Source organism: Glandiceps talaboti, chromosome 18 (genome assembly GCF_964340395.1).
Source record: "Glandiceps talaboti chromosome 18, keGlaTala1.1, whole genome shotgun sequence".
In the NCBI taxonomy this organism is placed as follows: domain Eukaryota; kingdom Metazoa; phylum Hemichordata; class Enteropneusta; family Spengelidae; genus Glandiceps; species Glandiceps talaboti.
In genome coordinates, this window is record NC_135566.1 from 2,514,255 (window position 1) to 2,802,612 (window position 288,358).

Genomic DNA, 288,358 nt, shown 5'->3' on the forward strand with positions numbered 1-288,358 from the left:
AAACAATGTCGCACAGAAATGTAGTCAAAATTATTGATAATTATAAGAACAGTTTTTGCCTCCAGTGGCACCTTACTGTCGTAAAACCTCCAGGCCCATTTGCGGCAACACCGTAAAACACAAACCCCGTTTTCAAGTTGCAGGGGCGGAAAGATGCTCTGGGAATCTCAACTACCCACAGGAATAATATGTGAAAGGTCCGCGATATTTCACTAGTGCGACTAAATCCTAAATTTTAGTTTAAGTTTGAATCTCGCGGTCCTACAAACCAGTGTTATTCTATCACATACTACTATTGCCTGCAATATGGCCATATAGTAATTACGTTAATACTACATATAGTATATCCGATCTCTAATTCATACCATGGGTTACGAGTGTCTGTGGAACTACCCTTTGTTGTGCTACGTACGCTGTTCTGTACTTGATAAAATTTGGCAATCGGTTGACAGGCAGAATTGAACTGAATATTATAATTTCTTTTTAACTTTAATAGCTTGAAAGTTAACGGAGGCATATAGCTTATATACCTTTGCAGGTAAACTAAGAGATTGAATTTTTTGTGACTTTTCCCACAAATGTCACCGAATCGATATACTTGTGTGTTCTTTCACGGCCTTCATAGAAACCAGTTTACGAGTACGATGACTGTATTCGGTCAGTCAAGTAACTCCGTTTTAATCCGTACACAGCTATAACGTACAAAATTTACACTTTTACGAAGCACGGCTCTTGAAATAGTCCACTTTAATATGCTGGTTTAAAGTTTATGAAGTAACAATGATAATCGGGCTTGTCTTTTAATCATCAATAAAATCATGAAGTGAATTCGACTTGTTTTATCAGATATTTGAATCAGACGAAAACATGACTTGTCGTTTACTGTCTTAATCCTTGTATTTAAACCCGACTCGTCAACCTCCTCTCCAGAGAAACCCTGACAAATCACGGGTTGCTTAGAGGGTCTCATTGGAAATCCCTAAGTGAGTTATAAACATAGTGGTTGTAGGCTACGGGATTTTAATATCGAGTTATATTTTGCCGCAAACAAAATCCATGTTCAGATTTTTAGTTGTGTTCTGTGTATGAAAGGACCGTCCATATTTATTTGTTTACAAAAAATCTATCAAATTATGCGATTTACCAAACATAACTACTCCTGTATCTAATTCTGCTACAAAAACACACGTAAAGTAAAAATATCTTAAATTTGACACATGGAATATCATCTTGTAATTATGGCAATATTTCTAACTGTGGTTGATTTGGAGATGGTCATTTGATGTCCTATTTTTGAAACTATCCTAGGGGGTCTTTTCTTTGCGATGAAATGAACAACCCACTTTCAATTCAGTGGATCTCATCTTTGTTTGGAAATTCAGCAAATGAGACCAAATTGGTCAGGCCCTTAGGGAGATAGACATCCATGTATTACAGTCTGTTGGTGTACTATTACAAACTTGATGTATGTGTTTTCAGGCTCTGTTTTTTGTCTGCTACGAGTACTCTAGCTACGTCATCTTCTTATCTCTGAGCTAAGATACTAATTGTGTTTGTTTCTCCTTCAGTAGTTTCTTTCAATGATATGTCAAATATGACATCCCAACCTAAAAGTCACATGCTGTACTAGTCAATGTTATTATCAGTTGTACTGCAGTTGTTAACCACATCGCCTTTATGCGACAACAATAGTACGTAATATTTTGGTTTAAAGAAAATAAAAATACACCGGTTTGGACAGAATAATGATTGGGAGAAAGTTGGAACATTGGACATCCATATTAGGCCTAATAAAAAATTGCATGGTTCCGATTACACTCAATTTTAGAATAGATGGGGTAGGTAGATTTTTTATTTTATTTTATTATATTTTTGTGTGTGAGTGTCTAGTTCAGGTTTTCCATTGTTTTCCAAATGGTCACTGTGTTGTTTATTTCTTCCTATCAGATGTACAGCCATTACAGATTGGAAGAATAGTTTATATATTGTCTTTTTAAATTGATGTCAGTTTCCGCTTCCACTATTTCTCGTGAGACTTCACAATTTTTGTGATCTTATTTTTTTTCTTGAATACGTAAAAAAGGGTTAGGGTCGGCAGTGAAAAGCTAGGTGGGGTCAGGTAACTGGAACCAAACAATATTTTGTTGAAGCCTTAATGTTCATTTAAAAATTAAACAATAATAACAAATAATGTAGATGATAACAATATTATATAACATTAACTTTTCAATTGTACATGATATTTCGGAAAGCTATCTTTGAATGTTGCAATGAATGTTCAGATTTCAAAAAATCTTTTCGTTCTACTTATAAGATGGTGCAAAATATTTCTGTTTCCAAGTGATGTAATTTCAAACTTTTATTTGTAAATTCAAATTGGGTATTGACAAAACATTCTGTGGTTGAATAAGTTGGTTCAAAATGAAGGAATGATACAATGTAATCTTTAGGACTCCAATAATAAAACAGTACTTATCAAGAGTCTGGGACTGAATTATGGGCCTTTTAAACATAAGCCATGACCATGGGATTAAAACATGGGAGTTTAACCAAAACTGATTTAAATCTAAATGGAAGTTTTACAAGCAACTTGATCACGCTTAGGTTTTTAAGTGCATTTCGGTTTGGTGCTAATCTCTACTCATAAAATAAATATGCCATTGTGGTACAATTGATGTTAGGAATGATGGAATATCTAGGAACAATAGAAATGGAAGATATGTGTTTAATATAATTTGCATAGCAATTAATTGATGGAAGACAGTGGGAATATTAAGAGTACACATTTAGGATTACAATTGGGATGGTATTAGAAATGAAATAGTGACATCTCTACCGGAGTTTTATGATTACTAAAGTAGAAAAACTTGTTCACACTAATCAGGTGGAAAATAATAATGATGAAATGGAAAAGTGGAGGAGTGAAATATGCTTTGAGTATGACAGCTTGGTAAATGAATCTTTATTTGGTGAATTCTCCATAGATGGGGGATAAATTAATCGCCGACAGTTAGTGAGAAGTGATGTATTTTTTGTGACATATTCACAATTTGCCATAGTAGTTAGTTTGCGAGTCCGTACAACAATGTGTAAGTGTTTGTGATAAAAATTGACTAATTTAGTTTATTACAGTTTGTTCAGTACATATTTACATTTACTATCATATCATAAAAGATTGAGACAATATCATCAGATACACATCATCTGTCATTGTTTTCAATATCTCTTTATTTGTTAAAATATGTAATTTATTATCTGTTTCTAACTTTTTTCTCGTTTTCATACCATGATGACATCATTGATGTCTGCAGGGAAAAGTTACCTGAAGAAAATGAACAACGCACAGAATTCAATTATTATGCAAAACAGTTTGACCTCAGGTCAATTACTGTTTCCCGGCAACAACTTGACCCTGTGTATTAGCAAGCCACTTTGGTTGATGTCAGAATGAATAAATAGGAAATTGATTGTAAAATATATAGCGTCAACTTGTTTCCTCTATTTTACTTCTCCTGGTTGTTTCATCTACGTCTTTCCTATCCAATCAAAATGATAACACAGACGTCACGCAGATTTGATTTTGTCACTGTCATCCTTCATTCTCTGAACAAAATCTGAAAACAAACAAATACAGAAAAGATGTTATAACTGTGAAACACAAACATAATGTGCACAATTTCAAAAAAGAATTGTATGTCATTTTGTACATTTCACTACTATTACTGTAAACAACTCACACACTATTTTCTATGATTTTGTGACTTTAATACATGTACTGTTGATATTTTATTTCTTCAAATTTGTGATTTTTATCAACATGATAAGTGAAACATTCTACTCTGACCCCATTTTAAATGATTGGAGATGTTCAACTAATAACAGAATGGTATTTATATCAAGTTTAAGCACATATGACTACAAGAAATATAGCAAACAGTACAAGATGTTTGACAAATACAAGTTGTCAGTAAAAAGCAAGTTGTAAGCTTAAAAAGTGTTTCCATTGATATTGAATTTTGGTGAAAATGAGACACAATGGGAAACCAAAGACAAGAGCAAAGCTACAAGTAAGTATTCTTCTCCATGTTATATTGGTACACTATTTTGATTTACAAACTGTAACCATCAACTTAAACTGTAGAGGCACGTGGACTCGGGACTCTGTCTTACATAATCGTAAAACTAAGGGACTAACATAGAATGTTGGCTATTCACTGTCAATGATACAAAGTTAATTTATGTTAGGGGGCTTAATCCTATTCCTATCCCTTACCCAAACTCCCTAGCTTTACCACAAATACAAATCTATTGTACTGTCAGTCCACTGTTCTACATTTTTGCTGATAAAGTAAAACCGACATAGTGAGTGACGAAGTCTTGTTAGATTATTTTGACTGATGGTGTGGTAAACGAACAAGCTGTCAACATATCAGGACTTTTTGGATGAGTTTTCACCAATCAAAAACAGTTATGTGTCAACCAACCAAAATCTAATATATTAGCCAATCAAAATCTCATTTACATGATGAAACTCTATCTTATCAGCTTGAAGGCTTGAATACACATTTCTTTCTCCAAGTTTCTGGTAATATATCTTTGTGGCCTGCTTTGACATTGAACATTGTGTAATGTGATGAAATGTTAAAAAATGTAATGCAATGAAATATCAATAAATTAAATATAAAATAATCTTATTTGATGACGCCCAAATGGTTGTATTTATTTTTCTTTTTTTCATTTGTCGAATTACCTATTTAGCTGATTATGGTCCTGTGTACTCTAGCTTGATGTCCATGTGTAAGCAGTCATTTACTTGTTTGTTAACACAATGTAAATTTATATATAAATAGGACATCCGTAGGTAGAAAAAGGTTTTGTACCAAGTACTATGTAGAATTTTCCCGCAACTTTTATTTTTGTACTTGTCACTATATCGATCGTGCTCTAGACTAATATTTGTTACCTAACCCTGGGTATGGTGAGGGGGGAGAGGGAAGGGGGTGTATAGTAGTGGAGGAGTACTGTTGATGTGGTATGGTGAGGGGGGAGGGGGAAGGGGGTGTATAGTAGTGGAGGAGTACTGTTGATGGGGTATGGTGAGGGGGGAGGGGGAAGGGGGTGTATAGTAGTGGAGGAGTACTGTTGATGGGGTATGGTGAGGGGGAAGGGGGTGTATAGTAGTGGAGGAGTTCTGTTGATGGGGTATGGTGAGGGAGAGGGGGGAAGGGGGTGTATAGTAGTGGAGGAGTACTGTTGATGGGGTATGGTGAGGGGGAAGGGGTGTATAGTAGTGGAGGAGTTCTGTTGATGGGGTATGGTGAGGGGGGAGGGGGGAAGGGGGTGTATAGTAGTGGAGGAGTACTGTTGATGGGGTATGGTGAGGGGGGAGGGGGAAGGGGGTGTATAGTAGTGGAGGAGTACTGTTGATGGGGATGAGGAAGCAAATAAGTAAGATGGCAATGTTCTACTAATTGTTGCACAACATTTTTTTCACTATTAAAACAGGAATTTTTTTCTCCAGAAGTTTCAATTATAAAAAGTCAAGAATTTACTATTGGAAACATGGCAACACAGTATCCAACCACAGTAACTACATGGCTACAGAGTATCCAACCACGGTAACTACATGGCTACAGAGTATCCAACCACGGTAACTACATGGCAACACAGTATCCAACCACGGTAACTACAGACGATTGCTAAACAGACGATATGTTAGCCTTCTCATATTAACCACATGTAGTGACTTTATGACTACACGGCCATACACCTTGATTCAAACAAAGAAGCCATCACACATCAAATAAATCAGCTTTCCCAGACAGTTTCCACCAAGTTTGTAGCACAGCAGGGACACCCTCTCAGCATTCAGCACCCGATCTACCCGACAGTAAAACGACCATCAAAAGGTCAGGGAGAAAATTAGCAAAGAAAATGAGAAAATGTGTGAATTGTGAGATTTGTGTATTAAAGTTAGTAAGGAGGTCGTGACACGACAGATAAAAACGTTAGTCACCAAGCGGGAAAACTGTTAACCGGTTTATTTTCAGATAATAAAATCTGCTGTTTTCGCGACCTCTCTGACCCTAATATAGCGAATGAAATCAAAGCTATGCTGACACAGATTATCTAAAAATGCAAGCGTTTTGCTAATGATTGTCAATCTAGTGCATAACATTTACTCTAATTATTGCAAAACTGGCAGGACAATTTGTAGGAGGCACTACCTGAATTTCAAAATATAACTTGATTTTATACGTTGTCTAGGGAATGGTTTTGAAACCTAGAATGTAAACGACATTTTTATTGGTATCGTTATTATCATTGGTAGAATAATTCAAACATTGGTAGATTTCAAATCACTGCAGCTCTCTGATGGTGATATACTGTAAACCTGCATATTTTCACAACTAGAAAATTTTGCGATTTTACAGTCTTCATGTAGTTCACAAAGATTAATTTTCACTAATAACCATACTGGTACATTGCATTATGCAGAAATATATATTTTCGCTACTAATTATTTTCGCGTTTTTGTTTTGGAGCGAAATTAGCGAAAATAAATCTTACGCGAACATTTCCAGGTTTACAGTATGGGCTGTGATAGAGCAGTGGAGAGGATGCACTTAATAGAATAGTTTTAGAAGAACCAGGTTTATAAATGGTAAATTTAACTAGGTTAAAAGAAACACAAAACCGGCAAAAATTTATCCATAAATCATTAAAATGTCAAATTTATATATAATTCAGTGTGGAAAATAGACTTTTGGACTTTACCACAAAATGGCTGAATTTACAAACGGCTAAAAGAAACATAATATGGCCAGCAAAAACATGACCAAAAATCACTAAAATGTCCAATTTATCTAGAATTCAATGACGTTTAGACTTTGCCACAAAATGGTAGAATTTACAAATTCTTCACCTCATAATACCCAGAAACTAACTTTTTCAGTCGTTTTTCAGATATTTTTATGCTTGGTAATTTTTTTGGATGTCAATGTAGAAATGATCAGTTTGCTTTCAAAACTGGACAAGATTTGTTGTATTTCATATCATGTAAATTTGAATATTTCAAATCAACCCATATTTCATAATATAAGATTTAGTAAATCTGTCTTTAGAGACATCTTTCAGACTTGTAGCCTTCTTGGAAAGAATACATGAAACATTCAACTGGCCTTTTCCAAATCAATGTATATTGTACAAGTTTGTTATGCCGCTAGGAGCTATAATTTTTCATTGCCACATTAAAACAAAATCTCTTTCAAAAAAAATAAAATATCTGCCAATAAAATTGTCCAATATCTGACATGTTTATGACCTCACAAGTAACCGACATATAATTTTTATTACCACTGAAAAGTTGTTGAAATGTAGTTCACCCATGGGTGATTACCTGCACAGCTCCAAATTTAGCCATGAAAGTTCTCTTTCTCTCTCCTTTTTTTGAGTAATAACATGAATTATTGAACTGAATATGCAAAAATAATCTCAACAGTTGCAAAGAAATACAGTATATATATAACAAATTAACAAAATTTCTTTGTCAGGTCATAATTTTAGTCATCAGATTTTGTTAACCAGTCCACCAAATTTCAAATTTAGTGAACGATAAATTTCATAATTTTATTTTGTTTCACATAAAAAATGTGATTTTCTTTGACTGCTTTGAATTTGCTGGAAAATAATTGTTAGAAATTAAAGATTTTTATGACAGCATTTTGAATTTTATCATAGCTTTTCATTTTTGTCTGAGGTAATACACACAGAATACAAATTGAATTTATGAAGATAAAATATTATGTTAATGAGTACAGATCAAAAGAATACATAACAACCACTAGACTACATCTGTGAATTTAATTTAAAACTTTTGCATGCAAAATTACTACCAAACCAGAGTCACTATTGAGTTTCAATTTGGCAGCACGATGTTCTTTTCATATCACACGTTATATTACTGTAGTTTTTATTTATATTTTACATCTCGGATGTATTAGTACGCCTGTGCTACTTTTTAAACCGAGTATAAATAAAATAAAATAATATTAAATAATATAAACTGATTTGTGTTCACAGTGAGATAAAATGTATCATTTTATATGCTTGCACAATCTCAGTATCTGTATTTTTTTAAATGAAATTTGCACCAAAAAACTGTGCAATGTAAAAAACACAGTGCCATCGAATTGAATTTCTAGAGTCACTCTGGTTTGGTAGTACTTTAGTATAAATACAATTCCTCAAATAATTTCTGATTAACTAAGCAAATATTTCCTGGTTGACATTGGTTATGATGTATTTCATACATACGTATTTATACTGATGATCGAAGTATAAAAACCAAAAGATCTTCAAAGTAAAAAATATTAAGCACAGATATTCAATTTTTGAATTTAATAAAACAAGATATATTACAACTAAATATCGAGTTCTTTCAACAATAATATAAATCATGACTTTTTTCCAAATATCAAATTATTTAAATTTCAGATTGCATTGAAATATGGTGAAATTTCTATTGTATGCACAGCATTTTGTACAGAATATAACAATACACATGGATTGAGAATTTATCATGATGGAACAAAAACAGAAAAAAATAAACAAATAAAATAAATAAATGCAGAAATAAATAATTCAGAAGTGTATTGAATCTGTAGCTGAATAGAAAACTGCAGGAAATTGCATAAAAAAGATCTTGTATAGCAAATTTACCCTTTGAATAGTTTGAACTTTTATCTTTGTTAAGACTGGGAAGTTAGTTTATTATTCATTATGTGGAGGAAATCACCAACAATTGCTCTTCATATTTCAGACCTAATGTACGCTAAAGTGCTCAATATAATTCCGATCTTATTGCCAGTACAGTGTGTATTAAATCTCAACCAGGCCGTATTTCTGCCATGCTAAGACTCGCTTTTAAGCTGCATGGCATAAACGTGAATTGGAGAGTGCTTTATCGCCGAATTTAATAATTCACGACAGCTAAGCATGAGATGGAGAGATAAAGCTGAAAGGCCATTATTTATGTGTTAAATACAGTTACTAGAGCACATATGTTTCCCCCAGCTGTGTGAAAACACTACGATAACGAAAAACAATTACTATCGTCACAGATTTTCCATTGCTGTTTTGAGACACAAAATATGCAACTCAAAATCATATTTGGAAAATTCTGATTTATAGACTTGTTTGAACTTTTGTACCAGATTATTTGTATCTGACTTTACTTTTTATTTGTATCTGAGTGAAGTAAACTAAGGTTTTGTATAAAAAAAAGTGTGATAGAAATTGGTATGTGTTGTCACGTTACTCTTTTACAAGAAAACCATTATCGTTAAAATGGTAAACTATGGCATGGTTAGAATAAACTATTGCCTGAATTTACTTACGTTACTGGTTAGAACAAACATGAAAAGACTCACATGCACTGCTTTCTACTCTAGTCGATTTGTAATATTTGGTAAGATGACAAAACTGGGGGAACTTTTACTGCTATTTTGACATTACATCTATGATAATGAAGTATTGCTCTATATTTTATCTTTAACACATAATAATACAAGATAAAAAAAATCACCAAAGTTTATTTTAGGTGATATTTTTTGTAAATTTAAGACTTGTTACATTGTAGTGTCAGTCAAGGTTACAAACTTCTAGCACCAACGTGGTGACATAAATTTTTTTCATTCTTGTATTCACTCAAAACATGTAACATGTAGTACACCTCGAACGATATTGATGCGATGTCACCAAAATTTTTTTTTACTCATTGAGTACCAATTTTCATTTGTAACTATGAAACTAGAGTCCATGATGTCACCTAAAATTGTTCTCATTGTATATAAAATGTAAATATTTTACTCTATATTATGAGTTGTTGTCGTTTTCTATTTCAACAAATGGCTAATACTGTTCTTTCAATGCCTCAATTCTATGAGCAAAATTACATAAGATATTTATACTCCCTTAGAAAGCACAAATTTTCATGATTAATTCTAGAAGTTTATTTAACTAGAAGATGGATACAGAATGCTGGGGTGGGGTGGGTGGGGGTGGGGTGGGGTGGGGGTGGGGTGGGGTGGGGTGGGGGTGGGGGTAAGGGTAAACTGTTGAGTATCCATCAAACATATAAAAATGGTAAAAGGTCAATAACTACTTAGACAACACTAATCAAGTATTGTTGTCATGCCAATACAATCCTATAAAGAAGATTACAAAATCAGAGACTTTTTGGTGGCATGAATGTTGACTAGGAGACGAGAACCTGTTAATACACTACTATGTTTTCATATTACCAACTCCTGATTTAAGAGTAGGTTTGTTTCATTTCATTCATACATGCATAGTTCACACTTCTCGCAAGGCCCCCAAACTTGTTACAGACACGTACACAAGATTACATTATTGAATCAACTGTATAAGCTACTTAGACTTAGGGTCAGAACTCTGTCAGTATGTACTGTACTAATGACTTCATGTGTCAGTTTGTAGAATTAAGTAAATAAATTTGCATATGGAACAAACCAAGCAAAATAATTTGCATATGGCACAAATCAAGTAAATAAATTTGCATATGTAACATTCAAGTAAATAAATCTGCATATGCTACAAATCAAGTAGACAACTTTACATATGGCACAAATCAAGTAAACAACTTTACATATGGCACAAATCAAGTAAATAAATTTGCATATGAACAAAACAAGTAAATAAATTTGCATATGGAACAAAACAAATATTTGAATATGAACAAAGAAAGGAAATAAATTTGCATATGGAACAAATATCAAGAAAGTAAATTTGCATATGGAACTTAAAAATCTAGTATATTTGTACATGACACACATTCAAGTAATTACATTTGCATATAGAATATTAATGAGAGAAATCATGATGGTACAGACTACATATCTCCATGGCATAACTATGATGGGTGACCTCAATAAACAGTGAGACAAATATGGATAGACATCTATCCATTGTAATACTGTCCTTGATGAAAACACAGCGATCTACGGAAACACTTGACATGACTTGTGAAATATTCTAAAAAGAGAAACATGCATAATACCAATATAAAACCTACAACTGCCTTCACTAAAAGTCAAAGTATCAATTCACAACAAAGCTTTAATTCTCCTTTCGGATTTTTACAAAATCAATAAAAAATCATTACGACTCAATGTTCCTTGGAAAGCCACAAAAACGGACGTTAAAAGCAAGCCTGCACCACCCTGACTGTAATGGATGTTTTTAATAGCATAATAGGACCAGCTTTCGTTGAAACTGAAAGAAAGTGATGTAGAAATCAATTGCTGGGCTGCATTAAAGCTGTAAATGTAGTTTTAAGACCTCTTTTTTGTGCACCATAATTCATCTTACTGTTTCTGGCTGGCATCACCCTTGGGCCCTGATCCCAATTACACTCGTCTCTCTTTGGAGAATCTGTCTGAGGGATGAACACTGAACCTTGTTTATAGCACAACTGAGAGTAGCTTTATTTTAGGCTCCAACTCTCCTCTCTCATCTCTTCTTTGCCTTCCCTTTTACTTCTCTGGTCTATCCATCTTGTCTAAACAGCTTTGCATCATTTCACTTGGGCTGTCATTGTTTATTCCATGTCAGTCAGTCCGTCCATCCACTGGACTGTCTTGTCTGTCCATATCTTTCTGTCTGTTTGTCCTCCTGTCTGTCTGTGTCTGTCTGTCTGTCTATATCGCTTCTTGTCTGTCTGCACAGCTGTCATTGTCTATTCCTTGTCTGTCCATCCATCTATCTTCCATCTGTCTGTGTATACTGGTATTGTTCAGTTTGACTGTCCACCTATCTGTTGTATTGTGTATTCCTTGTCTATCTATCCATCTGTCCATTCGTCAGTCTGTCCGTCTGTCCACCCATCCATCAATCTATCTGCCTGTCCATCTGTCTACCGGTATTGTCCTATCTAACTGTTCATCTGGCTGTCCAATACAAATATCTTCTTGTCTGTCTATTCATCCATTTGTTGTTATATATTCCTTGTTCATCAATTCATCCATCCATCCACTTACTTGTCCATCTCTGTTTAGCATTTTCATGACGGACTCTTTGTTCCTCTGTATCTCTACATCTCTTCCTGTCTATCTACCAATCCATTTGTTATTGTTTATTCCCTGTCTGTCTGTCGGTCTGTCTGTCTGTCTGTCTGTCTGACTGACTGACTGACTGACTGACTGACTGTCTGTCTGTCTGTCTGTCCTTTGTCCATCTGTTTGTTGGTCTGCATGTCTACTCTGTATCTTTCTGACTCTCTTCTATCCATCCTTTCTGTGTCTGTATTTTCTACCCATATTTTTTGTTTCTATATCTGTCTCTTTTCTATCCATGCTTTGTACTTAATTCTCTTTTTCTATATACATTTAAATCAAACTCTTTGTCTGTCTGTCTGTCTGTCTGTCTGTCTGTCTGTCTGTTGGTCTGTCTGTGTGTCTGTTGGTCTGTATGTATGTATGTATGTATGTATGTATGTATGTATGTATGTATGTATGTATGTATGTATGTATGTCTGTCTGTCTGTCTGTCTGTCTCTCTGTCTGTCTGTATGTATGTATGTATGTATGTATGTATGTATGTATGTATGTATGTATGTATGTATGTATGTATGTATGTATGTATGTATGTATGTCTGTTTGTCTGTTTGTCTGTCTGTCTGTCTGTCTTTTCGTAACCCTTCCATTCTGTCTATTTTCATTGCGATTTACAACTGATGGTACCACCAGTGAGATGTCTATTTTTAAGATGGTGAGTTACAAAATACCACTATTAAGGTATCTATATGTAAGTTTAAATATCACAAGTAAGGTCTTTATATGTTAGTTACAAAATATCACAAGTAAGGTCGCTAAAACACTAAACTATACAAACTAAACTGATCATTTTCTGTTGAACATGATAACATTACATATTTTGATCTATGGTTTCTACTTTAAGTAATAATCTTGTGTATCAATGTGTTTGGAAATATAATTCAGCTGAAATGCTAGTGTGTAGAGTTGTCATGGTAACCATTAAATGGCCATGTGATGGTGGCTCAATCTGATGGTAGAAGTCTGATGTATAAATTCTGAAATATGCTTTAAAAAAAATATTGGTTGTAAGTGTTGTTATGACAACAGTAAAATCACCTCATGATGCCCATGTAATTTTTTATTCTTCATCTGGATTTGTAAGGCATAGTAAATAGTGTGTTAATATTACAGTCAGGATGTGTCGACAGGTCCCCTGATGCCCATCTCACAATCGTGAATTTCACTACAAGTCAGAAACGTGTTCATTGGTATTCTACAGATGGTAGTTTTGTTGAAATCGGTGGCCGACACAAAATGATAATTAACGCTCCAGCTTTGCTCATAAAACTTTGTTGTTGCAGGCTACTCAAATTTATTTCTGGAGGCAGACTGTAAAATTCACAAAGTCTGTCGTAAGTTTTCATTCAAAATATGAATACCTTCTATAATTTTCTACTCATTTCTGGTTATATAATTTTACGATCTCAGCAGTAATTTCATAAAATATTATTCTGGTAGACAAGAACGTTGACCTTACTATAATGTTGCTGGTTCATGTGGGTAATATTCTGGTGTTATCATTATTATTCATATGACTGTGGTTGAGTATTAAATGAAGTTATTTAGTGTTACACATTTACAACAATTTGTTGTTGCTGTCATATTAATAACAAAAAAATGATTAAAATAGTTCTTTTGATTAAATTTGCAATTTGTCAAAATTTTCAATCTCAAGCAGCAAAGTATTTTTAATCAAAGTTCTTCATCTATTCATTGTACTTGACACAGAAATCCCTCTCACCTACAAAATTACTAGGTATAAATTTTAACACAATTTGTGATGTTTGCTTTCGGCATTTACTCTAAACTGTTACATCAAACTGAACAAAAATTTTGAATAAAAAGAAAATTACCGACTGACTTTTGACATTTTTGCAGTGTAACCTTTCACCTTTGACCCCTATCACCACCTTGTCGACACGTCAGTTTGTCACTGTCAGTTTGTGTGTAATTAGGAAATTTGAAGGAGAAATGAAGACAGGAAAAATAATAACTATTGGCATGCCGGGGTAATTGACTTCAGACCTCGGCTGCTGCTAAATTGGCAATTTTCATTTAAATTGGTGCTATTTTGACCCTTAGAATTGCTTTCCCTGTTTTGGTTGGGAAATATAATGAAGGTATGCAATTAAAATGTCATTTATTACAACAATAATACTGTCAATTTTTTTCTCCAACAATTGTTGAGTGTTTAGAGTTGATTCCTATTAAAAGTACGACACTAGAGGGACTCTTACACTTACTATGTGTCCTGCATTTATTTCTATGTTCAAAGATTCAGAAGTTTTATACAAAGTTACATCACAAATGTGAAATAACACTAACACTCAGTAAACTCAAACTTTGGCATAACAATTTCAACCAAAAACATGGGTTTCTTTTCTGTAACTTTGAAGTGACGCTATACATGTATACTCAAACTTTGGCATAACAATTTCAACCCAAAAACGTGGGTTTCTTTTCTGTAACTTTGAAGTGACGCTATACATGTATACTCAAACTTTGGCATAACAATTTCAACCCAAAAACGTGGGTTTCTTTTCTGTAACTTTGAAGTGACGCTATACATGTATACTCAAACTTTGGCATAACAATTTCAACCCAAAAACGTGGGTTTCTTGCCTGTAACTTTTAAGTGACACTTTATGCTCAAACTTTGGCATAACAATTCCAACCATGAATGTGGGTTTCTAGTCTGTAACTTTGAAGTAACCCTATACGCTCAAACTTTGGCATAAAAATTTCAAATACACGTTTTTTTTCCCTGTAACTTTGAAGTGACCCTTACACTTAGTATGTGTTGTGCATTTATTTCTACATTCATAGTTGACTACAACTCTAAATTAAACATGCATTATCACTTACAGCTCTGAACACACTTTAGTGACAAAATTTTGAACAAAAATATGTTTCTCTGCAACTTTCAAAAAAGTCTTATCCCGAATTTAGATAATTTTCAAAGAAAAAGCCATTATCTTTTCATTGATAATAAAATTTCAATTAAAAAGGTCCTAATAAAGGACAGAAGAAACATTCCTAATGCTTGACTTTTGTATTGTCTGATGATGCAGAAATGAATCCAGCCAAGAGATTTTTGTGTACTTACAGCTAAAACTGGGAAAATTCACCAGAAGACTGTACATAACATATACATTACAGCTAAAACAGGGAGTGTTTACAGAAGACTGTACATAACATATGCATTTACAGCTAAAACAGGGAGTGTTCATCAGAGTTTAGATAGTTGATCAACTTTGACTGGAAATGTTTATGTTATATATAGTCTTTCGGCAAACACTGCCAGTTTTAGCTGTATTCACAAAAAACCTTACTAGCATTCTTTTCTAACACTATAAAACTAGAGTGTTCTTACTAAACATGTGACAAAAGTGTAATTTCATCGGTGCCTTTCATGAATATTTTACATTAGATCTTTTCCTCCACTTCCCCTGATTCAATTTTACACAGGAAGTTCAAAGCTGTCACTCTAGTACAAATTTTAACCTTTCTTTTGCATTCTGTGTCCCATTACATTCAAGTTCATTCTTATCTTTATTAAACATACATGGATCTGTGAATCTGACTGGAAGCAGATCATAAAATAATATCTTTTAGCAATATGGTTTGTATGTCAGCTTATTTTGTTTGGTAGGTCTACTGCGACTTGTTTTCTAGGTATTTGGCAGAGTTTCATCGCATCGCAATGTGCATGATTCTTTTATTCATTTTGTAATTTTACTTTTAAATGTCTCTACTCACTCTGATGAAATATTAAAGAGGTGCAATACTCTAACTGTGTCGTTTTCCTCCACCATAATTGCATTTTAGGAGAAATCTTCCCCAGGTCAAACTCAGTAAATGGAATGATATGAGGCAAGATAGTACAGTTAAATGGTCTCAGACGGTCAACGCTCAGCTGTTCATCGTTGACTCAACTGATAAGAGACAGAGAAAAGCTATATTGTCTATGGTTACTGCTGCATTGTGTCTTTATCTGGTTTTTTGGCTAATAGCGGCAAATAAAAAACACACTATGCATATCACTGAGAATCAGCATTTTGGAAAGACGATTAGGAATCATGATCATTGATGTTTAATGGTGCTGCTTGATGTCGCAGCATTTTAACCGACATCAAGGACGACGGCCCTACATACAGAAATATCAGTGGAAATCTACGATAACATTACATAGAAATCTGTGACCATGCTGAAATGGAATAGAATGATTGCACACATTAGGGGGTTTATCACAGTTGTAATACTGCTGTTAATGTCATATTGCTAAACTAGTCTGTTCCTTTATCTAACACATCACTCTCCAAATCTTGATGTAAACCTTCCAAAAGTAGCATTTGGTGTCTTTTTTTGACAAATGTCGCCCATTTACAGTCTAACACATAATGTGGAACTTCAAGATAAGTTGCTTGAATCCATGCCAGTGAAACCACACACAAACATCGTATATCTTGTATCCAACTATCACTGTCACTAAACTGTCTTTTTAATCTCTTTCATGAACATTAAAGCAAATTTCCCTTCAGACTCACATTAGTTTCAGTAAGATAAAAATAATCGTGAAACAGATATTCATAAAAATTACGCAGTTTCAATGCTAAAGATACTTTTTTTGGTAAATTGTATTGAAATCAGTAAAAGATAGGGTTAACTATTTATTTAATAAACTAACTTTTCTTTTCCAAGTTTGTAAATTACTATGATCATCACTTTGTGCACAATTTGGCAACCGGCCATCTTGGTTTAAAATCTGGAAAACTTCATTCTCGCAAACCAGACCTGTTATTTCTTCTGCCATACTGCGAAATAAGGAACTCTGGCATCTTAAGATGGACGGACGGGTATTTCAAATTAGTAATAAATATTCATGAGTATTGATGTAGTGACGACCCTTATGTTCTGGAGTGCAAGCATGTTCACCGACGTGTGTATCTAACACTGATCGGTGACTAATTATTACTTACACTCAGACTTCTACCTGACCAGTCATTCTGAACGAATGTCAATGTGACTAATTTGTCTGTTTATAGGGATATTCTCTTGAAGCAGTGGTATATTCTGACCATATCAAGTGAGTCCAACAGGCAGACATAGCGTGAACAGCAAACGTTGACAGATGCATGCACTGAGTAAATGTGAGCGGGCGATTCAAAAGGCCCTTGTAAAACTTACAACTAACTAGTCTCATTTAAAACCATTAGGATAACCAATATATGACGGTGCTAAAGAGTATTAAGTAAGAGCGGGGAAAGATTCGTTGAAAATTTACATTAACGGCTGAGAAACAGGTACTGTACAGAGTATTAGTAGTACAGGTGCCCTGAATGCAGTCCCAGTGTTCTGAAATCCCAAAAGAACACTGTGCTAAAAGATCACACTTATAAAGCATTCAGCCCAGAGTGTGAAGGTATAAATCGTAAAGATACTGTTCCTTGTAAAATCAAGAGTATGGTAAACAACACTTCAATATCGTACAGGTTGTGAATGGAATTATGTTTATCTCGAGTGAACTCGCAAGAATCAGAAAATCTTGGCTTGTTGTAACCTATTTGTACTAACTTGATTCACGATCGTACCTGACGCCAAGTTTGATGGTACAGCAAATCTATGCTCTCACAAACCCTATTTGACACTTTGAAGCAAGATTTATAGGTCGTTATTTTCTGTTCATACAGGTATCACTCCAATCTTGTCCAACGGATGACAAAAATCAAATTTCAGCAACCAGAACCCAACTTGGCCAAGTCAGTTTTCAGTGTACGTACTAGTATCTTGTCAAGGCATTGTATATCACATGGTATGCTTGAGGCAATCTGATTGGTTGTAGTGTTGATGTACAAAGCCACAGGGATAAATACCTAGATTGTATATGAATGCTGCCACGGCCTTTCTGGACGGTGTGTTTTGGACAGTGTCATAAAAGAGGCCATGGTTTGTGATGATGGAAAAAATTTGACAGAATGTAGGCTGTTATCTGACAGCTAAAAGATTGTAGGAAAGGAAAGAGTTTCCTGTCAGATTTTGCTTGATTTCATTTGTGAAAATTCTGTACACACTGAGGTACAATGCTTGAAAAGATTACATCCTTTTCTACTAGCTTCTGTGGAAAAATTCTTGTCTCAAATAAAATTTGAGCAAACTTCAAAGTTAATACGTTTTACACCACAAATACCACTAAATGTGTTACTATTTTTTCATCTTGGTTCTCAGTAGTCAATGTCAAAATCATTAAAACTGAAGTATGAACTTGTTGGTTATAACATCTATTCCTGTTTGAATGGAATCTGCCATTTTTGATTTTTGTTAAATTTCTGATGCCAAAAACTGTCTTCTATTACTTTTCTAAGATTCAAAATAACTGACCTTGAAATTTGGCATTTTTCAAGAGCGTCCTTTTTCTGGTGACACAACTTGGGATTAAGTAAATCATTGCTGAGTTGTATCTTGGTAATTACACTTTTAGTCAAATTTCAAGTAAACACAGTGTCTTCCAGATTATCCTAATTTTTCCTTTGGTTTTGACATGATTGCAATAAAAGAAGCTTATTCCCATTTTAATACACCCTATTCCCAGTGTTGTCATGGTAATGTAGAAGTCTGGAAGGAAAATATCAACTTTTCTTCAAAACTTGAAAATCATCTCTTAATCTACAGTATTCATTTTTTAGTAATGACAAAGGTCAAACATCACCTTGTGTTTTGACAGTCTCACAAACGACTCAAGACAGTTTTCTTCTTCTTAAAAAACTAAATGTATAACTATCAAAAAATGTGCGAACACCTCTGTCAGGAGCTGACGGTATGATTGCAATAAAATCATCAATTTTTGATAAAGTTAATACCCACAATACTATCATCTAACATTATGAGCTGACAAAACAAAAAATAAAACTGTTTTCAAGATAATACAAAATTGATACATACTTCAGGCCAGATCATGAATATTCATAGCATTTTAATTTTAGAGGATCTTAAGGATGGTCTCACAATATCACAGAAACTGAGGAAGCAAAATTAACTCTTTTAGAGGAAGGAGGGGTTTTTGATTCATTTTGAATGCTGAATGTCATTTTTGCGTAATGGTCATTGGAGAATTGATCCCAATCATTTGATCATTAAGACGTACATGAATGACAATAACATTAAGGGACCCAACATCTTCACTTGTACTAAGGAATACTTTAGCAACAACAAAATGGATTTAAAAAAAGGAATTCATTTGGGGATTTTTTTGGCACGTACACATCATTCCTGTCATTCCAACTATGCTGAAATGAAATTTCATAAATGAAATGGCCTAAAATCCAATCATGTGTAGATTTTACTCTGCCACTCTCAGTTTTCCCCACCACACCTGGCATTTTGTTAATGGGCAGAATCACATAATATATCATCAATGACCAACAACAAAATTGTTTTGGAGAAAGGGTGGGATTTTGACTTTGAAATTTTGGTTTCCTGAGATTACACGACATTTTGAGATGGTCCCTTTATACATCATACCCTGCTAGGTGTCACTTTGTGTCTTTCCATTATAGTCAGTCAGTACATTTTGTACGTATTTGTTAACACACTCTAACAGATTGTCTGCAGATACATTTATTCATGAAAAATGCTTTAAGGGGATACAGCTCAAGAACTTTTTGTTCTGTTCTTAGGAACGATGGCACAATGTCACACAAGCTAAATAAGGGAACTTTGTTTGTTGGAGGGGGGGGGTCTGGGGTTGGTAACACAATTGAAAAGAAATGGACACTGCGGCTACAAATAACTCATAACAAAAAAGTGTTATGATATGCAAAGAATGGCTTGATTTTGATAGTTGACCTTGTTTGTCAAAGTCAAAGTCAAAGTCAAAGTCAAAGTCAATCGTTACAGTCTTAAAAGAAACTTCAAAGCTTGCACCTGATATTGGAAAGACACTCAAATGGTGTCTATGTATTATAGTTTTTTTTACCTAATAATGCAATAAATATTGAATTGCAAAAATAAATATGGCTGTCATTGTGTCAAATTTGCAAAGTGACAAGCATATGTACCAAATGATATCTCACTGTTGTGCTAGGTTTGAATGAATTCAGATATTGAATGTTAGGGAAATGATGTATTATGAATACATGCCCGCACAGATGGATGGACAGACGGACGGACGGACGAACGGACGGGCGGACGGACGGATGGAGGGACAGACGGAGCCCACTGTAATAGTCCCCTTCTTTGGTGTTTTATTAACAATATAGAATAATGTTATATTAATTGAGACTTGTCTAATTATCATTAGTAACCATGACATCTAGAATTGTTAGTTAAACAAACCAAAAGATAATATAATGTTTAGGTACAACCAGAAATTGTCATTGCTGTCTAGATCATTGAGAAAATGGCAAACTATGCATAAATCTGTCAAAGATGTTTGGATATCTGATACACTTTCCAAGGTTCAAATTAACATAAATAATGACATCAGATAAGTTTTATTGAAGGCGATACAATGACATGTGTTTAGCAAGTTTCATTTCCTAAAAATACTGTAGCTCAAATTGTGGTGATGACTTTTATTGATGACATCTATTCTACCACTGTATCCTTATATTATGTCTTTTCACAAATATGCAACTTACGGAAAAAAACAGTGTTTGCACTTGCTTGTTTGTGGTAAGCAGGAATGAAACAAGGTTTATGCAAAGACATACAATGTAATTAGTGTTAGTAACTTGTCAAAGTATAAACACCACAGTAGCCCAGATCCCATGACTCTGTTTACTGATAGAACACTACAAGTTATAACATTGAACAGGAGTGCAAATGATAATGAGAAGAAGCCGATGATCATGCAGTATAGGGTTTGTTATTATTATGTTTACTAGAAACTTTCATAAAAATCACACTGTGCGATCATGTGATTTCTAGTACAAAGAATGATTGGGTAAAGCCTTCATTTGCATATAATTTGCATACAGGTTTGCAACGATGTGTCAGTACTGCACTGCAGTGCAAATACCACTAGTATGCACCAATGTAAGTATAATCACTGGTACATACATAATAATCTCTATTGTGCATTAGCGGTTTTGATTTTCTCCTAAATATGCTTTAATATTATGTATATGTTATTTACACACAGACTTTAAGCTGAAAATAGGGATTCAGTTACATACTGTATCACTTGTGCTAATAAAGATTGAGGTATGCTTCAATGATAAGAACACTTTTGTTGTTTTTTAAATAAAACTAAAACAATGAAAATATCATGATAGTGGCCATTATATGATCTAAAAAAAGTACAAGTAGTTCTCTAAATATTATGTTCATTGCGTTTCAGCAAGTGTGTTGATTAGGTAAATACAATCTACACCATATTCAAATTTCATATGGCTAGAAAACTCCTTAAAAACTCTTTGTGAATGCCAACGAGGCACTATAACTTTAAACTAAACACTGTTATGGGAGTTAATAACATGCAAGTATGTCTGCCGTACCTTATTGCATTAATCTGTAAAGTTAATTTCTAATTTAATAATTCAGTTCTGAAACTGTCAATATTTGTACTGATTTCAACAGGTCCCTAAGGACAATAGATATATCACACATTATTGTACTAATATTTCTCTTTTGTTTGGTCCGTTGATAATCTCTAGCACCTGAGCAGTAATGTAATGAGGAAAACAATATTTTGATCAAACGACATTTCTGTTATCGGCTCTACACACACACACATACACGTCTGCTTGAGGTTCTCTCTTCACAAGTGTTTGAAATTATTGTCAGCATTGTGGGAGCAATAATGGTTTTCTTTATGATGCACACAGGGTTCAGGAATAATTTGTACTAAGACTTCATGACTGCTTGGAAACCAAGACAGCCCAGCGGAGGGGAGAATATGTCTCAGAGAAAGCCTGACATCCATTTCATATTAATTACAAACATGGTGGTATCCTGGGAGACAGGCTGTCGTTTGGATGCAAATGAAGTCGTCGGTTTCTTCATCCCGTATCCAGGTGTGGGCTTTGCATGATATATCTGTCATTTGTGAAGAAATGACAGCCTTACTCACATAATTGATGTTGATTTAAGCTGGTAATGACTATCCGTACAACAAGTGACGCCCTTGGAGGACTTTTGTCTTAACAGTGATAAATGAAACCTCCTGACGTGGACCCTGGGGACCCATCAATTTCCCTCGTAGCTGTCATAAAATTCGGAATTCATTTTTCACTTTTGGATGATTTCTTTTCTCTTCTTTTCTCTCTGCTTACTATGTAGGACGTTGAAAGCATTAATCATGTCATGATAAGTGGGTGAATCAAAACACCATGGCTAAATTCAACTTGGCAGACTAATTACTGTATTAACAATTAGCATTTTCTAACTCAACACTCAAGCTTGTCATTGCTGAGGACATAAAGTTCACTATGACAACCACTGTAGAATTATGCTTAAATTATGATGGCTAGATGTGTTTATTATTGCTGTAGGTGTGTGTCTGCCTGTCTTTGTGTGCCTGTCTGTGTGTGTGCATGTATGTGTGTGTATGTGTACTTGAGTTATGATTGCTAGAGATGTAAACTGCTGTTGTATTATGTTTGTAGGTGTGTTAGGTGTATGTCTGCCTGTCTGTGTCTGTATTGTACTTAAATTACAATGTCTAGAGATGTTTATAAGGACTGTTGTGGTATGTATGTATGTATGTATGTATGTATGTATGTATGTATGTATGTATGTATGTATGTATGTATGTATGTATGTATGTATGTCTTAGTGTGCATGTGTGTGTATGTGTGTGTGTGTTTGTGTGTGTGTGTGTGTGTGTGTGTTTGTGTGTGTGTGTGTGTGTGTGTGTGTGTGTGTGTGTTTGTGTACATGCATGTGTACATTTGTATGTGTAGTTTTAAAAGTGTATTATTTGTGTGCATGTGAGTGATATTTTCCAATCTGTCATCAGTCCATGCATGAAATACACTGCTGTCAAATAGTTCAAGTCAATGCATATCAGAACGTCTTATTACCTGTTTTACCTGTAAACCTGTTACAAGGTTACCAACCTGGTCATGCCTCGACGTGCTAAAAAATGACTTTTATTGCTGATTTGTTATGATAACGGTCATATCTTATTATGCGTTTCGAACCTGTTACGAGGTTGCTGACCCGGTCACGCATCATGACCAAAAAATTACTATTACGCAGAGCTGATTTGCAGAGATAACTGGTCAAATCTTATTTTACATTCGTATTTTATGTTTATTCCCTGTGGACAAATAAAACAATATTATCGAAATATAGTTATAACTGCTTGTGTAACACAATGGATGCCTTTCTTGTTATGAATATTTTATCAAGTTGGTTTTAGTAGTTACCAGAGCAACAGATTCTGCTCGTACGTTACTGTTGTTCTACTTATTTTATCACAATGCGATATGTTTCTGTTTTGACATAAAATATAAATTCAGTTTGCTTTTTTACAGCAATGAGAACCAAAATGAATGCAATTCATCGACCAGCTTTGGGTTTGCAACCCACAGCTGACCAGGTGAGAAGTGTTAATGTTAAAATCATCACATGCAGTATTCTGTGTCTAGAACTCTTGTACACATTATTGCATTTAACAGCTTATGCACTATACATTATATTGGGAAGTCCCGAGGTGGATTTTTAGTTCCTGTCAGTGTTTTGAATAATATTGTTTTCCTGCAACTTTTTTTGTTGTTACAAATATCAAATTTGTTTTGATAATATGCCAGAGTTTTCTGCCAAAAATATTGAAATAAATTCTTGTTTCTCGGTCACCTTTTGACAAAAATCAACTTTGTTTTAGATAGGATATTGAAATAAACCTTACTTTTGATAATACATCAAAGATTTCCCACCAAAAATATTGAAATAAATTACTCTTTTCTATCACTTTTTTTTTTTTTTTTTTTTTTTTTTTAGCAAATATCAAGTTATATTTTGACAGGACTCATAGAAATAAGAATTAGTGATGAATAAGTATTTGTATTAATGTAAAATTTATGCATATTTCAACAGATTTAATCTTGAATTGACAGATGGGTGTTGTCATGAGGTGGGGAAACACTCAATGTAGGTCAGATGGTAGTCTTGCTGCTAGACGTTCAGGCTTTCTTTCGATACTATAAGCGAACGAAGTTCGCAGTGAGGGCTTGCCCGAACAGTCTAGCAAATGTCATTTTCAGACCAGACATTCCATTGAGATTAGTTGGTTGGGCCATGTATGCATATGTATACTTTAATATATTCAATCTCTGCATGCAGGTGTTGACAAACACATTTATGTCATTACTATGTCTTATCAGTTTATGGTAATTATGTTTGATGAGTGTGTAGACGTTGTCATTCACACATTTTAGTTAATGCATTGGTGGTTATTTTTACAAGCCCCTCCTTAAGATGAATATGCATGAAATATTAGCTATTGTCCTCTATTTGTGCTTGTCGCTAATACGGTTCTCTGATTGGCAGTTATTTATATCCTGATGACATTTGCTAGACCTTGGATGTTCCATCCTCGATAGTGATGTTCGGGCGTGTGTCGTATTCTATCGGAAGAACATCCGAGGTCTAGCAGATAGACTAGTCAGATGGGTGTTGTCATGAGGTGGGGAAACACTCATTCTAGGTCAGATGGATGTTGTCATGAGGTGGGGAAACACTCGTAGGTCAGATGGGTGTTGTCATGAGGTGGGGAAACACTCATTCTAGGTCAGATGGATGTTGTCATGAGGTGAGGAAACACTCATTCTAGGTCAGATGGATGTTGTCATGAGGTGGGGAAACACTCATTCTAGGTCAGATGGGTGTTGTCATGAGGTGGGGAAACACTCATTCTAGGTCAGATGGATGTTGTCATGAGGTGGGGAAACATTCATTCTAGGTCAGATGTTACTAAAGTCACTTTCAAATAAAACAACATTTCAGAAAACTTCAGAAAACTTCCATTATTTGAGATGTTATCGACAAGTTTATTAGTTACTAATATAAATTTAAAGCCATGCATGGGTACATTATAAACACATCGTCTCAATTTCACCGTTTGCCGTGTAATGTCATTTCTGTTTGACTATAAAATTTCATGTATGGAAACTTTGTTTTTTTAAGTAAGAAAATCATAATGCTTGACTATTTAAATTTCACTTATTCCATGATTAGTCATGCTCTAACAAGGAGAACTCATGTAAGTTGAGAAATCGATGTTGAACTATCACATAAGAGTCCAAAATCATAGCTATCCCAATCTTTTCATTAGCGCGAGATTTCTCTTCTATGAAATTCCTGAAAAAACAGCTGAATCTGTGGAATATGTGTCAAATTGTACATTTTGGACTAGACAGGAAATATGCATGCCACAAACAGACGCCACTTTCCTCCAGTGTGCACTCAAACAGAAAGCATTCATCTATTCATTGTTTTCAACTCCAACAAGTCAGGCAGAAGTGAATCTACCATTAAACATGTCTCATTTACTGCCAATATCTGTCAGCCCTTTTGTTTTTCTTTTTGATAGCAAAATTAAAATGGCAATCCACTATAATTTAGGAGGGCGATTATTGCGTTTAACGCATGGCTGCACAAATGGCTCAGTTAAATCCAACATTGTCCATTTTTTATTTTAAATAAAATAAACTCCTCAGGTTTAATTTCGCTAGAATTATGTCAATGTTATATGGAAAATTTTTCACAAAGCTTCAGCACAAATATTTTCAAGCCAAAAATATTTCACAACATTCATGTTGAAATTTCAAAGCCGTAATTTGCTGACAAATTTCAGTTATATGCTCTTTTCCATTTGATGATATTATTTATTTTTAGCTAAAAATGGCTGTAATTTTTGCCTATATTATGGGATATCAGAAATGCTGCAAGGAAAAATAACTGAACATTTCTAGTTACTGAAAGTAGTCACCATAAATAGTGGTAACAACAACAGACAGGCCTCAAATTTCAAAGAATTGTTACAATTCAAATATATATAAATATATATATTAAAATAGATCATTTTTGAACCCATTTGTTACATTAAAATATAGACACTGTAATTTTCCATTATTTTTTTTCATTTTCCTGACTGTTGAAAGACTTCTTCTAAAAGAAATAGATAACAATTCTGAAAGACCAGGTAAAAATTTCAAATAATATTTTGTGCAAAATCTTCCTCTTTTTTCTCCTTTCACATAAATTTTCTTGTTTTATTTTAGACCAAAAATGAATATAGCATGAATATACTTTTCGAATAATTGTACATTTTGCTCTAAATTTAGAAGAAACTGTTAGAAAATGTACAAATTTGCATTTCTAAAACCTGTAAAAGTAGTTAATTCTGATGTTGACAGCTTGAAGTAGGGTTATTAATAAAACTAAGAGTGACAGTTTGGCCAGTTTGATGTCATAGTGAATTTGTAATATTGAGAAATCCCATCTTTGTTGATGGCAAATTTAATGTGTGTTGACTTTTGTAAGAAATGATGAGTTCCTAAGCAGTGGTTAGTATTTATTGATGTGGAAATATCTACCAGGTGGTGTGGGATAAAATGGCTACCATCAAACCCATTAAAAGAGGCTGACTGATTCTCACATGACAGAACTTTTTATTTGCTGTCATTTTGGAGAAAAAGTGTGCTGTAATCCTTTAAGTCAATGAACTAACAAAGAATCATTTCGACAAATGAGTGCAAAGTCTTCCATCAGAACAAAAGAAGCAAGGATGGTTTATATTTGACTTGTTTCCAAATAGGCATTAAAATGAGTATGCAAATTTAGATGAATGTGTGAAAAGCATGGATTATGCTACATTTCACACACTTTTGCTCATAAATTTTTATGAAATTTCAAAAAAAAATTCATCGTTTGGCTATGACATGTACATTAGAAGGTTCAGATGACTGACTGATAATCATAACAAAATGTTCGACTCTACAGCACCAAACTTTAGATCGTCGTTTATTTTTTATACACATAAATTTTAGTTTAAAATTATTTTTTTCTGAATCAACATATAAATAATATAGACAACATACTATTAGAGTGTTGAGGAATACGATCAAAATTCAAAATTTGGAGAACAATTTTTTGTTATGGGGAAAGTGAGGGTTTTTTTAAATACAAAAATTAGCATATGCAAATAAATTGCATGTATTTACAGATATAATCAAGCGGTCAAAGGCTATAAAATCCTTGTGTCAAACAATGGTCTGAAAACCAATTCATCAAAATAAATTTACAGAAACTACTACAAATGGTAATGTGATACTTTAGTATAGCAGAAATGAGGTAGATTTAGAGAGAGAAAATTAGGCAATAATTTTATCTCACTGTAAAGAAATAAACATAATTCAGATTAGAGAAACAAAATGTAATATTTTATGTGTGAGTATACTATCAGTGTCTGTAGTTTGTTTACGGAACTCAGGTTGTTGGAAACATAAAAAATACTATCCTAGCTATTTGATTCCCTGAACCTACCGGAACAGAACAAACGACACAAAACAATGGAAATAGAGTGAAATAAAGACATCTAGCTGCTTTCACCACACCAGATTTTAATCAGATTGGTTCAAACCCAGACTACAGTGGTAAGAGGCATACGAGCTAACTGCTCGGCCACCAACAACCCTAAATTCTGAGAAGTGTTGCATTAATATTACCACTAGCAAGTACAGCTATCTGTATAGAATCTGTTATATGTATGGCGTGAAGGGATTACCTTCACTGAGAGAGAGAGCGAGAACAAAGTTAATTATCGGTTCTAAAAATTGACTTCATTTTAATGCAAATTACAAAACAATACTGTCATCGACATTGAGAAGATCTAGACCATAATACCTCTATGTACTCAACTCTAATCAAACGTTAATTTGTATTTAACACTGACAAGCTGTATCACCAAATGACAACTTGTCAATTTTAGAAAACACAATAATTACTCGTTTTTTCCCCCCACTTTGGATATTTAGAGTACTATAATTATCATTTTAATTTATATTCAAAGAGACATTAAATGAAGGTTTTAAGGCTGAATTACGTCCAATGAATATATTAATATAGATTTCATGTTATTGTTATTTTTAGAAGATCATTTCTGTTAGTATTAAATCTCATTTGAATGTAATTAACAAGAGACGAAAAATGTTGTCAATTTCTCGTCAAAATTACTCATCAAATATATTATATTTTTAATCCTTCTATCACTATTTTTAATCATTTTTAGTTTTTTCCCCCAGAAGCAGTTTCTCACTTTGTGGTATTTTGTGGATTTTTGATACCTTACTGTGAGTGAGTAATTAAGTCTCAGTACCTGTATATATGTTAACGATTTTTATTCATTTTCATTTAACTGAAAAAAATACACCAAACTTTATCACAAGATGATTCTATGTTCCTTATTAGAGAGATGACTTGTCTGGTTAACCTGGTGTATTTAGTCTGTAAGCAATGACATTCATACCAAGCTATCAACTACCACTCACTTTAGGGTACTGTGTACACTAGATTGATGCCCCTATGTAAAAAGTTGTAAAAGTACCAATTATTAGTTTGTTAAATTTGAAGGACACTGATATGGTTTGATTACTAGACAAATATACACACTACTACAGTAAGAAGTCCAGCAATATAAATGTCTAAATATCATGGCAATCGGTTCAGCGGTTTTTGACTTTAAGTTGTTTACACACACACACACACACACACACACACACACACACACACACACACACACACACACACACACACACACACACACACACACACACACAGACAGAGAGAGAGAGAGAGACACACACACACACACACAGACAGACAGACAGACAGACAGACGCCGAGTGATGCCTGTAGCACTACTGAACCTCCAGTTCAGTTGTGCTAAAAATCAAAAAGTTTATAGTTTACAACTACTGAGATGTTAATTACATTAATTAGAAGAGTTAATTACAAAAGTGAGGATACAACCAATTCTTGATTCAATGTATTTTACTTTTCCTGCATGACTTTACAATTTGCAGTGGTTTATTAAATATACCAATAAAGCTATGTTTTAATATTAGTTATAAGAAAGATATCATTTCCATACTTCAAAATGAGAGTTGTACAACAGTTGCAAAACGATTAAAAAAGAACTGAACATCTGATGACTCTTTTTGTCTATATATCCAGCCAGGCTTAATAAGCTGAACGTTACCCTAGTAGGTAGACAACCAATAAATGTATAGTGTGAAAGTATAGACTTCAAAATACTACTAGTAATAGTACTGTACTTAGTCTTGTCATCACTGTTCAAGGTCTCAAATCAACACAAACAACAATTTGTACACTTGTTTACTCCATTGTTTAAGTACAATATGTTCAGATATGGACCAAGAATTATTATTTTAAAATTTTAAAATAAACTTTCAATGTATGTATTGCATTATTGCTATTTTATACTCTAATATTATAATTTATCTCTTTACTTTTCAAATACTTTATTGCGTTATTTTCTATAATAGACTATATCTCTTTATTTTCTATTTACATTGTTTCTATCATTTACTGCATTATTAAACCTACATTATTTGCTGTGTGCTATTTCTTTTTTTTATCTAATTCAGTGCATTATTTTTCAATTTTTGTCAATCAAATGATTTATATCAATATTTTCACTCTAAAAATAAACTCTGAATATATAGAATATTTTTTATATGCTGGGCAATCATTTCATGATAAATTTAGCTTTGAAATAGTTTGTTATAGTGAGGTCAAAGGTCATGGAAATAGTAAGTTACTGCTAGGTCAAAGGTCACTTTCAGCTGTAGTAATTATTTGTAATAAAGTACCAAACCTTGCAGACTATCATGTTACAACTATGTCACAAAACTAAAATTGAAATTCTGTATGTAATAAATCAAAATATACTGCTATAATCTACATTCAGTACACAGTATTATTTTACCAAAAATTTACAAATTGTTGTGTTTTTCATAAAATATTAGTACTCTGTAAAACACAACAACAGGTATTGAAAAGTTACTCACAGCATAATATTGGTTGGCAAATCTAGTGAAATGATCGGGAAATTCAAGAAGATTTTACCTACTTACTTTCCCTCACACAAAAAACAACTGAATTGGTCCTTAAATTGTTAAATGATTATATGGTCTGAGAGATAAATCTTATTATCACAAAATCAGTTTGTAAGAAACCTGTGAGGAACCTCAAGTTTTTGAATATTTGGTGTAGTGAAATTTACACAGGTAAAGTAACATATTGTCTATATACACGTGTATATGCCAAATATTTGTATCATTTTTAGCTGGGCAACTTCCATGGAAACAGACAAACTAGTGACACAGCATGTATTGATAATTTAGTAACAATTACACATGGTTGATCTACATTATACACAGTACATATGTGGACATTTAACCCCTTACTGAACTTGATCAAAAACAATAAAACAGTGTCAGATAGTATCAATGGGAATACTGTATATATAGTCTTCACTGTGTAGATGTAGAATGAACACTGCCCTCTAGAGAGACAATAACTGTAGGACTGGGAAACAGCCAATCACAGTACCCACATTGTTTGTAACTGAGAGTAAAGTTTGAGAGTAACCCGGCATGTTAAAGTACAAGTTTCTGATGTATTTTCTGAAACTTAAGGGAAATTTGCCTTTATGTTATTTACTTTCAATTTTTTTTTTATTAGAATGGCATTGGATACTGGTTTGAATGTTAAAGGTTTATTTCAAAGTCCAGTTATAGTGTTGTGTTTGCAACTAGAGTTCCTATATAACAGGGGACATGACTATACAAAACCAATCTTCATGGTTCTATATTGAATATTTACAGGGAAAGGTTACATGGCAAAGACCTGTGTGAATATACCAACCATACAACCTATACTGTGTCTGCAAGACTGAACATTTTGATTTGTAAAAGTTGATACACAATATACTGCATAGGTAGTATATTGTATTGTTCTATTATGTGAACTCTATCTTTCGAGTCGATAGTTTTTTCTTCAGCATGCCTATCTTATTTCTGAAAATCTTGTCTAAAATCATCACCTCACTATAAGCACATTCTCAGTGACTTTTGACTCTTGGAATATACTAAAGATGATTTTTGTTGTAACATGCACTATGTAAAGTCAGTGATTTTGTTCCGGACCTATTTTACTTAGGAATCAACCTTCACTGATCCCAATGTATCGACCAATAGAAATCCTCTTAGCTCATTCCCAATGTATCGACAAATAGAAATCCTCTTAGCTCATTTCCTACAATTTTCTACTTCATGACAGGGGTAAGTTGAACAATGGCTTATATTGGCGTTATCAAATCTCCAACATACTGACTACTAACATTGTAGATTTGCAACACTGTTGCATATCAATTTATTTTATGGGCCCCTGAATCACAACCTTAATACTGTGATACTGTCAACAGTCAAACTGACCAATGGTTAACTTCTAAGTCGGTTAGAGTTTGAGAAGTTCATGGATAAATTGGCTCTGCTTCTCCCCCCCTCCCCCAACTACTCCATAAAGATCTCTTTTATCGAACTCTAACCTATACTGTCAAGGGTTCCTCACCAAAGTTATGGTATGATTCATATATTGGGGAAGTATCTAATTTTACCAGCTTTCCCCTCTACTCTGTTTATGCCAAAGTTTCCTAAACAGTAAAGAGTACCATACACACACAATGTGACAATAAAATATTGATAACATATGCATTTGTTTAAACTTGTCACAAAGATAGACTTGGGAGAATACAAACTTGTCACAAAGCTAAGATGACTTGGTTACAAACTTGTCGCAAAGATAAGACTACCGGTTTACAAACTTGTCACAAAGATAAGACTACCGGTTTACAAACTTGTCACAAAGATAAGACTACCGGGTTACAAACTTGTCACAAAGACAAGATTACAAGGTTACTAACTTATCATAAAGATAAGATTAATATGTAATGTGTACGGATTGAGTAGCCATTCCTTGCCTACAGTCATTCTGACAGCCCTAATCTGTACTGATGTAATCACAAGTTATATCGTCATCCAAGTGAAGCAAAAACACATCAATATTGAGATGATAACATCTCTATAATTACTGTACATTGTCAAGACTTGACCTTGATCATTTCTACATTTATGATGAAGTCTTTCTTTCAAAGGATTAACTTTCCGATTCTAAATCATCCAAAGCGAACATCTTTGTTATTAATTTGACTTTGGAACTGTCTGAAAACAGAGCCTTTCACTGAATTTAATAGTAGTTTATATTACACTAAAATGTAGGCCTATAAAAAAATTGTTTCGGTTATCCGACCCCACCTAGTTTTTCACTGCTGATCCTAAACATTTTTTAACGTATTCAAGAAAAAATAATAGAATCGTGAAAACTGTGAAGTCTCACGAGAAATAGTGGATATGGAAACAGACATCAACTTAAAAAGACAAAAGACAATATATAAAACTGTTCTTCCAATCTGTAAATGGCTGTGCATCTGATAGGAAGAAACCAATAACACAGAGATGATATGGAAAACAACGGAAAACATAACTACCTGAACTAAATACTCACACATGAAAAAAAATTTCAAAAAAAAAATAAAATAAAATAAAAAATCTACCTACCCCACCTATTCTAAAATTTAGTGTAATCGGAACGACACAATCTTTTTTAGGCCTAACAAATTCAAAAGAAATATTATAAGCAGTTTTTTTTCATGTCTTAGGAGCTTTCTTGACTATCTTAGTTTATTCAACATTAAGAAATGCTTATAAGTGTATGATACAATGTCTACCTAGCCATTCATAGTGTCATCTCTCAGTGTTTGATACAATGACTACCTGGCCATTCATAGTGTCGTCTCTCTGTGTTTGATACAATGTCTACCTGGCCATTCATAGTGTCTCTCTCAGTGTTTGATACAATGTCTACCTGGCCATTCATAGTGTCGTCTCTCTCTGTGTTTGATACAATGTCTACCTGGCCATTCATAGTGTCGTCTCTCAGTGTTTGATACAATGTCTACCTGGCCATTCATAGTGTCATCTCTCTGTATTTGATACAATGTCTACCTGGCCATTCATAGTGTTGTCTCTCAGTGTTTGATACAATGACTACCTGGCCATTCATAGTGTCATCTCTCTGTGTTTGATACAATGTCTACATCGCCATTCATAGTGTTGTCTCTCAGTGTTTGATACAATGACTACCTGGCCATTCATAGTGTCATCTCTCTGTGTTTGATACAATGTCTACATCGCCATTCATAGTGTCATCTCTCTGTGTTTGATACAATGTCTACATCGCCATTCATAGTGTTGTCTCTCAGTGTTTGATACAATGACTACCTGGCCATTCATAGTGTTGTCTCTCAGTGTTTGATACAATGACTACCTGGCCATTCATAGTATCGTCTCTCTGTGTTTGATACAATGTCTACCTGGCCATTCAGTGTCATCTCTCTGTGTTTGATACAATGTCTACCTGGCCATTCATAGTGTCGTCTCTCTCTGTGTTTGATACAATGTCTACCTGGCCATTCATAGTGTCGTCTCTCTCAGTGTTTGATACAATGTCTACCTGGCCATTCATAGTGTCATCTCTCTGTGTTTGATACAATGTCTACCTGGCCATTCATAGTGTCATCTCTCTCTGTGTTTGATACAATGTCTACCTGGCCATTCATAGTGTCATCTCTCTCTGTGTTTGATACAATGTCTACCTGGCCATTCATAGTGTCATCTCTCTGTGTTTGATACAATGTCTACCTGGCCATTCATAGTGTCGTCTCTCAGTGTTTGATACAATGTCTACCTGGCCATTCATAGTGTTGTCTCTCAGTGTTTGATACAATGTCTACCTGGCCATTCATAGTATTGTCTCTCTCTGTGTTTGATACAATGTCTACCTGGCCATTCATAGTATCGTCTCTCAGTGTTTGATACAATGTCTACCTGGCCATTCATAGTGTCATCTCTCTGTGTTTGATACAATGTCTACCTGGCCATTCACAGTGTCATCTCTCTGTGTTTGATACAATGTCTACCTGGCCATTCACAGTGTCATCTCTCTGTGTTTGATACAATGTCTACCTGGCCATTCACAGTGTCATCTCTCTGTGTTTGATACAATGTCTACCTGGCCATTCACAGTGTCATCTCTCTGTGTTTGATACAATGTCTACCTGGCCATTCATAGTGTTATCTCTCTGTGTTTGATACAATGTCTACCTGGCCATTCATAGTATCGTCTCTCAGTGTTTGATACAATGTCTACCTGGCCATTCATAGTGTCATCTCTCTGTGTTTGATACAATGTCTACCTGGCCATTCACAGTGTCATCTCTCTGTGTTTGATACAATGTCTACCTGGCCATTCACAGTGTCATCTCTCTGTGTTTGATACAATGTCTACCTGGCCATTCACAGTGTCATCTCTCTGTGTTTGATACAATGTCTACCTGGCCATTCATAGTGTCATCTCTCTGTGTTTGATACAATGTCTACCTGGCCATTCACAGTGTCATCTCTCTGTGTTTGATACAATGTCTACCTGGCCATTCATAGTGTTATCTCTCAGTGTTTGATACAATGTCTACCTGGCCATTCATAGTGTTGTCTCTCAGTGTTTGATACAATGTCTACCTGGCCATTCATAGTGTTGTCTCTCAGTGTTTGATACAATGTCTACCTAGCCATTCATAGTATCATCTCTCAGTGTTTGATACAATGTCTACCTGGCCATTCATAGTGTCATCTCTCAGTGTTTGATACAATGTCTACCTGGCCATTCATAGTGTCGTCTCTCTGTATTTGATACAATGTCTACCTGGCCATTCATAGTGTCATCTCTCTGTGTTTGATACAATGTCTACCTGGCCATTCATAGTGTCATCTCTCAGTGTTTGATACAATGTCTACCTGGCCATTCACAGTGTCATCTCTCAGTGTTTGATACAATGTCTACCTGGCCATTCACAGTGTTGTCTCTCAGTGTTTGATACAATGACTACCTGGCCATTCATAGTGTCATCTCTCAGTGTTTGATACAATGTCTACCTGGCCATTCATAGTGTCATCTCTCTGTATTTGATACAATGTCTACCTGGCCATTCATAGTGTCATCTCTCAGTGTTTGATACAATGTCTACCTGGCCATTCATAGTGTCATCTCTCTGTGTGTTTGATACAATGTCTACCTGGCCATTCATAGTGTCATCTCTCTGTATTTGATACAATGTCTACCTGGCCATTCATAGTGTCGTCTCTCAGTGTTTGATACAATGACTACCTGGCCATTCATAGTGTCGTCTCTCTGTATTTGATACAATGTCTACCTGGCCATTCATAGTGTCGTCTCTCAGTGTTTGATACAATGTCTACCTGGCCATTCATAGTGTCGTCTCTCAGTGTTTGATACAATGACTACCTGGCCATTCATAGTGTCGTCTCTCTGTATTTGATACAATGTCTACCTGGCCATTCATAGTGTCGTCTCTCAGTGTTTGATACAATGTCTACCTGGCCATTCAAAGTGTCGTCTCTCTGTATTTGATACAATGTCTACCTGGCCATTCATAGTGTCGTCTCTCTGTATTTGATAAAATGTCTACCTGGCCATTCATAGTGTCATCTCTCTGTATTTGATACAATGTCTACCTGGCCATTCATAGTGTCGTCTCTCTGTATTTGATACAATGTCTACCTGGCCATTCATAGTGTCGTCTCTCTGTATTTGATACAATGTCTACCTGGCCATTCATAGTGTCGTCTCTCTGTGTTTGATACAATGTCTACCTGGCCATTCACAGTGTCATCTCTCTGTGTTTGATACAATGTCTACCTGGCCATTCATAGTGTCATCTCTCTGTGTGTTTGATACAATGTCTACCTGGCCATTCAAAGTGTCGTCTCTCTGTATTTGATACAATGTCTACCTGGCCATTCATAGTGTCGTCTCTCTGTGTTTGATACAATGACTACCTGGCCATTCATAGTGTCATCTCTCTGTGTGTTTGATACAATGTCTACCTGGCCATTCATAGTGTCGTCTCTCTGTGTTTGATACAATGACTACCTGGCCATTCATAGTGTCATCTCTCTGTGTTTGATACAATGACTACCTGGCCATTCATAGTGTCATCTCTCAGTGTTTGATACAATGTCTACCTGGCCATTCATAGTGTCGTCTCTCTGTGTTTGATACAATGTCTACCTGGCCATTCATAGTGTTGTCTCTCAGTGTTTGATACAATGTCTACCTGGCCATTCACAGTGTCGTCTCTCTGTGTTTGATACAATGTCTACCTGGCCATTCACAGTGTCGTCTCTCAGTGTTTGATACAATGTCTACCTGGCCATTCACAGTGTCATCTCTCTGTGTTTGATACAATGTCTACCTGGCCATTCATAGTGTCGTCTCTCTGTATTTGATACAATGTCTACCTGGCCATTCATAGCGTCATCTCTCTGTGTTTGATACAATGTCTACCTGGCCATTCATAGTGTCGTCTCTCTGTATTTGATACAATGTCTACCTGGCCATTCATAGTGTCATCTCTCTGTGTTTGATACAATGTCTACCTGGCCATTCATAGTGTCGTCTCTCTGTATTTGATACAATGTCTACCTGGCCATTCATAGTGTCATCTCTCTGTGTGTTTGATACAATGTCTACCTGGCCATTCATAGTGTCGTCTCTCTGTATTTGATACAATGTCTACCTGGCCATTCATAGTGTCATCTCTCTGTGTTTGATACAATGTCTACCTGGCCATTCATAGTGTCGTCTCTCTGTATTTGATACAATGTCTACCTGGCCATTCATAGTGTCATCTCTCAGTGTTTGATACAATGACTACCTGGCCATTCAAAGTGTCGTCTCTCTGTGTTTGATACAATGTCTACCTGGCCATTCATAGTGTCGTCTCTCTGTGTTTGATACAATGTCTACCTGGCCATTCATAGTGTCGTCTCTCTGTATTTGATACAATGTCTACCTGGCCATTCATAGTGTTGTCTCTCTGTGTTTGATACAATGACTACCTGGCCATTCATAGTGTCAACTCTCTGCTGTAGCAGTGATCTCATTTGTTTTATAATTTTATTCTTTCCTGCCAAAACCTGTTTTTTTTTTTCATTTTAACAATGTTCACTATTTTCTAGGGGATTTGAATTGACTTGAAGTATTGTAAATGTTGATTTCCGGGGGGGGGGGGGGGGGGGGGGGATGGGCAAATCATATGAAAATGTGTTGCTAAGGTGTAGAGTATTATAGTGGTATGTATAACCAAAACAATTTTGTTGTCAAATCCATGTGGTGTCAGAGAGTTTGATAGCAACCTCAGTGAAATTATAGTCATTTCATTTCAGCAATGAATAAACTGTAAGCTATTAAAGAAGGTATCTTATAAAATAACTTTTGAAGTAAAAAAATATTGTCTATGAGTTTGATGACAGGTTGGCATTTATACTGTTGTCAAAAATTCAATTTTCAGGTACCAAGACAAAAAGCATTGATGTTAATGTACAAGGTATAGAATTAGATAAAAAGAGAATTTAAGTCTAATCGTAGACTCCTATACAATAGATTATGTATGAGTGGTGATAATGACTTGAGATTGTACAAGTTTTATATGTTGTTATATTCAGTTAAAAACCTTAGCTTTGGTGTATTGAAACGCTGCTACAACTAAGTGAAAATTCAGCACCTTACATTAAATTGCTATGAAAGTAGCTACAAAATGCCTCTGGCACGAGAAGTTCCCAATTCACAAGACTATGAATGAGAATGAGCTCTCTCTGGCAGCGATTCCCTGGGACGACACGGCCGCTGGCAAAAATTGGTTAATTCAGTTTCTGGAGATTGCCTCGGTGGCGCGGCAGATGTTAGCATTCTGAACACAATCTGTTCAGTTGTGATTTCTGAAGGCACAAGCACTCATGGAAAACAACCATAGGAATGAGTGCAGGAGATTTAGAATAGATACGACCTGCAAAATGTAGTCTGCAACTTGTTATCAATGAAATCAAGTATTCATGACACAGATTTTGAAATTTTTTGAAATTTTTTCATAAAATAATTGTCTATCCTCTATTCCTGATGTAAAATCTGCATGTGAAATATGTTACACACAAGAGATGAGACCAAAAATTATGAAATATTTTGAAAAAGTACAATAACCCAAAAAGTTGTCATAAAAAATCGTAGGATAGATTTTAACAGATACAAATATGTCATTTCTCTCCGTACCCATTAACTAAGCACTTTACTATCAAATATTTCCAGAATTTTTGTTGTTGTTGTAATTTTCCCCATTTCAAATAATCTCAGAATAATTTTAGACAGCAACTTGCAAGAATCATTGCAAGAATCATTTTTTATGAATAAGTATCAAAATGAAGTGATCCCTTATAAAATACTAGAAATTCTACTACAACTGAAATTGTAATCATTACGCAACAAAGCATTTCAATTTTTCACCATTCTACAATGGCTTTTACAAAAATAATCATTCACTATAACAACAAAAGCTAAATTTCCTCACCAAAGAAAGCGCATTTCCAGATGACAAAAATGAATTTTCTCACCCATCTGACAAGATACTCTACTCTGAAACAAATCATTGAAACTGAACAGAAAGAGAAGAAAACATTACCAAAAGGACTTTCTGAAAGTGTATCTTTTGGTCAAAAAACTAGCTAGTTACCATGCTAACTACAACGTTGTAAACTGATACCTTAATATTTTCATTCTGATATCAAAATTGTAGTGCTATTGAAGCAGATATAAATAGCCTAGTACGATTAGCTTGAAATGTGTAATGCCAATTTTGCATTTCAATTACCCCAATGCTGTTTTCTTTACAAATATGTGCTTTAAAGGGTTGTCACACTCTCAGTACTTTAAGCTAGGGTTTGATACAAGTGTGACCCCAATGTCAAGAAAAAGATTTTTTCAATCAGAATCCTTGAGACGGTTTTTGGAATTTTTGCATGTAAATTGGAATCTCAGATTTTGCCTGAGATTGTATAGAAATTAGAGATGGGGATTTAGCGCCATAGCAAGTGACGCATTTTGTGTTTTAGAATGCCAAGCAGGTTTTGTAAGACCCTATGTCTCACATCATGGAAATAAAAGCGTTTTGTGTGATATTAAAAAAAACACAACAAAGTCATTCCCTATTTGTATGATAATTCTGTACCTGCTTTTGTTGCTTCTAATCTTATAGATGACACCGCTTTGCCATGATTTCAACAGAGAGACAGCTGAGAAAAAAAAATCATTTGCATTTGAGAATTCCCAGCAGACTTGAACAGTCATGTTAGCCTGAGGCTTAACTATTCAGAGGAAGGTACTATATTTACATATTTATTACAATGTAAATTTCTGATTTCTGCCCAAAACGAGACATCATTCCCCAATCATCCTTGTAATACTCTTTTAAAGACATTGAATCAGTTTGAACCAAGTACAAACAGAACTTTTGGCCTCCTGAATCTTCATTCCTTGTCTATGCCAATACAAATAACACTAGGGACGTAGGACGGCAGATGCTGACTGCTGCTACTGCTGCCGTGGAAACAAGTCACGTTGGAAATTCTATTACCCTAATTCATATTTAAATGCAATACAACAGGGAGAAAATTGAAGTAATATAATAAGAATAGTAGAAAGTGAGGGAAGTATAAATTGTCAACACTGCCCATGGGGAGGGATGAGTCAAAATTCCGTTATGTCAGAACTGCAAGTCATTCATAGCAGGATTCCTACCAGTGAAAAATATCACTATTGTTCCAGTTATAACACAAACATGACCATGACTTTTTGGTGAACTTCCTATGATTACTTTCACTTCTTGACTGAAATATTTGAATTTATTGAGTCACACGATGGTAAAAGTGGTTATTTATGATCGCTATGCCACAACCACCAATCTTGCGATGCTATGCAATGTATCTGCTACAGTTGGGGAACCCTAGTTAAACAGAGGCTAGAGAGGAAATCTGGTAACACTTGCATAGATTTTCACACCATGACCCATATTTTGGGTTGAGAACCCTGGTAATGTGACTGGGAAAGTCAGATACAAGTTATCTACTTACCACCCTCAGTAAAGACAATGCCATGCATGTGAACATTTTTTAGATAAAATTGATGGCAAGATGGGTAAGAGAACGACAGTGATAGTCTCTGATATCAGACTCACTATCTTATCGTACCAATGTAGACTCTACACTATTATAACACAGGAGTTCAAATACTCTTCTCTTGTCTCTACTGAGTCATTCAACTTCTAAGCCTGTAATCACTTTCACTATAACAAACCCTATCTCCATACCGACATTGCTCCCATTTCACCTTTCATTTCATTTCATCCCATTCTCAGCTTTTCCTTCCCTCTCTACAAAAGAGAACTGGGTTAGAATCTTTTTATTCAGGCTTTGCCTCAGAAATCTCTATGCTAGAATTGGAATTTAACATTCCCCCCTAAAATGTCTACTTTTGGTATTGTAGCCTTTAAAAAGGTTTCTAGTTCTACACTCATCTCTTTGGTATATTACCCTGTACAGTAATGTGGTTCTACACTCATCATCATTATCATTATTGTCACACAATAATCGTGATCATCTTCACTGTTGTTGTCATCATTGTAGTCGTCGTCGTTGTCATTATCATCATCATCATCATCATCATCATCCTCATCATCACCACCACCACCACCACCAATTGTCATCATTGTAGTCGTCATTGTCATCATCATCATCATCATCATCATCATCATCATCATCATCATCATCATCATCATCATCATTATCATCATCATCATTATCATCATTATCATCATCATCATCATCATCATTATCATCATCATCATCATCATCATCATCATCATTATCATCATCATCATCATCATCATCACTTAGGTTTGTGACTTGTGATTGTTTATTTCATAATTTAGTACAAAACTAACCATAACCATCACAAATACAATTCTTTCAACTTTCTTTTATCATGAATAATTAACCATGCAACATAAAAACATATTAACACCAAAATGACTGAGTACTTTATATAGTACACTACTGAGCAATCATTTCTAGCATATCTCCATCCTTGATTTCACTGGGGGATAATCGTAGATGAGGAAATTTCTATTACCAGTGTTGTATATATATCTATACTACTGTTGACAAATTATTGTCCCTATAAATCACTAAACTCAATCCATTTTAATCTGAATTTGAGTCAGCACAAAAAAAAATACTACAATAAGTCATGTTAAGAGTGATATTTTATATCAAACGGCTATAAATATTTGGTAAAATACTTGCTATGAATACATAATTACTAGGATACATTTCTACACATACTTTCTGAATGACTTCTATTCTAACTTCATCACTTTACAATACACAAATCTCCATGGGCCAATAATTTTTAATGACAAATACTATTTTTCAGTCCAACATTCTTCCTTTGATACATTGGATTTTTATTGTCAGTCCAATATTCTTCCTTTGGTACCTTGAACATTTATTTTTAGCCCAACATTCTGCCTTTAATACCTTATTTTCAGTCCAGCCTAGTGCCTACTGCCTTTGATAACTTGGACATTTATTTTCAGCCCAACATTCTGCCTTTGATACCTTATTTTCAATCTAACTTAGTGCCTACTGCCTTTGATAACTTGGACATTTATTTTCAGCCCAACATTCTGCCTTTGATACCTTATTTTCAATCTAACTTAGTGCCTACTGCCTTTGATATCTCGGACATTTATTTTCAGCCCAACATTCTGCCTTTGATACCTTATTTTCAATCTAACCTAGTGCCTACTGCCTTTGATAACTTGGACATTTATTTTCAGCCCAACATTCTGCCTTTGATACCTTATTTTCAATCTAACCTAGTGCCTACTGCCTTTGATAACTTGGACATTTATTTTCAGCCCAACGTTCTGCCTTTGATACCTTATTTTCAATTTAACCTAGTGCCTACTGCCTTTGATAACCTGGACATTTATTTTCAGCCCAACATTCTGCCTTTGATACCTTATTTTCAATCTAACTTAGTGCCTACTGCCTTTGATAACTTGAACATTTATTTTCAGCCCAACGTTCTGCCTTTAATACCTTATTTTCAATCTAACTTAGTGCCTACTGCTGTTGATAACTTGGACAGTTATTTTCAGCCCAACATTCTGCCTTTGATACCTTATTTTCAGTCTAACCTAGTGCCTACTGCCTTTGATAACTTGGACATTTATTTTCAGCCCAACATTCTGCCTTTAATACCTTATTTTCAGTCTAACCTACTGTCTACTGCCTTTGATAACTTGGACAGTTATTTTCAGCCCAACATTCTGCCTTTAAGGCCTTGGGTATTAATTTTTAGTCCAAATTTTCAAAAGTACAAGTGATAAAAGTTGAGTCTGTTTTCTCTCATTTGCATAATGATCTCCTTATTTGCATGTGATCTACTTTACCCAATCACACTGCACATAACATACATAATTATTTCAGAAAATACACATTTCTAATCATGTAGATAAACATACAGTTTTGGTGAAAAAAAAAGTTGCTTTGACTTGCTTACCCACACGGTAGCTTTAACTTGATAATATATGAACAGTGTATCATGTTATGGAATTACAATAATTTTGTCAGGAAGTTTGCCTACGGTAAAAATCACCGTACTATATCTTTCTTACAAATTGGTTCTTACTGAGGATAGCTGTAGGCAGTTAAGATGGACCAAGTTAAAGCTAACCGTGTGGTAGAATTTTATGATGGCGAACATTGAAGTAGACCGATCCATTTTCCATAGGGTAGGTTGCATGACTGATAATGTTGATGTTGAAATACATTGATGATCTGCACACCTGCAGCAATGCTTGTCAATCAAAAGTTTGTACGGTGACATTGTGTAAGTTTGGGTTTCAGAAGTAGCATATACATTCATTTACATGCATTTGAATACGATGTTTAGTTGAACGTTGTGTTTATATTCTAGATGCAGTGCAAGCAGGAGATTTGTGGTAAGTATAGAGTTGTGTTCCTTGGTTACAAACTACCACAAATGGAGTTCACAGTATGAGTCTAGTTGAATTAGACATCAAAGCCTTACATACAATCATGGTACAATGTGTTTATATACCTGTACCAGTGTTTCATATACACACAGGTATACAGTCATGCATTTCATAGAGTGAACTAGTATAGTAGTACTGGTATTTCATATATACTGATATCACCTTGTTTTTTTAAAGGTGGTAAGTTGGTAAAAATCTACTTGAGTTTCCTAGGTACCTCCACCAAAATGACAGTGTACCTTTTTGATAGGAAAATTCCACCGAAAACATGGCTTCATTATGATGTTCCATAGAGTCACCTGTAATACTATATTCTTTCATAATTAACCCAAATATCATGTACATAGTAAATTAATATCACAAAGTTCCTGATTCAGGTATCTGCTGAATTTATTGTACAAAATATAGAAAAAAGACAGAGAATTCAAGAAAGAAAGACAAGCAAAAGCAAAATGAAAAGAAGCTGTTAAGACAGTAACTGCCAATGACAACTAATGGAAATGTCGACTGAAGAATTACAGTACACATTCTTTGCTCTTTCTTGTGATTATTTTCAAAGTGTGTTAATCATTCTCTGAAATTCTCGGTAAAAATGCCAAGTGATGTACATATGTCTAGACCTGATGAATTATCCTCCCTATATGCATCGCAAAGTGCAGCTCCACCAAGCTGTGTGTCGTCCCAGGAGTATTCTAGTAAATCGCTATATGCACCAACTCAGTGATCTGAACTGACAAACCAGATTTAGCAGAGGTGGAGAGGTCACAGCATGGCTTTCCCTTCTAGTTCCTGTCAGAGATTTATCAACTTGTGGCTGGCTATATCCATCGTGATGTATGGCACCAGTTTTGGATCGTGTCACCATGTCAACATCAATCACTGGACTTTTCACTATATGACCTCTGAACTATGACATTTGACCTCTTATTTTAATACTGTCATCATTTTATTGGATCAATGTCCTAGTATTGGATTTGTTATTTTCACAGAATCAAATGAATTAATTAAGCATGATCAAAAAATAAATGAATTTGACACTTTTTGCTAACATACATGAGGTTTCAGGTGTAAAATTACTAAATATGGTAATTAATACAAAAGAAAGATTAGTATGAGACTGCTATGATTTAACCAGACACTGTTTGTAGCTGGATTTTAACAGTTGTTCAATACTGCTAGTTTCTGGTACACTTTCACAAGGGTCCATGTCTGATATGTTGGTTTTTCTACTGAGACAAAACTTCATGTACTGACAGTAACGGTAACGATCTTGAGTATTATGATATCAATCAGCTGTTTAATGTACCTGGTGTTTTATACATGGAACACAACTGTACCATATATTGCTAGTGTATTCACTGGTAGTTCACTCTAACATGTACTGTTTGCCATTATCTATGTGGCATGTAAACCCAGGTGTTTGGTATCCAATGTGAAGCACCTGCTGGTGATCAACATCATCAATGGATGGCACTAGCTGGCGTGTGGCATAAACTGTGTGACATCACTGGCATTTGACATGAACTGTGTGGTATCACTGGTGTTTGGTTTGAATCATGTGATTAGGTGACTTATATTTGACACCAGCTACAATCAACATCACCTATCCCTGACAGTAGCAAAATGGTATCAACTGCATCACATGCAAGAGCTGAACTCTACAGCTGGTCTCACCCATTCTCTATATTTTAACTATATAGAGTAACTTGTGTTTAGTAAATATTCATACATCAATGGTACTGGTCTGGGATTATTCACATTTTACGGTATGTTCGTAAAATAAAGAATTCAATTACGCAAAATAAAATATGAAAAAAGTGACTTTTAGATCTTAGAATCTGAATTCAATTCCTCTAGATAGCTACCAAGAATCCCCAATAAATCTACTTAAAGGGGCACGATTCAATCCCACGTTCTTGCATTAACGTTATCTTATCATCTTATTTATAAAACCACAATCCAAAGAAATCAAACAGGATAAATACTTTTGTTGCGGAACAACTTTTCAAACAGCTTTTCTCTTAAAATTAAACAACTATTTTTCACTCCAAAAGTCGAATCCTAATTAGACATCTGTCTTTAAATAAATTCACTATTAATACTGATTTTCATGTCATTTTCTTTCACATCAGGCTAGATCATATTTGTTTTTACAAACTAACCATGTCTGTGATTTCCTGTCACCAATGTAGAATCATTAATAGCTTGATTTCTATTCATACATTTGACATCAATTTTGGCCAAAGCTATGATGTGTCAATTTCCTGTCATTCTGTCTAGATTGAGTCTAAACTACGGCTAACATTTCCCCAAACATAGTAGGTAATAGGAGGACTAAAATGAGATAATAGTTTCATCTCTCTGTGTCGCCGTCTTACTTTTGTGTGTCAATCATGACTCCACTTTTCATGCCCTAAATGCCTGAAATTGATCTTCTTGTATATTTCCTGATGGGAAATTATAAACGAAATGTCCCTAATTTCCATCAACAGTCAATCTTTGTAGGCAATAGTGAGGCACTGAAAATATCGTCAGCGATGAAATGTACCACATATGGTCAATTTCACTGAAATCAATGAGTACAAAATTGCAAATTAGCCCCTATTAGCTACCAATGATGGAAATACAAGAGGAAGAGTCCAACTGTAAGATTGAGTTGTCAAGTTTAGTTTTGACTTTTCTATGGGTACTTGGTATTTTCACACTGTTTCAATTTACACATAGATGTATTGGACACAGTGGGAGACTTTTCACATGAAATGAGTTGGAATTGACTGTGTACTAACATTCAACACCTTTTGGACTACTGTATTAAGTTGAATGAATAGATTATAGTATGCTGAATAGTATATCCTATCTCAACATGTACATGTAAGTTAAACAACAACAGTTGACTTTTTCTCTATTTTTCTCTCTTCACATTATTTGAAGAACTTTTTATTCTGTCATGGTGTAATGTAGGTGCCCTATACATTTCTACAAAGTTTGTATTCTTCAGACAAAGTATACTGCAAAAATGTACATGTAGTTTTTAAAATAACTTTTGCATATTTTCATATAAACTTTTTTTTTACATTCGAGATAGATTTTGCATTTAATGACAGCACGAAACATACATAATCTATGGACAATATGCAATTGATAATATTTGGATCAATAGCAATATTGCACACCAGAGTAACAACAGCTCCAAGGGAGTGCAACAAAATAGGGAGACATCATAACATATAAACACACAATGCAACACAACACGACATGGCATGGCATGACACGATACAACATGACATGACACAACACGACACTACACGGTGAGACACAACACGCCTTGTCACGACATGGCACGACACAACACGGCATGACACTACACTATACAACACAACACAACATGGTACAGCATGGCACAACACAACACAGTATAGCATGGCACAACACAACATGGTACAACATGGTACAACATGGTACAGCATGGCACAACACAACACGGTACTGCGTGGCACAACACAACACAGTACAGCATGACACTACACAACACAACACAACACAGTACAGCATGACACTACACAACACAACACAACACAGTACAGCATGACACTACACAACACAACACATACACAACACAGCATGACACAACACATGCAACCTAAGAAGACAAGACAGACCAGTGCAATGGATAATACAATTAAGTTCAATTTAAAGATTCAACTATGGTTATAATATCTTTTCATATACATTTTCAAAGTTCTAAATATCTTTTTACTGAACATAGACTGTATCTCTACTTCAACATTACAAGTGATCAAAATTCAAACATTGCCATCACATATTAAAGTGCATCAACAACTCCTTATTGTCGTCACCCCAAACAAACTGCCAGATCAGTGCTACTAAGCAACGCCATAACAACATTTCATCACAAAAAAATGGCTACGGCTAATGAGTCAATTTCAGACAGATTTTGTCAATTCGTGTTGCTAGGCGGCCGACATCTATCCAAACAAAGCAAATCTCTACCCTGCAGAGATAAATAGAATCTATCTGGTTGTTCATTTCAGCAACCAAATACACATGCTCCATTCCATACATTTTTGGTCCGTCAAAGTCCTTAACGGAACAAATTGAATTCGCCCTCTTAATTTGTCAACTATTAGACTGCAAAGCTGAGAGAAATAGAGCTCTGTGTTGTAAGCCGCTGGAGTGGTTAGCGAAGAGTGGGGGGTTCCATTGTGTACGGAAACTACATTAGGACCCTATGATTAGGCTGTGCAGCACTGAATATACGACACAAGAAATTGGATTACACATGTCTATTTCACAACATCATGCCTGGTTGAAGACGAAAATTGACCACCCTAGCACCTTAACAGGAAAACAAATCAGATTAGATTCACATAACCTTTGTCAGTTGATAGCATTTTTAACTCCATCAAAGCAAAAGTATAGCCACTCAGCCATGTTCTCCGGCAAACATGAAATACACACTCTCTCAGGGCAAAAAACATTGTCGTTTTGTCAATATTAATTTTGACACCTCCACTGGTTTGGAAAAATGAGAATTTCACATAAAAAAGAGTCTCAGTATATATATGAAGACCAAAACTGTTTTACTCATAACTTTATCCAAATTAGAATCATGAATGATACTATTTCTATCAACAGTTTTAAAAAAAAAAAAAACCTGCTACAATTACAAGTTTGGAATTAAAAATTGATTCAATGAATTCACATGAGAATCACAACTCATGGTCAATTAGTTTATTTATTTATTTTAATTTTTTTTTTGGGGGGGGGGGTACAGGAAAAAAACAAGTGTGCAAAGATCCAGTTGTTTAATCTCTACTACAAATATTAAAGAAATATGACATTTTCATGACAAAGAAAAAGTGCAAAGATGTAAATTACTTAATTACATTTCTATTTTTATAGCAGTCTTTTTGTTCTATCTCAACAATACACATTGAGAGTTGGGACCAGGTTGGCATTTCTATTACAATAGAGATACCGTGTTGTGCAAGTCTTAAATGTCATTTCATTCAAGCTGTGACGTTTGACAGCAAATATACCATTCATCATCTGACTTTCATATTGGTAAATAGAGAATCAGGGGAGTTGTATGCAGTTATAAATTTGAAAAATTTTGACTGCTGCAAAAGTCAAGGTTTCTACATAAATGTTCTCTAAACCTAATGTTACGACCAAGTGTGCAGTGGTTTCTAATTTTACAGAAAAATCCAGTCTTTTTAGAGACAAGTTCAGTTTTTTTTCAAAGATATTCTATTACTAAAGAGATATAAATTCTTGCATAAGGGACATTTGGGTATCTAAATTTGTTGAAAACATGTTAGCCACTACAAGATCTCTCACATGCGAGTTTGAAAATCAAATGTATCATGTTCAGTATTATTTAATGTAAGAAAATGTTCAGTACACATTGTTGTTAAAATCATTGCCAAATACAGATATCAGGTTTTGTTGACTTTCAGTGCAGTTGAGTTTCTTTTCACAGTAGTGGGACTGTCTTTATATGAATGTATGGGAAGCTATCAGAACTTGCTATCACTTGGAGGTCCAGAATAGAGGAAAAGATCTCCTTATCCTCATAAAAAATGTCACTTTGTAAAAGGGTTAAAATTGCTTAGAAGTACAGATATACCATTTTTACTTCTGGTTATACCTCTGAAATAATATAGATAACAAAATCATCATTTCTATGTATGTCAAAAGACCCCCAAAAACTATCTGATGCCTTCATTTTTGCTCAGCATCATAAAACCGTATGTGGAAAAGTACCATTATAGTTGACTAGCTTTGGATACCAACAACTAACCAAATTAAGAGTCAACCAGATAGACGTATCAGTGTCTCCTTTGTCCATGGAGTATATGCAATGTAAGCAGCCCTTAGCAGTCTTAGTAATTATATTACTGTACACAGCTAATATGATTTGACTATCTCTCAAATTACATTTTTGGCTTTTACATACCACTGTTGCATGAACAATTACATTGTCTCTATCTTTTACACATATTTTAAAGCCCCCCCCCCCCCCAAAAAAAAAAAAAAAAAAAAAAGGTGGTGAACTTTATTCATTTTTGAAGGCTTTGTTGAAGTCTACGATCTGAAAAGTTTTTAAAATGAAAAAAAAAATTATACAAAATGTTTAATTTCATAAATACTTGTACAAGGACATACCAGTGATCCTGATAAGAGATCATTTATAACATCACGAAAAAGTGTAAGGTTGATGAAAATTTTTGAAACTAGGTCAAAATATTAGATCCCAATTTATCACAGTTGATTTTTTGTTTTTAGAACTACAGAGTGTGATTCTCTGCATGTTTGATGTATGTTGCAGCAATTTTTGAGAAAATTTTTCAAAAATGTGAAATTTGTGGAGAGAAGCGTAAGAATAGAATTCAAAGGTCAGGACACTGAACATGTTGTTGTGGTGACAGGCAAGAGAGTCAGACGGTGAAAGCAGCAGATGTTGATATTTGAATAGAATTGTGAGTGGACATCATCAATGTTGTATTATCACTCACTCACATGTTTGTACAAATGTGTCCATTTCAAAGCCCAGGTAAACCTAGATATCTATACGTCTCCTCCACAGATGTTACAAGGCCACAGCCGTCACCTCACTATTTACAAAGTCTTTTAATTCATTTATCAGTGAGCTGTGTCTTAATTCAGCTGGTCTTCATGTTTTATGACGTCCAACGACGGAAATATAATTTTTTACACTTTTATAGTTGTATGTCTAAGTAATTTAAGACTCTCGAGTGACATAGGAAGTAAGCTATTATCAAATTAACAGAAAACCTTAATAAAAGTATAGTTTCAAGTTGTATGTTCGAAATTTTGGAATGTTGATCATCTGACAGTAAGTTTTTAGCCCTAGTCTTTCATCACATTTCTCTTTCCAGTAGAACTTTTCCAGGACTTTCCCCAACCTTCAAGGCATGTTTGAAATTCTACAACTTCAAGGAGTATATGATCCGTGCCTATTAGGGTCTCCATAACAACCAAATTTAGCAATAAATAATTAAGAATTCTCAAACATTTCACTTATTTTAATTCTGTTTTTTATATAAGTAACACTTGTAACTAGACTAGAACCATTTTCTGTTTTCAATTTACTGCATAACTGTATGGGTAAACCATGACCACAGTATCTACAGGCTATCTATTCTTGTACACAACATTAATTTGTCCATATTCACACTGGTATATTTTACTGTTGCATCACAAACACTGATGGCTCAAATGTCGGTCGTCAAGGCTCAAACATTGGTTGTCAAGGCTCAAATGTTGGTTGTCAAGGCTCAAACATTGGTTGTCAAGGCTCAAATGTTGGTTGTCTAGGCTCAAATGTTGGTTGTCAAGGTTCAAATGTTGGTTGTCAAGGCTCAAATGTTGGTTGTCAAGTCTCAAATGTTGGTTGTCAAGTCTCAAATGTTGGTTGTTAAGGCTCAAATGTTGGTTGTCAAGGCTCAAATGTTGGTTGTCAAGGCTCAAATGTTGGTTGTCAAGGCTCAAATGTTGGTTGTCAAGTCCTCAACAGTCATTCATCTCTAAATAAATTCATGATCTGTTTCTGGAAAACAAACTCAAAGGAACTAAATTCTCTCTAAACTAAAACACAAAGTTTCTTTCATCATACAAAGCTTCTGATGCAGTAAAAATAGTAAAAAAAAAGCATAAATTATACAAATCACTGTGAAAGAACAGAACATCAAAAAAGGAAGACTACAGTTACTTTGTTTAATGGAAATCAGACTAATGACTATCATTCTATTTAAAACAGTTTTATCATTCTTGGTATTTGTGCTAAAAAGTAATTCTAAATAAAGTTAATACAATCTAAATGAATTCAAAAAGTACAGTTAAACTGGGTTTCTCATAAAAACTGTAGTACGAGGCATAGAAAATGTACATAGATTTACCCGTGTAACAGGGTTCAAAACTTTCACAAAAAACACGGCTTATTGCAAAAGTCAAATTACAGACTGCCACCCCATTTATAACAATTCTATCACAATTACTATTCCCTAATTATCGGACTATAGTGTTCCACAAAAATGGTACAATCACCCTCAATTATAGAGGACAGCGTTTAACCAGGCCACATGAAAATCCACACATGGCCTTCAGATAAAAGGGGCAAGAATTGGCACTCACCCTTGTATTATCGGATGTTACCTACTCATTACAAACAATAGAAATACACTTGCCGCTAATTGTATTCAACTTCCCAAACCCTTGTAATTAGGTTTTGAATGCTCCCTTTTGGGACTTGCCTTCTAGTCAACAATAATCAAATTTAGTAGGATAGTGTGTGGATTATGCATTTGCTCTATTATAACACATTGCAAGTACACGTAAATGGTTTCCGATCTTTTAGTTTGGCTCGTAAACTTGGCATACAAAGACACATACTACCAATATGTCTATTGAATACAAGGAGACAGTTAGACTGGCTTGTTTCTAGGAGTCACATATGAGGAAACGTCTGTCAATGTCGGTCAAAACTTTGCTAGTTTTTTTTTTTGAAAGGCTAATCATAAAAGCCAGGAAAAGTAACTCTTTTTCTCTTTGAGTCAGCGCCAGTAAATTTTAGTGGTTTTTATTGAACCAGACATAAAGACTAGACTAATTAATATTTTGCAGTTCAATAAATTGACATTGAATTAAGAGAACTATGATTTTACAAGTTATATATAGTGAATAAAAACACTCATTTTTGTCTGGTGGACAAATACTCACATTGCCAAAGTTACATTTCAAAAGTTGAATTTTGAAAACTTCCTTACGTTCAAAAAGTAAATAATTTTCAACATGACAAATGAAACTATTCAGCAAATGTTAAAAATAAATGGAACCGATTGACATCTTAAATAACCCAATTAAAAACCAATCAATATCATTTGATGTTTCCTTGACAATAAATTTATTATTATACTATAACAATCTGAATGACTTAGAAATTACTATTAAGGTCAGAAGGAAACTTTGAACAAGTCCTGAGTTTCAGCAATGAACATACTTTTCACCCAGACACATGCTTTTCGGGTCATCATCTTGATGTTGTGAATTCTTTTCTAATCCTGTCGTAGAGGGCATAAATTTTTTTATTATTTGGGATTGCAGATAAAGAGAGAGTTGGTTGGGTCATGAGAAATATATCAATATTAAAGTAAGGTTGCCTTAAAACAGACTGCATATATTGTTTGGTTGTCTCTATGTCAGTATAAACTATTGTCTATTGCATATCATATATATGTCATGGCCGTCTGCTTTAAGGCCAAAAAAAACCCAAACCAGTTTGGTTCCGAAAACCAAACCAAACCTATTTTTATTTTTACTGATGAACCTAAACTTTTTTTTTAGGTAATTTGGAAAATCGAAAAAATTTGCAATGTTATATGAGAAATAGTGAGATTTGAAGACATAATCACCTCATGTGATCAAAACAACATGGTGGAATACAGTGTACTACATGATGTCTTCTGTGTATCGCACAGATAGTGTGATTATATCAATGATTTCAAAAACTAAAATCTTTCATACTTACCCTATTTTGAAATTGGGCACTATTGGAACCACATCATTTTTTTCTATTTTATGTCAAGTTAATGTACAAGATACAGTATGTTTTACATGTAGTACAGTATTATATGTCATCTATTTTGGGTCTGTCAATGTCACTTCTTTCCATATATCCATTATCAATTTCACTTTTTTTTCTTCATCCGTCACTTCTTTCCCTACGTCCTGTCAGTGTCACTTCTTTCCCTTCATCCGTCAATTCTTTCCCTACGTCCTGTCAGTGTCACTTCTTTCCCTATCCCTATATCTGTCACTTCTTTCCCTTCATCCATCACTTCTTTCCCTACGTCCTGTCACTGTCACTTCTTTCCCCGTCCCCATACCTGTCACTTCTTTCCAAACATCCAAAAAATTCCTAGGTCTGGCATCGATTCCAAATCACTAATTCTTGACAGTAGCTGAATATGAAGCGTAACTGACTACTATGTCAATTTCACTTAAACAAAGTGTTTGGCTTGAAAATAATATATGACACAGATGGGACTGAGGGAATTCTCAACTCTGATGTACAGTTGTTGCCTACAAACAGAGCTCTTAAAACTAGAACTGTCACCAGGGAGTGAAACTAAGCCCCAGTGACATGGGCTGGCTTATTGAGAAAAAAGGGGCGAGATGAAATAAAACAGGCAAACTGTAGGCACCTTTTATTCCAAATCCCCAAAGTTTAATGTGATTGTCTTCTTTCTACTTGCCTTCTGTGGACTTTATATTTGACATCAGTATGTCCCTTTTTTCTTTTCTTTTTTTAAAATTCTCATTTCTGTACATGGTACCTCATCCTTTATGATGTCATTTATGGTTGCCTACGCAACAGGCACCACACTCACATCTAAAAATCATTGGATTTCTTTTTTTGCAAAAATTTTCAAATGTGATTTTTCTCTAAAAGTAGTTGAATTTTCCCTCATCATTTTATTTGCGTTCCTAAGTAATAAGGATTTTGTATGATGACACAAAACTAACTTTTTCAAAAAATTAAACAGGTTTTCCATGCCTTTGTGCCAGGGGTCTAGAAATGATACTAAAATGTATAGAATACTGAAAAGATCTCTACAATATTTCTGTTCCTCTGTTTCTAAGCTTCTATAAACTTGGCACAAACAGCGAAAAAATGATGTCAATATATTAGAAATGTATGAGTGGTGAAATTTTAACCAATTCACACAACATACTTTAAAGCTGAGAGCTTTTGATCCAAACAGTCAGTCTTGTTCACTCATCATATCAGAAACATCGGTTAATATTCACCATAGAAAAATTGTAATTTCTAAAACTGTTTTTGATTTTTCAAAAAACAATACTGGATGCTGAAATGGTTAAGAATTATGTAAATGTCAATGAAAGTACCATTGATTATTTCCACAGCTCATAATGTAAGGTATATATTATAAAACTAAAACCCTCTTCATCTTAAAATACTTAGAAATTTGTCCTAAAAGTACCGCTAATTCTTTTTACAGTTTATGTAAAAAGGTGTCCTTTATCAGTGAATGTTTTAAACTTGGCCGATAGGCATTCAGTAAAAGTGTTGTTAAGTGGCAAAAAGGCACATAAAAAATTCATCTCTGACTGCGTGAGTTTCAAGTTAATACAAAGGACCTGACGGAAGAGATTGCAATTTTGGCTCACAGCACTTCTCAGATTGTTAGACTGCCTATACATATGGTCTTGGCCCTACGTCTCAACAGACGTGCTAAACAATAGAAGACGTAAGTATGAAAGGAGTGTTGCACGGGTAAGGTTGTCAACATTTAATGATGTACTTTCAGAGAATAGCTCTCTCAATAAACGGGAAAGTACGGTTCATCTAGGGATATGGAAGGGTTCCTTCTTGCATAATTAATGTCACCATTTTAGAATTTACAAATCAGAGTCCAACTGTATCTATATTTGGCTGGTGTACTGTTACACATTGGAAATAGAGTCGAATGGTATGGTAATTAGCTTTTCAAGAAAACAATACATGAAGTGATGTGTCACAAAATTACTTTCAAGAACTTCTGAGTGTTTTTGTCAAATACAAGATGTATTGTGCTATAGAAGTTTGACATCTTGCAGTACTTTAATTGCACAATTGATTCAAAGAAGTAGAGTTCAATTGATAATGTGAAGTTTTTGCACAAAAATGTAGCTTATCCTAGGGGAGGAGAACTCAGTGAACTGTACTGACATGACTTTGACAGCATGTTTAAGAAAAAACACAAGAAAAGACATGCTGTATATGTTATGACTGTACACATTAAAGGACTTGAAATGAATACTTTGAGGAAAGTTGTCATGTTGTTTGGAAAGGAGTCAAGTGTGACTCACTTCTCACTTTTTGTCGCAACGCTTGCATCTGCTGGAACTAACCTGGTTTAATTAAGTTTCATAACACATGATGAGCGAGTGCCATAAAATGTCATTAAAAGCCATGATCATACGATAAAAGGTTATTTTGTTGAGCGCAGTAAATGCCTAGCTCACGCTTTAGGAGGAAGAGCCAGTGTTTTGTAGCATTCTCTAGTGATTAGTAAACTTGTCTCTGATGGCCGCGTCAGTTGGACATTTCGGCAGACAGTGGGATCAAAATCCATCGTCTCCAAAAACCTTTAAGCCTCATTAAAATTTAAAACGCTTCCTCGGCTAGGCATATGCGGCTGCTTTTGCTTTCAAGGGGGATTTTATCTGACTGAATATAGATGCATCGACTAATCTTTTCAAAGTGGAAAGAAAATGATGGAAAAGTAGCAACAGGAAAAAGCAGGTGATCCATTCATACCCAAGCCATCGGGTTTCACTTGTGCTGTTTTGTTGAGTGTCACGCTGTTTACAATTTTTCAGGAAATCCTATGAAATATTTTATGAAACTGACATTTTTAAGTACAGCAATGTTCCCTTTCACAGAACAATTGCTAATGGCTCCTCTATTCACTGTTATACTCACAAACAATGACTTTCTTGTACTATAAAATTTTTTGGGAATATATGCACAAAATCAAATTTTAAAGACCCATCTTTATTGGTACAATGGAAGACTTCCTGGCGCATGGTATTCAGACATGGTTGGATAGACAGAGAGAGCTGCTAACACAAGTCAGCTGTCTCTGTGAATGTATACACAAGGGTGGGAAAACACCTGACATCAACAAAAAAACTGAACCGACTCGTACAAAAGTATCTAGCAACCTTTCGATGATAATGACTGAGTTATTACTTCCATTCCTAATAAAGTCATACTGCTAACAGACTTTAAATTTTCATTTTCTAGTCTTTGTCTCGGACTCAATTTTTATTTCCTTTTTTGTCTGAAAATTTCAAATTTCTCTTGAAAATAATTTTCCACTAATAAATAATATTTGACACACACGATTGCCGACAGCCATCTGACAATCAGTAAGGATCAGACGAAATCAACATTAAACCTTGAATTTCTTTGATGTACGCTTTTCCAACGAAGGTCACACCATAAATGTGTTAATGACGATTTTAAAGTTGTGACGTCTTAATATTATTTTGCAAACACATTGACAACAATGTACTTTTATACTGAAAAATATTTAAGGTAGCAGTTTAAGTCAACAAAAAGATAAACACAGAATGTTTGAAACACTAAAACCTGTATATATTTCTTATACTTTGGCAAGTATGAGGACTTTAATAGGCACTTTGATAGATTAATCTCGAAATACCAGCTATATTAATTTGAAACTTTTTTTTTGGATTGAAGACATTTTTTTTATTGTAAGAAGTTTTTGACCAGTATACAAGCACTTTCTATCCAATGGTAACTAACAATTTTTTCAGTTTTCCTAGAACAATTTGGTCAGGTTCAGCAAAAGTTTTTGGATTTATTATAAGTGAAATGATTGAATGTAATATCTTCTACTTTTATATATGAAATTGAAATCAGGCACTGAGTCAGATTCCTCAAGTCATAAAAACCTTGAATGTGATTTCTACGCTTCTCTACTCATTTTACTATGTTTATCATATTCTGTACACTTGTATTGGACCAGGTGTGAGTTCATGAACTGCTTGATACATAGAGTTGTCTGTCTAATTAAAACTAATGTAAGTTGAGTTAAAATATACAATACAATATATTTTATTCTCCGAAATTGTTACTATAGTTTTTAAAGTGTATTAAAATGTGTGCATGGTCATGATAGTCGAAACACTTCCAGTGTAACGTAATTTAACAATAGTAACAAAGTGTATCACTTATTAAAAACATACATATCCAGTGTAACTTATTAATAAAACAGACACAAATAATACTAGATTTTGGAAGACTTCTGAAGTAATGGTGATAATAGTATAATATATGACAATAGAAACTGTTTATAAATGCAAACGTGATCTGAATATTTTCCAATTTCTTTTGACTCTGTGAGATATTTGAATGAATTTACTTTCAACTCTTCATCTGTCAAATGTCTATGCCATGATTTTTATTTACAAACTGGTTATGATTTGATAGATGTTTTCTTTCATGTGCTGCATTAGATATGCTACATAAGAATTTTAATGTACTTCTATAAACCCTGTTGTAACAGTAAGCTCCTAAAAACGTCCTAAATCTTTATTTTTCTACATAAAAAACATAAAATTATACAGTGCCTCTATAGTTAATTTTCAAGCAATTTCGGCATTATATTCAGAACTAAATTTTATGATTAAAATTGTGAAATAATAATACAATCATACAAAAAACACAAAAAAATCCTGTTTTCGAAACCTGTATCTAACGACTGAAATTGAAATTTTTAGTTGTTTTCAGAATTGTACATTTCATGGACAAAATTCTAAAATATAACTAAAACTTGTCGCAATATTTATCTTAGAAATCTAAATTACAGGAGAACAGAAATGAAATGTTGACATCTCTAAAAATCCTAGTGCCTTTATGTGATCATAACTTTCAAAGCAAAAAAAAATTGAACGCGAGGTTCCATTATTTTGGAAACATATGTACAAGCGTAGAAACTGTGCAGTATTAAAATTCATACAATAAATTATCCATGGACACATTTTGCATGAAATTGACACTTGGTGACTGTCACAATGAAATAAATATGATCAATCAAAATAAAAAATGCCATCCCAACTTTCTTTGTGCGCGGGATAATCCCCGTGAAACATACGAGTCTGAGTGAAAGGGACAAACAATAGAAAGGCGTCATTTGGGGCATAATGAAGTGTGAAATAAGCATGACTACTTGAAAAATTACCAAATGTCAACAGAGAAATGGACAGAAATTTATCATAAAAATTGACAGTGTTGGTTTATGGCGATCAGTATGGTAAGATGGGAGATCTCTAGAATACTAATAAGGGTTGGTTCTCAAAAACAGGGTTTGCAACTTGTGTGGTCATCAGACATCCAGTTTACAGTTTGTTGGATTAAGTTAATAACTTATCTCATAACCACCATGGTATCTATATTTCTACAATGTGAAATACCTTTGATGTTCAATCAATCTTTTATGACGCTACACATACTACCAGAAAGTGTGGTATGGTACAAATTTTGATAAAAAGTATATAATCAACTTGCTGCATGGAGCTACTGGAGAGTCAGAAAATATCAGTGTTTTTTTTAAAAAAATAAAGGAAGATCAAGATAATTGTGTTTCATTATCATTTTTAAGATTGTTTCTTTTCATGATTTTGTGAAAAAGAAGAAATATTACAATTAAAATTCTGGAACAATATAATTCTTTCAGATTTGTGCGCCTTACATGAAAATAATGAGTGAAACTCATCATCTTCATTTCAAAGTTACCTTGGGTTACTTTTTCTTCCTATTTCTATATCCAAATAATAAGCAAAGCCAATAGAATTGACATTGAACTTGGTCTCAAATGCAAATAACAATGTACATTGATCCTTCTGTTGCATCACTACAATCACGTGAGCCATGTTATGGTCTTAAATTTACACAAAATCAAATCACTGATCAGTCTTTTGGTTGAAACTTTGCAATCATGTGTACAAGGAATGTTGATGATCTGATGAATGGTTGCAAGACATCAGTCTCAAACATTAATTTGACATTTTTTTATAGTCATTGTCTGATAAACTGACATATTTTCTTTGACTTGGTAAGTTGGAGTGCAGTTGTCCAGGAAGTACAAGACATTGAGAAACACACAAAAAGACTATATTACTGGATTGTGAATTGATAATCTGGACATATTGTGACTATGCCTTCAAGAAATTTGTATAAAACATGATGACTTATAGTTTGACAGGGCATTGCTTATCAACTAATGTTGTAGCTGACTGACTTTGATTATCTTACATTCATTTGTGATTCCATTGATTTCTATCTGACGTGATTGTACAACTGGAAGTGATTCCGGATGTGCCATCTCTACGTTGGCTTTGCTTACAAATATTACACAGATGTACTTCAGTTTTGTTATCTACCCTTTGGGAAGTAAGAGAGAGGTAAACTCTGGTAAAGTTTAATTAGTGTTAGCACTCACAGTAAAATATCAACCGAACTAAATTGTAAAGTTTATCTACTTACTGCTATTATCTATATTTTCTTTTCTTGGAAATATTTTTAATGTACCTCATTTTCATTCTGAGGTCATGAGGTCATGAGGTCATGAGTCAAAGGTCATTATCAATCATATGCAATTTAGTCTGGAGGGGAAAGGAAAGGGGGGGGGGGGGACTTTGCTACTATTGTGGCCAATATGACTTTCCAAAATTATAATTTTCTGATAGCTGTTAAAGTCCTTAAACAATGCTGTGTATCATAAAAGTCACCAATTTGACTTTTAAGGCCAACAAAAAGAAAAGAATTGTTTCTGGTCGGTGACAACGTGAATTTTTTTTATTCTCAGCAAATTAAACCTGTCACTCAGTCTACTATTTATGGCAGTTACTGTTATTTTTATTTAGTACATCAGAGCAAGTATGGGGCAGATATCATTTGCTAGTTCATGACTGGCTCTGCAGTTGTCTTCACTAAAGTAGGGAGGGTTATTTTTGTGTTTCCCCACAGATATGCAGACTGCATTGGCTGGACAAACATACACAAAAAAATGATGCGCGTGCTGACTGGAAACAATTTTTTTTTTTTTGCCTAATAGTGAGAATGACAGATGTCAAAGGTAATGAAATATCTGTATGTGATAGCTTTATTCAATGCAATACAAATCTATAATTAACAAATTCACCAAATGATATAAAATGGGAATTATTTACTTATGGTGTACTATATCTGTCATTGACGTCATATTTTTCATTTTTTTTCTTTTGCTTTATTCCGATCCCGAAGTAACCTGTTATGTGTGGTTGAAATGCTGGCAAATAAAGTTGTTATCAAATACTAGATTATGACTAGGACTGGTCTCTACATTGAACTCATAACTGTACGATGTAAATTTATATATGGTTTGGGGCAAGTAGGAACAGTCTGTCACTATATGAAACTAAACTAGTGACAGAATTACCAAACATTAGTGGCTATTTGGGCTTTCAATTTACAGCTGTTCCTGAATCTATGGAATAAGATGTACTAACATTACCGTATCTACTGATATGTTGAGGCGACACGTCCAAGTTGCCAATGACCTAGGCAGGAAATCCTCCAAGCTGAAAATCTAACATTAACAGGATGCCCCGTCTCCAACAACCGACAAATCAAACTCATGAATATTCATGAGTTAAAATACAAGAAGCGATGCGTGTACTCAGATTGTACGGAATGATGATGCGTGGTGGTATTAGAGTACCCAACCGACTTGTCCCTTACTATCCCCCATCCATCAACTGTCAATGTCGTTTAGCTCGCCTATCTTACAAGCTTTGTATTTAAGATGCATATCGGTAGCCATTTTATTAGCCTTCATTAAGACAGTGCAAGGCTAATAGCCCAGAAAGATAAAGCTGTGAATGGGGCCTACTCTTAATGTCCTGTATGTTCGAGAAAGTGGAAAGAATGCAGAGAGTACGATATAATTGGATGAATTGTGTTGAGTTGTGTTCAGATTGTTGCAAACATGTTGTCTGTTGTTATTGGCTGTGTTGTCATTGTGTTGTGAGTCATGTAAAAACTATCATCACATTAGAGGCTTAGCTGTCCTCATCCACTGGCTGGCCATGTTTCCACTGTCTATCACTACATTAGACTTGCTATTTCACTTCCTACAATGTTATTCTGGTTGACTAATCAAGTCAAACTATCAAAAGTTACTTTGGAGACTGATACAACCCAAAACAGCAGAAGTTTCAAGACCTTATCTACTGTTTCAAAATACCCAATAATAAAGTTTCTACACCTCTCAACTATTTGATAATTTTGAGAGACTCACAAACATGCCATGACTTGAGTTGGACAACCCACAACGGGTTGTCAAGACAACACCATATAACACGGATCTCAGAACTCCCAATAATCCTACAGTCAATTCCACAGTAGAAGAAAGAGATTTAGGAATCTCAACTATAGGAGCTTCAAAATACTCCAATATTATAGGTTTTGAGACACCCCCCCCCCCACCACACACACACACCTCCCATACTTCAGAAAACATTTATAATTATAGTGCCAGAATCCACAACATGTGGGGGAGGGAGGGATGGAATAGACTGAATAGACTCTTCAGTAATATGGATCTCAAAGCCCTCAGTAATCAGGATATCAACTATACTACTTATTAGTCTGGATAATATTAACAGTGGTTTCATAACTCCGGACTGTTTGGGTTCTGAGTAACAATTGTTTTGCAACCGTAATAACTTGGATTTCAGTCGCCAAACTTATCAAGAACCATCAGAGACTCAGTTTGAGAACCAAGGCAGCACAGATGTATAATATGAAGGTCTTTATTAAATGTCAAATGAAATTCTACGATTTTCTAGGAGTTTTTTATCAGTTTTCCCAGAGTATTCTTATCAAATATGGTTATTTTCCAGGAACTGACCCACAAAATATGTCACAAATACATGAAATACACGTCACAAAACATTTATTTTTTGACGATCATTACTTAATTTTCCAAGCGTTTTTGGGAGTCAATCACATTTTTCCAGTTTTGAAATTCTAGGATTTTCCAAGAGTACATAAACCATGTGTTCTACTTTGTGTCCATACAAAGATATGAACAAATGAATGAAAGTACACGGTCACACGGTATCAAAGTTTTCTATCAACAGAAACAAAAATAAAGTTGGAACAGTTCATTGTAATGTTGACTGTTCTACTGATTCATAAATATGTCACTATGTATGACAGATTGTTTGATTTCTTCGATAACTTGTAAAAATATGACACAATTTATACCAATGATGGCATTTGAATTAATGTTTTATCAGAAGACCTTCAAAAAAGACATGATTACAATCATATGGTGATGACAAACTATTATTCAAAATATGATAAAAGTCGTAAAAAAAATCACGTGACTAAAAATCAATGTAGTGATCTTGTACATTTCGTTCTTTGTGATATGGATTGAATGATATATGATATATACAGATATGGTGACAATTGCATGGTGTAATGTGCAATGAATGTATTCATACCGTAAAAGTATCTATTGGCAAATAATGAAATCTTTACCATTTGAATACTTAACTGTTGCTAGGACATTGCTAGGCAAACATTGTTACCATGACAACAAGTAAAATTCGGATATTGTAGATGAAGTATGAGATATGCGATCTATAAGCGTAACTTTCACAATTTTTCAAAAGTTTGTTTCACAATGTTTTTTGTCGGTAAAACTGCCGACAGTCCATTCATGTTTTATGGAAGGAGATTACAAAATTTGATTCGAGAAATCATATGAAATTATGTATGACGGGAAAAAGGTATGTGAATATATGTCATGTGTGTTCATGTCGTAAGGTACCATCAATTAAATTCTTTGTTTGCGGTCTGCAGGCAGGTAGGTTCATTTGGTAAATTTAGAACAAAAATAATTTCTTTTTGCTCAAAATTTCTGCGGAAGGCAGTGTTTTATACTATTGTAAATAGAAAGACCATTCATCGAATACCTTCAGAATAACTACATATATCTCTACATAGTTATATTTCACCAGTGCAGTTGATTTAGGTACAAATAGAAAATGAATCAAGTGAATTTTACTAGACGCGCTAGCATTGTGGTTTTTGGTGTGTTTGGTTTTTTATCCTGTCTGCCTGGTAGGGGAAATTTATGGACGGCAAACAAAGTATTGAACTGATGAAGCATAACATGTTACTATTACTATTGCAATGATGGATGCAAAATTAATGGTAAAATTCAAGAATTCGGTAATTCATGAATTTAGAAAAACCTGCTATCAACCTGAAAGTAGGTAATCTCATGCAGACAGCTATCCTTTGTCCTGACTCCACACAGACTACATTGATCACAAGAATCACATTTTGTTGACATAATCTCTGCAAGAATACACCGAGAGGAAATGACACAACATCTTGCACAGGAAAGGTGTTCAAAGAAGATCATCACCGAGAAAGCCTACACTGTCTTTTAAACAAATGTGGAATTATTAACGAGGAGCTTCAAAGCATCTGACATCAACTGCTCTGCTAGAATACTAGAATCACTTTACACAGTACCGAGAAACAGGCATAGTTTGCATATTTGATACAAACAGTCTGTTTACAGCCGAGAATTTATACATATTTCATTTTCCAGTGCCTAAGCAAATAATGTATACATACTAGAATGTAAGTGAAGGTGGCTAGTACAGAAGTCAAAGACAATGGTCATGTAGATTGATTACAAATCACCCTCTGGTTACCAAACACCATCATAAAACCCCAATCAACTCAATTGCCTGTATCTACATAATTGCATATTAATTATTCATGTCCCGCCTGATACAATTGACAAATGGTAACCCTTTGCAAAATCTCAGCAATTGTGTATTGTTAAGTGAAAATAAAAGAAAACGTTTGACGTGTTAGACACAAAGTAAAGTTTCACCTCTGTTGGACTTGCAGCTACTCAGATTGTATTGGTGCTTAGAATTGCTCTTGTTTGGTGGATTCTATCCCCAGGGGTTTTCCAATAAATACAATGTTTTTGGTACTGTTACTGTGTGATTAGCCTTAAACTGAACCCAATTCGGGCAAAAATCTATCATTTTGCATTTAAAGACTACTGTCAAGTTATCAACTCTAGTCATGTAAAATGTATAATTTTGCTTTCCGATAGTTAGTGACGAGAACTGCATAATTTATCATTTTTCTCATACTGAATCGGCTAAATTTGAGAATTATTCCTCTTAGCTACATTTAAAAATTGAAATTTCATCACCTCTGTACTCCTAAACCTCATTTTTAATGATAATCACAATGCTAAGATTCAATGCAAGTCAAGTTTCTTAAAAGTGGGTAAGTATATATTATTATGGAGAAATTTCAGACCATGACCTCTGAAAACTTGAACTGGGGTGGTAAATAGGTAAAATCTACCTGAGATTCTATAACTCTCCATATGTAACTTAAAAACCTCTCTATAAAGACAAAGCATCTAATAAAGTGTTTAATGATCTCTCAACAAAGGTCTCCACAGTTTCTTTGTCGGTAATCATGCAGAATTCTGAAACTTTATACACAACACAACACAACACAACACAACACAACACAACACAACACAACACAACGCAACGCAACACAACACAACACACAACACAACACAACACAGCACAGCACAAAACTGTACAGCACAGCACAGCACAGCAAACAGCACAATGCAACATAACGCAACACAACACAACACAACACAGCACAATACACCACACACACATTTCTCATATGCATACACACATGTCCATTCTAACCAAAACGAATTAATCACAGTGCCAAATACTTCTATACAACTATCACATCTCACAACCACCGCACTGTATAATTCTGATACATAAACTTTTGTTCTTACGACTAGAAGCACCTATCACATTTTAATGCAGGTGAACTTTGATACAACTCTATTAAGTCAGTGTAGTTGCCAAAGGATAATCAAGGTGAAATGGAATAGATTCTCTTTCTATGCGACAGGAAATGTACACCATGTATATTTCAGGAGATCGGTAAGCGGAAAACTTGGTGATAAATAATGGAAGTTACGGAATCAGAGTACAGACAGTACTACCGCAAGGACTCCCTTATTTCAAGATGGTTTGGAAGGATAAAACATACTGAACACAAACTTGTAGTCTTGACAGGACTATCACTACAGATTGAGAAGAATTTGTGTTGCTGTGTTTTTCTTATTCACAGAATGATTTGGATGTAAAACAGGTTACACGGGAAAGAAATGGTGTTGATATCTAAATCTGAGATACTCATTGTACACTCAAATCAAATTCTTGTTGCTTTTATTCTGTTATTTAACGGATGGTTTGTACAATAAACAGTCTAAAATGAAAGCATCACTGCTGATATCTACCTCTAAGACAATTATTACAAACTGAAATGAAATTGACACAGAGCTACTAAAACGACCCGGGGAACGCTCATAAATGTTGAAATGAACGTTGTGTCATTTGTACCTTGGCCTGTAACACGAGATAAAACATGATGCAGAAATTGATGATAAGCAGCGAAATAGGCGATCAGATGTGAGAAAAGTGTACTCTAGGTGGATTACGATATTTCTGCTTGGGTGGGCACATCATTGGCAACATAGCCCTTATCTACAACTACACAGTCATTTGTATTACTGCAAGAGATTTCACAAGAATTGAGTATGACATGAACACTAGACTTTGAGCACCTTTTCAGCTATTTATGCAGTTAACTATACGCATGGAGTAATTGAACAATCGTTCTCAAGAATTCACCGAAATGTACACACAGTAAAACTATCCACCTGCATCATATTCTGTGTATATTTCCCAGCGAAATGAACCCCTGTTTAATTTCATGCATGGATGTCCACATCCTTGGCATTTCATTACATACTACAAAGCTATTTACTAACTAAATTTGCTGACCCTGTTAAGGAAGCAGACGGGGAAAACAAAATAATCCTTCTAAATGATGTTAGATTTAGCGCTGATATCATCTAAGGGTCATTTATCTGACATTATTGCACACTTTGCCCACAACCAATGCTCAACACTGTTGCCAACATGCAATAAAATAACCTTGGCTTTCGGAATATAAATTATGACTCTCGCCATCAAAATTTATGTTCACCAATAAAGAATAATAAATAGGGTGTGTGACAATGAATAGGGTGAAATTACTACCAGCAGCATTGCTGAATGTCCCCTTTGAGACTGTGTGATACGTCATCAATGATTCTTTCAAAATCACCCATTAATCATACCTTTCCTGGCATTTTATGACTCGATCTTTCAAATTCTATGGTGCTTTGATATACTGCCCTCTAGTGGTCATGCTCCTGATGTCTTCAAATTTACAATAAAGCAGTAAATATGACAAGCGCCCTCATTGTATGACATCAATATGTCAATCATTCACATCATGCTCAAGTCACATTACTGATCCTATTAATACTGCCCTCAATGACTACGGTACCACACCTTTTGTTTTTTTTGTCAGGAAAGTTTTTGTATCAACTGCACAATTCCTAAAACGGTTAATATCTGTCTCACCAATAATGCCTCCCTTTCTGCATCGTGGGAGACACTTTGCAAAACATAGCTTTTATCTTAGACATACAAAGACCTGAAAATCAGTATGGAGATATAAATACACTTGCTAAAGTTACTTATTGGAAGTAATTAAGTATATTTCCATAACTTACTTTTCTGTTAGCTTTCATTCTTCTCACTGGCTTTCAGTAAATCATCCATGATGGTAGATTTCTTAAATTTCTTAGCTGGTCCACCTGAAAAACAAATATGGCTGACTTTACACAAAACAATCCACAGAGACAATAATACACAACAGCAGGTCTTACTTTGCCACAGAATATCAAATACAATATATATATATATATATATCCAGTATCATGGTAGTCAGGGTGATTGCTTCCATGTACGTCTTTTCACGATCCTCACCTGCTGAAACCATTTGTTAAAGTTCACTTCGCCTATATTCCTTCCAAGCTATCAAGTAATTTGACTTAAAAATGTAAGCCCATAAAACAGAGATCGTGGGTTGTACCTATTATATTTTAGACAATACAAACATACATAGAATGGCAAATTATTCAAAAGTTTGTTGAGGGGAGGATTCTATGACTTCAGCAAACAACTAATAGTAAGCTACATCTAGGAATACTGGATCTCTGGAGTGACATGGTAGGGTATACATACCATCATGGAAGTGAGCGGCTGTCTTTTTCCGGAGTGCCTCTATGCTATCATCATCCGTGTCAGCCCATTCCAATACAAGTCTTCTTCCATACAAATGAGTACTGTGACAAAGTGCATTGAAGGCTCTCTGTTGAAATGAACAAATTACAGTTATCAACCAAAAGATTCCTATATATATCTCTTAACAAATTCCATACCATGCAATTTTACAAATAGAAATGTTTGTTTAGCTAGATTTTTAACACTACTATATTTTATTTTAGGATTGCCAGATCTCTGTGGTAATATTCACTTGGTTTTGGAAACCAGCATCTTGTGACTGCAAGGAGATAAGTTTTGATAAACATCTCTATAACTCCTGGTAAATGGAAATGGATGAATCCCTCCTTCAACATGTTAAGATGGAAAGGTCTTCTAAAGTCCTAATGAGATAGTTCTCCAAGTCAAACTGTCTCGTTTTTCTACATATATTAAACTGAAGTTTATATATATAATAAATATATTCTACTCATTGTACAACAGCTTCCTGTGATGAGTAATGTTTTTACTTTGGTTGTTCACTGATAAAAGTTAACTTCATCATAACTGTCACAAAGTTTGGAACATTTGTGAGAAGTTTGAAATCTGTTTATTTTATTTCTTACCATAGCATCTAGTTTTGTAATGAAATCTGATTGGTTTATTTCCTACCTTAACATCTAGTTTTGTAATGAAATCTGATTGGTTTATTTCTTACCTTAGCATCTGGTTTTGTAATGAAATCCACAAATCCAAAACCTCTATGCGTACCAGTACCAGCTGCTTTCTTAGGAAGACGTATTGATTTAATTTCACCAAATACACTGTGACAAGATAAGATCAAAAATATCAACATACTGAACACAACGATATAGGTTATACTAGTATTCACTTACAATATCTATGACATCATGTTTTGAGTTTGAAGTGTAACTCTAACATGTGAACAAAACTGTTGCCATGATCAGTGAGTTTTACACAGTGAATTGATTATTTTACATCATCACTTCGTAATACACTATAACAGAACCCCCATGATGCATAAGTGCCAATGTGGCATACTCTACTGCTGTATTTCAGTAAGACAAACTGCACCAGAAAACATTGCAAGGATAAGTGCAGTAAGACAATTTGCACCAGAAAACATTGCAAGGATAAGTGCAGTAAGACAATTTGCACCAGAAAACATTGCAAGGACAAGTGCAGTAAGACAAATTGCAGCAGAAAACATTGCAAGTACAAGTGCAGTAAGACAACCTGCAGCAGAAAACATTGCAAGGACAAGTGCAGTAAGACAAACTGCAGCAGAAAACAATGCAAGGACAAGTGCAGTATGACAAACTGCAGCAGAAAAGATTGCAAGGACAAGTGCAGTAAGACAAACTGCAGCAGAAAACAATGCAAGGACAAGTACAGTAAGACAAACTGCAGCAGAAAAGATTGCAAGGACAAGTGCAGTAAGACAAATTGCAGCAGAAAACATTGCAAGGACAAATGCAGTAAGACAAACTGCAGCAGAAAACATTGCAAGCACAAATGCAGTAAGACAACTGCAGCAGAAAACATTGCAAGGACAAGTGCAGTAAGACAAATTGCAGCAGAAAACATTGCAAGCACAAGTGCAAATATCCCATGGGCACTCAAGTATCACAGGGTTCTCTTATGTTTATGAAAACAACAAAGTTTGTGAAAACAAAAAAAACACATAACTACATGTTCACACACACACACACACACACACACACACACACACACACACACACGTAGAGCAGGAAATTTGGGAGTGTCTGGGGGTTTAACTAACTGTTGATAGAAAGAATAAATTCCTATATTGATCTCAACATTGTATTTGAAGATTATTATTTACCTGAAAAGTTCACGTATTTCTTTCTTTGTAGCTTCAAATGGTAAATTTCTTACAAGTATCTTGGTTGTCTTCTGTTTCTTGGTAACTTGTTTCTTCTTTGCACTCTTTGGTTTTACTCTGAAAAACGGTACAAATTACAAATGATATCACATATACACATAGTAAGGTATACAAACAGTATCTAGAACTGAATTCTCTGTATAGCATCGTCAACTATTTTTTACTTGTAAAATTTCATAACATTTTGAAAATTTCATAAATTGATTTGGTGTGGTATAAATGTTATTGCCAGTGCATTGCTAAATTTTAATTAGTTAAATACAGTCATTTATCAAATTATGCATATCTGACAAGTTCAGGTTACAATCACTGGAAAGTTTTGGATCTAATGATAGTATCTTGTTTATTTCCTGTATTTTGTTGTCTATTGACAGACATATGTTATATCAGGTTTGACTGCAGTAACTATACGTTATTTTCACAATATCAACCAAATATGCCAAATGTCATTTCTGTCAAAAAGTCTTCAATCACACCATGGAATATAGAATAAATAAGTACAAGTCTTTGGCTAAAATATGTAATTTGATGTTATTCCCCACTATTTTTCTTTGTTCACCCAAGGAAAATATGAGTGACCTAAGGGACCTTTGTCACTACAAGTCACTAGCCTCGTAGTGACAACCCTTAGGTCATGAGTATTTTCATGTTGAATGAAAAAAAATATTGGAGAACAACATAGTTATACCAGTGCCAATAATACCAAAAGAAAAATTGTGGAAAGTAATGGCAATTTTGAATGTTTGAATTTTATTTCAAATACAGCAGAACCAGTGATGTAGACACGCGTTGTCATGATGTAGAATGACCAGGGTATATATTCCATATTTTATGTCCAAATCGGCTAGTGCATGGTATAATTGTTTTTGTACTTATTTGGCACAGATGTGTATACACCATTACTCTTTAGATCTGTAAGAACTGTCTTTACTAGTACATAGGTTCCTGATTATTAGTATTTGTGTACATGTATTCATATCCATAGTGTATAATCATACATGATCATTTACATGTAAGTGACATCACTTGTCATCAAAACTATGGAAAAGTACAGAAATATGACAAATTTGACACTGATGTGTAACAATAATATGGAATCCACAGACTTACTGTACAGTAGCTCTGTTACTAAGTTTATGGAATCGTTAGATTTACTGTACAGTAGCTCTGTTACTAAGTTTATGGAATCGTTAGATTTACTGTACAGTAGCTCTGTTACTAAGTTTATGGAATCGTTAGACTTACTGTACAGTAGCTCTGTTACTAAGTTTATGGAATCGTTAGATTTACTGTACAGTAGCTCTGTTACTAAGTTTATGGAATCGTTAGACTTACTGTACAGTAGCTCTGTTACTAAGTTTATGGAATCCACAGACTTACTGTACAGTAGCTCTGTTACTAAGTTTATGGAATCCACAGACTTACTGTACAGTAGCTCTGTTACTAAGTTTATGGAATCCACAGACTTACTGTACAGTAGCTCTGTTACTAAGTTTATGGAATCGTTAGATTTACTGTACAGTAGCTCTGTTACTAAGTTTATGGAATCGTTAGACTTACTGTACAGTAGCTCTGTTACTAAGTTTATGGAATCGTTAGATTTACTGTACAGTAGCTCTGTTACTAAGTTTATGGAATCGTTAGACTTACTGTACAGTAGCTCTGTTACTAAGTTTATGGAATCGTTAGACTTACTGTACAGTAGCTCTGTTACTAAGTTTATGGAATCCACAGACTTACTGTACAGTAGCTCTGTTACTAAGTTTATGGAATCCACAGACTTACTGTACAGTAGCTCTGTTACTAAGTTTATGGAATCGTTAGACTTACTGTACAGTAGCTCTGTTACTAAGTTTATGGAATCCACAGACTTACTGTACAGTAGCTCTGTTACTAAGTTTATGGAATCGTTAGACTTACTGTACAGTAGCTCTATTACTAAGTTTCAGTTCTAATTGGTGTTCATCCACAGTACAATGCTGTAATTCTTTCATAGCTTTTTGTGCATCTTCTCTTCTTCTGTATTCCACAAATCCATACCCCATAGATAAATACTGACCTGTAGAGAGTAGATAAATAGATAAATACTGACTTGCACAGTGTCGATAAATAGAAAAATACTGACCTAAATATTAAACATGTATATGGTCAAGTTAACTTATGAAATATGGCAATATATATATATGATATATATGATGGCAATATTGATGTATCATGATTCTCTCCATTGCAGGCATTGGAGAGATATTCCCTACTGATTTTTTGTCATCACTTTTTATGCTTGTTTATGTGGGACAGTCAGACTCAAGCCTGATTCAAACAATAAATAAATCATTTGACTGATCTATGCTGTATAAATTACTAGAGGTCCAATTCCTATGAACTCATACCATTGCCCCCCCCCCCCCTCCTCCCCCCAACCCTTCTGATTGCTTAGCATGAAGAATATATATAAATATAGTGTAAATATAAGTAGGTAAAACATATACCTGAGTTTCCTATAAATTTTACTTGGCTTCCAAAAAACAAACATCTAGTGCAAGGTATAGTAATGTATGCAAGTTGTTCTATGTTTCCCTTCTGTTAGTGGAGTTCCCCACTAAGATTATGGTACATGGTTTAAACATCAAAACAAAATTTATGAGATTTTCCATCTCTGTTTCTATCTCTGGCACGTTGATTTTGACAAGAAGCCTTACCAGTGTTCTCAAGTCATAGTCAAATCACAGTGATGGCTTCATTGGGTAGGTATTTACTGACAATGAATGGTAGAACTGTTGTCAGATCTAAATGCAAGCATAGTTAATACTACATTCCATCCTAGGTCTTACCTGGCTGTTTGATATCTTTTTTCTTTGAAATAGATACATTCCGAAGTGGTCCACAAATTGAAAATTTCTGAAAGTAGAACAGGAAGTGTTAAAACTCAGAATGAACATGTATTCAGACATCTGCATGCACACAATATATACTTTTGGTCTACTTTGTCAGTATGAAAAATTACATTGCCACTCCTACCACATCCCAAACATACATTCCTCCCACATACACCCATCCACACACACATGCATACATGCACCAATAACCACGCACACATTCACACACACACACACACACACACACACACACACACACACACACACACACACACACACACACACACAGGCACGTATGCACGTATGCACGCATGCACATACATACATACATACATACATACATACATACATACATACATACATACATACATACATACATACATACATACATACATACATACATACATACATACATACATACATACATACATACATACAGACATGCATACAGACATGGACACACACACACACACTGACACACACACACAGACATGGACACAGACACACACAGACACACACACACACCTACTATATAATATGATATGAATGCTATCACCTCTTTCAGTGTATCTTCTCTAGTTTCAAAGTTGATATTTTTGACAAATAACGTACAACCTTCTTCTGGTTCATCATCTGACTCATCAGATATTTCCATATCACTTTCTTTGGCTTTGGTCTCCTTCAAAATTTTATAGCAATAGATAACACAGAGTGATGTTAATGTGGATTGACAAATGCTGACATACTAACTCACAGATGTACAGAAAGACAGTCAGACAAACAGACAGACAAACAGACAGACAGACAGATGGATGAACACATGGACACAGACAGACAGACAGATGGATGGATGGATGGATGAACACATGGACACACAGACAGACAGACATACAGACAGACAGACAGACAGACAGATGGATGGATGAACACATGGACACACACACAGACATACAGACAAACAGACAGACAGACAGATGGATGAACACATGGACACAGACAGACAGACAGATGGATGGATGGATGGATGAACACATGGACACACAGACAGACAGACATACAGACAGACAGACAGACAGACAGATGGATGGATGAACACATGGACACACAGACAGACAGACAGACAGAGGGATGGATGAACACATGGACACACACACAGACAGACAGACAAACATACAGACATACAGACATATGGAAAGGACTTCAATCAGACTTATGGACAGACATGTGTAGACAGACTATGAGCACCTTCCCAGGACAAACAAGACATCGAAACATTGATTTTAGTAATTTACATCTCATATGTTCATTATACAACAAAAACCTATATACTTCAATGTATAGAGAGATGTATTTGATTGTGCTAGTGAGTAAACCTCTGAAGGTAAAACTGTCACCCAAGAGTTTGCCATTGTATGATTTTTCTAAACTGGTCTCTATTATGAGAGATGTAAGTAAGAAAACATTAGAAATGATACAATAGATAATGCCAGTAACTTCCAGATGACATATTTTATTTTCTGTAAATTATAACTTTTACCTGTGTCTGTTCTTCATCCTCTCCTTCTTGTTCTTGGTCTGGTTTCTTCTTCCGTTCTACAGCAGCAGTAGTAAAGACACCAACTGGTGCCCACTCCAGATACAATGGAACATGCTGAAACTAGACAATCACACATCTCGTATCATAGTCTCTACTTTGTCACTTTGATTCTAAACTTTAAAATATAGTTGTTGACATCAGTCCACAAATTTCACTAACCCAAACCTCCACATATTTCACTAGAAATTCTTATTTTGTACTACAAATTCGACAATACATCATGAAATACTCTCCTCTGGGTATGCTCACGATTGGCTCACTTTCTGAGTGGCAAGCTGGCATCACTTTGTTCTACAAATTCAACAATATCTATTATGAAATACTCACCTTTGTGTATGCTAATTTTCTGAATGCCAACTTCGCTTCATTTTGCTCTAAGAATTCAACAATAGCTGTAGCACCAGCTGATGGAAGTAAAACTCTTCCTAACTGACCAAATTTGGAGAAAACTTTTCGAAGCTCTTCTGGCTTTGTACTGGCTGGTAAGTTTTTCACCAAAATTACTGTGTTACTTCTTTGGGCTGCAGCCTACAAAAAATATGTAAATATTACAAATATATAGAAAAAACAAAACAGAGAAGTATATAAAATAGTTGAAAAAACACAAACAGACAGTGCCAGAAATAATCAGATAGGATAAATATGTTTCATTGTTGAGAATTTATTTTTCAAAGTGTGTTGATATCTATCAAGAATTTAAGAGCAACATCCGACATTTGAAGTGATATGTTTATCATAAAACAGAAATTCAATTTAAAATCTACAAAGTAGAATACTGATTTTTGGTTATTTTGTTTGAAAACTAAAATAGTGCCTGGAATGGCTTTTTTTGGTGCACAAACAATGCACTAGCCCAGTAATTTGCAAAAATACCAGGTACTTTGGGAGCTCCTTGAAGGATGTGAATGGAACAATTTTCTAGTTGTTGAAAATATCTAGTAGGTTTTAATAAATAAAAGCATGTATGTAGATCAATTCGAGTGAATACTGGCTTTAAAGAACAGTATGTATAACTTACCTGACTGAATGCATCTAAACTGACGTGATTGTCCACCAGGAATTGTCTTGTCTCTGATACAATCTGTGTTTCTCCTAAAGCCATCCTGACGGCAAGGCTGTTTGCTGTCTCCTGTAACATACAATCTTACTATTTATAATTTTATCACTAAATGTCTGCAATAATGGTCATCCTTGTCTGCCATGTTAAGATAAGGAGTTGTCTCAGATTTCAAAACTAGCTATAATATGGAATGACTTATTTTTGGTTTCAAATTTTTTGTAATGAAGGATATAATTCAATAAATTAAACACTGACCTTTGTATACATGTACATTGCAGTGTTCATTGGAACTTGGTAATCACAGTGTGTCTTGTCTAGTATTATGAAATTGGATACAGGTATGCAAATGAGTTGTAAGAAGCTACCCACTTACCGTGTCTAAAACTTCACTCTTAGAAGTGTTGTATTTTTCAGCCATTGCATCAGCTACAGCGTTAGCACCAATAAATAAAGTGTTCCAATTGTGAGAACTGCAGAATCAAATAAAAATAAATAAAAGACAATTTATTAGAAAATTGAGTTAGAATCTTATTAAATTACTTAAGTTATATAATGACTTATGATGACTATGAAAGATAAGAACTGGGTTCAAGAGGATCAAAATATTTTTAAAAGTTCAGACAACATCAGAGGACGAGTTCTTACACGTAAATGGGTAAAAAGAAACTGAAGAAATAAAAGTCTGAAATCTTATATTTTTTGTATCTCTTGCTGATAAAGTCAACATCACTATTCTGTTTTAGAAAAGGACAAAAGGTATCATTTTCAACAAGAGTATGACATTTTCTCTCAGCATCTAAAATTTTTAATTTGTTACTATTTACTCTCATGACACTACTAGAAGTAAACGTACAGTTGAAACCAGAACTAGTCTTTGGAAAGTGACAAGTTTTGTGAAGGATGTTGCCATGACAACACAAGATATTAGAATGCCAGTACCTTCCACTCAATGCCTTGTCTTTAGCCTTCTTCTGTTTCTTGTAAGACGTTTCATCACCAGCTACAGTTTCCTCACTCTTCTTCTCTTTGGATGGTAAGATATGTAACATTCTCCCCTACACAGACAAACCATGTCATGTGGTCAGATGGTATGATTCTTAAGATGTTATTCTAAATGCTCACTTTCTCAACTCTTTTCAACTCTAAGTATTACAATTTATATTTATAAATATCAGTGAGTACTTGGATCGGTGCTGCAGGCAATATTGAACCATTATTGCTAATATCTATGCAAGTGAGTGCAAGAGTATTCTATGTACACAAAATCATGTGAATGCACTACTGCTTTTCTAACTAAAATTTTGCTGTTTTGAGTAATCATAATTCTCTGATGATAGCAGGACCCAACAACATGCCATTGTAGTTTACTTGGGGTAAATTTACACTTATGCTTTCACTCGTTTTCTACTGTTCTTTCTTACACTATGCTCATGGTATAGTATGGCTGCACAAATACATGCAAATACATGCAAATACTGCGCACTGGCACTAACAGATCATGGGTTTTATTACATGCTGTAACTATAACTGTTAAAGGCCTACCTGAAATACAGATCCATCTAACTCAGTGTATGCCGTAACTGTTAAAGGCCTACCTGAAATACAGATCCATCTAACTCAGTGTATGCTGTAACTGCATGTTCTGGCATCATGAAAGTGACAAACGCAAATCCCTTAGTCTTCTTTGTGAGTGAATCGATTGGAATGTAGACTTCAGTTAATGGACCTAAAATGAAATAACATTACTATAAATATCATTTCTATTTGAGAAATAATCTGTATTTCCTTGTGAGCCCTGTCAATAGTTCATTTTACATTGCACACTTCTTACTGATGTGTAGTGTAGTGGGTTGGGGTGGGAGTAGGGATTTAGATCAAATGAAACCATTTCAAGAATTGTTAAAAAACTGACAGTATGTTACATGTAAAGAAAAAGGGTTGAAACTCTTTCTTCACATCTCCACTTTTTCAGACATTAAGAAATCTAACATTACCATATTTGTTGAACAGCTGATCCAAGTCTTCTTCTGTACATACATAGGCTAGATTCCTGACAAATAATCTGCCACTCTAGGAAAGAAAATAACATCATTGTCAATGAAAAAAATATTTTGTTATATCTTAATGTTTTCAGAGGGAAAGGTTAGAAATAGAATTCTGAAGTTGGATAAATTGCTCATTGTGAAATAGCACCTCACATGTCCAGAGGTAATAGAATTCTGCAACCCCCCCCTCTCCCCCACCCCAGAACCCATTGAATATACAACTGTACATTAGAGATAGATCCCTCTCTTGTATATCAATGCCCACTGTAATTAGAATCTAGTGTGGTGAATTCAATCTCACACAAAAATAGAAACCAATTATAAAACACCACAATAGAATCAAGAAAAGTAATAGAATCCAGTGTAAGGAAAAGAACCCCATATGAATAATAGAAACGCATATGCCGACAGAACCAACCAAGATAAGTGAGAACTTGTATGGCAAAATATAGAGATGATGTATGGCAAAATATAGAGATGATGTATGGCAAAATATAGAGATGATGTATGGCAAAATATAGAGATGATGTATGGCAAAATATAGAAATGATGTAAGGCAAAATATAGATGTATGGCAAAATGTAGAGATGATGTAAGGGAAAATATAGAGATGATGTATGGCAAAATATAGAGATGATGTATGGCAAAATATAGAGATGATGTATGGCAAAATATAGAGATGTATGGCAAAATATAGAGATGATGTATGGCAAAACATAGAGATGATGTATGGCAAAACATAGAGATGATGTATGGCAAAATATAGAGATGATGTATGGCAAAACATAGAGATGATGTATGGCAAAATATAGAGATGATGTATGGCAAAATATAGAGATGATGTATGGCAAAATATAGAGATGATGTATGACAAAATATAGAAATGATGTATGGCAAAATATAGAGATGATGTATGGCAAAATACAGGGATGATGTACGGCAAAATATCTGAAAACCGTGTGATAATAGTATGGCCATCTGATATCAACATATACAATTTGTCAAAGTAAAAAGTTGAAGGGATGATGAAAAAAAACATATTATACCAAGTACAAACCAAATTATTTTCTTTGAACAGAAAATATGGATTATATACCCTAGTTGTTCTGCATAGTGACTACATCACTGGTCATGCAGTGTTCATACACAAGTCAAAATTTTCCAAATGGATATTATTTTTCACGATTTTTCATAATTTATGCTTGAGGTATAATTATATAATAGTTATTTCCCAATATTTTTCTTCATGTAGCAGGAAATTACTTGTAACCTATTTTGGTTTCTTACTTCCCGTCCGGTGACTCAGAGTGACAAGGTCCCTTAGGTCACTCATATTTTCCTTGACTGAACAAAGGAAACTGTTTGGGGTTAATAATATAATCATATTTTAAATCCTTTGATTATTCAAGATGCAGTGCATCAAGTCGATCATTATTTACCTCTCCTATAAGTTCATCTTCATTTTCTTCTGCTAGCTGTATGTAGGGATAAGACAAAAGATAGAAGTGAACATTTCCAAGTTTAGTACTTCAAAAGCCTTGTCTTGACAAAAAAAAGTGACATTTTTGCTTGAGGTCATAAATTCAGTGTTTATTGAAAACTGTAGGTAGACTAGACAGCAGCAATAAATTCCTCTGACATTCGATAGATAATTTGTTTGATTTATTGTGTTGACTTATCATAAACTGTTTTACATTTTGTTTCTAACCTCAAACATTATCTGAAATGTGAAGTCTACAAGATATGATACGTACTTTATGTCACACATCAGCAAATTCAACTATTAGGAATACATTACAAACATACTATACACATCAATACGACACCCTTCTGGATACTTTTTTTTTTTTTTTTTTTTACAATATTCTGTGATAAGGGGCAAATGATTAATTGTTTACCTTCTTCATCCAAGGCCTATCATCTCCTGTCTTCATTTTACTAGCATCGACGCCCGTTGCCGTCTTGTCTCGTATCAATTCTATGCATCGCCCCTCTGTGCGCAGCCGAAAAAAAAGAGAACGCTGACTTGGGAGACTTTATCGGCCAAGTGATTGCAACAGATACAGTATCAAGATTGCTTATCTGTCTTTGTGTTGGCCTTGGGAGTCTGATGATGATATGCAAATATGCACAGTAGCTTGAGGCTAGGACTAGAATTCATTTGTAATCTATATCATGGCTGGCTTCATAATCACTAATTACTGTTATCTGTCTGTCTACAGGTCCCTGTGGGTTTTCAACCCTTGGTGTCTATTTTATACTGTCTGTGCTTTGACAGCTGTACATCCTCCAAGCCAATTTCTCAAGATTTACTTAATTGTCAAATTCGATTATTTTTGCCTAAAAATAGCCCATAACTTGCCAACCGGGTATTTTTTATTCTTTTTAAAGCTTCTCTCTCAAATCTAATGCTGAATTATTTTTGATGAGGATGAGATGTTTTGAAAAACCTCATTTTATTTTTCCTGATCTATATTTTCATTCCATTTGCTATTCATAAGGACACACTTGTCATACATATTTCAATTCTCTTTTAAATTTGAATAATTCTATTAAGCTTACTCATAAAATCCTTATGTCTCTTCATTGCTTCTTTCAAATCTTCCTCTGAGATGAATTCTACAAATGCTGAGCCTGGTTACAATAAAAATATAAATCACAGTATTATTTACATTCATACGGTACTCAATTTATTATAGAGGTATAGTTCATATCATGTGGGATAGAGGTCATATCATACAGGATAAGAGTAATATCATACGATGAAAGGGTCATATCAAACGGGATAAGTGTCATATTGTATGGTGAAAGGGTAATATCATTTGTGGTGTCATATCATATGGGGTAGAGGTCATATCGTATGGTGAAAGGGTAATATCATTTGTGGTGTCATATCATATGAGGTAGAGGTCATATCGTATAGTGAAAGGGTAATATCATTTGTGGTGTCATATCATATGGGGTAGAGGTCATATCGTATGGTGAAAGGGTCATATCATTTGTGGTGTCATATCATATGGGGTAGAGGTCATATCGTATGGTGAAAGGGTCATATCATTTGTGGTGTCATATCATATGGGGTAGAGGTCATATCGTATGGTGAAAGGGTCATATCATTTGTGGTGTCATATCATATGAGGTAGAGGTCAGATCGTATGGGATAAGGGTCATAACATATGGAGTATAGCATTATATCATATGGGGATGGGCCATGTTTTTGTGGTAGGGGTCATATGTTATGGGTAGAGGTCAGATCATATGGGAGAGTCACGTCATAGTCATATTCTATAGGGTAGGGTATAATGCGTACTACGAGTCATCTTAGCATATTTCACATACGAGTGTTTTAATGGCTTTAGTACATTATATCTATCACTTTTATACTGTACAGAGTAAAATTGTGTATTTTACAGTCCATCACACTCACCCAACTTCTTTCCATGTTTATTCTTTGGTATTCTTACAGCAGTCAGTTCTATAGGGGCCATAAATTCACGAACATCTTTCTGTGTGGAGTATAAAATGAAGAACCATCAAGATGTTTGGTGACACATGTCAAGAAGGACTATTCTACTACTACCCTGACAGCCTTTATAAGTGCATATGATTAAAGCATTCACATTCCACCCTCTATCCTACCAGGTCCCCAATTACACAGTTGTGTGGATTGAGGCAAAGTCGTGCTTCAAATGTTGCCCAAGGACTTTAGCCACTCAGAAACAAATGGCAGCAATGGGGTTCGAACCTGCAACCTGCAGATTCCAAGCCGGCCACTCTAACCATTCACCCATCATGACTCCAAGATCATGCAATGTCATGGACAAATTCTTGACCACACCACAAGTGTCATCACATATAGGTAGCTTTCCAAAAACTTTGAACAGGGAGTACATGGAAAACAAACCAAGCCTGTAAGGTATGCTGTGATGGAGTGCCCTCACACATCGGTCAACCCCTCTCACTGTCTGACAGAGCAGGATGGTGAGGGCAGAGTGACGTAATGTATCTTACAGTATAAAACAAACCCTACTGTAGTGAAAGTCAACAAATTCCAATATCTATATCATATATTCTTATTTTTTGCAAAAATATTCACAAAACATGTTCTTACATTTAGTATGACTGAATAAAAGTACAATTAATTCCTAAGAGTGCAAGAGATCTCTTTACTTGAGCACAAACATGTTATGAGCAAATTCAAATAACTGGATGTCCTGTGGTAGAATGTAACCTTGTTCAACTACTAGCTAACCCTTTAGTTTGTTTTGTGTTGTACAAGTAGGATATTTTATTTGGTAGATTACACTGAAAGACCGTCTTTTTTGTATTTAAAAGATTTTTTATTGGAGTAAAAAAAATTCAGGTTTTTACAGTATCTGGATAACTGAAAGACTGTCTTACCTTTTGTGCACTAAATGGTATTCCTTTCATTTTAACAACAAATTCTCCTTTTGTAAATGTCTTCCTGTCATTGTCTTCACTCTTGTTTTTCTGTGGAAAGCAAGACATGTTTGCATCAAATACTGTCACATTATGTCTTGAAATATCACATACTTCAAAATCCCAACTCATTTTTGGTCAATATACACAAATAGATGATTTTGAAACATGAATTCTTCTACTCAGCTACAATGAATATCCCACAATAATTCTTTCATTCTGCCTCACATCACACATTGTTCTACATATCATTATCAATTTTACTTATTTCGTAATCGTCATAGTAATCATCACTTTTCATTTTAATCCCATAATTAAATATTCTACACTTTTTTTTTCATGTACACATCAATTCATAAGTGAAACACATCCATAGCTTGAGTTGACCAGGTGCCGAAATACACACTGCCCTCTACAGGTAAATGTTGTACATACTTTCTTTTTCTTTTTCTTCTGTTTCTTTGCTTCTTCTTTCTTAGGTGAATCAATTTGTTCATCTTCTCCAGACTCGGAATCATCTTCTAATTTTGATTTTACAACTTTTGACTTCAAGTACTAAAAGAAAGAGATTAAAAACATTTCTATAGAACATCAAAAAGATAACAAAGACAAGCGTTCTGTCATAATTTTCATCACATTTCAAAAATTCAAAATACTCAAAACATTTCTAGATATTTTTAAGTTTATTTTTAAATGTTTAACCAACATATTTGAACTACCATTTGAAGACATTTATAAATGAATAGAATGGTTTCCATTTAGCTTTTTGCCTAAATTCTTAAAAGATTTTGGACAGACAGTGCAGTCAAATACATAGTATTTCCAATGGTGCTTATTCATATTCTGTTTTTATACATTATGTTTTACAAGGTAACAATATCATGTGAAAACTTGATCATCTTCCTATCTATGTGATACTTTACAATTTAAACTTTTAAATTTTGCATACTGGAATCAAAATTGGGCTAAATAAATGAATCTAGCAATTATATAACAAACAAGTTATCACAGACTCACATCCATGTCAGTCATAGCTGATTTATGAGCAGCTTTAGGGGCTGTATCTTCTACCTCTGTATTTTTGGTTTCTTGGTCTTCTTTACTGACATCTACAGATATAGAGAGAACAACTTACATTACACTCAAAATATAAAAACTTAAATAAAGTGAATTGTTTTCTTGGGTCAGGGCAAGCTTGTAAACCAATCGATCAAAATGGCAACTGACAATCTGCAGTAAAAGTAAATATATAGGAAAAAACAACATTGAATGTATGATTAATATTCTGACATGGTCTTTCATATTTGCAATCTGGAACTGTATGTCTAAAGCAAAGCCTGGAATCTACAACAAAATCACATGGTTATATGCATTAGCAAACACTACTTGTATAAAATCCTTCTGGGAAGACAGTGTCCATTCAGATGTGACATGATATGTTGACACATTTACATACTTTTACATACGATGATACCATGCACATATTTACATTATTTATTTTATGTATGACCAGTGCGGACAAAATTGAGATTTATTGAGAAATACCCAATACAAGATATCATCTTCATCAATTATCAAATTATTATAAAACTAAAGACAATTTTCAACAATCACCAAAAATCTCTTCTTCCTCTTCAGAATCATCTTCTCCATCATCTTCAAATTTGATTTCCTTGCTTTTTGTCTTCTTCTTTTGTACAATGGCTGTTTTTACAGTGTCTTCTTTCACAGAGGCATCATTACTCCATGCTTGTACTAAGTTTCTCTTTTTATGTGTGTCTAGAAACTCCTGAAATTCTGGATCATCTTCAAGCTGACAAAAGAAGACATCAAAACTGACAATAAATTTGTGAAAGAGGTGTGTAAAATACATTTATGCTGCTCTAACTATAACTGGAATATTATTTGTATTTGTATGATTTCCTATATTGACGATAATGCTTGATGTCCTGAATAGCCCAAAGCACAGGTAGACTTGAGTGTGTACAGCTGTACACATTTCATACAATGGCATATGATATATATGTTGAAATTTTGGATCCATATCCACAGAGTGCGTCTAATTGTTGGCATATGATGAATGTTATACATCATAAAACTGTTCTTATCAAACCATGGTATGTAATACAATACAAGTCTCTGCTGTTCTAGCATGCTGTGTCAAGTTTCTTTACCTGTTTGTAACAGGTTCCGTTCATCCACAGCAATGTCGGCAGTTGTATTTGTGTGTATCCATTTTGGTGATGTGATTGCAGTCTGCAGTATTGTATTGGAACCCAACTCAAGTGAGACATTTTCTGTCCATAAAATCATGTGACTTCACTGCTACAGAATAAGATGGTGCAGCACCATAAATAATTGTGCCTTCAAACAACATATTATTATTTATTCTATTACCTCTTCAAGAATTGCAGGTTTCTTCTTCTTTTCTTTTTTCTGAAATCAAAATGATATTTTTAATTTCAAAGTGACAAATTCTTAAAACGTTCTCGTTCTCACACAAGTGCTGTCCATATTATAGTTCATCATAAATAAATCATTCAAATTGTTGTTTTTCCCTCCTGATTAAAAGTTTAAATATTTTGTATAAAATTTCCTAAACTCCTTCCTACTTTAGATACACAAGAAAAACATTTATTGTCATGATCTTTTTGGCAAAATAGTATAGTGTGCTAACTTTTAAACTGAAATTTTATCACCAAATAAAATTTGTAAAGATTAATCTTGTGATTCCTATCTAAATTCAATCTAATATAAACTCGACTATAAATCAAGAATTTTTTCAAATGTTGGCCTGAAAATTTTGTATGTCAGGGGCTAAAATTTTGAAAATGGAGAACAAATTTGTTTGATTGCATTTCTCTGAAAACAATATGGTCTACTAAAGATGAAAGAATTATCTTTTGCAGTAATTTCTATCCATGAGAAAATCTCAATGTTTTCACTGACACAAAAATCATTTGTCTGAAAAATTCTCAATAATTCTCACCTGTGTTTTATCTGTGGCACTGTCAGTTTTGTGTATTCCTTTCATTTCTTTGGCTTTCTCTTTGTTTATCTGTTCCTGTACTTTTTGTCTCTGTGAGTACTTACTCCACGGTCTGGCTATCTTGTCATCAGTTAGACTTTTAGCTATTTCAACCTGTTGAAAGAAACCAACCCAGTACATATTATTTTCCGGTGAATCATTTTGAAATTATATGAAGTTTGCAAATAAATATTGGACAATAACATAATATACCAGCGCCAGTAATATTGAAGAAAAATCTATGAAAGTACTGGCAATTTTGTACATTTTGAACACAGCAAAACCAGTCATGTAGACATGCATTGTCATGACGTAGAATGACCAGAGTATATATATTTTCCATATTTTTTATTCAACTTGGCTCTTGTATGGCATAATAAGGATAGAGCTATCCATTCAGTCCACCTCTGACCCTCGGGGAGCTTCATTTCTTGAGCATACTGATACCCAAACAGCCTTACTGCAAGGATACCATTGAATCGCTTCACAATAGCCTGGTCTCGCTGGATATCCACCCGACCGCGTTGAACAGAGACACTGTGCTTGGCTAACAGCTGGGATTAAACTATACACGTTAGTACATATACAAACCTGTATTTTTGAACTATCTATAAAACTATTGTTGTAAAACTTAAGAGCTGCCACGGCTTGGTCCTGTGTCTTGTAGCCAATAAAACCAAATTGTCTAAAAACTCCATTATTTGTGTATTTCAGCTGTACATCAGTCACTTCACCTTGAGATGAAAACAGATTCTGAAACCTTTCTTCTTTGAACTACAGAAATAAATTATAAAATTGTTATCTGTATATACTCACATATATGTAAATACAAATATTATAGCGTCATTTTCTTAATTTAGCTGAGTTAGACTAACCAACTATTAGTTAGTCCACTATGGTCTTTATCATGTACCCAGTGTTACTTCCTATGTGAGTCACACATCAAACCCATGCAATAATTTCCATCTCACGCCCAGCCACACTTTGCCCATATATGGCAAGTGGCATGCTCATCAATATCTGTTTGCTCAGTGATCTGGTTTTGATATTTTCATGCATTGTATAATGTTTCACTATAGTGTGCCCTCTAAGCCAATTTGACACGCCACTGACGCACACAATTTCTAGTGACGCACCAACATTTAGTGTTCCTCTATCTCTTACTATGTGGTGACTCACAAGAAATCCCAGTTTTTTATCATTTTGACTCACAACAACGAAATTTGGCTATCATTAGAGGGCACACTTTTTCACTATCAATTTATGTGTTTATGTGATTCAAATGATGTTCCCATGCCAGTTTACTGTTACATAGGTTATAGCTGGTATGTTAAACCTTTGAAGCTTGGACATGGGTTTTGCATACCTCAGTGGTATATGGCTTGCGGATCGGGCCCTTCCACTGTACGTTACCTCGGTTCACAAAACCTATATCCATACTGTAAGGATTAATATGTCTGTAATGTACTATCAGTACTAATTCAGATACTTTAACCATCACTAGCAAATGGAAGAACTAAAACCAGGCGGTGGCTGGTATTGCATAATGATTCCATAACATGTACCGTATATACTGATATGAAAGTATAAACATGATATATGTCATGGAAACTCCTAGCCTAAGGTATATTGCAATCAGCTGAGTCAGCAACACAAGAAGTCAATTTCAATGTCATTGAAGACATGCATAGAAATGTAAAGTATGAATATATACTCAAAGTACAATGCCCCAACCATCATCCTCATTCATCATTGACGTTGTCATCTTTATCGTCGTTGACGTCATCGTCACCACCACCACTACTACTACCACCACCACCACCACCACCACCACCACCACCACCACCACCACCATCATAATCACCCTCATTCATCACCACCACAACCATCATCAACATCATCATCATCATCATCATCATCATCATCATCATCATCATCAATCACTACCACACACACATTTTGACACAATTGGAAAAATATAAACTATTTTCTTTACTCTTCCTCTTTTTGATTTGTCTCAGATCTCCTTAGCTGTATCAAGTGCCTATGTTGACTACAACCACGATATTGTTACTATCGCTATCCACATATCACCCTTGAAATCTGAACATTAATTATGTCAAATATAATACTATGTTTAATCATCATGGAAACACTAAGATTCATACACAAGTTCTCTTCTTCCACTTTTGATTAAGAAACAGACATGTTTCAAACAAATCACTTGTCCTTCTTCAGTGTCTAACTGGATCTGACAGAATGATCCAAATTACTGGAGTGGAGGTGTTGAGTAACCAGAGGTGTGAAAATGTTAGCAGCAATATATGTAAATTCAGGTGTGAAATTACTTGTCAGTTATATACATCTAACTGTCCACCTTCTGTGATGATGTCACAGTAGATTGGTGGGATGTCATATTTTCCTATATTGGTATCAAAATTCAAAGACAACAATACAGCATTATGATTACAGGAAAATATGATGTGTGTGATTTGCTCCGTTTTGGTTGGACCATGTGCGTGTTTAGGCTAACATTGTGAACTTACCCCCTTCGGTAGGTTTTTAACGATTATTCTGCTCATCGTTATCTGCTAGTTGCTGACGTAAATCCTAAATAACAAGAATATCAAAATAAAAACACCACGGCACGTTTTTACACGTGCAATCGAGTTTTGGTGAATTAAGGCCCTTTAAGTCTTTTAACAATATCAATTTCCGGTTTGGATTTCTTTAAAATATTCAGTATAAAATAAAACAGATGACGGCAACCTAGTGTTTTCCTCCAAAAAAATGTATGCTCTCTTGGGCCCTACAATTTGCTTTATACAATTTTATACCATGGAATAAAATAGTTTCAAAAGAGTATTATTTAATCACCTAGGGAGTCAATTAAAGTACATCCAAAATGGCGAGCTGTCGAGTAGGATGCCTTTACCGAAGATGTCTATTTACAATTTTGACGTAAACTTTCGTAGAAATTGACAGACTTTCTTCAAAACTATAAATCTAAACTTTGTGATCAAACAGGTGAGCTGATATTCTCATGTTGATTTAAATTACGTCAAATATTTATCACGATAAGTGGCAAAAGTTCATTCTTCTATCTCATCCGAGAGATCGTGAGTCGAACCGACGCTGTGCTCAGGTGGTCGCACAAAATAGTGACAGTGCTAGTGGGATCGTGTGAGTTATTGTGATCATTTTCAACGTCGCCTAAAATGTCACACTTGTGGTGAATAATTATAACGATATAATGCCGTGTTCGTACTTCGTAATTAAAAATTATTTGCAATCTGATGCCCTCCTTGGCAGTACACTCATTGTTTGTAGTCCGACAAGGAATCGTGTGGCGATCTCTTCCTCAGTTCCTGGACTGTTCGCCCAGCCCTTCCTGAATGCACGGTTTGCTCCGTACATACTACGTTAGACAGTAGACGTTGCTACCGGGACGTGTACTCTGTATATTCCTCAGTGTACATTTGAATACAAAATCATCATCGGTAACCTTATGTAGTAAATATATTATGCAATCAAAATGTAATGTCAAGAAATAAGTACATGCATGGATGTATTAGGATACATCCATGGTACATGTAAGATTCTTCCAAATCTTCTCAGTGGAACCCAGTACATGTAGTGAATTTTACTGTGGTATTTAGCAGTGAGTCTAAATTCTAATGAAGTTATTTTTCTTCCATATTTATAAATATTGCATTACATTAAAAAAGTTTCCAAGATACATACATCATTACATTGTGAAAGTCATATGCATGTAATGTTTAGACGTTCAGACCTAAAGCCAAAGATAACACATATTCCATACATTATGAAGTGAAATGTAGAAAGCAAACTGCATTGAAATTGACGGATGTTGCCAGTTCACAATCAGTGCTTGAATTCCTACATGTACAAATATAACCTTTATACCATTTCTATTTCCTGTTATTTCTTGTAAATATTCATAACCAAGAAACCTCATGTACTTTTTTTCAGAAATTATTGATTTATTTCATCAAGATCAACAATGTTAATTGTTATAAATGTAATATTTAGTGTACATATACAGTGTATCCTAAGATAAGCACTATAAATGGTATCCTGTTTACATCACAAGTTAGTAAGAAGGCAAAGCCTTCTTACTGACTGGGTATAACCGGTGCTCCTTAATGCCATCAACAACAGCTGATTAATGTTGGTCTGAAAATTATATGCTCAAACAGATTGGTTTGAACAAATGCACTCAAACTGATGGGTTGCAATGGGGAGGGATAATGTTACGTCAGCCCATGGAGGTAGAAGGATATAAGATTCTATCTCCATGGTCAGCCTAATTTGAATGTCAATGTGGATGTGTCCTCATTGAGATGAGCACAAGAATGACATGACATATAGTGAATATTATAAAAATATCTACGAAAACAGGCATGCTGATTACTGCCATTGGGGGATAAATTAGGTTGCTGTTCATAGTAATTAGAAGCAGTCAGTGAGACAGCAAAACAAAGGCACAGATCATAGTGTAAACAGGATATACAAAAGTAGAAAGTTAATTATGTTATCTGATGTGTTTGTATGTCTTTGACAAAGAATTTCGTAATACCTTACAAACAGTGTACAGACGTTGATAACACATGCAAGCTAACTGAAACATTTTAATCAGTTTTCCTTGTCTAATATGAATTTGGATATTATGCATGTGAATGATGTTGATATATAGAACCAATGAGATTGAATGTGTAGAATTGTTACTGAAGACACAGAAAACACTGTGTGAGGGGAAAAAGTTACTTTCATTGCCTACCTTACTTTTGTGGTAATAATAATAGTTGAACTCATGATTTACACTTACAGGTTTCAAAATGTTCAGCAAAGTTGACTCAAAGAAGAAGAATGATTTTCTTGACAAACAAAAAGCAGCACGTGAAGAGAGGGCACATCAGAAGAATAAGGAGGATGCTTCAATCAAAATACAGGTATACCATTAATTATACTTATCAGCTGTTTCTTTTGTAGATAATTACAATATTTAACTTTTAGCAACCCATGTCTTGTGAGAATGGCTAGTGTAACCATGAGTTAAATTGCGTCTCCTATAGTAACCGCATGGACTTAATCTTCAGTTTTGCTATGACACCATTTGCACAAGTTTCAAATTGCAAAATGTTGACTAGATCAATTATGTTATTTCATTCAAATGAGTTACTAAGCTAAATTATTCATGATCAAAGTATAACATCCTCCAATGCAATGAGGTTAATTGATACTAAGTAAGCCTTGTGACATGTATGTAACACTGAGGATCACTGTAAGAGATGTAACTTACATCTAGACTTACAACTTGATAAATCTTTCTCAACATTACCTCTGCGTGTATAGAGCAGTAAGACAGTATTGAACTACCGTAAGACATTTGATTATTTTTATTAACCTTCTGTATGAATATTTCAGTCTGCCCTTGTGAATTCCAAATATGTTAATTTAGAGTAACTTAAGTGTTCTCCTCAGGCCTTTACATTAGTCTTGCTGCTAGACGTTCGGGCTTTCTTTCGATACTATAAGCGAACGAAGTTCGCAGTGAGGGCTTGCCCGAACATACTCGATAGCGATGGTCGGTCGTGTGTCGTATTGTATCGGAAGAACATCCGAGGTGTAGCAGATAGACTAGCCTTTACATGTGATGGGTTCTAACCTGTAATTTCTTTAAAATATCTCAATAACTGATTAATATAATTGTATTATTTTGTTATAATACAAATTTCTGATAACTCTATCATTAATTTCAGTGGAAAACAGTGGTATTTTCATAAATGGCTGTTTGCTGATTTTATTCGTATTGTGTAAGCTTAGGAATTCTTCTTTTTTGCATACATGTTTAATATACGAATATGTAGTTATTGTCTACAGTATATAGACCTCAAAAAAGCCGCACATATTCTATAATTGAGGTCCCTTTCAATGTGCAAAGAAACAAAAAAGTCTAATATAAAATACTTTCAATCTGTCTTCTATTGTAGGCTTTAGTGAGAGGTTACCAAGCAAGACAGAGAATTCGATTAAAGCTCACCACACAGCTTGATGTTATCATCAATGAAATATCACAGAATAATAAAAGTCAAGCAACTCCTTCAAAGTTCAGTCCAGGTAAGCTGACTTCAATTATTGAAGCATATTGGAAATTTAAAAAACACAAAATTAGAAATTTTAGCTGATCTTCACATTTTTATAGTGAAGTGGAACTGAGTGTACAGAAGTCTTGGTATTTTCTAATGATTTCTTAGATCATAATACATCAATTATCATAACGGTTTACAGAAGTCTTGCTATTTTCTAGATTTGTATATGATTTCTTATGTCATAATACATCAATTTTCAAAAGTGTGATGAATAGAAAAAGTGCATTAAGAGCTTTCAAATCTGCACACAGCTTGAGTTTATAGTAGAAATACACAAAATATGAATTACCTATAGTTACCATACATAGGATTTTTAAGTATGCCAGAGAATTAGTATTTGTGTGAGAAACATGAATTATTTTGAAAGTGATGGATGTTATGAAATTCTTTCATAAATGTATCCTTATATTGACATATTTGAAATCTCATCAGTGAAAACTATTTTGTTGTTTTGTGTTGCAGCACTTGATTTCTTCCTAGCAGTAAAGGGATTTTTGTTTGTCTTCAATGAAAAGAAAGATAGGGAGGTAAGAGAATTATCAGTTTAAGAATTATTTTGTCAAATCACGTTTTCATAGCATTTTCATTAATATAAAGTAAGATACTATTGATGTACACACTGTCCTGTTCAGATAGAGTACTAAATAAAGGTTCATGTTAAGACTTGACCCTTTAATCAGGTTTGTTAGATATGTTAAATGAAATACTTCACTCTGTGCATAACCAGATAAATTAAAAGTGTCAAAAGTCTGTAATTGAGATCCCCATTCTTGATTTAAGTCAATTTGCAAAATATACACAATACACATTAAACCTTCCTTTGAGAAAAGTCTGAGTTGACACAAGGTGATAGAGGTGGGTGGGTAAAGAGAGATTTCAAAATGTGACACTTTTTCAAAATTATGGTACCAAAGAAATAATGTCTTTGTTCTATCATATAAGAATTGCTAGTGAGAGCTCTACATGTATATACAAGTTTCTAGACATGGTTCAGTATATTTCAATGGTTGAAATAACACAAGTATATTTCAAAAATTAAATTTAAGTTACAGACTGGGCCATTTCAAACACAGAGAAATGCAATTTCTCTCACAGCAAATGTTAACCTTTTCCCCAGACTATGTAAAAGTAAAAAGTGTTTACTTATTATCATGTCATATTGTCTAAAAAAAGGAGAAGAAAGGGGAAAATGATTTCTTTTTTAAGTATTCATGTTACGTCAAGTTAATAATGTAGAACTGGATTTGTAGGTTGAAATGTCCAACTGGATATGACTTGCTCTAATGTGTTCACAATAAATATATTATTCAAGTTTGTTGTACAGATTTTGAATCACATGATGTACTGTAACTCTTACATTACATGCAATTCTTTACTGTAGTCTGTAAGTCAATACTTCTTTGTAGCATTATCCTTCTACCTGCAATTTTTCCCAGACTACTACATTCATACTCCACTGTGGTTTCATTTGCCAGTACCTGACTTCATTGCTGTCTTTCCCAGACTACTACATTCATACTCCACTGTGGTTTCATTTGCCAGTACCTGACTTCATTGCTGTCTTTCCCAGACTACTACATTCATACTCCACTGTGGTTTCATTTGCCAGTACCTGACTTCATTGCTGTCTTTCTCAGACTACTACATTCATACTCCACTGTGGTTTCATTTGCCAGTACCTGACTTCATTGCTGTCTTTCCCAGACTACTACATTCATACTCCACTGTGGTTTCATTTGCCAGTACCTGACTTCATTGCTGTCTTTCCCCGACTACTACATTCATACTCCACTGTGGTTTCATTTACCAGTACCTGACTTCATTGCTGTCTTTCCCAGACTACTACATTCATACTCCACCGTGGTTTCATTTGCCAGTACCTGACTTCATTGCTGTCTTTCTCAGACTACTACGTTCATACTCCACTGTGTTTTCATTTGCCAGTACCTGATTTCATTGCTGTCTTTCCCAGACTACTACATTCATGCTCCACTGTGGTTTCATTTGCCAGTACCTGACTTCATTGCTGTCTTTCCCAGACTACTACATTCATACTCCACTGTGGTTTCATTTGCCAGAACCTGACTTCATTGCTGTCTTTCCCAGACTACTACATTCATACTCCACTGTGGTTTCATTTACCAGTACCTGACTTCATTGCTGTCTTTCCCAGACTACTACATTCATACTCCACTGTGGTTTCATTTGCCAGTACCTGACTCCATTGCTGTCTTTCCCAGACTACTACATTCATGCTCCACCGTGGTTTCATTTGCCAGTACCTGACTTCATTGCTGTCTTTCCCAGACTACTACATTCATACTCCACTGTGGTTTCATTTGCCAGTACCTGACTTCATTGCTGTCTTTCCCAGACTACTACATTCATGCTCCACCGTGGTTTCATTTGCCAGTACCTGACTTCATTGCTGTCTTTCCCAGACTACTACATTCATGCTCCACCGTGGTTTCATTTGCCAGTACCTGACTTCATTGCTGTCTTTCCCACTGTGGTTTCATTTGTCAAACAGCTAATGTGATAAATGAATTGACAATTAATTACTCTTGTTAGACTCTACTTCAGGGAAAGTTAATTTGATTCTTAAAATAAATATCAATGATGTATGTGTGTTACTTGAATGCTACATTTCATGGCCTTTTTACTCTACACTTTAAGTGATTTATTTTCAAATCATAAACTTTTTCAGTCTCAGAATAAATTTTGACATGATTCCTATTTTTTCCAGAGATTTGAAAAATTATGTCGTTATATTGTGGCATGTATGGAAGCTGAAGGGGAGCCTAAGGTAATATGACTTATTATTTTTATTAGCTAATAAATTGCATATGATATATTATTAGGTATACTTGAAGATATTTGATATTTTACCTTCAGCCTGAGGCTGTCAAAAAATTGAAAGAAAGGCAATTCATATGAATATACACATATTAATGTTTATGGTAATGATTTTGAACCCTTTTGTCATGTTCATCCAGGTATAGTTATAGTATTACTATTAGAATTAATACCATGCACAAGCCAAGTTGAACAAAAATATATGGAATTTATACCCTGGCTGTTCTACTTCATGACAACGTATTTCTATGTCATGACAATATGTGTCTACATCTCTGGTTTTGCTGTGTTCAAAATATGAGTCAAAATGTTCAAAATTGCTATTACTTTCCATGATTTTTCTTTGATATTACTGGCGCTGGTATAATTATGTCTTAGAAAAAAAATCTGTGTATTGTGTTTTTATTGTTTGGCTCAGGCTAGAGGCCCAAAATACATACACTCAGAAACAGATATTAAGATATAACCTATACAGAAATATCAAACAAGCTTACAAACAAAATCTGGTTGAGATGGGGAAATTAGTAAAGAATGATTTCAGAATTTCATGTTTCTTTTTACAATCTAAATTACAGATACATGAATCATTATCATTGGTAGGCAAAATTGTTCAAAAGTACTGAAAAATTATATATGTACATTATCATTATTATGTATAAAGAGAAGATAGATTTGCTTGTAAATGCTGCCTGCCCCATTATATTTGAATACAGAACAGTATTAGTTGCTATATTATAGTTTGGCAATGATTTTATTAATGTTGGGTAACCCTGGTAACAGAAAAGAGGAAACCGAAACCAGGTAGAGATGGCATAGTTTCCCATACTATTTACCATACTTATGTTCGGGAACTCTGGTATTGAGTGAAATGGAAACTTGGGTAGGTTTTACCTACTTACTACCCTAGCTAAACACCACAGTGAATGTCTTCATGTCACTCAACTGGCAAAATAAGCTTTATTTGAAATTTTAACTCCGCCGTAGAGTCAAATTACACATAGAATCAATATACTGAGATTCAACCAATATATGTTTTTGCAGTATTCACCATGAATGTATTCTGAAGTCTTTTAGTAAATATGCGTAGCATCATTGGTTATGATTTCATGGTTACTTCCAGATCAATCAATATTTTTATATAAGATGCTGAAAATAAATGTAATCTACTGTTATACACTTTATTCATCTTTTCATATTTATAAAAAATTCTGAAATTATAAAATAACAAATTCAAAACACATGTTTCATAAAAATTGCGTGGGCCATGTATGGCTGTATTTCATGAATTGTAAATAACAGAAAACAAAACCCAATGATAAAAAACAATCTTTGTTATTCTTTGCAAAAATTTTAAAATCACAAATTCAATATTGAAGATTGCATAATAATGACCTTCTTTCATGAATTATAAATTACATACAAGTAAAATACTATGTATGGTTAGAAAATCAAAACTGACTATTTCGTGAGATGAATAGAATCACACACCTCAGTGGGTTGAGATGTAATATCTGACACGAGTCAGGGAATTTTTGTCTCAGGTGAGCTGAAGGTGAGATATTCCAGATATTCCATCCTAGTCTAACCATTGGGATTATTTTACTTGTATCTTCTGTATTCTGGATTGGTTCAGTGTGAGATTGAATTGATCCCACACTTCTTGTCCTATACTCTCAAACTGCCAGGATGTGAGAACATGACTTTTTCAGTAATGAATGCTTTTAGTTTATTCATTAATTTAGGGCCCCCTTTCCATTCTACAGTATGGAAATAATTATACAGAAAAACACTTTGGAGACAGAGTTAGCTGCATTACTGCTAGACTGCTAGATTGATTGTGATGTACCTGTATACTACTGTAATCAGTCATTTAGCATATGGTTACAAGAACCTAATAAAGAATCTTTCACTACTGCCCTTAGGAGAATCCTAACCTTGGCTGTGTGCACTACTTAAGAAAACTTGCTCCAGAAAAAACACTTAAATTTGGAGCATGAACAATAAACATATTTCATACTTAAGAGTAATGGCCCCATCATGTTATGTATAAAAGGTTATGAATAACCTAAAGCATTGAATAAAGTAAACCTGCATATGACATGAAAGACACTTTACAGGTATGACATTCCTACTGGTTTGTCAGGTTGACAATCAATTTTAGTAATATTAATGAGACTTATTATGTCATAAATAAGTAGTTTTATGGCTCTATTTAAAGCCATCATTCCATCACTAGAACACCTGCAATATTGAATATCTAATCATTACATATAACTTGATTGATTTTCATAGCCTTCTAACCTGAAAGATGTGTTTAAGTATTTAAAGCACTGTGTCCAGACAAATATTTTATCATTCAGGCTAAAAAGAAAGTAATTGATAAAATGTAATAACAAACCAGGAATTTATAAAACATGTATATTTAAAAGGTGTATTTATATTGATGTGTTTTAACAGATATTTTATTGTTGAAATTGATTATAAAATTTAATCAAGAAGGTCTAAAAATATGTATATTGAAAGAAGTGTTTTTAAGCTGCTTAGTTTGCACAAATATTTTAGCTTTGAGACTGACAAGAGAGAATGATTGGATGGGCTTTAATAAAACATCAGGAACTTGTCAAACATGTATGTCTAAAAGGTGTATTGAAGTATTTAAGCTATTATGTTTACACAAACCTTTTAGTGTTGAGACTGAAATAAAATTGATCGAATAACGTTGAATAAGACAGCAAGAACTTAAATAAACATGAAAGATGTATTAAGCTACTCTGTTTGTATAAGTATTTTACTGTTGAGTGAAAAAATATTAATTGAAATGTTTTTTTTTAATCTGAGTTTATAAGGTTTTTACTCAATTGAAAATACTTGAATAATAACCTTAATTAAACTATTTAAAAATGATTTTAATGTCAGTGCATACATTGTACTTTCTATAACATTATAATTGATTGCATAGCTGATTGCATAGTGGTATAAATTTCTTGAATTTTTTTGATACATATGATGAATTACGTCAATGGATCGTTTGTGAGTTATATCTTAATAACAGGCTTAAATTCAGTTAATTGCAAGTGGTGGCTAAGTATGCTCCAGTAAGTACAATACTATGAGTACCTGATAAATATGCAGCATAAACTATGCCCAAACACATGTAAACTCAGCTTGCACCCCTTTAAAGGCTTATTTCAGTATTTAAGGTGGTATGCTTTAACAAATAGTCAATGTTTAGGTTGAAAGTAAATTATTAGAAGAAGAAGAAGAAAAAACTTACAAAGCATGCCAGAAAGGTCTTTATAGGAATTTCAGTTAAATATGGCTGAACATTAAGACTGAAAATAAAGTAATTGTATAAAATGTATCGTTAATACAAATGAGAACTGGATGGTCTCAACAAAATTCAACTCAAAGGAAGTGTAAATTTATATCAGTGTTTTGCCAGGTTTTGAAGAATCTCAATAACAGAAAAGATAGAGTCTACAAATATCCCAGTTTGTACTCTTCTAATATTATACTGTAAACCTGGAAATCTTTGCTGTAAAAGACTTATTTGTAAAAATAAATAGTGACTAAAAATAGTAAAATGCCCTCTTGTACATGAACATGTATAGTCTGTAAGGTACGCCAGGATGGGGTGCCCTCGCACATCAGTCAATCCCTCTGAGGTGAGAAAGGAGGCCAGTGAGGGTGGCGTGACATGATGTATCTTATAATCTTATGAACATACTGTACCAGTTTGATCACATAGACTAAGAACTATAGCTGGAGACTGCAAACTTTACTTTATATAAATATCTAATTTAGGTTTACAGTAGTAAACCTCACTAAAAAGCCTCAGACAGTAACTTTAGGTATAATTATAATATGCACTTTGTAGAAAACAAGGGATTTAAAAAACAAAAATGTTGTGCTGGGAATTGCTCCCAGCGATTTCCTGTTATGCAGACATATACACACAAACACACACGATGCTACAGAGATCCATTCAGGTTTGGGAGTACATGACAGGGCTATGTAGCACGCTCCATATCACATTGATGTGGAACTGTCAAGGCTTTCCCAGACAGTCCACAGGCTATCCCAGAGTCACCCAGGCCCCACAAATATAGCACCTGCGGGCTCCATGTGAGTAGTCATCCCCGACTTTTCGAGTCATTACTCCAGGAGTCCCCCCAAAGTCGCACTTGTCTTGTGAGTGAGTCACGGCTGAGTGATACAGCCTACCTATCGAGTCTGTAGAACACTCACCCTGGGTTTGGGTCGGTCACAGAAAAATCCCCTGTTTCCAGTGGGATTCGAACCTGTGACCTCCCGTGTGCTAACCGCTATGCTACAGGGAGCTGGTGATAATATTTTTAGTAGACTAGAACCTAAAGTGTTTTGTTTGAAAGTAAATAGACAGTACCATACTTAAAACATTAAAAGTCTGACATACATGTATATACATTACGTGACATTGACTAATTGTAGAGTTATTTATATACATAGGGAAAAGATATGAATTACTTCATAAAGTGTGTAAAAAAATGGACCATTAGTTATTTTCATCATTTAAATTGTTAGATTATATCAATTCCTGTCACAGAGAAAGAAAGAATGGCTCACCATTAAGTGTATTTTAGTTATAATGTTAGAACTCCTGCTTGATAAATGATGACTTTTTGGATTCTTCAAAGTTTAAAAGGAATCTTTGATAGTTTTGCTGCAAGATAAACAACATTAAGAGCAATGGTACATATTAATTAAATGTAGATTTATAAATAGTTATACTTTATTTCCATGTAACTACATCTGAATACTTAGTAGAGACAATGTACATGTATAGTTATATGAAAAGGAGTTTTAATTTGGAATAAGCAATCATATATCTTGTGTGAATTGAAGAGTTGAATATGTTAATGTGTGTTGTGTTGTGTTGTGTTGTGTTGTGTTGTGTTGTGTTGTGTTGTGTTGTGCTGTGTTGTGTTGTGTTGTGTTGTGTTGTGTTGTGTTGTGTTGTGTTGTGTTGTGTTGTGTTGTGTTGTGTTGTGTTGTGTTGTTGTGTTGTGTTGTGACGTCTTGTCTTGTCTTGTCTTGTCTTGTCTTGTCTTGTCTTGTCTTGTCTTATGTGTATGTGTATGTACATATGTGTATGTATGTGTTATGTCGAGGGGGGGGGGGGTAGTGGTGGTGTGAGTATGTAGGCATGACTACATCTTCCCCATCAACTAATGTTACTTACTTACTTACAATGTATTTATCAATCTTTTGTCAGATTTGGTATGTTTCCCTAGCATTGTCTAAAGACCATGTACTACTATGGATTCAACAATTAAAAGACATTTTATGGCAATGCTGTCAGTATATGAAGATTCTCAAAGTGAGTTGATGGCTTTACTTTGTTTTATACTAATAACTCCAATTTTTTAAATCCCATCTTATCAGTATATAACGATTAAAATAAACCCAGTCTTTTGTTCAGGACAAACTGTTTCTGTAGCGCTGCAAGGCAACTGTTTTTGTACCCTTATTTTAATCCTAATCTGACATTGGCTTTTAAAAGACATTCGAAGAAGGGTTCAAAAATGACACAATAAAGAAACAAAATGATTGTTTTTATTTTATTTTCCAGCCTGAATCTCCAAATGATAGTAAAGTATTGACACTGTACCTACATATGTTGTTTACATTTACTGATGTAGCAACATGGAAGATACTGAAAGTCAAAGGAGGTAAGTAGAGTATCTAGATAGCTGGTATACTATCATTTCTTGTTCTGTTTGATGGTTCTTACTTGAAATGTATACCTGAGATTTGTGACTGCCGATCGTGATAATTTTATCCCAATCAGGGTAATAACATACAGTGTACTGTCTACATTATCCCAATCAGGGTAATAACATACAGTGTACTGTCTACATTATCCCAATCAGGGTAATAACATACAGTGTACTGTCTACATTATCCCAATCAGGGTAATAACATACAGTGTACTGTCTACATTATCCCAATCAGGGTAATAACATACAGTGTACTGTCTACATTATCCCAATCAGGGTAATAACATACAGTGTACTGTCTACATTATCCCAATCAGGGTAATAACATACAGTGTACTGTCTACATTATCCCAATCAGGGTAATAACATACAGTGTACTGTCTACATTATCCCAATCAGGGTAATAACATACAGTGTACTGTCTACATTATCCCAATCAGGGTAATAACATACAGTGTACTGTCTACATTATCCCAATCAGGGTAATAACATACAGTGTACTGTCTACATTATCCCAATCAGGGTAATAACATACAGTGTACTGTCTACATTATCCCAATCAGGGTAATAACATACAGTGTACTGTCTACATTATCCCAATCAGGGTAATAACATACAGTGTACTGTCTACATTATCCCAATCAGGATAATAACATACAGTGTACTGTCTACATTATCCCAATCAGGGTAATAACATACAGTGTACTGTCTACATTATCCTAATCAGGGTAATAACATACGTGTACTGTCTACATTATCCCAATCAGGGTAATAACATACAGTGTACTGTCTACATTATCCCAATCAGGGTAATAACATACAGTGTACTGTCTACATTATCCCAATCAGGGTAATAACATACAGTGTACTGTCTACATTATCCCAATCAGGGTAATAACATACAGTGTACTGTCTACATTATCCCAATCAGGGTAATAACATACAGTGTACTGTCTACATTATCCCAATCAGGGTAATAACATACAGTGTACTGTCTACATTATCCCAATCAGGGTAATAACATACAGTGTACTGTCTACATTATCCCAATCAGGGTAATAACATACAGTGTACTGTCTACATTATCTCAATCAGGGTAATAACATACAGTGTACTGTCTACACTATCCCAATCAGGGTAATAACATACAGTGTACTGTCTACATTATCCCAATCAGGGTAATAACATACAGTGTACTGTCTACATTATCCCAATCAGGATAATAACATACAGTGTACTGTCTACATTATCCCAATCAGGGTAATAACATACAGTGTACTGTCTACATTATCCTAATCAGGGTAATAACATACGTGTACTGTCTACATTATCCCAATCAGGGTAATAACATACGTGTACTGTCTACATTATCCCAATCAGGGTAATAACATACAGTGTACTGTCTACATTATCCCAATCAGGGTAATAACATACAGTGTACTGTCTACATTATCCCAATCAGGGTAATAACATACAGTGTACTGTCTACATTATCCCAATCAGGGTAATAACATACAGTGTACTGTCTACATTATCCCAATCAGGGTAATAACATACAGTGTACTGTCTACATTATCCCAATCAGGGTAATAACATACAGTGTACTGTCTACATTATCCTAATTGGAATGAATAGTTTTTGAATCAGATTGTTGACAGGTATAATTGGTTTTACCATATGTATCCCAGTTGGGATGATTATCCCCATCGGCAGTTATTCATGACTCACAAGATTTCAAAACTTTCCAGACACGCGTACAGCAAAGTTGCCCTGGCCAACCTGTGTTTGACCCCCTAGCTTTGTGTAGATCTTTAAGAGTAGAACACCTGTGTCCATATGCACCATGTCATAGTTAAGTTTGTCAGAGTGTTCATAGGTCATTTATCTCAGGGATAAATGACATAATCCCATTTGAGATACATGTAATCATCCCAATCAAGCAAAGCATGTGTCCCATATTCTGATCAGCTGTTGTTCCTGATTGATAAAAGTATTAAATATATACATTGCATGGTTGTATATATAGTATAAAAATGATAAAGGAATGATGACAATTTTTAGGGTACAATTTCTATTATTGGATAATTCATAGCAATTTTTGAACTAATGAATATTTGTCCACTTTCGCACAAAGTCATTTTGGTGTAAAAACACTGTTTCAGCTATAAGATGAATTTAATTTTATAGCTAAAATATTTGTATGTACTCAAAGCATGTTATATGTGTAATCAGATATGCAATTCCATAGATTTACAGATGCGATAATGATGACAATGAAAGTAAGGACGCAAGTCTTTTACCAAAACAAGTGTAGAGGTTGCAACCTCCATGTAGTAATGTGTTATCTGTTTAAATCATCAGGTGAGGCTTTAGCACCAGGTATGACTCAACTGTGTGCCAATGTGATGGGACACCTTAATAGTAAAGGACTATACCTGGTATTACAAGCTCTATTATTGCAAGGTTTAGCCAGGTCCAAACCAGCATTCAAACATGCAACCTTGTCTGCTGTCTTCAATATAGCATTGAGGTAAGTTGTTACAGATCCTTGAATTTGAGCACACATAGTAATAATAATATAAAGCAACATTGTTATATAAGGAAAATTTGCTTTACCATGTATTCAAGAAGGAAAGGAAAATGTTAGACTGGCTGGCTTTGTTAGCGCCCTCCAGTGGTAGACAAAGTACCGACTAAGTGCTGCATCGTAGGCCTAATGCTACCCACAGTCCCTCCCTCAGTGATAGAGGGACTGTGTCCTGCCACAGCCATTATCTTTTACATGGATTTGACCTGAAGAGAGTTAATTATGCTCATTCCATTGTTCATGCATTTATCAATTGCTATATCAGCCAAGCAGTCACAAAAATGACTAATTGGTTGTTTTAGATATATACCCCTCCCTAGTCTTATATATATAGAGTAATGGCATATCTTTCATTACAGACCTCTAGTAGCTGGCAAGTTTACTGATAACATGTTAACTGTGTTCCTAGTAGACATACTGTCAGTGCCTGCTATAGTTTTACATTTATCTACACTGGCACCAGAGGTAAGTCAAAACAAATCATGTAATGTACACCAGATAAAGGGACAGGGACAATTCATGTTCTGAATACCAATCAATTTGACAGACAGTACAATGAGTAGTCCACAAAATATATGTCAAAGTACTTCATTGGTTCCTAAAACTTACATTATCAAATCAGAAAAGTACAATAGTTTGAATTAAACCTAGATGTGTGATATATACAGTCTGATAGTGAAATTTGCAATGGAACATTTGGAAAGGATAGTATATATTTCCAGAGACTGGTGCAGAAGTGCTAATGATTCTAGCCTACATGCCTGGCTGAAAATGTGCTTTTTGAATAGAGTACTTCAGTGCCAAAGTATGTATTTTTATCTTACTGATAACTGATAACTGGTATATTACAGTGTCTGACAGTGTTAAAGACCCATGGCGTGTTCAAGAAAAGTCTACTGATGTTGTCCACTGAACAGAATACAAAGATTGTCTTCAACTCACTGGAAGGCAATTATGCATTGTGTTTGCTTGGTAAGAATCATCAACATCTAACATGGTGAACCATAGACCCTCCACCAGTGGAGTGAAGGGTCTATGGATGAACATACAGAGTGTTATCTAACATCTTCCCTGCTATCTTTTATTTACATGCAGTGGGTATATACAAAATCGATATGTTGTTCAAACATGTACACAGATGATATTTGTAGAAAATAACTACATTGATATGAGATATGTGATCTTTTGCTCATAGTTTTACCTTTTGGAAGCCATGTAGACATTCATACATTAAATAAATGTCCTTGTATCAAATTTTCTATTTGTGCAGCAAATCTTGTCCATTTAGGAAACATAGATTCAGAGGTAAGTGACATTATAATATGAATGTTTTATTGTGAGTGAGTGAGTGAGTGAGTGAGTGAGTGAGTGAGTGAGTGAGTGAGTGAGTGAGTGAGTGAGTGAGTGAGTGAGTGAGTGAGTGAGTGAGTGAGTGTGTGAGTGAGTGAGGGAGTGAGTGAGTGAGTGAGTGAGTGAGTGAGTGAGTGAGTGAGTGAGTGAGAGAGAGAGGGAGAGTGTGTATGTATGTATGTATGTATGTGTGTGTGTATGTATGTATGTATGTGTGTATGTATGTATGTATGTATGTATGTATGTATGTATGTATGTATGTGTGTGTATGTATGTATGTATGTATGTGTGCATGCGTGCGTGTGTGTGTGGTGTATGTGTGGTGTGGTGTGTGTGTGTGTGTGTGTGTGTGTGTGTGTGTGTGTGTGTGTGTGTGTGTGTGTGTTTACACTATAACCATAACTTTAATTACACCATTGTCTTATTATTGTGTTTTTATTCCAATGACAGGCCTTGACTACCAATGTGTCTGCTTTTAATGTAAGTCAATATTTTAAACTTCTCACAACATAACTTGCATATTTTGAAGCTATAAGTTGAACTATCATGTTTAGTTTCAATGTCATAAAAGTGTTGCAAATTTATGCAAATTTTGACATTTTGTAGTCATTCATTAGTCAGGAGTATGGATGGGAAACCTTATATTTTGATCATGTAGTCACATTCTATCAAACGAGGTGTCAAATCTTTAAAGTCTGATAACCTATATTTAAGTTGCAGTGACTAGATACCAGACTCAGTGTAGTACTGAGAGACTCCCCAATGTCTGTGATGTATTAAGGTGACTTCATTTTGTCACAGTGTAATCATAATTGTTTTATGATTATACACCAGAGAGTGGTTGGTATCCTGTTGTCCAAATGTCAAGGCTATGTAGCACAGAAGAAATCTAACAACACACAATGGCATCCTGTATTGGGCTGGTTCTCACAGTCTACTGATCACAAGTATGTATAAATAAGACTTGGTATGACAAACAAATGGACAGTTTGACAAAGCCTGTCGACTAGGTCAGGCAAAATGTTACTCACAGGTTACCTAGAATGTTTTGGTCTTGCGAAAAGAACCGTTATAGTACTATGTTTTACCGACCTGATGAACATTTTCAAAGAATATTTGCATAGATTTCCATATGCCATACTATAATTTAAAGTTACGAGTCTTAGTAAAATGATTAGGGAATGGATCTAGAAAACATATGATAAATATTTGTTCACTGTATATCAGAAGAATGTCTACTATATTGTCAAATACTTGTAACCACTTCACCTTCATATCTGTGTTGTTATAATGTTGAATACTAAATTCTGAAATCATAGAGCTCCAAGTCATACATCATAATGTTTTATTTCAGATTACATGAAGCCATGCCATTTGTTGTCCAACAATTACAACTGTTATGGAATGCCAGTACTGTCAAGTTATTATTCAATGATATACTAAAACCACCAGATACCCCAGAAGGCTCACCAGAGAAGAGAGTGTCAATGTCACCAGTCAATGCCTCTAGTCCTAAAAGTAAGACCATTCATTGTCAATGTCACCAGTCAATGCCTCTAGTCCTAAAAGTAAGACCATTCATTGTCAATGTCACCAGTCAATGCCTCTAGTCCTAAAAGTAAGACCATTCATTGTCAATGTCACCAGTCAATGCCTCTAGTCCTAAAAGTAAGACCATTCAGTGTCAATGTCACCAGTCAATGCCTCTAGTCCTAAAAGTAAGACCATTCAGTGTCAATGTCACCAGTCAATGCCTCTAGTCCTAAAAGTAAGACCATTCATTGTCAATGTCACCAATCAATGCCTCTAGTCCTAAAAGTAAGACCATTCGTTGTCAATGTCACCAGTCAATGCCTCTAGTCCTAAAAGTAAGACCATTCGTTGTACCTGTAGATTCTTCATCAGCTGTGTGTCTTTATCACTATATCCAGGACAACTGACTTGAACATTTATTACAGTTGATCATTTAGTACAAACATGAATGTTAGACAGTGAATTTAATAAACTCAAACAAAGTCTGCACAGTCAATTTTTCTTTCATATCTGTACTGTACAATAATTACCTCTGGCACAGACTGGTAACGGTACAACCGTTTACATTTGAATGCTATTAGACATAAGCAATCTGTGCTGCAAACATGTGTTGCCATAAGGCTAACAGGATTAAATCCATTGTATGCTCATCTTTGTCCTACCAGGTCCCCATTTCTACAGGTCAGTTGTGTGTGGACAATGATATAAATTTTTAAGTGTAACAATGTAGAAAGGTGATGGGGCAAAGTATTGACAACAATCGTTCATCAGACTTTATTGGCCCATTCCAATGATAACAATAAGTAAATGTTTATGCCTGGTTGAAATATTGATGTCACTCTTTTCCTTACAGATGTAATTCTCAGAAAACTGCAAAGGTCAGGTTCAAAATCAGCCAGCAGTAATTTCAAAGGTAGAAGTATCACCTCACCAGAAGTGAAGACAATTTGTGGCGTGTGTGAACTATACCAGACAGCATTGGTGACGCTTACACAACTCAGAATGGATATCCTAACAGGTAAGGTGACAGTCCAGCGTTTCAGTGAATAGCGCCCTCTTGTGTTTGACAAGTGGTTTCTTCCAATTTACTGCTTATACATGTACATGTAAGTCTTATGACTGGGTAGTAGTATTCTTAATTACTCTATATATAAATTTTCTGACAAGAAATTCATGCATATATCTGCTGTCTAGTTTATGTTTTGTTACATGTAGTTGATTTACAATCTAGTGATAAACAAAACTGAAAAATGAATAGTCTGAATAAAATGACTGTTACCTAGGTTTCTAAATGTTTTGTCTAGCTCAGTTCACAAATGTCAACAGGTGAGTGATATTAAAGAAAGAAAAATTTGGGTGTTCATTACTCGACATGAAAGAAGAGCATTAAAAATAAGCTAGGAAAAAGTGAAAGAAAATTAACAGTTATGTTCTGTTAGTTATAGACTGCTAAAAGGCAATTGTCTGAGTATCAGTGAGAAATGGCTAGTCAACAAATGGATGGAGCTAACTTATGCTAAATGTGTCGAGCTTGCGTATGGCAGAAGGGTGTGATGAATCTGTATCGTAAACCTCCTCCAAAGATGATGTCAAATCTGATCTGAAAGGCAATTCACTATTCAGGCCTTCAGGGTTCAAACACCATGTTCTTTTGATTGAAAAATTCAAGAAAATTTGTTCTTCATTTCACTTGCCTGGCAGATTTATTGACAAACAAAAGTGATTATCAGACTAGTGTATATTCCATTTTACTCACGATGCATAGATAACTGTATTGTATATCTTTGTATGTTATGACAGGTCTAAGCTACCAGGATGTGTTGCTGTCTAACCTTTGGAGGTTCATACGAGAACTTGGTCCTAATGGACCATTGAAACTCTACACAGAACACCTACAGACAAGTACAGATCAACCCATATTCTCAGCCTTAACACTATTCTGTGACTGTGCTGGTCATCTTATCACGTAAGTTTGATCAACATATACTAATACACCATGGACCGTTGAAATGTGACAGATCTGATAATGTAGACTTCATCAGTGTATGTAAACATTTCATATAAACATTAACAGCACCCTCTAGTGGCAGGATGCCTATTTGATAACAGCATAGATGTGTATGAATTCCTACAACATTGTAGTAACCTGCCTTTTACCCCCCCCCCCCCCTTTCCCCCTCGTGCCCTTCAGTGGCAGCATAGTCAATTGTAAAAAAAATAAATGTGTATCTACAATGCTCTAGTCACTGACAAACCTTTTATTTCCTTTCAATCAGAGTCTTAGATGACCTAGAGTTGTATGAGCAACAAAAACCATTCCGAGTTGAAGATCTGGTTTTTATGACCAAGTTTTTGAACACATTTGTATTCCGTATGATATGGGACCATTGCATAGGTAAGTTTGTAGGTAGTAATCTATATTGATTAGTCAGCAGATTCACTTACAGTCAATTGCTGGATGTCACATTGCTGTGTTTGTGTGTAGACATCTTTGGTAGTATACACCATATATGGCCTGAGTGTAGTAATGTCATTGTAATAATATATATTCCCTTGTTTTCACAGATAGTAAATCCAAGTTTTCCAACTTGTTCAACTCCTGCCATAACTTACTGATGTTACTATATGACAGAGACTGTCGACGTCAATTTACAACTGAAAACCACTGGTTAATGAAGTAAGTTCCTTTACGCGATATCAGCTGTGTGTCTTCAAATTTGCATAATACTTTAAAATCTAATTGCTGCTTGTACTGCTGTTTTCATGACCATACAATGTAGGAGACTTGTATATCATTATTGTGAATCACTCATCATATGAAAGACAACTGTTAATTACTTTTTTGAATTTATAACTTTTTTTGGGCCCCTGGGTAGATAAGGCTGGTTCTGATAGGGTTACCCATTTATCAATGTGTATTTGAAAGCATTTTGATAATAAAAGTCATTATTATTATTATAAGTCATTATTATTATTATTATTATTGTAATTAAGGAATACATTAATAATATACTTATATATGCATGTGCATGTACTATAGATAGCTTGTTTAGTATTCATTGAGCTACACTAGTCAAAGATGTAATCCATTATTGTACTGAATTATTACTGACAATTTACATGGGCATGCATAGACTCTCTCACAGTCCTCGGAGCTTCGCATAAATAGCTATAACTTTGGTTGTTTTGTATGTACTGAAATCTACTGCATAATTGTATCCTAGTATCCTAGTATCCATGTACTGAACGCCCTCATCAATTACATAGGGCTAACCTTTTGTTGACGTGTTACCCGAGCTTCGCCTAACATGTCAACACAAGTTTAGCCTTATGTGATCAATGAGGGCAGTACAGGGATACTGGGATACTAGTGTACGAGTACAATTATGCAGTAGATACAAGTTTTAGCCATTTATGTGAAACTTCAAGGACTGTGAGAGAGTCATGTGCCTGCATTGCCTTGGTATAAAGATCTTACATAGACAAAGACCTTGTGTTGTTTGTACTGTCTTTTGTAATGTTTACTTTGTTTTGTCTATTTGTAGGGAACTGAAACCCAGTGTATTTGTGTCTGAATTGGAAAAGGCAAAGAGAAGAGCTCAACTCATTTTACAAAAATTACCGCATGTTATCCCACATAGAGATGTAAGTATTTATTTCATATATGTTATAGTATACTTTTGTTGCTTTTGTTCAAAAGTAGTTGGTTATACAAATAATGCCAGAAAAGGTTTAAGTCACCAGTGTTTGCAAGTTGTGACCCTATGCAAAAGCAGAAGTACGACTTTCAAGTGTTTGAAAAATTGACTAAAAGTGAATGTGATGCACAATGTCCATTTGGTTGTGGCTCCATATATATAAACATAATTGAGTGAGATAATTTGGCCCACGCATTTCTCTGTAATTGTGCGTGACTTTATAGCATCTTGTCAACCATCTTTACAGAGAGTAAATAATAATGATAATGTTTATTCGGTGTACATATCTTAACTGTACATATCTGAAAAAAGAATAATGGTTCATGGTCACAAAAGTTTGTTCAACATAGAATAAATGGAAAAATTATCTTATGTAGAGAGGTTTTCTTCCAAAAGCTGTTTACATATTTTCATGGCAAAGAATGTAAATTTTCCAAGGTTTTGAAGAGTGAAGGTGTTTGTTGACTGCATTAACAAAACAAGAAAGTAATTTACTATAAAGCCCAATATTTCTACCAGATTGAAAAAAAAAAATTTCACTGTGGTAACTCTTTGTATTTGCTACAGATAATCATGGTCCAGACTACATGTAGTTACTTAGAGGGCATGATTAGAAAGGTTAAACTTTTCTATGTGTTTATTTTACAGAGAGTGATTTTATTCAGGAAACAGGTCTCCAATGATAAAGCAGCTCTGAGTATCACAGAATCAGTCAGTGCCTCACCAACATCCACACTTATAACAGTACATAGACCAAGACTTATAGAGGTAAGTAATTCAGCACGTTTTATAGTATTTCCATATTTCATACATCTAAGGGATTTTGTAGCTACCCCACTGCATGCCACAAAAGACAAATGAAAGCATATTATATCGTGAAGTTAGTGTTATTGGAAACAGAATGAGAGAATTTGTAAGGCATTAGAGGCTAAAGGCTATAGGCTAAACATTTGGAAGTTACAGGCTCCTAGTAAGGGATTTTACGTCTCGTAGCAGATCTCGTGAGATTTGCAAATATGCCTAGCAACAACGGTTGTCAAACGTGATTGCGGTCAAACTTTCACCTTGGCCATGTGCATGATGTTGAGAACAATAGTGTTGCTAAAGATATGCATCTAAGATAAAATCAGCCTCACCAGCCTCACCATTATCCCCCTTGAAGTAAGTCTATGTTCACATATACTTGTTCGTTTGATTACAGGATGGATACAGGCAACTTGCTGCACTACCAGCACAGGCTTTGAAAGGAGTTATTAGAGTCAGATTTGTTAATGAACAGGTATGTAACTACACTGCTAGTCAGTCTGAACAGGTATGTAATTACACTGCTATCCAGTCTGTACAGGTATGTAACTACACTGCTAGTCAGTCTGTACAGGTATGTAACTACACTGCTAGTCAGTCTGTACAGGTATGTAACTACACTGCTAGTCAGTCTGAACAGGTATGTAACTACACTGCTAGTCAGTCTGTACAGGTATGTAACTACACTGCTATCCAGTCTGTACAGGTATGTAACTACACTGCTATCCAGTCTGTACAGGTATGTAACTACACTGCTAGTCAGTTTGTAGTTGTAGACAGATAAAATTGTGATCCTAACACACAAAGAAGAAACTTAAAATATTACCTAATCTGTCAACTGCACACTTTAGTCTTTGTTAATAAGTTTACTCAGTACATATATTCACAACATATGATCTCTTTTGTACATTGCTTTGAAAATTTCATAATTTTAGTTTTAAATTGTATGGATTACTTTCTGTTTTGTAGGGTTTAGATGAAGCTGGTATTGATCAAGATGGTGTCTTCAAGGAATTTTTAGAAGAGACTATTAAAACAGTTTTTGATCCCTCACTCAACTTGTTTAAAGTAAGTGCAATGATCTCATGTTATTGATGATATCAAGAAAATTACCATCCATAAACTATACAGTGGATCTATGATTACCCAGATTTACCGATTGTTAATGTGATAAAAGCAAAAAAAAACCGAGATTGATAGCATGTTTAAATTTTGGTGTATTTGATTTTGATTACAGACAACTAGTGGGGAAGAAAGACTGTATCCAAGCCCGACTTCATACATACAGGATAATCATTTACAACTTTTTGAATTTGTTGGTAGAATGTTAGGCAAAGCAGTGTATGAGGTGAGTTTCTTGTTTTGTTGTATATCACCAACTATTTACTAAGTCACGAGAGTTTGTATTACAATCATATACTGTATGAGCATAAAGATGGTCAACTTCAGATATGTAACAAAACTGAAAAATATGCAAGAATCACTTTGTTTGTCTTTAAAATGTGTAAATTTAAAGGTCCTATTCGGATTTGGATTAAAATTTACATGTTTAGGAAAAAAATGATTGTCTGACAGAGTTATAGGAAAAGATAGCCCAGAAGAAGAAATATTACTGTATGCAATCCTTATGGAGCCACTGATAAGATAATACTAATATGTGATGACCTGGACTGAAACCAAGGTTTGACTTGAAGTTTTATGTCTTCCCACATGCAAGGTTTTATGCTATTGTTGGTAAATTACAACTGTTACACCATATCTGATTATTCTGTACGTTTCTTTGATTACAGGGTATAGTTGTAGAAGTGCCTTTTGCATCTTTCTTCCTGAGTCAAGTGTTGGGTCATCAACATAGTTCACTGTACAGTCCAATAGATGAACTTCCTTCCCTGGACCCAGAACTCTACAAAAGTCTCACCTTTATCAAGGTAGGTAAACAATTGTTGGTATTCACACTGTACATAGTAATCAAACTTGCTTTCCTCTACCAAAAACTGTAATGTCATGTCTTTATCATGATATCTAAATGCAGCTTCCCTTAAAGCTAAAAGAGTTGTTTATGATAGTCACACAATAAAGCGTTTTACGTCTTGCAGCAGTTCTCACAAGATCTTGCATGAGCCAATTCGTCCATAGCAACCATGTGAGGATGGTCAAGCTGAAAGTGTCAAACACTTAGCAACACTATTGTTCACAATGTCATCGCACATGGCCATGGCGAAAGCTTGACCGCGATCACATGTTTGACAACCATTGTTGCTAGGCATATTTACATATCTCGCGAGATCTGCAACAAGACGTAAAATCCCTTATTGTATCTATGAAATCTTGACAGATTTGTAAATTCAGTTTCAACCATAATTTTAATATGTATGTTCTGTCTTCAGCATTATGACAGTGACATAGCAGATCTTGATCTGACATTCTCCTACGATGAAGATGTGATGGGTAAAGTGGTAACACATGAATTAATGCCTGGAGGAAGAGCAATGTCAGTCACTAATGAAAATAAGTAAGTTATAGTTAAATCTCTCAGTTTTACACACCTGAAAATCCTGAAGAATGAACATTTGTCCTCTCACAAAATAATAGTAGAATATAGAGTCACATATCAGTAGTACATACTGTAGTATTGCTAAGGAGATTTTACCAAAGAATTTTATCATGAGGAAATCACATGGTGAAAATCCTCAACTGTATGATGTATGGAATAACCATTGCTATTTTTCAAGAGAGTTTGGTTCATAGTAAGAAAAAACTGAGGCTTTAAGATAAGAGCTTGACTATTGGTATTATTGGTATCACAGATTTGATGACCTGTTATGAAAGTTGCCAGTTTTATAAGCTTCCATACATAACACCTACATAATGTGATGATGTACATGTATACTAACTAGTATGGAGACAATAACTGTTCATGTCTGTCACCACTTTCATACATATGTTGTCACTACAGTACTTTCATACCTAAGTTGACAGACATGCTTGTTTAAAAAGAAGGAATATAAGTGTCAATTTTGACAAGAGGAAAAAAAAAGTTGATATGTGTTTGCTTTTGCTGTCATGGCAACCAATTGAATAAACATATTATGACACAGTTTATGGTATGTAAGGCTTTTTTACCCAAATATCTTACTTCAGATTTTATCAGTTAGCTACAAATTTAGCTGAAAATCTCTGTCAATTTGATATTCTAACTAAACCAGCTGTGCCAACAAATGTGAAAAGTTTGGATCACAAGCAGTCCATAATATTTAATGCCAGTTACTGAAATCTTAGTGGTGAGAAACCAGAAATTTGCTTTAAGAAGAGATTGATAAAATTTGATATAAACTTTGTTTGAAATATACACGGTACAGATTTACCAAGTCCAGTTATACTGCATTTATAGTTTCTCCTTCAAACATTAAACTGACAACTCGTAGATACACTATAAGACTTTTTGACAGAATATATTCTTTATTTAACACAAAACATACATTACAAGTGAAACAAATATTCATATAGAGTATTAGGGTAGTAAAAACTAAAAACAAACAGTGGCTTTATGTACATTTAAAGTTACATAGAGATGTCTCTGGCCGTCTTTGTAATGGAAACTGGCTTTTGCCTTCAAAACCTTTAATTGTTTCTGTATTAAGTTGTGAAATAGATTTCTAGGCTGTAAGGCTTGTTATCCAATCAAGATTAATACATATAGGTATTATGTTTTCTTTGTTTTACACAAACAATATGTACAGGTGATAAAAACATAATGTATACTTGGCTCTACCTTGGAGTAATTATACTGTCAGTATAATTACTCTGAGGCTAAGCTTTAGATAAAAGAGAAACAGCTTCTTAAGTACAAAGTTATGCAAACGGTTGCAATATGTATATTTGGCTATACTTTAAATAAAAGAGAAAAGTCTTCTGGAGTACATGCAAACAGTTTTAAAGGGAGATAGCTGAGTTTGCACCCCTCTTTAATCACAATTCTAGTCACCTGAAATAGAATTTTACACCCTCAGTGCATCGATTCATACAGGAACAACCATTGATTTCTTGGTCAGCACCATGACTTCTGCTTCATGCGCTACACAGGTGTTATTCTAGGCATATGTCAGAATAAATACTGACTTCAGTATAATTATATTAGGTGCATGAGGAGTTTGGCTTTTAGTTTTGGCTGCCTAAGTAGACCTTCTCATTCTATTTTGACCATCTAACATAAGGTAAAATGTAAGTGCAAGTACTAAGAATTGTGTAAAGACAAAAAAAGTGGGATTATGATGGTAAATGTAGTAAAACAACTAAAAACACATATTAGATTTAATACATTGATATGTCTGACAACAACTTAAATACTGGCATGTAGTTTACAATTCTATGTACATTGTATGTATGTTTGCACGCACGCACACATGATTGTCTGGCTGTCTGTCTGTGCGTGCATGTAGACGTGAACGCACGTCTGTATGTATGTATGTATGTATGTATGTATGTATGTATGTATGTATGTATGTATGTATGTATGTATGTATGTATGTATGTATGTATGTATGTATGTATGTATGTATGTATGTATGTATGTATGTATGTATGCATACATATCTGGATTGATATGTGTAGTTGTGTTTACATTTACTGTAGATCATATGATTGTAATAAGCCATATACAAAACTGGTGAAAATCAACAAACCTGACAATACAAAGAAATAATTCAATAGTAGTAGTCAGTATGCAAAGCAGTCAGATTTTACTTTACAAGGCATCTGATCTTGGAATATTAATGTTGTTGTTGTTGTTGTTGTTGTTGTTGTTGTTGTTGTTGTCATTGTCATCAATGTTAAATGGTTACATATTACTGCTGAAGTTCTGTCTTAGCAAAATTGCTTTTCAACTTGTTGTATTAAGTTTGGCTTTGGCTGTTTGTGTTGTTCTTGTTACTCAATATTTTAAAGGAAGTGTTCCACAATCAGACTTGGTTTTGCCTTTAATACATTACTATTGATTACTGCTGTCAACTTATATGCGGTTTTGGGTGATAAAATAGCACCTTAGTAACTTGTTAAACTACTTTAAAATCTTGTAAAGAAGTCGTACTGCACTTGACATGTGTTTGACCATTTTGAATATTTCCTGCAAGGTTTTATGAGAAAATCTCTAATAATGACATCACATGTAACACAATTTTTTTTTTCATGACACTCTTTGTAGAATACGTAATGTCAGTGGCTCAGGTTATATTGAAATTTTACATGTGTGTACACTAAATTAATTCAAAGATCCTTCTCACACTTGGTGACTAAAAAACAGCTATTTGGTATTTAAAATTACCAACATTCTCATTGAGGATGTTTTCCTTCATGTATTGTAAAGTAAGAGCCGTGGTTACTGCTCTGCTATATGTTGTTCAAACCAAAACTGGCACCAGAGTTGGTACTAGAATCCTGATTTTGCTTGAACTTTTTACAGCAGTGTTTTAGTAGACATACTACTCGTTGTCGAAGTGGCTTGTTGATAGACAGATACACAAATGGGTTCATAGCATTGTTAGATACTGCCAGTACATGGCTAGCTGTCGTCACATACCAAGGGACAGGTGTAACTGATGATGCTATGGCAACCCCCACTACAGGTGTACAACAGATTATGAAGGTACCTATCACAGCTAACACTTGCCATGCCATCTTTAAGTTGCCTTGCCAGGTTTGTTGCTGTGACGGGGTAACATTTCCTGGTAGATCATGCATGGCTCTTCTAGCTATCTTTATGATGTGGAAATACGCAAACACCATGACTGACAATGGAATTGAATAGCCAATCACGTGTAGGCATATTGTATACACCATATCTGTATCAGCTGAGAAGTCTAACGTACAACTGTAGCCGACAACTGTCAAGTAGTTAGTTATTGACAACGAGGGCAGCATCATGATGATAGAGTACATGAAACCACACAATAGTATAAATAATAGTCTTTTCTTGGTCAGTAAACTTGAATAGCGTAGTGGTCTTGTAATAGCTACATATCTGTCCATACTTAGAATGGCTAGAATACTGAGTGATGTCAGAAAACTGATAGCTGAACCAATGGCTACAAATCTACATCCTTGAGTTCCAAATAACCATTCAGTAGTTATTGATAGCTTTATAGCAGTAGGCATGAATAAGACTCCAAACAAAAACCCAGTCGCAGCAAGTGCAACTAGACCAATACCTGTAATAAGACCAAACACACAGTTTTACTGATCTAATATATAATTTAAGTATGATCTACAATTTGTCATGTGATATCTTTACTACTAGTATTTTTTTTTTTTTGAGTTGTTGCCCCACTACATACACCATGAATGTATGAACAGAATGTTTGTCTACTGCAGTTGGTTATGGTTGTGTACTCTGGTTTGATGACTGTATGTAAACAGTTATGAATCAGGTACACATATAATTACTCTTTGTCAACAATTGTATGTTTATGCGTTAATCGGATAGCTTGGCAATTATACATGCATTCAGGAAATAAAACAATATAAATGTATGTATGTCAAAAAAAGAGATTTACAAATACTCAGAAAATATTCTGGGAATTGAACTTGACTTATGGCCAGTTAAATGTACAGTGCAATGTACGTGTCTTTTACAAGGACATGGACATAGCTAGGGACATACATGTCATGGATTTTTGTAATGAAATGGTTGATGTTAAAACATGGGCTAACAGTGAAATAAACTAAAAAACTATAGATATGAGTAACTTAAGGATTCTTCTAAGAAGGATTTCAACATATGGAATGATAAACATAAAGCTAACTGAATGAAGAAATGTACAAGTATCATCAAAACACCATAATAACAACAATATCATCAAATCTAGCATAAACAATCAACATGTCCAGCTTGCATTGCCCTTCCACATAGTAATCACTACTTGATTGTACAGACCATCATGTAACTATTGATAATTGCTGTGATTCTGACATACACAAAATAATCAATTTTAGCTGACAATAATATTCAACATCAACAGTATTGTAGATAATGCCAACAATCTGAAAATAGTTTCGGAATCAGTGAATTCTCTCTTTAGCATGATTACGGAATCTTAGTGAATACTAGTACTAGTAAGTGTGATATCCACAATACGATGTGCTGTTGACCAGTACCATCCCCTAAGTCTAGTATTTTACCCCTTCCAGACCTGGCTGTCAGTCCCAGGTTCTCACATTATTGTTATCGTATCAGTGAAGCCATAAGGATTATGTAAGGTCATTCATTTGTTCTAGACTAACTTGTAAATGACTGTTTATCACACCTTAACATTAATCTCACATCAAAATATGTATGTAGGAAAGCGTTAGGAGAATACCTTATCAGTGATATGTAATTACCAAACATTCTACTAATCTTTCATAATCCTGTCTTTGCATTATTTAAGTTCCTGTATGTTCAGTTCACTTTGCCCCTAAAGTCGATTATTTATTTATATTAGCAATGGAGCCAAACTCAACTCGTGAAAAGCTATTTTTTTTGACTCCAAAATTGCCAATTCTTTTTTTTAATAATTATATAGTATACTATAATTTTGCTACCACTGACATATAAATTTTAACTTTGAAACTGGCAATAAATGAAAGAATGAAAATGAGTGAGTTCCTCCTAATCTGAACCGGGCCTTTAAAACCAAGGACCATGATAAGTAGAAATCCACCCAAAGTAGAAGAGAAAATATGAACTTTTAAATCTAAAGTTAAAATAATTTGCCGCTTTATGTCTAATTTGTTGAAAGATTGACACGAATATAGCAGAATTGTGGGCTTAGAGATGATGTTTACAGTGTATTGTGATGGTAAAAAGAGACTAGATATTAGCCGATTAGCCCAAGGGCACTCACTTAGTGCTATAATAGTGTATATAGTGAACTTGGCAATGAGTACATACCTGTTTGAGTTTGAAGATCATGGCATTTCAATATAGCAATGAGATTGATACCATTGCCAACAATCATCAACAAATCCAACACCACAAATGTAGCAGTCAATGTGTAGTTGGGTATTGGGATGTCAACAAAGGTATGCACCATGATGGCAGTCAAGCTTTTAAAGTCTCTGTATATTGCAGTCACTGACTCACAGAAAATACCAGCATTATTCCAATGAGATACTGATGACTTGTGTTAACACACTCATCTGTACTAGAAGAACTTATAAGCTGGATGTTCAATTTCAGTATGTTGTCACTTAGCATATGATGATGTGTTGCTGTACTGCTGTGTTATCACAATCACTTACTGCTCACTAACTGAAAGAAATTGATAAATTTGAAGTTGTTGTCTATATGTATAGTCTATGTGGGAGTTCCAAATCAGTTGAACCCTTTAATGATCGTAATTCACTAGTCAGTGATGTCATGACACACTACATGTTCAACTGACAATAATATTAATTGTCCTCTTTTCACTACATGTACATGCAAGTATCATAACAAGTGTTGATGTCATTCAAATCAACTCACATCTGGTCATAAGATACATACATATTGGTTTGTTGACACTGTCAAACTCTTCATGGTTGAAGTGCTTTATAATTTAGGCTACTGTAGGTAATCAGTGCAAGTGTGACATCTTGAATTCTACAAAATGAAAAATCAGTTGGTTGGTGTCAGTCTGACTGTCTCTTTCAGTACATCCACAGACAAGCAAGAAATTTGTGTGTGTGTGGTACATCAAAGTTTCTGTCTGTCAGTGTGTGTATGTGTGTGTGTGTGCGTGTGTGTGTGTGTGCACGTGTGTGTGTGCATGCGTGTGTGTGTGTGTGTGTGTGTGTGTGTGTGTGTGTGTGTGTGTGTGTGTGTGTGTGTGCGTGTGCGTGTGTGCGTGTATCCATGTATGTAGTGCCAGTCCAGTCAGCATGGTTCATACATTTTGCTCCCTTATTCAATGGTCATCAGAACACAAATAGACTGTCATTGTGTTAGTGTGCAGACAGTACATATCTACTGTACATCTGAAGACTGAACTTATAACATAGAGATTTTCAAGTCAAAATATAATAAAATGTCTATCATGGAGTAAACAAGACTGACAGTTTGCAGTGGAAAGCACTCAGCTTATCAAACGTGTGTTGTGTGTATATTTGTTGAAAATTTAGTACTAATGTAAAATGTGATATTTAAATAAAATACTTAGTGTATGTTCAACTGTTGGTACTTACCAATTGTAAAGTGATTCCTTGTTCACAAGCAGACACCTTTACTTAGATCGGGATTTTAAGATTACGTTCTGCTTTCACGTGAAATTGTGAGTCGTGGTTTACCAGTACTATGGTAACTATAACAGCAACTAGAGTATATTTAGCAAAAGTTCAGTTCTTGCACCTGAAAGTATAATTGCACTGTGTAAGTGAGAAATAAAAATCACACATTTCATTAGAGTGTGACAAAGGTTGGGAAAATGAAAAGGAGTTGAATTTATTGATAAATATCTTTTAGATATACAGTAAATGAATGATTGTACATATTTGTCATGTATGCAGAGATAAAACAAAGATGACTTAATTGTATTTGTTCAGAAGACATCAATAAAATATGAAATGTGGCAATGAGAGTGAGATTTATATATGTAGAACAATAGTGTGTATAACTAGAGTTGCTGGCTGTTTGCCATTATATGTCAATATCATGTGATTAGATTCTGTAAGTCTATATAAAAGACTATTTCTGGTAGCTAGGATTAATAAATCTACAATGTCTACATAATGAGTATGTTGATGCAATCTGAGATACTACTCCCAACTAAAGCCTCTTACTGTCAAGCAGGAGCACAGATCAGAGGATGTCATTTGTAAGAAGTGCTACATGGGATAACCTTTTACAAATATACATAATTCATCACATATTAGTTCATTAGTTTATTTCCATACAATAGACTTGAAAGTTATGACACTGACACTGGTAATCCAGCCTTTGGTTTACTGTTAAAGATAGATACAAACTAAATCTATTGTTCTTCAATGTGATAGATTACACAAGTGGGTGATAGTGGTTCATCTGATGTGCGATTCTAATCATCATCGTGTAAACATTGGAAGTCCCAAACCAGCACTGCAAGTTCATGGACCTCTAAATAAACTAGTTTTCAGAGACGTCTCCCTACTGAGACTATAATTAAATTCCATTCAATAGCTTATCACTGTTGTGTCAACATGTTGCGACAATAGTTTCAGTTTGTATCTATCTTAGAAAACTGAAGGCTCAACTACCAGGGTAATATGAAGTTCTGATTCAAATAACTAGTATTCCAGCTATCATGAATTGAAGATTACTGCAGCTTTTCCTGTAGGTTGAAATCAAAGAGATCATAATTAGTAATGTATGTTTGTATAGTAAAAACCTGTATGCATTGCCATGTCAATCATCTATTGTTTCATAAGACACATTATATGTACAATTATATACATTGTTATTTTATGAATGTAGACTCAGATTGATATCAGAGCAGTGTATGTATATCAAGTATCATAACCTTTTAATTATGCTAGATAATATGTCATATGCCACGAAACAAGACTAAGACTGCACAGAAACCTTTTACATAATGTCAGTACAGATGGCAAATCCAAGTAGGCCAAATGTAGTCTTTTGAATTCTACAGAAATGCTTACATTTCTATTAATTCATAGAATTTTTAGCACAACTGAACTGAGGTGTGTGTGTGTGTGTGTGTGTGTGTGTGTGTGTGTGTGTGTGTGTGTGTGTGTGTGTCTGTCTCTGTGTGTGTGTGTCTGTGTCTGTGTGTGTGTGTGTGTGTGTGTGTGTGTGTGTGTGTGTGTGTGTGTGTGTGTGTGTGTGTGTGAATGACTTTAAATTAGTAACCATGCACCAACCAACAAACCAAGATCAAACCCTCAAAAGGCTTACATCACAAATTGAAGGTCTTTTGTAAGAGAACCATATAAATTTGTGCTCAGACTCAGAGACAAAGTTGTGTTTCAGTGTTACTAGTCACTGTATTGCATTGGCTTCTCTTGTATGAGACCCTGAAGTGCACATCTGTTAACTAATCATATAAATTTCTCCCAAGAGACAAAGTTGTGTTTCAGTGATCATACTAGTTACTGCGCTAGTTTCCGTAGAAAAGGGCATATATGTCAACTGGACAACTGCTACGCTATAAAGCAAGATATAAAAACTAAAGTGTAAGTGAAAAGTATAAGTCTTAGGGAGTGATCAAATCATATATGTGACATTGTAATTTATATGTCTTGTTTTCTATATTTCTACCCATAGAATCAGTTATATCCACTTGATGGCACATTCCAAAATGCACCTTCAGATTAGAGAGCAAACCCAGGCATTCATCTTTGGTTTCAAGTCTATTGTCAATCCTGAATGGTTGACATGGTTTTCAACTCCCGAACTACAACGGTTGATATCAGGTGACAACGCTGAAATTGACCTCCAAGATCTAAGGTAAAGGCAAAAACCACAAAACTCAACAAAGTCCCCCATTTTATGGTATCAAGAAACCCCCCCCCCCCCAAAAAAAAAAAAGAAGAAAAAAAAAGAAAAGTCATTTGAAGGTGTGTTCATGTAATTTAATGTTACAGCCATCAAAATATCATAATAAAGCCTTTTCATACCCACCTCAGCAGACAGAAAAACAAGTTTACTAAATCTAATTTGTTGAACTGCAGTGTTTATGATGACAGTCCAATTTAGTCACCACAACAATGTTGACAAGATGGCAGTCAATATTGGGATTTAATTCCAAAATATCTTTTGACTGGAGTTAAAAATTTCATTTGTAACTACACACCCAGAGTTCAATGACACTCATTCTCATGCAGTGTTTGTGTTGGCATAAACATCTAATCAAACGTACATTGTATAATATTGACTATTTACAGGAAACACACTCAATACTATGGAGGCTTCCATAACCAGCATAGGGTAGTTACGTGGCTATGGGATACACTACAACAAGATTTCACAAAAGAGGAAAGAGCATTGTTTCTAAAGGTAATATCAAAGTATATTCAGTACTCAGAACATTTATGATGCTTTCATATAAGAAGGGTTGGAACTTCAGAATTCAAAGGAAGGAAACTTTCAACTGAACTTCAACTAGTCAACATATTCCATAAGACCATATCAAAACAAACCAAGATATTGCATAACTATCAAAGCCCACTCACAATCTAATTGTCAATTGTCAATTACAATAACAACATAGGAAGCTTGTTGATGGACATGTTTCTTGATATTGTTTATGTGTGTTACTTTATTCACAGACATGTTACGTGTCTGTGCTTTATTCTACAACAGGATTCAGAGTGAGATCAAGACAGTATTATTGTCCATCTACTTTAATACAGTTGAACATAAAACATTGATGAAGTCATTGTATGCACAGGAAATTCTAAATCCCACTCCGGATTCTTTCTGATTAGATTGAAATGTCAGAAGTATGAAATGAATTGTGTAATTGTCAAATTACTAGCTGCAACTTGAACAGATTTTGAAACTGTTTTGTTAGATTTATAATGACTTCCTCATAATATTGTACACCCTGGACAGTATTGAATCACTTGTGGGTAAACATATTTGTGCGACTGTACACATAACTAAATCCCATCAAATGGATTTTACTAAAAATCAGCCCCCCCCCCCCCCCCCCCCCCCCAGCCCCTCCAGCCCCTCCCCCGCCCCTCCCACAAAACATTGATAATATCAACCCCTAATTGACATGTACAATTGTAAGTGAATATATTGTTGGTTGGTTGATAAAAAAATACCACTGCAGGTACAACTATTGGAACCTTAACATTATCCCTTTTCTTGATATTGTAGTTTGTGACAAGTTGTTCTAAGCCACCGTTACTTGGGTTTGCCCACTTGGAACCACCGTTTTCAATTCGCTGTGTAGAAGTGAGTGAAGACCAGGTAAGAACTAATTTGGCTATGGCAACTGTTGATATTTAGATGATCTATCTATCTATATAATACCAGCTAATCTCCTTACAGATATCACAGCATGATGTGTTGATATGTAATGATTATGGATGTTACTGGACCTCAGAAACAACTTAATGTTTAAAAACTTATAATTTCATCATTTGAAGATAATGTTAATAAACTCCTCTTAAGAGGTCAAGTCAAAATGTTATGAAGGAGATATGTGCATTATAGAATTGTTTCAGCAATGTTACCTGAAATAGCTCTGTACAGTCAGTTACTCTATACTCTATACAGTCAGTATACACCTCAAAATAATCTCATCTGAGCTTTCTGTAAAAGTTCACATACTCGGTGACATTATTAACCAATATGTGTTTAGCTTGTATCATTTCACAACATAGTCTGTAAGGTACGCTATGTCGGGAGACACTCATGCATTGGTCATTCAAAGATCAAGTTTAGGCAGAGTGACATCACATATCTTACTGCATGACATACACAGGTTATAACACACAAGCAGTTCAAAGTTTTTTAGCTTTTGATTATAACCTTATAACCGATATAAGTCATTTGATCTACCAAGCTGATGACATTTATGTTTGGGTCATATCTACAAGTGTTTTGACAATACAATCTAATAGTTTTGGTGTTTAATATTTACAGGACACTGGTGATACACTGGGCAGTGTTCTCAGGGGATTTTTTACCATCAGAAAGAAAGACCCAGTTGGACGATTACCAACATCATCAACCTGCTTCAATTTACTCAAGTTACCCAATTACCAGAAGAAGAGCACACTCCGTGAGAAACTCAGATACTCTATAACCAGTAACACTGGATTTGAACTCTCATAGTATATTTACTATACACAGTATACAATGTACAACAAATATCCTATGTTTATGATTGTCTGGGGTGTAAGATACGTCAATAGTTGTATTTTCTATCTAGCTGTGTGTGAAGCAATCTGATGAAAATCTGATCAAAAGTGAAATTAAAGAAAAGAAAATACAACTGACAAGCATAGACCTTAGTCTGTAAGATAGGACCATGAAAATGTCAGTGATACTTCCGTAATATGACATTCATGCTATGCTATCAACTATCACTGACTGATACAGCGATAGCGCTGAACATCACAATATATCATACAGTCTAAGTAGACATGAACAATTGTAAATAAATCAAATCGAATCTTCTCTTTGATCATATTTTATTCAGATTGTGTATGAAGGAGACTACACCACACCCCAGTAGCTGTAAATGTGTATTATATTTGACCTATACATGTTTCTGTACATGTTGAAATGTGCATAATCACCTAACAGCATCTCATAAGTTTACAATGTGTTGAAACACAAGTGAATGGTTCATAGGCCGCTTTCACAAATGTTTACACACAAACATCATGTCAGTGTACACAGCACCATCAACAGTTAGTTGAAAGGTAAACTTGACAAATCTTGATTTTTACAGCTTTGTAATATTTTTTCAACTGACAAATCTATCAAAAAAATAATGAAACATTACAGCCACTGTAACATGTCTCAAAGTGTAGTAATTGTTATGGTTCAATAGTTTGTTTAAATGCATGGCGTAAAAACTACAGAAGAGCAGCTGTTTGAGATGGAAGGATTTTTTGTTATTCTTCTTCTTTTATATGACGTGTGAGTAAAAGAGAATCCACCATGACAAATCTTCAGGCTACAGCTAAAGTATCATGTTTTAATGTTACAGTGGCCAAATACAAAGAAATGAATTCAAAAAATTGGGGAAATTAATAGATAGAAAATTTGGGAAACTAGCATCAAAGTAATACCGTACAACAAAATATGAATTATACTTTGATTAATTTTATGCTTGATTAGTAGATCAAGTTTGTTTGCTGAATAGAAAATAGAAAGATGAAATGACTCTACAAGTGAGGTTATCCAGTCATCAAAAGCATTCATTGTTAACTGTACTGTGATTTTTTATTTACCTGTTAAGTGTTTACAACTTGTATGTCTGTCGGACTTCTTTTTCAGTGTGATTAAATGGAAGGGAGGAGTTCAAAGAGAATGAAGGGTGGATTTGTATAAATAATGTAATATTGAAATATGCATAATAATTATAAATGAAAGTGATAAACTCAACAAGTATGATAATGAGGGTGGGTGTCAAGGCCTGAAGGTTAGAATCAAGTCTTACTTGATGTGATCGTGTGTAAATATGCAAATTAACCTATTTACTATGCAAGTGCAGTGTAGTGTAGTGAAAGATTGGAAATGGTGTTCTCCTACTCCATTTCCATGAAAACAATGATAAAATGTAATGATCTGTTCTACTGTAAATGAAATTTTAGTACAAAATATATATAATTTTGTCAACTATCTAATCCAGGCCTGTGTTGTTGTGGGTTTTTACAATTCAAGTATGGTCATTATTTCACTCAGACAATGTGTTTTGAATTTACATATAGAAGAATTGTCTTTGAATTGTAATTGAAGTGGGAGCACAAGATCAATGTTAGATTGTCAATACCAGTATATTGGAAATTAGATGAGAGATTGTCAGCTTGGGAGAAGACTTTCCCAAATGTATATAATTCAAAATACGAAAATGATTAATATTGTAAATATCGAGGAACTGCAAGATTTGATTATTGCTGTTGGGAAAGCAGCGTCAGTTTTCAAGAGAAGAAATAGTTATCACTGCCAGTGTTGAATTAGTATCTGATCAAACTTGCAGTACCAAGTTATTTGTATGGAACAACTACATTGAATTCTGATCTGGGTGGATGTTTGATAAACTGTAAGAGGTCTAAACATAACATGAAAAGGAAATTTTTAGCAGTAGTGGAAAGCTGTTGGTTCACAAAAGTGACGGAGATATTAACAAAACTGTTGTAAAAATAATTTGTAATTTTCAGTATTTATATAAAGTTTGGTACAGTATACTATGACACACTCAGTCTGAAAGTCAGAACCATAACAATTAACATTTTCATTGTTGGATGTTTTGGTATTTTACTAAACTTCAATAAGCTACAACACATACAGTGAAATAGATTTCTTTCTTCAGACATGGGTAATATTATTTTAACTAGGATCTTTGTATCACAAGTCAGAATGGGTCATTGACATAGGTCTTAATTTAACAAATATTTCCATGTTGAAAGATTGATTTGTCATTGTTGTACTCAAATTAGGATATATTTACGAGTAATTTTCATGAAATTTAAAGTTAACATCCAAGAACATAATAAAGAGACAGTCTACAGATTTTTTGGTTTTAGGGTCATGTTTGTTTTTGAAGTATTTTTATGTAATTTTAATTACTGAACCACTTTGTACTGAGTTCAGCAGTCACCAAATATTTAGATATGATGTAACTTTTGACATTATAACATGATTGTTGGTTGGCAATGAATTTGAAAAACATCATAGTCATGGTTTCGAAGCAGCTATGTACACACTTATACCACACTTGTGTTGACCTCACATTGTTTTAGACTGTAAAATACATTGTGTTGCTCCGTCCTCACAAGGATTGACTAATGTGTGAGGGCGCCCCATCACCGGCATACCTTATAGACTAACATAGTTTCTACCCATGTTTTAGTGTGTTATCAGTTATTTTGTAATCTAGTTTCAGCTGAAAACATGGCCAGTCACATGCTGTGCCATTGAAGTTATGATGTAGATATATATTGGTGTAACATAGAATGACAAAGACTATATTCAAATGAGTAATAATACATGATAGAGTACACTTTACTGGTGACAACTTTCACACAAGGTAAGTCCTCAAGAAGGCTTAATTCACAATATAAAATGATGTACCAGTAATTTCAGGTAGCATGCTGTTTCACATTTGTACAGTGTTGGTGTGGTAAGAATGCTTTTCTTGGACTTTCTGTAGGCAGTTCCCACCAAACATGTTAAATATATAGGAAACGCAAGACTCACATTTTGTGTAGAGTTTAAAAATGTGGTAAAAAACCCAGTTATTACAAAATGTATTGATGGCATATTGTTGAATTACGGTAGTAGCAGGTATCCTTGATCTGTGTGTATTCAAAATTACTGTACATACTGTACATATGTACAGTTGTGTGGACTGTACTTTGCACAAAGTTATTATCTAAAGTTGTATGAAAAAGAGGGAGTGTTTTGTATACTTAACTATTATCTTTTTCTTCAATTTTGGTAGCCCATTGGATTTGGATCGAAGTCAAATTTTCTTTGAGAAGTTTATCGATAAACCACATACATGTAGTTTTTTGTAATTGTGTCAAATTTTTTGTAACTATTATATTGTTGTATACATGTTTATTCAGAGTACACTTGTGAAGCTAATATTCAAATATCCATACTAGCTGTGTTTGTTTTTGTGTAATTCAACCCCATTCATTTTATATCTATTGGGGCAATCTCATTTTAATGTGTGTGTGGCCCATAATTTTTCAGCGTATGAACAGCAGACCTTATAGAGTTGGCAATAATAAAGCTTTGTTTTGTAGACATGTCACATACAGCACATTGCAGGTTAGTGTTCACTGGATCTGTGTGATACAACCATACTGAAACCAATAAGAAACTGCACATGATACACTACAAGACAGCAAGATTGAATGAATAGAGTTTCTTGTTACATTTTGTCTTACACTGGCCATATGGATGAGGATTTGGTATTTATTTTGGATTTTTTATTTATAAAACAATTTTTTCATGACATCCTACTGAAAAATCAATGTGAAACAACATATGCCAAGTCCTTGTTTGTAACTCAATAAATTGCAAAAGATTCAAAAGATTAATATATGAAATCTTTATTACACGTACAATAACAAACTTTTTAATACATTTTTAGTTTTTTTGCAATGTACTGAGTTACAAACACAGACTTCGTCTGTGTTTTTTGACATTGATTTTTAAAGTAGGACGCCATGATAAAACTGTTTTATAAATAAAAAATCCAAAATAAATACCCAATCCTCATCCATATGGCCACTTTAATGCATTGAATTAACATGACACCATACAGACACACACCAAAACATTGGAACCTGCATGTTTCCATCTAGTTGCAGTATGTTTAAATAATTATTTTATTCAGACTACATGTAGCCAGAAATTGTAATCTTGCTCAAGTGTGGAAAGTGCAATGTCATATTGGTTTCTGCATAGTTTTATCAAACAGAGCAAGTGAACAGTAACCGTTGCATTTTATTTTGCCTAATTTTCCAAGTTTTTTTTCCAAAGTATCTAGGGTTTGGCATGGTGTGCCAACATTTGGTACACTGTGCTATTACTAACTTGCCTGCCACCAGAATGAAGAACATTCTGAAATTATTCCAAACAAAAATTAGAAATTTGTATGATTTTGACACATTGGAAGAGATTCCCTAAATTTGTACAAACGCATATTTTCCAACTTTTCAAAAAACTGAGCAATTCCTGTAGATTTTAGATATTCTCTACTTATTTCATATATTGACTTTGTTCATAACGAACAGAGAATTCCTGAAAAAATGTAAAAAGTTTTAACCACTATATAACTGTACATTTTATAAAGAGTATAGAGACTGGAATGTGTTTTATTGCAAGTTTTTATTTGTCAACAAGTGTCAGTGCAGTGTATTGTGAAACTGATTAAAATCTATTTCAGTTAGCTTATTAATGTCATGAGCAAACAGTGTCATTTATTGAGCTGGTGTACCGTAGTATGATATGCCTTATATTATACTTCAAAATGGCACCCAAACACTGGCACCATGATTTCTCTATGGGAAAATAATAGTGATTTCCTTGACAATATAATGGTGAATCCACATGATTTGTTTATCATGAAACGGAACAATATATATCAGTATTTAGGGTCTTTCCGAGCTGTGATTTTCCCACTAATTTGTTCCTGAGGTGCATTCTGACATGCAGCTGTAGTACTGAAGTGTGAGTGATACATGTAAAACATTCCAAAAACACAAAAAGCTGATTGCTCTGTGGTGTGTCCTACAAATAGTGCAAGATGCATGAAGAATTGATGGGTGGTATACATTCTGTTGTCAAACACAATGGTCTATAACAACATTTGCGATACTGCATTAACTGGTTACCAAAGGTACACCATGAATGTTAGTCTGTTTAGAGAATGCAACCATCAGTTGTGCTCTGATTGTCTACACAACACATGCTATGTAGCAGAGATTATGAACTGTATCTTTCTAGATACTAGATGCTATATTCTGAACAATTATGATACATTATTTTTTACATATCTGTGACTGCACACACATCTTGGGACAAAATATACAAACAGTCAAATGGTGTTTCTTGTAAATAGTTTATTCATGTCAGATCCTCTGTTTTCATGGAAATTTTGTGTGTTGATCAGTGTGCCCTCTAACTATAGCCAAATTTTGTTGTGTGAGTCAAAATGAGAAAAACTGGGATTTCTTGCGAGTAGATAGGGGAACACCAAATGTTGGTGCATCACTAGAAATTGTGTGCGTCAGTGGCACGTCAAATTGGCTTAGAGGGCACACTGGTGTTGATTTTAGCTATCAAATTAAACATGCATGTACACTAGGCATTACAGAATGTACGTGTACACCAAAGAAAACTGAACTGACAATACAATAGATATACATAATTTTATTCATAAAGCTTGGGAGTTGGAGTCAGATTACAACTAGATTTTTATCATTGACTATAGGTGGTCATTGTACCCATGTGAGTGGAAGTCGGTCATTTTCTCCAAATCATTTTTTGGCAACTTTTGTAGTGTCCCTCTTTTCAATACGCCTTAATTGTTTCCTTTTCATCCTTTTGATCTTGGCTGGATTTTTAATCTGTAAATGAAAAAAGGATAAAAAAGAACGATATTATCCACAATTGAAGACAATATTCAGTGTTGTCTAGTCTTTCTTAATAAAGTAATAAGCAATCTAATAATCATACTCCAAATACAGTATTTTACACAAAGCTGGTATCTAAACAACAACCAGATCCAGGACTTTCCTTTGCTGGTAACTCTCAGGTACAGAAGATTGTGACATGGAGCCCCTTTCTATGAAGACAATTATTACTCTTAGACATTTAAATTATAGAAACAAGAAATGTTTTATATAATCCACTGAATGTACCTAATCCTGAAGGATCTTTCCTGTAACTGTTCACCTTGCATATTGTTAAAGACATGCAAGACTGTCCATACATGTACGTTAATAATACATGACTTGCTACCACAACTATACGACTCAAGCTGAACTTAATCCACATCTTTATATAACCAGAAATATCAAAACTTACAACTTGAACAATTTCAGACTTTCTTTCATTTTCCAGTTTCTTTCTTATCTTCTCTGCTCTCCTTTTCTTCTTGATCTGTAATAAAACATAAGTGTGGGCATTCCTAATTAGTAAGGAAACTAAGTCACTCCATAAAGTAAAACCTCATTCACAGTACGTTTTAATGTGTTTTCTTCTTGTCAGGACAGTGCATAATTTTATCATATATCAAGCTGTTCAGCATTGATAGTCAACTCATAAATTATGCATAATTATGTTGACAAATAAGGCAAACTTTTCACTAGAAAAAGAATTTTAAGGCCAAACTGTCTCCATACTGTCATACACCTGAAATGTGGTTCCTTCTCTTTATGGCAGGTTTTAAATGAACCAGTCCATGACTGTGTCAGAGAATTCTGATTGGTTAATATATGAGCATATGTTTTACTGACAGCCAATCAATCAAGAACTATTTCTTGTAAACATACTTGATTTTTCAAAGAATTTCATGACAGTATGTATACCTCTAACTCTTTTTCTCTTGCTTCCTTCAATTCTTGTTCATATTTTTTGACAGATTTTTTCTCTGCTTTCTGTTGCATCTTCTTCTGCCAGGATGTTCTGAGTGGTTTGTCTTTTCTCAGGTCAGAAAATCTGTGAGATAACAACATATATACATTATCATCTGTTATGAAATTTATATAATTACATATGTCTATTCATTGTAAGTGTGTATGCCACCGTGGGTTGCAACTAAACCATATAAGTGGAGGTGTAAATGGTAACGATGCTGTATAGGAACTAGACTATGTGAGTGGAAGTGTAAATGGTAACGATGCTGTATAGGAACTAGACTATGTGAGTGGAGGTGTAAATGGTAACGATACTGTATAGGAACTAGACTATGTGAGTGGAGGTGTAAATGGTAACAATACTGTATAGGAACTAGACTATGTGAGTGGAGGTGTAGATGGTAACAATGCTGTATAGGAACTAGACTAATTTATTGTTTGTAAAGGAACATAATTATGTTTATTTGTTGTTTCATATAAGGAATTATTCATACTAATTCAGTGTGTCATTGTGAACTCCCATCTAGCATCTCCTGCTTACAATTCTTGACATACAAACCCAATACATGCTCTCTCAGAAAGCTACAGTTGGTATTTATTTTATAAATATAATTGTATTTGTGGGGTGTACATCATGTATGTTAGCTATTTTGGGAATGATAACACGTGAATTTTGAACTGGAATAACAAATGTCCATCAAGATTCGGAACAATGACTCAAAGTAAATTCCAATTGAAAAAAACATTGAGATTTAAAGACCAAACTACAGCTGTACAGCTATCACTATCAACTACTCAGTCAGTTCAGTACTCAAAGAGTGTGATTTTTACATGCATTTCACAAGAGGCTTCTCTAGAACATTTACCGCTTTGTTTGCTCAGTTTTCCACTTTCTTCCCGATTTTGGTCTACCTTTAGGAATGCCTGTAGAATGTGTTGTTTGTTTATATGACTTCCATACATCCTTGACAGGGAACACTTTCTCGTTTGATTCTTTACGATCACCGTCTGCAACTTCCGTTCCCACAGCTGCTTGTAGTCTCTCTTCAACAGCACTTTTCTGTCCCACTGAATCTAAGTCCTGGTCTGTCAAAGCTTGAACGGTATCTACTTCATTTCCTTGTTTGGTATTCTTCTTTCTCGTCATACTGATGTGTGTAAATAATAATAAAAAACAAACCAATATATCTTTTTGCTCAAGTTGTCGATGCACATGTGCTGCGCTGATCCAAATGTTGACCTCTGACCTGGACGTTTCTACTTTACCAAAAAGTGAAGTCAGTATCGCAGAATTAGCTTTGATACCATTGTATCATTATCAACAAATGTTGACAATTTGAAATTCATAATTATTATCTGAGTTAAATACGATTAATTTTTATCATTCTCATTACCTAGCCATAACAATTCCCTTTACCTGGCTCACAGCTCTGGCTCACAGAGTGGATTCAGCTATTTACGAATCATCTCGCGAGATTTCATCATCTTCACGGTAGTTTTCATCAACGATAGCCAAAGATATTCCCAGTTCCCTTTTGCGTACGAACCGCGATAATATTATTTCGATGTTATGGGGTCCTGAGCTCTTTTAGGCAGATTTGCTCGAAAGGGGAAGAAGAATAACTGTTAAAAACAACACGGTTTCTTTTATTATCCCACAATGCACTTCTGTTACTTTTCTCTGACTCGGAGTGATGGCAAATATGCTATAAAATATCTGAAACCCAAATCCTCTTACATGATTTCTGAATTGTTTTGGTTGAAAATTAAAAAACTGTGGCGTTCCATTGAAAATTGAGTATAACATTTCACCATGTTTTACGAAGGAGCTCACAAAGTTAGTACCAAAATGTTTTGTGGCATTGTGGGATAGCTACCTCGCTTCCATGGTCCAGGAACTGTTTCTTTATCCGGGAGCTTTCAAAATGGACGCTCTCGTCGGGTACGACAGTGAGTCCAACGACTCGGAAAACACTGGTGTTTCACACCGAAATCAGAACGCCGTTGCCCAGTCCACTGTACAGGTATGATCATCCTATCTTTCTGATGGTTAAACCTGCGCAAAATAGTTTCGTGTACTGATATTTATTCCGAATTGGCTGCTATTTTACAGTGTTCTGTGAGCGATCACATTGTGCGGTCATGTTTTGATTGATTTTACATTTACAGCACATACACAAACGACTCGACTGACACGTACACCCTATGAATGAACAAACATCATGATTTATTATGATAAAAATACCTTGACACTTCGATCACCTCACATACACCGCACACACATGGGTTCAGCAGTTGAGCAGCAGTGTGTCCAAACATAAATGCGAATTTTATCATCAACGGATTGTTGCTCGTAATTTGTAATTTAACTTAATTCTGTTTAACTTAATCTCATGTATTAAAAGATTAAATTTTTCATTAGAGTACTATAGGTTTTTTAAAACCGCAAATTTAGAAAAAGAAATATTGGGAAAGTCAAATAGAAAAGAAATTGTCAGTACATGATCATATAATTTAAAACAATAGTCCGACTTGTTATTTGTTGCAGGAAAATGAGCCGGAAGGTGGTGTGATGGATATGGACATAGATAATGACGAAGATTCCACTTCAGAGGCTGCATTTCATAAATGGCTTGCTAGCTTTGATGGAACACAACAAGAAACTGAAACAAACAATTCAGGATATAATTCAGAACAATTGATTGGCTCAGGTTATCCACCTGCTGCAGCTTATGTGCCCACAGAACCAACAAAAACAGAACCCCCTCCTCCACCTCTCACATCAACAAATCCTTCAAAGCAAAGAAGATTTACAGAACAATCAAGTCCACCCTCATCACCCTCCTCCCCCTCATCCTCATCATCTTCATCCAAATCAAATCAGTCACCATCTAGGTTTCCATCACCACCCCATGGATCATCCAACCCTCCATTACAGAAGTCAGATTCACTGCCAGCAAGGAGAAACTCTACAAGGTCATGGTCACATGACAGAGAAATAGAAAGAAGAACAAGTACTAGATCTAGGTCAAGATCAAATGAAAGAGATCAGCAATGTGCAGGTGAAGTGTAGTAACTTTATATGCTTAGTTTTATTCCTTTGGCAAGGGTAATTGGCATCAAAATTTAGTCACTTTATCTAAGCACAATGGTGGGCGATTTGCAAACACTGCATTGTTTATCAACAAGCAAATTCTGAGCACTAATGTTATTTCTGAAATGAATATACAATGTAGTACATGTATGCCAGACATCTTCACTGTTATTTCAAAATTATCCACCTCCAGTACAGTACGCGATACTGCACTCCATAGTCTTAAAAGTAGTGACCTCTTGCACTTCTTTGATCAGCTTTCACAAGAAATGAGACAATGGCCTGTAAAGTCCTGTCAGCCTTATTTCTGACTTTAGTAAATAAAGTATGATTATGGGTTATGAAATAGCACCTCAGTAACTTCTTCAATTCTGAAATCTTGTAAAGAAGCCTTACTGCACTTGGCGTGTGTTCAACCATCCTGCAAGGGTTTATGGGAAACCTCTGGGGATGACATCTTGTCTTCACAGTCTATTTGTCGAGACAAAGAGATTGTGCTAAATGTGATACAAATATTTCTATATTTTAGTCAAATTCGTATTCGATAAAAATTCATTTGATCCAATCTTCTACTGTGTCACAGTGTGATGTGTGGTTAAACTGAAAGCTAGTGATTAACAAGAAAACATTTTCAATTTGTACACCAGAATCCAGATGTTACATTAAGTTATATCCCACAGTATAGAGGCATTGCAATTGAAATTTGAATAGCACATTTCAAATATAATCTGTTCTACAGTACAGTAGGTAGCTATCACAACCAGCTGTCTCTTTAATCTTTGAAAGAAAAAAACAAGGCTAAAAATACCGATCACTGGAAGCTTCAGGGCAAAAATATATTTTCAAACTATGGAGAGTTAGGTGTGGCTGTATTGCTTGTATCAAGCCTGGCTAGAAATGGAGGCATGTAAGATACTTTACATTGTAATTCCAGTCCTACGTAGATTGAGTTCGATTAATCATTAATTATTCAACATGAAATATATTGTTAAATATCCTGTGTAGAGTAAAATTGTTGAAGGTCAGGCTAAAGTTTTGAAGTAGAATACTTGTAGGTGTTTCTGATCACCAATTTATGAGGTACTAGCCTTTTTCAATTAGCAGTGGATAGCAGGACTGAATCTAATATTTTCACTTCCTTTCCCACAGACACTGACAGAAGGTGGGAGAGAAGACACAGTGAAAGTCACAGCATGAACAAAGAGGTAAGGAAGCTGAATCTGTACTCTATGATTAACTACCCATTCTGAGTTCTTATTTTCAGGTACAGAGAATGCTGTGTGTCATTTCAAAATGTTTTATTTTAGGTACATCACAGACTGCCAACATTAACTTAACACCAACATGTTTTTTATAACACATGGGTGGGCTACAATGCAATGGCCAAGTACTGCTTTATTTTAAATACTTATCACCATATAAAATTTTGTCAGCATCTTGATAATGTTTTATAAGAAGATTAATACTGTTACTTAGAACCATGACAGAAATGTCCTGATTGTTTTGTCAAACACAAATTGCTGTTCTGCGTATTTATTACTGCCAATAGCTGCCTGTTGAATCAATGTGAAAAAATACAAAATGTAGAATTAAAGTTACACAGACACCCATACCAAAATACATATTTTCCACAAATTAGTTGGTAACATATTTGTCATACGCACTATAATATACATAGCCTTATACATCAAGACACGATCATCCCAAAGAAGATGGTGATGATGACTTTGATCAAGTTCATAAACGAACATCGAGATCACCATCAAGACAGGTGAGTAGTGGTATAACATGTACTGTAACACAGACAATGTGGTCAAGTTTATAGGGAATAATTTATACTGGACTATTATAGTTTGAGCTTGATGAGGTTGAACAACATGACTTATCTTAAAGTCTAACTGTAGTAGTGCAACTTATTTAACAAACTCTCATATTGGAGTAACAGCCCCAAACTAGTGCAGCTTATTTGATAAACACTTACACTAGAACTACCCTATGTGGTGGATTGTAGCTCACTGCTGATTTAATTGTCATTTGGAATTGTTATATCACGATATGTCAAGAAAAGTCTTCCACTACTGGTTTGTATATGTGATGACCATTAGAAGTGATTACGTTATAATTAAAGGCTCCGTTTGTCAACATATCATATATGTAGAAAGATAGCCGGTAAATTGAAAGACCAAATGAATTGTTGTTTGAGTATGTCAAACGAGGACAATCTGAATAAGAGGATATCATTGTAAAATGTACTAATCTATAAATATGACTGTTGTATTATATTTGCATTAGTGCTAGTGTATCAAGTGTTCTAGCTACTTGGAATTAGCCTTGCCTTAAATGTCTTGTAGAGGTGTATTTTGTCTTCATATCGCAGTTATTTTGTATTGTCATCAAATCGTCTACCCTGTCATAACCATTTGTTATAGAAATGCCTGATGTGATTTCCACCCACCTGCAAAGTTTCATTAATTTCCCATTAGTTAAATGTCCTGATTTGATGCCATTAATATTGCTTCATACATAGTATAAGAGGTGAATCCATTGCATGATATATATACTTAGGTATGCTGTTGGTAAATATATCTGGATGAGCAAAATTTTGTAGATAAGTTAATAAGTATGTTTTACCACTCAGAATGACAATGTTTAAAAACATTTAGGTAAAGCAGATTTGCTGAATTGCTATTGCATTGCTGTATATGGAAATGTTATCAAGGTTACAGACATTAGGTGTTTAAGAATTTCCATACTAACATTCTTTATTGGCCATTTTTTCTCTAAGAACCGCGTTCTCCCCCAAACAGGAAACGGAAGACAGGCCTAGGTCCAAGTCTGATTCAACGTCTAGAGATTATAGTCATCGATCATCAGTCTCACCCCCAAGGAAGGTGTATAGAGAGACATCACGATCACATTCAAGATCACGGTCCAGAGAACGCTTCAGACAATCATCGCCATCTCCTGACAGGTACATACGTAGTTCTAAGTCAAAATCTCAGGAACGAAACGATCAGCCATCATGTGCATCACCAAAACAATATAAAGGAAGATCACGGTCAAGGTCTCGCTCACAATCCAGAGAATATGGTCCCCCACGATCCTCTGTTTCTCCTAAGAGACATAAACATAGGTCAAGATCAAGGTCAAACTCTTCAGAACGTAGTCCACATAAACGTTCAGTTTCTCCACGAAGACAAAGATATAAATCAAGATCACGGTCAAAGTCAAGAGAGCGTGCTCGTCATCATTCACGTTCCAGATCCAGAGACCGCAGTCGGCATCACTCACGTTCACGCTCAAAATCTAGAGAACGCAATCGTCGCCATTCACGGTCAAAATCTAGAGAAAGGAGTCGCCGCAAGTCATCATCCTCCCCAAAGAGACATCGACCAAGGTCAAGATCAAGGTCCAGAGAAAGACATCGTAGGAGATCAAGGTCACGCGATAGAAGACATAGATCTAGATCACGTGAAAGGAGAAGAGACAGAAGGAAAAGCCGATCTCGTTCCAAGGGTAGAAGATCAAGGTCAAGGTCAAGAGGGAGAAGGTCAAAGTCTAGAGAAAGGAGAAGACGTTCTAGATCTCCTGATAGGCATAGAAGAAAACGATCTCCAAGTCCTCCAAGGCACAGAAAAAGGTAATGTTATTGACATCGTTATTGCAAAATTGCACTGGGTTAGATGTTAACCAATCACTGAATTAAAATGCCATTGAATCTGTGAAATAAGAATTTCAGGAGTTCTTGAAATAATTAATTCAATAATGCTTGTGAATTGTTAAGATATTAAAAATGAAACTCAGCAAATGGTTATGACCCATCACACTATAAATGTCAGTAATTCTATGCATTTTTTCTCAAAACTGATTTAACTTTCTCAAATATTAAGAATCCTGCTCCTAAAATAATTTAAACAGCTTTACTCACATATGAATGATCAAAGGATATGGCACATTGAATCTTTGAAAAGTTTCACAACAGGACCTCAGTGGGCTTTTTCAAGAATTATTTGTAAGTTGAGGCAGCTTTGTATGCTAAGTGGAATATGACATTAACTTTATTGACAGAGGCATTGTATGCCCTTTTGATTACCAGCATTAAACCAATTAAATCAGAAAGTGAATAAAATGCTTGTTACTAGCATATTATGGTTGGTTGATTTCATCAATCGTATACCTTCCAGGTCAACATCTCCTAAATTCTGGGGTAGGGGTAGAGGTAGATTCCGAGGACCCCGTCGTGGTAAGAGCCGTGAAGGTTATGATGATGACCCAGCTATGGCAGCACAGGAGAGATTGGCCAGGAAATTGGAATTTGCTAGGGAAAGGGAAAAGGCAAGACTTGAGAAAAACAAAAAAGAGCAAGAAGAAAATGAAAAGGCAGGCATAACTGGATGTAAGTTGTTTGTACAAGGAGTTATAGAATAGATACAAAGAGACAAACAAAGTGTCCATTTAGTTAATAAATTCAGTTTTACATTACATCAAGTCAGTGTTTGTATATGGCTGGAAAGTTATGTCTTTCTCACTTTCTCTAAAGAAGGATGGCAATAAAATACTTGATGAAAGATTTTAAATAGTGCATGGACATTGTCTTTGCTAAGATTTGGTATCCCTGCTAATGGGGGTGGGGGTGGGGGGTGGGGTGGGTGGAGGTGTGGTTGTTAAATCTTGCACAGATTACCGTATCTTGTTATGTACCCTAATTTTGGTGGAAACCCCAGTCAAACATCTTGGGAACTCAAGTAGGTTTTAAGTACTCCCACACTTTAACTAGCTGACAGCGGCTAAGGAAAACAAAATTGAAAGAACTTAGGAGGGTCAGATATTAGTTATAGAGATAGCATTCTACTTGTGATACATTTTAGGAACACAAATGTACTTCCTGTCTTATCTAGAAATAGAACAATTCTAGTGTAAGTTGTATTATTAGTATGAAAGGTAACATTTTGCATGTTTTTACTTGTAAACCATCAGTGAGTATGAATGCAGCTGATCTAATGGCAGATTCAATGGGTCAGGTTACACCACAAGAGGCTGTTGCTGCAGCTGCTGCAGCCATGCAGGCTAAAGTGAGTACTCACAGTTATTGTCAGTAATCTTTTTATACAAGCTTATATTCATTGATGCAGCTAGCTGAAGTGGTACCTAAGTCTTACTGATTTATGCTAAATGCTCAATTCAGGTTTCAGAAAGTTGGTACAAGTTTGAAACAACCAGTATTCGATTGATAGGAAAGAAAAGATTTGGAGTTACAAAAATTGAAAGTGTAATATTTTAATGACTTGACGTGCTACATAGGACTTCAGAACTTGAATGTAATTTGAGCTTCCTGCTGTCTCGTGTCACCCCCCCCCCCCCCTCAAAACTTTGTGAATTTTCCATGGTTAGGTATACATAAAGTTTATTTAGTACACAATTCAAGGTCAGTGAATATTTGCATGTCATATGTCAACATTACTTGGAATATTCCCAACATAAAAGAATAAAAGTTACCATTGGATCATGCAGTTGATGATATTCATTTTGACTGATTCTGTTTTATTTCTTTCATTGTATAAATGTCTAGGTGTATGCAGAGACTGGTGTTGCTGTTCCTAGCTACTATAATCCAACTGCAGTCAACCCTATGCAGTTTGCTGCACAACAGCAGAAAAGGAAGTTGCTATGGGGTGCTAAAAAAGAAAAAAAAGAAGTAAGTGCGAATAAAACACTGCCCTCTAGTGGCAGTCTTTGGCCAGATGTGAATGATTGGAAACCGGCTATGAAATGTATACTTGTCCATTTTACATATTCACTGTTTTCGCTTTATTAAGAAAGGATTTGTGACATTGATTCTGATGAAGAATGAAATTGAGAATGAAAGAAATAAGGGAAAAGATTAGACAATAATTGGAAATTTGACAGTAGTTTTAAATACTAAAACAAACATTCGCTATTTTCATTACTTGTTTGAATAAAGATTGCTATTTTATATACATGTACATAGTTAACATGTATATGTAACAATTTTGCATTTCATCTACAATGTATTTGCTAAATTTTCCTCAAAACCATTACCGGTACTAGTAAATAATACATGCATATCCCATTCCATTGCAGGAAAAAATTGCTGACAAACACTCAGCCAATAAATGGGAGCAGACTTTATTTGATGATAGTACTACTAATGTTAAATTCCGTCGTCTTATGGGTATGAAAGATGAACTAGAGAAGAAAAGTGGTAAGTATTTGAAACTTCTGTAACAGGCCTTGAAATTGATTTTTTTGCCCACCTGCCCATTAGGCAGGTAACTTTGAAAATTACATGCCCAACTGCAATTTCTACCAGTCCACTTTTTTTACAGTTGAGTATTATATATAGCATTTCACTGTGACACAGTAGTCATTCACTTCATATTGAGATTGCCATTTTAAAGTATCCATGGTCCTACCTACCAAACCTATGATAACCAAATTGAATGCAATCATGTTAAAAAAATAGAGAGATATAGATTTGTTAATTTCATCTTTGAACAAATGAATATCAGCTTGTTTTTTATTGCTATTGTTCGTGTTTTAAAAGTAATTTTTCAACCATGTTCCCAAACATTGTATGTCTCTGGAGGTGCAATAAATGATTGATTATTTTTAAAATTATTACATTCACTTTGTAATTTTGCCATGAACTATTGTATGATTTTATCAGGAGTACGTACATTCATACTAAGAAAGTGGCATTGACATCCTTTGCCATCTTTTCAAGTTATCAAATTTGAATTTTAGTGTGTAACTTTTGGAAACACTTAGGTGATTGTCATCAGTGTGCAGCACTTTGCTAGAGGAATTATCATGTTTACATGTCATTGATTAAAAATCATTACTTCTATAAAAGATTTTTGTTCACTGTGAGCGTGTCAAAATAATCCAGACAACATGTAAATATTTCTAGAACTCACAGTACTCCTTTGGAATTTACTGTAGAAAGTAATAAAGTTGTGGAAATATGTTAAAAGCTCACAGCATGTTCTTTGCCAAAGTAGAAACAACAGAACTGTAATCCATTCACATACGTATTCTATCTATATTCAGATGATAGTTTCTAATTGTTGTATACTTTTTCTTTTCCCAGATGCAGATACTGCACCAGATCAACAAGTGGAGAGAGCCAAACTGATGCAAACACTCGATGAACAATATGAAATTGCCAGAGTCAAGACACACACCCAGAGAAGTTTTGGTCTTGGCTTTAGCTTTGGACAGGGAGGTGCACCACCACCAGCTGGTGCCAGTGGAGGAAGCAATGTCTAAAACCCTTTTCTTGAATTTTAATTAAGTTTAACTTTTCAGGTGCCAGCTGTTATTTCCAATGTTTATCTGAAATCAGTGTATCACAAAGAAATTGTTTTATAGTTGAGCAAAATTCATGTCTTTTTTTTTTGTATTTTTTCTGTTGATAAGTTGATGAATTCAGAAGTGCTGTAGGGATAGCAAAGATCCTGTCTGTCTGTCTGTCTGTGCTAGTGTGTAACTGACATAACAGTTTGATAGCTGTTAGCCTTGGAGTAATGGTATGGAAGTCGTAGGATTATTTGTGGAAAGATGATCTAATCACAGCTAAGCAAATTAGGTTTATATTAAGTTTATACACATTTTACAAATGCATGTAGTTAGTATTAGCATATAATGTAAGTTGTGCATGACAGAAAGTATCGTATATATAAGTGCCACATTTGACCAAATCACATTTGAGTGCCATAGGGACCCCTTTCCATCCTGCTCCCAATTTGCAAGCCTTAACGTAGTCTCTTTACAAAATGCATGTGATATTCTTTGCTAATTCTCATTCTTGTACAAGCATTGTTCACAGTGCACTGTAGCTACATTTTCACAATGGCTTCATCTTATTTTATCAAGTGTTGTGATTAACACACAACAGTAAGATATGGTTGTCTTATAAATACCAGCTACATGGCGGGTGAGGGGTGTCCTCTCACATTATGTGTACATCAGATTTCTACATGGAGGAGAGTGGTGTCCTTGCACCTCAGTAGGTGTATGTCTGATTTCTAGGTTACTAAAGGGATGTAGCAGATGCTGCAAAGGTAAGTATTAAAGGTAAAAACTTGTCCGTCTTTTGAAGTAAACCTAAATCCGATAACTACACCAAACTGTACGATGTACCATCGTAAACTAACAATGACACAACATTGATATAAGTGTACATGTAAAACCATCCTTATCTAATTAAACATCTTAATTCTTTCACAATGCCATTTGTGTTCCTTTGTATCTACTGATAATAGTCCTACCAGTCAATGGCCATACGTTGGTCTGTGTTGTATATATAGACATACAATTCAAGTTGTATTTCAAACTTGTTCTACATTCACAGTCACTTGCTATGGAGAACAGTGACACACTGTAATTCTCAATGATACAACACAGACTTGTATCATTGTGGAATACACCATGTGGTTTTTTAACTGTTGACCTCCCTGGCAAACTTTTCATTAATCTGTAATTACTCCAGGATTCACTAAAGATACTCCTCATAATTTCAGACAATTTCTGTACTCAGTTTAGTTTTTATACAGATATGTAATATTTAATAATGAACATGATGGTTTAAGAGCTAATGTGTACATTGCAGGTCTCCAATTACCTTATGTACTATATTATAGTAATAGTTTATCTGTAGTGTGATCCAATATGCATCCAAACTTGATAACACACAAACTGTGTTCCCAATAATGTATATTTTAGGACATAATCCAAATTGCATTGAAAAATTGAAGAATACTGGCTCTAGAATGCAAGCACTATTATTTAGTATCATCCAAATTGCATTAAAATTGAAGAATACAGACTGTATTTCACAATGTATATTGCTATGATCCAACTTGGAATCAAAAGTTCCAGAATACAGACTGTATTTCACAAAGACTAAAAGATAAGTCGTTGTAGACACTCACTATTGCCACCATGTATACAAAGAAGTTGCAGCAATGTGGAGTGCACACAATAACAAATATTCCACTAACTTTCAAACTATATATTTACAATAACCTTGTTTCACATGTCATCTTGCCTTTTTAGCTTCAAATATTTTGAAGTCAGAAACTTCAGTACTGACTAGCTATTGTGTGGAAAAATCTGATTTGTAATACTATCTACATGTAGTCAAGGCCTATCTACTTGTAGTCAAGGTCCCAGTTTACTGAGATAGACAAACTAAAACTATTGTCGTTCAATGTGGTAGATTACACCAATGGGTGATAGTGGTTCTTCTGTGTGCCACTAATCACATATCTGTATTAAACACAGTTAATATTGAAATGAAACAATTAAGACAAAACTTTACTTTTGTTACATTTGTATTTTGTAGTTTGTACCGATATAAGTATGATTTATTCTATAGTCACAGACTTGTGTTTATTCTCACAAGTATTCAATGTCAAGATTTTTGAAACATTAATTAAATTGAGTGATAACTCTTATGTTTACGTCATTGTGTCAATGTTTTACACAACTTACAGGGAATGCCACTCTAGGAAAATAAACATATTTTCATAAACTTTTGGTTCTGGAGTCATTTCATGATGTTACATCGTATGAATTTCACTCAGTTGCCAAAAAACTCCAAATTGAGACTTGTCACCTCATTGTTCTTTCACTGGTACACTATTGCCTCATGGGAGTTAGCATACATGAATATGTATTAGATGAACAATGAATATTCATGACTCCTAAGTGCTTATTACTTTCAGATAAAACAGTCATAAATATACATGTCTAGCATCCAAAGTTTATGAAAATACCTTTATTTCCTGGAATGGTGTTCCCCTTTAACTAACAGCATAGACAATTTGAAGGAAAATACAAACACAGAAATAAAGTTGAGAATGAAAATAATATTGCTATGATTCAACTCTTTACATTTTAATGCCAATTTCAATGTCAATTTTGAGCCTGTCTCTCTTTTATGAGAATTTTGAGTAAACTACATATGTCAGCTTTCTTTTTTCAGTATGTTTTCCTATATTGTTACTTTTACAATATCATGTACTTTGTGAGTACCATACTCAGTCGTATACTAAAAGTGCCAGTGCTTTCTGTTCTTTTTCTAGATTAGCTTTTTTACCACTGTACATCTCAGTAGCTTTGTATAATGTAGCTGTTGTGTGTAAATGATTGAAATACGGCACTTGCAAACCCGCCATGTTGAATGTTGCATCATGGGAAATGTGATAATAAATACTAATCAATTAGTATTGTAAACAATATTGTTACATTCTTTGTAACCACAAATAATCATTTCATAGTTACCCTGACCATTGTGGGAGGTTTATTTTATCGGTAGCTCCATATAAAGTGTTACGATAACCACAGATAATCCCATAGTCCTTTGCATCTGAGCATGCTCAGTATGGATTGCAAGTTCCCTATTGGCTATATCAATAACTCTATTTAGTAATCTATGTTTAGACAGAACTAGAAATGACCAATTCTAATTGATTGTCCAAGTGTTTGTATTTGTAGATGATTTTGATTTGTCATAACATTAAGTGACTAAAACATAATATTTTATTTGGTTGTAGCTACTTCTATAGAAAAGAGCAAAATTTTTATTTTGTATCATGAAAATACAAGAGAAACTTTGATTATTTGCCTTAGTATGTATCACCATCTATGTTGTAATACATGGAGAATGCTGTGTGCCTTTATAATCCCCATCATTATGTCACTATTCAGTGATTAAGTCCATTTATACAGTTTGTTATACATTTCTAGACAGCTGATAGTATAGTGATGTCATAGTGTTAAGAGTTGTATTTAAGTACATTGTCTGAATTTCTTTTGAATTGTGTAAATCTCTTTTCTCTGTAAAAATGACAAGTGTGCTACATATATTGTTTTTGGGCAAATCTCTTTCAATTTGTCATTTACCTACAGGTTTCTTTGAAATCCCTAACCCCCCCATTCAGAAACTTTAAATTTGTATATGCAGACTATTCATGGTATGTTTAACATTGAATGATGTGTACTAAAACTTACTGGTGATTTCATGATGTGTGTTTATTATAAGCTAATTCTCACCTTTATGCAGGTGTTTGAAAATGTTTTTTCAAAGTTGAAGGTTTCTGAAAATAACGTAGGATTCTGAGAACTTGAAATGGATTTGGCCTATAGTGAAATGTTAACAAAGAAATTTCCATTAGTACAGTAAATGTCATTTCTCTGTAAAGCATTATACTACCGGGTAGTTTGTGTTACAAATTGGCTGAAGTAATGAACATGATATTAACTGATATGTAGTCAGTTTTGTTTATTTTTTAATCGTTTGTATGTTAAGAGACAGTTTAGAGATAAGATGATTCTCTTTGAAAGTACACGTCAGACAAAATGAGATACATTTCACCATTGGGTTGTAATTAACAACAACACAAATAAACAAGCATGAATATTATGTCAAAAGATAATGTAGGCCCTGTATACTGTTATATTAGTTAAACAACTTTTTTGTCTGAACTTAAATATCTGAAAAAAATCAAAAGTCTGTTCATTATGAATGTTCTACACACAAGTGCAGCTGGTGTCAAACATTGTAACAAAAAGGGTTTGCTTTCTAATAAGTTGAATTTTGACTTTTGTCAATATTTTTTCAGATATTAGTAGACACATACTGTAGTTGCCCCAATGTAGATGTACAACATATGATGCTACAAAGTATGTTGTATTTAGTTAGTTTCTGATATCGTAATAAAAATACACTTTCAACCAGCTGATACCTGTAAATGTGTTTATTTTGTCAGTAGACTGATATCTCTATTTTAGATGGTTTTGCCATTCACCAGTTATTCATATCAAAATTAAGAATCGGCTACAAACAAAATGAGAATAGCATCGCTCTATCTAGTCATCAGGGGGAACTAGATGAGTCCTAGAGAAGTTATTCACAATATGTCTCCATAGATGGTTGTCCAACAACAGCCAGTGTCCCAAATTGAGTGGTAAGCCACTAATTACATTGTATGTCTTTGCATGAACCTTCTCTCATTCCTGCTTACTACAAGCAAGCAAACACGCCAGTATTTTTTTGCGAGTTGTATTGTCAAATAACCAAGAAAGTCTGATTCTCTTGACATCTGTTTTACTTACATAAAACATGAGTAAACTAATTGATAGTGATAAAATCTAGAAATGATATAACACATGGATGTAATTTTCTGTTTGTGTTTACACTTGATGCCACATAATTCAAATTATGTTCTGGCAAAGTAGTTATTTTTGGGGATTTTGGTTGTTATTGAAATGTATTAACATATGGTCGCTCCAGGTGTATCGACCCAATCACAGCCCAGTCAGTGGTTTAAGCTTAGTGTGCTGGGTGGGGTTCCTCCTAGTCTTGCTGCTAGACGTCCGGCTTTCTTTCGATACTATAAGCGAACGAAGTTCGCAGTGAGGGCTTGCCCGAACAGTCTAGCAAGTGTCATTTTCAGACCGGACATTCCATTGCGATTACGATAAGCGGTGGGTTGGGCCATATATGCATATATATACTTTGAATATATTAATCTCTGCATGCAGGTGTTGACAAACACACTTATGTCATTACTATGTCTTGTCGGTTTATGGTAATTGTGAGTCTGATGAGTGTGCAGATGTTGTCATTCACACATTTTAGTTAACGCATTGGTGGTTATTTTTACAAGCCCCTCTTTAAGATGAATATGCATGAAAAATTAGCTATTGTCCTCTGTTTGTGCTTGTCGCCAATGCGGTTCTCTTATTGGCAGGTATTTATATCCTGATGACATTTGCTAGACCTTGGATGTTCCATCCTCGATAGCGATGTCCGGTCGTGTGTCGTATTGTATCGGAAGGACATCCGAGGTCTAGCAGATAGACTAGGTTCCTCCTTGCCGTTTTTTTTACATTTCTTACATCTCACACTGGTGTGTTGCTGCTTTGTTAATTGGGTACAAGTTGTAAATTACATGACTGACATTATTGGAAGATAAAACAATCATGATATATGATATAGCCTGATTTCCAAACAACTTTATTTCAAAGAAATCACATAATATTGTATTTTAGAGATTGTATCTATGTGTACTTTAAAATCCAGCAACTGTTCCACATTGTTTATATTTCAATATGTTGAGAGGGGGGTCTCGTAGGCAGAGCCCTCAACGGCAAGACCCTGGGTAACCGACACTTGCGAAAAATGTCATTTATAGCCCAGAAGATCAGTTTACATTATGTCGTAGGAGGGCGTGCTGTCAACTAAAACAAATGAACATCTATGAAAAAGGTTTGGGGGCGTGGCCTACCACGTGGAGAAGGGAAAACAAACCCACAGACATGCGTGATGTAGTGGTGGTGGTGATACTTTTTACATGTAAACACTGAACGATTTTAGTGGTAATGTTTGAGTGTACTTCATATAGTTTGGTCATTGATAAAACGCAATAACTATGTCTGCAAATGGCACGAATTCGTCAACACAGACGTACATATTAGGAATAGATCTCGGCACTACATCGGTGAAAGCAGCGATTGTTGATCATGACACGAAAGAAGTTGTGTGCTCGGCTTCAAGGGAGACCGGAGCCGGTGTTAGTAGCGAGCTTGCGCAAGCAAATGAACAAGATGCAAGCAAGATCATTCGAGCTTGCTCCATGTGCGTGTCTGGTCTTCCAAAACATAATCTAGTTAAAGTATCGAGTATTGGTATCTCAGGGCAAATGCACGGCTGTCTATTATGGAAGAGTGGGAATGGCTGGTCACACCGGGGAACTGGACGTTATGATGCCGAGAAGTGCAGTCCATTGATAACCTGGCAAGATCAAAGATGTACAAGTGAGTTTCTTAGCTCACTCCCGACTCCACGATCTCACCTACGGCTCGCGACGGGACACGGATGTGCTACCTTGTTTTGGCTGAAAAGAAACCGGCCAGAACTGATTGATGATTACGACTGTGCTGGTACGATACAGGACTTCTTGGTGACGATGTTATGTGGCTTGGAGAAACCTGTGATGTCTGTTCAGAACGCCGCTAGCTGGGGGTATTTCGACACAGTCAACAACATGTGGAATAGAGATATGTGAGTATCAAAACAATTTCTCATCGCAATTAAAGAGAAGAGAAGAAACCTGGTGTGTTTGATTTAGTATTAGATGTAGCATAAATGTACACGTATTCACTAATGATGTTACTCCTGTTATTATTAAATCTAAACTCGAGCCTTTAATTTGTGGTATCGATGACGAGCTCGTTAAGACATGCCGTGATGTGTGGACAAAAAATTTCTTAGTTCTCACACATGCTGTTCATCTATCAGCGAGTATCACGTTGAGATGTGACGTTACTATGGTAACGAAGAGATCGAGTTTTGTGACAAGTATTGAAAGATCTGAGTACATGAGTGTGGTGATTGCTCTAATTACCAATGTTTCTGAACAAATGAGATTTTAAATTCTCCTACTTTTTAGAGTGACGTAAAAGAGTTTGCTTCAAGGAATATCCAGGATATTTCATCAGTGGTTGCTAGCCTAGGCACAAAACCCACACCCAGGCCAAACAACAGAAAATACTTGTATATATTTTTTTTGAGTCTGTGGTTGTATGAATTTCAAGTTTATTGTTCATTTTGTGTGTTTGAGTATTTGGAACCTTACAATCTACTGGATTCCTGGGTTTCTTTACAAGTTTTCTGACTGACTGACCGACTTACTGACTGACTGACTGACTGACTACTGGAAGAGTGAGTGAGTGAGTGAGTGAGTGAGTGAGTGAGTGAGTGAGTGAGTGAGTGAGTGAGTGAGTGAGTGACTGACTGACTGACTGACTGATTGATTAATGAATGTACATAAAAATATTGTATATTCATTTCAAATGTGAACAAATTGAAACCAAGTGAAATGGACACACAATATTATTAAAAACACATGCAAATATAGAAATCTTAACGCTATGCTGAAGATGTACTGAAAGATGAAAGTATTCAGTGGGGATTGATGTGTGGAAGTCTGCTGAAGCTGTATACATATAATTGCTGTTGATTGATTGGTTAATGAATGAATGAATGAATGAATGAATGAATGAATGAATGAATGAATGAATGAATGAATGAATGAATGAATGAATTAATTGATTAAATTAGAATAATTGTTAACACCATTTATTTGATAGAAATGTGGTAAGTTTTATGATATTATTGGCTTTGTTTTCTGTTTATACATGATAATGAAATTTCAGGTATGGATTGTTTGATGTATCCCAACCTTCACTCACACTGGACAATGGATGTTTGATATCATATGTAGGGTATTATATTACAATCATAATTTTGATATACTCAGTAATTTTCAACTTTAATTGTGTGATGGTTACAAGTCAGTAAAACCAAAGTATTATATTAACAACTCTCATTGAATCAGTTTCAAGTAATCTGACACTCAATCACTGTTACAAACTTTTACAATTACTTGCCACTTATTTAGTTTGTTATTGATTTAAGACTAGATTAAAGTTAAAGGCCATATTTAAATTGAGGATCAAAATTTATAGGTATGAAAAAAAAATCTGATAGAGGTTAAGAAAATGTTTGTCCTGAAGAAAAGAGCAATCTGATTTAATCTCTATGGCTCCACTTTTAAGTTAATAATATGGTAATCTAAAACCATGGGATTAAAATATTGGGGTTTAAAGCTGTTATAAAGATAAAGACTAACAAGATACTTTCAACAAAGATTTTGGTGTACCCTCAAAAATCATTAGTGTACTTCAGATGGGAGGTCCACACATTTTACTGCAAGACTTAGAAATCCATGCACCATTTCCTTCTGACAATTGAATGTGTACTATTTAAAGTCACACATGATATGCACTGTTAACATTTTTTCAAAGGTCGTAACCAAAGCAATTGCCAATTTATGTTACTATTTACAAAACATTCATATCTTGATTCACTCTATATTAAGAAAGAAAGGATTGATTGATAGGGTCAAGTTGTAACATTGATAGTGGGTCAGTTTATAGAACTGAACAACACACAGTATCAGTGATATTCAGTTTCAGTTAGTTTTGGTGACTCAGACTGCATGCATTACATTGGGACTTAAAACATAAACTGTATTTTGGTATAGTTGACGTACTTTGAAGTACCTAAGACGTCTACTTACAGTGTGAAATTGAGCTGATTAAATTGATGTGGGAGTTAACTAGACTATTTCGATATTAGACACAGGCTGAATTCAACTCCCTGTAGTCATGATTTCTTGTCATTGATGAAGTGTTGACCCCAAATCATGACAGGGTTACTTTAATTGCAGGCAAACAGAGTACTAGTTCAAACTTCAAAGTACGGTGTACTTTAGCAGAACTCAGCTGTTACCATAGACAGGTGAAGTTGGAGAAATAAGAACTGTATGCTAGCAAGGATACATATTAAAGTCTGTTTTTTTACACAGTTTTCAAGGGTTACAGGCATATATAAATTATAAAACAAGCGTGGTTGTAAGGTTGTGGCCTTGTATTTATTGATAGACAAGCTTCTTGTTCGTGCATTCCTGTAATTACAGAAATGCCATGCATTCCCAGCTGACAAAGTGATGTATAGATGTGTGTGGCCTGTTGCAAAGCTATAGGAGTTAACTAGAGTGATTTAAGTTACATCTGTAATGAGTCTTAAAGAGATATAGATTTGTCATTAAGGTGACACACAGTGGTAATTCAACCAGTATTACTCTGTATACTATTGCCACTAGGCAAAGAAAGATATTACTAGACCTCAGAGTAGGCAATCACCATGTATTAAAGGCTCCAGCACTGATAAAGTCAGCTAAATGAACTTAACACATTTTCTCTTGACAAGATCAACAAATGAATAAACAGAACTTTGTATCAATAGAATGAAAATCAAACATCAAACAAACAAACTATTTACAGAACAAACATCAAATTTAGTGGGGTTTTTTTGCAGAGTCATATATTGTTGTTCTGACTTACCGTGATATCAAACATTAGACTTCACAATCTTGCAAATGTATTTTGTGACGGGTTGGGAAGTCAAGCTGGTAAAACTTGTAGGTTTTCATTATACACCTTGTAGGAAGAATTTGATGAGAAGATATGTCTAGAAAGTTGAGAAATTTATATCAGCATGCATCTCACATATTTATCCATGTACCCAATAACTGTTAATGTCAGCATTATTTGAAAGGATTACTGAATAATTTAGAGAATTGTCATACTAGTTCAATATTACGACACATTATCCAGCTAGTCAGAGTACACAAGTTATTCATTAGTCTAGTGATTTTCAAATAAATCCTCAGACTTAGACTTACAAGTAGTCTGTAAGAATCTATTTGATGGTGTAAAAATACATAGCTTGAGTGGCCGCGGCATCTCAAAGGAGAAAAGTCCACGACTACGGCACGTACTTGTAAATTCATCTGTGTAATATTAATTTTTATTCCAGAATATATTTTTTCATGTATAAAACATGTATTTGCTTTTAATTATGAATGGTGATCCAAGTCGTATCCCATTTTAAGATAAGTTTTATTTTTATAAAGAGCTATTAAGTTTTTATATAATAATTATTTCATGTGTATATAACAATGTTCTTGCTATGTGTATCCTAGCTATCAAGTAGAGTAGTTTAATTGCTTTGAGTAGAACTTGCACCTGTTATCGGAAATGATGTATTAATTATTAAATGAAGTTAGCTATGATGTTGAAATAGTATGTGAATCATTTATTACGGTAGATAGATATAAATGAAAGTAGATAGATAATCCCATAGATAGATAGATTATCCCATAGATAGATAGATTATCCCATAGATAGATAGATTATCCCATAGATTTTATATTAAAATAACAAACACAAGTAGCTGGGCAATTTTACAAGTGGATCTTACTTTCTAGTACTGTAATTAGTAAAAGAATTTTAGAAATATTTTATATAAATTAATATAATGAGTATTAACATGCAGGCATAATAAATTATGATATAATGGTTTTGTAACAAATTCAAATTATGAGTTAAAGTAAAAATAAATATGATTTCATATTTAAGTGTCAATTATTTTGTAATCTTTTGATAGAAATATGAAATATTTAGATAGTAAGTTTCAAATCAAAATTTCTGACAAACATTCATTTTGAAAAAATACAATTTGTGTGATATTTTGATAGAATTTATGAAGATTTATTTTAATAGATGAAATTGAAAATTCAGACAAAACTAACATTCATTAAAAAACATAAAATTCTGAGAAAAAATTTGAAGAATAAATTTATTTGAAATGTAAAATATATTCAAAATCTTAAATGACAAACCTAGTCATGAGATATCAAATATTGCTACTCACTAACTGCAGTCAGAAAATTATTGACAATGGTTTCCTAAATTAAATCACAAAATTGATCATTTATTCGTAGAGTACTTAAGATTTCATTGCCTCTAGGCTGTGTAGATATGTAGACTGCTGAGTTCCATCTAATGTTTGCTGTATATCAGTGCCATCATTTCATGCTGTGAATCACTGGACACTGGTAGATATTATAAATATAACATAGATACACAGATAACTGTCAGTTGCCGTGATCCAAATATTACGTGGTTGAAGTTAAAGTTCTATTTAATAGCATATCAGTTTTTGTATGTTTGCCTTGAAGTGGCCATATGGATGAGGATTGGGTATTTCATTTGGATTGTTAATTTATAAAACAATTTTGTCATGGCTTCCTACTTGAAAAATCAATGTGAAACAACATTGACTAAGTCTGTGTTTGTACATGTAACTCAATACAGTGCAAAAAGCTAAAAAGTATGTAAAATGTTTGTTATTGTGCATACAATAACAAAGATTTTACACATTTATTAATATTTTGCAATTTATTGAGTTACAAACAAGGACTTGGCATTTGTTGTTTCACATTGATTTTTCAAGTAGGAAGCCTTATATAAATTCAAAATTCAAAAGAAATCCCCAAATCCTCATCCATATGGCCACTTTAAGTTTAAAGGTGGTCGATTTAGGATTAAAATTAAGATGTGTCTGGCAGAGTTATTTGATCCAGAAAAAAGGATAATCATTATGATCTTCATGGTTCCCCTTATAAGATAACACTAATGTGAGAACCAGGATTGAAACTCTCACCTTTAAAAGTCCAAAAATTAATTGGGGGATTTTTTGTCTGTTGAAAAATATGACATATAATTGACATAGAAATAGTTTATCCTTAAGTAATTAGCTAAATTGCCATGTCTATTAGTCAGTGACAATAAAATGTCACTTGTTTGACAGCCTTATATAGGCAGTATGAATAGATGGTGTAGACTAGTAATTATTCACCATTAACTTGTCAATATTATGGGATGTTGATATTGATGTGGGATACTTCTCAGTTAGAGCAATGAACACAGATAGGTCCACAATAAGAATAAACATTATTGTGGAAAAAATCTGTTTATACTGGGTTTTTTTATCTGTCAATGTCTGTATGAGGTTTTAAAATCTTTGTTGAAATCTGTAACACATGGTGATGATGATCGAAACATGGTTTCTCCTTCTGTACTTCTACTGTCCTATTGATTTTTTGGATCCATGAACACTATATTCTCCATGGTTTCTCCTTTATGCACATATAGTTGTGATAACTACATGTATAGTCGGGTTGATTTCACTTTATAGCTGTTGTACTTTTAAGTATATCTAAGTGTTAGTTTATTCACTATATCTGAAATAGTTTAATAGCTGGAATTCAACTTGTGTATAAGTACTAAGTACTATGATATTAAAGTTGACCTTGCAATTAGTGAAGAGCTCTTATCACATATAATTGTGACGTCCTCGTTTGTATCAAGTTTTCTCAATAATTGTGATGTATGGCTTGCAATCCATATGCAGTGGTTGAACTCTGACTTGGTTGTACATGTAGATGGAGAGGGCGTGAAGGGTCGGGAAAAGGTTATCATCATTTGGGTAGGTATGAAGGGAGTGGATGGAGTTCCAGATACAGATGTACGTTAAACATATGAATTATATGAAGGGGTGTGCTTTAGTAATATCAGAGAAAAGTCCAGTAAGTCTTGGGGTAGAATGTGCATGGGCAACGCATATAGATTCAGTGTGTTTTATACTAAATCCTGTCGTAGCCATACAGCCATTATCTATTACATGAACTTGACCTAAGGATAGTACTAAAACTACTCTTTTAACATGTGTAGTATGAAGTATAATATATACTAAATATTTCCGTTGTGTTTACAGGAGAAATGAAAATGCCTTTGTGCTTTACTCATAAAACACAATGTTTTTGCACACAAATGCAATAGAAACAATTACAGAGATGTTGTGGGGATGCATGGATGCAGAAGTAGACAAGTTAATATGTTGATTATCAGTTGACTCATAAACAATTTAAATTGAAGTCATGTTATATAATGTAAAATCATCTAGTCACTATATGTATATTATTATTTCAGCAGAAGCACATTTCTTTTGCACTGTTCAAGAATTAGTGTTTCTCACTGTTTAATTACCGTGATTGCGTAAAGGATATTGCGTCTGTGTTGTAGAGTTGAAATGTGTTTATATATCTTTATGTCAAAATGTCTTGATTCCATTAGTGAAGCACCAAGGCAACTTTATTTCTCCTGTAAGTATTAGCTTATAGAAAAATCATTTTCTAAGAATTTTCTTGCATGTACGTAAGAGATTCCAAAAATGTCAAAATGTCAACATGTTTGGGAAAAAAAAATGAGCTAGGACCTATCCCTGTGTCTAGAATGTATGCTGGGAATGCATGAATTCATGATTCTAAATGTCAAAGAGATAGATAATCTAGAAATGGATGTCCACCGTACAGAGATTAATATCACTTTATTCACTTATTATGCCCCAAGCATTAAAAGATAATCCCTTTCAGCTGATTTTGACATAGGGGATTTATTTTTAGATGTATTTTAGCTCTAGGCAACTTCAGATTGGGTTTGTCACGTAGGACTGTACATTGACTGATAACATACATAGTGCACTTTGTATTCTGAGATGAGTGAATACCTTAAGGAATGATGCTTTACAATAAGTTGCATGATTTTCTAATTTTCTTAAAATTGAAAAGTTGTAGTAGGCTCTTTTGAAAATACCTGCAAGATGTAGAATCATCCATGTATCATATTGCTACTGCATTGGATGACATTGTTTGAATTCATATAGTGTGAAATCCTATATTTTATTCATATAATTCTATACATATGGTATTGTAAAAGGTACAGATATATAACGAGTTCATCCATGTCAGTGTTGCAATACTAGTACTACTTTTTCACAACAAAAGAGTTTCTAAGCTTACAAAAAAACCTATAGGACACAAAGTTGCCCTATAAACATTCATTTGAATTCTAGTGAATGTTTATAACTTATTGCAAAATATCGCAAACCACATACAAGTACAAGTATCAAACCTGTATATTTGAGATTGATGGTTTTGTTCTCTCAAGCCTGCCAGCAATTTGCATCAATGATGCCTACATCTACCTGGAGGTTACCTGGTATATGGGTTAAAGTACAAATACCCTCAACATGAAATTATATGCTACTTGTAATTCACTATATATGTACCTTTAGGGCTGGTAAAGTGTAATACAATTGTATAGCATCTGGCTATTTGACCTTGCAGTAGTGTATAGATTTGAAATCTTTTGCTCCCAGACAAAAATCTTGCCATGAAATACTAAGGCTATGAGAGTAATGTAAAATTATTTACCTCAAGAGTTTCATTTAGAGAGTACAGTTCATGTGTACAAAGGATTTCACTTTATTTGTAAAACTGTTATCATTACCACTTGGTGTTTTACTTAAAGTTTGTATAGTGAAAGCAGTGTGGTTATATTAGAGCAGAACAGTAATGTCATTGTGGAGGATTTTAAAGTATTTTGGGTGGTGTACAGAACCTGTGCAAACAGCATACACAGAAAGTGTCAAAGGTCAACACTGCTGATTGAGCAACTTTTTCGTAATATTTTTTAGTTTAAAGTTGAATACTTTTTACATGTGATTGTTTTTTCTATGTATTTGTTTATTTTTTCAATAGCTCAGTTCTTGATTAAGAAAAACAACTTATTTGTTGTATTCATTGTGGTGTATAAAATATATGGAAGAAACCAAATAATATACAACTACCCTTACAAAAATGAACTATACTTAAAATATACTTTAATTATATTAGAAGTATACTTGAGTTTGCAGCAAATAAGTATAACATACTGTAAATATAGTTTAAGTATACTTGAAATATTCTTATAAACAGGAAAAAATACTTCAAGCATATAGAATTTGAACAACAAATCTTTTAAGTATTTTAGAAGTATTCTTATATACATCAAATAAGTGTGATATCATTATACTTTGAATATATTTGAAGTATACTTGCAAACAGGAAAAAAATGTATACTTAAATATAGAATTTGGAACATTAGAACTATATATACAGTTATGACTATGGAAACACAGTATTAATAGTTTTAATTTGTGTCAGTTGAAAGCTACTACATGCTGATATTAGTTATTATTGGTATTTTATTGATGTAATTACAAACTCACAGTAGAGTATGTGGTGTTTCTCCTCAAAGTTTTTTCCAGTGTTTATTTTTACGGATGGTCAAGAGCTTTCACTTTAATATATTGTGGGATGGGGTTGAGGGGGGGTTGAAGGGGGGGGGGGGGGTGTCCACGAGCTTCCACTTTATGCTGGGGGGGGGGGGGGGGGAGACTGGATAATCCAAATCACCATGAATGCACTTCTATCCCGGACTTCTATCCCCCACTCTCACCCACTTATGTAATCTATCACATTGAACAACACTGGGTTTAGTTTAATTAAGTTTCCATCTTGAGTTAGCTGAAAGCTTGGCTTGGTTTCCACAGTACATATAACTAGTAACTTAACAACACAATGTCAGTAATGGAGATCTGAGTTCCTGGACTGCTGAAATTGATAGGAGTCCCACGAGACTCTGTAAATTAATGCTTCTTATGAGCTGTCAGATATTGGTGTAAGTAACTGATCATCTAAATGTAGCCCTAGACTGTGGACAGTCTAATGTAGTCCTAGTAGTAGTAGTGGTAGTAGTATAGTGGCTGTAATAATGTGTCACAATTAATGATAATGGTACTTGAAGACTGGTGCAAAAATGGTCAGATATCTTCAGTTGTTTTATTCTGTGCAATTACAGATGAAATAAATCTACACAGGACATCTGTATTACTACATGTACATTTGTCAAAAGTATAGATTAATTGCTCAATTTACAACTGTTCTCTTGATAATCTTCTTGTCAAACATTTTTCGTAGTTCATCTTTCGATGATCTGAAAATTCACATATGCACCTCAAATACTACAGTGGGAATTCATCTAGTCTGTCTTAATATCTTAATTTGTGAATTTATGTAGGGAAATTGGAATTTGGCATGAAAAATGCTCATCTTACCAGAAAAATAAACAAAGGCAAATTTATGTGTGAAATTAGCAAGGACAAATGCATACATACTGTGAGCATTAGCATTCATAGAATTGGGACAGATCTTTAATATAGTCGTAACATGTGTATGATATGTTTATTATTGCCATAAAATTGATGCAGCCTTGAAACAGAGGTTTCACCTCATAAGGACAACTGTAATGTATATGTACTCAGTGATGAATAATGGCATAGCAGGATATAAGAAATCATAGTGATAGTTTCATCAGTGGTTAATAGACACGGCTTCTTTGCAGTTAAAAGTATAATGAAGAACACTCCCCCCCCCCCCCCCCCCATCCAAACCTCCTATATCTGCCTCTACCCAATCCATCCACCCCACCTATCACATTCAGCAAGAGCTGAGCAGTTACTTTGGCTCATGAGAACAAAACAATTTATACCAGAAAGTCATATAATTACAATTGAATATATTATTCACCAGCAAAGGAAAATAAGAGTTACCTAAGGGGCCTTAATTACTAAGAGTCAAGAGTTGTAGTGACGAAACCCCTTATGTGAGTATTTTCCAGCAGAGTGATGACAAATATTGGGAATAATGTTATAATACCTCTGCAAGCATAATATATGGAAAATCAGGAAAAAGAATAGATTTTTAAGGTTTTGACTCATATTTTGACCAGTATAAGTGTGGAGTCATGATGGGCAAATGGTTGATCAGCTTTGAATCTGCAGGTTGCAGGTTGTAGAGTCATGACGGATGAATGGTTAGAGTGGCCGGCTTGGAATTTGCAGGTTGCAGGTTCGAGCTCCATTGTTGCCATTTGTTTCTGAGTGGCTAAAGTCCTTGGGCAAGAATTGAACCACCACTATACCTCAGTCAACCCAGCTGTATAATTGAGGACCTGGTAGGATAGAGGTTGCAATGTGAATGCTTTAATCTTATGTGCTTATAAAGGCTGCAATGGATTGTATGCTCCACAGGGAGCTGAGGAAGTGTAAAGAGCCATTGTGCCGCTATAGATCTGAGCCAGGGGTAATAATTATAAAGCACTTTGAGCACTTTATAAAAACTAACATTATTATTTATTTATTTTTGTTATTATAAGTTCAATATTTTTTGTTTGACCTCAATCAACATGGTTCCTGTGAAACTTAAGTGTAATCAAACTACACTTGTTGGTCACTTCAAACCCCAAAGTCATAAAAAGTATAACAATGTGAATTAACACACTGCAGTCTAGGAGATTAAATTTTTATGGCATAGTAAAGCCATCTGTTAGTTTTCATTATTTGAACAATTAAATACTTAGAACATCAAGGGTAAAATGTAGTATTGTTGGATTACACAGAGTCATTAATGACCTTGATATGGTAATTTAACAATAAATAAATACCACTTGTAAATATTTCGTGTTGTGAAATCTTTCTGACAAACAGATTTTATGTTCTTCGTCTTTTCCATTATAAAACAAGTTGATGACACGTACGTTACAAAGACACAGATGTTGCCGGGGGAAACAGTATTGTATTTAAATAGTTGAATGTGAAAAAAAAATATCTGAGTAATGTCAAACCTCTGAAGTGAAGTTAAGCATAAAATGTGGAAATTTGAAACGCTAGTGTTTGAGAATTGATTATCAATGTGTGCAATGAATAGATGTGCTGTGTTCACATTAAAATGTAAATTTGACAACAGACTTACATTTACTAGGAATAAAAATGATGATATGTAGACTTCCACTTTAGTTTGAACCTTGAATCACCATGACGATATGTAACTTGTAAGGTTTCTTTGAGTTCACCTGGAATAGCCATGGCTAGGCTTTACATATTAATATACCGTATTTTGTTTGAGTTCACCTGGAATCACCATGATGCCTTTTATAAACATTTTCATTTGAGTTTAATACCTGGAATCACCACGACGATATGAAGATTTTACAATCGAGTTCACACATGATCACCATGACAATATAGGTTTTCTTTAAATTCACCTGGAATCATGATGGCAAAATATGTAGATTTTTCATATGAGCTAGTGCAACTGGAATCACCATGACAATATGAAGATTTTTCAATTGAGTTTATAAGTAATCACCATGACGACACATAAGTTGTCTTTGAATTCACCTGGAATCATGATGGCAATATGCAGAATTTTCGTACGAGTCCAACTGGAATCACCATGATGACACCTGAATCATAGTGACGATATTAAAGTTTTCAGTGGAGTTCGATCACCAGACTTGAGTTCATCACCATGGCAATATGAAAATTTTAAGATGAGTTGCTGCTTGTCATATCAGACAAATGTACTTGTAGAGAAAATATGTAAGGTGTAAAGGATTTCTTGAAAATATCAGAAGAATTTATATGTATGCAAATTTATCCTTTCATTATGTAAATATCTTAATGTGACAGATATGTGACTGGAACTGTCAATTTCCTTTTAAAGTAAAAGACTATCATGAAAGGAAATAATTGACCTTTATAGTAAAATGAAAGTTTTTTAGCTTAACATATAGTGCATTATTATCTCCTACTTCAGTTGTATGTGAATTGTCCAGCTGGTTTACCCTACGATTTCTACAATTTATTCAGTAATAATCAAATATATATATATGGACAGGTAAGGCACATAATGCCTGAGACTGCTGAAATAACAAATATCTAAGTGTAAGGTTATATATGTCATATGACAGAACACCATGACACTGAACCCGGCCACTCAGGATATTTGCATGAGGAATTGCAGTGTTCTCTGCAGTTGTGCTTTCATGAGTGTAGCAAGTGAAAGTGCAGCTGAACACACTGCATTGTGATAAGTGCAAATATCCCTGAGTATACCCACACTAGAACTCATGTGGCATGGAGCTCTGTTATATTTTTACAAGCTTGTCTGAAAAAGTAAATTTCCATAAAAATCATACTATGTGATTTCAGGTGTAAGGAACAGTCATGCCATCATTGCCTATCAGTTGAATGTAAGTATGCAATAATTGTCTCCAGTATTGCATTGCAGTGCAAATTTAGAGAACTAGAATGCAATGATACACCAGTGCAAGTAATCCCTAATACATATAATATTATAAGTGTACCTGTACCAAAGCTAAATACCCTGGAATACATGTAAATCAATTTTAATGGTGAACATTGTATATAAATGTTCAAAGCACCGAAACCACATCCACAGCCGAAACAATCTACCAGTCCACTCCACCTCTCTGTAAATCACAATTTCCACTTCCATACATAAATGGCACATCAGAAAACGTAAGCAAAATCTAACATCAGTACATACCACAGACGGCTATACCCAAAAGACCAAACACCATCCACCAAGAAATGCGGAGTTATCTAAAATACATATATAAAGTTAGAGTCAAAGTATTTTAATATTGACCACTGAGTGTCAGTGTCAACAGCAGAACTACTTCTACATATTTTACAAAAAAATAAAAACTCAAAAAAAAAAAAAAAAAAAAAAAAAAAAGACCACAGGGGGGGAGCCATTCTGACCGATAGGTCACTTGTTGTTTTTTATTGATACTTAGTACTCAAAGTAAAACTATCTATTTTTATTCTTTATCTGCAATTTCCACTTCCATTAAATTGATCACAGCCAAATCAATAGCAAAGGTTACAAAAATTGCTCAAGAGATAGGCTCTGTAACCATGGCAACAAATGGTGATTCTACTTGGCCAACAAAAGGATTTTATTGCAGAAATTTGTGGCATTGATAGAGTAACTCTACTCTTTGCAGTTATCTATTAATATGATAGTTGTGCCTGATATCAAATAGATGCAATTTATTGAAGCCACAAATGTTGAAAGGATTTTTATTCCTTGAAAAAGTAAGATGGAAATGGACTAAATTACTGGCTGAACAAGAACTGCTGAGATAATTTCCGAAAACATTTTCTAGTCCCGACTTCATGTCTCCCCAATATTAACAAGATTTAGATTGATCTGTTATTTGGTGACTGTCATTACCGTATCACTTTACTTTAAAATGTGATGAAATTGTGGCAGTTGATGACTGTCTTTTTATGTTTCCAGTTTCTTTATTACAGCTTTGTTCGCAATAGGACACTATAATTGGCAAGAAGAGGAAATGATATATTAATTCTCAATATTTCTTCTCTGTACATTTGGGGAAATGAGGATACTAAGTGTATTAAAGGATTTAATGTCACTACTAGTTTGGCTAATAATGTTTGTTATACGACCTGAGGCTTGTCACAGATATTTCCTTGTTGAATAGGTACATCAGGAAACATACATTTATCTGACCTTGTGGAGACCAAATTGATTATCTGCAAACTTTTTTCAACTTAGAAAATAGTAGAACTTAGAATATTGCAGAACTGATGATGTAAACTGTCATATTCCCTGTTATACTGAGTGATTATGTGTCCAGTGGATATATCTCAGACTATAACTTGGACATAACTGTGTAGGAATAAGAATGACTTGTTTGTTTGCTGTGTTTTCCATATTGATGCTGGGTACATGTTTTGCAAACATGTTATTGTTCAAGTGTCCAACACTATGTTCCATGGATATACAGAAGATAGACATTTTGTTCAAGTGTCCAACACTATGTTTCATGGATAGTGGAGCTCTTTGTAGTTATGTTCAAGTGTCCAACACTTTTTCATGGATGTATAGAAGATTATGAGGAGTTTGTTAAAATGTCTGAGACTATGATAGTGCTTTAGGACGTTTGTTAGTATGCAACACTGTATATTTCATGGATGTACATAGGCTGTATATGTAGTAAAAGTTATGTTCAAGTGTCCAACACTATGTTTCATAGCTGTACTGAAGTTCTTTGTAGTTTTGTTCAAGTGTCCAACAGTATGTTTTACAGCTGTACTGAAGCTTGTAGCAGTTTTGTTCAAGTGTCCAACACTATGTTTCACATCTGTACTGAAGCTGAGTAGTTTTGTTCAAGTGTCCAACACAATATATCATGGCTGTATAGACGGGAGCTTTTAGTTGTTTGTTTTAAGTGTCCAACACTTCCTTAACTGTTCTGAAACTGTAAAAGTTTTTGTGTGTGCAAGATACTATCATCACTCATCACTCAGATTGACATTAAGTAAAATGTGAAGTTCACTTTCAGTTCATTACATCTGAAATTCAATTACTTTGTGGTTGATGTGACTAGACCTTAACAGCAAAGGTTATCATTGAAGTAAAAGAATATTTCCAGTTCTTCAGGATTTCAAAGCTAATATAACCCGACCTAATGCAAACTTCATTAATGTACCTATCAGTGCACTCTGGGATCAGTGCACTACTACATTCAATAGCATATAGTACATTTTTGTCAAATTCTGTTGTATCAGGCAGTGTTGTCATGGTAGCGGTGAAGTCAACAGATTATTAAAAGAGGATATTTTTAATTTACTATCCATTTCCTAAGCCGATCATTTCGGTAATTTTAATATCCATGTATGGAATATCAAAATGTAATATAAAACCATTAAGTTCTTATTTGAGATTAAAAGAGTTCATAATTTATTTTCATGAATACCTCACTTTGATTCAGATATTATCTTTTTCAATGAATTTCTGAGAAAAACCTTTTAAGTATATGATTGAATTTAAACAGAAATTAGGTGTGCCACACATTTCACTGAACATATTACATGTTAAATCACTTGAAAAGAAAAGAAAAGAAAAGACTCAGTGCAGTATTCGAGTATTTTCAAGTCAACAACATTTCAAAAGATTGGAACACTGACAGCCATATAGCCTTAATGTTCATATTTTAAAACTTTGTTAATGTGTACCTGTATGTTTAACAAATGAGAGAGACAACTCAGTGATTCAAATTCTAGATCCACATATGTTTACATAAGACTGATGGTGACAACAAACTCATGACGGTCATGGGTAGGATTCAAGTTTCAATGTACGCTAATAACAGTGAAAGTGACAAAATATTTGCAATGAGTGACAAGTGATTCAAGTTTCAACATACGCTAAAAAAAGGGAATTTTAAGTGACAAAATATTTGCAATGAATGATGTAAACAATTATTCAAATTTCAATGTATGCTTAAAGTGCAGTGAAAGTGGTGAAATATACTTGCAATGAGTGATGCTAGAAAGAAATTATTGCAAGTAATATATGCTGATAACAGTGAATTGGTGAAATGTCTTTTTTGTACTTTGCAATGAGTGACGGGGGGAAACAAGCAATTCAAGTTTCAATATACTGTTAGATGAATTAAGGTGACAGAATTAACTCACAGTGAGTAATAGAAACATGCCATTGAAGTGTCAATGTACACTTAGAAGATGATGAGAAATACAGATAGTTTTTCAATAAGAGATACGTACTGCAGATCTGAAGTTCCAGTGAATGCTTATAATCCTATATGCATGCAGTTACAGTGTAGGTGACAAAATTTTTTACCAACACTGTGAATCTCAGTGAGTAGTATTATGTGTTATGTACAATATCTTATTTAGCAATTCATGACCATATTATGGGAGGGGGGGGGGGGTTAATGAAGAAAACACAGCAGCTGAAGTTATATTGCAAATTCAAAACTAGATTCTTGACAACATTATGGTACATTTAGCTGTCCTTTTTCACTCTACCCCGGTATATATATAGTCACAGAAAGTGGGTGTGTGCAGTATTCAAGTACAAATCTGGTTGCTATAGCCCAGTAAATATTTCCTTAGACAAATGTTTGTGTGCTTTAAAAAAGAAACCAACAAGATAGAAGAAAAGAATTGACCTGTTATTCTAAATTTGCTTGACCTGTATTGTTGTTATAAAGTCACAAAAGGTCACAGCTAGAGGCCTTTATTTCTTTCCAACCCAAATATTATTCAGGTACGGATGCAGACTGTATTATGCCATAATAAATAGATAAAAGAGAGAACAAATACACCTTTTTGTTTCTGACAAAGGTTTCTTCTCTGAAAGCTGATTTTAATAGCACAGTGTGTACTTGATTGGATTGGAGGAAGAATACATATCTCAAGTTACATTTGTCAGAATCTTATAATACTGAGGGGCACTGTTAACTCATGGATGGTTCTTGTTATTGGTGTCTTAAATATTATTTGATATTGAAATTATATCTTTTATCATCATAATACCTAAAATATGTGTCTATCCCACTCAAAGTTTAAAGTTTAAAGTTTATTTATTTTCTAAAGCGCCTTTTCTATTTATTAATATTCAAAAGTGCTGTACATAAAATAGATTTAAAAGCATGGTAAAACAATATAATAAAGCTAAAAACAACAAATTGTGAATGAATCCTGGATATACAAAGGTGCTTTACCACTTACTGGTGGAGATCAATCAAACAATGTATTCTGATACAATACAAATTTAAACTGACATTATGATGCAATGTTTAGAGTGTTAAAAACTTCATAAAATGTGAGTCTTGGGTAGCAAACTTCTCAAGTATGAATACTAAACCAACACTCATCATACTCCATCAATGTCAATTTGTTCTCTAAAAAGCTATTGTGTATTTATGTGACCCTTAAGGTGATAGCTGATAATGGGTCCTCATTTATCAAGACTCCCTTTTGAAGTTATCGCCACAGTACATTGTACTATACAGGTGTGTTATTGCAGTCTCTCAACTATGACGTAAACAACCTGCCAGAAGTTAAGTCAGGTGGAAAACTGCAAGTACAAAGAGATGATCATGCAGGTAATGTGGACTAACAACTTTAATTCAAGGTGCACTCTACATATTAGCATTTTCGCAAACCAGAGCTGTTATTTCTTCCATGACCCTGTGAAATAACGGACAGCACGTTTTGGACAGTGCCGTAAAAGAGGCCGTGGTTTGCGACGATGCATAATAACCGTTGATTTAATTATGTGAAGTACTTAATATATGCTAAGATATACAAAGATTTACGTGATCAATGTTTACCAGGATTTCGTATTGTCACTTTGAAAATGTAAAGAAGAAAAGAATTTCAAGTAAATTATCTGTGTCAAAAGTTTGGATTGGTTTTAACCTCTCATGACCTGTACAACGATAGAAGTAAAGCACTTTCTGTATTGCTTCACCAAAGTAAACCATTTTCTGCAATCATTTATAGCATTCATATCAAGTGTAAATGTATACTGTTTCAATTGGTTTATTTACAAGCTTAGAATGTGGCCGTTTTTATGTGGTCAATTAAACAAATGAAACAGTTTAATAATACTTTTACACTTGATATGGATGCTATAAACAATTGTCGTACATACAGAAAACACTTTACTTTGGTGTTATGGGTTGTACGTACTTGATATGGAGGCTATAAACGATTGTGGTACATACAGAAAACACTTTACTTTGGTGTTATGGGTTGTACTTGATATGAATGCTATAAAATTATATGGTACATACAGAAAATGCTTTACTTTGGTGTTATGGGTTGTACTTGATATGGATGCTATAAACAGTTGTGGTACATACAGAAAATGGTTTACTTTGGTGTTATGGGTTGTACTTGATATGGATGCTATAAATGATTGTGATACATACAGAACTTGCTTTACTTTGGTGTTATGGGTTGTACTTGATATGGATGCTATAAAATTATGTGGTACATACAGAAAATGGTTTACTTTGGTGTTATGGGTTGTACTTGATATGGATGCTATAAACAGTTGTGGTACATACAGAAAACGCTTTACTTTGGTGTTTTGGGTTGTACTTGATATGGATGCTATAAACAGTTGTGGTACATACAGAAAACGCTTTACTTTGGTGTTATGGGTTGTACTTGATATGGATGCTATAAACAGTTGTGGTACATACAGAAAACGCTTTACTTTGGTGTTTTGGGTTGTACTTGATATGGATGCTATAAACAGTTGTGGTAAATACAGAAAACGCTTTACTTTGGTGTTATGGGTTGTACTTGATATGAATGCTATAAAATTATATGGTACATACAAAAAATGGTTTACTTTGGTGTTATGGGTTGTATAAGTGTCTTCCCTTACTGTGTGTCTTATTTATGATTATTTGCATCTTCAGTCAATCTGATTAAAATCTGATGTAGATGTCGGCAAATCGTTCATTGTTATTATACCTCGGTATTTTTGCTGCAATTGACCTTCGTGATACATGTAACATTTTCGTTTTGATGGCCTCCTCTACGGCCATCAAGATGAAAACACAGTACGGCTTCTTTACAAGATTTCAAAGTTGAATAAGTTACCGGGGTGTAAATTTATCACTCAAAATCATATATCAGTTGATAGCAGTAATCACTAAAAGTGTACTTAAGGCAAAAAAATGTCTGACTAGACTTTAAAAGCTGGCAAAAGTAATCTGGTACATGTGAAGATGAAAAAAAAACAGTAAGCAAAAGTATTGTTGCAGTCACTTTATACAGTTGCTGCAATAATTAGTTATTCCATAAATTTCAATATTTTGTACTTTTAAAAACTTTGTTATTTAATGTATGATTATATGCAGTATAATTCTGTACTAGTTTTTCATCCGTCAATTTACTCTACTCTGAAACCTCAATGTACCTACTAGAAGAAACGAGTTCTTTTTAATAAGATGATAGAAATTTGATACAATGTCTCAGTGGACTACTGATGCCTGTTTTAAATATAAAGGTCTACGGAATTAATGATATTACCTGTCTGCAAATGACTACATGTAATTATCAACTCAGACAATTTCATATTATCCTTACTTTATGTAATTGAAATACAGAATTCATCACATGTGTAATTATGACTTTGGCATGCTTCACTTGTGATGACATGCACTTTCTAATACTACATCTCATCATTTTGTATCTACATGTTCAAATTAGACTTTATTGAAATTCAATGGACTGTCTGCCAAAGGCTTTAAATTCTTACACAGTGCTGAGATAAGAAAACTATGCATGCGATGCTGAAATATATACATTACAATTAAGCCTGATCTGCCACATGGTATAGAATACCAGTTTCCACAAAACTTGTAACTTTAATATCTGAATGCTTATAATATAGTCAGTTGAGCCTCAATACCATTGGTAGTATTTCTAGTTTAGTAACCTTTCAGAATACTCATGGCTGTCAAGGTTAAAATGTACATGTTTACAATAACTAGTATTACAGAAGTAACTTACAGTCATTATGCATAACTTAAAGACTAATGTCATGCCAGCAAAACATGCCAATGTTAGAATATGTATACAACCAGTTGTGCTTCAATACCGTTGGCAGTATTTTTTACCTTTCATAATACTGCAGCTGTCAAGGTCAAAATATCTTGATCTAACTTACAATTAGGTTGTATGTCCGACCTAAAGCATGCCAATGTCAGAATATGAAAACAATCAGTTGTGCTTCAATACCATTGGCAGTATTTCTAATTTAATTACCATAGTAACTCTTACTCAGATAGTACTTTTATTCTAATTAAGTAACTCATAAAAAGTGCAAAAGCTCATCATCAAAATCGCATCTGCAATAACTAAGTAATTAAGCAAATGCATAATTATAGTGTATGCAATAACTTTAAGTTAGTAATATTACGATATAGCATATAATTAATCTAGTGTCTCGATTAAAGACATGCCAATGTCAGACATGGCCAAATTAATTCTGTCTACTAAAATTCAAACACAGTATCATTCAAAATAAATGAAAGATGTGTCAGCTAGAAGATAGTTCATTTTTGTCAATGGCATATTATCTTTGGCTCGATCTCCTTCAGATAATTTATTTTCATCAGAATTTATATTTAATATTTATTCATCTCTTCTGTATATATGTATATAATAAACAACATTTGACTACTACAGCAAGGACCTTGGCATCCTCTAAAAGCAAAATGGTAATCTAAATTTAATGTTTTCAAAGTTTCACATACACACAATGTACTCACAAGTACATGACAGTACTTGTAAGTGAACTCGCTCAAATTCAAAACAACTTGATGTCACATTACTTATTGATGCAAATTGCAGTCTATTACGTACATTTACCATTATTTGTTACATAAGAGACACTAACATGGATAAAACTTTGACAAAGCAGTAGGCACAATGTTCAATCTACCTGACATCTCAAGGCAGTGTTTTGTTATGGGCAATTAAGTAGGTAAAATCTATCTGTCCTCTGGAGATATTTTTCTGCGGTTTCCTACCAGTGTTTTCTTAGGTACATTATCATCAAAGTAGGTATAAAATCTTCCAGAGTTCTGCAAGTATTTTTTCCACCATCAAAATCATATAGTAAAAGGTATGAAGTAATTATTAAATATATGCAAGATTTACACCATTTTCCCCTCTGTAATAATACTAAGTTCCCAAAGCTTAGCAAAAACACCGGTAACTACTTAAATACATTAAGGAGAACTTCAATAGTGCGTACTATCCTTGCCAAGGGGTGAATTCCATTATAATGTAAACACAATAAAGTCACTTTAATCATAGCATTATAGCTTGACTTTATTACTTAGTATGTAAAACATATACAAGGTTGAACTACAAGGTCTGTTATTCAAAGAATGTGACATATGTTCATCAGTGATTAAAAAGTCATCCATATGACAAAAATGTGAAAGAATTCTTGAGCCTTCAAAAGAAATCCATAATTAAAAACATAATGAGGATGATGCCAATGGAGTTTTCAAATTTAGTATCGGATTACTGTTTATCTGTAACTGTGAATTCAATTATAAAATTTAATATAAATTGTTGTCCAAAGTTCCATACCCAAGGTAGAATAACTATAAGGGGAAGGGGAAGTTAATGTGATTTATTTAAGTAATATTGGGAGAGCTTCAGATTTCATATCCTGGTGAGGGAAATCTGAATGAATGACATCCTATTAGACATTTTCATCGGTTTTATATTCAGTATAGTCATGTACATGTATAGATAGCTAGAGATCTGCTGAGGTTTGCTGGTTAATGATAATAGGGCATACCTTATTGGTGTTTATCATTGAGTTTATTTGCATATCAAGTTGTTACAGTGTATCCTTTGTTCTGCCATAATGATACAAAGCACTTGGTTGTTTGCATATAGAATCAGTTAATTTGCATAATTGGTTGATTTCAACTGTTTTCCATTTAGCAAATTTGTTGTGTTAACTTCAGAACTGATGAAATATCTGAAACAATTTAGCTGTGCTCAGAATATTGTGAGGACTGTGTGAATAGTAGTATTATTATGTAAATTAGCTAAAGACTAGTACAAACAATGTTGTATATTGACGAGATTGGAAACACATATTGCAAGCATACTTTCATATTTTGGTGTATGATTGTTAGTCACTAACAATATATCAAGAGACATAATTTTTTCCCAGGGCCAGAATGAAATAACTAGCTAGAATGAACCTTGTGGATAGCTTCATGTTATACATTGCAATGCAGACTATAGATTACTTAGCTGTTTATCATGTATTAGCTGATATTTACCATATACCATATTTACTATAAATATGTTTCCTTTGACATGTAAAAATCTAATAACATCAAATGTCAAAATATGTACAATCCCTGCATTACAAGCAGTTTTAATTGTAACTTAATATTGCCATATTTCAATGAGCAAAGTACCAACAATTGCAAACATATGGCCATGACAGTTTGTGTAAGTTAGCAGATTGCAATTCAATAGAATCAAATGGCATACTTTTGAGGGTAAGAGCTGATATGAAATTGGAATATATACACTCATTAGACACATTCTCATGTACATTTAGTCACTTTTTTATAGTGCCGACTTTGCGCTGCCGCAAACACTGAACTATAATGTCATAAGGTTTGGTAAAGAATGCTGGGACAGTTTATGTAAATCAGAATTGTAAATCAACATTTGAAAAAATGTTGAACCCCCCCCCCCCCCCCCCCCCCCCAACACTTTGGAAGAGTATTTGAAAAATAGGAAATACGTAAAAACATGTATACATAAAAGTCTATAACCAAAATTATTTAAGGTAGAACTCTTACATTACAACCTCACATTGAAATTTAGATGAAAATATTCACTTTATTATATCGTCATATACAAAAACAATGAACCAACAGACTGTAGACTTCCAAAAATTAATTGATCTGACAAAGGTAGTCTGGACAGGAAGAAAGATTTTCAATCCCATGATGGTATTTTAGTTTCTGACCTTGCAGATAATGTTAGTTTTGGGTATTATACAGTAGGTATAATATAATATTAATGCAAGCAGATTATTTGGCAAGTAATATTGGCTCCAAATTTAAATTTCTTGCCTCAAGCAGACTCAGAAAAATCGTAAATCGCATACTGTTCTATAGAAAATGATAAAATACTGTGTTTTCCTTCAGAGTTAGAAAAATATCCATTAGATTTCCATGCATTTTATATATAGAGCTTTTAAAAACAATAACACCAAGTCTCTGCACTTATTTATGGGGTTTCCCAACAAAATTATAGTGAAATTATTGTAAATGTATGAAATTTGACCAAATATTAAAATCTTGAGTTCTGAGATACTAAATGGTTTCAGGTTATATTAGGTGAAGACTTGTAACTAAGATAATAAAAGTCAATACTATTACTCAACTGCATCATTGAACATCTTAAAAGTCAGATTATATTCAATTTGCTGTACAAGAGGTGGCCTAGTAATTACTATTGCTATAGACTGGATATATATCAACCATTATCATTCATCACTGAGTATAATATAAAGTATGAACAATGGTTAAGTTCAGATAATAAAAAATATGACATTGCAAATCATATTTTTTGTATGATTTTTGTTTCATCTGGTTCATATACATTTTATGTATATTTTCAGAATCTTTATTTTCAAGTTATTAAGATAAAAATTCCCCATTCAAATATGTGAATAGAAAACATGTATTAAATTTATACTTTATCAGCCTGTCCATAGTTTTACAGATTGTCTGTTTTATTTTATATTCCCTGAAAGGTTAGTTCCTTCCATTCTCCGCAAAAAAAAATTAACATTGATCCATAAATTATAATCAAGAAAATCTTGCATCTCAGGAGTCAATATATCACTTAATATATACATTAATATTTAAAATAACAATTATTATTTATTTGACAGAGGTTGAAAAAACAACAACCAAATTTACATATCAAGTGAGGAAAATGAAATAATCAAGTATAAAACACATCGGCAATGAGAAAAAATATATATATAAAAATAACGTTAAACTTCTGGCTGGACTAAAAAAATAGTTTGTTCAAACTAGTCGAGTTCGCGGCCCAAGGAAAACATATACAGTAATATAATATACATGTAACATAAAACATAATAAATAACAGACCAAAACAAAAGCAAAACACACACACAAATGTATTCCAAATAACAACTATTCCAGTATTTGACATTTAGTTCTACTTTTGTCAGTCCAGTTGGCATGTGTTTTCACCTTTGCCACTAAGACTTAGGACGACTGATGGCAAAAAATGTGTACAAACTCTTAGTATTGATTGTGCATTTCAACATTGTCTTCATCTCCATCATTCATCTGTAATGGATAATTTAATAGATAGAACAGTTATAAATGCACCATGAAGTTTAGTTCATCAATCACTGCAATATTAGGAGTCAAACTAAAGATATATAATGACTTGAAGCTTTTCCCAGGACTCCAGTTGGTTTTAAAATACGATGAAAAGAGACACCTGTTACATGTTGATGATTACAGTGAGAAAGTATACATGTGGTGCTTCCCAACCAATAGGGAACTTTGCAAACCCGCCATGTTGAATGTTGCATCATGGGAAATGTGATAACAGATACTTATGAATAGGTATTGTGAACAATACTGTTACATTGTTTTTAACCACATATATTGAATTCATAGTTACCCTGACCATTGTGGGAGGGTTTTTTTCATCGGTAGCTCCAGATTAGGTATTACGATAACCACAGATAATCCCATAGTCCTTTGGATCTGAGCATGCTCAGTCTGGATTGCAAGTTCCCTATTGAACCCTTCTGAAGGTTAATTATAGCCACTAAATGGAAAAGTTGTACTATGACATAGATAGATGGATTTGAAAGAAAGACTGGACATACAGACAACTATCATTACACTAGCCATCAAGAAATGAATATTTAAGCACTGACTATCAAGGGTAACAGACGCCACAAAGAAAACCCTTGAAGATAAGTCATGCCTTGGAGATTATTTTCAAATCATAGAGGTAGGGGTTATAAGTTTTATAATTTAATAGTTTCAGACATAATTCAGGTCATTACATTGCACTGACATTTATCAATATCTCAATTAAGTCATTGCAAGAGTTCACTTCTGATTTATGATGCAGTTCACATGTAGTTCAGATGAAGACAAGAAAGTTATAACTTGGAAGGTAATTATAATCATGTACTTGTATAAGGATACTGTTTGGAGTGGGATTGACTATTAACAAGACAGTTGGCATAGCAATGTAATTTAAGTCATTCACACAGACAGACACACACACACACACATACACACACAGACACAGACACAGACACACACACACACACACACACACACACACAGACAAACAAATTAAAATTAAATTGATATTAGAAGCATCAAACAAATGTTGTATCAATTACGAATACATTACAACAGAACCTCATGACATATGAGTACAAGTGTGGCATACTCGGGTAAATTTGCACAAGTGCTTGCAGTGTTCTCTGTGCCCATACTTTCACGAGTCCAGTCCAGGCCAAAAGCCCAGCCCTATGGCCCAACCCAATGGATAAGCCCAAAGGCTAAGCTCTGGAGCCAAATTAAGCCCAACAGCCCATCCTAGGTTTTAGGATATTTACTCTGTTCTAGGAAAGATGTGCACCAAACTTATTCAAAACAGCACTATTAAAAGGTCAACAGAACATTTAAGAAGAAAATATAGATTGGGAAATTTTTCCAACGAATAATTTTGAAAGAGTCAATTTGGTCAATTGTGTACCTGTAGTCAGCCTCATTTATTATGTACACAGTGTAAGAAACTCCTTAAAAAGTAAGAGTTGAAAAGTTCAAGTCATAATTTTTCACAGCCAGACATTTGTTGCTTCATTGCTTGCAGGGGAAAATAACAGAGCATTTTGTTCCTTGGAATCATCAAATCAAGGAAAATTACTCCTGTTTGCATCCGGCAGTTCAAATCATACAGCAGTAGGAAACATCCTTCAATTGCCTAGAAATAACAAACTGTACTCATTATTCAAGTTGGAATCAGTCTAAATTAGGCCTCAGTTGCCATGGCAATATTTAATTTTGACAATGTGAATGTTGTATATGCATGTAGCTTGAAAAGGAAGGCTTGTTTTACAAGGCCAAAGTCATTTTTTAAGATCTTCAATTCAAATTGTTCTCGGCATGAAATTTAGCACCCAGTAGGCAAAAAAGCCTTAGGAAGAACTTGAGGCATGGGGCTCACCTGTCCATCCATCTGTCTGTCTGTCTGTCTGTCTGTCTGTCTGTCTGTCTGTCTGTGTCTGTCTGTCTGTCTGTCTGTCTCTCTGTCTGTCTCTCTGTCTCTCTGTCCGTCTATCCGTGTCCACCCATATGATATTACTAACATATGCACCAACCAATTTCAATCAAACTTAGTACAAAGATGGTCTTAATGGCACTTATTATCACATTGCCAAAGTCTCATCCTGCCTGGCAAAAATGTGCACATTGTTATTTTTTTGTGTAAATGTCTAAAAAATAAATAAAGGTTAAATAGACATTCAACCAAAGGTGATAAGAAATAAGAAATAAACTGTGATTTGATAAAATATATTCATTGATAACCATCAATACTGACTTCAGGTAAGTTTCCTTGTAGTCCGTGAGAAATGACAAGTTCCTTTGATAGTTGGTCCACCCAGTACAAATTGTTAACACAATTAAATTGATTGATTTTAGCAGTCTTTCCACTTTAACTAAGCAAGGGGTAACTTAGGGATAATTGGACTGAGAGAATAAGTATGTGAGAGTGGTGTATAAAACCTACAGTATAACTATGAACAATTAGGAGAGTAGGTATAACCTTCAATAACCTGTATTTTAAACGTTCCCCACATGACATTGGTATATGTTTGAATTTGAAATTTAGTTTTATATTATCTGTACAAATGAGTTTATAGTTACTTCCTTTCATCTGTATGAAATTTTTATCGATATTTTACATTTCAACATATGGAAGGATAAAATAGATAAAAATGAACCATCTTGGAATGAGTTATAAATTTCCAAGGTGATAAGTCTGAGCTTGTCCTCTCAGTTCAAAGTGGTGAATGATCTCAGGGAAGGAAAATCATTTATTTATATTGAACTCCCCTCCACACACACACACACACACACACACACACACACAAACACACACACACAGACACAGACACACACAGACACACAGACAGACACACACATACATACATACATACACACACATACATACATACACACACATACATACATACATACATACACACACACATACATACATATATACAGACACACACATACATACATACATACATACATACATACATACATACATACACACCTACATACACACACATACATACATACATACATACATACATACATACATACACACAGACACATACACACAGATCTACACACACACACACACATACATACATACATACATACATACACACACACACAGACGCACAGATCTACACACACACACAAACACACCACCACCACCACCACCACCACCCCTTTATACATGTATATAACATTTGAGTTAATACTGTGATCTCATTTTTAAAATGAATGTTTATTTTCTATTTTGCTGAAGTGTGCATGCATGCTGACCTTAGTAAGGATAATCAAATCATTTCAGCATCGTATAGATTTGATATAATTCAATAGTTTTTGGACCGTTCATTCAGCCTGACTATATAGATATCAAACTAATCAGTGCCATCAACAATATTGTAGACATATCATATAACTATTAAAATGAATGAACCTTTCACATTGAAATTTTAGTATATCTTTCAAAATTTAACAGAAACTGATCAAAAGTTACAACAACTGGTCCATAAAAGAAATTTCTACCAACCTGAGGGCTCAAAATAATGACAGATAATTTCTTCCCCATTGGACAAGTAGAATAAAAATCATTTGTCCAAATCAGAAAGTACTGATGTCCACAAAGTAGATTTTTTGTAAATTTTATTGAAATGTTTTATTGAGATGTCCATTTTGATCAATTTTTGTCACCAAACTAGTTGCCATAACGTTACTTCCTGTTTGAGTAAACTCAGAAAATCTTAGCAGACTAATCATTTGTGTGCTTCCATTCATATATTAAAATATCACATTGAAAGTTTCTACAGGTACAGGAATTTTTTAGCTCTAGTTAAATTTAAGAATGAGTGACTCGAGGTTTTAAAATAAAAAAAAAAACGAGAAATTCTACTAGTCCATTGGGACAAGTACTTTCTAAAACCCCTTGCCCAATGCTTCATATCACTTGCCCAACAGGACCAGTAAAATGCCCTTACTTTGAGCCCTGCCAAATCTGTTATTGTATATAAAGACAAGACTCATCAATAAGCCTTTTATCGTTATTGATTCTATCCAAGAATTGGTGTGCAAAATCAATCAAATTTTTGAATACTTTGTAGCTGACAAAATTGAATTGATTTTTCAGTTAGTGTGATCTATTTGATGTATATTGGGATAAATACTTGAATGTACATCACTGGCACAAATTTTAAGAAAAGAATAAAAAAAAGTGTGATGCAAGACTCTGATATCAAATTGAGATAATATTACCCATTCAGGGTTCGATTAAATTTACCACGCTGTAAGTAAGAAGAGTGTCATTCAGTTTGACTCTACCGAACAATGCAGGTTTTCCCAGGGTACTCCGGTTTCCTCCTGCATTAACACTGAACCCATGAGCGATGGCCCTCACTGGACTTCTTGGGAGACAAGTGTTTATATGCTTAAAGAACTATCTAGTATAAATAAAGATTATTATTATTATTATTATTATTATTAATTGTATCACTTCTTAAAGTGAACAAAGCTCGTATGTTAATCTTAGACAGTCCATTGTTAATACTATAATATAGTAAAAAGTTTGACCGTGAACATTTTGACATCAAAATTGATTTTGCCTTGCGCTTGAACTACAGGTTGTAGATTCAGTGTTCGGCAACCAGTTGTGCTACAGGTCCAAGCACATGCTGGTACACCAGAATAGTAATAAAAATGATAGATTTTGGTGAAAAAGTCTGATGGGCTTGTGTAGAGTGAGTGTAAAGTAATGTCACAGAGAGATGTTAGGCAACGTCGTAAACCACTGGCCTCTGTATGACACCATCCAAAACTTACCCACCAAGTGATCATCGATCTTCATCTTGTTGAATTAACCCATTCAGTACTGAAAACTTTGCCGCCAAAATTATTTGAACAAAATTCTTGTTTTTATGTAAAGTTTTTGGCATATATCAGCTTCATTTTAGATTGGAATTAAAGAAATGTTACTTCCTAATAAAGTAATATTATTGTAATTATGAAAATATTCATATAAATTGGGTCCCAAAATTATTTAAAACTCGTCTCCAGTCATGAAAGGGTTAAATTACTCAATTGACATGTTTTCAAATTGAACTCAGACATGCTCAAGTGTCCGTCAGGGTTTTTGCATTCTTTATTTTATTTCAAATAAATTTTTTAAACACAAATGTATCGTTTTGTGTTGATAATCTGACTTAGTGATTGCAATAGTCAGAGCCCTTGGGTGACTACTGTAACTGGGGAGAGTATTGTTGAGGACATTTCCCTGTACAAAACTAAAATATGATGAATAACAAAGTCAAAATATTTGACACTTACAAAAATATCTCTCAAGGGACTGATGGTGGCAGTCTATTAGGTGAACTTATAATAATAATAATCTTTATTTATACTGGATAGTTCTGTTACAAACACTTGTCTCCCAAGAAGTCCAGTGAGGGCCGTCCCTCATGGGTTCAGTGTTAATGCAGGAGGAAACCGGAGTACCTGGGGAAAACCTGCATTGTTCAGTAGAGTCAAACTGAATGACACTCTTCTTACTTACAGCGTGGTAAATTTAATCAAACCCTGAATGGGGTTCGAACTCCGACCGCAGTGGTAAGAGACAAGTGGTTTAACCACTCGGCCACCGACAACCCTATATTAAACATAGAAGTGTAGATATATAGAAAATACCAACAGTTATGCTGATTCTGAAGTTTAATTAACATCAGTCAGTTAATTAGAAAAATCTAGAAAATTGTATTAAAATTTCACCTATACTATATAAAATTGTTGATATTTAGCTTTCCATTCTGTTAAATTTGTATATTGAAGTTATTGTAATTATTAGATTATCACAATGTATAATGAAAAGGTTACAAGCATATATCATATCGCTATAGTATGCATGGATAGATGGATATATCCATGCATGAAATACAGTTGTCATCAACATCTTCTGTATGCATGGTTACCCACCCTCTACATCTCTTTTTTATATTCAGCCTTTTCAATTCGTATTTCGTCACATTTCTCTTTGTGGTTGTGGTTGTGGTTGTAGGGGAAAAAAATCATAAGAGTAAAAATCTGTAACTAACTGATGAGAGGTATAAGGTTGAAGTCAAGTAGTGAGCAGGATTGAGTGACACTCACTTCTAAGATATTTGTCACGTTTGACTGGTAACAATAGATGGTGTATGAATGCACGCAATCAACTGTGCCATCATCAGACTGATTGTGGAGTAACCTTACAATTTCATTCAAGTAGCTGCTATCTCTTTGTGCTTTGCATCCGGACTAGATTCACAAATAGAAAATACTGAGCTTAGCAGGAAAGGAAAACACAAAAAAACATAGAATCTTTCTAAGAATCTTAAGAAAACTATTGGTTGATAGACACATGCATAACTAAGTTATAGTAGATAGACTAGGTATAATTTCTGATTTGAATTTTTTATGTATTAATATCTTTAAGTTTAATATTTAAAGTGGTAATTCATAAGAAATATGTTATCTATCATGTACAAAAAATTTTAAAAAATGTAATATGAAATATATAACAAATTATTTTTAAGGTGAAAAAAACAACTGTTTTAATTTTTTTGTGATATATTGAGCCTGACAAATTGCATGTCAACTTTTCTCGTAGAATACTATGTAGATTAGATCTATACACTTGTAAAAGTATAAAATTTGTATTATTTATTGATTTCATGTATTTTGTAACAGAATACTTTGTGTCGAAAGGATTATGGAAATTCAAATTTATTTTACAAGAGAGAACACGTATCCAATATATTGTGTGTAGTAATTCCATTCATGTTCAGATAAATATTACGAATGACACATACAAGTTAAACCAAAATGAATGCTTGATAGACGATAAAAATGCTGAAACACAATTCATGACACTTTTGACCATAATGTGGAAAAAATTAGTCAATGTTCGACAAATGTTGGAAAAGAGCTATTTTTACAAAAATTATGAAGTGAAAATTCATTCAGCATTACAAAAAATATATTAGCCCTAAATTATTCCTAATTTTAAAATAGGTAGGTACATTTTTTACTTTACTTTTTTATACATATATTTTTTTTATATGTGAGTGTCTAGTTCAGGTAGTTATGTTTTCTGTTATGTTTTCTGTGTTATTGGTTTCTTCTCATCAGATGTACATCCATTACAGATTGGAAGAACAGTTTTATATTGTTTTTTTAAAGTTGATGTCAGTTTTCACATCCACTCTTTCTTGCGAGACTTCACAGTTTTCACCATTTCATTATATTTGTTCGAATATATAAAAAAAGTGTAGGGTTGGCAGTGAAAAACTAGGTGGGAATCGGATAACCGGAACCACAATTTTTTTTTGTTAGGCCAAATACAGGTGAACCAGTTTTACTAGCGAGTTCAAACATATATTGAAGTAACACTGCATCTAAGCATGTCATTTGTTATATACTGGTATATGATAAAGAGGTACTATAATCCAGTGAAGCCCTACAGCTATGGATTTCAAACTTCATTATTCTTATAAAACACAATATCATATTTCCCAGTCATATTAACCTTTACAACAGATATGAGAATAATAGGAGACTAAAATGCTATATTATAATAATGATATATTTCATTTGAATTAAATCTAACCTCCAATTGCAATCTTATATTTTGCTTTTGGAAACTTAAGTTAAGGAAAGTACAAGGGCAACCCTGTGTATTTTTGTGTTTCCCATCATAACATTTTTGAATAATGGGTGGGTGGGTGGATGGGTGGGTGGGTGGATGGATGGATAGGTGGGTGGGTGGGTGTGTGGGTGGGTGGATGGGTGGGTAGGTAGGTAGGTAGGTGGGTGGGTGGTTGGTTGATGGGTTGGTTGGTTGGTTATAAATGAAGAAAGAAAAATGAAGGATAGTGACTCGATCTGTCTGTGTCTGTGTCTGTATCTGTATCTGTATCTGTATCTGCATGTGTCTGCCTGTCTATGTATGTATGTATGTATGTATGTATGTATGTATGTATGTATGTATGTATGTATGTAATGTAATGTATGTCTTTCTGTGTGGCTGTCTGTCTGTCTGTCTGTCTGTCTGTCTGTCTGTACATTTAAATTCATCATACTTTGAACAGTCTGGATGTTTCCAACATATAACAGTTGAAGTTAAAACTATGAAGATTTCATTCTGACAGAAATGTCAAACATGGCACCATCTTGACTTATTAATTTCAGTGATGTTGATCTATCCATATAGAGGGAGTTGTTATTTTAGTGTAAACAAAATTGAGATAAATATGAGGTAGTATGAAAAACCAAGAAAAAAGTATTGCTGTCCTTTAATAGCTGTAGTATATACTATACCTATACAAGCCTTTTTTGACTTGATAAATTCAACCAAAACTTCACCAAAACCTATTCAATAATGATAACTAATGTTAACTCCTGACACACAGCATTTAGAAATACTCTCGCAGTACAAATTTGACTCATCTAAACACTCAAGTTTACAAAAAAAAATTCAGACTAGGATAGAAATTGACTTTACAACATAAACAATTTGACTACTATACTCAACAAAATCTAATGAAGGATAAGATGACACATGCTTGAATTCAATGGCATTGAGTATTTCAATTTGTTCTTGTCATCAATGACATATTATTACTGGCATCACTTAATACAGTCATACAGTCACACAGCACGAATCTATAGTTTTGAACGTGACAAACAAGTATCACTCCTGAAGGCTATCGTAATTTATCTAATGTTAGGTGCACTGATGCATGTATTCCACAACTTGCAGCTCTTTGATTTTTGTCAGAGCTGGAATTGTCCTTTTAAATTATTGATTATCGACCAAAACGACGGTTATGTTTTTAACATCAAATTATCATTAAACTGCAGGTATGCCTTTAAATTTAGCTTCACTAGCTGCAACTGGGATAATGTTTAATAAAATTTAAAACATTGTGTTTTGATCATGTAGTCTGGATTTGTAATGTGTGTGATTATAGAGAGATGAATGAAAGCTAATACTTACAGGCTTAGCATCTGGTAAAATTTGACTAAAAAGTAATATTAGTATTACATTAATCTACCAAAAATGTTAAAATTGCTATAATACAAATCTGTTCCGAAAATTTCAAAGTACTGTTACATTGTCAAATAACATGTAAATCTTCAATACATTCGTCATACTTTTCAGGACTTTATACTAGAATGGTTAAAGTCCATGTAGCTCTCAAGTTTTACTATTTTGCCATATATTTTTTACCCTTTGAAAAATACATCAAACCTTACATGAAATGTTGTTCAATCATTTTGATGAGTTGAATTTGTAAACTTCTCAATTAACCATTGATGCTACATTGGCTTGATGGCCATATGTAATGATTCATGAATTGGATGATTTAATCTTTGTCTAAACATTGAGTAAATTTGTAAGCTGTTTACTGGTAGCAATTGGTTTGATTACTATCATATATATGATCGTAATTGTGCTCGGTGAGTACAACATTATTTCATGAGCCGAAAATAAGGGAAAACATTGACATTTTCAAAAATATTGTGACAACTGTCCCCTGAGTTACTATGCCAGTGGGCTTGTTTGGTTTAGTGGTTTTTCAAATTATACACAAAAGACTGTATGTCTCATGTCAGATGTTGTCTAATGCTAAAGGTGAAGTTGAACAATCAGTGACAGCAATGTATGGACTGATTATTGTCAATCGTGTGCATCCATCTGTACCAAATAAATGTAACCTTAGAAGGTCAGACCAGGCTAATCAAATTGGAGTTCAATGTTTGACACACACACTATGAAGTCATGCTGAAGACATTGTACAGATGACTTGAGACAGTAGTTAGCCATGAGAACCTACAGATGTTTATACGTCTTCAATTTATATTCTTAATATGTGTTATATTATTGCGAAAAGTGGAAATTGAATGCAGGGTGTTTTTTATCCATGGGAACTGAGTTGAAATAATGTAAACTGTATGTTTTTTATTTGTCATATTGTTCCAATTCAGTATATGTAATAAAACATATGATTTACCTCTGTGGGGTGTTCCCCTTTGTTTATATAATAATCATATTTCAGTATTTTTCCAACTTTACACTAAGATTCTGTCAATAATAATCTAAAAATATGTTTTTTATGGACTGAGGTTATATGGCAACTAATTAAGGGCCTGACTTTAGGAGGGTCGCGAGTTGATGTACTACCAAGGTCCGCAAAACCCATATCCGGGCTGTAAAGGTTTTATCATATACCCCTTGTAATGGCACAGAAACATCATTTGAATCACATATGGAATAGTTCTTATTCCATTTTCACCTAATAGTTTTATATATAGTTCAAGTATATGCAATTTAGATAGATCAATTAATTCTGCATATTCTATGTTTTGACAACATCCTATACTTTTGTACAAATCAAATGTAATTATAGCATTACTAAGGTTCCTCTCAACATCTGTGTTAGAAAGACCTTAGTATATCTTTTGTCTAGCCCTGAAAACTATTCCAGGGATGTGTAATTAATACAAAACTATGTTGCTGCAATGTGAGTATTACTTATGCTTAGTTAGGTTACTAACTTTGTATTGCAATAATGTATATCTTGATGTTGTTTTGTGGTAGCTTTATAAGGTCATAAGTAATAACTCGCTGTTTAAACTTACATAATGAACCAAATACTGATGATGATTGCCCCATATGCAAAATGCATTAATTTGGTTTATATCATTCAGATATTAACCATGACTTCAAGGCCGTTTCTGATTTGACAGAGTTGTTCGCCAAAATAAACAAGTATATAAAGCCAGCCTACAGTGAGAGCACACAAACTATTTTCTCATTTCTGCAAATGTATTATTCATAATTGTCTGCCCAATGAAGTTTCAAAGGAATAATCGTTATTGGAAGAGTTATTGATGATTGAAGTAATGAAGTCTAACATTTATGACATACAAATAGAATATAATGAGAAAAATGAGCCTGTGTCTGTATGTGAAGATGAAATCAAGAGGAGTAGTCTGAACAGTTTAATAGAGAGGAAATAATTGTATCACGCTTGTTAAAAGACAAAGATTGATGTTTAATAGCCTGAGAGAAAGATCTTTTAAACCATTTCTGAGAATTAGTAGAGACATCTTTTTTAAACTTCTCAAGCATGTGCATGTGTATGCTCTATATAAATTAAATAAATGGCAAGATAGTTGGACAAATAGACTTGGAGATGTAGATTGATTGATTGATTGATTGATCGATCTATTGATTGATTGATTGATTGATTGATTGATTGGTCAATTGCGTGTACAGACAAATAGGTATAGGTAGACAAGTAAGGTAGACATACAGATAAGTAAGTTAAAGGAGGTAGTGATGTTGATCTGTTTGTACATAGATCAACAGAGACAAGGACAGACGAACAGACAGACAGACACCTCTGCTAGACAGATGTACATGTATATTCAATGAGCCAGTGGAGTTGCCATCATTGGCATATTTCAATGAAAAATACCGGTCCATTACATTTTAAAATTGTATTGAATTATTTAATAACATAAATCATTGACAATTTATGTATCCAGGTATTAAAACTCGGACGACTAAAATATGTTATAATATTAAAAGTGAATGCAATGATTTCACTCAAAAATTAATTTAATAACACCCACAAAAGAGTAATTAACGTTGTAGACAGTGTTCTATTAAAAGCATATGAACAGTGTATAGTTATAAAAGACTTGGAAGGTTTAATAATGTCACATCTTTTTTTGATGTATGTAGACACATTATAATGCAAATGTCCATTTGTGTCGAAAGACTTTTTCATTTCTGTATGCTGCAGTCAATCTAACAATCACATAATAATCATTTTGATAATTGAAGCATAATGTCATTAGCATTATTGGATATGTAGTTTGTTACTTTTTAATACTCTTTCTCCCAACTTATAGTTGTATACAAACAAATACCCCCTAGGGACAAAGAGGTTTAACTTAAGTTGTATACAAACTAATACCCCCTAGGGAGAAAGAGGTTTAACTTAAGTTGTGTACAAACAAATACCTCCGAGGGAGAAAGAGGTTTAACTTAAGTTGTGTACAAACAAATACCTCCGAGGGAGAAAGTCGGACTAACATGTACTTAAGTTATAAATGAATTGATGGAGATATGAATAAAGATCCACATAAAGCTATCATTAATAAAATATACTTGTTCAGGGACAGATTACTGAAGAGAAAGATGTTTTATATGTTAATTTCACAAATATGTTTGATTTGGCAGACTTTTATATTAATATTTTCCATGATTATATCTCATTGTGATGTCCAATTTTAATTTTATGAAATATTATGTGTTACTATAATTTGGGCATGACTACATAATAATTATGTTAATACCTGCTGTATATCATGACAACCAGTAACCAAATGATATCAGTTACAGTGAAAATTAAAGTCTACAAAATCAGCAGTCTTAAGTTTACAGTTATAGGAGAGAATCTAATAGACTTTCTGGTCATGAAGAACACTTGTATGGTTTTCACCCTGGAAGATCGCACAGGACAGAATTTATTGGAAAACAGAGTTGACATGTTTTTGTGGATAGTTGATTTTACTACTTAGACATAAAAATTTTCAGTTGCGTGCATGTTTTTAAAGTGGGTATATGGATATATGGATAACAAATGGGTATTTATATTGGATAATTTAATTCTTCAGAGAACTCTATGTTTAAATTTGTACTTGGAAAGACAATGTGAAATAGCATCAACCAAGTCCTTGTTTGATACTAAATACAAAAAGCTGCAAACTGTAAAGTATACTACATATTTTCATCTTGTGTAGTATGGATGTTCAAGGTTAGACATTCATCTTGTACAGTGAAGAGAGTTTGGTTTTGACATAACTGCATGCAGTCATTAATTTACAATTAGTTTGATTTTTAAAGTTACCATATTGTTTTCAGTGGACAGCAGTAAGTTGGACTTGTAAAGTCAGTGTTAAACATCTTACTAGCAATTCTTAAACTTGCAGATAATTACTGTGATGGACTCATTAAAGTACATATTTCATAGCAAATTTATATAAAACTCGCATTCATTTTTCTACCATTTTCCAAACTTATAAATTGCCGATGAATTTAGATCTTCTTGAATACTTAAGTTTTATGACCAGTGTGCCCTCTAAGCCAATTTGACGTGCCACTGACGCACACAATATCTAGTGACGCACCAAAATTTAGTGTTCCCCTATCTCTTACTATGTGGTGACTCACAAGAAATACCAGTTTTTCTCATTTTGACTCACAACAACAAAATTTGGCTATAATTAGAGGGCTCACTGGTACTACTGACAAAGTAATATGACTGAACTCCACGTCCTTGCTTTAGGATATATTTTATCTCAATTTATCTCATTTGCATAGCCAACAGTGAAAATCCCGGTTTTTATTTCTGACTGTACATCAACATACACAGTGATACATATGTAATAATTATGATTATTTCATTCATGATTGTTAATTAATACTGAGCACTTAGAGAGTTCCAAGTGTAACTATGGCTGGGTCCTTGCTGTTTAAGTTCTTGGCTAAACAGTATTTAATATTACATGTAATGCACATAGCCAGGCTTACTATTCATTTATTCATACAACAAGATAGCGCAGGACCAAGTAATATAAACATAAACTAAACCAAACAATAGATATAAACATCAGGTGTTGTTATTTCTAAACATGATTCAAGTTTCATTATTTATTGGACAGTTGGAAGTGGGACTAATATTAGTTTTTCTGTACAAACAATATGATTGATCTGTTTGGTAAATCAACATTCAAGGGACTCTGACTTAGCTGTTGGGTTACGTTTTACGTTTCAATCTATCGTGTATAGTAAGATTTTCCAATATATCTCATGGAGATGATTGATAACTTATATATGAATAAACTAAATGTGATATTAAACTAGGAATACAATACAGGAAATAATACAGAAGAACTCCAAGTATCACACTGTGCTGAGTACCAGTTTGCCTTGCAATGTCTCACTGTGCTGAGTACCAGTCTGCTTGCAATGTCTCACACTGTGCCAAGTACCAGTCTGCGTGCACTGTCTCTCAGTTTGCGTGCAATGTCGTGTTGTAAACATATAAATGTACAGTTGATTAGCAGGCTTTCAATAAGGTTTTCTTTTATCCTGACTTTAAAAGGCCCCAGTAGCTGTATTAAACTATTCACTAGTTTTCGTTGACTTTTGCTCATTGGAAACAATCCATGCTGTCTGAGTAGCTGAATTACTTCGTTAACTCATCATTGATGGTACAGTTTACACTGACTTGATGTCAGTATGTAAATAGTCATGAATTGGATACAGACACGATGAAATGTTGTCAACAAACTGCAAATGTCTGTGATGTTGGTAGTATTACATCACTCAACAATATGCAAACCACAGTCATTACAATGACAATAAAAACAAAGTTGTGAAAAAATCACTTTTAAATTACTGCTGCTTTAATGTCTATAAACTATACTAGCATCAGAGTTCCAATATTTCAAATGTACTGATTCAGTAAGTCAATTTCATAATGAATATTTTGTATTATAACAGTATATATAGTTTAGTAAGCTTTCACATGTATTGACTAATCCAATACCTTTGAATTCATAGCTGTGTTCTTACATTTATTGATCTTCAATAGTGCTCTGAAAGTTTCCAAGCAAAAATTAGTCAGAACACAAAACAAATGTGTAGAATTGAGACCATCCTACTCAGAGTTTCTCTTTTGTAATTGAAGAATGATATGCCGTAAACTGAATTTTCTTTATTAAATTACAGCCATAAAGATTTCATTTTAATATTTCTAAACAGATCTATGAAAAAAATTAATATTAAACTTGCTATATACAACAAATCAAATGAAAATGAAGTTTTAAATGTAAATGTATTGTGAGGGGAATATATTTCTTGTAGAATGTGTTTTCCTCTAACGTTATCAAACACGTTTTTGTCAAAGGATAGGCTTATAAATAAGTTAATGATCTACTTTATTTATACAAACAGTTGTGTGAATAATTTATTACTTCTATAACAATACACAATTATTTTGATGACATGTTTAGACAGGCGTAGGTAATTTATTGGAAAACAAATTAAAATGATAGTTTTCAGTTGAAAAATGGCTTGAATTGATGATGAATTTGTATATGGTAAATTGATATTAATGAGGAACATTGCCATAACTGCCAGAATAGGAAGGAATGTTTTCAGTATATCACACTTAATTTTTATTTCGTGAATACTTCCAGGAATTTATATACATACATTCCTAGTCCGGGTAATTTAAAGGTACATGCTCTTAAAGATGACTGGGATACCTGTGAATGACTTGATACATGTAATTACCAGCTGCACAAGCTGGCTTAATAATCTTTTATACTCCAGTGAAAATACTCACTTAAAACCTCCATTAAACTGACTAGTATAATATTAATGTCATTGCTTCTATTGTCTTCTGGCATGGTTAGAACAGTTGATCACACAGTGTGATTTCCTCGACATTTTTTATATATAATAAATTACGTCATTGGATCATTTATAAGGTATATCGGAATACAAGGTTGAGTCAGTCAATTGCAAATGATAGATAAGTATGTTTCGGTAATTTAGAATATGACATTAAGTACCTCTTGTGTGTACTCCAAAACTTATGTCTAAAAACGTATTACTCAACTTGTGTCCATGTAAAGTACAAGTCTGTAACTCGGGATCCATATTGACTAAAGTCAAACTGAATGTACATAATGCATAACAGACTTATTAGCACAACTGAACTGAGGTTCAGTAGTGCTATAGGGATCGCCCGGCGTCTGTCTGTTTGTCGGTATATTTTTGAAGAATTAACTGACATAATCTAGGTAAATGACTTCATCAGTATGCCGAAAGATCAGTAACAAAGACATCAGTTGCATTTTCTGAGTTTTTAGAGTTCCATGGTGTCATTTTTACATCAAATTGAATATCTGGTTTGAGCTCTAACAGTTGCCTATAGGCACAATTTAACAAGTTTGAGTGGTTGAAATGAAAGTAAATACCAAGAACCTTTAAAGTTACAGATTTTACCCCTGATAATGATAGCATATTAGAAATTAAAGGTATCCTAAATGTTACCTTAACAATTGAGATATTCAAAAGTACTGAATAATATGGAAATAGAAGCTAATGACTTCAGGCATTAATCTGAATTTTTGTTCCAACACCTAAAATAGATTTTTACTCTCTAGGCTATTTATCATAGAAATAACAATAATTCGATATCTTAATCGACATTATGAATATACACGTGTGCTACACATGTATTACAAAAGTACATTTGTAAGTTAAGCCTTTAGAATGATGTAAAATGCAATTGCTGGTATCAAAAATTATACTCTAACCCATACAATGTAAAATGGATAAATATATAAATAACTTTTTGCTTCATTTTCCTAAATTCCATTCTCGCAGCATCTAACTTTATTTGTAACTCATAAAATGCATCAAGATAGTTGAATCTGATATACAGCCTCTTTTCTATAGATAGAAAAAAGTAGGTGATGAAATAAAAGATTTGATAGGATCAGCATTCAGAATTGCTGTAAAACATAGGTTATATCCCTGTGTTAATGACGTCATCAAGGTCTTAACAATTACGCTTGATGGTTGTGTATCTGTTCATTAATGGAATCAATAAACTTTATTATAAGACAAGGATAAAACATTAATTATAGACTAATCAATCTACTTGTGGTCCTGAGGACAATAAACATATTCAAAGAAAAGAATGACTCATTTACTTACAAAGTTTCAAGTAATTGCAGAATATGAAAGAGATCTAAAACAACTGACATATTAAGGAAAAGAAAACTATAAGCATAGCAAACCCTACATAACATTATTTTGTGTAGTGTCTATGGATTAATAAGTTTAAGATTATCAGTGCAGTTGCTGTACTCCTAAGTTTTTCTCAAGGGAATACAAATACTAATTAAGTCTTTTTTATGTTAAAGCTAAATTCCTTCTTTTAATACTGACCTTCTGTCTGAGTTACACAATTGCTAGAGGTCATACAAACTTATTAACACAAGGCCATGTTTACATAAAAACCTTTCTCAAACAAATTAGATTTCAACTTTGTCCATCAACCAATTCCCTCGAGTTTATGTAATCTTGTGTTGAAGCCAGCTGAGTCTGACTCATTACTTTTTTTTGTGATCATAACATTAATGACCAAATGTACAATGTATTACTCCATTCTAGTCCACTGAGGTCTTAACAAATCTTTTTCACTGACAATATGTCATCTGTGAAAACTTGATACTTTGGCCCCATAAGTAGTGTAATTTTTTATAATTGTTTGCAATTTTACGTTACTTTTTGCCTGTTGAAAGTTTAATCGTTCTGATTTGCTGACTGTATTACTGATTTATTGTCCTTTTGGTTTTTAGGTACAGATAATTATTTGTCTGTCAACAAATAGTCAAATTTTGATGCTATAATTCATTTAATACATGTCCTTTTGAAGCAAAGCTAGGGAACACAGTACCGGTAGATGTGATGAGAGGAGCTAGTACAATTGATGACTTTTTCTTAGTTATTCTGTTGATTGTAGTACTATCTTTTTATTATAGACTAACATTGAAGAAGTCAAATGACAGGTCATTTGACAAAAGTTAGAAGGATGACTTATAATCCCCTCCTCAATTTCTCATAAACGCTATTCATGCATTTAATAATATATTAAAGATTTTTCACTCTGATGTCAGCAGTTGTACTTGTGAAATTTCATCCAAACCATCTATACCAATGATTTGGCAGGCTACATGTACCGGTATTTACAAATTTCCAATGTTATCAGATGCTGATGTGAACAATGTTAAGTCACTGTACATCAACTATGTAGCAGTATATCACTGTATAGAAAGGTGTAACTTCATTCCCATTTCATGAGATCCAGTCAGGAATGTGAAATTTCACCTTCCATGTGAATGAAGACAGTAGCAATATATAATTTCACATTCATTAGCTATCGTGTGTACTTTTAACCTAACCATGTACACTAATGAATTGCTAATGATGTGTATAATTGTTTTGAGACTGGATAGCTTAGAGGCAAGGAGATTTCAATGTCATGCTGATCTACACTTTACTGGTATATGCATATGATGAAATCCCCATGACTTGTATACAGACTCAAGGTTGAACCAAAAGGTTCCTTGAATCAACATTGTCTTGAATATAAGATAGAACAAATGTATTAGTTTTCAGAACCATGATCAAATCTACATGGCATACATTTTCCATCAGTCAGAGCTTTTATATCTCAAAACAAATGCATGCAGTAGTGTAGAATATGGTGTACGTCCATCCACTCAGTGTTGGTGATAGAAAATGTATGGAATTTGTTCCTCACCGGAAAATTAAGCTAAATCCATAGACACAACATATTAGCTTGAAGGCAAAGTATTTCTATTGTACATAATATTAATTTAAAGTGTCATTTCTGGGTTTTTTTTTATTATGTTGTCATTTGTAACGATTATAGTTATAGTTGTTTTATTTGCAGTGTCACTTGTAACCATGCATAATTACAGCAATGTTTAAAACCTGTACTTCTATAATTAGTCTAGTTCCTATACAGTATCATTATGATTCATACCTTCACTCATACAGTATAGTCAAGACCCTGGCAAAAAGTGTTAATTATGGTTCAACCCCATACTGAGTGAAGCTCTAATTTAAGCACATGTCACTAGTAATAATGGACTGTCATCACCGTTCATTAAATATTAATTTGGTACAACTGTTTTGACGATGTGCAATGTCTAACGAGGACTCCACTGCCAATCTGTTTAAATCACGTGGGGACGCAAAAACATAATCATGTTTATATCAACGCTGCAGGAGAGAGCACAGGAATGATTGAGGGAATATTACCTGACGGTGGTTGTGGTTAGGGTACCGTTAGAAACCACATGCATAGTCTGGTCATCCAGACTTTTCTATAATTTGAGGGTTTTTTCAGTGTGAAATATATACATATAATATATATTTCTGTATATTATGGTATGCGTAGTGAAAAAAGGTAAAACGTACGTTTAGGTAGATTTATTCAAACCAACAGTAATTTCAAAGTCTCTGGTTTTATCTGTCATATACATGTGACCATATGTATAGTTTACTTAAAACAGCAATCCCATTGGATTATCAGTGTAACATCAATCATAACTTTAAGATCACTGTTCTTCTGTCATCCTTTATTTTTAAAGCAGATATATAAAATTTAATAACGTTCTAATGAATTTAGAGAGTCTTTTAATATGAAGCCATCTGTTATGTCAGTGTTGACATTAGGATTACTATATGTCAGAACCAGCCATAAAGTTGATTAATGTCCGAGCAGTATCACAGAGAGTGAATTCCAAATACTTTATTTTTATCTGTTTGGTGCAAGTATACTGTAGGGAACAATAAAGTTGTAGAATTACATGTATATATGTATCTATTGGTTTTTGATGACCACAACATGTACAATCAGTTGTAGGTAATATGCAGGTGAAATAATTCAATTCCAGAAAGAAATCATGTGTTTCAAATCCATAGATTATTTTATTTTAATTGTTTGTACTATTTTAATACATATTAATTTTACCTTTTTGGTTTTGATATAGAATAGTAAGTATATGATAGAGTAACGTATCAGGTACTGACTTGTGATGACTAGAATTCGGTGTAATAACATTAGAGATTTAGATTATTTTGACATTCTCAATTCTTGTGTTTTTAATAACCATAATACATCATTTTCATGGGTTCGTAATAATTAAATTGAACGATATAATTTGATTATAATTACACATCAGATGCAGAAGACATTTTGTTTTAATCCAGAAGTTGTGTTTCGTATAATTTCTTTTGTAAAGTGAGTCCAAGATACAGGTTACGTGCCCTGCTAGAGTTGAAAAAAGTGTTCTTATACATAAACCTTGTGTGTTTAATGAAAGATGATTCCTGTCTTCCTGCCCACCCACTGGTTTTATCGAGCCACCTAGTGTGCTAGCACACTGTCTACAAGCAGCCATGTCAGTTTTCCTTGCTGATTCCCAACATTTAGATTCTTTGACAATTTCCATGTATATGCTCGGTTTGCTGTTTCTTGTCATATCACATAGTATGCTGTCTGAAGGCAACCATATCAGTTTCCTAGCTGATCCCAACATCTGTGTGTCAGTATTTCTTGCTGATTCCTAACGTTTGTCAGTCTTTGCCCATCAAATAATGCGTTCATGTCATCGCATATTAATATGACATAAGGTTTTTTTCTTTAGGGCATTTGCCACATTTTCTCTTTGATAGGAGACATACAGAATGCTTAAAATCTCCAATATCCTGAAACATTTTTAAAGGCCGTGACCAAATGTCAAAATGCCCCTGGGTATATAAAAGAAACACACGACAGCCATTGGACTTTTGAACCTTTGACTGCCTTTTTGTATATAAATGTTAAAGGCATGTTCAAAAATGTTCCATTTAAAAGCTAGGATTTTTTCTGTACCCATTACAGCTATACAATTATATTTGCTTTAGGAAACAACATCATTTTGGGCAGACTGTTTGATTGGATGAGATGATATGTCATGTCATCATTGAAAAAAGCATCTGAATCAAAGATAAATAAATACAAATTGTTGACATCAAATTCTAAAATATTCACAGAGGAATATCATATTATTTCGATCAGTTTTAGTTTTACAAGGTTATAGTGAGTCTGATTGCAGAGCACAGACTTGGGAATGCCAAGTGCTTGAAGCCATCAAATTAAATATTCATAAGGTATGTACCTAATGTTTAAAGTACGCATATGCCAAGGATGAAAAGTCAAAGATGTACATAGTAGTCAATGCCAATGTAACTATGGTGAAATATTTCCCACTCTGGTAATGGAGCCTTTATTTGGTTATTTACTATTAGATAGGCACAAACCAAATCTGTTGTTCTTTTAGTTCTTCCACAAGTGGGTTTTCTATTTTGTGAAATTATTTGGTACATTATTATTATCTTTGCTAAAACTTTACTTGAGCAGGTTTATTGTGAGAGTCAGGTGACTGCATGCATATACTCAAAGAAACCACAACCAGTCATACTAACTTGATCACTGTGTTCTTTGCATTTTATTTCATTTCTATTGTGTGATGTTAAACCCTAAGTATTTTTTGCTTGTCAGGGTTGGGAAATGCTAGTAACAGAACTCTGATCTCTTTATTTACAAATACTGTGACTTCCATAATGTATTTATTTACTGTGTAATGTAATATGAAGCTCTCAACATCATTATGTATGTACTCATAGTAAAGGTCACAACCTTTTTTTCATGTACCTCATGGTGGCAATTTGGTTAACACTGTGTGCTCTTTTAGCGATACTGGAAAGTTGAAATTACAACCTTTGATCACTTTCCTGATAGTACCGATACATATACATGAGGATTTGAAATCTCTTTTTTAGTTTGTCAAATCTTTTTCCCAATGGACACATGATGTATAATGTGGATGGTGTTATTGTTGGTTAGTAATACTGAAATTGATGTCCCTTGACGACTGCAATGCAGCATTGACGCACACTTGGAGATTGTCAATTGTGGCAATTGTTCCACTTAGAGAATTGCCTGATATATGTGTATGGAACCATATATTCTTTGTACAGTTGTAAAGTTTAAGTTTTCATAAACCATCTACTCTGGAGTAAATGGGATGTACAACTAACAGCAACACCAAAGACTATTAAATGGAATATCCACACGTGTAGGATTCATTTGTGTCTAACCTCTGATGTATATAAATACAGAGAATCAAAACCAGCTATATATATCTACCTTTAAATGGGGCATCCTTACCCGTATACAGTGCTTTTAAAATGTTCAATGACGTAGCTCAGTTGATTTACAATCTTGATAATGATTCCATTACATTACATACCACAAGTGATAAGAAACTTGTACAACTCCCTAGATAAAAACTTAATGTACAACAATAATTGTAAGTCTAGTTCCGGTACAAATTGAAGTTTGCTCCATTTGACCATATATTGTGTGATCTTCGGGAAAGAATATACAAAGGAAGATTTTGAAAAAAGATAAAGTACGTATCATGTTTCCCGTATGTAGAAAAGTGACATTTCAAAGCTATTGAAATCCTACAGTAATCTGAGGTCTTACTTGAAAGGGGAACATGGATAAAGGATATAAAGCCAGTTTTGTAATCGGTAGTCTTACATGTCTGGTGATTTTATCATTTTACTTCAAGTATTATAGACAGTATTTCTTTACAAAACACTACAAGCTTGCATTAAGTCAGAGCATTCCCAAAGTGCTATTGCTATATGAAATGTACCATACTTCATCTTATTAATGCTTCACTTTGTGCAATCAAGTAGAACATCTGGGTATCACTATCTCTTTATGCAAATTTCCGGTTTAACAATAGCGCACGGAGTTCGATTATAGAGATCCATTGGTGAGTTCTCATATTCCACTTTGTACTATAGTAGAGAATTATGCCTTAAATGCTACCTTCCTAATCGTATTTCCAGTGATCCTGAAAAGCTTTTAGGCCAGACTAAAATAAAATGTTGTTTCTCAGTGTAGTTTACAGTCCAGGCATAGTTCCGTATTTAGACAAGAGCTGTCCATATTCTAACAATACCATATTTAGAAGTTCCATATTCCATATATGGACACATATTCCATATTTGGATAAGGATTCCACATTTGGACAAGGATCTCCAATATTCAAACATGATACCATATTTGGAAGTTCCATATATGGACAAGGATTTTGTGTAGTTCATCTTTCAAAAGCAGCTCTAAGAATTTGTAGTTTAAATATTAACAATCAAAAGACAAGAAATTAATTTGACTTAATAACAGCATATTAAATTAAGATGTGGATGAAAAGAAACTTTTAAGAAAATGATAGTTTTTCATCCCTTTAATCAAGTAATTTCCTATATTTAGACATTCTTAACAAAAGTGTGAATGTGTGAATTGATGAAAAGGTTTATAACAAGTCACCCAGTCAATAATAAGAGTTAGTGCTGCAATCTACAATGTTAGGAACTTCCAAAGTCATCAAAGCATGTCCTGAAGGATAGTATTTCTAATGAAGCATATTCTGTCTTTTTATATATTTTCCTTTTAACCATTATGTACCATGATTGTCGTACAATGCCCCTGGAAATGACACATTAATGGCATACGAGAGACATTTAAAAGTAAATTGTTCTAACGGAAATAATAACGTTCATGCTATACTGCCTAGCAATGAAGTTAATTCCAATTAATTCCAATCAGTTAAATGTATCGTAATTGTAAAAATGTGACGGACATACGTGAGACCACAATTTATCATCAAAGTATTAATTTACATGATGTATTCAATGAAGAGCAATGAAGGAGAGTTAATAATTATCATCGTTCGCACAAAATGTCAAACCAATCACATCACAGCTCAAAATGATAAAATTATATACAAAGACAGACATACATACATACATACATACACACACACACACACACATACATACATACATATGTATGTATGTATGTACATATCATGACTTAGCAATTTGTCCGTTTTACAAGGACCTTCATAAAGAAATGTTACCAAGGTGTTTTTGTTTAAACCTTTCCTATGATAAGTTAATTTTACTTTTGAATTCAGATAATATAACTTATCTAAATAATTTAGCTTCATTTATTTATTTTGCAATGAAAAATAGAGATGAATTTCCCTCTATGAACTGAAACGTTTGTATTATTGTTTGCTCTTTGAGCCTGTCGCCTTATTGTGCTGAAATAAACTGATTGATTGATGTATGTACATACATACGTATACGTATGTATGTATGTACGTACATGCACACAGACACACACATACACACACATACATACATACATACTTACATACGTACAGGCAGACAGACACAGACACAGACAAACAGACAGGACTACACAATTTAATTTGATGATGTAGAAGTAGTTGTACAGGATACTCAAAGCAATTGTATTAAAGAAGGTAATTGTAAAGTAACTTAATCTGTACATTTTAATTTTTCATGAAAACTAACATGATCAAGAAAAAGAACATGATGACTTTTCATACCTACATAATTGGTTAAAATTATCTCTTTTTTCTCAGGTTTGTTATTATAGGAAATTGCAATATACATAGTAAGTAATTACTTCACATGAAATGTGCATATTATCAATTTGTTTATAAATGTTATGTTTGTATAGACATACATGTATATAGCGCGATGTAATGGAAGACATTAGTATAACTTAGATAGACTAGAAACTTGGAAATTGAGAGGTTGGGTTTTTTCAGATATCTAGGTACCTCAGAAGTAATTAGGCCATATTATTATAGTTCCACAGTCACAGTGACTTCAAGTGGACGTCCCTTGTTATATTTTCTATAAGAGCTGTACCTGTTATTATACGTATAAGACTCAACATATTTTGGAAGTTTTAATAATTTCCAGGTGAAACCAATTTTCAGAGTAAAAACCACCAAAGAACAGAAGGTACTTTGTAATGAATGAAGTTAATGATATGTAGCCGGTAAGAGAGATGTCAGAATCCTTTGAATTGCACCGTACCCTATTTCTGACATTTGCCTATAACTTAGATTAGACAACTGAAAAATCCTTGACAACCATTCTAGACTTTACCTCGTTATCAACCTTATTAAAATTCTAGATAAAGACAAGTCTAGAATTTGAGGAAAATAGAATCATTTATCAAGATTTTCTCACAACTTTGTAATTCTGTATGGAATAAAAGGAACACTTTGAAACATTATGTCGTAAATAAAGTGATGATAATAAATTACAACATTTTATAGATCATAAAATGTAAAATGTATAATAAATTTTAGATCTGGAACACATTTGTATAGATGGAGTGATAAATATAACTTAAAACCTTACTGTCCTGCACACTAAATATACATTATGAAAGTACTGGGTTTCTTTGTAGCAACTAAGTAGCAGAAAAATTGTCCGTCTCTCAACAGTGGCACACTTTCACAAATTAAGATATCTGATCAGTGATAATGGTTTAAATCCATAATCTCCCAAATTCTCCTAATTGATGAGGAAGGGATTAATTGGATCAGTGGATAATCCATCTATAATTGGCATCGTGAAAGATGCATGATTTAGTAGATTTCAAATACAATCAGTTGTCTGGGGATTGTCACGATTCACAGTGGCATTCATTGCTGACTGGTTTTATGGCTGGTTTCACTGGGATTTGACTGATACACTGTCCCCAGACTTTTATAGACTTCTAGGGTTTCTAATGTCTGCTTTATTTTATACCTATAGTAACATCTGTGTAAGGAAAGCCATAAACATTTATTATCTGTCTTTCTGTTGTAGGAAAACAATAAAGAGTGGTATAATAAATTATTGTACAACTCGGTGCCAGGCCTAGATGTTCACTTGATAAATAACATGAATAGATACTTTTTAGATGAAAATGGAGCTTTTACTCCAAACTTTATTGAACAACTAACTATGTCTGGGTAATGTTTCAAATCTTTCATGATACCTGGACTTGACTTAAGTACCTGTAACATGTAGCCAGGAATCCACGCAGATTGGGATTTTAAATTTTGCTTTCCAATTACTTTGGAAAACCAAATTTAAAATCAAAATCCACATGGATTCCAGGCTAAGTGACGTGAAGACGGTAGTTTAATGGGGGGGGGGGGGGGGGGGGGGGGGGTGTTGTCAATCAAAGTTGGTGGTACTATGTGCATTGGCTTGCTGTCCATGTGTAAACAGTTGTGAAAGAACATGTTCTCATTTGTTAACAAATCAACATTTGTAGGATATTGGTAAGTAAGTGTACACTATATCAGTATTATTTTATGACAACAAAAAAACAGAAAATATAAGATCAAGGGAACTTTCGTGAAAAAAAGACACTTCCAGTTATATGTTCTGGGATTATGTGTGTTTCTGTTTACAGCTGACTTCAAACGCCTACATCATACTATGATATATCAACAGTTTTTACCATGTGTGTGTACTCACTTTTGATAACTATATTAAATATATAGCCATAACAATTGTGATTTCCAAATATATACAATACAAACCTCATTACTAACTTTTTGCAAAGTCAGTTTTTTCCAATGTTGGCCATAAAATGTAATATTTATGAAATAATTTATAAATAAGTATCATATCTGCTAGAAACATATGGTGTTGTGTGACACTGATGCATTGGTTTTGCACTTTTGTTCATTAAATTGCTCATAAAATTTTGATGAAACTGCTGTAGTCGTATTACAGATTATATAGAATATGAACCTAGGATTTTAGGCAGACAATACAGGATGTATTTGTAACTATGTTATTTCGATATCTAGCAAGTAATTATAAATGTATCATTGTTTTTAATAACATTTTTTTATTATCATATTCATAAAATAAAGGTGATTTTGTTCATATTGTCATAAAACTGGCAGTAAAATGTCCTCCTTAGTATTCTATAGGCATATTGATAGCATTATTGCCATCAATGAAGTATGCTATAGTCTCATGCACACTATTAAAAATGTTTCAGGACATGAATGTGTATTACTGTATGTATTCCGATAAGTCGATGTCAGCTTTCCATATCCAAGCTAAGGTATTAGGAATTGTGTATTGAGATAAAAATTCTCTGTACAGACAGTCTTTTGTATATGTAGTGTGTGTGTGTGTGTGTAGGGGAGGGGGTATGTGGGGTGAGTGGATGGCTGGATGGATGTATATTTGTATGGTTGTAATTACAATACAATACAATACAATACAATGTAATGTTGAATGGATGCATCCCATGCGACCATCAGATGAAGCGTAAATTAAGTTGGAGCTATGTAGATCAAAGATGCGTGCATGGGGCATTAATGAAACAATACATAGGTGGTTGAATTGGTAAAAAAAATGGTTGATTGCATTTGGTTTAGATATTTCTGTACGTACCTGATTTTTAAAAAACAAAAACAAATGACACATATGATACCTGATATGCAATTTGTATATTTTAAAAAAATGTTAACTTTAATATCAGTAACACCAATTGGACAATTCTCTTGGCTATTTCAATTTTAAATTGCAAAATTATATATAATATAAGTCTTGAATTTCATGTGAAATCAAATGATTGCTGCATATTATGGTGAGCATACAGTTTCAAGTGAGATTTTCATGATTAGTATACAGATCAAGTGACTTAGACTGGCTAAGAAGGGTAGGCTGAGTACAAGCAGGTGTAACCACGATGCAATACAGAATGAAATGAGAGGAAAGTCAAAGTATCTGACCTGGAAAATAAGACAAATGTGTACCTGTCTGACCTGATACCCTTTACAATCTAGTCCATAATCTCATCAAAAAAATGCAATATTCATCTGTCAATTGTCAAACTGATAATCTCGTGAACAAAATGGCTTTTACAAATTAAAAGAACTCAACATTGGTCTCAATTGTATGAAGAAACTGGTTACCATGGCAACTGAAAGTAGTGCAATATATCATTTGCATCTTTATGAAACATTGTCAAATGCTTTACTTGATGTCAAAGGTCAAAGGTCAATTTAGTGCACCTCATTTTGTTCATTTACATTCCTCAGTGTATGCCAAGCACCTGAGGTTTTAAATCAGTGAACTCACAATCACTATCTCTAGGGACCATGACAAAAGAAACCAGTGCAATACGAACTATTCATTAAAACACTTGACAAGAAAAAAAATATGCCTCCTGTGGATTGAAAAGAGAAAGCCTGTAGCATGTCAGCTGTAACTTCCGTTACTTTATGGGGACTGGCAAGTAATCAGTACTGGACTGATCCAATGTATTTGAAAGCAGCAGATGTATAATTCTTCTAGGATTTCTCTTCTGCATTAGAGAAACTTATTTCTATAAAATTTGAAGCTGCTTTTCCTTTACATTATTTCACATTACAAGCACTTCGAGATGGTGATCAGTCATCATTATATTTCAGTTTTACTTGACTTCCTTCATCTAAGAAAACTCTCAGTGGTTTGCAATCTCTTTCTCAATACACCATAGATATCTTTGTCTTATAGCTCATAAATTATCGTACATTTTCAGAATTGATTTTTCTGTTACTATTTGAAGCTATTTTGTAATGAAATAAAGACAAACAATCTCCATTCTTGGCTATATAAGTGTCAGCTGTACTTCAACAAGGACTTTATTGTATACCACAGCATTTTTCCTTGTAGTTGTCATTGAGGGCGCTATACTAACTAGAGCCTTTCACATCATACTTCTATAGAGGTATACACATTGTGCAATTGTATTCCCAGGCACGTAGACAAGGGTCAAGGGCTGGTAGGCATAAAAAATTGTTGGATACTCAGCAACTTCATGCTGACTACCTTTTCAGAAATTTGAGTTAGTACAAAAATTCTTTGTTTCTCAACCACTATCATTGACAGGCAGATTCACGAGTTTCTTTAGTATTACCACCTACTTTTCCATTTTTACTTTTTACTTTTAAAATTATCTACATGTGCACTTTTATGAGCACTTTTTCTAGGTCGGGACCTTTACATACCTGACATGCTGATTTCTCCACAGTTTTAGAGTTTCTCAACACACAATTTGTAAATCAAACTGATTATTTTCAAAGGCAAAGGACTATGGGATTATCATAACAGTTTTGAAATACATAAACTTTGTGATTGGAAGGATAAAGCCTACAATGGTCAGGGCTAGGGTATAACCAAGACAAGGCTATTTGTAACTACAAACAATTTGACAGATTGTTTATAGTGGTGATACTACTTGTCCCATGATGCACCAGTCAAGATGATAAAATTGTATGTTTCTGTTCCTTTGAGTGGATTTTATGAATCAATCAACACGACACAACATCGTCTGATTTAATTACTGTGTTCTTAATTTAGTCTTACAGAAGCTGGCTTCCCAGTACATCTTTTACCAGATGTTAAGGCACCTGGTGCAGTGGCAGGACAACTAGACTCTGCCTGGTATGGTATTCAGCAGGGTATACCAGTAGGTGTGGCCTTAGGAGATATGCAGTGCTCCATTCTACCAAGTTTACAATCTGAAAGTGATGCAGGTAGGTCAAGTTAAAAAGAACCTTATAGGTGTCTGGTATTCAGCAGGGTATACCAGTAGGCATAGCTTAGCAGACATCCATTCTACCGTATTTACTATCTGGAAGCGCTGTAGGTAGGTTATCAAGTTAAAAAGAACCTCATAGGTGTCTATGGTATTCTGCAGGGTATACCAGTAGGTGTGGCCTTTGAGAGACTCCATTCTACCAAGCTTACTATCTGAATGTGATGCAGGTGTACGATTAAAAAGACTATTTGATATTCAGCAGGGTTTTCCTTTTGTAAGAGACGCACAGTGGGTCTGAGACATGTGCAGTGCTTGATTGTGACTGAGACCCATCATTTTATATATGAAGATGACGTGTCCTGGTCTACAATGAGGTGTTGTGTCCTGGTCTACATCAAGGTGATGTGTCCTGGTCTACATCGAGGTGACATGTCCTGGTTTGCATCGAGGTGACGTGTCCTGGTCTACATCGAGGTGACGTGTCCTGGTCTACATCGAGGTGACATGTCCTGGTCTACATCGAGGTGACATGTCCTGGTCTACATCAAGGTGACGTGTCCTGGTCTACATCGAGGTGACGTGTCCTGGTCTACATTGAGGTTATATGTCCAGGGTCTACATCGAGGTAACATGTCCTGGTCTACATCGAGGTGACATATCCTGGTCTACATCGAGGTGACATGTCCTGGTCTACATCAAGGTGACATGTCCTGGTCTACATCGAGGTGACATGTCCTGGTCTACATCGAGGTGACATGTCCTGGTCTACATCGAGGTGACGTGTCCTGGTCTACATCGAGGTGACATGTCCTGGTCTACATCGAGGTGACGTGTTCTGGTCTACATCGAGGTGACGTGTCCTGGTCTACATCAAGGTTACGTGTCCAGGGTCTACACCAAGGTGACGTGTCCTGGTCTACACCCAAGTTACATTCAATTTATGATAGCTTAAAAGAACCTTGTAAAAAATATTGATAGTTTACAGCAAAAATTTAAAAAACTTTATGGCAGAGATCAGCCCTCATACATCTACTGTTTCTGTTATCAACTTTCCTCACATACATGTAGTGTCAATTTGGATACATTGTTGTAATATGTACCCATGGTAACCATCCATAAACTTCTGTTGTTTTCTTACAGTGCTCAACATAAGTACATCGGCACAACTGTCATTCAAGATGCCACATAGGTTTATTCCTCCTCATCCACAACCAGGGTCAGCAGTGGAGTACTTCCCGTATTTCCATGGTCGTTACTTAGCAGTCGCTGCTGCCCTCAGTGGCGGTAATGTCCTCGCTATGCTTGTTAAGATGTTACAACAATGGACCCATGATCTTGGTCATGGTATCCCTCAACAAGACATCTATAACAAGTTATTATCCAGTGCCCAAGACACAAAGGACTGTGATTTAGTGATTTCGCCAACTATATTTGGTGAGCGACATGTACCGAATCAACGTGCATCTGTTATGAACATTACAGCTGAGAATGTTGGTCTCGGACACCTAGGGCGGGCAGTGTGCCGTGGAATCATATCAAATCTGTATAACATGATGCCTAGAGAGTTTTTAGTAGAATCAGGTGTGAATAGAATCATTGGTAGTGGTAGTGCATTGATTAGGAATAAAGTCCTACAGGAAGAAATAGAAGCTTTATTTCAGTTACCGGTGATTTACGGACAAGGTGGTGATGCTGCAGTCGGTGCGGCTTTATCACAGACTCTTAAAACAAACTGATTGACTGGTTATCATGTCAGACAGAATTATAGTCAATTCTTAACAGTATTTCAAATCAACTGTGTCTGTCTGTCTGTCTGTGTGTGTGTGTGTGTGTGTGTGTGTGTACCTGTGTTACAGATCTTTACTTAATATACAATTCAATATTATCTCCAAAGGCCTTTTTCTGATATTATTGCGGCAAGTCAGCTTGCAGCTAACTATTAAAGATAGACAAAACTATTAAAATTATTGCTGTGTAATTTGGTAGATTACTTAAGCGGGTGATAGCCTTCCTTAAGCAGACATTGTCATCCTGTAATCAAGATGGAGAAAACACTGGAAGACCCCAAAATCTAAACAGGAAGATCATGAAAGGCTTCAAAAAAAAATGCCGGTTGCTATCTGAAATGCTGCCCAACTGTGAATTCACCAGATATGTCCTGTAATAGCTATTATCAACATGTTGCCACAATATTATTAGCTTGTGTCTATCTTAGTTAGCTGACACCTGACTTTCCACAGTCATAAATGAATGATTACATTTAGATGGACTGGTAGAGATATACAACATGTGACAATTTCAATCATATACGGTAGTCTGCTGTCACATCATGCAAATATTTTGTGAACTTTTTCAAAAGAATTTTCAGATTTTTCTTTGTTTTTGTTTTTGAGAAATTACCCCTTTCCTGCTGACAGTCAACTTCACCAGACATTGCCAAAACTGTGTGTGTCATCCTTTTATTTTTTTAAAAAAAGTGTTTGATACTAAAAACGGGGGAGAAGTCTTTGAAGTCTGGTACATGATATGACATTTTAACCTTCTTTGAGCCGTGTTAGCATCCTCAAGCAAGGACCCAGGTTGTATGTCTGTTGGTTGATTGATTGTTGGCGCTGTCATTGTTAACTTCAGGGGTATTTCTGTTATTTGCAGTGGGTAGTTATATTGGATGACTGAGGTTTTCATCTACTCTGACTGCTTCACCATGGTGTGTAATGCCACACACCCTAGTCAAGAGATTATCTTCAAAGAAGGCCATGAGACGTTGATACAGGTCTTCTGGGTTTTCATCTGTTTGTAACTTGATCTTGCTGAGGTCTAGGAAATGGGCTCCGGTAGATTGAAAGCCTTTAATTTTCTGCCAAATGTCATTTAGGGAAGTAGAGTGTTTGATGATTAAGTTTCTGGATATAACGGAGCAGTAGTTAGCAATTTGGCCAAGCATTAGCTCGAGTTGGCTGTTTTTCTAGACGTTTCAGAGACAGACTTAACGTCATCACGTAATCCTCTGTTTGGATTGGTAGCTGATTTCAGTTCCCATGTAAAGCCGTCCTTTAGGAATGGTGCGAAGTTAGGTTCTGTTTCCAGTTTTCGAAAGATGTAATGTTTCCGCTTTGGTCAGTTGCCATTGCTTTGGTGCCTGTGGCGTGGACATGATGTCACGTGTACTAGCTATGATGTAGTATGGGTGTATGAGTGGGGTGGCTTAGCTGTTTGACAAGCCTACTATCCAATCAAGTGATTGACTATGTTGTACGGGTGATCGGACTGTCTGATGCTTCTTGTAGTTGAAGATTTACTAGCGGTCGTGGATTCTAAATGCTGCCACCACGGTAATAATGACACTCCAATTCTGTACGATCGAACCTTTAATGGTGGATAAGGCAGGAAGTACAAAACAATAGGAAACAAATAACGAACAAGTGGGTAAAGGTCAAAGTGGATTGAAACATGTAACGTTGTGTTGCCGATTAAACAATCTATGGAGCACATGTAAAACAAAGTTGGCTGTCAATTAGAAATGTATAATATCCCAGACTTCAAAGACAGTAGTAACAATGTGTTACATTACTTGTATTTTAGTTTTGGCAATGCTTCTTGTGGAATTTTTTTTACTTATTGTGTGGATATAACTATAGTATGAATCATTTGATGGCTATGCTTATAACAAGAATATTGTATGCATTTGTGTTTCAAAAGGAATGTTACAGATTTTGAATATATTAATTATGATCACAAATTTTATCATTATTGTAGACAGCAAATTGAAATTACACCTCACCCAGTCTGATAAAAAAAAATTTGATGGAGAAGAAACCTTGATTAGATTTTAGTTACCATATTTCATGTCGATTGTACTGTACTTGTCCTTTTCAATTCTCTTTTGTTTATCTCTTGGATGACCCCCAAAGAAATATGCCAGTACACACGCTACACTACACATAAAGAAAAGAGACATGTCAGTACAGTAAACAGAAAGTACATGCCTTGATTCTCTTTGATCAGATATTAAATAACTTGACTCCTCACCTAGCAGTGTTGACGGGTGAAAATAAGTGGTATTCAGTTTATCACTCATAATACACTTGTGTTGAGAATGTTTTCAACTGGTTCAGTAAGCCACACTCAAAAAGCTTTTATCAAACAATTGTATATTAATTTGCATAATTGCATTTCAATTATCACATGCACACTTCACATGTATCACTCCTATGTTCATCTCTGCTGTGCATGTTCATTTACATAATGACTCATTTGAATAATGTCGTGTAATCATGTTATTTGGTGTACACGTACATAATGACTTCATTTGAACAACGTCATGGTTGTAATCTAGTTATTGGGTGTGCATTTACATAATGACTTCATTTGAATAACATCATGGTCGTAACCGGGTTATTGGGTGTACATTTACATAATGACGTACTTCATTTGAATAACGTCATGGTAACGTAACCAGGTTATTGGTCTCAAATTACCGATTACTGTAGTTATCGATGATATGAGAGGTAAACAGAGTACCCATGTACTAGTACCAGTGAAACAAGCTAATCAATTTCTGACTGCCATCTTGTTTTTCACTATAATTATAGTTTTCTATATACCTAGAATTGCACCTGAGGCAAAATAAAAATATTATGTTTGTTTCCGATAACATGACTTCAGAAATAATTTATTTTAAATTTAAAAACAAACAAAAACAATCTACTTCGACCCCCAAAATATGAATAAGATACTCGTCGATCACAATACTTCCGTTATACATCTAAGTTAAGTAGACAAACATGTTATGCAGATTGTACTTTTATCATCTAAAAAGACCTGGTTTCCCTCTGAAATACAATTTTTTTTTCAAAAAGTGACTACAGATGAGGCAAAGGCATGAAGGTGTACACAGACATACAAGTAAATTGTTACCATTTTACCATTTTGAATGCAAAAAATGTTTAGGATCAGGGGCTTAAACTAGGGTCAGTCAGGTTATTGGAAACACTAATTTTTTATTTGGCCTTTATTAACAGAGGGGAAACAAATTTCCCCAGAGGTTTAAATTAAAGTGACAGTTGGTCCTACTTTGATATGAAATGGCTTCACTGCAATGTGGTGCTTTCCTTCAATGTATAACATAACAGTATGTATGCATAATTGAATAAAATATCGTGTGTTTACCTGAAAAAGTGACAATTTTTACCTAAGCTTGTTATTGCATGGTTTTCCGTGGAGGATTATTTTCTCACGGAATATGGTGTCCCTTTCAGAATTTCTAACAATGCTTTTCCTTTTATAAATGAATTTCTTTTAAGTCTCCTTTGTTCTTACCTCATTTGTGTATCCATTCATTTATTAATGTGATGTTATCAGTATCACTGGGGCAATGTGCAAGTCTGTTTTTCTGTCTCTCTGTCTGTTTTAGTGAACCGAGTATATACTGAGAACAGATACATAATACAATTCTATATTATGTACTTTATTCATTTATAATGCTAGTTTCATCAAATGATAAATGTTTTCAAAAACTGAAATAAAATACTTCTCCAAATTCTCCAGTAAGGTACTGAGACGAGCCAAATACAGGCACCCGGGGGCGTGACACCCGCAAGCTTTCCGCAACAATTCCCCGACCAGACCTGTGCATGCCCTCATGCACAAAAGGTCGATAAGCTACAGCTACGCTTGTATTGACATAACCAAAAGGGTTATTCAGGGCAACGAGCCCTTCTGTCTTGGTCAAATGAAACCCAAGAATCTGTCCTGTAGATAACGCTACAAAAATTCTTCATTGTGGATACCACATACGAATTCAAAGACTAAAGATTGTAGTTCAGTTGTCATAGTCGCCTATACAGTAATATGCAATAACAATATTCCAATATAGTACAAATAAAGTGACACAAGTACATGGTCTCCATCTATCACAACATCCATGATAGAAAATGATTTGCTATTACCACGCAAATACCTTACATGTCCAGTGTACTCTGAAATGAAATCATCACATACAGACCAATTCAATTCAATTTGCCATAGTGACAAAACAACCACACCACGCTTCAGCTGACAATGCCAACCCGCAGCGATGGGTTAAAGCAACTGATGAACTAACTAGTAATGAAATATCTTCATAATCAGTCTGTTCACAAAAACAGAATCAATACGAAAATGAGTTGTCTGAATAAGGACTTTTCTTTCCATTTTATACTTTTTTTCTTCAGTCAGTCAGTCAGTCAGTCAGTGATGATTGTCGAGAAGTGAAAATCATAAACGATGATTGCTCATCAACCAGTCACTATGACCCAATTCTGTCATATCTGTGACTTAACATCACTATGTACCCATCCTATACGGAAACAAGTGACAACCATGAACTTTTTCCGTTCACCAAGTGTAACTACCTTGCTTTGTTACACTCCCTATGACTCACCTACGCAGGGATGTCAAACCCTGAAGAGAGAAAACTCCATTCTCCCTGGCTACGTGCCAAGATGTTCTTGTAGCTTAGATTGTCTGAACAACAGGAACTGTTCTGCTTGCAGTCAAGTCTTTCCAAACTTGACTAACAGCCTTTGACAGTCTATTAAAACCATAGTAATTCACTGGCTTCTGGACTCTTCTCGGATACCTAACACTTTGTGGCTTTGACTGTTTTGTATTTGCCTTTGTTTCATCCTCCAAAACCTTTTCTATTGATTGTGTTTCAGTGTCTTTTATAATTTTCAGACTATCAAGTGGTCCACCTATATCAAGGCCATGATCTTTACTTAGATCATCTTTTATCTCTGTGTCATGCTCATTATCAGAGCAACCTTTCACAATATCACTCCTAACCACTGGAGCAATATCAAGGGGAGAAACCACCATTGGAATGGACTCATTTGACTGACCTTTCACCTCTGCAGTGACACCATTCTCGTTAACAGTGCTATATGCATGTGAAGGTGGTGTGACCTTAATTTTGTCATACAGATCCGATTTTGTGTGATCAGAGTCGGTGGGTGTTCCCACCTGGACACGTTTGTCCACCGGCAGAATCTTAACCTTGTCCAACCAATGTTCAAGTTCCTTTCCCTGATATTGTTTCAGTTTTTCATAGTGGACAATCTTTGGCTTACTCTTAGCACTATACTGTATCCTATATACCAAGTCAGACAGCTTACTGACCACCAAGTATGGCCCTTCATACGCTAGCTGTAATTTAGGAGCATAACCCTTTCTCCTCCTTTCGTCCTTAAGCCAAACAAAGTCCCCTACACTATAACTCTGCTTTGTCGCAAAACGGTCATAGAGCTTTTTCTGTCTCCTGGCAGTATTAGTCAGTTGTGTGCGTGCATGTTCATGTGCTACTTCTAGTCTTTGTCTCAAGTCAGTAACGTAGTCAGTGAATTGGTCAACATCCTGTGTTTCAGTGGAGGTGACCGCTATATCCAAGGGGTAGTAGAGTTCCCTACCGAACATAAGCATGTTGGGTGTTTCACCAGTAGAAGGATGGACACTACTGCGATAAGCAAATGTTGCAAGACTTAAGTTATCATCCCAGTCGGACTGATGTTTGTGTGGGTCCATGTAAGATCTAATGTACCGGACTAGAGTGTGATTATATCTCTCTATTTGTCCATCACTTTGGGGATGCCTGGGAGTTGTATAGGTTTTGCTAACCCCCAATAGTTCACACACCTCTTTGAACACGTTAGAGACAAAATTACGCCCTAAATCACTATGGCATTCCAAGGGCATACCAAACCGACTAAGGAAGTTATCTAACAAAGTCTTTGCAACAGTTACTGCTTCCTCATTAGGAATAGCATATGCCTCCATCCATTTGGAGAAGTAGTCACCAACCACCAAAATTTTCTTGTTTCCCTTATCAGACTCTGGAAACGGACCAACCACATCAATTGCTATTCTCTCCATTGGAGCTCCAACTACATATGTCTTCATTGGGGCACGTTTAACCCCACCAGTTGACTTATTCTTAGCACAAGTGTCACATGAACGAACATGGGCACGCACATCAACCGACATACCATACCAGTAATACTTGAGTCGAACCTTTGCAAGTGTACGTCCCATACCACCATGTCCCCCAAATCGGCTTTCATGGAATGTCTTTAGTACCAGCCCAATATAAACCCTGGGTAATGCAATTTGCCAGCGAACCAGCTTACCATCTGCAGCCTCCCACAACTTATACAGGATACCATCACGGACACGAAACTGATTAAACTGGGACCAGTAAGTTTTTAAAGCTGGGGATTTATGAGAAATTTCCTCCCATGAGGGTCTATCATGACCTCCTTCAACCAACCTCAATATCAGCCCTATATGGAGATCATCTAATTGACAATTTCTCAATTCCTCTCTGGTCCAAAGAGGTTCGTGATTTATGACTGTATCACTGTCTAACTTGAACTCAGCATCCTTCTGTTTACTAACAGCCTGCTGCCTTAGGGGTACCTTGTGCACCTTCCCTTTCCTTGATAGAGGGCGTCCCCTCCTGGAAAGACACCAGACAGACACTTCCTCTGGATTATCCTTTTCCCCACCCTTTGAGGCATTATCATCATTACTATGACAAGACAGAACCTGGACGACCGACTCTTTACTATTAGACTCACAAGAGTATGCCGACCCCTTGCTACTCGCTTGACTTGACCCATGATGTTCCATACCACATTGCTTGCAATTTATGACCGGGATGCGACTTAATGCATCAGCATTCTGGTGTTTATTACCAGCTCTATGGACCACCTTAAAAGTAAACTGGCCCAAAACCTCCAACCATCTGGCCAACTGTCCCTCAGGATTTTTAAACCCTAGCAACCAGACCAAGGAAGCATGATCAGTTCTAATTGTAAACTTCCTACCAAGAAGATAGTGCTTGAAATACTTCACGTAATTCACCACAGCCAAAAGCTCCCTACGGGTAACGCAGTAATTCCTTTCCCTCACATGCGAACTTCGTTCGCTTATAGTTATAGCATCGAAAGAAAGCCCGAACGTCTAGCAGCAAGACTAACTGTTTAGCAGCTGCCACCTTAAGAGTTGACGTTGCTGTTGTGTTAGCAACTGGCCTGTCCAAAACCGGAAAAGATTCTATACTAAAATTTGCAGTTTTATCCATTTTCAGCAAACCCACACATTGACCTTTTCTGACTTCTATATCTTGATTGCTTAGATTTATAACCCTTACTGCATGGACGTTACTTCCCATTTGACTGAGACAGTAAGCACCCATCATACCTGTTTCACCAACATGAACTGGAGTTACCATAGTGGTAACCTCAGACACTCGGGACAGAATACCTGATTCCTGACTATTTTCTCTTTGAATCACATGACCCCTATACAAGTTGTATCCCACTTGACCAACTCTAGGCTTCCTTTGCATCCTAGCCAAGAGTATACCTTCATGCCCCGCTGGAATAGACTGTGCCCAATTAGCCTGTAGCCGACAGCAGAAAGGTTTCAAGTCACCATGTATTGTTTCCAATACTTGGTCGCCAATAGCAACGGTACCCTCCTGCAAATTAAGTTTGCAATCGAATTTGCGTAACAAATCCATGCCTATTATACCAGCTGACCCATCTAAAGACTCTGCTACCAGGATAGATTCAAATCTCTCCTTGCCACCAATCTTAACTTTCACCAATACGTTACCCAATAATGCAACGTGTGACCCATCTGCCTGGATAAGATAGTTACCAAAATCGACCAACATTTTCAGGGATGAGATCGAAAAATCCTTTAGAAATTATTGAGTTTGTACAACCGTGTCAATTAAGCATTTTTGAGTGATGTCTTGCACGCTTACATCAACCAATATCATCCGAATTGATTCCTGGTTACTACTTTGAGGTGTACCCGCCCTAATGACCAAAGGACACTGACCTGTGACCCCATGACCTTCACCAGACTTGAGTTGAGAAAAGGAAGAATTGTCAGAAGTACAAGTAAGATTAGAAGAAGTGTTACTACTTTGATCAATAGACTGTTTTGAAATTAAATTAGAATTAGCTTTAGAAGACAAAGATGGGGAAACAGTTGTCGCTACATCATCAGCTCGGTCTAATCCAGCCTCGCCATCAATTTTACTTGCTGACTGTCCTAATCGGATTGTGGGACGGCCGGATCCCGCAATCCTTGGTCGTTTAACGACTTGACCTTAGTTTGACCCTGTTGACGTTGTGGCCAGTTTTGTTTTCGATGCCCTTCCTGACCACATGACCAACATTCTAATTTCTTCGGAGAATCTCTCCCCCTTGTACTACTGAAATTTCGAGACTTAAGAGATATCTCTACTTTTTCCAGTCTGTCTAATACATGCTGTAATAAACCCTGCATACTTGAGTCCTTAGACGAACCCTCATCGCACATATCACCTGACCTGATGACTACAGACGAACGACCCTTCGTTCTACGAAATTTCTGATAACTTTCTTCACACTGTCCTTCGTGGACGACAGAGTCCAAAGTCGCACCTTTCATTCGCCCTGCTTCATTTATTTTTCTCTGCAGCGCGTCATCTTGGACAGCCTGAAAGAGGTGATCAATACAAAGTCGTTCAAAACAATCACCTGTAGCGCTAGGGTATGCCTTTATTATAATCTGTCTTATTTCCTGTGCTAAATCTTTTAAGGACTGATCTTTTTTCCTTACAACTGTCTTAGCCTGAAGACGAAATTCGTCCTCTAGTCCACAAGTTGAAAACTGTCTGATCAACAATTCGCACAACTCCTCATAATCGTTTACTTCCTTTCCGCAATGCGCAGCGAATTCAAGAGCTCTACCTCTCAGTTTGGTCAAAAGAATGTGAAAAATCTGCTCAGAATTCCACCCATTTACACGCGCACAGATTTCAAAATGGAGTTTGTAGTTCACAAAATCATTAATCCCATCATAACTGTCTGCTTTCGCTACTGTTGTTTGTTTAGATCCCGAACTGTCTAGTGGGAGAGTTCTACTTGTTTTATTATGACATACCTGATGATGGCAAATCTAATTTACCTGCAGATAGACTGCCTCCCTCCTACCCCAAACTCATACCTGTGGGCAACAATCTAGAACCAAGAAAATGTGCTGGAGTAGAATTTGTGTTAGGCTGTGCAAAAGAGTGACCATCCAACACATCCGCGCTTTTCATTGAAGTAGACCCTTTACTCTGGGCAACAGAAGTTGACATATTGCCACCCCTCGCAGTGATAGTGTTCAGCGCACTATTCATACCACCCGAAACACCCCCTAAGGAGAATGGTATAGTCCCAGACAAATGCTTTACTCCTTGTTGGACGATACCTTCTGGCGACATTAGGTGAGGCATGTCCCCAAAATCGCCAACTTGACGTTCACTGTGAACTTGCTCAGATTTACTGCGAGTTGTATCAGATACTAAGACAGTGTTATCAACACCTTGCTCTCCACTTGGAAAAGTAATCTCACTGTCTAGAGAATTCTCCATGACAATGTCTCAAAATCAGTACAATGCCAAATAACCAAACAACAACTGCAACAACTTGATCAATAGCCGGGAGTATCGATCGACAAAACGACTTTGAAACTTTGTCGCAAATACGAACAATAGAACAGTGTACCAACGCAACGCTATGAACCCGACCCAATTTTAAATCGCACCGCTCGCCACCATTGTGACGAACTCGTGGAAAGTACACGAAAAACTCTGATATTTAACACCTAATAAAACACTAGAATAGATTGCCTACGAAAGCTAATAAGTGGTAGTGTTAGCAAGCCTTCGATAAGCGTGAAAAACCCGCTCCGTCACACCAAGCTGTTCGATTTGACCTTGTGTATGGCAGAACATACACTATAAAATTGAGTACAGACACATTAGCCAATGTCAGCGTCTCTAGACCATGGCACAACCCAAGAAACATGAAATATCACGACCAACTCGTGAAAACCCACGACCCAACCTCACAGAGGCATACAAGAAAACGTTTCCCTAAAGGAAGAAGTAGGTTTTAACAGAAAAGAAGTGAAAATGACGGTAAACCAAGAGATTATGTCAAGAGCGTATTTGACACGATGTTGACTACACGGTGTCCAGCAAGAGAGAGAGTGAGCATGGGAGAAAAGTGTTGCTATAGCTACCTGACCATGTGACCAAGACTCCGCCCCTCAGCAACTGACTGGCATATGAAAAGTGTGCTTCGACTAAACACGGGATATCTAGACCTGAAATACAGGGAAAAATCCGACTTTCTCCAGTAAGGTACTGAGACGAGCCAAATACAGGCACCCGGGGGCGTGACACCCGCAAGCTTTCCGCAACAATACAATGGACACATGTTGTTTATTGGCAATAAAAAAGAAACTACTATTTTTCAACTCTTTCGTAATTAGTGATTAATAAGTGGCGATTTGATTTGCCCTTTAAAAACTGATATTGATGGTGTAGATACTGTCATCTACAGGTGACCTTACATTTATCTTTATTTTTCTCAGGCGTAACTTTCATCTCCGACCATATTAAAAATATAACGCTCAGAGTCAGGCTACAGAAAATATTCTTTGTGTATTATTTTCAAAAATATGTATTTGTAGTGTTTTCAACATCAATAAAAAAGATCAGGATTATCTTCAGCATGTTTGGACATGAAAGACATTTGCAATGTATAATAAAATAAACGAATTTTCCGTTATCATTTCAATATATCAGTTTTTCAGATATTTTTTTTCAAGTCAGATTTTCAAAAATCCCCTCGAAGTGTCATGGTTCTTCATTAAAAACTTCTAAAATATGATTTACTTGGGCCATGGGCACATGTTACCGTTGGCAATACAAAGAAAGTGACATTTTGCAACTATTACACAATAAGTCGTTTTGAGACCGCAAACAGCCGCAATTTCGCGGTTTTTTTTTACTTTTGTGAAGAAATCAACTTTGCAGGTGTATACTGCCATCTACAGGCGAGTCCGTGACCTTATAGTTTATCTTCGTCTTTCTAGTAGGGAGGGAGTTAGAGCCAATTATAAATGTTCAGGCAATAAAATATCCTCTATAATGTTTAATTAGCGGGTTTTCACCTAAGCACTTATACAGACGGTCAACTACGATCCCCTCGTTAATGAGATATTCATATGCAAATACGGACGTTAACCTGACTGAACACGACCTAAACAACAATACAGACTCATTTGTCTTTTGAAAAAAACGTCATTGAAACAATCTGTAATTCTATATGCAATCTTTAGATTCCACCAATCAAAAATTGTGGTATTGCTCAGACACTGCAGCAGTAGCCGGCGGTTTTAGAAACAGGTGTTCTCTCAAATTTAGAACATTGTAGCGTCATTGGCTAACGTTGGAAGACTCTGGCATGCAAATTATAATGAGATGTCCATTGAAATATTGAAGTATCAGGTTAAATCATCCTTAACGGAAGACAAACTTTGCACTGTAACTAGACAAAGAGTAGAACTGTGTTGATTGGCAAGGGCATTTAGAGACTTCTCTCTATATAAGATCTAATATTTTACTGACTTAATAATTAGAAAGTACGAACCATGAAAATTAAAAGGTCGAAATATTCACGGAAATAAACCGTTAATCCTCATTGGACATGCGTTCGTAGGTTGTCTAGCCTGGTTGCTTTCAAAGTGGAAGTGAAGAACGGTAAATGGTGCTACTTATGTTCTGCTTTAATTCCATGCATTTGACAAGACATTTTTTATGCCAACCTTTATTTGTCAGAGGTGAAACTCCAGAGTAAAAGTAGTTATACATGTACTTGGAATTCAACAAGGTCTGGTGATTCTCCCCAGTACGTAGTCGAGCAGCACAGTTACGCAACCATATCGTACCATTATTTGTACTTACTCTTTGTCATGTTATTTTTTATAAGTCGACTTTCGTCGAAGACGCTATTGTCAATGAATTACCTAGTGGGTGTTCACCTGTAGAAGTACTAATTTAGCCAGGAGCACACTAGAACAATCAGCTGAGTAAAATTTCACTGGTGACAATTTCCTCATGCCAATTCCTCTCCTGTGAGGGCACATTTTGGTGAGATTTTGGTCGTGAGCCAAATATATAGCGTGTTTGATCATTTTGGCCAAAAGTGAATATTTCCTCATGTGTGCACCTGAATGTTAGCATTCTCCTCACGACTTTCTCATAAGAGCGCATGTTTTGCGATAACATATAATTACAAGATGTTTGCCTCAGTCAAAAGCACAGGTGAATAAACTTCTACGTCAATAACTACGGTATTACATAGTTTTAAGAAACTCTCAACCTGATAACATTGTGACATCATTAGCTGACGTTGTACAAGTTGGTATGCAAATTAATGTTATGAGATGTCCGTTGAAATATTGAAGTGTCAATTTCAACAAGTTCAACCATCTTTAACGGAAAAGAAACTATGCAGTGTATCACAACAAAAAGAGTTGAAATGTTTGGGGTCAAAGTTACCAAAAATTATTTCTATTTGGTTTGTATATGACAGAGCTATATTTTGGTAGAACTGCTCAATACACACCGGTGCATTTGAAATAGCCAAGCGAAAAACAATAATTAGAATAGAAAATGTATTGTTAATTGTTCCGAGAGAGTCAATAGGACAGTACAATACAGCTATTTTGAAACTGTATTTGTATAACAATAGATTTTCGTCGGCTTTCGTTCTAAAATTTGCATACGTCCACTTTCGTCGACGTTAAATATTATCAATAGATTATATAGCTTTTCGTCGGCCAAATCGATTTATAAGTCACTGTATTTGCATAACAATAGATTTTCGTCGGCTTTCGTTCTAAAATGTATTTTCGTCTGTTTTCGTTCTAAAATTTGCATACGTCCACTTTCGTCGACGTTAAATATTGTCAAAAGATAATGAGTTTCGTCGATTTATACGTCGCATTTTATTTGCATAAGGATATCATATTTTTGTTTCTATTTTTTTCCCTGTCTGCACAGTCAAGTAACTTGTTTTGTGAATGCATGAAGCCAATGAGGCGAAGAAGCTTGGAACAAATAACCGATCTCTAGTCCAAAAGTGTTGCAAAAAGCTGTGAAACTTTAACAAACGTTGATGTAGTCATGACGTATGTATTCGACGATCGGGTTGTTGTGTTATTGTCGACCAGCACCATTATGAAACACACTATACATCCTTTATAACTGGCTATCAAGGTATCAATAATCATAACGTATTCAACATGATCACAATATTCCGAGTCCACCCTGTCATAAATTCTGGTCGTTTCCTATTTGTGCGAACAATGACCTGTTCTAATGACGTTGGACAACATCCCTTATTCTACGTCTTACTACAGTAGCAGAACAAATAATGTAAATGTCTTGCACATCTCGAGAAAGAATGTGTACATTTGCACGGACATGATCTGCTATCAGTTGACAATTGTTAGCATACTGACCCATAGCTTCCAAAATCAACTGACGTTCGGTACGTGTCACAGGAACCCGGATAACACGTCCGCACCCGGCCATTTTTTCACAATTCCCAATTACTATGATAACTATTTCTAACATATTACATGAATTCTATATTTAAAAAGAATTAGAAGAAAAGTGAACAGATGGTTCAAATCATGCAAAATCAATACGTTCTCGTCTCAAGCTTGCAATTCCAAGCCCATCAACCAATCGCCATGTTCTTTTAATTCATTAACACCTGCAAACATGTGTACAAGAAATGTATTGACAAATCTGTAAGCTTGTGATAATGAAATGCAAGTTACTTGACAGAGGAAACGTTCTCTTTCACCCACTCGGGCTGGAGACGTTAAATATTGTCAATAGATTAATGAGGTTTCAGTTGATTTATACGTGGCATCTATTCAGGCTTACGTTCGTATTTGCATATCAATAGTTGTCCGTCTGCATATATCGTTCGCCTACGCTTAGGTGAAAACCCACTATTTGGACGATATTTTTGAAAGTATTCAATATCAGATTATCAAAATAACAGTCAAAGCTTTTGGATTTGAAATAAATTATTGAATGTATATTTATACTATAATGAAGTTAATTAATTTTCTATCACTGTCAATGAATAACTTTCCTATCGCAATATTGTTAGCATAGACCCTATACACAAATGAATGAAAATGAGGGTATCTGGTATTTGGTACCCTTACGTACATTATAATTTTTGGTGTCCAAAACTACGCACTTCCCCCTTCCTTGAAGGAATATTATGCCCTCGATCTCACATCAACCAAACCTTTTGAAAGGATCAGGCTTGAAAACACAACATATCGACTACTGGGAGTAAAAAGTCAACTCTAGGAGTTAACCATGGAACATGGACATCAAGGTGCCAATGATCTAGACTAATCCACTATGTTTGTATGTGTGCCTGCCTGCCTGCCTGCTGTGTGGGTTAGTGGACTTGGTATACTGAGAACAGATACATAATACAATTTCTGTTTTGTGTACATGTCTACTTTATTCATTTATAACAATATTTTCATTTTCAAATTATTTTTACTAAATTTAAATAAAATGCTTCTTTTCATACTGAGAAACTAAATATAAGCTGCTTCGGCCGTGGACATGTTGTTATTGGCAATAAAGAAACAAAAATTTTCAAGTCTTTCATGATAAGGCAACTTCAGAAAATTGCATGGGTAGGTCAGTCATTTATTTTTAAATATAAAACAATTTGACACTATTTGACCTCAAAGATATGAATCACATACTCGTCGACACTTCCTTAAGAGTTTGATGAAGTTCAAAAGAAGTAAATGAACACAATTACACATGTAAGTTGAGTAGAAGAACATGCAGACTGTACTGTTAAAGTCTTAAAAGACCTGGTGTCTGTCTGGAATACATTATGCAGACTGGCCATCTTGCAATCTGTGATGTACCGATTCTTTTCTAATTATGCTTTAGTGTGCATCATTTTTAAAATTCTTTCACTAAGATTGATGAAATACAGGGTTGGTTGGGACACCACAAATGTAAAAATAAAAATGGCCTAAGCTTTCTGTTGAGCAAGACAATGTCTATTTTCTCTTAAACTGATTGCCATAGTTAGTACAACACAAAATCACTGTTCTAAACTTTCTGATTGAAATGAGACGCGATTTGTAATGAGATTGCTTGACAAGAACAATGTTATAACAATGTTATTTCCCTTCTCTACAAACTCTTCTATTTCTTCAGACTACACAAGGGGGGTCTTCACCAAACTTGTGTCGATACGCTGCTGTCTTAGCTGGTGCTAGAATCTGAAAGTTGAACAGACAGTTTTGGTTTAATCATAGATTGAGGTAGTCTAGCTACTAGACCCTCAAGGAATTCTGCTAACTTTAAAAATGACCACAGATCTCATAGCACCAAAGGCACTGCCAAGGTCTTGCCTGAGGCTGTGCTCCAAAAGAGGTACTGTTATCCTTTGGCTTTCTATTCAGCAACATTCCATGTGCAGTCTCAGGTCTTACTTGTAGTAACAAAACCCTGAATGAAGAAAAATACTGGCCCCAATATTCTTAGTAGATAATCATTATGAGAAATCATTGTGTGTTTCTAATAACATGACCTCAAGGAATAGGGTATGTCGATGGGATGGTTGGCCACATAGAATTATCCACTCTTCAAACTTTTCCAAGTTTGACTCTGGTTTCGGAAAGGGTGCAAAATATACCCCACTTTCCAACCAATCAGGATACCTGCTTTCAGAGTTGCAAAGGTCCCACAATTACGTTTCACCATTACATCAGTGGGGAAAACCCACTTTTTTTTTTTCATTTTTGTTGTAGGCTGTCAGGCATGTCATTTCATGTGGAAGAATTATGCTCACTGATTGGTCAATGGCATCTGCCAATCAATGTCAGTGCTCAGTCAATTACAAGGGATTCCACCTCAGTGTCTGTCTGTCTGGCCATTGTTACACATCTGTATATCTCTGACATGCTTCAGCTGATTTCTTTCAAACCTGGTACAATGGTGACATACTATAGGAGTCATATGCATGTACATCACAGCAAATGAAAATGGTGGCCATATTTTTAAACAAACATCAATATTTATGGCATAAATCAAATACGCTCTTTTGTTTGCCAAACGTTAATAGGTATGAAAAACTCACCTCATTGTGGATGTATGAATCACAGAGATAACACCACACAGATATATCAGAATAACTTAGTGTCAGTGGATGATCACTCGTTGTGGAGTGTTCCACCATATGTTCATGGATAAACCTACCACAGAACACCTGGTAAAAATCAAAATACATTGTGTCAGTTGTACACCCCAGGTGTACAACAGTGGCAGTGATTGGTCAACCTAACATAGAACACCTGCTGAAAGATCTCAGTACATAAGGCGAGTTCAGAATAAAAGTTGTTTGGAGCCGTTAAGTAGAATGTCCACAGCTCTGGAGCTGTGACTTCTGTAGGTTTCACAGTAGATGAAAGCTGGCACAGTTACAGCTCCAGTACGTATTGTGGATATTATAGCTTACGGATCACAAATGGTTTTTATTCTCAACTCACCAATGACTCAGTGTTACATCTATTAGCTCTTAGTTGTGACTAAGTAACCTATTAAAAAGTATTGTTATAGGGGATGCCAGTTCCTTAATACATTCCACAAGTACCCGAGTTGAAATATGATCTGCGGCCTTGTTCACATTTACGCTAGAGCTTTCATTTTGGCCTCAACTATGCTCTGCTCTATCACTGAGGATGTTAACTCTGGGTTACTGTCTGCAACTTTGTCTGATGGTAGTGAAATGGCTTCCCTTGTAATATGCTATGAAGATGAAATGTCAACAAAAATTTGGGAAGCCATTTCCAAAACCGTTTTTCTTTAACTTTGTGAGTAAAAATTATTCTTCATACTAGTTAATATAGGTACCTTGTAACATGTCAAACACACCCAGTTTTCTCTAACATCATGACACTGTACACAAGAGGCTGATGTATCAATTCCATCTGATGGCACATCTTGTACACTCTTTAAATGTGGACACCATGGAAGAGGTATCACAGTAAAATATGTTGCCTGAAAGACAAATGACAACACCATGTCAACTCAAAATAGTGTGTGAAGGTATGAGGTATCTTTGCTATGGGCTATTGCATCACGGGAGTCTGCAAAATAATGTATTCAATAGTTGCACACTGAATATTCATGACAGCTGTTTTACATTGAAGTGTATAGCATTTTTGTACTCATGAATATTCAGTACACCAATATAATACATCATTTCTGCAGACTTCCATGATGCAATAGCCCATAGCAAATTTAAGATACCCTATAGTATAAATGCACAAGATTAACTTGACGTTTCTCTGAAATTGTGAGTAATTATAGATGACAACTCTCCAAAACCAATAATTTTATGAAAATATCTCTATTTCCTGGAGTGCCATTCCGTTCTAAGAAACAACAACAATGAATCATTTATTCCATTAAAGTACATGAGTAGGAAATATTACAGACTACAATGTAGACTTTCTCAAGTCCCCTGGCTTTCTTTGAATAAATATTTTTTGTCATAAAACAAAAGTGTTCTTTTGTGTGAAATAGTGACCTGAAAGAGTAATTGTGAACACTCAGTGAATGCCTAGAGACTACTAGTCACTAAAAAAAAAATTCCCTAACAAAAACTAAAACTAAATAAAAAACTCAAAACATTTGAAGAATATAAGACTTAAAAAAAAAAAACGTCCCATGCAACTACAATGTTATGTGTACAGTACTGCAATCCTACACCTAATGCAGTCTGTCAGTGTCTGGATATCATCTAACCGACACTAGATTATTTGCAATTACATACAATGTGACAGATTGTTTACACCAGTGACTCATATTTATCAATGGAATCGAATGATACCACATTTCCCATGGTGCATCATTCAAGATGGTGGGTTTGTAAGTCTTCTAAACGTGAGTACATATCTAGGTTACTCTAAACACCAACCTCGTCTCCGAAGTCAGTTGATAAAGCTGCTGCTTGCATCTCATCTGGGTTTTCTTCTTCTGTCGGTTCAGAACACAAAGTTGTTTTGATTTTACTGTCAGTAGATTGCGCTGTTGCAGAGGTTGCCGTTTCATCAATCCCAGGTCCCACATCTGTCTTTTGTTCATCAGATTGTTTGACAGTGTCTGCAGAATGTACAGTACTTTCCTCCACTGTCAGGGATTTAACTCCTTCTGTCAGAGTGTCTACATTGGCTGTGTTCAGATTGTCACCATCTTCACATACTCTATCAAGTACAACAAAGATAATAATTATACCACATGCAGACAAAGTTGTATGTGTTCAAACAGATTATACAGATTTTATACCCAGATCGTTCTAGGTCATGGCAATGCACATCTACGGCAATGATTCTGAGGTGCTAGTAATATGAGTCAAAACATTCACAATTGTCATATATTTTGATTCGTTTTTTCTCTCTTAAATTCAGCTTGTGCAAGTATAACCTTATATCATTATTCTTCATTCAACAACAAAATACTTGAAACTGAAGGGTTTGGCCACGACTTGTCTTTCAACTCATGGTGACAAGGCCCCTTAGCTCACTACTTGTCTTTCAACTCATGGTGACAAGGTCCCTTAGCTCACTATTTGTATTTCAACTCATGGTGACAAGGTCCCTTAGCTCACTACTTGTATTTCAACTCATGGTGACAAGGTCCCTTAGCTCACTACTTGTATTTCAACTCATGGTGACAAGGCCCCTTAGCTCACTACTTGTATTTCAACTCATGGTGACAAGGTCCCTTAGCTCACTATTTGTATTTCAACTCATGGTGACAAGGTCCCTTAGCTCACTACTTGTATTTCAACTCATGGTGACAAGGTCCCTTAGCTCACTATTTGTATTTCAACTCATGGTGACAAGGCCCCTTAGCTCACTACTTGTATTTCAACTCATGGTGACAAGGTCCCTTAGCTCACTATTTGTCTTTCAACTCATGGTGACAAGGTCCCTTAGCTCACTACTTGTATTTCAACTCATGGTGACAAGGTCCCTTAGCTCACTACTTGTCTTTCAACTGATGGAGACAATGCCCTTCGGTTGATTGTATTTTCCTTGGCTGAATGAAGAATTAAGGAAAACATCATCAATGTGAAAAATGTGGAAGACAATGCTGAAATTTTACATTAGAGAATATATATTGAAATGATAGAAATGTGGATTGTCCATTTCAATTAAACAATTTATGATAATAATTGTGAAATACTTGATAGAAAAAGGTATATTCTACAAACTTTATGTAATTGACACTTTAAATAATGATTTCTATGCTATAACAATTTTACCTGTGTTGGATTGTCTGTTTAGCTGTCACACCTTCAGGTTTATCATCTACAAATGTATCTGTGTCACCAACAGTTATTTCCTTTCTCACACCACCTTCTTCTGGGCTGACAACTTTTACCTTTTCAGCCACTAAAATAATTAAAAACAGATATGCAATAGTTAACTAAACTTTGGACAAACAAAATTGAAAAGTTCAAATTTGACAGAATTTGATTCACAACTTTCCAAAAACTCTACCCAGCCACAGGTTGGAATCTGAAATGTCCTTCCCTGGAAACTGTTACCTGTGATTTTAAGTATTGACTTCAACTTGTTCTTACCTGGGAACTGCAGTGATTTCCAGTATTGACTCTGAACTCTTACTACATTACAGATAGTCTTCCATGCAGCATCACATGGTAATAAGGTCTCCAGTCTAGGGCAGGTATCTCCTAGTAACGTCCTAGTACACATAGCCATAGACAGTGAAATGGAATTCAGATTGTAGCCACCCTGTAGTGTTAAAGCAATACATAATGTACCATTACTTCAATATACAAAGTCTCACTTGGTCTATTTTCAATTATAATAACACTAAAAAGTAACACTACCAAAATAATAAGTTAATGTCATTTATAAGCAGAACAAAATTAAGTAAATAATCACATTTCATCGTAAGAAATATCTATATATATCCACATACCTCTAATACAATGACAACTTTGCCTTCTGCCAATGAAGACAACATGTGAGTCAAGTGAGCATATCCCTCTGGAGTTATCCTGTATCCACCCTGAAAACAAACAAACAAAGTAACATTGATACATTGAGCAAGTACTAAATTACTTGTACAGAGTCTTGTCTTCTGTAATTTGTTGGTACATTTCAACTTTAAATTTGAACCTGTTAAATTCATTTTTGATATATTTGTTAACAAAATGGTGGTCAATCATACCCTTAATGAGAACAATAGTTGTATTATTTTGTGACACTGTTTGAAAAAAGATAAGTCATTAAATATTGTGTGTATACCAGGAATCAAAACTTCAGACCAAGTGTAATGGGGTCCTAGCTCATTATATGCATACATATTCAAAGTAACATGCTTGTTCTTAAAAGATGACTAACATTTTTAACAGAAACTGATAAATCAAAAACTTACCAGAGGGTCCCCCTTTGCAGCATCAAAGCCTGATGACACCAAAACTAACTCAGGTGAAAACTAGAAATAATGACAAGAATAAAGAAGGAGTAGGTTTGACAACTTTTGAAGAATATGTGTATATTTCACCACCTGACTGATATGCTCAACCAAATACCCTCCTGTGTTCCCCTTTAACTCTGCCTGCTTGTCTGTCTGTCTGTCTGTCTGTCTGTCTGTCTGTCTGTCTGTCTGTCTGTCTGTCTGTCTGTCTGTCTGTCTGTATGTCAGTCGGTCGGTCTGCTTGTCTGTCTGTCTGTCTGTCTGTCTGTATTTCAGTCAGTCAGTCAGTCAGTCTGACTGTCTGTCCATATCTTTAGGATCTTTATAGATAAAGAAATGACTGTATACATACCTCCCTAGCGATGGGCATGACAATTTTCAAGAAAGCCGTGATATACTCAGCATCTCCCATCTTATCCTACAAGGAAATGATATATCATAAATTGGCTGAATGGCAGAAACTTTTTTACAGAGGAATCACTAAACAAATTACAACTCCATTTAAAGATTTCTGCTGATTCAAAATTTTCAGTGTCACAGATTCACACAACCACGACAACATTTGACAGACAGTACTTTATCAGACTTTCTACACTTTCCACTAGATATCAAAATATGTCATCCAGTGAAACTCAAATTGACGACAAAAATATGCTTTGATTTGGATGCTATAATTACATATTATTCCCTAATATTGTTATTCATTCAGCCAAGGAATATACTGGTGACCTAAGGGGCCTTGTCACTATGAGTTGAAAGATGAGTAGTGACAAGTATTTTCCACTAAATGATGGTAAATGTTGGAAAATAATATAACTATACCTCCCCAAGCATAATTTATGAACAATTAGGAAATAGAGTGGCAATTTGGAACATTGCCGCATTTTTCAAGCACTGCAGAACCATTAATATAGAAACATATTGTTGTGGCATAGAACCAGGGTGTAAACTCCATATTTTTGTGTTTGAACATGTTCAACTTGGCTTGCACACATATACTTACTCCATTCCATGAAATGTTGACATTATATCCTTTTCCTTTACCCTTGCCAACCCTATCATAGTTGGCATCAGGTGATCCAGGATAGAAGGTACCATGATCATAGCGATGAAGTGAAATATACAACACACTGTCATCATCTTCAAACATGTGTTGTATACCGTTACCATGGTGAACATCCCAGTCCACTATCAGGATCCTGAAAAACAAGTGTGAAGTATTAGTGGCAACCAACTAAAATGCAATAATGTAAAAGAAAAATATATTGGCTGCAATTACATGATATTGTATGATCTATATCATAATTTCACTATTGAAACCTTTTGTTGTAGTTGGTTGGTTTTGATAACTATGTATAGTTTTAGAGTAAATTAAAGAAATATATCACCGCTAATTCTGTTCTTTCATCAATTTCTTTCAAGAAAGTTTTAATATTAGCATGGTATCTCATCTCTGTACCAAATTTGAATGAAATTGTCACTGTCTAAGTTTTATTATCAGCATGGTATCTCATCTCTGTGCTAAGTTTGAATGAAATTGTCACTGTCCATGTCTTAATATCAGCATGGTATCTCATCTCTGTACCAAATTTGAATGAAATTGGCCCTACATTGTGTTTTAATATCAGCATGGTATCTCATCTCTGTGCTAAGTTTGAATGAAATTGTCACTGTCTAAGTTTTATTATCAGCATGGTATCTCATTTCTGTGCCAAGTTTGAATGAGATTGTCTTTTGTTTGTCAGAGACATTGCTGGACATTAATGCATGGATGAATAGACAGACAGAACCCAATCTTTTAGCCCTGTCCAGGTTGTGCCTGATTGGCTTAAAAGACCCAGGTAACACATATATAAGACTTACCTTTGCAAACCACAGTTGTTTTGTGCATACTTGGCAGCCAAGGCAACAGTATTGAAGAAACAGAATCCACACGGAACATTGGCTTCTGCATGGTGACCTGGTGGTCTGTATAAACACAATATATATACTACGTACACTAACTGATGAAGGAAATGACATTTATACCATCGTAAAAACTTGTTTAGATAAAGTGTTCTCAGTCTCAGTTTTGGGACCCTTCTAAGAGCTAAGTCTTTACACTATTGAAAGTGTACGAAATCTATGATGCAATGATTAGAATGGATTCTACTACCTTCCATAATGAACAAATACTTCAGAATCTATTGCTGTAAAAATGGTACAAGTTGAGATTGAAGTTAACTAAATATTTGTTAAATATATCACATAAATATATATATGAAGACACACAGAATTGACTGATTTGAGACAAAACAAAGTATACAAGTTGACAGCCATCTGTAAAGAATTTCATAGACATGTATTTACATCTAAAGAGATTCTCATGAACCTTGATGTGTGGGGCTATGCATAAATAAATAAATAAATAAATAAATAAATAAATAAATAAATAAATAAATAAATAAATAAATAAATAAATAATTCTTTATTTATACTGGATAATTCTGTAAGCATATAAACACTTGTCTCCCAAGAAGTCCAGTGAGGGCCATCCCTCATGGGCCCAGTGTTAATGCAGGAGGAAACCGAAGTACCCGGGGAAAACCTGCATTGTTCGGTAGAGTCAAACTGAACAACACTCTTCTTACTTACAGTGTGGTAAGTTAAATAAAACCCTGAATAGGTTTGAACCCTGACTGCAGTGATAAGAAGCAAATGGTTTAACCACTCAGCCACCGACAACCCCTGCATATACTGTTATCATATACATGTATGCAGTTCCTACCTTACTATACATGCTCCATTCCTCACCTGTAAATGAGACATAAAGATGCAATGAAGTTCTAACCTTATGAGTACAAAGATTAAATGTTTTGTTACAATTTCAAGATAAACTCACAAACATAGAAAACACTTCACTATGTGAATATCTTTGGATAAAACTGTTTATCAGCTGAATTGAAGTTGATACCATCACACTTCTTATAGTAAACTGTAAGTTACAGATGATACTTAGATTCAGAGTAAATATCCAACAAGGATTATCAACACGCAGGTGTATTAAACTATGGCATTATCCTTAAAATAGCATCTGTATGCAGGTGAGGACAATCCATGATACTTTCATTTGAAATTGGTGATATCAATGCTGGCGAGGGCAGATTGGAAATGGTCTATTGTCCAAAGAATAAGTGAATATATCTATAGCAACTTTTATTGGTGATGATCAGGATGACAGAAGAACCAGGTGGACTTCCCTTAGTAGAACGTGATGATGATTCTGGTAGTTTATCAATTTGAAAGACAATTAGATTATTTGTAGCTTTGTATAGGAAAGTTAGTCTGTTTACCAGGTCGAACAGCATACGACAATATCTTGCAACCAAATGAAATCAAAATAATTACTCTATGTCGTCAAAATATCTTGAAAACATTTGGTTTTATTTTTACTATTTACAAATTACTCACCTCTCCTGAGGCTACTTTCTGTACAACATTTAGTACACTTCCTACAGCTAGAGAAGCACTCTCATAGGCAGACTGTAAAAAGACAAATATATATCTACCTTATGGCATAGTAGCATAGGTGATTTTACTAAAACTGATTTCATAAATTTACAGAAAGTTCAGTTTATAGTTGCCTTGCACTTTGTTCTCATTGTAGAAGCCATGGCACCCATGACTGTATTTATGTATACATGTATGCTCTACACTCTTCACAACTGTAAAATTTTTGACAGTAGCTATGGGTTGTTGTCACGTTTTTTATTTTTAAATGTTCATTGCTTTATATATCATGGACACAAGATATAGAAATATACAGTAGACATACATACAAAGAAATTTGTTGGTTTATAAATTTTGAAAATAAAGTCAGTTTACAAAGTCAGTAAGTGAAAACTACTTTCTGAGATGGATGCCCAGCTCGTCATTTATTCTTGCACGATACAAATTCGGTTTCATTTCTTAGAAAGTAAAACAAAGCCTGTGAAAGATGGTTGCTTGCTTTAATTTTTACACCATGGAGATACAAAGAGTTAAGTTCATATTGGATCAAACCTGCTATGATAATGTATATTTCATACCTGGTGGAAGAAGATAGAGTTAAAGTTCATCGAAAATCTAAACAGTTCTTCCTCTTCCATTTCTTGTGCTGCTTTCATCATTTCTAGAACTTTCTCACTGTAAGGAAAATGTCGGTTGGAATTGAAAATACACCCCAAACTTGGTATTCAAGTACTGTAATGTAATGTAATGTAATGTAATGTAATGTAATGTAATGTAATGTACTGTAATGTAATGTAATGTAATGTAATGTAATGTAATGTAATGTAATGTAATGTAATGTAATGTAATGTAATGTACTGTAATGTAATGTAATGTAATGTAATGTATTAAACATGTAATATATTAGGCCTAAAAAAATAATTATTTGGTTCCGGTTACTCGACCCACCTAGTTTTTCACACCGACCCTGAAATAGTGGATGCGGAAACTGACATCAACTTAAAAAGACACTTTGAAACTGTTCTTCCAATTTGTAATGGCTGTACATCTGATAGTAAAAATAAACAACACAGAGACCATTTGGAAAACAATGGAAAACCTGAACTAGACACTCACACATGAAAAAAATATATAATAAAATAAAATAAAAAATCTACCTACCCCACCTATTCTAAAATTGAGCGTAACCGGAACCACAATATTTTTTTAAATAACAAGATAACATGTAAACATCTACACATTGGGCTTATTGATGAAATAATGTAATGATGATATAAACTTTCACCTAATTTCTGTTATTACATTTTAATATGCCCATATTTGTCTAAATTTTAAGACAACAACCATCTACCTACCTATGAAGCTGCAGTATTTCATCATCTGTTGCCATTCTTGCCTGTAAACAGCAATAAGAAAAAACACAATTTTAACATTAGTGGAGAGATCTTCACTACACACATAAAATTATAATATATGATGTAAATATTTTCAATGAATTCATCTTTAAGTTTATAGTGCTAAAAGCTTTCTCTTGAAGTGTGAAGTGGTAAATGAAGCTGTAAAGTGGAGAGAGAGAGAGAGAGAGAGAGAGAGAGAGAGAGAGAGAGAGAGAGAGAGAGAGAGAGAGAGAGAGAGAGAGAGAGATAGAGAAAGAGAGAGGGGGGAAAGAGTGAGAGACAAGAGAGAGTGAGTGAGAGAGACAAGAGAGAGAGGGAGAGAGAGTGAGAGAGAGACAAGAGAGAGAGAGAGAGAGAGAGAGAGAGAGAGAGAGAGAGAGAGAGAGAGAGAATCATATAAAAGAAATGTTTCAATTTTAATTATTCCCGATAAGAATCATGTCATAATTAAAAGTGACTTTTACCTCAACTCGTAGACATCTTTCAACAAGATGCCAGTCTTTATGTTGTTCAAAGATCCTGGTTATTCTGTCAGGTCGTTCTGGATGAGATCTAAAAGAATAAATCACAAGTCACAAGTGGTGGAAATTTTTTACCAATGGATATACGACAAATATCAAATCTGAACACTTTCAAAAACGAACCTAGACAGAAGGACTTTGACATTTACAACACTTCCTGAACCATCACTTTGAGATAAATTAGACAGGTAGAAATTGAGATCTGGAACGGCAGATAATACACAGTAAAAACATGAGCTAGGTGGATTTCAAATTGCATATTTTGGACAGAAAGCAGTAGGAACTATCACTCATACTTACTTGTTAAACTGGTTTCTATGTTTTCGCATTCTTTCATCATACACCAGTGCTGTCCTGTATGTAAATAATAATAATAATGTTGGTTTTAGAGAGTGCTTTCCCACTTTGTGCTCAAAGCACTTTACAATTATTACCCCTGGTACGGATCTATAGTGGCATAACAGCCCTTCATACTTCCTCAACTCCCTGGGGAGCATACAATCCATTGCATAGGATTAAAGCATTCACATTGCAACCTCTATCCTACCAGGTCCCCAATTATACAGCTGTGTGGACTAAGGAACAGTTGTGGTTCAAATCTTGCTCAAGGACTTTAGCCACTCAGAAACAAACAGCAGCAATGGTTCTCGAACCTGCAACCTGCAGATTCAAAGCCGGCCACTCAAACAATTCACCCATCATGACTCCATTAAGTAAGTAATATAGAGTAACTGTTAAATCAATACTGAAAGAAATATTTCTTTATAATAATCCTCTTATGTTCAACTTGTACTTAATTGTCCCCCCCCCCCCCCCCCCCCCCCCCGTAGTGAGTAATTCCAGGCTCATCAACATATTTCTTCACAGAAACTATTCACATATGTAACAACATGATAATCTATAGACTGAATTAGACTGTACACACCATTTACTTAGTACACGGTTTACCTACTGACAGAGTACTTTTATAACCAGTATAACCAAGAACCACAGAGTAACTTGACTCACCTATGGGGTTGTGTATGTACTTTCATATCAGCTAATACTCTACATGTATTGATTGTCAGTTTGTCTTCACCTGTATTCTCTCCTTCTGTGTCTTCTTCTGACACTGACTCTTTGAATTCTGGATTTCCTGAAAAGAATAAGCACTTATTAGAAAATCAAATTGAAGTACACTATCAAACATAATACATTGTACACATACACACACACACACATACACACATATACAAATGATGAAAGTGTACAACACACACACACACACACACACACACACACACACACACACACACACACACATGCATCCGCACCTGCAAACATGCACACATGCACAAACGCACACATACAAATGATGAGTGTACAACACACACACATGCATACGCACCTGCACACATGCACAAACATGCGCACACACACACACACACACACACACACACACACACACACACACACACACACACACACACACACACACACACACAAAAAAAAAAACCCAACAAATATAGCCATTGTAACAGTAAGTTTAAGAACAGGCTTCCAAACCCATATACATGCATGAAAAAATGAAATTAAAATTGAAATGGTACTGTACACTACATTTTTGCTATTACTTTTTTCAGCATACTTTAATTCCTCCTACACTCATTTTAATTTTGTCTTATTACAAACTTTCAGATTCCTTAGGAAGGTCTTCTGTGTAAGACCAAAACATCAAATAAAGCGCAGTTTTTTTATTCATGAAATTGAGTCTGGCAACTTGTATTTGATCAAACTATTCATTTAACTTCAAGCCCTGCAACAAACAACAACAAAGCCCTGCAACAAACAACAACAAAGTGACATTGGTTTCAACTGTAGCTAATCTGATCTAGTACCCTGTTAAAAATCTTTTATCATGATTAATCTGTAGTTACCTTGATATTGCAGACATTGCCAGTATGGCTGTAGTTCTCTTATCACATCCACAATGGTCTGTATTGCACTAAAAAGACACACACAATAAATCACTGTTATCACCTGTTATCACATATCTATGGTCTGTATTGCACTAAAAAGACACACACAATAAATCACTGTTATCACATACCTATGGTCTGTATTGCACTAAAAAGACACAATAAATCATCATCACATCCACAAAACTACACAAATACACTCACCCCACATTTCAGTTCAGTGTGTATGATGTAAGGAGTATAAAGCCATTATATCTATCCAAACTGTTTAACAAAATTTCCCAGTTATATAGTTGCAGCTAGTGATTACTGGATTACTGGAATCTTTAGGAAATGACTTAGCCCAATATATCTTGTTGTCCCCAACAATAAATTCAAATATTAAAATATATTATATATATATATAAAAAAGTGCAGCTTTAAACTGACAAGCCAATTGCAACCAATAATATCAAGTATGAACAAAAATCAAAGTTAGTAGTGAGTTGGGAGTATTACTTGTACTTTATTGGAATAATTGGAATGAGTTACCTTTGACGTGGTTTGTTTGTTTGTAATGCAGGACATGGTCTTCCTAGTAAGACACTGGTACACATGGCAACACTTTCAGTCAAAGTTGCACTATTGTAACCACCCTGGTAGAAATGAAAGAACTGTTGATTTAACATACTATTTGTGTCAAAATAATCATTTTAAAATTTGGCTGTTACTTTGACAAACTGTTCTTAGTTCAAATTAAGGATACAAGTCTTGTCAAACCATTTTAGAATCATATATTTCCACTAAATACTTTTTGCTATAAATGAATGAGATTAACTTACCTCTAGTATTAAAGCTAGTTTGCCTTCAGCTAATGGCATTAACATACTTGTCAGGTGTGCAAAGCCTACTGGTGTTACAGAATTTTCACCCTATGGAATAGAAATAACTGGTTTATACAATGGTCAGTGTTCTTGTCAATCATTAACAGTAATCCAATAAATAGATGTATCTTGTAGTGTCACATGACTAGTGATCATCCAATAAAAGATGTATCTAGTAGTGTCACATGACTAGTGATCATCCAATAAAAGATGTATCTAGTAGTGTCACATGACTAGTGATCATCCAATAAAAGATGTATCTAGTAGTGTCACATGACTAGTGATCATCCAATAAAAGATGTATCTATGGTACTTGAAAATGTTCATCTACAGACTGCATTCCTTGTACTGGCGATTGGTTCCTAATATTGTAAAGTCATTCAATGTATGACAGGGTTCTATGAATAAAAAGAATGGGTGGTTCTATGAATACGGTGTTTTAGGTAGTTCTATTGATAACTTACCTTAGGATCACCAATACCAGCATCATATCCCGCTGATACTAACACTAACTGGGGATCAAACTGTCAAATAGAAAAAATTCCATGCTTAAAGTTGATGACATGCACATGTTTCTTTAAACATGAGTCAAGTGTAAAATATCTTGGTGGCAAATCGGCATACACTAGTCAACATTTTGGAATAATAATTAATGGTCAGGATTAATTTGAACTATAGCTGTAGTAATAATTCATGTAAATGTATAGCAAGTGGATTACTAACCTGATATGCTATTGGTAGAAGTGGATTTACTAACCTGATATGCTATTGGTAGAAGTGGATTTACTAACCTGATATGCTATTGGTAGAAGTGGATTACTAACCTGATATGCTATTGGTAGAAGTAGATAACTAACCTGATATGCTATTGGTAGAAGTGGATTTACTAACCTGATATGCTATTGGTAGAAGGATATGCTGGAAGACTGCTATGTACTCACTATCACCCATATTAATCTGCAATAGAATGCACATTGATGTCAATGAAAAAAATACCGCCAATGGCGTTGTAGCACAACTGTACAGAATCTAAAATGTTTATTCATATGGTAATCCATGCAAACAATAAGTGGTCATTTGTTGAATGACTATTCAGTTGCCTATCCAACCATGTTGTTATTTTTACGATATATGCTATCATTTGACTGTTGCTATGGGTGTGGTCATGTTGTTAGATATATTTGCAAACATTTTTGTATGTTTTTGTTCACTTATGTATGAATTCTTGATATTATCTTTGCAATATAGGTGATTACTTGGCTGTTGCTATGGCGTGGTCTTGTTGCTAGGCATATTTATATACATTTTTAGAATGTTTATTCAATTGTCAATTAATTCCTGTTGTTATCTTTGCAATATATGTGATCATTTGGCTGTTGCTATGGGCGTGGTCTTGTTGCTAGGCACATTTGCATACATTTTAGAATGTTTATTCAATTGTCTATTAATCACCGGTTATCTTTGCAATATATGTGATCATTTGGCTGTTGCTATGGGTGTGGTCTTGTTGCTAGGTACATTTGCATACATTTTTGAATGTTTATTCAATTGTCTATTAATCCCTGTTGTTATCTTTGTGAAATACATGGCCGTTTGGCTGTTGCTATGGGCGTGGTCATGGTTGCTAGGGTATTTGCATACATTTTTTGAATGTTTACTCATTTGCCTACCAGATGATGATGTTATTTGACCAAAATATACTGCAATTTGGTTGTTGCTAAGGGCGTGGTCATGGTCGCTAGAGCCAATTTTGTCAAAATGTTTTGAAGGAAATCTGCATAATAACACTTTCAGAAACATCTCACCAAGTTTCAGACTTGGTGACCAAGTACTTTTTGAGATATAACTTTTTGACCAAAAATGAAAACTTTTACACCTAATTTGCATATCACTCATGGAATCATTGTATACTCAATATATCTTCGTCCATACATCCCTAGATGCATTCCCATTAAATTTCAGCCCAATCTGCTCAGTACTTTTGGAATTATAGATTTTTAACCAAAAAGATACATTTTTAGCCCCAATTTGCATATCACTGATGGAATCATCCCGTCATCATGGTCATGAACATATCTTACTTTACACCCCCTTAAGAATGTTCCCACCAAATTTCGCATCAATATGCCCAGTAGTTTCTGATTTTAAGTTTTTTGACCAAAAATCACATTTTTTGACCCAAATCACACACCTGTGATGCGATCATTTTGATTTGAACAATTTCCCAACTAGACACCCAAGGTAATGCACCCACCAAATATAATGCACCCACCAAATATCATGGCAATCGGTTCAGCGGTTTTTGACTTTAAGTTGTTTACACACACACACACACACACACACACACACACACACACACACACACACACACACACACACACACACACACACACACACACACACACAGACAGACGCCGGGCGATCCCTATAGCACTACTGAACCTCAGTTCAGTTGTGCTAAAAACAACATTATATAGTTTGGCTGCTAGGAGTGCTGTTCAGGAACAGCTTATTGCCCGGAAATGAGGGTCATGATAGTAGATTACTATAGTCTCCATTGAAAAGATGATAATTTTCAAATGTTTCAAGGCACAATTGAATTCTCAACCAGTGAAAACAGTATGCTAATTTCATTTCAGATAGTGTTATTTTTAGGAACTCATTATTTTAGCCACATTTCACAGCTTTCTGTACTGACATGTACTGACATGATTTTTCATTAGGTTTGGCTCTGTCTTGTGATTCTTCTTTTGAAATGACTGAACAATTTCCCAACTAGACACCCAAGGTAATGCACCCACCAAATATCATGGCAATCGGTTCAGCGGTTTTTGACTTTAAGTTGTTTACACACACACACACACACACACACACACACACACACACACACACACACACACACACACACACACACACACACACACACACACACACACACACACACACACACACACACACACACACACAGACAGACAGACAGACAGATGCCGGGTGATCCCTATAGCACTACTGAACCTCAGTTCAGTTGTGCTAAAAACAACATTATATAGTTTGGCTGCTAGGAGTGCTGTTCAGGAACAGCTTCAATTGCCCGGAAATGAGGGTCATGATAGTAGATTACTATAGTCTCCATTGAAAAGATGATAATTTTCAAATATTTCAAGGCACAATTGAATTCTCAACCAGTGAAAACAGTATGCTAATTTCATTTCAGATAGTGTTATTTTTAGGAACTCATTATTTTAGCCACATTTCACAGCTTTCTGTACTGACATGTACTGACATGATTTTTCATTAGGTTTGGCTCTGTCTTGTGATTCTTCTTTTGAAATGACTGTAAGGTGGTTACTATAGTAACTAGAACATGGTGTACTGATAAGGTATATAAAGTAATTTCAAAGATCCAATTTTAATCAGATTGTATTTCTCATTTAGTTTGTTAGATATGCCATATTGGATGCCCCAAGACAACAGCCAACCCCTCTGAATGAGAATAATGAATGGTGTGACAGTCACAATCTTACCTTATTCCATGGAATATTGACATTAAATCCCTTCCCTTTGCCTTTCCCTATTTGGTCATAATTGCTGTCAGTCAGGGAAGGCCAAAATGTTGCATTTTCATAACGATGAATTGAAAAATATAAAACACTGAATGGAAAACAAAAAATACATATATTGGTGATTTTTATAATGGGTGATTTATAAAGACAACTATAACAAATAAATTGCATGTCATACCAATTGATTTTCCTTAAAACATGGTGAAAATTTGTCATGCACAAACAAATTGGCTGAATGTAAACATTTGCAAACATTTACAACCCATAACACCAAAGTAAAATGTTTCACGGTGTGCCATGACCATTTATAGCATTTACAACCCATAACACCAAAGTAAAATGTTTCACAGTGTGCCATGACCATTTATAGCATCTATAACCCATAACACCAAAGTAAAGTGTTTCACGGTGTGCCATGACCATTTATAGCATCTACAACCCATAACACCAAAGTAAAGTGTTTCACGGTGTGCCATGACCATTTATAGCATCTATAACCCATAACACCAAAGTAAAGTGTTTCACGGTGTGCCATGACCATTTATAGCATTTATAACCCATAACACCAAAGTAAAGTGTTTCACGGTGTGGCATGACCATTTATAGCATCTACAACCCATAACACCAAAGTAAAATGTTTCACAGTGTGCCATGACCATTTATAGCATCTACAACCCATAACACCAAAGTAAAGTGTTTCATGGTGTGCCATGACCATTTATAGCATCTACAACCCATAACACCAAAGTAAAGTGTTTCACAGTGTGCCATGACCATTTACAGCATCTATAACCCATAACACCAAAGTAAAGTGTTTCACGGTGTGCCATGACCATTTATAGCATCTACAACCCATAACACCAAAGTAAAATGTTTCACGGTGTGCCATGACCATTTATAGCATCTACAACCCATAACACCAAAGTAAAGTGTTTCATGGTGTGCCATGACCATTTATAGCATTTATAACCCATAACACCAAAGTAAAGTGTTTCACAGTGTGCCATGACCATTTATAGCATCTACAACCCATAACACCAAAATAAAATGTTTCACAGTGTGCCATGACCATTTATAGCATCTACAACCCATAACACCAAAGTAAAGTGTTTCACGGTGTGCCATGACCATTTATAGCATTCACAACCCATAACACCAAAGTAAAGTGTTTCACGGTGTGCCATGACCATTTATAGCATTTACAACCCATAACACCAAAGTAAAATGTTTCACAGTGTGCCATGACCATTTATAGCATCTATAACCCATAACACCAAAGTAAAATGTTTCACAGTGTGCCATGACCATTTATAGCATCTACAACCCATAACACCAAAGTAAAGTGTTTCACGGTGTGCCATGACCATTTATAGCATTCACAACCCATAACACCAAAGTAAAATGTTTCACAGTGTGCCATGACCATTTATAGCATCTACAACCCATAACACCAAAATAAAGTGTTTCACAGTGTGCCATGACCATTTATAGCATCTACAACCCATAACACCAAAATAAAATGTTTCACAGTGTGCCATGACCATTTATAGCATTTACAACCCATAACACCAAAGTAAAATGTTTCACGGTGTGCCATGACCATTTATAGCATCTATAACCCATAACACCAAAATAAAATGTTTCACAGTGTGCCATGACCATTTATAGCATTCACAACCCATAACACCAAAGTAAAGTGTTTCACGGTGTGCCATGACCATTTATAGCATTTACAACCCATAACACCAAAGTAAAGTGTTTCACAGTGTGCCATGACCATTTATAGCATTTACAACCCATAACACCAAAGTAAAGTGTTTCACGGTGTGCCATGACCATTTATAGCATTCACAACCCATAACACCAAAGTAAAGTGTTTCACAGTGTGCCATGACCATTTATAGCATCTATAACCCATAACACCAAAGTAAAGTGTTTCACGGTGTGCCATGACCATTTATAGCATTCACAACCCATAACACCAAAGTAAAGTGTTTCACGGTGTGCCATGACCATTTATAGCATCTACAACCCATAACACCAAAGTAAAGTGTTTCACAGTGTGCCATGACCATTTATAGCATCTACAACCCATAACACCAAAGTAAAGTGTTTCACAGTGTGCCATGACCATTTATAGCATCTATAACCCATAACACCAAAGTAAAGTGTTTCACGGTGTGCCATGACCATTTATAGCATCTACAACCCATAACACCAAAGTAAAGTGTTTCACGGTGTGCCATGACCATTTATAGCATCTATAACCCATAACACCAAAGTAAAATGTTTCACGGTGTGCCATGACCATTTATAGCATTTACAACCCATAACACCAAAGTAAAATGTTTCACAGTGTGCCATGACCATTTATAGCATCTATAACCCATAACACCAAAGTAAAATGTTTCACAGTGTGCCATGACCATTTATAGCATCTATAACCCATAACACCAAAAGTGTTTCACGGTGTGCCATGACCATTTATAATTATAGCATTCATATCAATTTTAAAGTATACTCCAAGTTTCAACTACTTCATTCGGAGCTCAGTGTGTGTATCAACTCAGTTCTATGATGTATAAAACTCTAAATTGGCGATTTTCCTCAACTTGAATCACTGTGACATTACCTTACCTTGGGTCTTCCTCAAAGAAATACTGTGTTCCTTGGCCATGGTGTGTATCCCAGTCTATAATTAGAACTCTGAAATAGTGTAATAATAAGTACATACTTAACTAATAGACAGTTTAAAATGGTGCAGAGTGCACAAACTTGCTACAACACACAGACAAGTACATACATACATACATACATACATACATACATACATACATACATACATACATACATACATACAGACAGACAGACAGACAGACAGACAGACAGACAGACAGACAGACAGACATACATACATACATACATACATACATACATACATACATACATACATACATACATACATACATACATACATACATACATACATACATACATACATACATACTTACTTACATACATATTATATATATTCCTGTTAAAATTATACAATTGTATAATTGTATACAACATACATTGGAGCTCAAAATACACACCCATGCCAATATATCACCATGAACACATCATGAATGACCATGGTTGTGAAGTAGAGCAGAGGTAATCTTTGTTGGGTAATACAAATATACATCATATGCCCAACACATACACATACACATACACACACACACACACACACACACACACACACACACACACACACACACACATACATACACACACATACATACACACATACACACATACACACACATTATTTAATGAACATAATAGATTATCATTTCATCACTTACCTGTCTATATTCAGGTTATGTCTTGCGTGATGTGCAGCCAAAGATATGTTATTGAAATAACCATAGCCACATGCTATATTGTACTGTGCATGATGACCTGGGGGTCTGTAAATTTACACAGAGAATCAACTATGGGGTCTGTAAAATTACACACAAAATCAACTATGGGGTCTGCAAAATTACACACAAAATCAATGCACAGAGAATCAACTATGGGGTCTGTAAATTTACACAGAAAATCAACTATGGGGTCTGTAAAATTACACATAAAATCAATGCACAGAGAATCAACTAAAATTACACACAAAATCAATGCACAGAGAATCAACTATGGGGTCTGTAAAATTACACAGATAATCAATGTGCACAGGTCAAATCAACTATGGCATCTGTACAATTACAGAAAATCAACTAAAATATAGGATTGTACTGTAAAACCATACAGAGTTAATTCTACATGATGACTTGACGGTTGGCAACAATCATTTATGATATACAGCTGTAACTGTTAGGTCTGATATGACGATGTGAAGAATTATAAGATTTAAAAGTTGTTCTGTATCTCAAACTATGTACTATAAACTCACCTAACAATGCCTATACCATTCCTAACCTGAAATATAATAAAAACACTATCAGCAATACGGTACAATTTTAATACAGACTTCACATCTATATATAAACTAACATGTTTATCAATCTACATGTGTATGACTGACATAGAGGTTTTGCCAACACTGATGGAGTAGGTATACAATGCCCCTGTAATCCAATATACACCCAATGTACCTAAGTCACAAGTAATTTTAGCCCATGTGATAAACTGAAAGGCCCATACATAGGATGTAAAATTTAATAATTTATCACACAATGTATATCATGGCACATTATTGATGTAGCCACTATATCCTACATTTGGTCTGAACCCTACATTATACTATTGATTATGTGAGAAATATTATTTTGTAATGAATGAAATGTCTGAAACACCAGTCTAGCTAATGAATAGACTGTAATACACAGATATACAATATCTCACCTTCTTCTCTACTATAGCTTCAATCAATGACAGTGTACCTCCAGCTGCTATGATTGCCGTTTCAAATGTATTCTAAAATGAGATAGACATATCTTTTAACAAAAGTCAGATTTTCATTTCTGACCTGAACTTTGTGGTGTAAATGTTTCTGTCATATGAAATATACCTCTGGGACCAATTTCCCTAACAACTGACATTATCTAATTCTCTCCAATTTATGAAACGTTGTGCAATGTGCTTGGTCCTCTGACAATAAAAGAAATTTTGGGATTCACCATCTTGTTGTCAAGGAAATTTACAATCTTTTATTTTCCTGGAGAGTTACCACTGACAGTATTCGGTGGCCATATTGGATTCTAGAGTTACAACAGTATTTGGTGGCCATCTTGGATTCTAGAGTTACAGTATTTGGCAGCCATATTGGATTCTAAAGTTACCACAGTATTCGGCAGCCATATTGGATTCTAAAATGGCTTCATTTTGACAAATTTTGACTTTTTTTAAATTATATTTAATGAGAATAGGTGAGAGGTTTCTTGAATAAAATACCAGCAAAAGCTCTAAGATTTTCATTTCCAAGGCACATATACTACATTAACTCTGTCCTATTGATGAATAAAATTTTTAGATCTACAATAAGCATAGCAGTTACTTACAGGATTAAGACAAACGGAATCGTAAGTCTCTGCTAGTGTCTTCAATTCATCTACAGACATATCAACTGTCTTCTTCATCAGTTCTATGTACTTAGGACTGAAAAGAGAAAAATGATGCATCAACTATACCAAATCGTTATAGTTATTATAGGGGACAAAATATTTCATGGAGACTTCAGCTCCATTTCATCAATTGCATTATCAAAGCAACCAAATCCTGTGTGTTCCTGTTTGTAATCACCTTGTTTTACCCTCTACAATGATGGCACAAAAAAACATTACATCATTATATGATGCATTACTTTGTACTTTGTGTAGCTGCTTGACCCTTGGGCTAACATGCTTACTTTACAAGTGACTGAAGGTGGATTGAAGTCTTTATGTCTTTATCACATTTACATTTATTCAGCAACCCCCCCCCCCCCCCCCCAGTACAAATCCACAGTTTTATCACATAACTATGAATTACTCACCAATGCAGCATTTCTAGCTCAGTATCTGTAGCCTGTCTAGCCTGTATATCAGAAATGAATAAAAGATAAAGAGTGATCATTTGAAAATTCAAATACAAATACGTAGTTGGCTAAAAGTGCATAATTTTATGAATTCTTTTTCAAATTGTAGCTAAGAAACAGATAAATACATTTATCCCCATTATTTTAGATAATTATCCACAATACTGGCTATGTTAGCAGACAGAGTTTTAACTGCCGGTGGTAGGTAGGGGAAGGAAAATACTGGTCTATGAGTATGACAGGGTTACATATATCTTACATATAATTATTTGGTTTGATAACAGAACAAAATTTCATGAATTCTCTCTCTACTTGAAAAGAAATAGCTCAAATATGTTTTTAATTTTTTCATAAATCTATACATCCCCAATACTGGCTATGTGCAAGTAGGTAGAGTTCAACTATAGTAGGTAAGTGAAGGGAAAGACAGGTGTATACTAGGGTGACTGACTGCACTGTATGGTACTTACTGGTATATGTTGACATTCTTCAAACAAACCATATTGTTGGAGTTTATCATAACATCCACTGATACGTTCTGGATTCTCTGATATTCCAGGTTCACTGTATCATTTTAAACATAAAACCAAAACAACACAATTGTTATAAGCGTGAGTGTACAGGTAAATCCTAATAACTTCCTAAATCTACCTATTTCACATAATAGCACAGGCTGTATTCAATTGTATTTTGTCATATTCCTAAAAACCTTCTGAAAGATGTTTTATTTATTATAAACACTAATTGTGTGCAAATACATAACTTATAACATACAATCTAATAGTCAACAATGCACACACAGAACGCACGCTACTCACTGAGGATTCAAACACATACAATCTAGCGTCTGTACTATCTACTAAATTACAAAAAAAAAGTCAAGATGACTGTTGAGTCTAATAATAGCACTGAGACTTTGATTTACCAACATCGCTATAACATTACATTTAATTTTGTACATTTGATTAATGGTGTTCATGACATTCACAAGCCATTAGTGGTCCAAGTGCAACAAACCCGCGGGCTTGCCTGGCGAAAACGGGTGTCATAAAAGTTGTTTGCATCTCTAAAGCTGTTTGTAGCGTTACTTATAATAGCCTAATAAATTGATAACAACTGATATAAGACGGAGATAAGGTTTGCCTCAATTGCAGTCCATGCAGACAGCCGAATAGAGGTTTTACAGCTGTTTACTTGTGTTATGTAAGAGCCCATCATCACATGTGTAAATATTGGTACTCTTTGATAACAAGTCAACCTGCTTGGATAATGGCTTGTCCCAGTACTGTTATAAATAGGAAACTTGCAAACCCGTCATTTTGAATGTTGCATCATGGGAAATGTGATAATAAATACTAATCAATTAGTATTACAAACAATATTATTACATTGTTTGTAACCATAAATGATCAATTCAAAGTCACCCTGACCATTGTGGGAGGTTTATTTTATCAGTAGCTCCAGATTAGCTAATACAATAACCTCTGATAATCCCATAGTCCTTTGCATCTGAGCATGCTCAGTCTGGATTGCATGTTCCCTATTCCATCTCATTTCAGGTGTTCTACAATATGTACCTGACATTATAAGTGCTAGTTGCAAAATTAAGACATACTGATTTCCATTTTAGAAATGAGCAGCTTTGTAAATTACAGGATAAAGACTGAGATGACAGTAAAACAAACCTACCTTCCATAAACACAGGAGTGATTTAACATCTTCTCATCGTAAATGATACCAGTTCTACAGATATAAAATTGTGTTATTAGAGATATCAAACTCTTGTAATATTAATATTAACACACACACACACATGTATACTTTAGTATAACAACCATATAGACATATAAGCATGCACAATCACAAACGCACACACATACATGATGTATGTAATCACACGCCAACATGCAAACATAGATGAACACATGCTAACACACACACATATGCATGCATGCACACACACACATGCACACACACACGCAGATGCAAGCACACACAGATGCAAGCACATACACACACAGATGCATGCACACATACAGATGCATGCACACAGGCACACACACAAACACACACACAGATGCATGCACACAGGCAGGCACACACACACAGATGCATGCATACATACACACACACGCACACACACACACGCATGCACACACACACACACACACACAATTAAAACTATATTACAAAGTATACTTACCCTGAAATTGATCCTGGAGGTTTTACAACGCCTAAACCCTGTAACGATGATGATGACAAGTCACAGTGAATGATCAAATATCAATGTAGTTGTATGTGTAGTCATCATGTAACTGGTTATTTCAATGGTTTGAATATTGAGATTGATAAATGTGAAAATAAATAAAGGTATATGCATGTGTGTGGGGGAGGGAGTGTGTGTATGTATGTGTGTGTCTGTGTGAGCATATGTGTGTGTGTGTGTGTGTGTGTGTGTGTGTGTGTGTAGGGTGCTCTACTTTGCATATAGTCAAATACATCATACCATTTGTTGCATTTGTCTGGACAAATTTTCTTCATTTCTCCTGGCAGCCCTTTCTGCTCTTCCTTTCTTTTTCAACTCTTTTAAAGACAGCTTTTCATCTTTCTTTTCAGTTGACTTTATATCCTCTTTTGTTGTATCTCCTACCTCATCTTGCTGTTTTACACCGCCACCTGGTAAGCCTTCATCACATTGTTGTTTTAAACCTTTACCTGAGGAGTCTTCCTCGTGTTGTGGTTTTATTCCATCACTTGAGGAGTCTTCTTCATTTTCCAGTTTTATTCCTTCACTCAATGGTTCTTCCTCCTTTAAAGTCAAGTGAACAAATCCAAAATCACGACATAAGTTACTTACATCATGAGTTTGGACTTGTTGATTTGACAATATAACTGTACACTGTTATATTTGTACTTTGACATTTAATTCCTGTGAAGGGTGCAAGCAATTACACAGACTAAGAAGTATAGTATACATTATTTAGTAAAAAATATTGGAAAAAATATTAATTGACATTTATGTCAAATGTGCTACAAACTACAATAATGATGAGTTGTTATTTAAAAACTGACTCAGAATATTTTTCCCAATTAATTTTCTTCATTCAGCCAAAGAAAAATACAAGTTACCTAAGGGGCCTGGTCACTACAAGTCAAAGATGAGTAGTTACCAAACCTATATGTCACTTGCAATTGTATGCTCCAGCTGAATGAAGAAACCTATTGAGAGATAACTCATATTTATACTTGTGCTTGCAGTATTATTTGACAGAAATATTACGTTAGGTAGGTATATATATTTTTTTAAACTTTTTCACTTTTTATCTGATTTTCCTTGATATCATTTATTTCATTATTCATTTATGATCTGTACCTGAGACCTAATTCAAGCACTAGCAAGCTACCTGGAACCATAGCTGCAATAACTGCTGTGTTAGTTTTTCATTTTAAGCTTTGATTTTTTTGCTCTTTAGTTTTGTTGTTCCAGGGTTTGCACTCCGTTTAAACCCAGAACAAAAGAAAAATAAAAATCAACTCAAAATCAAAACTAACCTAACAATTATTGCAGCTAATGGGAGCTAATGAGATTGAGAGAGAGACTATCTGTGCCCTGGCCAAAGCAAAGAACACCTTCATCCCTTATGTAAATTATCACCTTTCATCTACTGATCAACGTCCCGTGTGTGAGTTGTATTAACCACAGGGGCGTGTAATATTTCATAGATTGTTGTTTTCCAGGTCTACAGACTAAATATAACAACCTTTTGAATATACATTCCTACCTGTACAGGTATATATTTATATATTTATTATGTACATTTATATATTTATTTATATTTATATTTATAGTATACATAGTAGTACAGAGATTGATACATTTGTAGCAGCAAAATTCGTATGATATTTTCCTTTGAAAATGGAAATCTAAGCAATAATACACGCCCCTAGCTGTGGTTGTAACTCCAGACACTTCAGTATTCACTGTCTATGGTGTAACTGGTACAGTGGTAGTGATCGAAACAAGCTGGTGCTACACGACAATGTAGATTACGTAGTATGCACACGGTATCTACATCTAGTATGGTATAACCTAAGTAGTAAGTGGACGCGATGATTGGTAATCAAACCGTCTGTACAGGAAGTCGATGCCTTGGTGAATGAAACACTCAAAATTATGATGAACCGTTGAACGAGAAACAGTAACCTGTCAAGTTGTCGGACAATGTTTGCTTTCGCTGAATCTTAAAAGATATAAAGACACTGATTAACCCTACCATTATACTACTGCACAAGACAACACATTCAACTTTGATCGGCTGTGCTGAAATTTCCTAAAGACAGAGTTCACACTTCCTTGAACAGGTGCACAACTAGGTAACTATGTTAATATGTACGTACGTACCGCTTACTGTGTGACCCTCGACCTTTGTCCTCGTTCCCGGCGATAGGTAACAACTTCGGTGTACTGCTGATCTTTGTGGTCTATGTACGTACGTGGATATACGTACACCGCGCCAGGGCCTACGCTACGTCGACAATGGATATTTGTTCATCCACAGACAAGTAAGAAACGTCTGTGGTTTATCCATAGACTTTGGAGAGACTCTTCACTGTGTATATAGTTTATCATAAAAGTCTCGCGATGAGTTTTGCTCCGCAAGTGAGTAGATATGAGCTCTTGCTGTAAATTAGCTGCAATAATTGTAGCGTTTTGCTACGATTTTGAGGTTTTTTTTCGTCTGTTCTGTAGACTTTTTAAGTTTTGATGTTTAACCCGCACCTAACAACCGTTTTGGACAGGGAAAAGGACAGATCGGAGCGTCGATTGTGTTGCGGGGGATTCGATTCCTAAGAAGTGTTGCCGCTAGGAAATGTCAGATTTTCCGTAGGTAGGTCGATATTTTGGCGAAAATAGGGGTTAACCGTCACCGGGTTGATACCTGCGATACCGACCCAAATCGCATCAGCTGATTGGACTCTCTGCACTAGGAATTGTACAGCGTTAGATGCGGGTTAAACACCAACACTTAAAAAGTCGCCAAAACAGACGAAAAAACCCTCAAAATAGCAGCAAAACGCTACAATTATTGCAGCTAGCTGTAAATACCAAATAGGCATAGACATTTGTGATATAATGAGATGTCATAAGTCACAGTCCCTCCATCACTGGGACTGTGCACAAGTTCAGAATGTATCACAGGGACTGTGTACAAGTTCAGAATGTAAGTTATCGATGATTGATCACACGGGGCCCGTTAATGTTAATAACAAACAAACAAACAAACAAACAAACAAACAAACAAAATATATCAAAGCAATTAAACCTTGGGATTTTAACGAAAAGAAACAATCAATCAAGCAAACAACAAAACAAACAAACAGACAGACAGACAGATAAAAAAGCCAAATAAATAAACAAAAAAACAAGAACATAAGCACAACATTGACAACCATAACAGATATGAACACTAACAAATCTATGCAACGAAAATTACAATAAATAATTTCTATAGCATGCTATGCTAGTACATAAATCAGGCTCAACTACCACTGCATGTGGTACCTTCTACTGTCCGATATATTTGGGTTATGGCTTTCAAGTTTGGAAAGAAATCATGAACGAAATGTGTGCAGATATATAGATAGAGCTTGAAGATCAAAATGATGCTTAAAGTCATCAGATATTACCAAAATCATTAAAATCTATACCAAACGCTTTGCAGGATATTTATTCTAACTTTAATTTTGTTATCATCATCAAATCATCAAGGGTTATACATTACAAGTATATGAAATTTGAAGCTTTAGTTCAAAAGACATTAATCATCTAATAAGTAAAAATCGTTAATTATAGAAACTAACCAATGACGTAATAAAAATAGCTGCATCACTAATTTTATAGGATCGATACGCTTTATTACCATCAAATAATCAATGTATATACCAAATTAATATATAAAATGTCAATCATGCATGGACTTGGTCAAGATATTATCTAATTACTAGGCAGGAACCAGTCCCTTGGGGGATTGTTTTGAGTCCCATAATCTACAAATGTTTGCTATTCACTTTTAATATCCTCATTTTTTCTCAGTTTACAGTGTAATATACCAGAAGTCCCCCTAGTCTCTGGTCTGTAAGGTGACGCCATCACACATCGCGGGTCGATCCCGATAAGAACATACGATGAGGGAGGAGCGACACGAAGTATCAGTCCCTCTGCACTCAATTACCCCGTGTTACACGTTACACACACGAACAGTCGGAGTAACATTTCCATTCTCCCTACTCGTCCTTAGCCTATATGCAGGACAGTCGCATATTGTACAATGGTATGTACATGCTCAAGGGGTCATTCAAATCCAGTATTAAACACTGCGTCATACGCATTAAATTTGTTACTTTGGACAAACAAAACAGAGTTTGTTTCATTTTCGCTGATTTTCGATCACAAGGATCTGTAATATTTCAGCTAATCGAAAATCACATATTTTTTTAAGATGTCGATGTATATATGTATTTGTTTCACCAAACACTTGAACTAAATGCAGTGGATCAGTATTAGGGATTGTTATTTAATTTGTATTTCTTCACCAATGTGTTATATATAAAAACCAAGGTATTTTATTTCCTTAATATTCACAAAATGTTGATGTGTTTGACAGGTACACTCTTTACAGATAACATTACTTGTGTTACCGACTTGTCTTTGGTGGTGATCGAGCAAATTCAAGTTGTAACTTCAGACGCACACAGTCATGATCAATCTCAGAGGTACCAGAATCTCATGATACGTATTCAGTGGATAAACTCACAAGCACTCAAAATATTACTTTTGGTGAAGAAGATGTATGCTTAAACCAACAATACGAGAGCTTTGGATTCGTTTTCCTTCACTTACAGCAGTTCAGACTAGATAGAAACAATTAGTTCCCCGTAGTATTCCTACTATGACGCAGATCAGTCACCGTCATCCAGACGTGTTGCTCTCTTCCGCCCCGCAAGATCTCTCCCGTATCCGTTGGCCTTTTTTGTACATTCACATTTTATTCAAATTCAAAGTCTCATTCCGTAATACAAATATGGTTAGTAAAAAACATGTTTACAGTAAACTTCAATTCTTTTCCTTATATAGGAAGTGTTTATGAACTACAGTTAATTTAATTCAGAGATAAACAGTTTTAGAAATACCCTTTTCCACTATAGTTGAATTCATTAAAAGTTGTGATTTATCACTTGTAGTGACACTTGCAACATTCACTTAATTACAAGTAATAACATGGCCTAACTCTATTACTATCTCATTAATCAATTCGACCTCACACGGTCGGGTAACCTAGATGCAATTACTGTGTTTATAATACAGTTATATACTTTGTAACACCAGCAATCAGCAACATCAAATAATACAGGAAATCAAATAAACCGGAGCATCATACATAATATGCAAATGATATGCAAATAAAAAAGTCAGAAATTATAATATTGTGATTAAAATGCAAAATTATACAACTGCGTCATAGGCATTTGTTACTTTGGACAAACAAACAGAGTTTGTTACATTTTCGCTGATTTTCGATCATAGGGATCTCTAATATTTCAGTTTACATGTTATGAAGATGCCGTAGAATGTGTATTTCTTTTGCCAAAACTCTCAAACTAAATGGAGTGAATCTGTACAAAGGTCACTGTCTACTAACAAGTAAAACATTTATGGCAACTCGTACTTCAGAAATATACCTGCTTCTTCTAATCGACCCACAATTTCCTTGTCAAACATTTCGTTCTGAGCAACCTTGAAATGGTTCTTCCAATCACCAACAATTCCCTTCCTGACAAATTGCTTGGCATCGCCGTCAAAGGCGCCCTTGTCCACTATAATACACTTATGAATGGATTCTCTCATACCTTCAACAGAGCATGCCATCTTTATTCGTTGAATGTCTTGATCAGACAAATCCACTTGTAGGAAATTTCCACATTTTCGGATAGCGTTGCTCATATCTTCTTTCATATCTTCATATGTCATGTGCAAAACGTTGTCTTCTATGCCAACTTCCTTCCACTGTGTGACATTATGTAGCCATGGACCAAAAACGGATTTTCCCTTTATGAATTCCTCTACGGTTTTATTCCATTCCAGTGCCATTTTCCCGTAATTGAATTTCTGATAGTAATGGTACATTGAGACGCAAACGTCTTTTGGATTTCTTGCAGTATAAATTATCTTGACATTCTTGTCTCGAGCTTGCTTCCATGGAAACAAAGTGAAGGGTAAATGAGACCGGATCAAGCGAGGTGATTCGATGTGGAGTCGACCGGCTTGAAATTCAGTTGCTAGTTGTCCGTATGAGCCTGACACTAAGTCTGGGTTGGCTATTAACCAATTTAGGGAAAGAGCTTCTTGGCCAGTATTGTTTCCCAAACTCATCAGACCAAAGTCTTGAATATTTTGTAATAAATACAACAACCATGTCGTACCTGACTTAGGATATCCAACAACCACCACGTCATTTTCACGCCACGAGAACTGGCTGAGGACATCGCATTTCAATTTCTGTTCGTCAAAGAAGTATGGAAGGTAAACACCTTTATACAACAACAACTTAGCAGATACTGTCATTTCTGCTTCTCTGTCTAGTCTGTTTTGTTGAAACGCCATATCTGATATGTTACGTACAGTTCGAAGAACTAGTTGTTAAAGAGTAGGTCAGGTACTGCACAATATGGTGTTATACAGCACATGAGCTGTTGCCAGGTTTACCACTAGCGACCTCTAGTGGTGAACTTAGCAACAGTGCCAGTTCCTGTGGTATACATGAGAAAGGACAGTTTTAAGGTGAAAGTGTTCCCGATTAGGAAGGACATTCTCACATATCTAACGTTAGCATTGTACCCCGACATAGGCGTTACCTCTCCAAGGACAGTCATCAGTAACGTTGGGCATCGCCAAACTTTCTATCGTCAGGTAACAGGAATCAATCAATCAATCAACCAACCAACTTCACCATGGTAATGTCAACAACCGTACTCTTACTGTCACTACTGAAAGATGCCAATAATTTGATATAACGGGAAAAAAACGTGACTTGTCAAGATAGAAACGAGTAAAACAAGTAAGAAACGTCTGTGGTTTATCCATAGACTTTGGAGAGACTCTTCACTGTGTATATAGTTTATCATAAAAGTCTCGCGATGAGTTTTGCTCCGCAAGTGAGTAGATATGAGCTCTTGCTGTAAATTAGCTGCAATAATTGTAGCGTTTTGCTACGATTTTGAGGGTTTTTTTCGTCTGTTTTGTAGACTTTTTAAGTTTTGATGTTTAACCCGCACCTAACAACCGTTTTGGACAGGGAAAAGGACAGATCGGAGCGTCGATTGTGTTGCGGGGGATTCGATTCCTAAGAAGTGTTGCCGCTAGGAAATGTCAGATTTTCCGTAGGTAGGTCGATATTTTGGCGAAAATAGGGGTTAACCGTCACCGGGTTGATACCTGCGATACCGACCCAAATCGCATCAGCTGATTGGACTCTCTGCACTAGGAATTGTACAACGTTTAGGTGCGGGTTAAACACCAACACTTAAAAAGTCGCCAAAACAGACGAAAAAACCCTCAAAATAGCAGCAAAACGCTACAATTATTGCAGCTAGCTGTAAATACCAAATAGGCATAGACATTTGTGATATAATGAGATGTCATAAGTCACAGTCCCTCCATCACTGGGACTGTGCACAAGTTCAGAATGTATCACAGGGACTGTGTACAAGTTCAGAATGTAAGTTTATATCGATGATTGATCACACGGGGCCCGTTAATGTTAATAACAAACAAACAAACAAACAAACAAACAAACAAAATATATCAAAGCAATTAAACCTTGGGATTTTAACGAAAAGAAACAATCAATCAAGCAAACAACAAAACAAACAAACAGACAGACAGACAGACAGACAGATAAAAAAGCCAAATAAATAAACAAAAAAACAAGAACATAAGCACAACATTGACAACCATAACAGATATGAACACTAACAAATCTATGCAACGAAAATTACAATAAATAATTTCTATAGAATGCTATGCTACTACATAAATCAGGCTCAACTACCACTGCATGTGGTACCTTCTACTGTCCGATATATTTGGGTTATGGCTTTCAAGTTTGGAAGGAAATCATGAACGAAATGTGTGCAGATATATAGATAGAGCTTGAAGATCAAAATGATGCTTAAAGTCATCAGATATTACCAAAATCATTAAAATCTATACCAAACGCTTTGCAGGATATTTACTCTAACTTTAATTTTGTTATCATCATCAAATCATCAAGGGTTATACATTACAAGTATATGAAATTTGAAGCTTTAGTTCAAAAGACATTAATCATCTAATAAGTAAAAATCGTTAATTATAGAAACTAACCAATGACGTAATAAAAATAGCTGCATCACTAATTTTATAGGATCGATACGCTTTATTACCATCAAATAATCAATGTATATACCAAATTAATATATAAAATGTCAATCATGCATGGACTTGGTCAAGATATTATCTAATTACTAGGCAGGAACCAGTCCCTTGGGGGATTGTTTTGAGTCCCATAATCTACAAATGTTTGCTATTCACTTTTAATATCCTCATTTTTTCTCAGTTTACAGTGTAATATACCAGAAGTCCCCCTAGTCTCTGGTCTGTAAGGTGACGCCATCACACATCGCGGGTCGATCCCGATAAGAACATACGATGAGGGAGGAGCGACACGAAGTATCAGTCCCTCTGCACTCAATTACCCCGTGTTACACGTTACACACACGAACAGTCGGAGTAACATTTCCATTCTCCCTACTCGTCCTTAGCCTATATGCAGGACAGTCGCATATTGTACAATGGTATGTTCATGCTCAAGGGGTCATTCAAATCCAGTATTAAACACTGCGTCATACGCATTAAATTTGTTACTTTGGACAAACAAAACAGAGTTTGTTCCATTTTCGCTGATTTTCGATCACAAGGATCTGTAATATTTCAGCTAATCGAAAATCACATATTTTTTTAAGATGTCGATGTATATATGTATTTGTTTCACCAAACACTTGAACTAAATGCAGTGGATCAGTATTAGGGATTGTTTTTTAATTTGTATTTCTTCACCAATGTGTTATATATAAAAACCAAGGTATTTTATTTCCTTAATATTCACAAAATGTTGATGTGTTTGACAGGTGCACTCTTTACAGATAACATTACTTGTGTTACCGACTTGTCTTTGGTGGTGATCGAGCAAATTCAAGTTGTAACTTCAGACGCACACAGTCATGATCAATCTCAGAGGTACCAGAATCTCATGATACGTATTCAGTGGATAAACTCACAAGCACTCAAAATATTACTTTTGGTGAAGAAGATGTATGCTTAAACCAACAATACGAGAGCTTTGGATTCGTTTTCCTTCACTTACAGCAGTTCAGACTAGATAGAAACAATTAGTTCCCCGTAGTATTCCTACTATGACGCAGATCAGTCACCGTCATCCAGACGTGTTGCTCTCTTCCGCCCCGCAAGATCTCTCCCGTATCCGTTGGCCTTTTGCATACACCCTACATTCACATTTTATTCAAATTCAAAGTCTCATTCCGTAATACAAATATGGTTAGTAAAAAACATGTTTACAGTAAACTTCAATTCTTTTCCTTATATAGGAAGTGTTTATGAACTACAGTTAATTTAATTCAGAGATAAACAGTTTTAGAAATACCCTTTTCCACTATAGTTGAATTCATTAAAAGTTGTGATTTATCACTTGTAGTGACACTTGCAACATTCACTTAATTACAAGTAATAACATGGCCTAACTCTATTACTATCTCATTAATCAATTCGACCTCACACGGTCGGGTAACCTAGATGCAATTACTGTGTTTATAATACAGTTATATACCTTGTAACACCAGCAATCAGCAACATCAAATAATACAGGAAATCAAATAAACCGGAGCATCATACATAATATGCAAATGATATGCAAATAAAAAAGTCAGAAATTATAATATTGTGATTAAAATGCAAAATTATACAACTGCGTCATAGGCATTTGTTACTTTGGACAAACAAAACAGAGTTTGTTACATTTTCGCTGATTTTCGATCATAGGGATCTCTAATATTTCAGTTTACATGTTATGAAGATGCCGTAGAATGTGTATTTCTTTTGCCAAAACTCTCAAACTAAATGGAGTGAATCTGTACAAAGTTCACTGTCTACTAACAAGTAAAACATTTATGGCAACTCGTACTTCAGAAATATACCTGCTTCTTCTAATCGACCCACAATTTCCTTGTCAAACATTTCGTTCTGAGCAACCTTGAAATGGTTCTTCCAATCACCAACAATTCCCTTCCTGACAAATTGCTTGGCATCGCCGTCAAAGGCGCCCTTGTCCACTATAATACACTTATGAATGGATTCTCTCATACCTTCAACAGAGCATGCCATCTTTATTCGTTGAATGTCTTGATCAGACAAATCCACTTGTAGGAAATTTCCACATTTTCGGATAGCGTTGCTCATATCTTCTTTCATATCTTCATATGTCATATGCAAAACGTTGTCTTCTATGCCAACTTCCTTCCACTGTGTGACATGATGTAGCCATGGACCAAAAACGGATTTTCCCTTTATGAATTCCTCTACGGTTTTATTCCATTCCAGTGCCATTTTCCCGTAATTGAATTTCTGATAGTAATGGTACATTGAGACGCAAACGTCTTTTGGATTTCTTGCAGTATAAATTATCTTGACATTCTTGTCTCGAGCTTGCTTCCATGGAAACAAAGTGAAGGGTAAATGAGACCGGATCAAGCGAGGTGATTCGATGTGGAGTCGACCGGCTTGAAATTCAGTTGCTAGTTGTCCGTATGAACCTGACACCAAGTCTGGGTTGACTATCAACCAATCTAGGAAAAGAGCTTCTTGGCCAGTATTGTTTCCCAAACTCATCAGACCAAAGTCTTGAATATTTTGTAATAAATACAACAACCATGTCGTACCTGACTTAGGATATCCAACAACCACCACGTCATTTTCACGCCACGAGAACTGGCTGAGGACATCGCATTTCAATTTCTGTTCGTCAAAGAAGTATGGAAGGTAAACACCTTTATACAACAACTTAGCAGATAGTGTCATTTCCACTTCCTTGTTTAGTCTGTTTTGTTGAAACGCCATATCTGATATGTTACGTATAGTTCGAAGTACGAGTAGGTCAAGTATTGCACAGGGCTTTACTACACAAAAACATCAATTATTCAGTAACAAAGACCAATTATCTTCCCATGAGTCACTCTCTGAAATGAAACACACCGAAATGAATGTTAGATCATATATTGACAAATTAGTAACATCAAATGTCTAACAAAACATTGTATGGTAAGGATGTACATGATTTGTTGACGTCCTCACTTTTCGATTACATGAAACATGACCTAGCATTGACCTCTGTACTTTCTAATAAGCTGTGGAAAATATTTCAAACACTATTTATCTGCAGTGGTTGTGACTATGTTTCGTACTTTCGTGGTTGTGGAAAGAAATCCTTTTTAGATACATATTTTAAGGATGCATCATTCATTACTAGCACAGATACTGAATACACTGTTGGAATGCTGTTGACGTTGACGACACATGTGAGGATTCTAAAGCGCAAGGTCTGCTGTCCTCCTACCGATTGGTTGACTATGTATATTATCGTAAACATTCAGCAGCTTTTCCAGTATTTGAAGGGCCAAACGAACATTTCAAATCATTCATCAGTGAATCAATATCTACAACCCTTGAGTTACATCATACTTGGCTTGATGATATTAGAAATAGAATATGGGACAGAATTGACAGCAAGGTTGGACTTTTACCAACAAAGGAAGCCTTAAAATATCACTGGAATAGGTCATACTGGGTATCCTTGCTATGGGCCAATGCTGATAAAGAGGTAGTCAGATTACCACCAATCACTGAATATGGATGGAAAATTGAGGACGGCAAACTAGGCATCTTATGGGACACTCCTGAGAATTTTGACAGAATTATAAAAAATATGTTGAATTTTGGACTCATGGATGTAAGTGTAAAAAATGTACAAACAAATGTAAATGTGTGAAATCAGGCAATGTTTGTGGACTAGGATGTAAGTGTTTATTGTGTGAGAACAAGCCAAATCAGCAAAACATGTCAACTGTATCTTCAATTGAATATTTGGCAGCATTGCACGAGGCCGAAGAAGATGACGCCATTTATGAGCAAGATCTAAGTAGGGACAGTGAGGAAGTGTTGATTGACGAGGACACAGAGTCTTTGATAACCTGGAGACAGCAGACTTTAAATATGTAGAAAACTTGGTAGAATATGAGTTGAACGGTGACCAAGACTGGAGTACTGATTTAGACTAAAATTTATTCAAAATTACTCTTTAGTTGTCTTAAATAACCAGACACGTTTCGACAGTTTATAGAAATGGACTTTTGAACTTATTTACCTTTACAGTTTAACAAAGGTTAGTAGAAGGAGCAGTAATTTCAAGCTATTTTTCTTTTGGGGAAGAATAACAAATTCCTGCACACTATAAATGTCAATTTCAAAACCTTTATTTCCAGAATATTTGAAAAAAGGTACATACCTGCAATATACCTAGCTTTTCTCGTTATTTATCAGGTCGTCAAATGTGGAAAATGGTAAATTCCACGCAAGATTTCCAACAACGTAGATTCTATGAAACAATGTCCACAGTGTGATCGCACGGTGCAGGAGGCATATAATTTCTAAGAAATTGTCCTAAATACCTACTTTCACCAAATCTACGGCCATTTCAATGGAAACCTGACTTAACTGTGAAAATCAGCCCGTGTTTCGCGTACGTGAACTTTTATCTTACGGGAGCTGCCATATTTGAAAATAATCACGTGACCTCTGCATGATGAACGCCCTCATTTTGAGTTTATTGTATTTTATCACAAATATGACCACCATTTGCCATAAAGGTCAAGGTGTAGCACCTGCGCCAAACAGTGGACGTCTGACATTTATACCAGGTTTTACACTGATATGAGTATTTCTGAGATATGGCTTTCTACAGACACACGCACGCATGCACGCTCGCTCGGAGATGACCATTGGCCATTCCTGCAGAGAGACATTTCCGGCTGCGCTCATTGGGGGCTAAAAGGAAACACGATAGGCATATATCCATATATTTCCTGATTTGCTGGATTTGCTGCCATCGACGACTCATCCCATCAACGTCCAATTATGTGCCCCGTTGTGCTGATTACTTTCAAAGATGACAACATTCGATTCTGTAACACTTCAATATCGCCTAAATTGCGTATATTTATATTTGCTTCTAAAACTGTGTCAATATTTTTATGTCAAAGCGCCTTTCAACCTCTTCGAAATTAATTTCGGTGTAAAGGCAATTGTATTTGAAAAGAGAGTATAATCACGACAAGGGAAAGTCTATGATTGGTCAATTTGTTGCTGAATAAGTAACTGTTTGAAGGCGTACTAACATCTGTCGAAGAAATGAGTTCAAGGGATACAATATATGTAGTTGAAATCGATTTGCAATGTAACCTGCACGATAAGGAAAAATGAATGATTTGAAACATGTCGAATGTGAAAGAATTCTGATAACAATGGCACAGGTTGTGCAGAGACAAAACGCAAAACTATGTAAGATACCAAATGTGCATAACATAGATTCTCACAGCTTGACAAGCATATACATTTACGGACCGTGATCAATACGAAAGAAAGATTTTGTAAATGTTCAAGACAATCAATGTGGAAATACACAGATGAGAAACACGTAAATGAAAGTTGCCAGATATCTGGAAATTTAAATTGTGCCCAAACAATGCACTTTAATCTCAAATATGCAAACACTTCTACTTGTGGCTCTACATGCATTCAGTAATGGAGTTGAGTGGTAAATTTGGTATTTTCCATTAAAATACCATTTTATTCCCTGGATCAGTGCCATAACTACTTCATCTATATAATAGAAGAGCGCTATAAGGACGCTTTCGGTAATTATGAGTGGGGAGGGTATGGGAAGAGCCACATTTTACAGACCCGTCCCTTTGGGAGTGTGCCTAGGCAATATACTAAACTGGAACAACAAGCGGTAAAAGGTAGTTTTTTTTATAGATAATGTACAGGGCAACCCTGGAACTTCTGCTACCTTCCATGGCATAGGTGATTACCAAGTGAGTGAGTGAGTGAGTGAGTGAGTGAGTGAGTGAGTGAGTGAGTGAGTGAGTGAGCTCTTTATTCAACCGACAGTCACACTGTTGATAACATTTGTTATAAACAAATTACCCGTCAGTCCAAATTGTCAGCAATGGACCGTGATAAAGAGGAATTTGAAGTAGCAATGTCGCCACGTCGTCGTCGCCACACATCAACGTCGGCGACTTAACAATTTACATACAAGACAACATTTTAAATTTGACAGCTTAAAAGTGTTTCAAGTGAGCGCTAAGCTCACTCTCATTTGAAAGTAAATAGAAAATACAGCTAAAGGGTCACTGTTTTTCTTAACTTCAAAAAAAGAGAAAAGAATATGTATTTTAAAATCTTTAATTTGAATTAAGAATCACAAAAACCTGTCTATTTTCTGATTTACATATAGACATTGTATGATTCATCACATTTAATTGTTGCTGTATGCGTTCTCTTTGATGCCATGGCATTCCAATCGCATTTCTCTCATGCCACCAGCACTAATTTACAGTGTATATTTCAAAACGTTTCTTCTATATACTTGTTCTTGACAAAAAGTAAAAAAATAGGCACAGTTACCCCCCCCCCCCCATACAATTCAAAGCCTTATATATCAACATCCAAATCCAAACTACATGTCTATGCTTACATTCTAAAATGTAACTTGTGGTTCTACGTGTGGTCCCAATTGCGATCAATATTCTTTTTGTGAGTTTAAATATTTCAACCAGACATCATGAACATGATCACGTTCGCAGTCCAATAAATGGGGTATAATTTAATCTTGGTCTGTTTAAAAAAAAAAAAAAACTTGATGATGTCTCATTTTGAGACCATAGCGTCTACCAGAACGGCGTGAATTCGTGTCTGGTGGAAACCAATACACGGGTTATTATGACGTCACACCAATGACTGAACAGTGTGCAGTGTAAACGTTTACTATAGAGACCACATTCTATTGTGTTACTATAACTTTGAATAGGCATGCCCCTATAAAAATCTAGCACATACAGTCAAAAGCAGTGACCTCTACGTATTGGTTAATGTGACCCTTTAGATATCCACAGTAGGATAGATTTGGTGCACCGTCTACCAACTACATGTATACTGGTTTGACGTCTATACTTGAAGTGTCAACTGCAATGTGACCATTCCTGCTATATTCTGCTTTGGTTTGGGAAGGTTGAGTATTGAGGACCAACTGTGTGTAGTAGTAGCAGTAACATACCAACTAGGTTGCAACTCGGAAGCGTGGGAAAGCAAGGAACAAGTGTCTATATGCAGAAAAAAATACCCGTGAACGGTAAGTAGAAAAGGTACTTGTAACACAAACTGTATAGAGATTACTGAGTTTGATTACAATACTGTGGGATACCTACGAAAAGTTAACGAAAACTTTATCCATACGCAGGAATAGAAAATCTAGTCAAATTAACAGTGCCATTAATTGAACATCAACAGGTGGCATAAAGTTACTTGTATGTGTATCACGACAAAAAAGTAATTTGAAAGAACATTATAAATCTCGATCTATTAAATACTATCCTTAATGCGTGTGCTGAGTTTAACCCCCCCCCCCCTCCCTCCGAAAGTCTCTGAGTTGGTCAAAAGATTGGAATTCCTGTCCAAAGTGTGTGAAATTTAAAATAAAACAAATCGAAAATGTACATTGTTAACAGTGTGTTGGTATCTCCTTGATGTTGACACTCTCAATAGATGACAGATGCACGTAATTGCACTTGTTTTGCTAGGCTTTGTAAGATGGTATTCATCATGTAAGTGAGTTTAGACAATTACTCGACTTTAGTTATATAATGGTGTAGTCCACTTTCCACAGTCCTGCATGCTACATGTCGCAGTAAGTAAAAGTCGTGGATTTAGTTTCATGCCCCAACCATGTTTCTAACAAAAACCTTTGTTGTGGTGACATATCATCTCCTGCCTGTTGAAACTCTGTCTATTTTTTGGCTTAATCGGTCAACGTAATGGATATTTTTCATATCCAGTTTTACTTCGCTAATTAAAAAAAAGAAAGCGAAGATGTGACATACTGGTTAATTGTCTTTTGTTTGTGTCGCGATACCATTAAATCGATAACGGAGTTCTCATTAAAGAGCGTGGCGCAATGACAATAGCTTTACAAGTCTGACGGCTGACATAAAGATTTCGCAACTTGTTCTAACAGCTCCAACGATCCTATCCGCCCAAGGCTTGTCGTTTTTTAGCTAAATTGTGTACACACAACCATGTTGACTGTTTTTGTTATTTTTGTTTTGATGGATCTTATTCTTTTGAAAGTAGGCTCTTTAGGTGTTACAGGTATCGCCTATAGCATTTCAGTCACAGCACTCTGACGGTATAGAAAACCATCGAGCGTAAAATTGTTGAGATTGCAGTACATGCGATTAACGTCTAGGGAAATGTTACCGCCATTCTCAAACTCACGTCGACCGTACACAGTTTCCACCTTAAAACATTTAGACACTTCTTTTAAGGTATTGTACAACGGTGGGCTGATTGTCTACTTTCTTTAGTATTTAACACCAACCGAAAACTTGTATTTTATCACGTGAGAAAACAATAATCGTTCGTATGCTTTACACTTTGACAAAATACAAACAGCCGATTTTATTCAGGTTAGAACTTTATGTTCCACGTTCGATCTGATCAAATCAATATCAGATACAAAGTTTTGTATACATTTACCCGAATGTAACATCTGTGATCAAATAATAGAATGCTCCCAATAAAAAAACCCATCAGAATTCAAAGAAAACTTCTAAAAGTTATACATGTGTATATTATCAATGCATTCCAATAGACTCAGTCTATAGTGTATATTACGATCAATTTACGCCATCTCTTTTATCTTACGATAATTAAACATTGGAAATTTAGAATGTAAGAAATACAAAATAGGCTTAATATTTTGTTCCATGGGATCGCAATTTTCTATTATTTCATTTTTATTATTTCAATTTGTAAGATGAACATACTACAAGCGTATGGCGTACAAAATATGCATAGTTTTAATATGCAAGTAGTGACGTCACTCATGATCCGTGACAACAATATGATGTAGAGGAGAAAGTTTTTGTTTATATTAATTCAGTTAATAATACGCAATTAATATCATGTTGCGTTTAACAGTAAAAGTACTTTTATCTAAGCATCATATCAAGTAAAACGACATCAACTTGCCAAATGATTAACTTTGCTGGTGAAGAAGCTGGAGTTTTATTATACCGTATACAAGGTACTCGACTAGTAATACATTGACCGACACCAACTGTCGGAATGCTTTATATGCGAGAGATCTGGTAATTATGCTCAATTGAAATGTTCATTTGAACGACTGACAATTGTAGACGTGTTCTATCACTACACTAGTCATTTGACCTATCATTATTCACCAGATTTGTATACACTGTGTATTGTGTTCACGGTTCACCCTCCGATATGGAAACCCACGGTGTCTAGTAGTGTCATCTTAAGCTTGTTGTACCACTTGGCATGCTGACGATATCGCTATAAAAAGTCCTGTAACCCCTGTTTGGCAATTTGAGTGTTCTGTTTATTGAGGGTGTATGAAGTCAGGAGATATTCCTTGTATTATAACCATGCTCATTCTACCATATTCCTCAATATTTTTTACATAATTATATACAAATTATTTCTGATGTAATATCGTTTCTCTCAAAAAAGACGTCATTAAGAGTTATTTGCATATCACTTCACATTTTAGTTTAATTCTAACAGTAGCTGACAAGGTAGGATAATGTAATTTTTTTAAACGAATTTTAGGGAGTCAAAATATAGTGGACCCTTTAAGCTACAGGTGAATAGTTCATTTAGTATATTTGTGTCGACTATATTTCAGATTATGACTGACGACCTTCACTCCCTACTCACCAAAGAAGAGGTTGATTGGAGGAGAATATATGACGTCATTGCCAAACGAACTATTAGGTGGAAAGTATGTTGGCTCTTTTTTAATGACATTGTTGGTTAAAGGTTTATAAAGGTTATAATAAATGTTTTCTGTAGCTTTCAGCACGAGATTGACTTTAATGCATGGATATCACAAGAAATTGATTCAACACTATTCTCAGACTAATTTATTCCAACGATGGCGATGAAATTGAAATTTCAAATTTAAAAGTACCATGTCATTCAGAAAAATTCAGTCTAACTGCAGATACTACTGTTTTGCCCACAAATATGACATATGTGCATAATAGTTCATTTCCGTTTTTCACGTTCGTAGGGACGGGGCGCATGACATCGCCACTGCACCAGACAGTGTTGTTTCATTAAAATGAGTGTTTTTTAAGTCATTTTCAAAAATGCCTTACATTCAGCGGGGGAATAACTAGATAGGGCTGTGTAATCCGAATCACATAATTTCTTTTGGTTGGCCTATCAAGGCTGCGTGATGGAGAAGTTGTTGACATTTTACATGTATACACCATGAACAATACCATTTTTGTGTCTGTTTGTCGCTTTATTCCCTGGGTCAATGTTAGGTTAATTTCGACCTTGCGATACAACTTCTTGGTAAGTGGAAGGATTCCTACGACGCATTTAAAGAGAATGGTAAAAAGAGTGACACTCAAGTCCGAAATCTGGAAGTCAGCATTGGATTATTTACAACGCAGCTTGCGTAAGTCACGTGATCTCTTCCATACTAACCCCAAATCAACATATGGTAATTACGGTATACTCAACCCGTGTTGATCGACCAATCAAATGCAGTATACTCGATTTGATGATCGATGAATCAAACATGATATTTATATATTTGATTTGATATTGAAATGACAAAGGAAGTTTGAAGAATGTGTTCCGAATTGAACTTTTGTTTACCCTAGAAAAGACTGTTTTAGCATCATCTGTGAAAATTACTGTGTCACGTGATCGTGTGTTTACCATCCATAAGGATCGCCTTCATTGATTTGATTATTAGGCTTTGTACAAAGTACACAGTTACCATAGAAACGGACACGTTTTATCCAATACTACAAGAAGTGAAACAAATCAGTAGCCATTCTTAGGATGGGGAAGCGATCAGTAGATATGTATTAGATGTTGACTTAACACAAATGTGTACTGTAATAAAATTACAGTTGTCATTTCTGACGGACGGCAATTTAAAAAAGCAAATACAAGAACGTGCATAAGTTTGTGCCATGATTAAGTGCCATGATTTAAAATTGCCAAGACGCTTGACTGTCTCCTTTATACATAATCGATATATCTGTATCAATAATTCATTTCATAATGTAAGTTTAAAATATGAAAACTACATATATTTATCTATTTATTTATTTATTTCTGTTGCTAGATTAAACTTCGTTTATAACTAAAAACATAATTTATGAACAGAGTGATAAAAAACTTTCTGCAACTCAAGGCAATACAATGAATCGCTACTGAGTTTTTTACAGTAACTATATTTGTAAATTTGGATCATACAGATATTTCAAAATTGTAGGAAAGAACAACGTTCACTGGGGAACTTATCAAGATGAATTGTGAAAAGTGAATTATTATTATTGTGTACTAACAACCTGAAATTTAACAAAATCTCAGACCACTATAGTGGCCTGAAACCAAAATAATCGTGTCCATAGCACTAATTTCTCATGTGTGTATTTTGTTTTGTATTAGACCACTTCCATCAGTCCAAAGACGAGTCAGCCGAAGAATGTCAGATATTGTTGTTGTTTTTCTGAAGAATTCAAAATGGCGGTTATGTGACGGTGTGAAAGAACTAGCATCAAATATATCATGGAAGGTGAGAACAACAACACAATGAGATATTCGACAGTAACATCGTAACAGTTATGAGCATGTTAATTAGTCTCGTAACTTTGCATCTCAGAAGGTGAACGACGACAACGTCTTGATAAGTGAGAAATCGATCGATATAGAAGTACTTTTGGATTTATAACTCAAGCTTCACATTAAATGTATACAAAGAGACATTCCTCGTAGATAGAAAAAGGTCACACTAGTTTCTTTTTCTTGTCCGATAGGGACTTGAAAGTAGACTGCCGGAAGTACTGGTCAGTTTTGATAAGTGGATGAAAGAAAATTGTGGCTACATGAAAGACACTTCATGTTCTGGAATTGCTGAGACGATATTGAGTAACGTATGTAAAGAAATACTGTAAGTTGCAGCATTATTTTTATCACACGATAAATAAATATAAATTTTTAAACTTGAATAAATTACGATTTTTTTACAAAGCTAGTTTCTCTTCTATTCTGAAACTCACAATATACATTTTTAAACGAGTGTCAGCATATTTACAGAACACAAACTCTCCTGTATTGCTACTCTATAACTCACGGTACACTTTTTCATAAACTCCCTGTTCATTGTCACCTGTATACTGTGTTCCCCACTTGACCTATTTACACGTACTGACTTTCATTATTCTGGTTTGACAGATACTCGAAGACCTGGTCCAAATATACCAGTTATCTGTGTAGAATACTGTCCCTTGCAGTGTTACAACCATTACAACTAGACAATGGATATCAAGACAATGGCTACGGCATTGTTACCACGTGTATTGTCAACTATCTCAATTGTGTAAGTTTACAAACATATATGTATGCATGAACGCGTACACGAAGACACGAACGCACGCACCTACACAGAGGGGCGGACGGACAGACAGACAGACAGACAGACAGACAGACATACATACATACACACACACACATACATACATACATACATACATACATACATACATACATACATACATACATACATACATACATACATACATACATACATACATACATACATACATATTAGAAATAAATAAAAACCGCATACCTTATTTGGCATATTTTAAAGTCCTCACACTCAGTTGTGAAATGTATATCGTCATAGCTAATTTTCCAGCTTTGCAATACATCCTTATTTCATTTTAATAGTAGGGTAATACTGAATAATGTAGTTACGAAAACCATGATATTTTTATCTATTCCTTCAGAATGAGACAAAGTTGGACGCTGAAGCGTGCGCACGATTTTTACCTCATTTGATAAAAGTGCTGACGAGTACAGCATCGGAACCATTAAAGTTGAGTGTATTGCAAGCAATATCCAAGATGGCCGTACAACAGGCACCCGTAGTCGCACCCCGATTAGCTGAACTTATTGACTGGTGTATCGACAAAGACGACGCAGAACTGCCTTACTTTACTGGTAAGTTGTAAAGAAAATGACTGTTGTTGTTGGGGGAAGCCTGTGTGTATGTATGTGTGCATTATAACAGAGAGAGGGGGGGGGTGGGGGGTGAGAGCGGAAATGAATTAATAAATGTAACGAATGAACGGACAAACGAAACAATGAAAGAACAAATGAATGAACGAGTGAGCGAGAGATCAGGAGTTAATCGAGACTTTTCGCATTTCCTACTGAAAAGTGAATGTTGTTCTCAAATTTGTTTCAAGACTTTTTTAATCTCGACGGTCGTGCATTAATTAAATATTCCTCTAACAATGTATAATGTAAGCCCGTGAATTATAAGTCTTGTAGTCACCCTAAATGTCAAAAATCCATTCTTACTTTTGCAGTTTTAACACTTAATCATTACTTTCAGAATTGATGTTGTCGACATATCCATATAACAATGAAGCTGTGTTGACAAAACTTGCTGATTTAGTTGATAAAATGACGGAAAACGACGACATCTACCTCACAGGTCTACTAGCATTATTAGCTGATGTAGCTAAAGAATATCCCGAGGTAAGAGGTCAAAGGTCACTTTCCCTTGCTAGTATATCACATGCTAGCTTGTCGTTTTTGATATTAGGAATTAAAATATTGATTGATACGGACCGTAAATTGGTTTCTTTTGTAAATGGTATAACCATACATGAAAAATACAGTCGTACATGCATGTGTCGATTTAACGTCAGACTTAAGATGAACCCAGCATAAGATTGATCCAGCATTAAGTGATTTTGAAATTATATGTGTGTGTGTGTGTGTGTGTGTGTGTGTGTGTGTGTGTGTGTGTGTGTGTGTGTGTTTGTTTGTTTGTAAATCGATTATAAGACAGAGGAGATGATTGAAACAGACCGCAAATGAGCAATAAACAATGCAAATGCACTAAAACAAATACTAGTGCATTGAGAAAGTGATGACGTCAGAACTATCGACGTGATGTAATGAAAATAAACCTAAAACCATCGACGTTGAATAAAGACGTGTATGCTAAAACTGAGGAAGTTTTACCCATTGACAGTTAGGTAAAAGGGGAGGGTATATCTTCTAATTTATGTGATAAGCTTACATTTACAAAGAGAAGAGGTTGTCATATTGATGCCTATGGATTGAAGGATAAACAATCTATCATGTTTGTATTGTTACTCCAGGGGGTATATATGTATACGTGTAGGAAAGAGAAATTTGAACTTTTTAAATGCTTTGGTGTGTTTATCCAGAAAGAATACGATATCCCCATTAAACAATCACAGTGACTTTGAGACGGCGATTATTGGCTCACTTACAACAATACGACCTACTTTTTGGAGAGGTTATTCGTTGCCTGTATTCCTATTGTCAAAATTTATAGTGTATGAGATCTTATCTATGGTAACATGGCATGACAGATAGCGACGTCTTGTACTCTTGATATGACTGTAAATGTACTCGTGTGATTTCGTTAGCCAAGTGTCTCTTCACACAATAAGTAACTCCTATAATACTTAGCTGGATTGCCACGGTGTTGAAGTTTGTCCAAAGCAACAAGGGGCCCTCAAAAACAATTACAAGGCAGAGAAAGTACAATAGATGGACAATAGGCATTAGAAATGAAGAAAAGAACCTACTTCAGACACAACTCGAAGTCACGTGTTCTGAATACCAATTGTAAAGCACAATGTCAACTTGGCATATTCAGACAAAATTCTATGAATTCTAAATTGAGATAAGTGTAGTCATTCTTCTTGGTTCGATTCAGGATGTCATCATATACTCCGGATGCTTTATCGATTGAACTAATATTTGCACTACTTTAATGGCGTTAGTTTTCCCCACAATTTTCAAAACAAAATCATCAAAGGTTCTGATGTTAATTGAAAACTGATAGGGGAACACTTGAACGCAGTGTTGGTTGGCTGGTTATTATTTGTGTAATTGAACAAAAGAGACTCAAAATCTCGACAACAGAATCATACAAATATGCATAACATAAAGGTATGACTTCTCATAATGTCGTTGACGGGCTTAGTGTATCATTTACCAGTAGTATCACCTAACTTTGAATGATACATTTATGTGATGTTCTATTACTTCTGCTCTCTTTGTATAGAAAGTGGAGCCACACTCAGCAACAGTCTTAGAAAGTCTAGGAAGAGGTGGTGACGTCACGCTAAACAGTTTAAAGGTATTAGCAGCGTTGACTGCACATCGACCACATGAGTATGTGTATTTGGTTGACCCTCTAGAAGAGTTAGTAGTAAATGGTAACGAAGTCGACTTGTTGATGGTTCGGGTTTCTCAAGTTCTGGTTACATTAACAATTAGCGAGGTATGTTTACAGTACCTGTCATTACAGCAAAGGTGTGCGCTTACATATGCTTAAACAAACAAACAAACAAACAAACAAACAAACAAACAAACCGACAGACAGACAGACAGAGACAGATAGATAGACAGACAGACAGAAAGACAGACAGACAGACAACAAACAAACGGACACAACACACATACACAAACTTATATACAATCAATCAATCAGACAGTCAAACAAACTAACAAACAAACAAACAAACAAACAAACATACTAACTAACTACCTAACTAACTAACTATAGCACAAGGGACAGGGACTCTGCAAATATTTTGTCGTACATGGAAGCTATCACCATTTTTTCGCGCAATTGGAGAATAATGCAAATGTATGGAAATAAGAGAAATAAATGAAACTCAAAGTATACTTGCAATTTGGTTATGCTTCCGTATGATAATATTTTTTACTAATAAGTACAGTATATATTATCTGTCTGTATTCCAACATCACGTACTACTACAATAAATACAACTCGGTAACTCATACCAAAGAGTGTCTCTTTGAGTGCTGTTACACATTCAGATAATATGAACATGTTAGATTGACCACAATAGGAAAACGAGAAACCTCTTGAAATTCACATATTCTACTGTCTTTTATTTATGTCCTAGGAAAATGCCATTAAGATACTAGATATTTTGTTCAGACTATTGGCGGCCGTGTCTGATAATCACTACGTACAGTTACTGACGTTCGTCAAAGAAATCGGGGAGAAGTACCCATCATGTGTTGTCAGGTACAGCGATGAAATCAAAGAAGTTGGGAAGAAACAATTACCGGGGGTACAACAGATAACGAAGTCTCTACAAGAGATTATTAGGTAAGTCAACACCAGATATATATATAGATAGTGTTGATTTTTTAATGGATTCAAATTGATTTTCTTATCTTTTCATAAAACTCTTGTTAAGTGTTCGTCATGCTATTGTCCTAATATTCTCTAGACTATACATGTATACTGGCCAGTGTTGTAAATATCAACATAAAGTGGTATATTCCAATATTTATCTACGTTCAACTGAGAAAAATACGAGTGACATAAGGAGCCTTGTCACTAAGAGTCGAAGACGAGAATGGAACAAATCTTTATATCACGGGTAGTTTCCAACTCAACATTGAAAAATATTGGAGAATAACGCTATCAATCTAGATTAAGCTTAACTAATTTCAAGATCAAATAAGGAAAATAATAATGGCGATTCTGTACAATTACTCATATTTCGAATACCACAGAACCAATGACATAACTGGATATGCGTTTTCACCGGTGATGTACTGTACAACGACTACAAAATAAATTCCGTATTTTCTGCTTGAGCGCTTACAACTTGGCTTGGGCTTGACATGCGTTTGCATTAAAATAATTACAAACGTTTTCAATAACTTACTCTTTCATCACGAATGTGGTGCCGGCACGTACAGCATATTTTTTGCGACAACAAATTGTACAATACACTTTTTTTTGCAATTATTTCTAACAGTGAACAAGGAATTACATTGAATGGTACCAATAATGGACATTCTTGTGGCAATGTTGTGATGAACCATGTCAATGGCGACAAAGAACAAATGGTAAATTCCAATGACAAAACTTTGTCGTCGACATTTGATGAAGATATTGGTGATAGAAGGAAAAATTCACGTATTCGATTAGACGATAAGGTAGGATGGTTTCAGAAATCTTATTATCAGCTGTCAACTTGGGCCTTACTGCTTGCTTATTCTAATGTGAAAACCCACCTCAAAGATCAAGACAGGAAAATCAAGAAACAAGAAGAGAAACTTGTGGAACAAGGATTGAATATCAAAAATCTTGCACAGACACTTATAGATCAAGAAAAACAAATATCCGAACTGACGGCTTTAGTTCAAAGACTTCAGTCGTATTATGAAACATCGGAGTAGGCATAGTATAAATGTAGTTTATATGTTAGAAGCCATGTTTTTGACCTGGAGTAGTTCCGTGAATCAGCACCAATCGGGAGGAGGGGGGTCTACCTGTTTTGATGTAAGGGGGAAGATATATACATTGTCAATCACTTTATGGAGAGTAGAGAAAATATTTTACCTCGATACCTTGTATTCAACTGCCAATGTTAGACCCTGGCTTTGTTGGTGACATCATTTGAAAGTTCACTATTTACGGATGGAGAATGATGTCAATATTAGTTGTCTTTTGATCCGGGGGGGGGGGGGGGTTATATGGCATGTTCTGCCAAAGACAATCAGGGGGATTCATACGTGTATTTTAGAGTAGAAACACGATTAACTGGAGGGCCAAACCTCGGCCATGAAATATGAACCTTTCCTAACTTGACTACGACAATGGTATAGAAATTGAATGATGACAGACATAGCTATACTTAAATAGCAAAGTATGATGGTTGGGATGCCAGACAAGTTAATACGTTATACTTGTAAAGGTGTATCATAATTTAATAAAAAACTATCTGAACTGAAATCATTCCTACCCATAAATATATATTTTGTTACATGGTCTTCCTGTGACTTGGTCACATTATAGGAAATTTTTTAAAGTGGTCAAACATTTTAGTTGTTCACAACGGCATTTCGACTATACATGTATTGAGTTCTAAAAGCTCAAGATGAACCAAAGACTAGAAGAGTTCAAGATTTTAGAAATTTGGGTTAGATTTTTTTTGTGTGTTTCATTTGGTTTTTTAAAAACCTTATCTAGTCATTGACGGCAAGGTACATCTCTTCCTGGCGAATTTTATTGTCACAGTTTATAGCCTTACTCAATGATATATTACAACTTCACAAATTTAATGTCATGAAAGTAAAGGAACTATCAATGAAGTTTTGCAGTTGGCCATTACACGTTTTATCCTCTGCTTCGAAATTTGACGCCGCCATTGATTCAACGTTAATGCAATGCTAAATGTTGAACTCGATATATATAAGAATGTATGTATGTGTTGTCTTGATATGTATTCAATATGACAGAGAGTAACTGGGGTGGGTTGGGATGGGGTGGTAGGGGGTTAGAGTTCCATGACGCATTGACGGGTATAAAAAGTATCTCGAAAAGACTGACCAGTTACAATATATTGGGTAGACGTGGCGAATATAAAACACCTCGTGTAGTTAGGGTTACTTTAATTAAAGAAACTCACGATGAAAAATCTTTACCATGCAAACAATAAAATGTGTGGAGAGGACTTCTTATCGACAAATATATTTTTTGATAGTTGTTACTGGTCATAACTGACTTCAACGAGTGGTTTGTGACACTAATAATTACCAAACACAAAATTAATTACCAGTTCACTTTTGTACATGCCAGTTAACATGCTATGTGTGTTTGCTACTAAAATCAAACCAACTATGTACTTAATAAGGCTCACAGGACAAATGCTCACCTAATAGTAAAGCAATCGATTGTATTCTTGTAGGTTTTTTTAATTCTGAGGGACACTGTGTGACTCACCGCTTTTTTCGAATTTTGTAATTTTTGGATTAATGAATTATTTGTACTCACGTGTTATCACTGGCAGACATATTACCATATTTGCTCATTTTCAACGTCAAAAAATTATGTCATCGAATCATCATACATAATATCCAATGATGGTGGAAAGTCCTGTCCTAAACCTTTAGATAAATCAAACACATTTACGTATTAGAATAACTTAAAAATAGCCTTGACTAGTATGAAAAAATAGCTTAATTTATGACTGTCACACAAAAAAATACCCCAACCCGTGACAGATTGCGTCCAACCTTTTTTGTAACTACACTTGAACTGTGTATATACTCGTGAGACTTAGATTTGGACACTCGTACTTTACATTATAGCAATATTGAAAAGTAGATACTGTTACATTTCTTTCCCATATCTGAAGATGTATAGTAATATTGTAATCTTGAAAAAGCACAGCGTAAAGGGCGAATGTATTCTTTAGCTAATACCTCTTGCAGTATTGCATTGGTTGCAGAATGATTTGACGCAATTTGTCAGGGGACACCCCCCCCCCCCCAATCAGTTTCTGCACTCTGTCCCTTATACTACCACATTGTAACGTTCACCTATGTACGTTGCATCTGAACTTTACATACTCAGGAGAGATTAGTTCAAGTTCATGACATGTACACAGTTAGTTTTTCCCAGGTGTACACCAGAAATGTCATATATATATATATTTATAATTATATTAAAATTGATTATATTGTTTTATTTACGAATAATGAAATAAAGATATACTTATGTAAAGTAATAATGACGTCATACGAGTATGTGGTATATGTCAAATAACTTACCAATAGATTCTTTCCTATTGGTTGTTACATGTACTTGAAGATAGAACATGATTCAAATCTTTGACAACCAGAGTTTGTTAAATGGAGAACAAGGTTATATTCAGTATTATGGGATGTAATGCAAATTCAAATTGAGATAAATAATGTATTAGATTATGATTGAATGCAGAGAGTAATAGTTATTTTAGTCTTCGTTTTCAGTCTGAGACGAAATCTTGGAAACAGCGAGGAAGATATGAATCTAACATATGTCCCATCTGCATTAAGATAATACCTGCATCTGATCAATTTACATGCTGCGTGGTGACACTTTTTTTTCCAGTGAAAACTATACATCTATCGTCCATAGGAACATATTTTTGATATCATGTGCTGTACTAGCAAACTATACATTCTCCAACATGTATTTCAGTGGAACACTCATTATTTATCACGTTTTCAAGACTAAGGTATGCCCTCCCAAACGAATAAAATAATAACTAACTCTCACCAGTGTTGTAAAATCAATTGCACGAGTGACGTCACACGATGTAACATGTATGACGTCATAAGATGTAACACCCACCAGCAGTTTCACTTATGGAAAGTTTTGATTCCTAACCGTGTAACGACGGAGTGAGTAATATCTAACATGGACATGGAGTAAGTATAAAACGTACACTTTTTTGTTGATCAAATAAATGGAGGAAGGATACAGTAAATTTAATAGGACATCACAGTTTTTTGTTTTATTTTGACACCAAAGTTGATATATCGTCGAGAGTGGTATACTTGTACTATTTTCAAATCACTGTTTACGCTGTTTTATTATTCAACCTTAAATTATATAAATACAAAAAACGACGTGAATCTTCACTAGTTTCGGACCTCAGTGGGCTTTTTGTTCAAGAAGTTATGTCACGGTTATTAAGGTTATGTCATGGTTATTGTTTCCACAAGACTGCTAACAATATAATAGTTTGAATCATTACTTAATCATTATAACTTGTATTCATAGAAGGTTTTCTATTCCTTGGGGTATATAATGTTATTAGATTCCAGGCTTTCTTTGCAGCTTTATAACGTTTTACACAATAAGCTTATAAGAAAATATTCGTTATTACAAATGAGGGCTGTTTTGTCGTCCAAATGGGCCACTGTTTTCACAAAGTATCCCACACATAGATACCCCCCCCCCCTCTTGCAATCCCCAAATGTTGTGTCAATGAATATAGGTATCCTTTTATACGTTAGACGTATCACCTAAATCTCGGAATGAATGCACATTGCAAATTACGAGGACCCACCGGAATCCTAGTATTGCGCCACCAACGGTTTATGATGACCAGATATTCTACTGTTAACGACCAAAAGCGACCAAAGTTAACTGATTTGGCCTGCATTGGTCTCTTATGAATAACCAGGTGTACCGTTGAATATCAATGAATCACAACACTCATGAAGTTCTAATATTATACACTAAAGTTGGTCTTTACAAAAAATATTCAAGAAGAAGGAACATTTTGGCGGTGCATATTTTCAAAGTGAACACAAGTCTTCTATTATAGATGGGTCGTCTACAAATTATGACGTATAATGAGTACTAAATTTGCCATTCTGATTTTTTGTGACAGTAGATGCTGGAGTGAACTCCAGGGTGTATGTTGTAATGTAGTCTAGTATGACACATTGGTATGATTAGGAGAGTATAGTACGAACACAACACAACACAACACAACACAACACAACACAACACAACACAACACAACACAACACAACAAAGTAATAAATGTCACATTTGTAGTTTATGTTATACTATTTCTCTCCCTGTATTCATCAGAGCACAGAGAACATGTTAGACTGGTTACCAGTCGTGGCTAAAGTAATGAACCCAGAGTCGTGTAATGACTGGCGTTACTTAGCTGTCCGATTGGGATTCAGTGCCAGTGACGTCAGCAAATGGGCAAAGTCACATGATCCAACAATGGTTTTACTAGGCCAGTGGTATTTCAATAATGTAAATTATGGTGACAATGTGGAAACTACATTAACATTGTTGTCGACATTAAGAGATATGGGAAGATACGATGCTCTCGAGATTATAGAAAACTCATTGGAAGATGAAGGTTTGTGTCCAGCTTTACGATTGTTGCGTCTTGAGAAAAATTACACAAATGGAAACAATTTGAAAGTGACGTCAGATCGGACACGATACAAGTTGAATGACAAATTTTCATTGTGATGGATTGGTCTGTTTTTATACACTGAACTTTGTCATTACTTAGAGTAAGAGAACCATTTAGAAAGTGTCACTGATAATTTTTTTATCTAAGACACTGTAATCGCTGAAACTACTATTGTGTCCCTTTCAGAGAAGGAATATGACGACCATGAATTACCGTGGGATAAAAATATATGCAATTCAACAATAGCTTGGGTATCTGCTCTAAAATTATGTTGTTCTACTGGACATTCTATATACAATAGGGAAGGAAAATAAACACGAGTTATTGTCGACAGTCGAACTACTAGACCAAGTACGTATCTATGTGAGAGAATTCGTCAAAATTTGTAAACGTTTACTGCATAAGTAAATCAATACGTTCACATTCGTAATAACCATGGAAATGGAGTTCTAACCGGCGAGGAAGCTCATTAAATATTCAACAACAACAACAACAACAACAACAACAACAACAACAACAACAACACACCAACAAATCTAACGAAACGTTTCATCCAACTCTTCGTCTCAGACGACCAAAGTATCAACCGACGCTTGAAAGAAATCAAGACCTTGCCAGCAATATACATCTCTCATCACCATGACGACAAAGAACGATTATATCACGTCTATCATTACCTTGATATGGCTGGTTTTGACGTCGGCCATGAATCTAGAAACAAACCAGAACACAGAATGTATGCTGCCAAAGTAATACTTCTTGCATGCTCCAAAAAATATTTCCAGTCAGAAGTTTGTCTGCGTGAGGTAGGAAATTAAAATATCATTTGAGATAGTGAAAGAACAAGAAAATATCGATGCAAACTTTTAATTGGATCATATTCTTCATCCACTTAATCAATGTCTTGGCTAGTTGGAAGTTTAGTAGGCAACTTGTCAAATAATGTGTTTTGTTGTTAAAAAGTAAGACTAGGTTTTAACATCACAACAAACCAATTGCATTGATATGGTTATACGGTTGCTATAGTTACAATTACAACTTATTTGGTTATACCCTAAGATGACAATTTCACTGAGAAAGTGATCTGAGCAAATTTTGTATTCATTTAGTGTCGTTACATATCTTTATATTTAAAGAACATTTATTTTTTCTCACTTTTAGGTTAAAATGACCCACTGTTTCTTACAAACGAAAATAATTATCGCAATCGTATTGGAAGACCTTTCTTCAGATGGCCAAGTACACTATACAGACCCAATTCTATCTCAAATACCGCAGATTGAACTGTACAAAAATGACCAAATGAAACTCGCCGATACGTTATGGTCAAAGCATCTAACAATGTTACTTGGTTTAATTCATTACCATCTACCGTCTGACACATCAAAATTGACCAAAGGTGAGTTTTCTTTGTCAATTCCAACCGTTACTTGTAATGTGTTCGATCATATTGTTTACGATAAGGTGAATTTTCACTATAGGTGAAACAGATCGGGTATCGTTTGCACCGTTTCCTACGCGTATTTTGAAATGAACCTCAGTGAGAAAGATCTAAAGTACTCACGGATTTATATTGTAATACTATTAATTTATCGTATGCTAAGTGCTGATTAAATTGACACGTCACTGAAAAATACATTCGATTTTCTAACTATTCTGTGAATGGACTCAACGAAGTCATTCAGAGATTAAATACAGTAGATCTTCAAACCGGACATTCTTTAAGCCATAAACCTTGTAAATATCTAAACTCATAATGTTTGTTTCTTATCGAATATCGTCCATGTGTTCTTCGACATTGATAGCAAACACAGGAGGACTTCACTTTAATCCAATTTGACAGGAAGTCTGATGAACACGTGGTCAACCGTACTGTGTCAAAACATAGACAGTGGAGAAGGGACTATGGTCAAAATATAAGTCTATTAAAGTTAGTAGAAAAGTGCAACTTTGCTTAAATTCATGATTATTTTTTTAGAATATCAACACTGGTTACTGTCGTTGAAGAAATTACCACCCGAGATGAATTCTGGTGAAGTGAACTCGACAGACACGTATGAGGTTCGTACAAAATTACACATTTGAAATCGAATGAGACCACCTGATGAGTGTTATAACAACTTGTGTGACGTTGGTGGCGCTTCGTGCCTCTGTATGTGTATGTGTATGTGTATGTGTATGTGTATGTGTATGTGTATGTGTATGTGTATGTGTCTAGTCTGTGAACTAAATGACCAGCGCTCTCCGTTAGATGTGCAAATGTGTGACATCCAATTGGTGCGAAATTGATAAAGATGGGGTGTTATATTACATGGCTTTTTAGACCACCGTTTTGTTATCTTATCTACACGTACGTATTTTAAAACCGAATTTGTGTTTTTAGGTCATAACTCGTGACAATCTGCTTCATACTTTCAGGCATATATTTGCACACTAACCTAACATTCGGCAATCTTTTGTTTTACATGTCCAGGCCTATGCAGACCCACCATCAATATTGATATCCCACGATTGGAGTCAACTTTCGCAAGTCAAGGAGTTGTACAATCGTCTTACTGAAGCTGGTCTTGTTTGCTGGATTGACTACTTACATGTAGGGGAGAATAGGTTTTTGTTTAACGAACTAGAAAATGCGCTGCCGACCATAAAGGTACGGTAATCCGATAATCTTGTTGTTGTTATAATTCAATTGATATAGCTGAGGTAACATTTTTGATTTAAAAGTTACAATTTTGTATTTTTCTGTTTTAACAACTTTTACATACGACCCCCCCCCCCCTTACCTCAAATAACATATTTCGATATCTGCTACACCACATTACATGTATCTCAGCATGACAATAAATCGTCATTGGCACTGTTGACGTGGGTAGTTACAGCATTGCTTTTATAGGTCGACAGAAACGAAGGACTTGCACACGCGCTTCTGGCGAATTGGGAGTTTTCAACAGGTCACTATGACAGACTGCGAAGCTAACAATAAAGTTTTGTAATCCCTGGTAAATAGTTGATTGATGATGTATATTCCAGACTTTAACTTTTGCTATATTTTTAATATTTCTCATTTGGTCTTTGCGTTGTTTCTTCTAGGTGATGCTTTGTTGTATAACTACAGACTACATCAACTCGCTGACTTGCAGGCAACAAGTTCATCTCGCTACCGTGTTGAGGATACCGATCGTTCCTGTACTGTTTGAAAACATCCCATCGTCGATAGAGGGAGTCCTTGACACAATCATCCCCAAGGCAAAGAGTGTAAACTACGTTGGTGGCCTGACGTCAGCACCTAATATCATGGATGGCATTTTTGAACAATTGTTGAAAAGGGTGAGGGAATGTTGCTCCAATAATCGAGGGGACAGAAATTCTACCAAAAAGAAAACAAGGGTTTTAGCCAGGGTTAATCGCTCTTACTCTCAGGTGCAAAGATCGACAGATATGCGTCGAGTTGTACACGGACAGTCTCCGATACCAACCATGATGGTTAGCCCCCAGATCGCCAAGAGAAGTCGATCACATCATGATCGCTTGGGTTATGTTTATACACCAGAGACATTGGGTACAAGTCCTTATATATCGAGATATGCACCGTTACCGTACATAGGAGCGAGCCAACAACAGTTCAATGTATTGTCCATCAATCACGAACTGGATGAATATACACAGAAAGGATCGTCACCGGCAACGTCGACTCACAAAGGATCGTCACCGGCAACACAGAAAGGGTCGTCATCAGCGATGTCGACCCACAAAGGGTTGTCACCGTCAACACAGAAAGGGTTATCGCCTACAAAAAGCGACATATTTCTGGGTGACGAACCAGGTGAGAACGAAGACAGAATCTTACTGAATGTCAAGTTACCGGATGGGAGTCGACTGCGGCGACATTTTCGCTTTACAGATAACTTCAGCCAACTTTATTCGTACGTCAGTGCACATTCAAAGGCAGGAGTTACGCGATTTGAAATGACAGTATGGAGACCATGATTAGTGATGCACCAAGAAATTCACAAAATTTCGTCGATAAGGTCACAGGTCAATTAGTACTGCTAGGGGGTAAATCAATAGAAAGTACAATGATGTAAGTTATGGGCTACATTCTTGACCTGTCTCTAATTCAATTGCGTTTAGTATGCCGTGTCAACATCAGTATGTGCATTATCCTATTCCCACTGTGTGGAGTAGAGTCAAATTGGCATTTTTGACACTAAAATGTCAGTAGTTTCACTGTAATGACAGACTGCTGCACTAGGGAATATTTGATACTGACTAATGAGTAGGTGACTGAAATGTCTCCTTTTTAATAGTCATTACCTTTCGTTGCACTCGTTTGCCAAGTTAATGAAGTATTATTCACTTTATAAGTATTTTGTTCAGTCATGACTTCGAATTCAAATTTGCCTTTCGGCGATACTTACTAACCTGCACAGTTTTTAGTATCTATTGGACTTATTGAACAGATTGTTAGTAAAATAATGATGAAACATTTGTGACTGATCATGATTCACTCTTTTGCGCATGTCTGCACTCTCTCATCCATTTCACATATGAAAACTACTGAAACATGTCCCTATATGTAGTTCAATCTCACGGAGTCACTTGAATGGTCGGATAATCCTAAATTTCACGTATCTCAATCTCAATGTATAAAGAGGAGTTGTATAAAACGAATCCTCCTTTGAAGTTTGTTTATTCACTTCAACAACAACGAAACAACTTCAATAATAGTATTCAACAAACAAAATATCATCCTGCAAGCCAGAGCATAGATAACTTTTCAGCTTGGTGGTGGGTGGGGGTGTCTCGGACGGTGCCGTAAAGAAGCCTTTATTTGACGACCATGGCGGTACGTCTCGGACGGTGCCGTAAAGAGGCCTGTTGTTTTACGACGATGGCGGTACGCCTCGGACGGTGCCATAAAGAGGCCTGTGGTTTTCAACAATGACAAAATATGAACCAAGCAGTTGACCCCAAAATAACATTACGTCACACATTCAATCTTTATAACTTATAACTTATTTTATGTTTTCTTAAGTTATCTCAACCCGTTATCACAACTCGTTACTGTCAAAAGACATACGACCTCTTGTCCTGTTTGCAGTAAACCATTCATGGATCGTACAAAACGAAATAAATAAACTGTTGTCAGCCAAACTAAATTGTTGGTGTGAGCTAATACGTCTTAATGCGTCACGTGATATATCATCATTTACACAGTGACAAGTGATCATTTGAGTATCCATGAAATTTATGGTCATAATTTTCATTTTATGATTTATACGTTGTTACATGGTGATAAGCCATATGGAGAAATATCTCACAATTCACACAGAACTGTTTCAGTGGCACAAATAACTTGTAACATGAACTCATGAACTTTACTATAAGTACGGCTGATGTTATGTTTTTATAGGCGATATATAGATTGATTTGGTCTGCTTGTTGTTGTCACACATCAGTTTATTTCAACTTAAATAGCTTTTCGTCTTATTGCTACCTACTTTGGTTAACTAGATAAAACGGTGTGCTGTTATGACGTAGTAATTATGACACAGTAGCATTGTACATTCATTACCACTGGCATACACCTCAGGCTACAAGTCACAACCTTCCACGCTTTTTCAACTCCCTGATAAAATACGTTCTATCACTTCACACCTTTGTCTTACGAGTCTTGCAACATTGCTGACTGCGCCATATACCCGCCGTTCAAATTGTACTCATTGAAAGGACTTCAGCCAACCAGAAACAAATGATAGCTGTGAGGATCGACACGGAATTGTACAAATGGCAAATTCTACATTTGCCATTCGGGAACGAAGCTTGTGAAATTAATAAAAGTCGAACCATAATTTTCTGGTTTTGAAAGTTTCAAAGATGATGCTTTGATCTTTTCCAGCGATATGCCACAGAGTCTAGCTTCAAGTTGTCTCTTAAAGCACTAAATCTTGTTAAACTGTTGTTGCACCGCATGAATGTTGGGTTTGCTCAATTCAGTCGGTGACTCGTTGCATTTGATATGTTAAACATCAAATTTACATCAAGGGTTGCAAGAAAGGGTTGCATTTAATATGTCATTGCTTTCAGACAGTTTTTCGTCTTCCCCATATTCTACAAATTAGGAAAGCGACGTAGTAATTCGAAATTTAAATAGAACCCCTCGTAGAAAAATTGATGTGACCACCGATTGAAGAGTTTTGCCAAGAAAGAATTAAGGAAAATGTCATTGAAAAAGAAACCCCAGATATTCCTCAGCTCAAAGAACAATTGAATTGGTTAATAAATAAAATGATATATCACAATAAATGGAATGATTTATAAGACATTGAGGAACGGTATCCAATGACTTCTGATCTTATTTCAATTTCACTTCGTCTCTAAGGAAGCAACATAACACTTTAATGTGGCATACTTTATATCTTCATTATACCTAGATTGTCCAGATAACCACTAAAATTGTATATCTCATTAAAAGCAGACATAACAATTGAAATTCATTTCTAAATTGATGAGTGCAATTTTTCATTTTACTTCGACTGAAAAGTTTTTTGACAATTGCCATTTTTTAGAGCAAAATTGAATGGATAGTTAGTTTTATGTAATGAGTTAGATATTAGTGACATAACAACAGGTTGCTATGGTTTCATTACACAATAACAGTTCTGAGAAGAAAACTATATCTAACTGACGTATACAGACGAGAAGGATTCGGATCACCCCCTGCGTTTAATCTATGTTCGAAGTGGATCTGAAGGTGTTACTTTCACCAAAGGTTTCAAGACGGTTAAAGGTAAAAGTTACAGTCCTGGTTCCTGGTTAGTTTGTTACCAAAACTAGTCAGTCCAACCACAATGATGATACGTATTTAGAGAGATAGACTTGAGATATTCGAAATTGGATTGTCTTGATTTGCGATGTTTAGACCTCACGTGACCTCACCTCCCTGGTTAGCTTGACTTCGTATAAATGTCACACGCATGTCGTTCTTGTAACCGGGGGTTCAAAAGTTGTATATAATAAAGTTCATAAAAGTAGCAAAATCATCGACGTTTCGAGTTAATACTCCCGAGACTTTAACTTGGGGAAGGTAGGATAAAATGTATATGAAACATACATGGTCACTGGTAAGGCTGCCGAAGTGTGCTTAATGATAGAAAGTAGTCAGTGACCAAATATAAATGCATATAGCAATTTCTTTGATGACAACGCCACATTTGTGATATTTTTTATTAAAATGGAGCGTTTCACCTTACCTACACATGCATCAGTAGTATTATTCTGCAAGTAATATTTCGTATATATAAAAAAGACAACAAGGTAAGTTTAGTATGGTGGGTTATTCTGTACCTCTCTGATAATGGTATTGTGTACGCACTGAGAGGTTTGCACGCGCTACTCAGGAGGATGGTTGTCACCTGACTCAGTGTACCCTGGGTTCACCCGCAAAATCCCTCTCTGTCATTGATGGCGTTTGGTCTTGTTCTATAAAATCACTCTCTTTCAATGATGGCGTTTAGTCATTGTTCTACAAAATCACTCGTGTCTTTCCATCATTTACTGATGAAAATGTTATTTCAAATGTAATAAAGACAAAACAAGACTACACGTAACAACATAAGCGACGTCCTTTCACGCAATGCATCTTGGAACCAGAAAATCGACCATTGCTAAACAAGACACTGTGAGCATTACATGATATATAGACTAGTTTACAGCTGTATCACTACATATTGGGTTGATTATTACATATTGGGGTGATACAACAGCTACATTATTATATATTACAATACTATATACTCCTCCACTACATAAAATTCACATAATCCACCATAATGATTGAATATTTGTATACATTGTGGATGTATTCTGCTAAGTGTCAAATACCATTCTAAATGACATCAAGACAAAGTCAAGTAGGCGTAATTGGGACATTTCATTACAAAGTGGAATCTATTGTTGACATTAACATATTGCATTTGACGCATTTAACTTGATATAAGTGTGACTGATTAGAGTAAGTTGTACGAAAAACTATCCTAGTTTGAATTGTGATGGAAACCGTGAAGGGTAATGAGGCGTAAGCTATTATATTAAGTAGATGGTGTATTCGCACATGTAATAAATCACATCATAAATCAGGAAGAAAAGATGAAGATGAAGATGGAGATGAAGATCAAAATCAAGATGAAGCTGAAGATGGAGGTGGAGATGGAGATGGAGATGAAGCTGAAGCAGAAGATGGAAACGAAGATGAAGTTGGAGATGGAGATATAGATAGAGAAAAAGAAGAAGGGAGAGGGGGAGGGGAACGGAAATGAGGGGAGGGAAAAAGATGGAGAAGAAGGGAAATGAATGGAGACAAGCCTGAGGGAGGTAAGAGGAGAAAGGGGGACGAGAAAGAAATATGAAAGAAGTAGGACGAAGCGTTGAAGAGAACTGAAATGGACGAAGCGTTGAAGAGAACTAAGACGGAGGAAGCGTTGAAGAGAACTAAGATGGACGAAGCGTTGAAGAGCAATGTGGGAATATCAATAGAGACATTACAAGGATGCAGTCATGAAACAGGACGTTCTTAGATGCAGATATAATATTCTTGTCGGCCCTTTGTGTATATGTCCTAGAATGTCAATCTTTGACTTATCAATAAATGGATTGCAACTACGTTCAGACATTCTCCCTGTGTGGATATGTCTTAGAATGCCAATCTTTGGCTTGTCAATAAATCGATTGAAACCATGTTCAGACATTCGTAAAACTTGCCCATCCGATTCTCATCTTCATCACTTGACTTATTTTTTTTCCATCTAAATGAGCAATGTTAACTGTTAATCACATTCTGTTTTACGGTCTCTTTGCTACTAGTTTACAGACTGGATTACCATCATTATATGGCTAAAGTTTGGAATGCTCACTAAATTCACAGTAACGTTATGATCTCATTAAATTTGATGAGTCGTTATCTCGCTATTTCCTAGCGATCATCATCATCGTTGACCTACGTGGCCAGACTGAATACACTTATCTTAATAGTTTGTGGAATAACTCCTTTGGTTGGGGACAACAACTTTGTAGTCAGTTTTTCAGCCAAAGAAGTGGAAGTTTGTACAGCTTTTGCAGGTCTCTGTCTCTCCTCTCCTGTTGCTCGATCGTTTGGCTGTCTCTATACTGTCTGTCTCGCTCCATAAAAGTAGTTGCATTTCTTTCAAATTTTAATGTCGCGATGTTAATCCATTTGCCATTACCTCAAACAGCTGCAGTGCTTGTCTTATAATGTTTTGTTTTCGTCCCCAGCTTTTCAAATATCAGAATATATAGGATGTAATCAGGATTGACATTTATCCATAAAATTGTCGAGCTGTTGTTCCAGTAAAATTTATCTTTCCTTCAAAAATGACATCCTTCCCCATGGATTAAATAGTTGAATGCAATGGCAGGTTTTAATTTGTCTCATAAACTAGCGAAGTCTGAATTCCTTCGGTGATAAGAATGATGAGCTAAAATATAGAGATTGTTTTCATGGCCTTGTACTTTTTTTATCGGTAGCATAACTTTGGGAGCTAAATGTTGATGAAAAATCTCAGTAAAAATAACATCATTATTACCATCAAACAAATCGTATGTGCTCAAGTGGAAAGAAGTCGAAAAGGGGGATATTTTGGCGGGAAAGTTCTTTGTGAACAGACAGATGAATTCATTATTACCTGAACATGGTAGATTTTTGTATTACCAATCACTTTTAGAGAATGATTTCAAGGACGTGTAAGTCTTGACACGACATACATCAACTATGTTCTATTAATTTCAGTCACTGTGTCGAGTTCTCAACAAACGTTAATTCCACCAACCAATAGCATAGTACAATATTTCAACGACTGACAGCTGGCCATGATCCAAAAGGTCGTGACCTCAAACCTCTGGTGATGTAGGTGTGATTTGGGGGCATGAATTCATTCCATGATGGAGATGGCTGTCAGTCCTCGAAATAGTGGTCTGATATTTTTCTGCACTATTCGTTGATGATATACTGTATACGAACTATTTATTTAACCTCCATCAACCCCTGAAGAACTCTATCTACCTGTCTAGCCAAGCATTGTTGTGTGGAATCGTAACAAAGTGGTAATCGACCGATCAAGATGAAATCTCATTTCTATAGAGCCTTCACAGATTTATGTTTTGACGTCATTGAATGTCCATTTGTTGACCTAGGTCACATGACTTGAATTGCTAGTACAGGTTTGTCGTTCTTCGTACTAGTTTCTTGAGGTTTGTATAACGCAGGTGTTTTTTGGCATCAATGTAACACCGACCCTTGGAGGAAAGGTCACTAATTGATCACATGACTGCCAATTCCATACACAATCTTAATGAATAAATGTGTAGTACTGGTAATAGTTAATATAACTGACGTTATTATGAAATAATTTAGGCATTCCATTAAATTATAGCGACTGACTTCCATAAGTCTTTACGGCAAATTGTCATATAATTTCACTCTCCTCACTGGGTCGATATTTTTTTTGGAACTGCGTAGATTCGGAGTATGGCATATTAGAAAGAATTGTATATAATTAAAACGAGTTCCATTTAGTGCCCTACGACTGTTACTACTGTACAATGTAATAACATGGCTCCCTTTGTAGTGATGACTTGACAATATTCATGATACCTTTCCATCCTCGATTCTTGCTTACACAGATACACTCGCATTCTTATTCAAACCAGCTGACATTGGTCGTACAATGCCCCGTAAAGTTCACTAACACATTTTCATCGGTTGCACAGGGTGTGCAAAATATTCAAACATTGCCCTGACATTCACAACAGATGAAAATGTCAATATATTTAAAACATAAAGTGTGCTGGAAGATATGATAACAAAACAAGGGTTTCTAGTCGAGCTTTCTGAACCAGAAATATTGATAAGTCTACCATAAATTTATCAGTTCTCTATCCTTGCTTTGATGCCATTTCTCTAATGAGATTAAGAGTTCAACATGTTTCATTCTCGTCTTCGCTGCAATTCCACATGTTCCGAACGTCTGACAACTATACAGTGTAAGTCCAACCTAATACAATGCACTTGCATACAAAATGTTTGAATAGACGCCTTCCGATACTTCTTTGCATCTTCCAACGTTCCGAATATCCAATTCCAAACATAGCTTTCTAGAAATATTACAGGCAAGTAAGGATATAAAAGGAGGGTTCACAGATAAGTGGTAGTCGGCATTAGGGTTACAGCTGATAGGCTTAGTAGGTCGATGTCCGCCCTACACTAGTGGTGCGACTATGTTCAGGGCAGACAGACGTAAGGACTTTAGATTTAGTCAGGCAGCTTTTTAGTGGAGTGTGTTATATTTTCACTGTGTGTGAATAATCCCAGTGAACCATCTACGATTCTGTATATCTCAATCAGCCGGTCGAGTTGAGTGCTTTGCCTTTTGTGAAGTTAATATCTCCGTACTACATATAGTATACCCGAACCCCATAGTTTTTCAAGTCTGTAGGGAGCAAACACAGCTCAGTTCCATAATATCGTTAGAAATACAGGTGAACAAGAGGTCATACATGCAATTATGTCTTCATGATGATAAAATGCATCACCCTGAGTGAAATATTCATATGGGAACAAACATTCCTGAAGAAGGTTCATATTTGCTGATAATTTGAATTCCATGGAGTGAATCTTGAATGGCTCTGTAAACGAACAATTCTCGTACCCAAATGACGATTGATATATGTGTACAACTCATTACATCAACTCTGTTACAATATATAGTGTTCTATCAACACAGTACAGATGTCTTATCTCATATAAATTTAGCTTGTCTTTCTATGTTAGTGATCTATATATATAACCCACTCGGTCTCATTGTAATCAGTCTCCCCGATATAGTAAACTTATACTAGGATTCTTCCACAGTAGCACGTCATATATCATGGTATTTGGCGTCCGTCTACACTATGTTATGAACATAATATCTGTAAATTCAGTAGCTATAATTATTTGTTGCCGCCGAGAAATACACTAAATCATAGCATGAAACGATTAGGTAATTCTGTCAACTGAATTACCTCTCTACTAGTCATTGGTGGTACTCTACGTGCACACTGCCTTGATGTCCGTGTGTAAAATTCGTGAATCCCGTTACAGCAACTGTACATGTACAGGGGATTGTACAGAGTGGCAATACATTTAAATATGGAGGAACACATATTAAAGTCTGTCCACAGTGAGTTTGCCGGGGATAGATCAAAGCAGTGAGCATTGATTTCACTACACATTGATTTAACAGTTGATGACTTTCTGTAGAGTTGAGTTTGATTTTTACTTAATACCAAACTAAACCTTTCGTGCATATTAACTGACATTTCACGATTCAACGAACAGCAAGTTTATGTGTTTATAGCATTAGCTATACCAAATATAATGTTATGTATGTATGTATGTATGTATGTATGTATGTATGTATGTGAGTGAGTGAGTGAGTGTGTGTGTGTGTGTGTGTGTGTGTGTGTGTGTGTGTGTGTGTGTGGAGGGGGGGGGGTGAATGTCATCAAACCGTGGACAGTAGAGTGATCAAACGTACACAGAAGTCTGAGTATGCGATATGCTGTGAAGGCACACAACCGCGAATAGCTACCACAACCAGGAGTTAGACAACATGAATTGGCATAGGCAAATACTTATGAAATATACTGTTTTGCTCAAACTATTTGAATAAGCTACTCGACTGATTTCACTCACTTATCAGTAGAACATGACTGTGACGTATGTCTGTACATTAGAATGCAACTATCAAAACTGTGAGAAGAAAATGATCTACTATGAAGGAACTCGGAATACACGGAGCACTAAGTTTGGGGCGATGACCGACACAGTATGCAACTTACCCACACTCACCCCATAATCATGATAGGCTATTCATTTCTATTACCAGGCGATCAATTAAACAACTAATTAACAAGAATTTTTAACAACCGGGATCCAATCTGAGTCATTTATATTCCACTTTGTAGATGATCCTGAACTTCTTTCACGAGAGAAAATAACATTTTAGATTTTTGTAATATATGTGCTCTATATGCCGTGATTCTATAAGCCATAGACGGAGAGATCATTCATGTCCACATGACTGCTGCTTTGCGACCGTAGTGGCTCCTATTCGGCAGGTGGTTGTTTTAATATATAAAGGAAATAGGATTGTCGTGATCGGATTAATATGATTTACTATTACCACTCTATTAATCATACTTGATGTCCTAGGTTCCCACAATGTCACTAATCCATGACTACCGTTATACTTTGCTGCGTTCAAATCACAGTCATTGACTACAAAGTCACAAACAGTATATATGATCACAACTGATAGCCAACAAAGAATCTTCATATAGCAATATATCAACCCAATGAGAATTTCTTGTAAAGTTCCTGTCATACTTAGCTATATAATTCCATAGGGTAATTTGTTACCGGAATAATTCAAACTTGCATTCAGCTTGTGGTCAAAGGTTGGACAATAACTTCAAGAAGATAATGGGGTAAGTTGACAAGTTGCTTCTCACCTCCCAATCTCACTAATAGTATTACACCGCAAGGTCAGGACATATCGACCGAACAACCCACGCGCCAACCCACCAACCAACAATATACATACATGCATATACATACATACATACATACATACATACATACATACATACATACATACATACATACATACATCCACACGTGGATACATGCATGCAAGCATGCGCGCGCGCACACACACACACACACACACACATACGTACACACAGACACATACACATACACATACACAGACACACACACATACATACATACATACATACACACATACATACACACACATAGACACATAACACACACTTAATGTATGCAGTCAGAGAAAGACTATACATGTAGGAAACAAATCAATAAACAAACCAAATATTAGTAAACATAAATAACAAATAGCATGTTTATCCTATTGCATGACATGTGTATGTTACAATGTCATGTGACATGTGTATGTTTGTGGATATTTGTACAGTATTCTTTACCTGCCTGCAGGCACACGCACACAAAACCTTACGTTTCTACTCATTCCCCTGGGTACCTTGATATGGACCTGCGATCAGTCCATGTAAAACTATCCATTTGAGAAGTCTGAACTCGTATAGTCGATGAATACAATTACACTTCATTAAGATTGCACACAGGAATTGGGTATATCCTGTTGTAAAAACGGTTAATGGTATACATGCAATTTGTATGTAATTATATCAACACATTACCAAACTAGTTGGATTGAATATTAACATACCTACATATATGACCTTACATTTGTCAATACATGGACGAGGGTTTTTACAAATTTAATACCCGCCTGTCTATGTTTCTAAAATCAAAATAGAGACCAAAAATGTATAATTATATTTTCATTTATAATTTAGATGTTGTTATATATTTTAATATAACAGAAAGGATATACATAGAAGTTTGTTATTTCTAGAATGGACAGTTTAGTATAGGAGTATACCCAAAATTCCTACCCCAAGAAGAACAATGACCTTTGTTTCTATCCCTAAACGATTTGAAATTTATCGTTTTTTACAGTTTGTTCATATCATATCCAGTCATGTTTGACGTCACAAATGTTGACAGGTGAAAATTGATAGCCTATATCATACCAAACTCAATAACTTAATTTCAACTCAGCAAAGTTACAGTACGTATGAACAGGTGCTTCATGCACGTCACTCTTTATATACAGTGTGAAGCCATAACACGAGGTTTCACAATAAAACATGGAAAGGTGACATTCACCATTTCTTTGATTTGAGATGAACATGACGGTTAACAGGACCTAAGTACTGATCACACGTATATATGATTACAGTCAAGAAACCCTTGACATATTCAAAAGTTACTAACTTGTCACATAATGTATTTGTATCTAACACACATAAAATCCATCAATATGGTAATTTAAATGTTAATTTGTCCGGATCCCTTGAAGTGAATACCATGTACAAAATCATACAAAAAGTTAACAAGTTTATGTGTTTTCACTTTCTCTACTATTCTGGCGCTGGCGTCATTAAATTTTAATGTACACCCAAAAATTGTGTCACCGAATTGTTCATTCAATTTACCTATATTCATTGATGCATATCTCCCAAGTACTAGCTATGACTCAATATGTTTAGAACTTTTTTATCTGGACTATGCCCTTCTTATGAACAAATCGAACTTGAGTGTGTTGTAGCGCCAACCCCCTCGAGTACAACTAGTTTGTTTACCTGCACGGTAAGTCATTCAACTTTATTCATGCATATTCTTAAAGTATGAATCATCTGACATTGTGTTCTCGATAACATTTATAAATCCTGTATTTTGTCTCTCTACATTTTCTGGCAGGAGTTATACCAAATCGGAAAAAAATATTTCGTCATTGCGGACTCAAAAAATTCGCATAGCACAAAATGTGCTTCTGGAAAGTTGATATTGACCTTTAGACGCTTGTGCAATACAATATTTCCAAACATCAGGAATACATATATAGACTACACTGTGAGTATGGATATGACAATATAGCCATCAAAGCACCGACAAACAAGATTCTGACGCTATCAAAACTAAATTAATGGACAGTTTTCCCACGACGGTGTCGATTACAAGTGTTTATATAATGCCGACTCGTTGTTAGATGGAAACAAAGCCAGACTTCACCCACCAGTCGAATTTCTGTACATAATGACGTCATCTAGTTTTCTTCTCCATAAGCCGTACCTAAGGCAAAAACTCAGCAGTTACGCTTTATCAGAAATCTGAGCCCTGTGCAAGGGACTGTTCAATAGAAATACACTAAAAGCTTTCCACTTGTAGCGGGGAATATCTCATTGAAACCGGTTTCACAACGGAGAAAGATGCAGAGAAAAAGTCCATACATTGGGAATATGCATTGTATTGGCAAGTTTTGAATTGGATGCCAAACTCTGTGATGCATCAAAGTTATTTAAACTTTATGGCATCTCAGATTCATTCGACTGACATTGCCAAAGTTTTACAAAGATAGGGATGTAACATCGAGTAATCGAACCCCACTGCAACATGATTTTCAAACTAATGTAAAAAAAAACCAAAACAGAACAACTAAAATGTATACGATATTAATCAATGAAGTCAATTGTACGACATAGCCTTTGCTGTTTAGGCCTAACAAAAAAATAATGAAAACATTGTGAAGTCTCGCATGAAATAATGGATGCGGAAACTGACGTCAACTTAAAAAGA

The 288,358-nt window shown here is 34.9% G+C and overlaps 8 protein-coding genes across 9 annotated transcripts; 3 read left to right on the forward strand and 5 right to left on the reverse strand.

Annotated features, from left to right (window-relative positions):
* Positions 1 to 3,241: 3,241 nt before the first annotated feature.
* LOC144448888 (putative RNA-binding protein 19) lies at positions 3,242 to 86,752 on the reverse strand. The gene is made up of 27 exons (XM_078139230.1): positions 86,618 to 86,752; positions 84,663 to 84,845; positions 84,033 to 84,185; positions 83,441 to 83,479; positions 82,658 to 82,856; positions 82,061 to 82,152; positions 81,479 to 81,598; positions 81,005 to 81,094; positions 80,031 to 80,109; positions 79,166 to 79,237; positions 78,502 to 78,596; positions 78,043 to 78,078; positions 76,553 to 76,628; positions 76,154 to 76,284; positions 75,498 to 75,613; positions 74,932 to 75,028; positions 74,517 to 74,627; positions 73,826 to 74,026; positions 73,439 to 73,558; positions 72,458 to 72,580; positions 71,857 to 71,923; positions 70,946 to 71,084; positions 68,966 to 69,082; positions 67,817 to 67,922; positions 67,081 to 67,207; positions 66,567 to 66,650; positions 3,242 to 3,614 (listed from the first exon to the last, which is right to left on the reverse strand). The coding sequence occupies exons 1-26, from the start codon at positions 86,651 to 86,653 to the stop codon at positions 66,574 to 66,576; spliced, it is 2,802 nt and encodes a 933-aa protein (XP_077995356.1). The 5' UTR covers positions 86,654 to 86,752; the 3' UTR covers positions 3,242 to 3,614; positions 66,567 to 66,573.
* Positions 86,753 to 86,981: 229 nt separating this feature from the next.
* LOC144448858 (ubiquitin-protein ligase E3B-like) lies at positions 86,982 to 123,193 on the forward strand. Its single transcript, XM_078139170.1, has 29 exons — positions 86,982 to 87,098; positions 88,923 to 89,044; positions 90,086 to 90,212; positions 90,707 to 90,771; positions 92,991 to 93,050; positions 98,355 to 98,459; positions 98,712 to 98,811; positions 101,221 to 101,389; positions 101,806 to 101,911; positions 102,298 to 102,418; positions 102,717 to 102,751; positions 103,247 to 103,276; positions 103,631 to 103,743; positions 104,151 to 104,314; positions 105,183 to 105,347; positions 106,130 to 106,295; positions 106,606 to 106,724; positions 106,895 to 107,006; positions 107,875 to 107,974; positions 108,676 to 108,795; positions 109,229 to 109,306; positions 109,801 to 109,899; positions 110,069 to 110,179; positions 110,622 to 110,759; positions 111,219 to 111,343; positions 120,101 to 120,283; positions 120,721 to 120,832; positions 121,664 to 121,756; positions 122,435 to 123,193. Exons 2-29 carry the CDS (start codon positions 88,931 to 88,933, stop codon positions 122,624 to 122,626), a joined length of 3,222 nt encoding a protein of 1,073 aa, XP_077995296.1. The 5' UTR covers positions 86,982 to 87,098; positions 88,923 to 88,930; the 3' UTR covers positions 122,627 to 123,193.
* Positions 123,194 to 127,231: 4,038 nt separating this feature from the next.
* LOC144449233 (coiled-coil domain-containing protein 86-like) lies at positions 127,232 to 131,228 on the reverse strand. Of its 2 annotated transcripts, none has more exons than XM_078139744.1 (5): positions 131,036 to 131,228; positions 130,485 to 130,766; positions 129,571 to 129,700; positions 129,068 to 129,142; positions 127,232 to 128,607 (listed from the first exon to the last, which is right to left on the reverse strand). In XM_078139744.1, the coding sequence occupies exons 2-5, from the start codon at positions 130,763 to 130,765 to the stop codon at positions 128,518 to 128,520; spliced, it is 576 nt and encodes a 191-aa protein (XP_077995870.1). In that variant the 5' UTR covers position 130,766; positions 131,036 to 131,228; the 3' UTR covers positions 127,232 to 128,517. The 2 variants fall into 2 exon arrangements, with proteins under 2 accessions (XP_077995870.1, XP_077995869.1); XM_078139743.1 differs by having other exon boundaries at positions 131,013 to 131,228.
* A 311-nt stretch (positions 131,229 to 131,539) lies between these two features.
* On the forward strand, positions 131,540 to 144,457 carry LOC144449067 (uncharacterized). The gene is made up of 9 exons (XM_078139481.1): positions 131,540 to 131,642; positions 132,167 to 132,680; positions 133,862 to 133,917; positions 135,520 to 136,352; positions 136,897 to 137,108; positions 137,690 to 137,784; positions 138,282 to 138,407; positions 138,815 to 138,935; positions 139,824 to 144,457. The coding sequence occupies exons 1-9, from the start codon at positions 131,544 to 131,546 to the stop codon at positions 140,000 to 140,002; spliced, it is 2,235 nt and encodes a 744-aa protein (XP_077995607.1). The 5' UTR covers positions 131,540 to 131,543; the 3' UTR covers positions 140,003 to 144,457.
* Positions 144,458 to 146,172: 1,715 nt separating this feature from the next.
* On the forward strand, positions 146,173 to 201,665 carry LOC144449605 (sedoheptulokinase-like). The gene is made up of 3 exons (XM_078140171.1): positions 146,173 to 146,804; positions 199,749 to 199,924; positions 201,070 to 201,665. Exons 1-3 carry the CDS (start codon positions 146,173 to 146,175, stop codon positions 201,663 to 201,665), a joined length of 1,404 nt encoding a protein of 467 aa, XP_077996297.1.
* A 14,759-nt stretch (positions 201,666 to 216,424) lies between these two features.
* LOC144449232 (protein deacetylase HDAC6-like) lies at positions 216,425 to 244,108 on the reverse strand. Its single transcript, XM_078139742.1, has 35 exons — positions 244,008 to 244,108; positions 242,240 to 242,542; positions 241,937 to 241,974; positions 241,423 to 241,476; positions 240,204 to 240,297; positions 239,692 to 239,732; positions 239,219 to 239,315; positions 238,563 to 238,634; positions 238,111 to 238,136; positions 237,524 to 237,628; positions 236,811 to 236,879; positions 234,135 to 234,261; positions 231,502 to 231,567; positions 231,075 to 231,134; positions 230,569 to 230,658; positions 230,279 to 230,382; positions 229,706 to 229,773; positions 228,798 to 228,924; positions 228,090 to 228,143; positions 227,733 to 227,820; positions 227,227 to 227,267; positions 226,450 to 226,546; positions 225,833 to 225,904; positions 225,150 to 225,175; positions 224,246 to 224,350; positions 223,386 to 223,581; positions 222,735 to 222,800; positions 222,341 to 222,400; positions 221,882 to 221,971; positions 221,520 to 221,691; positions 221,199 to 221,328; positions 219,849 to 220,134; positions 218,780 to 218,926; positions 218,007 to 218,135; positions 216,425 to 217,146 (listed from the first exon to the last, which is right to left on the reverse strand). The coding sequence occupies exons 1-35, from the start codon at positions 244,008 to 244,010 to the stop codon at positions 217,078 to 217,080; spliced, it is 3,372 nt and encodes a 1,123-aa protein (XP_077995868.1). The 5' UTR covers positions 244,011 to 244,108; the 3' UTR covers positions 216,425 to 217,077.
* A 3,320-nt stretch (positions 244,109 to 247,428) lies between these two features.
* LOC144449234 (sulfotransferase 2A8-like) lies at positions 247,429 to 248,395 on the reverse strand. Its single transcript, XM_078139745.1, has one exon. The coding sequence runs from the start codon at positions 248,393 to 248,395 to the stop codon at positions 247,445 to 247,447; it is 951 nt and encodes a 316-aa protein (XP_077995871.1). The 3' UTR covers positions 247,429 to 247,444.
* Positions 248,396 to 252,013: 3,618 nt separating this feature from the next.
* Positions 252,014 to 252,961, reverse strand: LOC144449235 (sulfotransferase 2A8-like). Its single transcript, XM_078139746.1, has one exon. The coding sequence runs from the start codon at positions 252,959 to 252,961 to the stop codon at positions 252,014 to 252,016; it is 948 nt and encodes a 315-aa protein (XP_077995872.1).
* Between the last annotated feature and the right edge of the window lie 35,397 nt (positions 252,962 to 288,358).

Bases quoted from the DNA above. Each gene is read 5' to 3' on its own strand.
- LOC144449234 (XM_078139745.1), bottom strand. From the start codon at position 248,395: ATGGCGTTTCAACAAAACAGACTAGACAGAGAAGCAGAAATGACAGTA.
- LOC144448888 (XM_078139230.1), bottom strand. From the start codon at position 86,653: ATGAGCAGAATAATCGTTAAAAACCTACCGAAGGGG. The intron at 84,186-84,662 runs GTTTGTATATGT...TTCTTTCAACAG, and splicing joins TAGATAGTTCAAAAATACAG to GTTGAAATAGCTAAAAGTCT. The intron at 69,083-70,945 runs GTAAGTCTAACG...ACCGTTTTTCAG, and splicing joins AGTAATAGAGCTACTGTACA to AGTAAAACCAAAGAGTGCAA.
- LOC144449233 (XM_078139743.1), bottom strand. The intron at 129,701-130,484 runs GTAAATGTTCTA...GTTATCTCACAG, and splicing joins AAAACTGAGCAAACAAAGCG to ATTTTCTGACCTGAGAAAAG. The intron at 128,608-129,067 runs GTAAGTTTTGAT...TTTCATTTACAG, and splicing joins AGTCTGAAATTGTTCAAGTT to ATTAAAAATCCAGCCAAGAT.
- LOC144449067 (XM_078139481.1), top strand. From the start codon at position 131,544: ATGGACGCTCTCGTCGGGTACGACAGTGAGTCCAACGACTCGGAAAAC. The intron at 132,681-133,861 runs GTGAAGTGTAGT...CCTTTCCCACAG, and splicing joins AAGAGATCAGCAATGTGCAG to ACACTGACAGAAGGTGGGAG. The intron at 138,408-138,814 runs GTAAGTGCGAAT...ATTCCATTGCAG, and splicing joins CTAAAAAAGAAAAAAAAGAA to GAAAAAATTGCTGACAAACA.
- LOC144449232 (XM_078139742.1), bottom strand. The intron at 237,629-238,110 runs GTGAGTTTATAG...GTAAATTTACAG, and splicing joins AATGGTATAGGCATTGTTAG to ACCCCCAGGTCATCATGCAC. The intron at 231,135-231,501 runs GTTAGTAAATCC...TCTATTTGACAG, and splicing joins TTCTACCAATAGCATATCAG to TTTGATCCCCAGTTAGTGTT.
- LOC144448858 (XM_078139170.1), top strand. From the start codon at position 88,931: ATGTTCAGCAAAGTTGACTCAAAGAAGAAGAATGATTTTCTTGACAAA. The intron at 90,213-90,706 runs GTAAGCTGACTT...TTTGTGTTGCAG, and splicing joins TCCTTCAAAGTTCAGTCCAG to CACTTGATTTCTTCCTAGCA. The intron at 110,180-110,621 runs GTGAGTTTCTTG...CTTTGATTACAG, and splicing joins TAGGCAAAGCAGTGTATGAG to GGTATAGTTGTAGAAGTGCC.
- LOC144449235 (XM_078139746.1), bottom strand. From the start codon at position 252,961: ATGGCGTTTCAACAAAACAGACTAAACAAGGAAGTGGAAATGACACTA.
- LOC144449605 (XM_078140171.1), top strand. From the start codon at position 146,173: ATGTCTGCAAATGGCACGAATTCGTCAACACAGACGTACATATTAGGA. The intron at 146,805-199,748 runs GTGAGTATCAAA...TTCTTAATTTAG, and splicing joins AACATGTGGAATAGAGATAT to TCTTACAGAAGCTGGCTTCC. The intron at 199,925-201,069 runs GTAGGTCAAGTT...GTTTTCTTACAG, and splicing joins ACAATCTGAAAGTGATGCAG to TGCTCAACATAAGTACATCG.